Source organism: Mytilus edulis, chromosome 11 (assembly GCF_963676685.1).
Source record: "Mytilus edulis chromosome 11, xbMytEdul2.2, whole genome shotgun sequence".
Taxonomy (NCBI): Eukaryota; Metazoa; Mollusca; class Bivalvia; order Mytilida; family Mytilidae; genus Mytilus; species Mytilus edulis.
Genome location: NC_092354.1, coordinates 60,938,548 through 61,226,905, shown reverse-complemented (window position 1 = coordinate 61,226,905; position 288,358 = coordinate 60,938,548). Strand labels below are relative to the sequence as shown.

The window sequence follows — 288,358 nt, the reverse complement described above, 5'->3', positions numbered from 1 at the left end:
TTTTCGCATGTAATATTTGTCACTGTGCATTAAGCAAAATTATAATATTGTAAGTACTTCATGAATTATGTTATTATAATTATGAGGACTCTCAGGTGGATTAGTTTTAACTAATGATATTATTATCTTGAAATGAAGGTAATGTATTTCTTCGTTCATTTTTTCCTAATGTGCTTTGTCTATTATATGCCTTTTCATCTCATCTTGCCCAGCATTTGGCGTTTTTGACTGTCGTCGTCCGTTAACTTTAACAAAAACCTTCTCCTCTGAACCTACTGGGCCAAATTTCAAATTCAACCAAATTTGGCCACAATCATCATTTAGGTATCAGCTAGTTTAAAACATGTGTCCGATGAACCGGCCAAACAAAGCGGTGGCTGGCATGGTTATAAATAGAACATAGGGGTAAAATGTAGATTCTGGAATATATCTCTCTAAATCCAAAGTAATAAGAGCAAATCTGAAATGGGTATAAATTGTTTTCTAGATCAAGAGGCCACAATTAAAAATATTTTGGTTTGCCCAAACCCTACCCAAAGGTTGAGACAGTGGGTAGGTAGGTAGGCATTTTCTTTTTTTTTTTTGAAAAAGAGAAATTGAAGTATCGGGTGTCTATTAGTCTTAATGCCTATCTGATAAAAAAAAAAACTTCTTCAAATCAGAACAATAAAAGAATTTGAGTAGGCAGCTTTTTTCTGGGTAGGTAGCGTTTGGGCAAACATACCTATTCTTTTTTATGGCCAGATCTATTTGCCCTGAAATTTTCAGACAAGTACAACCTGTTGTTGGGTTGCTGTAACTGAAATTTGTAAATTTTCAGGAAATTTTGCAGTTTTAGGTTATGATCTTAAATGTTATGATAGATAGAGCTAAACTGTACGATCTACAAAGTCAAACATGACCAAAATGGTCAATTGACTCATTGATTTTTCTTCTCCTCTGAAGCTACTGAGAAAAATTTAACCAAACTTTGCCACAATCAGCATTATAGTATCTAGTTTTAGAAATGTGTTTGGTGACCATGCCATCCAACCAACATATAAATAGCAGACATGGCTAAAAATATAACAAAGGGGGGAAATGCAGTTTTTGACTTATATTTCTGAAATTAAAGCAAAAGAATAACGGTTGCATCAATTATAAATAAAAATATCAGTAAAGCGACACAGGTTCCTTGTTACATGCTTGTTGTTGTAGAGATTATAACACAATTTGACTATTGTACCCCTATTTTTGACATTTTTACCTATTATGTTTGTTTTAATTTGTTCAAATATTGTTGTCAATATAGTGGAATTTTACACGACTATCATGCAAGAGAGAGGTTCAGAGAATATGTCCATTATGTAATGAGGGAATAGGGATGAGTTTCATATATTGTTCATCTGTAAAAATGCTGATGCAACTGATCTTAAATCAATGTGTATACCATATTATTATGTTATGAATCCAAGCAAGAACAAAACTGGCTTGCTGCCTATATGTAACGTACAGGTTCAAAGGAAATTATAAATTTTTGTGAAAAAATTATGAAATACTTTAAATGATTATGTACCAATTATCCTTTATAATATAATATGTATTTATGTTTCGTCTGTTCTGTTTTGATATGTATTATATTGACCTCTTGTACACCTGTATGAGTCTGAGGTTATGAATAAAATCTTGAAAATATATCTATAAACCCAGATTTAAACTACTGTTTATAAGGAAATGCTTCTACCAAGTCAGGAATATGGCAGTTGTTATCCATTAATTTGATGAGTTTGGGCTTTTGATTTTTCCATTTGACTAAAGACTTTCCGTTTTCTTCAGAGTTTGGTATTTCCTAATTTTACTTTTTATTAAATGATATTGTTCAATTATACCCGTGTCAGACTAATGGGGTGTCGGACTATTGGGGTGTTTAGTTTATTTTGGCCCATAGTTTTAGAAAAGAAGATTTTTGTACAAGTTACAAAAATGATGAAAAGTTGTTCAAAATTGACTATAAAGGGCAATAACTCCTTAAGGGGTACTCTCACAATTTTTATCATGCTGACTTATTTGTAGATCCTACTTTGCTGAACAAAATTGCTGTTTATAGTTTATCTCTATCTATAATAGTATTCAAGATAATAACCAAAAACTGCAAAATTTCCTTAAAATTACCAATTTTAGGGCAGCAACCCAACAACGAGTTGTCAGATTCATCTGAAAATTTGCAAGGGGATATATCTTATTCTGATGGACATTTAAATCTTGAAAGGTTTGCCCTAAATGTCTTAGTTTTAAAGATATAAATCAAAAACTGCATTTTACCACTATGTTCTAATTTTAGCCATGTCAGCCATTTTGTTTGTTAGGCAGTGTCATCGGACACATTTTTTTAACTATATACGACAATGATAATTATGGCCAAGTTTGATTTAATTTGGCCATGTAGTTTCAGAGAAGAAGATTTTTGTACAAGTTACAAAAACGGACGAAAATTTGTTAAAAATTGACTATAAAGGGCAATAACTCCTTAAGGGGTTGACTGACAATTTCAGTCTTGTTGACTTATTTGTAGATTTTACTTTGCTGAACATTATTGCTGTTTACAATTTATCTCTATCTATAATAGTAATCAAGATAATAACCAAAAACTGCAAAATTTCCTTAAAATAACCAATTCAGGGGCAGCAACCTAACAACGGGTTGTCTGATTCATCTGAAAATTTCAGGGCAGATAGATCTTTACCTTATCAACAATTTTACCCCATGTCAGATTTGCTCTAAATGTTTTGGTTTCAAAGATATAAGCCAAAATATACATTTTACCCCTGTGTTCTATTATTAGCCATGGTGGCCATCTTGGTTGGATGGCCAGGTCACCGGACACATTTTTTGAACTAGATACCCCAAGGATGATTGTGGACAAGTTTGGTTAAATTTAGCCCAGTAGTTTCAGAGGAGAAGATTTTTGTAAAAGTTTACGGACAACGGACGACAAGTGATGAGAAAAGCTAAAAACCGTATATTGAAAGAATGCTCAAAACAACTAGCACCTGGACTTACAATGATATTCCAAAAATCCATCAACACTGGTACATTACCAAGAGACTGGCTAAATGCAAACATATCAAGTGTCTTCAAAAAGGGAGACAAACATGCACCAGAAAACTACAGACCAGTATCCTTAACATCTGTACCATGCAAGCTACTGGAACATATAATCTGTAGACATATACTTAAACATCTAGAGAAGCACAGAGTACTTACATCACTAAACCATGGCTTCAGGTCAGGCTATTCCTGTGAAACCCAACTGCTAGTCACACTACACGACTTCATGAAAGCCTTAGACGCAGGAAAACAAATTGATGTAGCTATACTGGACTTCTCCAAAGCGTTTGACACTGTGCCACACAACAAACTACTGCACAAAATGAACAAATACGGTATAAGAGGACCACTAAACAAATGGTTGGAGATGTTCCTAACCCAAAGGAAAATGAAAGCTGTCGTAGATGGGGAGGAATCAGAAGAAGCTTCAGTTGACTCCGGTGTACCACAAGGTACAGTTCTAGGACCCCTTCTCTTCCTCTGCCACATAAACGACCTTCCAGATTCAGTACAATCATCTGTCAGACTTTTCGCAGATGACTGCCTCCTGTACAGGAACATAAATAGTCAACATGACCACACACTCCTACAACGAGACCTCCAAAACCTAGAAGTATGGGCCACAAACTGGGGCATGCGCTTCAATGCAAAGAAGTGCTATATACTTAGCATTAAGAATAAAAGCCAGAAGATGTACAGCCTAGACGGACATGTACTACAACAAGTCCAACACAACCCATATCTAGGCTTACAAATATCAGAAGACCTAAAATGGACCACGCACATCTCAAATGTTGCCAAGAAAGCCAATTCGACACTCGGCTTTCTAAGAAGAAATCTACGCTTCTGCCCAAAAGATTGCAAAAAGACCGCATATATATCATTAGTACGATCAACTATGGAATATGGTGCCATAATATGGGACCCATATACACAACATGATATAAATCAATTGGAAAGAATACAACGCAGAGCAGCTAGATTCATCACAGGCGACTATAGGTCTAGAGAAGAGGGGTCGGTCACCAAAATGCTAGCTGAGTTAGAACTAGACAACCTACAAACAAGAAGAACAAGTCAACGGCTAGTATTTCTGTACAAAGTGGTTGAGGGGTTGGTCCCAGCTATTAATCCCGACGATTTTCTTGTAAAAAGTAAACCTAAGAGGAAAATCAAACCCAAAACATTTGACAATTTTGTATGTGCCAATATAGTGACAAATTCAGTGAAGAACAATTCTAAGGCACTAGATACTATTCCAAGCAACACCGATCCATATAAGAACTCTTTCTTCGTCAAGAGTGTACTACATTGGAACCAACTAGAGGATCGTATTGTATGCGCAGATACAGTTGAGAGCTTCAAGGCTGCTCTCCAACACCGCCAATAGGTGTCTCTCTCTCCCGTTGAGTAAAAGCCAGAATTGGTATCTTCAACGTATACATACAGATACAGATACAGACAGAAGCTTACTTGACCTTTCAGGTCAGGTGAGCTAAAAAGGCAGGACAGAGATTACAACTAAAAAAAAATGCAGGACAAAATTTTTCATCCTAGTCCCCCCATAAAAATCAAATGGTAGCTCCCTAATCCTGCTACTAGTCCTTAAATATTATCGGTCCAACCTTTCTATTCTTCTTCTTTCAACGTCTCGGATACGAATGACAATTTACACTGAAAGCTACCCACTATTTATACTTCTAACGCGGACCTCGAAGAAAGCACCCTAGCAACAACTGTACAGGTAAAGCGTCTGATAGCAACCAAGGACATGAAGGATAAAGGGATGATTTTAGATGTAGTTTTCAATGATAAAAAGATTAAATGGGAAACTCATATATATAGATTACGGAAAAAATATAACTGTAGAAATATTATAGAGGTTACCACTGGGAAAATATATCTGTGATATATATCAAATCAAATATATTTTATTGTCAATTAAAGACACCAATTACAGGCAGAATAATCACAAGTTAAATTTGGTACAATGATTACAAAATGATTACAATTATTTGAACATTTTGAATACATTTTTTACAATCAAATCAATGATTACAACGAAAAGACAAGAAACATGAGAAACACACAATGTGTATTTATAAACTGTATTGTGTTTCAACTTTGACAAATACGGTGATCCTAAAAAATATAGGAAACTGAATTTCAATATTCTGGGTTTTCCCCTGGTGCTTTCATGATAGGAATAGAAATCATTGTGTCTACTACTAATTTAACGTCCCCATTTGGAATGAAAATAAACTTTTTTAAGTCAGTGCTTCCATGATGAAACAGGTTTAAAATGTATTGAAATATCGTATGGCAATCTGTACATCTGTTAACATTTGTGTACTTTTACAAAAAAAAATCCTGAGATTTCAATTGTGGTGTGAGCCCTAAATAGATTATCCAGTTCTTTTAAATAAAGTGTGTATGGTGTATTGTGAATGAATATTAATATTTAACGTAATCAAGTGTAACAGTTACCTTTTTTATGATTATTTATCAGAGATAAGATTTTTGATTTATATGAGATATTCTGATTGATAGATGTACGAAAAAAACGTAAAACAAATTTCTCGAAAGAATGCCACATTTTACATGAAAATGACGAACTAGATAATTAGTAAACACGTTAAATAAGTTGGTTTTATAGTACTAACAAGCTTATGATCCTGTATCATTTTTTTACATCCGTTTTAAGTATACTTTTAAAGCATTTTATTCAGTTTGCTTCATTCCCGCCAAAATCGCCCTTTTGACGCCTCCTATTGACATTGTCAGTGCCCCCCCCCCCGAGTATTGTGACGTTACCATGGACCTTTGACGTTCTACACAAATCAACAAGATTTGTGTGTAGAAGCCATAAATGTCCCTTTGGCAGCCAGAGGGTTAAGTAATGGGGACATACAAGTATTAATTACAGTGTTCTCCCCAGGATTTTTGGATAGCACCAGGGTAACGCGTGACGAAATGAATTTTACAGTATTTTGTGTCGCTTTGCGTCGCTTATTTTTATTCTTGTTACTTTTTGTCATTACCTGTTTGCCTTTGTTTTGTTTACTGTGGAACTGTGTTGTAGGACTTTGGGTCAGAAAATTATTGGTAGAAAAAGTAAATTAATAAACAGTTTGTATACTTTAATATCTTTGAAGAATAAATAAAAGAAAGCACAATTAGTCTTTAAGCTAAAGTCACTTCTTATATTTTGATCAAGCCATTTTGTCCCGATACTTGTAGTTACACTACACATTCCCCATAACAATGAACTTTGAACAAGATTTTTGATACAGAACCTTCAGTAAATTAAAAGCTATTTTCCATAGTTTTAGATCTGATTCTTTTAGACAACAACAGATTTGTTTTTATGATTAATACTTTGTTACAGACATGGAGAGTACTTCAAAAGAGTTTTCTATTCACAAGGTTCATCCCTAGCTTTAGTCCTGCGTGGAAATGTATTAGAGTTGTGGCAGTAGGCTTTTTAGACCTGTTACAGTCAAACATTTTTAACATCGTATAAATTACCAATTTATAATAATATGTCTGTGCATCAATAATGGTATGATTCTCAAAAATAATTTGCAAAACATTTTTGTTGGTATGTTCTAAGAATGTTTTCATCCTTAATGTAACATTCTAATATAATTTTGCATTCAATTTGTACTTTATTTTTATTTGCAATGAGAAATTATATGTGAGGAGCATTTATTTGTAATTAGCAAAATCAGGGGAAGTAACTCCACAATTAATTCCTAAAAGGCAAATTATTTTGACTTGAGACTGGCGTAATAGGGTTCATTAATAAATGTCTGCTTGTCCCTCACAAGTCTGTTATTTAAATTATGATCTCTTAATTAATTAAAACACAAAAGAATCATGTACATCGATTAAATCCAATCATCAAGGTTAACCTCAACAGGTAAATCGATCACGTGGTGTAAACAATCATCTTGTCAATACTGGATTAAACTGGTTAGAACTGGTCAATTTTGATGTAAAGTTGAAGTCATCTGAAACTTTACCGATTTTAATACGATTTTTTTACCGAAAACTTTAGCACCACGGAAAAAAATTATACATCGCGGCAAGAACGATACCACCGCGGCAGAAAATTATACATCGCGGGCCCGTGGTCCTTTAAGGGCCTGGGGAGAACACTGAATTATAGTCAAGGTTTCCACAATAACCCATTATTGCATTGATGGTGTCATAAGAATTCTTTATAGCTTTGTGTCACAGTTACAGTATAGGGAAAACAGTAGTAATACATTTTCCCAGCATTAGGTTGGCCTTTTGTGTACCCAAGACAGGTAAAGGAAGTCAACTTAGGAGCGCTGTGATTGGATGTAAGGGTGCAATATATTTTTTTATTTATCTATGAATTACTGCAGTGTGTAAATTTACAATATAAATTTTAAAACCTATTGAAATATTTTCTAGAGAATTATTCGAAAAGGCTTCTAAAATTTCATAAATTTGGTGCAAAATGACGGTGGGCATGGATAACATAACCCTAAACAAGCTCTGTTGGAAATTGGCCGTTTCAGAATCTAAAGCATCATGGGTAATTTCATTGTTCGTACCCCAAAATGAAAATAACGTCACGTCATTGGTTAAATTTCCATTGTTTATGGCATTTTTAACCAATGAGGACGTTTTGGTGTACCTTACCTTACCTCTGTATCTTTACCCCCTTCAATGGAGAACCACACAGTTTCTATGTGTTGAACAGGTGTACACTTTTGAAATATTACACAGGATGCATTAGATTCTGAAACGGCGAATTGGTCATGATACTATTTGGCTTCAATTTTTAGAATACAGTACTAACAGCACACATAACTGTTTTATCCAGGTTTTTATTATAAAAACTGGTAAATTTTATAGAAAGTGTTTAAATAGTTAGAATTGTCGCCTATGGCATGTATGGCAGAATAAATAGTACCGTTTTCCCTGTAAGTATTGTGATGTACAGTCAAGCAAACTGTCTTATATATTGCTTTGCTAATTTTAAAGCTAAATTGCAGTACTTATTCATAAGTTTGTCGAATGCAAATACCCAATATTTACTTATGAGGTTTCAACTGCTTGCCTGTGTCGATGAACTTTCCTGCAGCCGATAATAATACAAGAACGACAACTCTATTGAGTAGGTATACACCGAAAACTAGTTCGGATTAACAATGGAAAATATCCGTATTGATAAGCTATTTGATCAGATGTCTGAACAATGGAAAATATCCGTATTAATAAGCTATTTGATCAGATGTATCAACAAATCGGCACTAAAGTACATCCACCGATTGAAGGTGTTCTTGAAGGCTATAATATCGATAGTCCCTCTAATAGAAGAATTGATGAGATATTGTATGAATCACAAAAAATGGCCAAACTATTAAGCTTACAATTAAGAAAAAATGGAAAAGAGAAATGGATCGGGTTTTCTTTCAGTAACATTATGTTTTACTTGAAAACTTGTGCGATTATGTTTTATTTTGTAAGAGTATCTTTAAATCATATTTGTTTTACTGTTAGTTCAAGCTATGTTGTATCCAGACCTTCGAATTCTTTCTTTAATGCAAAGACTTTTTCACAAATATTTTAGCATTCTTGTGTTTTGCATGCTACAACGTTAGTTTGCACCTGAGACAAAAATAGGGAAAATCAAATAATATTGGACAAAAGTTACAAGTAACTCTTTCAAGAAGGTCGTCAAAGTTGAACCCTATATATAGATCAACCATTGTTAACTATTAATTAAAGTGGCATGACATACATTGCCTCAATGTGTCTGTTTGAGGTTTCCCTATCCATCTTATCCAATTATTAATACTAATTAAGTACTATACTGTTTATCCGCAAATATAAATTTATCAACACTTGTAAAAACAGAGATTATGTGATCAATTTAAGCAGAATTGGTATACAACTATTTTTAACTCACCAAAATGTCTTAACTACAAAAATTTTAAATATAATCATGGTTTAGAATTTTTTTTACTTAATTTACCAGATGATTTGAAAAAAGCCTTATGCAATTTAAGATGTCTAAATCATCGACTCCTTATTGAAAGGGGTCGCTTTTGGGGTATAGAACGTGACGACAGAATTTCTGACATATGTAACAAAAACCAACTAGGTGATGAATATCATTATTTATTTAATTGTACTTTTTTCAATAATGAAAGGAAATCTTTATTACCTTGTAATCTTATTACCAACCATAATACTGACAAATTTTATGAATTATTTAATTCTGACTCTTACAATGTTGTTCTTAAAATTGCAAAATTTTGTAAAATTGTACTAGCTGTTATTAATTAAACTAATATTGTTTCAGCCATTAATATGTCCATTTGAAGTTTACTGTCTTCCTTTAAATGCATTACTTTTTCAAATGTATATATGTTAATGAATGTTTATAATGTTCACTGCATTACTTTGATACTTTGTTATTTTGTTATATTATGAATACTTATGTAGTATTTGTTATTGTTCACATACCCCTGTTGGGGTCTTTGAGAAATAAAAAACTTGAAACTTGAAACTTGCAAGCTCTCATTTTGGCAGGTCGTGATTGTATTACAATCACTAGAGTGGTATCGAGGTACCGTTCTGGCATTGCATATGTGTGTACAGCTGGTTGATTAGATCAAACATCATTGAGACGTCACATATTTGCTCTAATTTTGAACATTGCATTGGGTCAAGTGGTCAGTTAGCTTGTACGTATAACGTTATAAATCAGACTGAGCTTGTCGATTTATCCAAAGCATAGTATTCTTACATCATGTCAATACACCACTGAGTACTATAAGAATAAAAGAGAGTCCAAAGACACCAAAATGATAATCAAACTCATATGTCAAAAATAAATTGATATAGTCACAACAATAAAAAGAAAAAGGCAAACAACATAAATATGAAAAAAACTATAACTATGGATCACGAACCCCACCAAAACTTGGGGTATTTCAGGTGCTCCGGATTCCTGATTCACCGTTATTGGCACCCTCCGTATTAGTCACTTAATTACAAACCTGTTAACAATTTTAATATAGTAAGTCATATTTGAGGAAAGATGATGGGATTGTTTGTGGTTACGACATTTGTAACATATGTATAGTCATCTTTGAAAAACATATTCTATAGCGTCCAACTAGACCTTTGCCATAACGGTATACATTGTAAAGTATGAATTTTGAAGACTGTAACATGTGTAAGGATATCAATATATTTCATGTAAACTTGAAATTACATGGTTAATAAATTGTACATATGGAAAAGATGAGCCCTAACACAGGATAAAACTTTAACCTGCCAAGTATTTCTTTATTTATTTGAAACAAAGGCAAATTCTGCACAGTTTTTTTTAAAGAGACTATTAAATAGGGGAAACAACTGCGCAGTGTGGTATTACTCCTTTAAGTAAGTAATTATATTATAATGATATTATAATAGCAGCAATAACCTGTGTCTCTATGTATGTTTTTAATACAGAAATGTTTAATCTACCGGTTTTTTTTATATGTTGTTTTATTGAAAAATTAAAACTCAGACTTTCCAGTTTAAAAAAATAAGAACGAGTCAAGAAGTGATATGAAACCTGTCTTAAACATCTCGTGCATATTTTGACTTGACCTTTGCGCTAATCGAAAGTATGCATTTTTATAAATGTAAGATAATAATAGCTTTCAAAAAGTCGGCTAATGTCTCGTTAGTGATGCTGTGATGTTGTTGGGATGTACAAGAATCCGGCCACGTCCACTTGTTTGTGTAGTATTTGTAATTTTATCCATCTGATGAGTTAAGCCTTTTTCAACTGATTTTTATAGTTACGGTTCCTATGCCATACTGTTATACCACTGTCCCAGGTTAGGGGTAGGGTTGGGATCCCGCTAAGTTAAACATGTTTAACCCCGCCACATTCTCTATGTATGTGCCTGTCCCAATCAGGAGCCTGCAATTCAGTGGTTGTCGTTTGTTGTGTTACATATTTGTTTTTCGTTCATTTTTTATGCCCCACCTACGATAGTAGAGGGGCATTATGTTTTCTGGTCTGTGGCTCCGTTCGTTCGTCTGTGCGTCCGTTCGTCTGTGCGTCCGTTCGTTCAGGTTAAAGTTTTTGGTCAAGGTAGTTTTTGATGAAGCTGAAGTCCAATCAACTTGAAACTTAGTACACTTGTTGCTTTTGATATTATCTTTCTAATTTTAAAGCCAAATTAGACTTTTGACTTTAATTTCACGGTCAACTGAACATAGAAAATGAAAGTGGAAGTTTCAGGTTGAAGTTTTTGGTCAAGGTAGTTTTTGATGAAATTGAAGTCCAATCAACTTGAAACTTAGTACATATGTTCCCTATAGTATAATCTTTCTAATTTTAATGCCAAATTAGATTATTACCCGATTTCACAGTCCATGGAACATGCAAAAGGATAGTGCGAATGGGGCATCCGTGTACTTTGGACACATTCTTGTTTTTATATAAATTAGGCCGTTAGTTTTCTCGTTTGAATTGTTTTACATTGTCATTTCGGGGCCTTTTATAGCTGACTGTGCGGTATGGACTTTGCTCATTTTTGAAGGCCGTACGGTGACCTATAGTTGTTAATTTCTGTGTCATTTTGGTCTCTTATGGGGAGTTGTCTCATTGGCAATCATACCACATTTTCTTTTTTATAATTTATAAGAATATAGCCGAATCCGGTCAAGGATTCAGAGCTTTGTATGAAGGAGATATATTCCGTAATTCAAAATAATTTCCAAAATTTAATTACAGCAAATTTCACCCAGCGCTAGAATTAAATACAACAACACAAGGTGTCGAAATTTGGATCCAAATGTACAAGTGATTCAGATTTCAATGTTCGATATATACCGTAACGCGTTTAGAGAAAACCACAAATAACAGAAAACAAGTACGTTTTAATAAATCAAAAGAAGAATAATAATATCAATATGAACTGTCAACGAGGAAGTCATATTTTGGAGCAGAATTTACATGAAACATAAATGTTAACTACTATGATATTTTACGTAAATTAATTTAGATATAAGATATATACAAAATAAACATGATAAACTTTTTTATCCTGATTTAGAGTAATTTCTCGCAATTTGATTGCCTGATATTGTCCTAATAAATTTCAGTACAATTTTTTATTACGTCAATAGGAATTTTCTCCCTTATTTATTACGTCAATTGAGATTATCTCCCTTATACCATTGACCTAATAAAAAGTAATAAAAAATGAGTTGCTTCATAGTCCTAATATTTTAATTTTTCACAATTTTAGATTAAATATCTAAAATATATTTGGTTGATATTGTCCTTATATTGAATTTAAATATAATAATATGTAATATAACAAAATCAGGATAAATTCGTTACACAGTGTTCACTTGTCCTAACTGTTTGCCATAAACCGCTGTTAAAGTTATGATTGTCGTCGTAATTACACAAGTTGTGTTGTAGACTATTTTAAATCTAAGAAAATGGCTGATATAACGTTTATTAAACGTTATAATGTTGCTCACATAATAGGGAAAAAACAAGTTAACCTACCTTTCTCAAAACAATATTTCTTTTCTCAAAATCTGTATTTTGTTTGTCTGTTTTCTTTATAATAAATGATATCTGCTACAAAAATGACTTTCGGCAGTGTCGGCAGCCGCTGATACTGATAAAAATAGTTTGACAACTTAACTGTAAATAACTGCGTCACGGAGGTTATTTAAACGGAGGTTAGTTTTATTTACATTATACATGGAAATATGTAACAATATTGTTGAGTTGCTTTCTCAAAACTGATTATTGAGAAGCTTTATGGGTGCTTTCAATGAAATAATCATCATTTTGATTTGTTCTTGGTTAGTGCGTTCCAAAATACGCGTTACGTAGGTTGGATTCTTATATGCGACAATCGAAAAAAAGAGAAAGAGAATATTTTTTTTATTTTTCGTTTCATTGCAATAAAAGTTAAAGGCAGGATTTTAAAATTTGATGTATCAACTTTGCTTAAAGTCACTTTGGGCATGATTTCCAATCATATAAATATGTTTTGACTGTACCTAAAGATACGTTACGGTAGGTTATACGTTTATCGGCGACATTGGTTTAATGGGTAAATCAAAATGTATATTATAACTTTTGATTCTAAAATATTTTTGTGGATAAAAATCAATATAGTGTCAAATAAAAAAAGCAAATCTAATCATGATTTAGATGAAATAAAGTATTTTAATTCACACCGATATTTGGAGTTTTTCTTGGCGACATTCGGAATTCGTGTGATTTCCGTATATTGAAGAGAAAATCACACAAATATATTTACGATATACATTACAGAAGAATATAATTTTATTTTAGTATACATATTAATCACTTAGAACACGAAAAAGATTATCTGTGACATATGTTCAGCTTGCATTTTGTGGTTATTTGCCGGCGACACTGAAATTGTGTAATTGTACCCATTTTTTGGGAATGACTGTAATACGGAATTTATCGGGTCAATAAAATTCATATCGGGTTTGGCTTCGCCTCACCAGATATGAATTTTATTGACCCGATAAATTCTCGTATTAGGACAATTACACACTGTGTAACTGATAATATTGCATGTGTGCATTTTACCATTGCATAAAACACTGTAAAATTATCTACCTTTAATTTCACGTATCAATCTATTTGGGCGTTTTTCAATAAGAACGTGAATTCTTGTCTCAGTCACTTTTAAATTAATGTGTTTGGTCTTTACAAGTATTTTTTTGTGCAGACAGTACATTGACATAGATTCAACATTTTAAAGCAAAGAACCATACTATTTTTAGAGGAATTAATGAGATATTGATTCCTGAATGGTTCAAAATAAACAGAATTGCATGTCTCTAGACCTCCTGTTCAACATTCATACTCTAAAATATTTTAAAAAAAAGTAGAAATAAATGTTATTTTTACTTAACATAAGTTCTTTGATTATTCAAAATTATGTTAAGAGTCAACTAAAGGCAACAGTAGTATACCGCTGTTCAAAATTCATAAATCGATAGAGAAAAAAACAAATCCGGGTTATTAACTAAAACTGAGGGAAACATATGTTAATAAACAGTTTGGGACAAAGGATTTTTATTTTTAGAAGGTGTGTCCCTGACATTCCTGATAAAATATCCACAATTAAACGAAGCCATTAAATTTTGCTAATAAACAGTTTTATTAAATCAATGTTTGCAAGAGATTTAAACATTAGGGTCTTACAATAGAAGTGATGGTTTTATAACGACAGTTTAATTGTTGGCCCAAAAAAAATGGGCACATCAAATGGACCAGATTGATACCGTATTTTTTTATAATGTCCACTACAAACGGGTCAAATCACCTTCATTATCTGGTTTTAAAATTATGAAAAAAATATCAGTGTACAGCTTAGTATGTGCTTTGATGAATATAATCATTTTTGTTGCTAGTTCAATAAAGGGATTGTGGGGGAAAAACCATGTGAATCCATCCACTACGTAACGAACAACTACGAAATAAGTATGGGAGAAAAACGGTTCGTAGTGGACACTTTCACTACCATGCAGTCGTTTTTTACTCCTTTTTTAATTATATTTGTTCAAAACAAATAACAAGGGTTAGATTTATGTATTTTCGGTATGTTTTTATCAACATAGAATAGGGTTGATGTCAACTACGAAACTTTTTGTCCACTACGAAACTGTTTTGTCAACTACGAAACTTATCAAAATGTGCACTACGTAACATGAGTTGTACCTTCATATGTGAAGTACTGTCTAATATTTATCGATAAAAAAAAATGGTTCTCCAATTCAGGAAAAATAAGATCTTTCTAGTTTATAAAAGAAAACAAACTGGAATGTCAATAGGAGACATTAAAATGACATACGATGTGCGTTTAGAAGCAGTGTCGTAGTGGACAAATGTCTCCTACGAAACAGTACATAAATTATGAAAAAAATGTCATTTTAAAAAGTATTTGTGATTGCACTTTTAATCACAAACAGTTCTATAAAAGAGATATTCAAAATAACTCTTGAAATAAAATTTTCGACAAGTTGATTTTCTATCCTTTTTAGGTCTGAAATTTACTCATTTATTGAAAAACGCCCATTTATTGAAATTAAACACTTATAATTTCCAGTGTTTTTAAATGAAAAATAACCACGAAGTAGGAAGTGATATAAAATTTGTCTTAAACCACTTAATGTATATAACGACTGGCCCTTTGCCATACCGACGGAATGAATTTGACGACAGTTTGGATATAATTAGCTTTCATAAAGTAGGTTTAAGTAATTGCACGCGAATACTTATGAATATACTGTGTTTATTGCAATACTTTAATTGTGTGTATAATCTCAACAAGTTAAAAAGAGTAACGTTTTGTACTAAAAATGAATGATGTTAGTATTTTAATGTTAACTTTTTCATTATATATCGAACAAAGTAATGGTTTCTTTGCAAGAACAATTCGAGATGGAAATTGGAGGACAAGGACACACCTAGATATAACAGCTGCTGGAACATTTAGAGCAATTGAAAAGTATATCAAATTCAACAAACGACCTGGATCTGGATCTATTGAGGATTTCTTTAAAAATGGTAAGACACCTTGTAAGGCAATTAATTGTTAGTTTGCTTTTAATATTATTACCCAATCAATCAACCAATCAATCAATCAAGTTTATCCATTATTCAAGTATATGGTAATCAATTACATAGTTTAAAATATATAACAACGAGAACTTAGAACTGCGTAATATTCACTATGATTTGTATTGTGCACACATCTTTTTCTCTAATCTTCGTCTCATCAGATAGACAAAAGGATATGGATCTATTGAAGAGTCCTTTAGTGACAGTAAGATATTGTGTATGACAATTAATAATTAGCTTGTCGTCAATATCAATATCCAATCAACCAAGATATGTATTGTTAAAAAAATTGGTACTAAATAGTCTTAAAATGTCAACAATAATTACATACCATACATTTATCAACAATAAACTAAGAACTACGTGATATTTTCTTTGATTTCCATGGTGCACACATCTTTTTCTTAAATCTTCATCAAATACATATATTCTTATATAATATATATATATAGAGATATATAAGTATACCGGCTATTTTGTTTTTTTAGTGAATTTGGTGTTGATAGCAGATCTTGATTGTTTCCAATAATTTAATTCACTGTAAATAAACTCATCATAGATACCAGGACTAAATTTTGTGTATACGCCAGACGCGCGTTTTGTCTAGAAAAGACTCACCAGTGACGCTCGAATCCCAAAAAGTTATAAAGGCCAAATAAAGTACGAAGTTGAAGAGCATCGAGGACTAAAATTCCTAAAAGTTTTGTCGAATACAGCTAAGGTAATCTCTATGCCTGTATATACTGAGGTAGACTTCTTCTTCTTGTCTCCGTATAAGCATCCTTTATAAGGATCACCACCATAAGTTATGGCGTATAAAGGAAGCATTTGGAGCTTGTATCAGTACAGATTAATGTGAGCATTTGCCTACCCAATTCCCCAGCCAGGCCGTGACGGGTCTTATTACCAGAAAGTTAACCGTCCCTTAACATAATAAGATATAACAAAATAAAAAATACCAACTCACACCCCACTGATTCGCTCAGTCCTCAAAGTATAAAAAAGTGTATTTTTTTCTATGTATCAAATATCCTTTTTTTTTTTTTTTATATCTGTGTGTTCTAAATGGGAAAGGGTCACCCTGGATGCCCCACAAATGCCTTGGCAAAATACGTCTTAGGTAATAACGAGGAATCGGTTAGGACAAAATCTATCAAAACCGACACTACCAAATGCCCTGCTGTATCAAGGTAGAGGAAAACCGAAAATCCTACTGAAAAGGATCTCGGAAAGAAACTACCGATCCATTAGGAGAACAGCAAGAACTCTCAGACTTCAAATGGTAGGTCTGATAGTTTCCAATGGAAACTACTAATGGATCCCATATGGGCAGAGCACATGTCTCAAACATACCTGAAAATATCTGCAGAGGTTTTCCTCAACAAGAAAATAATGACCGAAATTGAAAGTATATAATCTATGGATGATAAAATGTATCCAAGAAAGCAATTTAGAAGACTAATTTGGATGATGTTGATGGATTCTCTCTGCAAAAATTTCACGTCCGTTCTCATCGACATCCACCAGCTCTCAAAGTCTTAGTATTGAAAAAAATTCCAAATTTTGTAAACAGTTAATTTATAAATATAACCATATCAATGATAATTCATGTCAGCACAAAAAGTGCTGACTACTGGGCTTGTGATACCCTCGGAAAAATAAATCTCCACCAGCAGTGGCATCGACCCAGTGATTGTAAATAAACTTATTATAGATACCAGGACTAAATTTGGTATATACGCCAGACGCGCGTTTCGTCTACAAAAGACTCACCAGTGACGCTCGAATCCAAAAAAGTTAAAAAGGCCAAATAAAGTACGAAGTTGAAGAGCATTGAGTACCAAAATTTCTAAAAGTTTTGTCGAATACAGCTAAGGGTATCTATGCCTGAGGTAGAAAAGCCTTGATATTTCAAAAAATTTAAAGCTTTGTAAACAGTTAATTTATAAATATAACCATATCATTCAATGATAGTTCATGTCAGCACAAAAAGTGCTGACTACTGGGGTTGTGATACCCTCTGGGAAATAAATCTCCACCAGCAGTGGCATCGACCCAGTGGTTGTAAATAAACTCATCATAAACTGTTGGGATGATTATACATTATATAGACACCTGTCTGATGTTAAAGAATATGTATTGTCCATGCAAATGTCTTTTGTTTTTTTCTGTCAATCTGTTTTGTCTTATTGACATACTACACACATCTCCTCTTATTCCACTCATAACGATGTGGACATTTTTAAATCGTAAGAAAAGTACCAGAATGATTGTCTGATCTGTAAATTTACTAATTTTATTCTATTTCTAATATTCTTTGTGAGTGGCAAAGTTTAACTTATATACAAGTATTTAACTCTATCTATCCCGAGTCCAAGAAATGTGTAATTTTTAACTACATGTTATGATACTCAATAATATATCATTTAAATTTAACAAATTCATCCTATATACAGAACCATAAAATGAAGAATAGAAATGGGGAATGTGTCAACGAGACAACAGTACGACCAAAGATTAAAACACAAGAACCAAGATCACCAATGAGTCTTCAATACACTTCTGCACCCGCAGGCGGGCTTCAGCAGGTCCTTAATAAAATGAAATCGAGTTCAGTAAAAATAACGTTATACTTAACATAAAAATTGACTAAAATAAAAATAAATTATCTAAAACTAACAAAGACCAGAGCTTCTTGACTTCTGACAAGCACAAAAATTTGGGTTAAACATGTGTTTTAAGATTCCAAGCATTCAAAGTCTACAAATATTGTTTTAGATCCCAATGGCAAGGATACCATGATGAAGAAAGTATTTGCTTTGAGAAAGGCAGTTGCTGATACACAGGAGAACAAAAAGGATACAGCTTATATACACTGTCACGCCGATCAAATCGATCTCGGTAAATTTTGTATAATAAAAAGTTTTTTTTATCGTAGAACTAAAATTCCTTTGTTCAATTCTCCGCAAAAAAATCTTTTATTTTACGGTCTTTTCCACAGATATCTAAAGCCTTTTAGAATTAAAATTCGTCAAAAAAAAAAAAAAAAAAATCCAACAAGCAAGCTTATTTCTGTTTTCTAGAAGAACATATACTAAACAGACTTTTAAAAAGATGTAAATATGAAAGTTATGATCTAAAACTTAACAACATACATTTGTACATTAGTCGAGCATGAAATATTATATCCATATTCATACGACTTAAAAGAAGGATATTCGAATTTGACAAGTGATAATTTGACAAGTGTTTATTTCCCCTTAATTGGACATTTAATTATTTAATGTTTTATTTCGTAATTTTAACATCCTTGTTACTTTACATTAAGTAGGTGCTATTTGGCATTCACAAACAATTTGTTTTTATTTCAGCACATAACTTCGTGAAATCTTGTAAACAGAAATTGATTGCCAGACAGAATGATCTGGACGAGTTCATAACACAGCTGGGAGAATGCCTGTATACTATACAATCATTCTATAGCAATACTAACTGGGTGGAAATGTATGGAGGTGTTGTGTATGAAGATTTTGGTAAATATGAATACAGGAAATATTTAGGAATAAAACGTTTATATGTAAAAAAAAAAAAAAATATGAGAACAGAATACATAAGATATAAGTAAAAAAAAGACAGGGACTCCCAAACCCAAAAGAAAAAAGAGAAAAGTTAACCCAAGTATCTGTTTCTTTCAGGAATTGTTTGGTCCTCAATGCTCTTCAACTTCGTACTTTATTTGGACTTTTAAACGTATTTAGATTCGAGCGTCACTGATGAGTCTTTTGTAGACGAAATGCGCGTCTGGCGGATATATAAAGTTTTAATCCTGGTATCTATGATGAGTTTATGTACAATCACTAAGTCGTTGCCACTGCTGGTGGAGATTTATTTCCCGAGGGTATCACTAGCCCAGTAGTCAGCACTTTTGTGTTGATATGAGTTATCATTGATATATTCATAATAATAAATTAACTGTTAACAAATTTGAAGTTTTTAAATACTAAGGTTTTCTACCTTAGGAATAGATAACTAGTATATATTTGTTGATGGGCCAGCTGACGGACGCCTCCGGGTGCGGGAATTTCTCGCTACATCGAAGACCTGTTGGTGACCTTCTTCTGTTGTCTTTTTTACGGTCGGGTTGTTGTCTCTTTGACATATTCCCCATTTCCATTCTCAATTTTACCTTAGCTGTATTTGGCAAAACTTTTAGGAATCTTTTGGTCCTCAATGCTCTTCAACTTCGTACTTTATTTGGCCTTTTAAACATATTAAGATTCGAGTGTCACTGATGAGTCTTTTGTAGACGACACGCGCGTCTGGCGTATATATAAATTTTTAATCCTGGTATCTATGATGAGTTATAATTTTGATGAATTCTTTGAATCCAATTAACTTAATGTAATAAGAGTAAACCGAACATCAATGAATCGACTTTAAACAAGTTAAAGTCGTTGATTGATCGATGTTCTTCAATAGATGTACAATAGGCAACACATACACTTTTTTTTTTTTTTTTTTTTTTTAATATTAAACATATTTTATTATACAATACATACACTTGATTAACATGAAGTACTTTTAATTGTTGAACAGACTCATTAAACGCTCATCTTACTAGTTGGCATGGTGGCTACTTACTATGTCAAGAGTGGTAGGTATATGCCAGTTGTATATGTTACTTTATCAAGACTCATGATACATGAAAATATGAAAATTGAGGTTAAATATATGATAATTTTGCGGTTATTTTGTATGAATAAATACTGTATTACCCCGACTTACAAGACACATGATCATTCATCATATTTTTTTTTATAACAGGCATAAATGATTTAATGGAAGTTGCGACCTCGGAGGAAGACACCTGTTTAGATAATGCTGAATACAAGTATGTAAAAAGTTTATCAGAATTTAATAAACAAGGAAGTACGGGATTTAAATGGTAAATTATAGTTGACAGATCTATACTATCGATAACTATTAACTTAAATAAATAAACGAATTTGTATATAACTGATTTGTTTTAAATTTATCTAAATTGAATGTGAAACTGACTTGCATGTACTTTTCCCTTTGATAAATACTTTGAATTTTATTTGAAAGAAAAGGTATTCATGATTATTTAAAGAAAATTAAAATCCTCGATAATCGGAAGAATATGAAACAAAGGGGGTTATTAACAGTATGTACACCTTTTGCACTTCTGTCTGTGGTTCATTAAAAGTATTATTTCCGCTTTTTAATGTGTTCACATTTTAGTGTTTTCTGTTTGTTTGTGTCTTAGATAGTTTGATAGTTCACATGTATAAACACGATTTTGCGTATACACGAAAAAGACATATATTTATTTTCTAAATCCACTGAGTTCAAACGAGCATAACATATTTATGTGCTAAATCTCTCTAGAATTTTGTATAGCATACATATCTGAGCACATTCAGATATGTACCTTTATGCGATAAAGGCATATAGACAACTAAATACATATTTAGGTACTGTTAGGCGCTATGACAATCTCAATTTTATTAACAAGATCCAGAGATCACAATATTTTATCAAACATGTTTAACAGTTAATGTTTTGAATACGGAAACCATGCATCTACGTAAATAATACCTTATAAACATCCCACAATCTCAATTTGATCAACAATACCGATTAAAGACAGCAATACAACATCTTCAAAATATATACAAAACACATTATATCTTTACATACAACTTCAATACATTATAAAAACAGATTTCCTAATGAAATTTTGACTTCAAAACGTACGACAATGGTCACTACCCAAACCTCGATAGTTAAATCTCGTGCAACTTTTCAGTATATACTGACCGCAAAAACCGGTTTACAACTATTGTGAAAACACAACAGAACAAATAACATACTTCAGAAGCTAAAAAAACCTTTAAATAGACTTATTAAGAAGTGATTTAGTTACGATACTGTTGTCAGTACATTAAAGATAGCATATTTTAGCTTTAATATTGATTCACTTATAGGGTCTTTGCATCGGAACTAAACACATTTATTTAAAAACCAGCTATTGTTGGCATGACACGGGTTATGTTCTTCTCATATATGTTCTGATGGTATGATACTAAACCCCTAACGGGAAGGATTGTGCCTGATATTCATATGATGAAGAGATAATCTTTCAATCAGTTTAATTGAAGTCTGGAGCTGGCATGTCAGTTAACTGCTAGTAGTCTCTTTTGTTACATCTTCTGATACCATACTCGGACTTCTCTTGAACTGAATTTTAATGTGCGTATTGTTATGCTTTTACTTTGCTATGCTTTTAATTTTCTACATTGGCTAGATGTATAGGGGGAGGGTTGAGATATCACAAATATGTTTAACCCCGCCACATTTTTGCGCCTGTCCCAAGTCAGGAGCCTCTGGCCTTTGTTAGTCTTACATTATTTTTAAATTAGTTTCCTGTGTATAATTTGGAGTTTAGTATGGCGTTCATTATCCCTGACCTAGTATATATGTTTGTTAAGGGGCCAGCTGAAGGACGCATCCGGGTGCGGGAATTTCTCGCTGCATCGAAGACCTATTGGTGACCTTCTGTCGTTTGTCTGTTCTATGGTCGGGTTGTTGTCTCTTTGACACATTCCCCATTTCCATTCTCAATTTTATTCAAATATCATACGCGAACCGCACATGCATATATATATATATTTAGGGGTAGTGGACACATAATTGAGGACCATGGATTAAACATAGGCAAGCAACAATACATAAGAAACATTCCGCCCCATAAAACAAAGTATACCATTAGAGATTTTAAAAAGCACGTGGCACTTACCGAGGTCTATGTTGATCTTCAACAATGCATGCTCTCAAATAGTTTGGACCAGAATAGAACTCTTGGCAAATCGCTGATCACTTTTTATGAGTACATATTTACTCTATTTATAGTATTGAAAAAAAGTGTTCAGTTGCTGCTCACAAGGAAGCTATTAAACAAAGAGTTCCAAATGGCGAAGTTAAAATCATTCCTTCGTAAATTTTACGGACTCCATCACGAGTTGCTTGACCGTTATGGAATAACTGTTTCACAGCAATCGTAACTACAACACACTTCCCTTTTCACAACGAATATGACCTACTCAATTAGACTATTAACCGGGTTTGTAATAACATGAGCAACACGACGGGTGCCACAGGCGGAGCATGATCTGTTAACCCTTCCAGAGCACCCGATATCACCCCCAATGTTTGGTTGGTCTCGTGTTGCTTAGTCTTTAATTGTCTATGTTGTGTCTTGTGTACTATTATTTGTCTATTGGTCTCTTTATTTGTTAGCCATGTCTTTGTCAGTTTATTTTCGATATATGAGTTTGACTGTGCCTATGATATCTTCCACCCCTCTTTTGTCCGTTTTCATCAAAACTGTCAGACGAAAAAACAGCTTACAATGTTTGAAAGAAATATTTGGCACAGTTGATTTCCGTCAAACTAAAACACTCCATTTCCAATTCCCACACTAGCAATTGGAAAATTAAAGATAAATGATTATCTAGTAAGGATCAAATGACTGTGTAAATATCACCTTCCGTCGATTATTTCCAGCCACCTGGAAATATATTCAGTGGAAATTGCATACACTGGTTGAGAAAGTAGATCCTATTTTTTGCCCTCTTTCCTTTTGTGAAACACTTTTAAATAAATTCCATATTTTGCCTTCTTTCATTGAATTATGTTTTTAGTTCTGGATGTAAGAACAACATTATAGTGAACGGAAAGCTGACCAGTGGATACCATCACGGAAGAGGCAATACCAAACCTGCAAGTAGGTAATCTTTTGATAACTTTTTTAAATATTCAGAGACAAGCACAAAACAAAGAAAGTAATATGAACTCATATTATTTTATTTTTGAGAATTCAGATTATAATTTAACTTTGGGGTGGAATTCTAATAGATGCTGATAAAATTACATATGTGAACTGTGAATAAATGGACACATATGAAGGTCTCGATGCGGTTTACAGAAAAGATCATAAAAATAGGAAAAAGAGAATAATGGGTTGTTGATTAATAAAGAATAGAGATATTGGGCCAAAAAATGAAAATAAAAAAACGGTATAAAGACTAAGGAATAAAGAAACGAAACCCCATACAGGCCATTATGCATTATATACATACTTCATTGTTTTTTGTTGAGTTAAGAAAGGAATTTTATAGTTTGTTCTTCTGTTACACCACAAGGTGTTGAGCGTGTTTGGCGCCAACAAACTAGTGAAACCCTGCCACATTATGTAAGTGAATGTCCCAAGACAGAAGCCTGTAATTCAGTAGTTATCGTTTGTTGCTGAAGATTTTTCGTTCATTGTTTTGTACACGAAATCAGCCCGTTAGTTTTCTCGTTTGAATTGTTTTACAGTTCTCATTTCAGAGCTTTTTAAATCTGACTATGTAGTACATGTTTTTCTCATTGCTGAGGGCCATACGATGACTATAGTTGTAAACGTCTATGTCATGTGGTATCTAGTGAAGAGCTGTCTCATTAGCCAACAAACCTCACATTCTTATTTTTATATGAAATAAAGTTGTTTTAATTTTTAAATTTTTAATAAAAAATATTAACTAATTGTACATTTGTAGTATGTAAAATGTTTTAAACAGATAATATCTCTTTAGAAGCAGTTGGTTCATTAAATGGTAAATGTAGTCATTATGTAAGTGAATGTCCCAAGACAGAAGCCTGTAATTCAGTAGTTATCGGTTGTTGCTGAAGATTTTTCGTTCATTGTTTTGTACACAAATCAACCCGTTAGTTTTCTCGTTTGATTTGTTTTACAGTTCTCATTTCAGAGCTTTTTAAATCTGACTATGTAGTACATGTTTTACTCATTGCTGAGGGCCATACGATGACCTATAGTTGTAAACTTCTATGTCATGTGGTATCTAGTGAAGAGCTGTCTCATTAGCCAACAAACCTCACATTCTTATTTTTATATGAAATAAAGTTGTTTTAATTTTTAAATTTTTACTAAAAAATATTAACTACTTGTACATTTGTAGTATGTAAAATGTTTTAAACAGATAATATCTCTTTAGAAGCAGTTGGTTCATTAACTGGTAAATGTAGTCACGGAGGTCCTGACGATGACAGCAGAAAACTTGTGGCCAGATGTGGCATCAATAAGGAGTCATTTACTCCTGAATGGTCACCACATTCTCATTTACACGAACAGGCATATACGGCCGCTATCCAGGCTACAGAGAACTTCCTTGTAGCGAATGGTAAGAGAGATTGCCTCATTTTAATCACTTTAGAAAGGATTTCAAAGGTTCATATAGAGTAGGTCAGCAATAGATATTTCCATAAATTTATTTGTTATAATTTGCCAAAATGTAGATTTTACCATGCTTGTTTCAAAAATATAATAAAAAAGGAAAAGCCACTTTGCTATATTTCAAGCTAGAAGTCCTCCAATTTTACATAGATCATTAATTAAAAATACCCACATTTGTTGTGGATGCTAGGCAAATTATGATAAAACATTTTGAAAAAGAATACGAGAAGATAGCATTTACAATATGCTTTAAGAAAAATACTGATAAAAAAGTGTTTTCAACCCAAACCTCATTTATTTTAAGTATGAATCAAAATTTAGTATACATTCCTATATACAAAATTACTAAAAGAACTATCTCATTTATTAATTTTAATCAAGTAATATACAAAATTTGGTCTTAGAAATGCAATAAATCACTTATGTACTGCTATATGCAAACAGTAAACTACCATCACTAGACAAACCACTTGATGGGGTTCGTGTTGCTTTGTTTTTAGTTTTCTTTTTTAGTCATGGCGTTGGCAGTTTATTTTCGATCTATGAGTTTGAATGTCCCTCTGATATCTTTCGCCCCTCCTGAGTGTTAGTGAATAGATTTTCTTTGAGGTGTTTTGGTAGCATTTAAAACTTCTGAGACGGTTATAGACATTTTATTATGTTTAAGATTTCATCGGATATGCACATATATACAAACGTTAATATGAAAGCTACCAATAATGCACACAAAAAACAAGAAAAGTCCGCATAGCAAGGTAAATGACGAGTATGCACATATAAACATTAACTAGACAGCACCCAATAGCACACACAAAATACTAGAAAACTATAAGTCCATATAGTTAGGTGTAGGATAACAGGTTTCTCAGCAACATTTTTAAATTCATATTTTACTCAGGACAGGTATTAAGTCTCGCGGTATTGTGATGGGACTGTCACTAGTAAGACAATTCCATCAAAAGTTGTCTATCGTTATAACTTCAAGGAAATTGTGTTGACAAGATATCATTGTAGATTTCACTAACATTATTGACAATTTTTTGTACCGTAGTGCTTAATCTATTTTATAACATTAATAAATTGTTTTGTTTATGCAGATTCGTTGAAGTCAAATCTCCTTTTATCACATTTTTCATTCGTTTAACACACACAATAACACAGCAAGGGAGCATTATTGTTTTGGATCACACACAGAATATGAATATATGTAGATGTAAATCTAAAATATCAATTCCTTATATGATAGTTCGTTTCTGTGTGTGTTGCATTTTAGTGTTGTGTTTCTGTTTTGTCGTTGTTCTCCTCTTATATTAGATGTGTAACCCGGATTTGATTTTCTTCATCGATTTATGAATTACGAACAGTGGTATACTACTGCCTATTCCTTATTTTATTTATGCTTACAATCAAATTTAGCAAGATAGTTGCAGATAATGGAAAGGGGTCAATAGGTTTTTGTTTACAAAATGTATTATCCCAGCTTACCTTTCATCGATAGGTACGCATATACTTCCTTTCCTATTAAAGAAGTCGTTCTGATCTCGAGTCATCTTTGGACATTCTAATGTTCACTATTATGTACTTATTATAACTTTTCTTTTCATAAAGGAACTGGAATGTTGAAGACAATTGGATCAAAATTGTTTGAAGATATATTTCATGTTAAAAGACGGAAGGACATGACTCTAGCTTTTGCAATAGACTATACTGCTTCTATGGCAGATGAAATTGATGCTGTAAAAACACAAGTGATAAGGCTGTTAAGAAACACTGTAGGGTCTGCCAATGAACCTGCTGATTATGTTTTATCTTTGTTTCATGATCCAGGTAGGATTTTTTTTTTAATTATATTTTTTACATTATCGGGGATAATAATTATTAAATTGCTCTAAAATAATAAAAAGCACTCGTTTGATTTCTAATTGTATGAAGATCGAAAATGTAATTATTACCACAAAGAAAACTTTACATAATGAAAAAATAATGAAAAACGGGAAAAAAAATCTGTTCGGCGATTTTCGCCTGAAATTTCTGGATTTCATATTTTTAATTTATTTTCCGTTCCTTTAGTTGTCCAAGTGTTTTGTTAGAATATCTTTTTCTCTGATAATTTAGACAAAATTTATCGTTATTTGAAAATCTATTTAACTAGTTTTGAATAAAATTTCTGGAATCACTATATTTCTTTTTATAGATATTTTTGTTTCTGTCCTGGTCAGTATCTTGTTGTAACTTTCACTTTGTATTATCGAATTTTACTTTTCAGTTAGCTTGAATTCTGCCCATAGATACGTTGATGGGTATGTCATGATTAATAAAGTTCAAGCAATTGAGGCGGGAAATGGAGATAATGGTGACTGTCCGGAATATGCAGTAGCGGGAATGTTAGCAGGTATCATATAACCATCAGATATAGAACTACGACCTTAATTGAGGTTTACGTAATCTGCATTAGAAATCTTTCTTGTTAACATTTTAGGCAGAATTTAGGCCATAATTTCAAACCGGAAATCAAACGTCATTATAAATCTTTTGGTATTCTCGTTTGAATTGTTTTGCATTAATTTTGTCATTTTCACCTATAATGTCTATTTTGTTTTATTCACACATCGTTGTCAATATACTGCAATTTTATGCGACTGTCATATAAGTGATCTTTTTAGGACGCTATAAAACCAGGTTTAATCCACCATTTTCTACATAAGAATATGCCTGTACCAAGTCAGGAATATGACAGTTGTTATCCATTCGTTTGATGTGTTTGAGTTTTTGATTGTGCCATTTGATTAGGGATTTTCCTTGTATTTCGGAATTTTAGTTATTTGGCTTTTTGTTCACTGTATGCAGTTCAATTTTTATCTCATTTGCAATTAATTTATATATTCTTTTTTATAACTAGACACAAAAATGAATATTTGGCCTTCATATCTTATGCAGGAATATGTTCTTGCTTTATCTTTTGAATTCAAGTTTTAAAGTTTTATTAGCATTGTGTCTAAGAGGCGGCGACGAGAGCTGAAACATGTATTTCATTGAAGACAACATGTATCATTCCAATTGGACTTAATTGTGGCTTTTTTTCTCTTTGAATCATAAACCTGTATCATTTTTATTTCCATAAGATTTGTTAAATGTGAAACAATGCAAATATCAACTATTATGGGCTAATAGTATGCATCCATATCCAGAAACTGAAATCATGTTAAATACCCAAATTATGGGGCAATACATACTCTTGTATATCACAGTATCTTATTTTGCAGTTGTCATTTATTTTGTCTGAAATGGTACCCGTATAACTCATAATATGCCTTAATAGATATAGGAAGATGTGGTATGAGTGTCAATGAGACAACTCTCCATCCAAATAGCAATTTAAAAAAGTAAACCATTATAGGTCAATGTACGGCCTTCAACACGGAGCCTTGGCTCACACCGAACAACAAGCTATAAAGGGCCCCAAAATTACTAGTGTAAAACCATTCAAACGGGAAAACCTTAATGTTTGAATGTTTAAATGTCTGATTATAAAAAGTATTAATATTTCAGCAACTAAATTTCGTATAAAGATAGGAAGATGTGGTATGATTGCCAATGAGACAACTCTCCACAAGAGACCAAAATGACATGGAAATTAACAACTATAGGTCACCGTACGGCCTTCAATTATGAGCAAAGTCCATACCGAATAGTCAGCTTTAAAAGGCCCCGAAATGACAATGTAAAACAATTCAAACAAGAAAACTAAGGGCCTAATTTATGTAGTACATAAAATGAACGAAAAAACATATGTAACACATAAACAAACGACAACCACTAAATTACAGGCTCCTGACTTGGGACAGGCCTATATAAGAAAATGTGGTGGGGTTAAACAGGTTAATGGGATCCCAACCCTTCCCCTTACCTGGGACAGTGGAGTAACATTACAACATAAAAACGAATTATAAAAATATGTTGAAAAAGGTTTAACTCATCAGATCATGAATAAAAATACAAATACAAGTGGATGTGGCCGCCTTCCTGTACATCCCAACAACAAAAAGACACTTAGTACAGATCTGAGAGTACTCGAAGTTACTGACAGCTAGTTTAAAGCCACTAATAACTAGAATTTGCATCTGAAGCTAAGTTATCAATCAGTACACATCCAACATCCAATGGATTTAGTGTAAAGACGTCATAAACAGTCAGAGAAAAACATAACCTTGTGCAATGCCAAGATACAGGTATCGACTGATTGTAGATCCATGAATGTGTATATGTATATAACAATAATAATTAGTTTGTTTTTAATTTACTGATAACAAAATCAATATCAATAACAATAAATCAATATTCTGTGATCTATATAATTACAGTGTTGAATTGGTAACCTTTTAGGATAAGTTTATTTAAAGGATCGATAAGTTTACCAGGATCGTTTCTAAATTTCCGGGTACGGTAAACAACATTTCCGTAAAAATTAGGATGTGCTATCCCGTTTGAAATAAGTTTTTTACAGGTACAAACAAACTTCAAAACCAAATCTTTATATCTATGGAAGAATTTAGTAAAGGTTTTAATTAAGCAATTTGTGATAACGATCTTTTCTAACCAAGTTTAAACAGGTTACCAATGCAAATGAACCACGTTACTCTTCTTCTTTTATTTGGTAAATCTAGTATACGGTTTTATTGTTCAGTACAGTTCTATTCATATTTTGTGTGCTCTGTGTATTGTAATCTGTGGTTACATGTTTCGGAACATGGATACAAAGATGATAAAAATCAAAACCAAGGAGTAAACAAAGACTCAAAAACCCAAATGACATTTACATTTACAGTTATAAATAATAATTCAGAAACAACACGAACTCCACTAAAACCGGGAGTGAAATCAGGTGCTCCGGAAGGGTAAGCATTTCCTGCACCGTATACGGCACCCCTCGTTATTTCTTTGTTCAGTTCGGTAATAATGGAAGGTTATTTTGACTGAGGAAGAATATCAGACATGATTTCTAACACACTTTTGTCATAATGCCCAATCAGCTCATGATGGCGACCGTAACATTTCTTGAGTGATGACCTTAATTTGATTGATTCATAGCCCTGTCTTCGCAATTTTCAAAATATCAACAGTTTGAACCTCGTCTTCGCTCTTCCAAGTGTAGGTTTTTATCTGAATATAAACTGCAAATGTTTTTTTCTGTCAATAATATGCCAAATGATTATTGGTAATTCTAAATTTGTAAAATGTGTTTTTGGAAGGTGATATCACAAGCGTGAAAAAAACAAGTATTTTCCCATTTGTACAGCAATAGCACTGATGAGAGATAACTCACTTCTGTATGTATTCACGGATGCATACGCAAAAGATGTTGAGCGTATTCAAGAAGTCATTGATGCAGCCAGCGCAAAGAATATAGCAGTGATGTCAGTTTTAACCAGTCAGTGTACTCGCAGAAAAAGATCAGCATTAGGTTGGTATGATCTTGGTATAGTTATGATACAAATAAAACTAAAAAAAGGGTATTCGTGTTTTTACGTTCGTCGCAAAACAATTGAAAGTATTTATTATTGTCTTGCGTAGCCTTTTCAATTAACATTATCAAATATATCAAACATTTCAGAGTCATAACATATAGTATAAAAATGTCCAGTTTATTTGTGCTCAAGTTTCCTGATTCGGCATAAAACAGAATACATGATATATCGATATCGTTCTGAATATTTAGGAAATGTTTGTCTCTGTACACACAACTCACCACACTCGGGTTTAATCTTCAAATGAGCAGTGGCGTTCAAATGAAAACAACTAGAAGGATAAAATCAACAAGGAACTTGCATGGCATTTAAAACAAGAAAAAATCAAAACATGTGGCCAAAACTTGCTAAAGTGTAGGCCATATATGCCCGAATGTTGAAAAAAAATAGTTTCTAAAGTGTTATGAACAGTAAATTTTCACAAAATGTCGTTCCATGATATTTCATGTCATTAAAGATTTTCATCAATAAATCTATACATTTCGACTTATTAATGATCTTTGACGTAATTGTAAATAATGTATTAAATCTGCATTTATGTTTGGTGAATTTGTTCTGATATTTTAGGTCGACCTGACAGGTATGCATCTGAATTGTCCTTTTTCCAACATATAGCTGCAGCAACAGGTGGAAATGTCCATGAAACAGACAAAGAAAACATTGGCAAAGTCCTAGAAACTATTATTGGGGTAAACTCTAATTCTGTTTAGTTATGTCGAACAAATATACAGCTTACACTATAAATTCAGTGTTAAGAACTCAATAGCAATGCGTAAAGAAAAATAATATCGATATCCATAATGTGTAGTGATTCTAATGGTAGGATTGGTTTATATAAGGAAAAAGAGCCCAGCCGTCTTATTTAGAATAAAAATGATGTTATCTTTAATTCTAGAAGCTGTTATTTTTGGGAAATAAAAACAACTTTTCTTTATATTGTAGGAAACATTCCCTTCTACTGAAATAATAATAGACTCGTTTGACTGGTCTGCCTCTGAAACTATTGACAAAAATATCACCATTGATAGTACGATCACAGTGCTCAAGATAAGTGTTACTGGGTCATCTGCAGAAACAGATGTAGATATATATCATGCTAATGGTATGTAATAGTTTGGTATGTTTTACAATATGTATGAACACTAGTTAGCTATAAAACAAGGTTCAATCCATAATTGTCCACAAAAGATAATGCCTGTACTAAGTCAGGAATATGACAGTTGTTATTCATTCGTTTGATATGTTAAAGCTTTGATCTTGCCTTTGATTAGGGACTTTCCGTTTTGAATTTTCCTTGGAGTTCAGTCGTTTGTTTTTCTTTTAATTATTTCTACTAGAATTCAAGATGCATGTCGAACTTCTGTTTTGAGTGGCTGAATTAAATTCAGTACCATACCAATTAGAAGAAGACATCTACTCTAGCTAAGGGCTACGATCTGACCTACTTCTCTTTACCCATGGCAGATTATTACAGTATATGTGTAAACAACGTAGAGCTATCTAGCTACAGACTGAAGTAACATCCACTACCACTACATCACAATTGACCAATGACAGTACTTGTACCCTTTAGTTCAAAGCTTCAAAGGTGTAAAAAATACTGTGTCCAATGTTTTATCGTGTTTATATATTTCGTAAAACAGAAATCACATTTATTTTCGTTTACATTCCAACCCTTGCACAGTTAAGAACTTCAATTAGTTGATTGAGAACTTCAACAAAATTGTCACTGAATATCGTACTATATTGAGGCGCCTTTTAATTTACATTTACACGGGACAAAAATATTGATTGGAAGCAGCTAGCCACAACCAAGTCCAATTAAAAGCATTTCCTCTCGATGGTTTAATTCTAACTTAATCTTAATCTTGACAAAGAAGAACAGGTTAAATCATAACCCTTAGGCTAGCGAAGATGTACAGAATTGACATATAAATAAATGAACAAGATTCAACATTTAAAATATACTCTACCCTTTCATGTAACGAAATAAAGGCAACAGTAGTATGTCGCTGTTTAAAAGTCATCAATCGATTGAGAGAACACAAATCCGGGTTACAAACTAAAATCGAGGAAAACAAATCAACAATAATAGGAAAACAACGAAACAAAAGAGTGTGTTCCGACTTGTCGAATCTCCATATCATTCAACATTTACGGTTTCCGAATAACAACTGATGTGACATTCATTCAAACTAAATTGAATATAAATTTGCTATCTTCAAAGTCAAATATATTTTGTTCTTCATACCTTTGATATTTGTATGCCTTGTGGTGTAACTTTAATTGAAAAAATATCTGCTGCACAATCTGAATAGTAAAACTGCACAGTGATCAAAGAAGCATAACTTTTAAGGCGTACAAATGCACAATATGTCAAACATAACTCCTCTTGGAAACAATAGTTAATCGTCGGTATTTGTTGAGGTGCGTATTGCTAAATCTATAGTTATTGCTCGTCTTTTAGTCGTTGTTTGTCGTTATGTGGTCTGTTTTGTTTTGACCATTACTTTTTCTCCTTCTGATAAATAAACGATTTTAGCTAAGGATTTTCTTATCCCAGGCATATATTACTTTAGCCGTATTTGGCACAACTTTTTGGAATTTTGGGTCCTCAATGCTCTTCAACTTTATAATTGTTTGGCTTTTTAGCGTCTGAGAGTAAAAAACTTAACAAAACAGTTATTTTTATGATTTATAGAAAGCCAAACCTGAACAAATAGTTGTTGAATTGGAAAGGACGCATGGTTGCACATTAAAGGAAACATTGATGAGATAATTAGCTACCCATATTTACATTTTGGTCACGTCATTCGTGTCTGTAATTTTAAGGAGTTTTTTTTATTTATTTTGTATATTATAATAGGTACAATGGAGACATATACATCTGGAAAATCAACAAAAATATATACCTCATCAGGCGAAACCATTATATCAATCCAGGTAAAATATCAAATATGTACCTCCTCAGGTGAAACAATTATATCAATCCAGGTATAATAAGATGTATGTACATATGCAGAACCCTGTAATTGTAATAAAGATGTAACTTCAGAAAAGATGTAAAATTTAAAAGACTGAATATTAAAAGTGTACATGGTACCGACACAAAACACATGGAGAGGTCTTGATAGTACTTATTTAGAGACAGGCGTATGCACTTCACGCCAAAAGCTGACTCGTCTATATCAATTCAGCTTGGTTATAAATTCTCCTCATTTGTATTGTCAATATTTAACAATGCCCGTTCTAAGTATTGCAAAAGTGGTACAAATAGTATTCATTGAGACTTGAAGTATAGAACAGAGCCTCCATGTGTTTTTTTTTTAACTCTGTGATTAATTGGCCGTTTTAATAGTAATTATTTAATGATTACCAGATCAACTATTTCAAAATTATTTGATTATTTATAAATCTAGGACTGTTTAATAAAACCTATCAATGATTATGTGATCATCTTGGGGGGGGGGGGGGGGGGGACTTGTGATTATTTGATTACTTGAACACACCAATAAGGGGCCTCAGAGTAAACTAAATACATTATATATGTGCCTGTCAAAATGCAGGACCCTTTGGTTCATGACTGCTGGTAATAAAATCCAATTCATTTGAACTTTGGTTGAGAGTTGTGTCATTCAACAATCAAACCACATCTACTTATTGTTATATTTGATCCCGAACAATAAAAAATGTCAATATCGATAAGATGATTCTGTTTTATTTTATCAAGCAACCTCCAGGTGGTATCATGAAACTTAGAAGGAATGTAATCAGCGATTGGAAGGTAAATATTACAGCACAGAGCTCTATCAAGGTGGACGGTGAACTGTTGGAAAAATCAGATACTAGTGAAATGATTTCACTGAAAGGCAGTCCAATTTCGGGTAACTATTCTTTTATAACAACAATATTAGTTATCATAATAACATATCTAGATTGAAAGCTTTCACCAATTTGTGTTGTTGGGTATTTTACAACTTATGCATACTTGTGGATTATGAATTGACATTAAATATTTGTATCCATTCACATACATCTTGCGTTCAAACATAATTTGTAAATAGAGTACAACATCAGCCAACATAAAAAACGTCTGTTGAATGGTCAAATTCTACTCCTCGTAGCGAAATCCAATGTGATGAAATATCAGCAATCAAAACATTGGTTACTAGTATGTAATCATTGAAATGAATTTGTTGTTTTATATATGTTCTGCCACTTATCTATTTATTTCTAATATTTCCAATCGTTTCACAGATAATAACTATACTGTTGAGTTGTTCGTGTACAGCTTGGGACTAAATGGTACATGTCACACCATTGCATTGACGGATAGAACCGGAAATGTTATATCGTCACACGAGGCTTCACAGTTGAAACGTGATCTCGATACTTTGTGTGCTGCAACTTTTAGAATGCCATATGTTGTAAGTTTATTTTGTAATAACGATTTTCTTTAAGTCTAAAATAACCATTTGTCTGTTGTCCTTTTCTTTATTTTATTGAATTGGATTTATAAAAAGATTTATTTAAAGAACGGACTGTGTATTGAATATAGTCATACATACTAAATGAAAAACTCAAACACCGACCCCTCATGCAAACTCCGAGTCCATGCTCAGGTTTGTTTCAGGTCTTTGATTATTCAGATTTTTGATATTGATCACTAAAGTGACATTATTTGTCGAAATGCGCACTGGTGTAGTTTACTAATATTATCAATGTAAATAACCGTAATTCTTGCAACGAATGAAGGGTATATTGCTCTACCTCTGTTCGTCATTCCTATGAAAAATGTATTGTTGATAGTTGAATGGTGTTTAGTGTATATAGAATACATCATATTCATTTCAGGAATTCCAAGTTAAACTATATGGGAATGATGATAGTGGGAGACCATTCACAAGGAAGCTCTCGGAAATTTACAAACCTTCTTGTGTTGAATTGAGTATTAAGGGATCAACAGGTAAGTTTGTTAAGCTAAACACAGAAGATTTTAATTTTAATTGTTTACTACCTGTTGGTATCTCTTTATGGTTTTCGTCCTTAATGATTTTCGTGGTTTGACTTCGGATAAAAATATATATAGTTAACGATTTCTACATATTCACAAGACTGCATAATGTTTCCTTACCTCCTAAATTTAAACTATTGTTTTTGCCCTTGTTTAGTCTACACTTTATTATTCATCCTTTCATTTGTTTCTGGCCCGACTTCATGTACTGTCCATTTATTATACACACTAGAAGCTTACTGCAAACATAAATATTTTTTTTATTCCAGCAAACAACACTACATAACAACTTTTTTTTCAGATGACGTTATACTTGGAAAGAAAAGGCTGATCGGTTTTGAAGTTATAAATCGCGGTACGACGACAGAGACGTACCAAGTGTCAATATCAGACGACCATTCATTTGCCTACGGAACCACATTTGAGGAGTATACCCTGTCTCCAGGGGATGGTGCTAATGGAACCTTTGCTGTTAAGCCTACCACACCCTCTGTTATATTGTATGTTTCATTGGTTGTTAGCCTGTTATTTCCCTTCTGTTATATTGTAATTCATCTTTTGTCTTTTAAAATGGTTCATTTGAAATTAAAAAAAAAAACAATTAATGATTATCACCGTATTTTTCAATCAAAAATCAGTAGTATCCCAATGTGCAATAGTCATATTGTATAATACAGACATGTTTTAAGTATCTCATGGCGATTTGATCTGATTTCATATTATCGACATGATACAACTCATAGCATGAATGATACGAATCTTTATGGTAGTTGATATACAATAACGGTCTCGAAAATTTATTTGTTAATTTAATATATATATATTCCTTATATGACATAATGAATTCTGCGCATTTTTATTTCAGAATAAGACATATATTTCCCTAAATTTCAACTTTTATTTCAGCTCATATACAATATCAGTTTCAATTGTGTCAACTGGAAAGATTCAACAAAGTATCACCAGGAAACTTGTGGTATGTTCAAATTTTAAAGATAATATTACTTAACTGTTTTGATAGCTTTCTGGAACGTAGACTTGCATATTATTTTATACTGGTGTTTACAATAATTTCATTAAGTTTGCTTTCAAATGCTTAAATTTCATAAAACGCATATAAAATGTGTACTATCAATACTGATATTTGTTTAAAGCAATAGCTCACGAGTATATTATGCATCAAATGAGTTATAGAAACTCATTATTCGTTGAACATTTCAGGACCCAGACATCGATAAAAGAAACAATTTAATTGGACCATGATAAGAACATTGCATCATATTGCATATTTCATCATAGGTTTGAGAACTTTTTCACACAATTCTTCTAACAAATTTTGTTATTATTACTTTCTATACATTTTTAAATATTCCTTTTTCTTAGGTAACAGATGTTGAGAGACCTGATTGCACCGTTGTACATACGGATGAATTATGTGGTATTTCATCCATTAATACAGCTAATTGTTCGTTGTATCCATGGACTGCTTTAGCTGAAGTGACATTTTCCGGGACACTGTTAGATAGTATATCTTCAACTGTTGGAATGTCAGTTAAATTGTCTCATGTTAATATAACAGGATTATCTAGTGGACCAATAACTGTTAACATCAGGTGAGTGCATGGCACGTATGATAAAAGGGTTTTATAAAGATGAGCAATAATCGTATGAGAACAGGGTTTTATAAAGAGGTGTGACGATCGTTTGAGGATGGGGTTGATTAAGATGTAAAGTATATGCAACCATCCTTTCAGATCCGGTTATGAACCGATTTAAACAAATCGATAACTTAACATTCAGCGTAAAGATTTTTGGTAATAATAAAACAAATATCTTAAGGGCAAGGCCAATTAGCACAGAAATTGTTTCCGATTGTCACAATATACTAGATTCGTCCGTTATGTTCTCCAACTTTATCAACATTCTTAACATAGTTATGTGACAACGATTTGTATTTGGAGCTTAACCCTTTCCCGTCAAAAATGCAAGGTGTGACTGAATTTTGACTGCATGCCACTAAAACTATGTCTGCTTATTATGAAGTATAGTTCACTCATCTTGTCGTCGATCCCCACCCCCAAATACAATTATTGCATATAAATGACGATATCATTTATTTTATAACATTTTCCACTATAACTATATAAGTAAAGCGACCACTAACCTGCCGACATGGAGGTTGTGAGTTAGGATTTCCAGTTGAACCACCGGTGGATCTTTCATATACTCCTCATTTTACCATCAATACACAATACAGCCAAAAGTTCTGAAAGTCACATTAAATACCAACAGTTAATCATTTTTTTTTATTATGGTTCAATTATTGGGATCTCTTCTTTTAATTAAAAAAAAAACAACTTTGAATGTTAAGTAAAAAAATGTATTATATTTATTTCTGACCTCTGTCTATGTTTCCTTGGTGAGCTTTCATCAGTTGTGCTGGAGTATAAAATTTGAAAGCCAATTAAATAATTTTTTTCAAAGCATTAAAACAATACGGACAATATCAATAATGCCTAACTACAGAACGTTTAAGCTCACACTCTTATTTGTTTTCAGTGGTGACTGTTGTACGCCATCGTTATACATATATGTGATAGATATTGATGGATTTATATCACAGTGTGATCTATCTTTTGGTGATGGACAGTCAGTTCAATCAGTAGAAGTTGTATCAGTAAGTTATTTATATAAAAACCTTTTACCTGATTCATAATGCCAAATACATTGTGTATTTTCTTTTATCTAATAAATATATATATATACTCTGTCTTGACTGTAAGATTGAAATGAGTTTTTGCAATCATTTGTCGTACTCAACTATTAACCGGTTTTGTTTGACAATTTTAATTGATAAACTATGTTGGTATACTTAAAAAAACAAACTGTTAATCTTACTTTGGAGTTTAATATCGCCTTACAGACATACATGTGTGTAAGTCACACCTCCAACTGACTCTCTTTTACTGTCAACCACAACAATAACCGACTATCGAAGACACAATCTCGTTTTTGCTTTTACCCATTTATGACATCACCAAGAACTATTGATTAATGCTTGCCAAACGTCAAGTAAAAACTATTGCATGCATACGCATACCTAGGATAACACATCCTCAACTGATACAATAGGTATGATCTGGTAAGACCGTTCCGAGGGGGTTGGATATTGGGACTGTTACAAGAAATATGAGGGATGTTTGAATAGTAGGGGCAGATAATTTTAAGACAAGAGAGCGTGATGCTATATCTGAGCAGGGATCAAGACGTGAATGCGTATATTGATACGTCTGTATATCCGTATAGCCCCAATTATTACAACTAATTTAACGGACTAATATTTGAACTCCCTACGTCAATTTATTCATAGTTGAGGGGGGGCAACGAAGAAGACTAGTTCTGCCTTTAAGTTACTATGGAAAAAACAGCCAAACTGTGATTTCGGATCATAATGTTGTCAGTGATCTCTTTATTATCTCGTTAGAACGTGTCTTTTAGTATCTGGACATGAAAAGTCTAAGCAAACATGTTTTCTACTTTATGTACGTTATGTACAGGCGTATTCCACCATTACTTAATTATGATTTACTTTCAGGGAACAGATATCTACACAATCATTATTGTAATGACCGCTTGCATAGCAGTTGTAGTAGTTGCAGTAATTATTGCATTTGTTTTGCGCATGGATCAGCTTAGGTCGAAAGGTGCACTGGTCAGATCTAAAGTCATCTTAGATACTTCAACGAATGAAAAATTCAACTCTGAAAGGATTTCTAAACAACAAGGATTAGCTATCATTGAACAATGATTGAATACAAAAATTGCTTGTATATATCAGCTGAGCAGACATAAACTTTAATAATAATAATTCAGATAATGTTTAATGCTAATTTTAATCTTACTTCTTCAAATTTAATTAATGCACAGCAATAGTTTTCATCTCTTGAAATTCAGAAATAATTGGACGTTTATTTATTAATGGAATAATGCGACGTGGTGGGTATCACAATAACATCAATAATAATTAAGAACTTGCATTTTGATATCTGATATATATGTATGCATATGTGACTTTTATCGCAATTATTATTTGAATTTTACTCTTTTCTTCAAAGAAATTTTGTCTATTCTTTTAAAATTGCAATTATTAATCTTGTATTTTGGTCTATTCTTCAAAAATCGCAATTATATATAAATGGACGCACCAATTTATATATGTACTGTATTCCCACATAAATGTATTCATCAAAGTTGTACAAAAATCGAACATATGTAAAAATGTTGTTTGTTTATAGTAAGGGTTCGATTGGGAAATGGAGTTCATGCACGAGTGAACTCGGTGGTTTAAAGTCATTCGAGCCATTGCAGTCAAAGTGTACAGTAGCATTTTGCCAAATAAATCAAATAAATAATAGTATTTATTATATTATTTATTTTCAGATTTATAAACTAGTATGGGTAAACCAGTACATGTACAAGCTGCTTAATACCTGTGTATTTATATGAACTTTCCACAATATCATACTCATATTTATAATAAAATGTGCGCTTGTCTCTGCAAGTGGCGTCTCCCATGTAACTTGTAAGAGTCTGTGGTTATTTGATAAATATTTTATGGTCGTTTGAGTTAACGAATTAGAATTTAACAGTCATTTGCCTAATATTTCAACTATGTTTAATTTTAATTGCATAGTAAGTGTTGATTGAAAGATATATGTTTTAATAAAGTTTGAATGTGTTATTGAACTGATTGGCGTATCATGTGTATCTAAAGACTGTGATAGTGTATTTTGCCAAAATTATTTACATATTTATTCAACAATGTTCCATGTATATTTTCTCTGCAATATAATTGAAAGCATAACTTAATCTTGTCGTATTGAATAGGGCTCTTCACGGTTAATTCGGCCATATTGGATTGGGGCAGATTTTATTGAAAAAGGTGGAAATAGTATGAAAGTGTGGGAAATCCTATGCATGTTTCTAAGAAACTGCTCTGTTTTAATGATGTGTTCCTGTATTTTTCACACCATTTTTACCTCCATTGTGAAAATCTGCCCCTTTCCAATATGGCCGAACTAACCGTGATGAGTCCTATATAATAGTGATAGTTGAAGCTTTGATGGTTCATTCATCTTGTCTTTCTTTGTTGATTCCTTGTTGTGTGTTGTTGAAAATGCAATGACAAATAGTTCATGTATAATTTGCACAAACGCAAAATGAATAGGTTTCAATCGAATTATGGTTGGCCAGGGCTACGGGCATGAAATTTGGGCAGAAATTGCATATCGAAAAGGGTTTAGTTTAGCCACGACACTGCAGGTTAACGAAGAATAACAACTTCTATTTGAGGGAATCTGCGTCCCAACAATTACTCCGAGTTTTTCGAGATTTATCATCTTCTTAAGTAAAAAACCGAGACTAGCGATATCGTTATAACGACTAAAAAATCATATCCACGAAAAATCGTGCAATGAAGTGTATGGTGGCGAAATACGTGTACACGTCATGTGACAAAATGCATGCGTGTAAACCGTTGAAAAAGCGTGTAACGCACGCAAATACACGTGACCTTGGCATCTATAACAGCTAGGCCGGGACCCATATGTGGTTTGTCGCAGGGCAGACTAGCTGTATATCTCTATCGAACATATCCTCACCTTCCAGTGACAGCCCATATTCATCGCTCTTTGCTCCTGTCATCAAACCTTTCAAACGCTATCAATTGTAGTAATTAATATTATCGTAAACATTTTGGGTTTTTTTTGTTGACATAGTAGATAGTGGGTTTTTATTAATCATTAAGACAATAGCAAAGTGTTGACTGCTGTATCCCAAATTTTGATATTTTTACCTATTATGTCTGTTTGTTTTGATCACGCTCAATAAGAACAAATAAGAACAAATAGAAATTGTAAGTTTGGTAGTCACATGTAACGTCGTACGTACCCATGATAAGATTCCTGCATTAATATTATATTAATATAATGGAATATAACAGTTTCTTTGTGAGCAGTCCTCTGTTAACGAAAGTTCCGAAAGGAAATGCAAACTCCGGAATACTAGTATCGTATCAGCCGAGAGATTGTAATGTGGCAACATAAAGATGGAAATTTCTCAGTTGATAAGCTGATCGAATATTCAAATCATCTCCTTTAACAGACCCTCGTCAATTTCCAGATACGGATCAAGTTATGAAGCAGACTTTAAACTGTATCTGCTGTATCCATTATTTCGAGTTCGATAGGATAGTAGCCTTCAATAAATTTTAAATTATTTTGTGAGAGGACATATGCATCTTTTACATGTACCGTTATGTGAAATATTTTTCCAAAGAGGCTCCTTTATTAAGTCAGCCTCGGCTGTATGAAAGAACAAGTCAGCAAGAAGAAGAGCACAGTTGCCTCACATGGGAATGTCGATTGTATGCTGAAAAGACTTTGTATCTCAACTATCATTGTTGATAAGATTGGTGTTATTAATTGGTAAATAGTGAAGGTTTCGTGAAGCACTGGGACCCCCCCCCCCCCCAAAAAAAAAAAAACAAAAACAAAAACATAAACTAACAAACAAACAAAAAATAAAACCAAAAAAAAACTATATCATAATATTATTTGTAAGCACAGTTATGTAATTTGGGGACGGAAGATTTGGTTCTTCATCTTTGGGTGAAATTCCAAAACAACAGACCTACGATTATCCTGCAGGTTATCTTTCTTGGTAAGTTTCGATGGGGAATTTTCATTGAAGTGAATTAAAACGAGTTTTTTGGGGAAATTACTGTACCAAGTCAATTATATAACAGTTGTTTTTCACTTATTCCACTGGTTGATAACGTTAGATTTTTCTTAGTTTTTATTAACTATCCGTTTTATCTTACCTGGTTCAAAAGAGGCAAGTGAGCTTTTTTCATCATGATGTGTGTCTTAAATGACCGACCCGCTCATCAAACATGATGGCCGTCATTGCTAAAATGCAGTGTTTATCTTGTTTCTCTGAAACTAAAGCATTTAGAGTAAATTTGACAAGGGGTAAATTATCATCAAGTCAAGATCTATCTACATGTATCTTTTTTTGGTTAGTATCTTATATATTACTAGAACACACCCGTGATATCGCGGGTCCGTGACTGAATTAAAGTATATAACTATGCCTTATATTAGTATTTGGTATTGTCATCTGATAAAGTCATGCCGATTATAAGATGCACAGTTTTCTCTGCTTTCAAAATCATTCTGTTTGAACCCGTCGACCTGGAACCTATCAATTATTGGTAATATTAATAATTTGGAAAAACAAAGGGCCTGGAATAGAGTATTTTTTACTCAATAGTAAATAGCAATATTCTAAATACACCGTTTGGTGGTGCGCCTGTCAGATGCGGAACGTACAGATAAGGTAATAGGTAACAGGTGAATATACAATTGGTATCGGTGTCGGACTCGATCCGGAACTTCTTAATTATTAGCAATATTAATTACGTGGAAAACAAAGGGGCCTTGATCATGTTGACTGGTGTAATTTTTAATCAACACTATTGTACTATTCTTTGATTCGTCGTTTTTACGTGATGACGGCTGGCAAATTTGACCTCGTTATTTTAGTATTATATATAATAGATAAAGACAAACTGCAAACTGAAAAATTGATCAGCAAAGTACGATCTTCAAATTAGACAACATGACCAAAAATGACCAATCACCCCTTACAGGCGGTATAGCCTTTCATAGTCAATTTTTCGCAATTTTTGTAAATGTTTGTAGTCTTTTACAAAAATCTTCTCCTCTGAAACTACCAATTTTACCAAACTTGACCACAATCATTATTAGGGTATATATAGTTAAAAAAAATTGTGTCAGATGACCCTGCCTACCAACCAAGATGGCTGACATTGCTATAATTGAACATAGAGGTAAAATGTAAGTTTTGTCTCTAATTTTTTGTATATACATGTCTCTCGGCTGCGTGTCATCTAACTCACCGACTGATTGAAACTTGATAAATGAGTGAAGCCTGGTAACCACCGACTCTCTTTCTAATTGTCAGCATATACTATTAAAAAAAATATTCATAAATTAGTGTACATATAAATAACTGGTACTTTCTATACTAGACATAATATATAAACACCTAGGATCCAGTACCTTTGTATATGTTCCAGACCATATGAGTATTTGGACCGTACGAGTGTACGGTTTGGACCGTATACGTATACTGGTACGGTCGAACCATACGCGTACGGTCGGACCGTATGGGTATACGAGTATGGTCCAGTACGAGCTGACCATACATGTTACTGGATCATATGTGAATCCAAGGACGTATAACTAACATAATATAATATACGTCCTTGGTGAATCTAAACAAACATTTATCACATTCTTTATTTTTAGTTTTACAAATTGTTATTATTGCAAATAGATGGATAAAATGTACAAACGAACAATTTAAATTAAACTTTTGTTAAATTGTATATCTGAATCCTATTTTGGTACTCTCGCCCAAGTAACGTAATATTTTTTTTGCATTTACATGTTTGCAGTTAATCACGGCATGCATGTTCCTTTGCATTTGCGTTTATTTTGTAAAAGTTGCTAAATATTCTAAAACAATTGTCCTCTCACATTATATGATTATGTTTACTTCCGATCTCTTCAATTTCAGTTATCATCATTCTATTAAATTGTAGTGCTGATCGACATGCTAAATACAAGAGATTAACAGATTCAATAAGCGTGATTTTTTTAAATAGTTAAAATATAAAGTTTTTATTTCATTAAAATTGAAGTTTTTTAATACTAATTTGACAGTTATGTTATGTTGATCTGGTATGTGCATTGTATCTAATAAACTTGTCCAACTTCTTAATATTAGTCAGACCTACCGTATGAGTATTTTGAAACAGTACGCATACGGTCCAGAGCGTACGTGTACGGTCCAAATACACATACGGTCTGGAACATATACATTTAATATAATTTATCTACTGGCATGTTAATAATCTCATTACGTACGTATACTGTAATTTACATGTTTTGATATATAATGATATTATTGATCCCTACGGAAGCGTATTAGCGCCACACATTTTTTTTAAATTTTTTTTTCTTCCTATGTAAACTTTGCGTTATAACGCAAACCTTTTATATCGCAAATAGTTATCAAAAGTACCAGGATTATAATTTTATACGCCAGACGCGCGTTTCGTCTACATAAGACTCATCAGTGACGCTCAGATCAAAATAGTTCAAAAAGCCAAATAAATACAAAGTTGAAGAGCATTGAGGACCCAAAATTCCAAAAAGTTGTGCCAAATACGGCTAAGGTAATCTACTCCTGGGGTAAGAAAATCCTTAGTTTTTCGAAAAATTCAAAGTTTTGTAAACAGAAAATTTATAAAAATGACCATACAATTGATATTCATGTCAACACCGAAGTGCTGACTACTGGGCTGGTGATACCGTCGGGGACGAAACGTCCACCAGCAGTGGCATCGACCCAGTGGTGTAAATAGTTATCAAAAGTACCAGGATTAAACCTTTGCGTTTAACGCAAACCTTTGCGATATAACGCAAACCTTTGGGTTATAACGCAAACATTTGCGTTACAACGCAAACCTTTGCGTTATATAACGCAAACCTTTGTGTTATAACGCAAATATCTGTATTTCAATTATTCATTAATTAAGTTTTGTATATATGTCCGTCTGTCATTCATTTCGGATGTGATTTACTAGAAAATAAAAAAAGAAACATACATACAAGGCCAAATCATTATAATAAATATGCATAGGAATAATGGAATAATTGAAGTGCAATTATACATAATTTAAGACTGATTTGTGCATCAGAAAAGTATATAATTGAACAAGAAAATAGATATAGTTTAGTATATAGTCATATTAAAATTGAAAGATAAAAAATAATGTCATACAATTGTGAAACCTCCAAGTCAAATAGACAAAATGATCTTTCTGCTTTAAAATGAATTATTAATAAGGAAACATTTTTTTTAAATCTCAGAATATGATCAAGATTCTTTGATAGAAAGTCATTGAATTTTCATTTCAATATAATGAAGTATTTTTAAGATGCTTGGGTAGCAATTTGAATAGAGAGAACATAATTTTATTAATAACACATCTTCATTCTATACATTTATTGCCAAAGGGTACATGTAACTTGTTTGAATGCAACCTACTTTACACAGTTCTCAAACGAGAGCTTACTTTGGAAGTATATTTATATTCGGTTATAGCTATATTAGCAGGGTTGATTTTTTTCTTAGGTATAACCTCAATTTACTCAATTTTCTTTGTAATATATATACTAGTAGTAACTTGGATATCGTTTTTGGGGACCTTTATAGTTTGTTGTTTAGTGTGAGCCAATGCTCCGTGTTGAAGACCGCAATTCGTCCTATGATATATGGTTTACTTTTACGAATAGTGACTTAGATGGAGAGTTTTCTTATTGGCACTCATACCACATCTTCTTATATTATTCTGCTCATTATTAGTTATTGAAACGATCTAATTATTCAAGCAGTTTACTTTGCAATTACTACAAAGGTGATAAATGTTATTACATACAGCCTCCTCCGTTAATAACTACTGTTTCCTTTGAATCTTTAATAAGAAATAAGATAAAACAAATGTTTGCGTTATAACACAAAGGTTTGTGTTATATCGCAAATGTTTGCGTTATAAGGTTTGCGTTACAACGCAAATTAAGGTTTGTGTTATATAACGCATAGGTTTGCGTTTTAACGCAAAGGTTTGCGTTGTAACGCAAAAGGTTTGCGTTATAACGCAAAGGTTTGCGTTACTTAAATAACGCAAAGGTTTGCGTTAAAACGCAAACATAGAAAGAAAAATAAAAAAAAATGTGTGGCGCTTATTGTTAAAAATTTTGAGGGAAATGATTCAAGTCCCCTTAAGCTTATAAATAGTAAGGTAGGATGCCTTCTTTTTGCGGATGATCTTTTAATCCTGTCAGAATCAAAAGAGGGTCTACAAAACAGTTTAAATAACGTTAAATTATATTGTAACAAATGGCAACTCTCTTTGAATACAAACAAAACTAAATCCATGATTTTTAGTCAGTCAAAACATAAAAGTGAAACATCACATATTTACTATGAGAATAAAGCCATAGAGAGTGTAACAGAATATTCATTTTTGGGAATGTTGATAAAATGTAATGGAAACTTATCACAAAGTACTTTAGAGCTGACAAAAAAAGCAAAAAAAGTATTTTTTGCAATAAAATCATATACTAAATCATTGAATAATCTACCTATAAAAGTAGCAAATAATCTTTTTGATTCTTTAGTAAAACCAATTATGACCTATAATTCAGAAGTAACATATTTGGATACATATATTTCTTTTCATCGAGCCAAAAGCAGAGCCTTAACTTCAGGAAAAGAAATTAATCAACTTGATTTTATAGACAAAACCCCCATAGAAAATATGCATCTTAAATTTTGTAAATCTACTCTAGGGATAAGAAAAAATGCATCCAATTTAGGAGCAAGAGTTGAATTAGGAAGATTGCCTATAGAATGTTTTATTAAAACACAAACCCTTTTATATTTAGCTAGACTATATAATAATAATATTAATCCATTGTTAAAGGAAGCTTTTTCTCTAGCACAGTCTCTAGATTTGACAGGAACTTACTCATGGTATACATATGCTAAAAATATTGTTAAAGAGACTAACGTTGACCTTAATATTCTTTCTACTTGTAAGGACATAAAAGATGTAAATAAAATAAAAAACGATATAAAGTTAAAAATGAAAAATAGATATGAAGATTTAATTCAAAATAAATTTCAAAACATCGATGATAAAAGTAAATTTTTTCTCTATAAAAAACTTAAAAAAGATTACAAACTAGAATATTATCTAAATACATCTAATTTTCAGATAAGGAGATTAATCACTAAATTTAGAATAAGTGATCACTCCCTCTTGATTGAAAAGGGGAGATATTTTAAAATCCCAAGAGAGGAACGTCTTTGCCATAAATGTAAAATACTAGAGGATGAGAAACATTTTTTACTATATTGTGAGTATAATAAAACTCTAAGAAATGACTTTTTTCATCACATATGTACAGAAAATAATAACTTTAATAATTTAAATGAAGAAGAAAAAATTCATTATTTACTAAATCCATCATCGCCTTTACAAACAAATAAGTTAGGATCCTTCTTGAAAAAGTCATTAGAACTGAGGGCAGGGGACTCTTAACAACTTGTTTGTTGTTATAAATTTTAATGCTGTTGATATTTTGTATGTTTAATATGTATGTATATATGTTTATTGTGTTTATTGTATTAATATATGTTGGTCACAAACTGTAAAGTTTATATGACAATAAAATATTTGATTTGATTTGATTTGATTAATACGCTTCCGTAGATCCCAGTAGAAAATCTAATATTTTAAATTTCTACCCAAAAAAGGGGGAAAACTGTGTCCATCAGTCTCAACAGAGACATTAATGTCTCTGGTCTCAATAAGCGACTATGAACCGACTATCATTATGATATATAATGGTTTTATCTTTTGAAAACACTATCTGCAGTCATAATGCTTTTTTTCTATAAGTATTTGTGTAAATGTTACAGATTTAAGCCTTTTCTGGTCAATTAATTTTAACACGTGCTTGGACTGTTCAATACTATACGACCAATCCTACGTACGTGATAATATGTGTAACACGTTTCCGTTATCGTTTTATTCAGCACGACATAATTTGAAGTTCGTTTTTTCCAAGATTTGTAAAAATATTACAGATGACGTAAAGATTTGATATAAATAGACGAGATCTTCCGACGTGGTTTAGTAAAAAATATTTCGTTGCTCGTAGGAAGCTGCGAGAATTATCAGAGTATGTTAAGGGCCGCTGAGGCAATCGTTATTGACGAAAACTTTGGCCCGAAAGCGAAAGAAGAAAGGGAGAAGATGCCTGCTTTACACAGTACTCAGATGTAAGATATTTGTCATAAGATCATACAGTCATTTCTTTCAAATAAAAACAAAAAGGGTGTCACTGTCATGGCGGATATTTGTTTACAATGGAAATTTTCTAAAATAAAATTAGACTTTCACTTTTTAATATTCATTGTCACACATGCTAACTTTTTTAAACTTCAAATCATTTTCTTTTAAGATGCATTCGTTGTGTTTAGCGTTGTCGTTAATCAATCAGATTTTGTGATCAAATGACTATCAGCTGATCATTATTGACTAATTTTCGAGGTCATTGACAGTACATGTGAGTGTATGTTACATATTTTATTACTCAAATTAAGGTTTCCTTTGATTAATTGGAATCATGCGTTATAAATTTATGGGAGATAGGTGAAGGAGGAGGAAGAATATTGATATCCATGATTTTGGGGTCAAGGTCATTACTTTAAATGTTTTAAAAAAGTAAATAAATATTATTGATTTTAATATGTTTTTATCATGCCTATCAAGGGGAGGTCATTTAGATAATTTAAGGTTTAAACAGGAATAATCTGATGCCTTGTCAAGTTGGACATTAAGATGATTATTAAAATAAATATTTTTAGAGAACATTAATATCTAGATATACATGATATATATATATATTTCCTAAAATTAAAACAATTAAAATCATTCTTCTTTTACAGTATTGATATCTATTTTTCATTTCAGCATGTCCAGTCAGCGGTACAGTATTGATTATAAACTTTTTTTCATTTCAGCATGTCCAGTCAGCGGTACAGTATATCACTGGGCCCAGGGCCTCTGTCGTGTTCCTGATGTTCCCCATGCCGCCAGTGTGTCATTCGTGACAGAGGGCAGCGGTGTGGGGGTTTCAACAGAGCCCCCTGTCAATGCTAAAAGTCAGTTCACTGATAATCAGATGTTCCAGAATGCTGATCGAAAGATCAGCATCAGTCTTTTGGTAGGAGCCCAGGTAGCCTCGAACTTGTGCTTCAAAATAGTTTTGGCCGATTCCATAAAAGTTTGTTGGGAGACCGTCTTGGTGGATAAGAGGTTGTACGTTGAAGTCCCAAATGGAATCTTGCCTGAAGGATCTAAAGAAAGGTATAAATTGTCAGATATATGTCCATATATTTTCTTTAAACAGAAACTTTTAAAAAACTTAAAATAAATAAATAAACTAGTTTTAGCTTATTTTCAAATTAAGTCACTCTTCATAAATGAATTCCATCTTCTGCTGCTAAAGAATGTACATTGTACATGTATGGACTGTTTACTTTATTTTTTATACATTCTTAAATCTGTGAATCCTGCTTTAGAGATTGATCATGAATACATTGTAGGAAATGTTCCCTTGAAAAAATGTCCATATTAACTATATGTTAGTTGTTATGATTTTAAAGGTTGTGAAAACATTAACATTGTAAATGCTTTATAAAACAGATTCAGTCAAGCAGTATAGCAATACATAAACTCAATATTTCCAATCAGATTATTTGTAAAAAATAGTTGTACATTTTCTATTGTAAAAAGTAGTTAATAGCACACCTTTATCATGTTCATGACCTTGAATTTTTTTATTATTAGTTTGGTTAGATTGTTAGAATATGCCGAAGAAGTCTTAGGATGTGATGATGTGGTCATCTGTTTTAAGAAGAATCGGTCTGACCAAGGTAAGTGAACTAAATGTACATTTTAATAAAATGAAACTACATACATCAGTGTGTACCAAACACTGTATTACTGACAAAATGTCAGACAAAAAATTATACAGATAGAAATTTTTAGGTTTTTTATTTGAAAATATAGTCAATTTCTTTCTGTTCAGGCAAGCCATAAAACCGTTTGGCACAGACTGCATACATGTACAGTGATATTATTGGTATACATATGTACATTTTGAGGATATTAGTGCTCAAGATTGTTTTCAACTTCAGAGGACAAATTGGTATATGAATACAGCATCAAACACTATAACTAAAAAAATAATACATAAAAACTTATGACTAAGACACATGACCCAAACTTAAAACCAATGATCTCAGGTGCTCTGAAAGAGTATATGTACATGTAAGCAGTGTGTTGCCCTACATCATGTACATGTCATGTGACAGTTTGATTAACACAAGGACAGATTGAGAGGGGGGACAGGCCCCTTTTGTCAGAAAAAAAGGTAAATGTTGATTACACACTGAAGCATAACTGGATAGGGTCCCCTCTTAGGCAGTCAGTGGACCCCCCAATTTGAAAATTTCTGCCACTGAAACATCCTACAGACTGACCTAAATTTTAAACAATTTAATGTAATTTTCAACTTTCTATTCCAGCTTCCTTGATAAGGACCTTCATGTTCATGGGATTCACATTAGCGCCACCAGGAGGAAATAATTCAATTGGTAGTGCCGATGTGATGTTCATGGTCTACAATATCGACCCCGGCGACTTTGATGATTAACAGCTTGGGGATTAACGTCTGATTTCATTGAATTAACTTTTAGCATATATTTAGCACCGCCTGTCAGATTCATTAATTGATGTTGTTTGTATATATTGAACAAAGCATTTTTTTCACATGTGAATATATAATCATGTCATTTGAATTTTTTGGGGGTAAATTTCGTTCTAACAAAAAGTAAATTTTTGTAAATTTCAAAATATTGCAGGAAAAAGTTTTGAATTTGGACAGAAAATACTTGTTACTTTTGACCCCAAAAGTAAAATAGCTAAATTTGATTATAAATTAAGATAGCTAAATAATACTTAAGCAGTCAACATTTTAATTCCAAAAAAGAATATTAAGAAAACACACAATTGTTTGATATTAAAAAAAAAACAAAATTTCACATTGTTAATGATTCCACGAACGACATGATTATTTATTTAAATCCCATTTATGTTCTCTGTCACTGATTAGACACACTATAATAAGTATAGAAAATCTTACGAGAAAAAAATATAAAAAAAATGTAAAAGTTAAAAAATACAAAAACATGGCAACATATGAAGACTACTTTGTAAAGCAGGCATGGATATTTTATTATTATTGTACTTTTTTGTTTTATTGTATTTTTTTTTCATTTCAGTTATAATTTTATAAAAGCCACGATCTGTCCTTGTTTTAAAGAAAATCATATGTGGAAACATTTTGTACTCAGAAAAGTTGTATCAAACGAGAACAAAGGCAGAGGTTTATGTGATTTGATAACAAACTTTTTACACTGTATGCTAACATTCTCTTGGTAAAAAATGACATTATGAAATGTCTTTATGATGGTTGAGATTAAGTTTTATTAAAATCCCTGAAGTTTGAGGAGGTGTAATACAAAGAATAGAAGAGAGAAGGAATCAAATTTACATTTTATACTCTTAAAAGATCTGAGACCCAATCTGCCATACGAACAAATCTGTGATAATATTGTATATAAACAAAACAAGGCCAGATTGTGAATTGTTATTTTGTTTTGCAGCAATAATATCAAAGAATTGTTGATAATCATATCGGATATAATCCATTCCATAACAATGGCTTTTAAACGACCAAATGCTTTTTCAAATCTAAATCTGAATTTCAGCAAAATGTGTATAAGAGAGGAACAGAGTTTTGCCGAAAAATTGCCATTTATTGTGAAAAGTGACATACTATGAACAAATAGTTAAAACTATAAGGTGACAGTTTGCTGTTATTAAATAATTGTTGCTTCAATAAGGAAATGCAATCTAGACCATGTAAACATTGATTATTAAATGTTCTATGTGAAACCTGTATGGCAAAAGTTAGAACTGAAAATCTTGATAACACATTTTGATGAAATACAGATATATAATCAATATTTTAATTATTTTCATTTGATTTGTATTATTACAGGTTAGTATATATAATGTGCCAAGCATTCTCAATAATTTTCACAGTTTGAATTTTTCCATTAGACTTTAGACAATTTTACATTTTTTAACTCCCTAACCTTACATTTATTGAATTTTTCTGGTAATAAATTTCATCTAAGAATTATTTGTAGTTTTAGTTATATTTACTGGCTATGGCAGCCAAGATTACAATATTCTCTGGTTTAAAGAAAGCCTAAATGACTATTTATGTTATCATTGACCATACCAAAGGATATACTTCAGACAAATTCGAATTTTGTACATTTGAATAGTATGGGGCATTTCGTTTCTCAGTCTGTCTTTCTTCAGGTTCCAAGTTTTTAGTCAAGGTAGTTTTTGATAGTTAAGTCCTATCAACTTGAAACTTAGTATATATGTTCCCTATGATATGATCTTTTTAATTCGAATGCCAAATTAGAGATTGACATGATTTGAAGGTCCACAGAATATACAAAATGATGGTAAAAGTGGGGAATCCATGTACTATGGACACATTCTTGTGAGACCACTTCATGATATTAGGCCAGCATTGATATAGTGATGAGTTGTATCATGCATCAGCATGAGCTTTTCAGTCTAGTAGATACATTGGATTTTTCAACATGTTGAATGAACCAAAAATTTGAATCACACACTTCTCCAATACAACCAAACAGAATAAAGGCATATTTGGTCAGCAGATCAGCTATGGAGATTGATTGGGATTGATGACTACTTTCTGTTGTCTGCTACTTTAAATTATGATGGGTGAACACTAAGCACAATAACATGAGCATTCCTGTTTGTTACATGATAAATTTTACATATCTGATTGGCATGGTCAGAGCTTTTGTTTGCATCTACTATGCCTTACAGGTGATGCTGCTGCTTCTGATGATAGTGTGATGCATATCTAAATAAAATAACAAATACAATCAAAATTATTGGGTTCAAACCTAGGACTGGAAAAATGTGTATTTGCTGTTTCTCTGTTAAGCACATGGCATTAACAAGCAATGTTGGTTGACTCCCAAGTTGCAATAATGTATCTGGCTAGTGTGATATATCTTCCTATGGACTGATGTCTGGCTAGTGTGATATATCTTCCTATGGACTGATAGTTTGTGAACTAGCAATTAAAAACTTGACTATGAGTGTCGGTCTAGTAAAAAGCAAGTTTTATATGTATGTGATGTCCTGAAAATGCATTTAATTTGGAGTTTCAGCAGCAATCCTTCTTCAGAATAAAGAAGGTCTGACAACACCATGGCTAAAAAAACCCTGACAGGATTCACTAAACACTTCACATCAATACAAACCACACAACACAAACCTCAACTAAAATGAGGTGAATTTAATGATAAGTTTTGGTCCTTGTTAACGCTACATGGGACTAGTAGTTGTTTCCATCCTTGTTACTTGGTTTATTCATTTCTGTCTCATTTGCAATCAAACCACATCGAAGTTTTGTATTGGTGCTGTGGTTATCAGTATAAAAAATTGGAAGAAACAAATTAGTATCTACTATCATGACATCTCATTTATTGTATGGCCTGTAACATATAATCAATGAAAGGTGCAGGATGATAAAAATTAGGCGGCCACTACAATGTTTCGTTCCCGTAAACCAGATGTTGGAGAGCTGGATAATATATAAATATTCTGTATCTTGTATTCAGATTGCTTATTGTTGGAAGATGATTGTCCATTTGACCTTCTTGATTAAGAATAAATCGGAATACTAACAGCAGAAAAGATGCACAAACTTGTGTGCTTGCACATCTAAAGTTAACAATTATGATCATCTTACCTTAGATCTAACAAAAGTAACTGATGAATTTAAGCATTTTACTAAGCAATAGAAAACATATTAACTAGGCTAGTGATGGTGAAGGAAGCAGGCAGAGACCATCACTGTTTAGTTCATGAGTTTTGGAAACAAAAGTCAGTGGCGTAGCCAGGGTTGAAATGATGTGGATGCCTTCGCCGAGCGGAGTGAGTCGAATTTTTTTAAGACTATTTTATGCAGAATTGTTTCTTTTTCAGACATTGTTCCTGTAAGCACATGTACTCCCCTAGAATCCGACACTGGTTAGATTTTTGTTTAATTTCAAAATACCTACCAATTCATATAATTATATTTCAAACAAAATTTTAATGTTTTCTCAAAATTATCGAAATTGAATGTAATTCATAATTTATTTATTTGATGTAAAAGTTTCCCCATCTCATAAACGGCCCCATCACATCGGCACTTCTGTATAAAGGAACTGAAGTATCCCCTTTCCTAGCATTTCTCAAAAAACGGCCCCATCACAGCAGCACTTCGGAATACAGGAACTGAAGTGATTCCATTAACGCGTCGCAGGGGACATCATTGAAATTCCTGGTGTCCGTTAATCCGGTCTTGTTTGCACTCTCATGTGTACAATTCTCGCCAGATTTTTATATCATCGGCAATGACAATTTCGAAAATAAGTCCTAAGCTTTGACCTTTTGAAATATAAATTATAACGGAAATCCCATTGCATTTTCTCTGAAGCTTTTATTTCTCAATTAACTAGAGGGTCCAAGGACCCTGTGTCGCTCACCTGATATTTTTATTTACAATTGTTGCATGATAAATGCAACTGTTGTACTGTCGTTTAGTTTCAGAGATATAATACTAAAAAGTGCATTTGAAACCTATGTTTTATTTCAGCCATGTGGGCAGGTAGGGTCATCATACACAGTGGTCCCTGGATATCCTAGTGGTGATTTAAACCAAGTTTGTTTAAATTCGACAGTTGTTTCAGGGGAGAATTTTTGTAAAATTTATCTAACAAGAAATGCAAAGTAATGAGAAAGTTGTGAAGTAGTTTTGTTGTTGCGTAACCCCCCCCCACTTTGCCACCAGTGCAAGGGTTGTATAGCCAGCTGAGGTCATGAAAAACTCTCTTTCTTTTGTTGTTGCAGATAGATCTTGACCTGATAAACAATTTTACCACATGTCAGATTTGCTCTAAATGCTTTGGTTTTTGAGTGATAAGCCAAAAACTGCATTTTACCCCTATCTTCTATTTTTAGCCATGGCGGGCATCTTGGTTGGTTGGCTGGATCACCGGACACAATTTTTAAACTAGATACCCCAATGATGATTGTGGCCAAGTTTGGTTTAATTTAATCCAGTAGTTTCAGAGAAGATTTTTGTAAAAGATAACTAAGATTTACGAAAAATGGTTAAAAATTGACTTTAAAGGGCAATAACTCCTAAAGGGGTCAACAGACCATTTTGGTCATGATGACTTATTTGTAGATCTTACTTAGCTGAACATTTTTGCTGTTTACAGTTTATCTCTATCTATAATAATATTCAAGATAATAACCAAAAACAGCAAAATTTCCTTAAAATTACCAATTCAGGGGCAGCAACCTATCAAAGAGTTGTCCCATTCATCTCAAAATTTCAGGGCAGATAGATCTTGACCTGATAAACAATTTTACTACAGTCAGATTTGCTCTAAATGCTTCGGTTTTTGAGTGATAAGCCAAAAACTGCATTTTACCCCTATGTTCTATTTTTAGCCATGGCGGCCATCTTGGTTGGTTGGCCGAATCACCGGACACAATTTTTAAACTAGATACCCCAATGATGATTGTGGCCAAGTTTGGTTTAATTTGGTCCAATAGTTTCAGAGGAGAAGATTTTTGTAAAAGATAATTAAGATTTACGAAAAATGGTTAAAAATTGACTATAAAGGGCAATAACTTCTAAAGGGGTCAACAGACCATTTTGGTCATGTTGACTTATTTGTAGATCTTACTTTGCTGAACATTTTTGCTGTTTACAGTTTATCTCTATCTATAATAATATTCAAGATAATAACCAAAAACATCAAAATTTTCTCAAAATTACCAATTCAGGGGCAGCAACCCAACAACGGGTTGTCCGATTCATCTGACAATTTCAGGGCAGATAGATCTTGACCTGATGAACAATTTTACCCCATGTCAGATTTGCTCTAAATGCTTTGGTTTTTGAGTTATAAGCCAAAAACTGCATTTTAACCCTATGTTCTATTTTTAGCCATGGTGGCCATCTTGGTTGGTTGGGCGGGTCACCGGACACAATTTTTAAACTAGATACCCTAATAATGATTTTGGCCATGTTTGGTTAAATTTGGCCCAGCAGTTTCAGAGGAGAAGATTTTTGTAAAAGTTAACGACGACGGACGCAGGACGACGACGGACGACGACGGACGACGCCGGACGCCGGACGCCAAGTGATGAGAAAAGCTCACTTGGCCCTTCGGGCCAGGTGAGCTAAAAATAAAAGGAAGAGAAAAAACATTATTTTTTATTAGTTATTGCCCTTGTTCCTTGGTTACATATAATATGTGCAATACAGGGGACATAGGAACTTTGTTCTTTTATTGAAAATAAAATTAATATGTGGACCTAGATAGAAACTGGTATTACTGATAAGCATAGGAATTATCACACTCTATTATAGATTAGTTTTTTTTCACGTCGTCTTTCATGTCACAGGAAACGATATCAGGATATGGTGGTTTAGTTGTCAGTTATGTTTTTAGTTTATTGTAGAAGCCATCGCTCCGCCGTAATCTTTTTACGAAAAAAAATCGAGAACAATTCTCTGCGATTTATCCATCTTGTTTTATTACATGAACTAAATTATCCTTAATAAAAGACCAAGCATACTTCATCGGAAATAATTAGATGTTATCCTCATATCCTAACCCTTGTTACATACGGATACCTCCGAGTTTAACTGCTGCGAACATATCTTTATTTATAATTTGTTCCTGTCAAAATGATGTGGATGCTTGAGCATCTGAGCATACATGCAAGCTACGCCACTGAAAGTCAAGACAACAGCAAGAATAAATTTGATATAAATTTTATTATAAATTATGACACAAATGAATTACAATATAAAATTTCTGATTGAATAACTCATTGTGAAGCTCAAGTCAATCTGACTATAATAAATCATTCACATTTTGTCAAGTCATTTATTAAATTAATGATTTTAACCTATTGACCTAATTACATGTACTATATATATATGGTGTTTGCTTACTTTTCATTCACATAAGACCAATCTGAATAATTGTAAAAATTTATTCACAATCCATGAATTTTTCTCAATATGAGAATGCCCAATTTACAACAACATAAAATTATCATTTCTTACCAATTTTTAACAATCACTTAAATGCACTATAACTGAAGAAATAAAAATGATTGCTAATGTTCTTTTTAATATCAAATAACTATTGAAACATGTATGTAAATATCATCCCGTCTCAGGACATCCATTATTATGCATCATCCTTCATACTTTTGTATTTTAAAATTAATGTAAATGGGGGAAATGTGGGTGGGGCCAACTAAATTATCACACATATACAAACACTGTAATTATACAACATGTATTGGATAAAAATTATATTTTCAATAATTTATATGTTTGGGACCATCAGCCTTAACAAAATTTGAATAGTATCAGGTCTTCAGAGAAAGTTGAACTGATTTAGATATAGGTTGTTGGGCATTGTGAACCAGGTTTTATGTTGCTTTAAACATGTTAAAGAAATCTGACAGGTCTTCTAGTGTTTATCTATCCCTAAACTTTAAAAAATAACGAAATAATGTAGAACAATCAATTATGTATTTTCAGAAGTTTTATCATGTGACTATTTCTAATTGGCCAATCAAGCCGAGCTTCTAACATACTTATAATTTCATCTAACATTCAACAGAAACATCCCTAACAGTCAACAATTATTATTCAAGTAACACATATTTGCTAAGGCAAAGTAAGCATCTTTTAATGTTTTTGATTTTAAGATCTGACTTGCCTTTTTTAACCATGGACTAGTTTAGGTAACCAAGGATTCGATATTATTCAAAACCTTAAACTAAATTATTGTTCTAATGAAATGGTTCAAAATCAGGTTAATAATCGCTTCTTTTTCATGGACAAATTACAATTTGCAAACCTCTGGGAAACCTCAAGCTCTGGTAAAATAATATGTTCAATAATTTAACATAACTGATTAAGTGACAAAAAAGTAGTTTCCTGATCCAACATATTTTAGCCTTAAATCCTTACACTAATAAGTATGTCAGTATAATCTGTGGATTATTTGATAGAGAAAACTATAATAGTGTAAATATTGCTAATATAGCAATGATTAGTGATTATACCTAAAAGGAAAAATTAAACTATTAGATCAATGAGGGCTACCAACACCTGTTATATTAAAAAAGGTTCTAATTGTCATGGATCTCAACAACAGAAACTACCTATTAACTGAAAAAGTATTTTCGTCTAGAATCTGACCAATGTTGTTGATGTTTATTACAGATATAAGTTCATTAAACAAATTAATTTTGTTATTTAGTAAGTTTTTCATCTTTAAACAATATAACTAATACATTTACGGTAATCAAAAAATAAAGGTAGCATCCACAAAAAAAAATCCTCTTCTATCAAAGAATCAGACATAAACATTTATTAATAAGTCAACAATAAATTTTCCCCAAGTTCTATTTTTGTAACAATGTTCTATTTTTAGTGGCTGTTATAACATTTGACGGACCATGTAGTTTAAGATTCCACCATTACGGAAATACACCAGTTCTACCTCCGTGTCAAAACGTACTTTAACTTGGAATGTTCTGCCATCACTTAGCTGAAAATAAAATAATTACATTTAATAATTAATATTAAAATATGCATGGATTTTAACTTTTGGTTCTATGGTTTTAATGGCTTGATGTCTATAGATTTATATATAATATATATCTATTTCCCAACTGGACCCCATTCAGTTTACATGAGTAATAAGATAACCATACTAACACCCTTCAGATGCATACAGTAAATATTTTGGTTTTTGGTGGTTTTTTTCATAACTCTTATCTATTTCTATCTTTATCAATTTTTTTTGTGATAATTTACCATCTAAAGCATAACTTGATATAAAATGTTTTTTTCAATCCTTGAAAATTCAAGTGGTTTTTTTTAAGCATAGGAAACTCTTTACAATAAGGAAGTTGATTTTGGGTATTGAAAAAACCCCAGAAAATGGGACTATTTACATAAAATTTTGTGATTGTAAAAGAATTATCTGTTGTAAAAAAGGCTACACACAAAATGGCCTTTTTTCTATGATTATGCCCTCTAAAATACTGGTCCTTGGCCTATAAGTACAAACCTTAACATTAGTAACTTGTCCAGGTTGTATATCTGATGGTATTTCTATTGTGTACGACTCTTTCCCTGTTAATCCTAGTGAAGTAGCATCCTGGCCCTCTAAATACTGACATGGTATGATACCCATTCCTACCAAGTTACTACGATGGATTCTCTCGTAACTCTCAGCAATCACAGCTCTTATACCCTGGAATTACAAATTTGCAATATTTCATTACCAAAAAGTGTGGGATTTTTATGATAGGGCCACACCAATTTAATTCCTTGTTCGACAAACCCGCCCGCACACCTAATTTTTTCAAAGCAGAATTTTTTTTATATTCCCGCTTCCCACATCCAGAAATGTTATTGTGTCAATTTCCCGCACCATTTTTTATACGACCGCAAATTTTGAAAAAATTTTCGTCGTATATTGCTATCACGTTGGCGTCGGCGTCCGGCGTCCGAATACTTTTAGTTTTCGCACTCTAACTTTAGTAAAAGTGAATGGAAATCTATGAAATTTTAACACAAGGTTTATGACCACAAAAGGAAGGTTGGTATTGATTTTGGGAGTTTTGGTCCCAACATTTTAGGAATTAGGGGCCAAAAAGGGCCCAAATAAGCATTTTCTTGGTTTTCGCACTATAACTTTAGTTTAAGTTAATAGAAATCTATGAAATTTTGACACAAGGTTTATGACCACAAAAGAACGGTTGGGATTGATTTTGGGAGTTTTGGTCTCAACAGTTTAGGAATTAGGGGCCAAAAAAGGGCCCAAATAAGCATTATTCTTGGTTTTCGCACAATAACATTAGTTTAAGTAAATAGAAATCAATGAAATTTAAACACAATGTTAATGACTACAAAAGGAAGGTTGGTATTGATTTTGGGAGTTTAGGTCCCAACAGTTTAGGAATTAGGGGCCAAAAAGGGACCCAAATAAGCATTTTTCTTGGTTTTCGCACCATAACGTTAGTATAAGTAAATAGAAATCTATGAAATTTAAACACAAGGTTTATGACCATAAAAGAAAGGTTGGGTTTGATTTTGGGAGTTTTGGTCCCAACATAATAAGGGGCCCAAAGGGTCCAAAATTAAACTTTTGTTTGATTTCATCAAAATTGAATAATTGGGGTTCTTTGATATGCTGAATCTAACTGTCATGACTGTGTATGTAGATTCTTGACTTTTGGTCCCGTTTTCAAATTGGTCTACATTAAGGTCCAAAGGGTCCAAAATTAAACTTAGTTTGATTTTGACAAAAAATGAATCAGTTAGGTTCTTTGATATGCTGAATCTAAAAATGTACTTAGATTCTTGATTATTGGCCCAGTTTTCAAGTTGGTCCAAATCGGGGTCCAAAATTAAACTTTGTTTGATTTCATCAAAAATTGAATAAATGGGGTTCTTTGATATACCAAATCTAACTGTGTATGTAGATTCTTCATTTTTGGTCCTGTTTTCAAATTGGTCTACACTAAAGTCCAAAGGGTCCAAAATTAAACTTAGTCTGATTTTAACAAAAATTGAAATCTTGAAGTTCTTTGATATGCTGAATTCAAAAATGTACTTAGATTTTTTATTATGGGCCCAGTTGGTCCAAATCAGGATCTAAAATTATTATATTAAGTATTGTGCAATAGCAAGTCTTTTCAATTGCACAGTATTGCGCAATGGCAAGAAATATCTAATTGCACAATATTGTGAAATATCAAAAAAAAAATTAATTAGAGTTATCTTTCTTTGTCCAGAATAGTAAGCAAGAAATATCTAATTGTAAATATTGTGCAATAGCAAGATTTTTTTTTAATTGGAGTTATCTTTCTTTGTCCAGAATCAACTTAAATCTTTGTTATATACAATATACAATGTATATTCACTTTTTACTACCAACTGATAAATTAAAATAATCTTTACCATTCAGTGATAACAAGCAGTTTTTTTACATCTTAATATTTTATGATGTATTTAAATGAGTAGTTATTGTTGCAAACTCCATTAGAAATTTTAATTATGGCACCCTAAACGGAGTTTGGGTGACATATTGTTATTCTACGTTTCTTTTTGTTTTTTTTATTATTTTTCTTCCACACATTTTTGTCCAGTCTGGAACTCTCATATGAATGGCCACAAGAAGATGGAACTATCCCATTTTGTTAACCACCAAATGAAGATTTGCTTTTTGGGGGTGGCACTTTCAAGATGGCTGCCGTTACCATGGAAACGGAACAAATGTGAAAAAATCCAGTTTTTTGTTTTGGTGAACTTTTTGGATACTATTTAACTCAGAATCATTATATTTTAATACAATGTAGGTGCCCACTATATACAGGTGTTGGATGATTTTGGCACTCATTGGAACTACTATGTTGCCATGGAAACTACTCCAAAAAATTCAAAAATCTCAAAATGTTCCAAACTTAATGAAACTTCACAGTAACGATGAGCAACATTGGAAGATGTGGAATTTGGCGTTGGAATTTCCAAAATCGCTGTTGTTACCATGGAAACAATGCAAAAAGGTCAAAACTTTGAATTTTCACAGAACATTCTAGAACATCAATGTTTAATTTATTCTAGAGACATTAAATGGTATATGATTGTGGAGGGAAAAAATTGCAGCGGGGGTTTGACTTTGGAATATTCAAAATGGCCGCCGTTACCATGGAAACAGCAAAAATACAAAAAACTTCAAAATGCTTCAAATTTATTGAAACTTATAACAAATGTTGCTCAGCTAATGTAGACTTGACTTTTGAGTTTGGAATTTCCGAAAGGGCCGCCGTTACCATGGCTACCGCTCACCTGGCAATAGGGGAAGGGTGCCATCCGCTATTGCTTGCAATCGCAAATCTAGTTGAGATTAGTTTTGGAATAAGGGAAAGGGGGATGTGATTAAAAAAATTGGGTTCAATTTTTCTCATTTGAAATTTCATAAATAAAAAAGAAAATTTCTTCAAACATTTTTTTGAGAGGATTAATATTCAACAGCATAGTGAATTGCTCTAAGAGAAACAAAAATTTTAAGTTCATTAGAACACATTCATTCTGTTTCAGAAACCTATGCTGTGTCAACTATTTAATCACAATCCAAATTTAGAGCTGAATCCAGCTTGAATGTTGTGTCCATACTTGCCCTAACCGTTCAGGGTTCAACCTCTGCGGTCGTATAAAGCTACGCCCTGCGGAGCATCTGGTTTTTTTTTTTTGTAAATATTATAAACAGATATTTGCACTTGTTTTTATAATCACAATCTAACATGTATTTATAAAGATTATAAACATATAAGCACCCAAGTACACTGCAGTGGCGGATCCAGTCATTTTAAAAAGGGGGGGTTCCCAACCCAGAGTAAAGGGGGGGTTTGTACTATATGCTCCCATTCAAATGCATTGATCGGCCAAAAAAAAGGGGGGGGGGGGGTTCCAACCCCCAGAACACCCCCCCCCCCCCCCCCCCCCTGGATCCGCCACTGCACTGTGTCAATGTCTGTGATAATATTTGATTCAGCATGAAACCCATTTATCCCAAATGGGAGTGTTCCGATGTAAATAGAAAACAGAAGAAAATACCTGTACAGAACAAAACATTGGTTTCCTTCCCCCTTACTTAGATACCCTATCAAATTATGTTCGTTGTTAGAAATAAACTTCAAAGAACTTCGGAAAGAAATGCCTTCAACTGCAATATGTTGGCGATACAAAACTATCCATACCCCCTGCATGTTTATGCACCTGTCCTGATTGATTCAGGGGCCTGTCGTTCAGCAGTTAGATATCGTTCGTTGATGTTCATAAATATTATTTGGTATTTTCCCGTTTGTATATATATAAATTAGATCGTTGGTTTTCCTGTTCGAATTGTGTACACTTATATTTTTGGGGTCCCTTATAGCTTGCTGTTTGGTCTGGGTCAAAGCTCTGCCGTACGTACTATGACCAGATGACCTGTATTTGCTATTATCCCTCAGAAGGGCACATATGGGGTCATTTTACTGTTGTAAAAAAGAAACTTGAAGAAATACCAAGGATTTGCATAGTGTTACTATACAAATCCTTTGAAGAACTTAAAAAAAATAGCTAAAAGAGAGGAGAAATACATCATATTTAAATAATTTTAAACAACATTACTATATTCTTAAAGAGAATTATTTATGATATTATTTATTTTGAATAATATTAAAGTAAATGTGTTAACATGGCCTAAGTCCAGGAATATTACAAAATTCTTGGGCATGTTTTGACCATTTAATACCAGATAGATATATCGTCTTTGGGAAAATATGAGCTCTTTTGTACTAAAAAGTTTTATTTACAAAAACATATATTGCAACTTATATTGGCCCCTCATAAAAAGGATATTTATAAAATTGAGGGGTTGTTCCCAACCTGATTATGACTTGGATGGAGAATTGTCTCATTAATTGGCACACATACATATACCAAATCTAATTATTCAATTATTTATTGGTGAACAGGGGAAAATACTTCATAAATTAAAGAAATGTCAAAGTACAAGTGATAAATCAAGTTTTAATATTGTCAAAACCTACTATTTTATGTTTACAAAAAAAAAATATAATCGCTCGCCTTTACTTTTCAAGCTTCGCCTCAAAAATTTGCAAAATAAATATTTTTTTATTAAAATTTTCAAATCGCTCGCTCACCCCAATTTTTGGAGTCCAAAAATCCGCAGAACAAGAAATTAAATTGGTGTGGCCTAGGTATAGTTTTGCTTTATATTTTGCCTTCAAATAAAATAACAATTACTGTGGATTTAATATATTCATGTTTTTTTTTGTTTTTAGTCGGTTTGATGCACTTATGTTGAAAAAATGGTTGATGTGTAGCAAGATACAAGTTCATGTATACATATTTGCAAAATTAATCAAATCCTTGAATCCATGCTTCAATATAAACAGACTTTTCCTAAATCAACGTTACTGTTACACTTACGAGAATCCATGGACCTTTGGCTGCCCAGTCTCTGGACGATCCTGAACCATATTCTTTTCCCGCCAAAATTATCACAGTTTTATTTTCAGTCTTGTATCTTTGAGCTGCATCAAAGATGTCCATCTGAAAATAGTATGTTGATACAAATCACTTTTTTTGAAAACATGTATCAAAACATTTCATTCATAATGAAAATAAAAGAGGAAAAAGATAAGAAAGGTACAAATAACAAGTTTAAAAAAGAAAAGACGTCATGGCAAAACTGAAGAAAAAAAACCCCATTTGGACGAATAATCTTATACAAAACTTAACTTAGAAAACTGGGCAACACAAACCCCAACAAAAAATGAGGTTCAGTACTTATATTAAGAAACAATATGAGTAGTCACTATCATAAGGAACAATAAATGGTCACCAAATTTTGTACAGAAAAAAAAACATCATAAAAAAAACATTTTGACTTATGTTTCTATACAAAGACATTTAGGTGTACTATCACCAAATCATGGTACGTCACATCCGGTTGTATACGAAAGTAGGTCTAAAAAAATATTCCCTTGAATTTGACAGTTGTAGAAAATTAACCCTGCATTTCAATGCACTTAAGTTTTTCTGAGTCATAAACATGTATGTTGGGTGTCTGAAAACATCATTCCTTCTTGATTTGATGGTCTTATAAAAATATTTTGGAAAGTTAAGGTTACATAGTTACCAAAGCAGGTAACCAGTAAATAACAGTGTAAAAATTGGGTTGTTTACTTCCGGTGATGGTTACTTTCTTATATGCAATGAAATGCAGTGTGAAATTTTCACTGTAGCACTGGAAAGAATTGAACTTTATACATGCAAAGTATTTCTTTGGTTGAAATAAAAGTAAATACTGTACATTTTTTTTAATTAAAAGTGCCAATTTAACAAAGACTAATAGGGGAAAATCAATGGTGGTATTACAACTTTACCTCAAGTTTTATTCTACAAGTCAAGTAAGAATGCATAAATAAAATTGTGCAACTTTTCTACACAATTTTCTAAGGCCAGAAAAAAAAATAAGAGCAAAGCTAAGATTTACATGTTCCTAACCATACTTTATTGCTAATCAGATGTTAAATAAATAGGGACGGTGTCCATGGGACCATATAACTTTATAAAGGGAAATAACTCAAGATAGTAAGAGTGATGCAATCCAAATTCATATTTGATGAGTTTTGTGAAAGTAAGCATATTTATCAACATTTGGTTGAGGCAAACTTAAATAAGAAAATGAAAACATAAAATGCAGCTATAATTTCCATATGTAAAGGTGCATAACTCCAGAACAATAAAAGTGATACCACCAAAAATAGAACTTGATTCGTGTTTTGTGGTAATCAGCATTGTGTATTCATAACAATTAGTTAAGGCAAAAATAAGTTGGAGAAAAGAACCCAGGACCTACTGATGGATGTACACACAGACAAGAGTAAAACTTAATGACCCTCTGCTATATATTGGGGGCATAAAACACATTATCATTTTATTTTAAAATTTTTACTGTTGACAAGGACTAACAGTGCCTCAAAGAATAATGTAACTTTTTTCTGGAACAGCTTAAACTTATTTATGTGTATGCTTTTATTATTTACCTCTTGTCCTGATGGTAAATGGACTGTCCTAGCTCCAGGTTTACCAACAAATTTATTAACTAATCTAATATTTGCAAATGTCCCTCTGGCCATAACATCATCATTACCACGCCTGGAACCGTAGGAATTGAATTCTCTAGCTGTTAATCTGAAGAAGAAAAGCAAACAATAATCAAATGATATACAAATATTTTTAACTTTCATAATTCTATGTTCAGATGATTGGAGATTGTACCCTACTATATAATCTTATAATTCAGTTTCAAGTTGTCTGGCATTCAATAATATTCCTTAGATAGACGATATGTATGAAAACATAAATTCCTCTGATATCCAAAGAACCCCTTGAGAGCACAGTGGAATCCAAGTACACTCCCTATGGATTAATGGAGATCAGGGGTGTGGAAATGCTATGCCCGACTCGCCCGACTCGCCCGACTCGTACATTTGAACAAACGGACAAGTAATTATTTTTGTCTTAGTTGCCCGTGGACAAGTAAAAAAATATACAAGACAAAGTTCAAATCCAACAAAAACATAAAATTAATTTCAAAACGTAGAAAGATGTTTAATTTATGTAAAAGAAACCAATGGTCAACAAGTAAAAACATAATGTTCATGATGATAAATATAACATAATACCGGAAATAGATCGATTATCAAAATAAATAAAAATAAGTATGCGAACCCGAGTCGCGTATTATTGCATTGGCTTTGTCTGTTGACCCGGGAGAGTCGATTAGGTTTTATCCATCATTTACCGGAAGTGCCATTTCTTTAATTTTTTTTAATCGAGATTCAGATTGATAAATACTTAATAAAAAGGTGGGCAAGCAAGACAAAAAGAGTCATAAGTCGAGTAGAAAACCTTAATTGCAAATGGAGGACACAGAGTATTTAAAAATAAAAACGGAAGCGAGAATTTCAGACATCATGGATATCAGATTGCCCTTGGCTATCTATGGAAATTCGGAAAATAAATTAAGTTTTTGTCTTATTTATAGATGAAAGGTCAACATTATGTGTTGTCAAAGTGGAAAATAGAGGGGAAGCTTTAATTGCCCATTAAGACAATAATAAATAATCAAGAAAAAAACAAGTGTGTCAGTTAAGAGAAACACCACAAAATCAGTAGTTTATCTATTATTTAGTTTACATTTCTTCAATCACTGTCCTCAAATTTAGTATATGTACCTACTGGCTACAATTTTTATTGCTGTAAAATTGTCCTTTACATGTCCTTTCATTGGTTGGTTTGCTGTTAGGTTTCTGTCCCATTGATGTTAACCCATTTCCTACTTTCCTAATTTTTTACACATATAAACAAATAGATTTCATTTGTTTGTGATGCACAACAGTGCTAAGTTAGAATCATATATTAGCTAACAAGAAATACTTCAATATTTATTGGGATCATCAGGGCAAGTAAATTTTTTTCCGGACAAGTAAAATTTTAGGTTTCACTTGCCCGGGGACAAGTGCTCACAACAAATATTTCCACACCCCTGGAGATGTATCACTAAAGCGTTTACAATGTTCAAGGACAATCCCCAACCCACAACAGGAATGTTTTGAAAACCGGGCAGTATCTGTTATTATGGCGGAAGAAGCCATAGTGCTTGGAGAGAATCACTGTGCCACTCGGCAGAAACAGACAAACCCGAGAGATATCAGGAGATTGATCTCCAGGTCAAAGTTGGGAGCAACTTTGACCAACCGAGGACCCCAAAGTACCATTCTTGTTTAAACTCTGGTCTGGGTACCAGCGATGTGTGTAAGAGAGTGAAAATTACCCTTCTGATGTACTGATATTTTTGCACCCCAAGTGAGAATCGAACTGGGACCTTCAGCAATGTAGCCAGCGGTCTTAACCACTCTACCACGAACTCACATCATTTCAGAATTACGTATTATTTATTTATTGTCTTATTTTTTGGTATAATGAGTCAACAGTCATTTTACAGCTACATTTACCTTCAGATCTGTAACATTACTCACCCTTTCGATCCTAGGTATCTGGCAGCTGGACTGTTCCTAGCTATACTACCAGCAGGCGAGATATGGTCTGTTGTGACAGAATCACCAAAATTTAATAGAACACAAGCATCCTTCACACCTTCAACTACAGGAAGATCTTTCCCCTGTAATTTAAAAGAAATATTTTCTTGCCAATCAGATAGAAATATATCATTGTGTACAAGTATTTTACCAATTAGGAAAAAAAATCAATTTTGGCTGAAAAAAGTATGATTTTTAAAACATGCCAATGAAATTGAAGTACAAAATGTATCTGTATTATATAAATAAATCATTCATCCAAGGAACCCATAGTCAATCATCAACATAATTGTTTACAACATCTTACAACAAAATAAACCATGCATAAAATATTGTCTCCTAAATGAAACAAGTGAAACTGTGAACTACTTCTCACTGATGATACCCTCCCTGCAAGTGGATAATATTAATATTGTAAAATTTGCAAGTGTTCGGTAAACCATTGTAAACAGGAAGTTGTCGAGTGATGACTCTGAAAACACATCACACAGTATAGCTGACTTATATAAACCCTGAAACCAAATTTCAGAAATCCTTGTATTGTAGTTCCTGAGAAAAATGTGATGAAAATTTTCAACTTGGCTATCATGTGTTAAATCATACAAGTGTTCGGTAAGCATGAAGATGTCAAGGGATGAATCTGAAAACGCATCACACAGTATAGCTGACTTATATAAACCCTGAAACCAAATTTCAGAAATCATTGTAATGTAAATCCAGAGAAAAATGCTACGTAAAATATTCATGGGACGGACAAACTGACGGAAGGATGGATGGACAGACAGAGGTAAAACAGTATACCCCCCTTTTTTAAAGCAGGGGTATAATTAAAAAAAAATCTAGTACATTGATGAAAATTGAGGTACTGTGAGTACAGGTCATAAATCGATCCACCAAGATTTACCCAGAATGCATTAGATTTAGAAATAGTTATTCAGTAACTGACTTACCATTGTTTCAAAGAACGGTGGTGATTTGATATAGGTAGATTTATCATCCCATGGATATATCATCCCCTCGGGAGCCTCTAGACTATTCCATCTGGTGTTCCCTTTCTGTAATAATAAAATGAATAAACTTACAACATATGTATAAGGTTCTTAATGGGTCAAGAGGTCAAATTTATATATAGCTCATATGTATAAAAGAGAGACGAAAGATACCAAACAGACATTCAAGCTTAAAATTCAAAATAAGTAAAAAATAAGCTAACAATTTGGTCTATTTGAGAATGAGTGACTTAAAGAAGAACAAATTCAAATGTCAGGGTGTTTTGACTTGTGTCTCAATTTTTAGGATGTTCACTGAAGGCATTTTACTACCAAAATTATCCCACATAAAATATCAATGCCAATTTAAATGCATTGCACACAGCCATGAGATTTTTCATTTATCGATCATTGTTGTCTTTTTAAATATTTTTTTTGGTAAGACAATGCTTCATTGGAAGGTATATATTCCTAGGTTTGAAGTTTTTGTTTTTGCAGTTTTTAATTACCTGTATTCTAGAATATACATCATTGAACATAGATGGCACCACTACTGCTTTTTCTACTTCCTGTATTTGACTCCTTGTTGGCCAGATGTCATGCAAAAATATTGGTTTACCTTCAGAATTTGTTCCTGCAATAAAATATATCAGATTCAAAAATATTTCGTAGTCTTAATTCTCACTAACATCTAAAATCCATAATGTCACCATGAAAGTGAGGCACCTTTTATGTTACCCTGCTGAAATATGTCTGCATAAACTTTTAATTGATTATAACTGTACATGTTATACCAGGCTATCTTTCTACAAAAGTACAACCCATTAATTTTTTTAAAGAACTCTTGACATCCGAATATTTGATTTTTTTTAGCTGGTACTATTCCCTGATTAGGGTGCACAAACATGTTAAAACCTGCCACATTCTTAAGTGTGAGTTTCTCAATTAAAAACATTCCCTGTTTATGACATTGACAAGCACCAAACTTGACCTACCTAGAGGTTCTGTTTCAAAGTCTATAAGAACAGTTCCAGCTAATGCGTATGCTATAACCAATGGAGGTGAGGCTAAATAATTAGCTCTTGTCAAAGGATGGATTCTCCCTTCAAAGTTCCTGTTACCTGAGAGTACACCACATGTCACCAAATCTCCCTGTAATTAAAAATGTCAAAATATTACTTCATTAAGAATTTATGGGATGCATTTTTTATTGCAGTTTTAGGACAAAATGCCAGTTTGATGGTTTATTTCAGAAAAATCTGCATACAGAAATATATGCATCAGAATCAGAATGTGAGTTCTTATTATTGCGATGCTCACCAGGTTGCATTTTTTGCATTAAAGAAAACTCACAATATTTTCTGAATTTACAGTAATTTGAACCAAAAAGCTACTTCACTTGCTTATGATTAAGTGGTCAACTGAAACTGAAAGCGTCCAGTACAGTCAAATATGTAGATAAAGGTTAGTCTCAGGACCAGAGAAAACTTACCAAATAGTATGATATTCTTAAAAATTATCAAGACACAACTGTTAAAATATTGCTATCACATAGGTTTTACCCTACTGTTTTCTACATCAAATTCAACTTGTATATATTATAATTCGCTTATGGAAGGCTGTAAAGAGATCCTGACAGCAAACAGTTAAATTTACCTTTTCTATGGCTTCCCCAACCTGTTCTGGTAATGGTCCACTGTTACCAATACAAGTCATACAACCATAACCTACCACTGAAAACCTAAAATACAAATATATAACTCATTGTGTCTTTAGTTTCTATTATACATTTACATATCGTGTTCGTAATAATAGTATTGGTATAAATATTGGTATACCGTGTATACCGTTAGACTCTTTTTGGTTAAATCCACATCATGCACAGTATCATTAAATACATGCAATCTGTAACTGTTTTATATCTTTTAATCATGGTACATGTACATTGAACTATTATGTCTATACAATTGTGTTTATATGTTGTATGTTTGCTTTTTTCTTTTATTATTATTATTCTTTTCTTTTCTTTTTTTTATACTTGTATTGTATACATGTATATGAGGGCCTCAGGGAAGATTAGTAATTGTAACTAACTGTGTTTACCCTCTTTAAATAAAGAATTTATTATTATTATTATTATTATTATTATTATTATTATATCAAAGTACCTCTATTGATGAAAACGCTACATATTCACATTCACTACTATCTCTGAGGTAAAAGATCACCAAACCACAACCAGGTGACATACTTGTTTTGATTTACTCACCCTAGTTTTTCCAGATATGTAGTTACACCACTATATCTGAGGTAAAAGGTCACAACTCCACTGCCAGGTGACAGACTTGTTTTGATTTACTCACCCTAGTTTTTCCAGATATGTAGTTACACCACTATATCTGAGGTAAAAGGTCACAACTCCACTGCCAGGTGACAGACTTGTTTTGATTTACTCACCCTAGTTTTTCCAGATATGGAGTTACACCACTATCTCTGAGGTAAAAGGTCACAACTCCACTGCCAGGTGACAGACTTGTTTTGATGTATGGTTTCACAGATAGTCCTGCTTCTATTGCATTCTTTGCTAGAAGTCCTAAAAATAAAACAAAACAAATATATATAGAACATGTATCTTTCTTCTTATGTTTAAGGTCACATAAATCTAAGACAGAAACAATACATTCTAGATTGATAGATGGTTGCTTAACGTCCAGTGTATACATTCTAGATATTGGTCATGTGTATTTGTATTTGATTTTACAGTATATTTATTTCTTCTTACGCAACTGATGACTAGATGACTACCTTGACAATAGAACCATGTGATGATGTGCGACCTTTAATGGCATGCATGCAAAGGAAGTTATCCACTATGCTAAAGGAGTAAGTTCGATAAGGGCCATATAAGTTCAATGTAACAAAATAAAAAATGTTTTAAGTTGACTTAAAGACATGTGAGAAAGATATATAGAACTATTTCTGTCAATTTGTTTTCTAAAGCGTTCATTCTTACATCCAAATTAGGTCAAAATAAGAGATTTTGTTGAAATTTGACAAAATCAGCCAGATTTCAGCCAAATTTAGGACCAGAAAACATAGAGCTCAGGTGTGGACAAACTAAATATTCAAGTTAGACATGTAAAATGTCATTACAAACAATATTTACAAAGATCTTATTTGTCGACATATGCGCTCTATGTTTCCTGTCCAATAATCAATAGAAATTTAGCCATTTTCATTAAATTTTTCGTGGAAAATCAAAATGAGTACTGTTTGTGACGTCATGAATATAACACAGGAATGTAAATTGTCAAAAAATAGACTTATTTTCTATCTAGTCACTGTATTAGCTATGATTCATTGTAATATTGGTCAATAAAATTTTAGGGCCTTATCGAACCTACTCCTTTATCCATAGTTTTGAGTAAACCAGTCCAGTAATTGTATGTTTATTAATGACTACCAGGACGACAGAATGTTTTCCCAATGTTGATCATATACTGTTAAAAGGGAGGTTATTCACCTGCTTTTAACATGACTGATTGATAGTTAGTATTTGTTCTAGAAATGGCTGTTATGACAATAGAACTTCCTGACAATATTTTTTTTTCTTAGATATGGTCATTGCTGGGTTTTTATAGATAACTATAAGGTAAACGGTTTGCTCATTATTGAAGGCTATGTCATGACCTATAGTTGCTTACATCTAAGTCATTAAGTATCAGGCGGATAGTTGTCTAATTGGCAGTCATACCACATCTTCTTATATTTATATATATTCTTTACAAAGGGAGGTTACTCACCTGCTCCTAACATGACTGATGGATTGCTGGTATTTGTACAACTAGTAATGGCTGCTATGACAACAGAACCATGTGACAATGTATACTCTTTGTTTTCATAGACAATTGGTACAGTAGTTGATTGTTTATCTGACGGTATTGCGAAGCCCTGAAAGAAAAAAATACTATAAATTTTTCTTTTAGGTTATTGTCTAATTGAAATAAATCCTTTCATTCTGACATACCAAAGTTTGATTTTTAAATACTTTAAAACCTGATACACATTAAATATATTTTCGTCCTGAATATGTAAATAATAGTTCCTACTGATCAATGATTATTATAGATATTTTTACCTATATTAAGGTAGGCATTTTACCCTGAAATTAACAAAAACATTTCACTGTCAATTTAAATGCATAACTCAAGGTAGTGTCACACGACCAAAGAAAACAGCATAGATTTAACTGCCTCTTCCAAAACACAACCAGGTGCTCCGCAGGGCGCAGCTTTATACGACCGCAGAGGTCGAACCCTGAACAGTTGGGGCAAGTATGGACAAAACATTCAAGGGTGATACAGCTCTGAATTTGGATTGTGATCAAATTTTTGACATTACATGGTTTTTTTTACACAAAACAAATGTCAAGATTTTACAAATCAATTAAAGATTTCTTCTTCAAACTTATTTAAATCTAAAATTAAATAGTTGACACAGCATAGGTTTCTGACACAGAATGAATGTGGTCTAATGAACTGGAAATTTTTTTTTTGCCTTTGAGCAATTCACTATGCTGTTGAATATTAATCCTCTCAAAAAAATGTTTGAAGAATTTTTCTTTTTATTTATGAAATCTGAAATGAGAAAAATTTAACCACCCCCTTTTTTTTCACATCCCCGTTTCCCTTTTTCCAAAACTGATATCAATTCAAATTTCTAATGGAGTTTGCAACAATAACTACTCTTTTAAATACATCATAAAATATTAAAATGTAAAATAAAGTGCTTGTTATCACTGAATGGTAAAGATTGGTTGGTAGTAAAAGTGAATATACATTGTTTATTGTATAAAACAATAAAAAAAACTTCATCAGCAACATTTTATATTGGCAAATTTCCAATGAAGTTATTTACATAAAGTTATTGGCAAATAAAAATAGAAAATGACATCATAGTCATGTCTGGCAAATGTCCAACATACATTATCTAAAAACATTTTAGATAAGATAAGGAAAAAAAGCTTCATCAGCAACATTTTATATTGGCAAATTTCCAATGAAAGTTATTTACATAAAGTTATTGGCAAATAAAAATAGAAAATGACATCATAGTCATGTCTGGCAAATTTCCAACATATATTATCAACTACTATTCTATACAAAGAAAGATAACTCCAATTGAAAATTAATTGCTATTGCACAATATTGTGCAATTAGATATTTCTTACTATTGTGCAATACTGTGCAATTGAAAATTTCTTGCTATTGCACAATACTTGATATGGAATCCTGATTTGGACCAACTTGAAAACTGAGCCCATAATCAAAAATCAAAGTACATGTTTAGATAAAGCATATCAAATAAGCCCAAGAATTTAATTTTTGTTAAAATCAAACTTAGTTTAATTTTGGACCCTTTGAACCTTAATGTAGACCAATTTGAAAACGGGAACAAAAATTAAGAATCTACATACATAGTTAGATTCGGCATATCAAAGAACCCCAATTATTCAATTTTTGATGAAATCACACAAAGTTCAATTTTGGACCCTTTGGGCCCCTTGTTCCTAAACTGTTGGGACCAAAACTCCCAAAATCAAACCCAACCTTCCTTTTTTGGTCATAAACCTTGTGTTTAAATTTCATAGATTTCTATTTACTTATACTAAAGTTATTGTGCGAAAACCAAGAATAATGCTTATTTGAGCCCTTTTTTGGCCCTTAATTCCTAAACTGTTGGAACCAAAACTCCAAAAATCAATCCAAACCGTCCTTTTGTGGTCATAAACCTTGTGTCAAAATTTCATAGATTTCTATACACCTAAACTAAAGTTATAGTGCGAAAACCAAGAAAATGCTTATTTGGGCCCTTTTTGGCCCCTAATTCCTAAAATGTTGGGACCAAAACTCCCAAAAATCAATCCAAACCTTCCTTTTGTGGTCATTAACCTTGTGTTAAAATTTCATTGATTTCTATTCACTTTTACTAAAGTTAGAGTGCGAAAACTAAAAGTATTCGGACGACGACGACGACGCCAACGTGATAGCAATATACGACCAAAAAATTAAAATTTTTGTGGTCGTATAAAAATAAAAACTGAACATGACGCATATTACATTATAATGCTCTATTGTTTTAAAATGGCTGGTAAATATTTCATCACACTAACTCTTGTTCTGTTCATTTTACCTTAAAGCTAACTTTATTGTTGAGACATTGTGTAAAATCAGACTTCATGTCTGTGACAGACACTTTATCCTGAGGTCTCTTTGGTCCAGAACAGCAGGCCCTCACTGTTGACAAGTCCAGCTCATATATCTGAAAAAAGAAAGATTATACATTTCATGATGCATTTTTTTTTTTGAATTTCAGCTATCTATTTTTTAAAGTTACAAATTGTAATAGTTAAAAAAAAAAATATTAAGATAGAATCAGGAGTTTTAAATCTGTTTACCTGTAAAAATAGTCACACATTCCATTTCCTTGTCTCATATCAAATAAAAATGTGTCCAAAATAAAGAACAGGTATATAATTATGGCAGTTGCCATTTAATATAAAAACATTTCAATGAATAAATTGCATAAATATTTATGAAATCGGTTAAAACATATTTTCAAGAAGATATGAATCGACTCCTTCCAGTTCTAACCAGGGGAGATTTGTGCTGGTGACTAAATTTGTTCCAAATACCATGTAAAACTAATTTGACTTGTTTGATTTTCATAAAATTATGACAAAATTTAAAATTTGAACCTTTGACGAAAATATAAAAAATTTCAAAAAACATAACCCACACACTCTATCGGCTAAAATTCATTGGATACATAGCAGTTTGATACACACTTATTTGATCATTGAGAAGCTTAATATTTCCTTTATAACAATAGAATGTAATTAAAACATTCAGCCGATTTTTATAGAGTTATCTCCCTGTAGTGTTATGTACCAACTTAATATAATGTTATACCTCTGAGAACACAGGATCTTCATTTTGATCTTTATAGTTTCTGAACATAGTAATAGATCGTAGATATTGCTCTATAAACTGGATCTGTTCATTGCTTCTCCCTGAAAGATAAAGTATGAGAAATTTATAAAGTAAATAGAGTACTCCAAATTCATAAATGTTTGCATTGTTTTTATTATAGTAAATATAAAGGTATCGTAAAATGAAAAACAAGCACTCAAAATAAAATTGTTTGTATGTAATATTTCCTGATATCACAATAATTAAACCTGCATTTTGATCAATTGTTCACAAAGCGCAATAATAAATGCATGCCTCCAATAGCCAACAATACAGTATAACTTTTTCTCATTGTTGAAGGGCATATGATTGCATGTAATTGCTTACATCCACTTCATTTGAACTTTGGTGGATAGTTGTCTCATTGGCAATTATACCACATTCATTTTTATATGCAAAATTTTCAGAATTGACAGTATCTAAAGTAATTGTGCTTTTTAAAACTATTGATGCACTGCAATAAGCATAAAGGAATAGATATAGGAAGAAGTGGTGTGAGTGCCAATGAGACAACTCTCCATCCAAATAACAATTTAAAAAAAGTAAACCATTATAGGTCAATGTACAGCCTTCAACACGGAGCCTTGGCTCACACCGAACAACAAGCTATAAAGGGCCCCAAAATTACTAGTGTAAAACCATTCAAACGGGAAAACCAACGGTCTAATCTATATAAAATTTAAAAAAACGAGAAACACGTATAAATTACATAAACAAAGGACAACTACTGTACATCAGATTCCTGACTTAGGACAGGTGCAAACATTTGCAGCAGGATTAAACGTTTATGAAGTTTGCTTTAGACAGTACTTATTATTCTTTTGGACGCCTTTTGGTTTCCATGCTCCCGTAGATTTATAATTTAAAACTTTGGGTGAATTTTAATTCAAGAAAATATAAAAGAATTACTCACCTGTTTGTAATAAATATTCCAGACTTTTATTATCAATAGGGAAGTATCCTACAGTAGCACCGTATTCAGGACACATGTTTGAGATCGTGGCTCTGTCAGCAATGGATAACTTAGAAACACCAGGTCCAAAGAATTCTACAAACTTTCCAACCACACCAATCTGCCTTAAGTGCTAAAAAAAGACAACATTCTTTTGATCAAATGTGGAAAGGGCATACATGTTTTTTGAGATCTCAACCATATGCATGTATCATTTAAACCTGGAAGTTTCAAAAATAATGGTATCAAAATACAAAATATTGAGAAGCAGACATTTGCTATAAATACTCTTATTAAAATAATATTATTATAAAAAGATTTTTTTTAAAGTTTTATTGCTCCTTATTTTACTGATGAATGGAATAAGTTTTCTAGCATTTAAAAATTCAGTTTTTGGAAAAATATTTTAAAGCATAAACATAAAAATGTTCTTTGCCTAGTGACAGCTAAGTGTTGATCATAAAACAGGGAGGCAGATGCACAACTTCTACAACACGAGTAGACATGTAATAAGACGATACACCATTTTGGCCCTTTTCTTTTCGTATAAAATGCATTTAATACTATAATGCGTTATATGAGACCCTCTTTTTCTGACATATTTTTGTTTCATGCAGGCATATTTATAAAGTGGTGTCGTCTGCCTTATGTTTTGGCTCAAACAATTTAATTGAAACTTTACCTTAGTTATTGTTAAGACAACATCTGTTGATGTGGTCATTTGGTCAACTTCTCCGGTCAATTTGTAACCAACAACTTGAGGAAGCACCATACTAATGGACTGGCCTAACATCACAGCTTCTGCTTCAATCCCTCCGACACCTACAAAATAACATGTGCAGTCAAAATTGTTCAACATGATGTCCATAAAAGTAAAGGATTTACAAGTACACATGGTACAGTTTGAATGCAAAAAAAAAACCGATATGAAAAAACAGTCAGAATGGAAAATTTCATAGTTGCATAAAAAAATGGAGTTGTCAATACTGTCGACTCTGGCCTGTTACATGACTGCCTAAATCCCTGCCATCTGGTGCACCGCAAACTTCATGTTCATTGTTAGAAAACAATATAGACAGTTGTCAGGCTTATGTCATTTGGTAGAGAGTTGTCTCATTGGCACTTGTACCATATCTTCTTATTCTAATAGTAAAATGGTGGCCTAAATCCAGTGTCATATCAAGAGGAATAACTTACCCCAGCCGACAACTCCTAAACCATTGATCATAGTTGTATGAGAATCTGTTCCCACTAAACTGTCTGGATACAATGTCCCATTATCATTAAAAACAACTCTGGCAAGGAACTCCAAGTTAACCTGATGAACTATCCCTGATCCTGGAGGTACTATCAACATATTCTTCAAAGCCCTTGCTCCCCACTGAAAAGAAAAACAAACTTTTACTTTTATGTAAGTAACAAACACACATTTGTCATGTCTATTATTATTCTGATCAATAAAACATTTGGATACTAACTACATTTTATAATGCAGTGTATAAGTTTTTTTCCATACCTTTATAAGGCATGAAAATAGGTACATTACAATAACAACACTTTTTTCTTTAAAAAGGCTTATAGCAAGGGTGGGGTAGTTTAATTAATAAATGTGAGTCATTGATCTTTACCAAAATGTAAATTATCTAAAAAATGGTTTTTGGCTGAAAGGATATTTTGAGTCCCTTCCTACCCTCTGACATACATTTTAATGGACTAGCCCTAATATAGAACCGATAAATTTCTACTCACCTTCAAAAATACAAATCTTTCTTTATTTCTTGTAAATTCTAATTCCTGATTCTGTTCTAAAGCGTCAGCACTGTAATAAAGCAAAACAATTTATAGTGTCAAAATAGACCATAATAGGACATCATTTCATACATAACCAACATTTTATTATTAACAATTAAGGGTGTGTTTATCAAATGAAACACAACTTTTAAAAAATATCATTTGAAAATTTTCAGTTTAAAAAGATTTCCATTGAGAATTTGTTAACAAGTTTATGTTCTTTAAAATAAAATTTCATCTTAAAAGTGAATGTTCTTAATTACAAGAAAAAAGTAATAATGAAAGAACAATAAATCTGAATAAAATGCACAATGAAAGAAGCAAAAGGAATAAATTAGCGAACAAACAGCAGATGAGTTCCCTTTAGCATGTTTAGACTTTATGACAAAGTACATTTGTAGTAGGGTTTTCTCATTATTACTGTAAATAATTTTACCTGACCAAGTCTATGTTCATATTACTGAATTAATTTTACCAGATCAAGCAGGACATAAACAAATATACATGTATATAAATGTCATTGTGTTTTAAAGACATTCTGATTATTATAAAATAGGCAGACAATTTCCATTTTCAAATATATTTGTACATGTATCATATGTTACTTGAGCATTGCAACCTACAACACTTAACCTATTAATTTCATTATATATAAGACACACTTAAATATCAGTATTATGAAGAATATTCTTATAAAGTCAGAATTAAAACCTGATTAGAATGTAAAAAGTAGGGAAGCATCTTCATTTAAGATAGAAAATCCAAGAATTCTGAGTACTAAATTTTGAAACAATTTGTTTTATGTTTTTGAAACAACTGACTGCCCTGTTCATATACTATTGAAAATTAACAAACAGTTCCTCTTTTATGAAGATATTTCCCCACGTTCTACCTTAATATTATGTAAACATATGACAAATTAACACAACAATCAAACATCTTGTAACTATGGCTACCAACCTAGATGTTTTGTGGCCATGAAATGGACAAATTTTATCAGAGCAAGGACCTTCACAGTTCAAACATTTGGGCTGACCTCCTCCAGGATTTGGGGAGAATCTCAAAGTACTGTAAGGAGAAAAAAAATCTTGAATTTTACAAAATTATTTTTTTTTCACTCACATCCGCACATAATAAGATCTTAAATATTTATTGATATTATCATGATTATTTTGCTCCTATAAAATCATTTAATACACAACATTTTTCCAATACTGCATATCAATATTCAATATTCATGATATTTATCATATTTTAAAAAAAGTTTCAGAAACTAAGCATCATAATTATACTAATTGTAATGTCTTGCTTTTTTTATTATTGTTTTTACAAAAAATCAGCATAAATATATTTAAAAAAGCTGTGTTAGATGATCATCATCAAATTTAAAAAAAAAAAGGCTTAATCACAGTTAGTAACGACACTAAGAGGGTCTACCTAAGGTGATGTTACTATTAGGGGCTCTACTAGGTTACTCCCCTTAGGTCACAAGGTCATGTTTAATAATTGCCTTAGATCACAAGGTCACTTTTAAGCAAATTGATTTTTTTTTTCAAATGAAGATGTTAGGTTGCAAAGTTGCTGAGAGCGAATTAAATGAGGAGATCATTTTTTTAAAAGTTATTATCAGCAGCTGACTATATACGAATATTTAAAAAAAAAAAGAGAAAAGGGGGGAATATATATTTGTCCATTTATGGACAAAACAATCTCACCTACCCAAGCACCTGATTTACATGAAATAATCATTATATAGGACAATTTATTAATAGATAAAACATGCAAGAACTGGTTAACTGTGCAGGTGGGAATTTAAATGAAAAAAATACAAAATTGGATTTACAAAAAAAAATTCATGTTTTGACCATTTTAATTCAGATAATGAATGATAATCAACATAAGTTTTTTTTTTTCAAAATGCAACCAAATCTTGTCAAAAATTAGAAGCAGAACCTCAATTAAAACTTATAATTTAATGTATTATAGTCTTTCAAATTGATTAATGAACTATATCACAAACTTAAGTTATTAGCATACTTGATCTGAACTACATGTTTGGATTTTCTTGCTTCCCTAAAGAATTTTATCATGTTGACAGATGTACTTTTCAGAACAACACCTTTTTTGATTGAGTCAGAAATTAAAATTTTACCAAGTAATAAACTTTTAAGGACATTCATTTTTTTCTTTTTAAAAAAAGTACCGGTACTGTAATCATGGTAATGGAAGACAAAGGTGCAATTCAATTGACTAAGTAAATTCAGAAATTATTGCAATGTTTTTATTATTGTGAAAAATGATTTTTCTCAATATAGCAAAAATTAAAACCACATTTTAGTTTAAAATGACAAAATTGTAATAATAAATGCACGCAATAATTGCTGAATTTAGAGTGATTTAGAATCTTATGCATTTTTGGTAATATTTTCAAATGTATTCACCTCCTAAGAAACCTCTTAAACAATGGAAATTCAAACAGATATTATTGGTTACGAACAATGAATTTACCCAAAAGACTTTGGATTCTGAAACGAATATTTTAACTATAGGTGATAAACTGGTTATATTTATAGAAAGGAATATTTGGGATGGGTAACTATGCATTATAAAATATTGATTGACTGTACTAGCCTAATTATAAAATGTATACCTCCTTGAGACATCCACCTGTATAGAGTGGTCAATAACTAGGTCAGCTGGACACACTGGGTTGATTTTCTGTGGATCACCTCCAAGCCTTTTCACAGCATCTCTCATAGCAGCAAAATCAACTACTGCTGGTACACCACTGTAAATATAATGAACAAATTTCACACTAAAAATATTGAATGGTTCCCACTCATCATTTTAAATAAATGTGCTGTGGAGTCATTAATTTTCAGTGGTTTTACATTTTAAAGTCTGTTTTAAGTTGTTTAAAGAATTAGTGGTAACATCTTTGAAATTTGAGGTTCATATCAGATATATAGATTTATTGTTAGTGGTTGACAATACTTTCAACACTCTAGGCCTATACCGTCTCAGTCAGTTTATATTGGTGGACGAAGCTGGATTGCCGTTCAGAAAACCCCCAATTTTTACCAAGAAAACTGACAATCCTAGTCAATTCTGATTGAAGTCAACCCCAACAAACTTCAAGGTGCAGGGTTACAACTCACAATCTCAGACTCAGGGTTGACTGGCTAGTGATAATGTAGCTGAGCTACTTAGACCACTAGAAACTGAAATTTTGTTTGTAGAACCATTGCATATTCTTCCTTTACTTACGTGAAATCCTGTAAGATGACCCTGGCTGGTTTAAAAGGAATTTCCACATTTTTGGTTTGATTTTTCTCCCAGTCCAGAATATGTTCCACATCTTTCTGTAGTACCTGGAAATCATCACAGTTCCTGATGGCTGACTCCAGTAGTACTCTGATGGAATAAGGAAGCTTTTCTAAAAAATACAAAAAACTTGAATCGTCATCAGATTCAGTGTTTCCTTTCACCCAGTAATTTATGTAAAGGATACCTTGAACAATTGAACAGAACTTTTGATGCAGTAAACTCTTCCCTCCCTTTAACATGTTTAATAATTTGATCTCACAGCAGAATACATTAATGAAGACCCATTGGTGGCCTTCGGCTGTTATCTGCTCTTTGGTTGTGTTGTTGTCTCTTTGATACATTAGGCATTTCGATTCTCAATTTTATGTACACACAATACATGCAATACATTTGTGTATTTCAAAAATGTCTTTGAGGTTTGTAATTCAAATTCAATGCATTTTAACTATCTTAAAAAATACACTCATTTTAGTCTAATAATATTGCAGATTCATAAATTATTAGGGGTAAACCAATTTTCATGATTATTGGTGAACTTAAAATTAAAATCTTCATGATGAATAATTTTGCTATAGGTTTGTATGCAGATTTTAGCAAAACCATGAGACCAAATATATACAGGAAAATACATTTTTTCTTTAGTCTTGAAAATACCTGTAAATGAATTCTCTGTACATAGCTTGTAGGACTTACATACAATAGACATCATGGAGGCTTTGGTGCAACACTAAACTCACCTACTACAAACTCTGTGCTGACAATGACAGAAATAAAATGTTCAAGGTTTTTCATGTAATATTGTTGCACCATTAAATTATACTCACGATATCTCGGATCATTTAATGCTGACAGATTGAAGAATTTGTAGTCTTTGCCTCCAATATTAGCTGTTTGCACCAAACGCTGGAAGGGGTTTTCTGAAGAAAAAATTAAAAGATATGGATATGTCATGTATGTATTTATTTGACAGGCTTGAAACCACTTTTGAGTTGGGATATTGTTCTGATCCATGAAGTCGCAAAATTAATCGCTGATAAACATGATAAACATTCGTTGGTTTACAGTTTATTTTGAACATAAACTTATCAAAGATATTAATTAGATTTTGCATACAACTGCAGTATGAACTATCACAAAATAATGCCTTTTCTTAGTCTTTTCATTTTTTCTTAAATTTGATTATATCACAATAGACAGAACATTTTTCATTTTGAATAGAAAGCAGACAAATTGAAAAACAGTCATAAAATGCTAAAACTGTCCTTAAACATTAAATCATCGATCATATACAGTCAGGGGACTTACTAAAATGAGTGATTTAGAAAATCACTCATTTAAGTAACAAGATTTCCACAAATGTTGGAAGTTAGAGTTATCTTTCTTTAATAATCACCTATTTAAGTAGTACAAATTAATCACTAGAAGAAGTGATTTAATTTTATTGTAGCTTTAAATATAGAATACTAATGATACAGGGACTAATTATGTTTCTAAAATTATCAGAACCAACATCTGTGTTGATAGGATGACCAGGTCATTTCAGGTGATGACCTTGTACTGAATCTAGGATAATGACATAAAAATCACTTGCTTAAGCAGGCCCGTAGCCAGGAATTTCCAAAGGGGGGTTCATTGGCCTCAAAAACTTGACTTTAACAGTCACAATTCGAACAGAACGTCATGAACGTTGACTTTAACAGTCATTATTTGTTTTCAAAGAGTGGTTCGTCCGAACCCCCCGAACGCCCCCTGGCTACGGGTATGTTAAGTATCATACCTCAATTTCCTTCCCAAAAATCACTTCTTTAAATATCATTATTTTAATAACCCCCACTAATTTCAACACCCCTGAACAGTGAAATTTTTATCGCAAACAGTAGAATTTTATTACATAATCTGAAAGATGAAACCTTGAACTTCACAGGAAAAATACTCCCACTGCTGGGAAAAATCTGCTAAAAAAGTATCAGTTCATTATGTAAAGCCATTATTATAGCATTTTTTCAACTAAAATAGAATTTGCAGCTAAATGATAGCATTAAAAGCATAAACCTTGCCACTTAAAAGAAGCAAAAAGGTCATTTTTTTCAATTTTACTAATGAAAAGACATTATTTAAACCTATGTGTTTAAAATTTTGGTAAAACTACAAAATCACAATTTGTGACAAAACTTTGAATTTGTACTTTAATAAGTGATTTAAAAATCACTTTTTTAAGTAAGTCCCCTGACTGATATACATAGATTTTTCCTAATACATGTAAAAATTGATATTTTGTTACATGTACCATGATAACATGTAAATATCTGTTTAATTTGTATTCAAATAAAATCAATGGGTCACCAATACATGTATAAACCAATCTGCTACTGTGTTTGTAATACACTACATGTAGTACTGTACTAAAACATTTTGTAAAATATTGAAAACAATCACAATGGCTTTATGCTTAAATTGACATTTTGTAATTTTGTTGTATTTATCATCAAGAACATCACAGGCTTGTACAGTTCATCTCTACAAGCCAACAGAATCCCACTAAAATTTTCATAAAATTGAGCTTCAGGCTAGCTTGTGGATTAATATTATTAAGTGTAAATTTATCTGGAATCATTGCATCCATTTTAAAAACAAATCTGTTGCTGTGTTACATATTTAGTTTTTCATGATTTTTGGGGTACATTAATTAGGCCATTAGTTTTCTCGTTTGCTTTACATTTGTTATTTCAGGTTTTTTTATAGCTTACTATACGGTATGGGATTTGCTCATTGTTGAAGGCTGTATGGTGACCTATAGTTGTAAATTTCTGTGTCATATGGTCTCCTGTGAAGAGTTGTATCATTGACAATCATACGGTCATACCACATCTTTTTAATACCTATGTTATAAGAACAAATTATGACCTTAAACATGCTAAAAGAGAATGTGTATTAACTAGAGCATGTGATTTCACTTCCAAAATTACAAATGCAATGACCAGGGCACAATTCTGTCCAGTATAGAACCACTCTTCAATCGGCAAAGGGAATTTATTTGTTTAAAATGTGTGTAATAACAGAATCGAATTGATAATTGGCAAATGGACTATTGGACCCAATCAATTTTGACTAGGGAGAACATGATTCAACTTCGAACATTACAAATCCACCAAACAGGATTCTTTCCGGAATTCCTTTGGAGAGTTAGCCAGTGTATACATTTATCCTAAATGGAGATTACTTATAATTATATAAGAAGCATCACCACAACTTTAATATGGGGACGAAGGCCCCTATTACAGTAGAAAAATCAATCCAAAAAAAATCCAAAAAAAATCGTGAAAATCCCAAATTTTCATTGTACTAATGAACTCAAAATCATTCAAATTTTATTTGACGCTTTTTTTAATTCCCGCATTTGCGCAGAACGCAGAAATCTACTTTCTCCTTCTGGTCTCGTTGTCGTGAGACTTTGAGTAGTCTAGTAAAATATAGGAACTCAAGGAACACAATACCAATATTTCATTTTATAAAATTCTTTGTCTATGATATGAATTAACGTTAGCTGATGCATTGCGTTACTTTGTTTACATTGAACATGACGTCATAACTTAAATGACTTCACATTTAAATCCCTAACAACAGAACCAAAATCGGAAACGTTATGGTATTTCCGTTTCTTTTTTTTTTTTAACAAATATGTAAGTTACAAAAAAAATAATTCATACAGACTTCGCTCCCATTCACAGGTAATGCCTGTCTCATATTAAATAGGAAAGCTGACACTATAGCAACATGTATTATTTCTACAGTTATGATGTAACATGTAGAGATGAGAGACTCACATCATGAAATATTAAAACAATTAACTGTGTATGATTTTATTCTTATTTAAGTCGATATGACGACCTATTTTATGACCTTGCGATTGTTATAACAGGATCTAAGGAAATATGGGTTGACAAGTGATATGAATATATACAAAAATACGTGGGAATCTAAATGTGGATAAGATGAACTACTGTGTCTACTAAAAAGGAATAGTCTAATGTTTTCTTTATAAAGAATGGCAGAAATATAGCAAATTTTAAAACCTGTTGTGGTCGCCATTTTCACTTTTGCTTCCGTCACGTGTGACAATGTCAAATGAATAAACGCTAGATTTCTTTTTATCAAATTCTATTTTGAGAATGGTAGGTACAAAAACCAAAAATAAAAAAAATGACGAATGTGTAAAAGGATCTAAAAGCCAATAAATTATGAAATAAATTTTACAGAATAAACGGGATGAAATTTAGATTTTCAATTCAACACTATATTTATTCTACTGAATGCGTTTTCCCAGTTCAAACTTTTACAACTTTATGATTGATTGGTTGATTGATTAACTGATTGATTGGTTGAGTAACTTGATGACTAATTGTGTTGATGACTGATTGATTGATTTCTTGGTTGGTTTGTTGATCAATCAATCAATCAATCAATCAATCAATCAATCAATCAATCAATCAATCAATCAATCAATCAATCAATCAATCAATCAATCAATCAATCAATCAATTACTTAGTCTTTTTTTATGTTGTGTTTTGTGTACTAGTGTTTGTGGGTTTGTCCCGGTTTTTTTTTTTAAACAATGCATTGTCAGTTTATTTTCTATTTATGAGTATATAAAAAAGAAGATGTGGTATGATTGCCAATGAGACAACTATCCACAAAAGACCAAAATGACACAGACATTAACAACTATAGGTCACCATACGGCCTTCAACAATGAGCAAAGCCCATACCGCATAGTCAGCTATAAAAGGCCCCGATAAGATGAATGTCGTTCTGGTATCTTTTGCCCCTCTTTTACTTAATCGATTGAGGAATTGTTTTAATGATTCATAGATTGATTTGAGTTTAGTGCTATATGTGTAACCGGAGAGCATGTATCCCCCTCCCCCCCCCCCCCCAGAAAATCAAATGGTTGCTGCCTTAGGTCGTTATTTTTTCTGTTTAACATTTTTCATTTCGGGGCCTTTTATAGTCGATTATGCGTTATGGGCTTTGCTCATTGTTGAAGGCCGTACGGTGACATATGGTTGTTAATTTCTGTGTCAATTTGGTTTCTTGTGAAGAGTTGTCTCATTGGCAACCATACCCGACATCTTCTTTTTTATATGTTCAATGACAAGACGAATGCAATGCAAACATATCTTAAATTGGAGGCAACATGAATGCGTTATTTCTATTCTATTCTCTGTAAATTCAATTCACAACTCTCCTAGAATAAGGACGATTTAGAGCTTCAAATGTTTTTTTGACGACAGCATGTTTCGGTACATATACCCGTATCTTTTTTTTTTTTTTTTTTTTTTTTTTTATTTCAAATAGATTTGAGAAACTTTAAACAATCCAAATATCAATCAAAAGCCTAAATAGTATGCAACCTGTGTTCTCTGGCAGGACTAGAGTATCTTTCAGTTTGAAATCGCCCACTTGAGAGACAATATTTACTCTAGTATACAACAGTACCTAATCCAGACGTTTTCATCATATTGTCTGAAATTGACATGGTATATATACCTTATAATGTCTTAATGTTTTGGTCAATTTTGAATCATTGTCTCTTTTAACATTTTTTTTAAATACACTTCGATTTTATGATTATCCCCTGTAAAGAACCCCTTTACCTTTAAAAGTAGTATACGATTGTCTATTTCTGATCTGTTCATATTTGATATGTTCTGCTAGACCAATGCTTGGTTAGATTTATTAAGCTCTTCACCGGTTGTTATTAATAAATACAATATTATTTGTCTAGTAATGCACTCTGTTTACTTTCTTCTGAAAATAAGTCGACGGTTTGAGTAAAGGTTGTATCCCCTGTCGCCTGCGTGACAGCAGAGACATATAGTATTTATAGAAAAATTTATAGATAATTTATTGGCATGAGACAACTTTGTTGCATTGAAATAACTATTGCATATTGATTTTTTACTCTAATTTTAGACAAGTCACTTGCAAATTTAGATATTATACATTTGTATTTAAGCACAAAAACAAGTATGAATGTTTCAATTTAAACAATAATATATGAATACTATTTCGAAAGACAGATAATAATGGATCACAGTTTATGCGGAAGATTTATTTTTAAATAACAAAATATACGTTTTAATCAAGGACAATATCGTTCATGATTGTCTATATATAATTTTATTTATATTTATTGACTTACTTATATACAATTTTGAAATCTCAGTAAAATGTAAAAATGCAATAACACTTTAGATGTAGCATCCTCGGTAGCATCGTGCATATCCCCATTTATATTAAGGACAAAACAATCAATGATTAATTTTTGTTAGGAAAAAAATTATTGTTATAAAATCTTATTATTGTATTCTCCCGGGCGCTAATTTTCCTTCCCCGGGCGCTTTTTCTTTTTCCCTGGCGCTAATTTTCCTTCCCCGGGCGCTTTTTCTTTTCCCGGGCGCTCTCGGGCGCTCCCGAGCGCTTTTTAGTAGGACCGAAGATCGATTTCAAATGATACCTTATCAGCAATCAAAATTCAATCAACAGTAATTAAAAGTAATTATAAAATAAAGTGTAACAACGAATGCAGCAAAGAATTTTATTTAATTAATATAAATTTGGTAAATATTCTGTATTTAACTTTTAATAGATATGTTAGACTCAGATCGACGTCCGGCCTCTAATCGACGTCCGTCCCTCAAATCAACGGCCGTTTCTCTAATTTTCGTCCAAATCTGACGTTACATTCTCAAATCCACGTCCAATATTTTGATACCCCAATCGACGTCCAATGTGACGGCATGTATTTACAAAACTACGCCCGATTGATTGTAGTCGTCTTTAATCGATGTCCAATATCAATAATTGATAAATTACTAGGCTTAATTGTTTACACTTATACATGTATATGTTTTGTAGGGTTTAAACATTTATACATACTTTCCATATAGATTTTTTCAACCCAAAATAGGTATCATGCATATTATTAAAGTTTATCTTGATAAAAAAAATAATCGAATCTATCTACATAGAAGCGTGTTATTCCTATTCATGTTAATAAATGACATGCATGTAAATAGATGTCAAGGAGAAAGCACCCTAACGACAAAAAAAACCCCAAAAAACCCCAACCAAACGACATCTAGAGGGCATTTTCAATCTTCAACAATAGACCAAAAAAGAAGTACAGCCAATCTTTTTGAGAGTATTATAATTTGGACTCTCTAAAATATTTTGCAACAAATTTCTGAGTTTTACACCTTGCGGGAAACATATACGCAAGACATTGGCATCATGTTTTATGTTGTGCTATTACACAACTGTTCTAGGTTGAGTGCTCAAACACATGTTTAACCCCGTCATATTCTTTATGTGCCTGTAGTCTAGTGGTTGTCGTTGGTGTATGTTTGTCATATGTGTTTTCAGATTTTTTTTATAAATAAGACTCTCTTTTTCGCGTGCTAGCTCCGAAATTTTCTAATTTGATTTGTTTACATTATTCACGTCATACCACATCTCCTTATTTTCATGTAATCTCTAAAATTAAAACAAAAGTGATATCACAACCTATTTACATATTTAGTCTAGTATGTTATAAATATATAAAAAAAAACATTTTTGTTTGAATAGATCCTATTTGTCACACATAATTTGTTTAAAGGTCTAAAAATTTCGGCTACTGTCAGTTCTGGTCAATTTTGTATTATGTGTCCAAAACGGACGTTGATTAGAAAGGCTAGAAATTGGACGTCGATTAGAGAACCCCACAAATAGACGTCGATCAGATAGGAATAAAATTGGACACCGATTTGGAAAGATATTTTATTGTGACGTCAGATTTGGACGTCGATTTGGAAGAACGGACGTCGATTAGAGACTGGACGTTGATCTGAGTCTTACAGATATACATAAATATCAATATATATATATACATGTATATATTTCGTTCATTAATGTAACATATACATACATGTATCATAAATGAATATAGGGCGAACGAACCCAGGGCGAACGAACTATCAGGGCGAACAAACTCAGTGCGAAAGAAACCTAGGGCGAACATGTAATCAGGGCGAACGATACCGATACCCATATAACCGCCTTACCGAGCGCTCAAATTATCGATATTGATAGAAGTCGTAAAACTGCATGGATATTGGAAAAATATGATTATATACAAAATATATGGCATTTGAAATCATACCAGATAAAATAATTGTAAATATATGAAGTAAAACAACGCAAGCTTAACATGCTTAATGAGATTATAAAATATGTACACATACTAAGATCCATTCACATTTTTCAAGAGTCACATAATTAAAAGCTATTTATAATTAAAAAATGAATAAAGAAAAAAATATGAATACTGAAAACTGCAATGAATTATTTTTTATAGCCTCAGTCAATCATACTTCGTATTTCCTAGGATTTGTATAGTAAACATTGATTACTATACAAATCCTTGGTATTTCGATTTATTCCGTTTCATTTTGTTCGTTAAGTTTCGTTTCGTTTATTGCGTTTCAATTTCGTTTCTCATTTTAGCACAATCCAGTTTACAGCTCCTAGATAAAATTTGTCCTTTATTCAGACTTAAACTTCCGTTGTGGAAAGTTGTCTGCTATCACAATCTCAGGGTCAGATTGCATAAATAGTATGCTATTACAGGCTACACGTTTGTTTTTAATGCACACAGAATATACCAAAAGAAAAGTAAACCTTGTTATATAGTAACACATATGATACTTCTGTTATAGTTTGTAAATCTAAGGCTGTCCACTGATATCAACAAAGGTGCTTGTACAAAACTGTCACAAAAACATGTCAAGTTACAGTCAGATACAGGATCATACAGGGAAGAGTTACATAAGAGACATATAAATCCCTTAGAGAGACATTGTTCAGAGCGATTTTGATGATTTGTTTGGTGACATCCCATAAGTCACACAACCATTATTCCGACAGCCCATTACCTGATTACTCCGACAGCCCACTATTCTGACAGCCCATTACTCCGACAGCCCATTATTCCGACAACCCATTACTCCGACAGCCCATTACTCCGACAGCCCATTATTTCGACAACCCATTACTCCGACAGCCCATTATTCGGACAATCCTTTTTTCTTACATGTATACAATGGTATAGGTAAATTTTCTCTAAAAAGACCAACTCCGTTCTCTATATGATATTTGTGGTTGTCCGTTTTGATTCCAATTATTCTTTCCATGCGGGAAATTTTTCTCAGTATATTGGAGTTGATACACATGCTTATAGCAACTGCTCAGTCCTTACCCTCGTCCCTATTTCGTTTTACATGTCTAGGTACTTCATTTATCTTTATATTTCATTGTGTGTGTGTCGACTATTAAGTCTGTGCTGTGTTATTAGTTTGCTATTTTTTGCATGTGTGTCTTGATTTACCTTCTTTTACTAGACCTTCGGTTCCCCTTTTCGCGTATCAGGGGAATGAGGTTTCCCCACTATTGACTACATAAATAAATATATCAGAGTTGGATAACACTACCCGTCCTCTTTGGTCGCAACACTTTGCCTCCTTGTATCACTCATCTGAGTTTTATTTAAATCAATTTAGTCGCAGAAATAATGGACTAATGTAGCGTCAGTCAAAATAAGAAAAACAAAGAGACAAATACATACCCAGATCCTTAAAAATAAATAAATATTGGCTCAGAAAAGATGCATGAGCAATTCCAATTATGAATATGGTATCATGTTCAGGAATGTGAATCCACGAAAATACGGAGACAGTACATAGCACTTCCAATAGCGATAGATCAGACATAGTCTGAGAGATGACCATGATGACACTCAATACATTTGTAGGGATACCAATTTTATATCCTGTGCTTATTTTAAAATCTAGAAAAATATGCCTCTTTTATAATGGTTGATGGAGATGCAGGACTGATGATTTACAACAAAACTTATTTTTACGAAAAACAAATATGACGGACATGAATATTTCAGCAACTTCTATCTAAATATTCATATCGGGTCAGTGACTGTATATATGTCATAGAAATATACAGTCAACGCATTTTGGCTGCTTAAATAAAACAAGTGCAATATAAAAGCCAATAACAAACCATTAAAAAATCTAAGACATTCTTGTCTCGTTTGTGTCTTTGTCAAATTGTAAAAACTTAGTACATTATATATATGTGTTTTGTGGGAAACTTGACACTTATTTTTCATTTAAAGATTGTTTTTAAGAAGAAAAATATTTAGATATCATTGATTTTAAGAAAGGTAGTTCAAATGTTAATTCAGAATCGGTGCCCTTCCATTACATTAAGAATTGAAAATGCTACATACATGTACTCAAAAAATTGCATTGTACAGCTGATAAAATTGAGGATGAGCGTCATTTTTCAATCGAATGCTCACTTCAAGATTTATATAAGTCAGTTATACTGTGTGATGCTTTTTCAGATTCACAACTCAAAATCTTCCTGTCTACCGAAATATTTTGGCGGGGGTATCATGAGTAGCTCGCATCATCAATGGTTGTTCTTGATTTATATGCTCTTTAAAGATCCTTTAATTTGGTAAATGAAATATTCTTTTCTGTTAATATATTCTATATACAGATTTCAAATTGAGTACATGTATATATAAAGTATTTGAACTACCTTAGCCTTATGTTATATATATGGAGTTATTTCTTAAAATATATGTTATTACATACATATCTAAATGTAATAATACAGACAGACAAATTTTATTTTACCCTGATACCCTGATACTTGATTTGATATGTGTCTGACTTATGGGTTGTCGGAGTATTGTACTGTCGGAGCAATGGGTTGTCGAACTATTGGGTTGTCGGACTAATGGGTTGTCGGACTAATGGGCTGTCCGACTAATGGGCTGTCCGACTAATGGGCTGTTGGAATAATGGGGTGCAACCATTGGTTCCCCAAGGTGTGCTCCAGTTCTTTTTGTAAATCTGAACCACTCATTTATATTAATTACCCAGTATTACCCAATAAAACTCGGTAAAACCCTGGTTTTCCCAATATTTCCCACCATGCCCACTGGGCTGCATAATACTCATAAAAACTGTGTTTTTGCCAACCCTAGTCTACCATGTCTACGCTAAAGGGCTATGGTATGTTACACTAAAGTGTGATGGTTTGTGCTATTCAATGGAACACGATAAAGCCTGATGTGCAGTTTTTGTGCTAAAGTCAAGATTAGTTTTTCCTCTCACATGTGATTGTTTAACAAATAAAAGAAGCTGAAGCTAGCAAAGTTGAACAACATTCTGACATTACAAATTTATACAAGTCGATTGCGAACTAAATCATTCACATGCCAGTCTGTAATATTTTTGATCGGTTAACTTGATTTGGTAAAAAAAATTATAGGGGCTTCAGAAACAACCATAAACAATTCAAAATCAAATAAGAAAAACAGCAACAACCAAACGACTACTACAGTACTAAATTACATCTAAATAGGTTCATGGCGTGAAACTATTTTATAAAGTTAATACCTAAGATACTGCAATGTAAATCATTTCACTTTTGAACAACTATCATACATTAAATAAAAATAAAAAAACGTGGTATAAATGTCAATGAGACAACTATTCACCAAACACCAACTGTACATTATTTGTAGTTAATGTTGCAACTGATAACCAAACAGCTTTTAACATGGAATCTTCATTTGTTTTGTTTTCTATGCATTTTATTTACATTGTCAAGGAAGCACAAGTAGTCATATTTGCTGTCTTTTATCATGTTTTTATATGTTATACAAAGTGTAAAATATATAATTGTTTGACATTGTCAACCAATAAGATAAGAATTACAGATTCTAGTAAAACATAACACATACATTTGTACATGTCTTGTTCAGACGTATAATGATTTTTTTACTATTTGCTGTTAAAAGATATGCAAGACTTTCAATTAAATTTCATCTTTTGTAGATATGATAACCTGTTTTAAAAAATGCTTAGCACATTTTTAAAGAATTATGCAGAAAGTGAAATCTATTCAACCCTGACATAGTATATTTAGTGAACCAATATGGAGAGGGCTCTAAGGATTATCAAAGCATAACAAAGTTATAAAAAAATATAAGCAGGAAAACAAATTGAAGCCTTTAAACCAAATCAAAAGAAAGAGTCAAAATATAAACAATAAGAAAATATGGAGTTGAGCAGAGATCTAGAGAATGAAATTCATGTGGTGGAATTCCATATGCTGGACAAAATTAAATTTTATCCATTAACTTTAATGACCAGTTTAAGTGTCCGTGGTTTACTTTATCCACTCACACTGGTAAGAACTCGTTTACAGACACAAACGGGTAAAACAGTGTACAAAGGAATGTTTGATGCCATTGTTAAAATCGGTAGACGTGAAGGATTCCGTGCATTCTATCAAGGATTTGGTGTTAGTTGTATACAGATCCCTTCTTCTGTGATTTATATCACTATTTATGAAAGTGTAAGACAATACTGGGCGGCAAGATTAAATAACGGCCACATTGCTTCAATGGTGGCAGGTTTCTCTGCGTCATGTGTAAATCAACTTTTTATAGTTCCATTAGACATTGTGTCCCAACATTTAATGTTGATGGAGGGAAAGAAATCTGCTTCAAATAAACGCATCGAGGAGAAACTACAGAAATTACAGAAAATACATATCAGTGATGAAATTAAAAACAGTAAGTTTGGTGCAGTGAGGGCAATATGTCGTGAGATAATGCAATCAGATGGTTTACGTGGCTTTTACAAAGGGTCTGGTGTGTCATTAGCTGTTTACTCCGCAGGAAGTGGATTTTGGTGGCTGTTCTATAATTTATATGGAAGTAAGTCAATGTCTACAGAGTTTTTGTTAGAACTACAATGTAGCTGTCTGTCAAATTGAAATTTTAACCCTTCATAAATTTTTAGGTCAGTTAACTTAAATGCTTAAATTAGAAAAAAAAAATTACTACTGTGTTTTAGTATACACATGAGTATAATGGTACACTTTCTTGATAGAAAAGTTATTGGAAAAATAGCATAATTAAATAATATTTTAAGTGAATGTCTATTTATAATCTTAGTTAAAACTTTCCCTTTATTATGTATAATTTCACACATGAATTTAATATATACTTTTGTTTTTGGAAAAAGCATTTGAAATTGACTGTTTATTAAAGTTCTACTTATGGTCCTTCTTGTTTGTCTAAAGAATAGCCTAACAATCAACAAAGAAAGGGCAACCATGCAGAGTTAAAATGATGATTGCCTAAATAATATTATACTATTTTGTAGGTTGGATGATTGAAATTTTCCCAGTATCTACATCAAGACTTGCACTTAAAATGGTTGCGGCTCCATTGGCTGGAATCAGTTCTGTTATATTGACCAATCCATTTGATGTGTTAAGAACCAGAGTTCAGGTATGGCTTAATTTGTGTTGACCAATCAATTAGATGTATTTAGAACAAGAGTTCAGGTATGTAAAATATCTGTCTGGCCTGTAAAATTCATAAACTTTTCTTAAAATTCAATTTCAGACCTTTTAGATTCAAATATATATTGTGAAGACTGCTGTCCTGTATTGACCAATGACATTTTGAGAATAAGAGTTAAGGTATGTCTTGTTTTCACCAATCCTTTTGACATGTAAAGAACAAGATTTCAAGAATGTTATGTATTGAACAATCCAAGGGCTCTTAACCTTGTCATTTCCATTGGTTTACATACATCAGTGAAATCAATGAATGTGTTTGTAGATATATGTTTTTGTGTTCTGTTAAATTGTTCCTTTTAAAATTGTTATACAATGATGACTGATGTACCAATATTCTGTCAGACTATTTTATTTATTGTGTCTGTTTAGTTTACGCATCAATGTAAATATAACAGAATTTGATGAGACTGTCATCAAAGTGAGAGGGTTAGCACTATAAAACCAGGTTTAATCCACCATTTTCTACATTTGAAAATGCCTGTACCAAGTCATGAATATGACAGTTCTTGTTCATTCGTTTTTGATGCGTTTTGTTATTTGATTTTGCCATGTGATTATGAACTTTCCGATTTGATTTTCCTCTAAGTTCAGTATTTTTGTGATTTTACTTTTTACATGGGAGATAATAACATAAATAGTTAATAAATCGAGAGGCTCAAACCATCTTTCATTTTTAAGTTGAAAATCTAGTATAAATTTAAAAGAAAGTTTGGAGAAATGTAAGTGGAGATAACTCTAACATTCTTGAAAAAGAAAATTCAAATTCGACAAATGTTTATTTATTGGGGAAAAAATAAAAGAAACTTTTTCATCATTTCATTCATTATGATGTTTCAATATGGGGATAAGATATGTTACAAGTGACAGGATATGACATACAAAATTTCATTTTCCAATGATTTTATTTTATTGAGTGAATATACATCATAACATGTACTTAGAGGAGACACTGTAAATTCAGAAATTATTGTGATGAACATTTTTATTATTACAAAAATGTGACAGCGTTAAAATCACAATAATTTTTAACTCCCATTTTCAAATTTTCTATATGAATTAAACAGGAATTTTCTCAATATCGCAAGTTTTAAAATGGCATTTTAGTCGTAAATGACAAAATTGCAATAATAAGTGCACGCATTCTGAATTTACAGTAGATTAGACTTGATATTTGGAACCCCTGCTTCAAATTTTTCTAAACAAAGTCCAATTTTGACTTAAAAGGTACCATATAAAATAAGGAGATGAGGTATGATTGTCAATAAGACAACTATCCTCAAGAGAATCCAAATTACCTAGATTTTAGCAATGATAGGTCACCATACAGCCTTCAACAATGACCAATACCCATACTGTATAGTCAGCTATAAAAAGCCTGACATGCCCAAATGTGAAACATTTCAAAGGAAAAAGCCTGATTTATTACAAAACAATAATGGAAAAAAATATAATGACAGCAACTAATGGCAACCATTGAATTACAGGGTCCTGATGTGGGACAGGTACATACTGAATGTGGAAATGAGAGGGGTTATCATGTTTTTGTTTGTACTCAATCCTCCACTAACCTTGGACTATAGTCATGCTGAACTCATTGTTTCTCTTTTGAAAAACCTTACCCATTAGAAGAATATTATATAAAAAAGAAGATGTGGTATGATTGCAAATGAGACAATGTCCACAAGAGACCAAAATGACACAGACATTAACAACTATAGGTCACTGTACGGCCTTCAACAATGTGCAAAGCCCATACCGCATAGTCAGCTATAAAAGGCCCCGATAAGACAATGTAAAACAATTCAAACGAGAAAACTAACGGCCTTATTTATATAAAAAAATGAAAGAAAAAAATATGTAACACATAATCAAACGACAATCACTGAATTACAGGCTCCTGACTTGGGACAGGCACATACATAAATAATGTGGCTGGGTTAAACATGTTAGTGGGATTCCAACCCTCCCCCTAACCTGGGACAGTGGTATAACAGTACAACATAAGAACATAGAAAACTAAAGATTAAGCACCCCACCAAAAACTGGAGTTATATCAGGTGCTCCGGAAGGGTAAGCATATTCTGTTTTTTACATATTGGTACAAAATGTATTTGTCAACACTATGTATGCTTCTAGAAAACAAGTGAACCATCAGACTAATTTAAACTGTATTTTCCAGGTACTTGGTGAGAGTTATAATGAAACATTAAAGATTTTATGGCGTGAAGAGAGATGGAATATACTGACCAAGGGAATCTCTGCAAGAATGACCACCAGCTGTTTATTCTCTTTGATGATTGCTTTTGGCTATGAATCAGTTAAACGTTTTAGTTTAAAGGAAGAGTTCAAGGCTGATGTAAGATGGTGATGAAAGAGATTTTTAGGTTATTTAGATGTTTATTCAGGGTGAATATATGATTGTTTGTAGAGGATGATGATGATAGTGATTTCAGAGTGGAAGATGTGAAAGATAGGATTAATTTTAGTTTTATGTCTGAAAGATTAATGATTTATTTAAGAATTTTGTTTGTTTATTTGAACATGTTGAAAGGATTGTAAGGTTTTTGTCATTATTATAGATTTGTTAATTATTATCATGATTATACTAAACCAATTTTTTACATGCAACTATACAACTAGCCCATATATCCTAACCAGTTAAGTTATGTATGCCCTTTCTGGAAAAAATCTAGCTAGGCTGTTGGTTAACAAGGTAAATGAAAAACAGCTAATATAGGCTTTCTAACCATATCAACAAAGAATTTTATTTAAGGATATTTCAAAAACAATTGGTACTCAGGGTGGGCAATTCAAAATTGCACAACTTTATATTTTATTCTAAAATATAAACTTAAATACTTTTCGATACAGTGTCAATACCAATATTGCCTCTTTATTTGTAAATAGGTCTATTGTTGCCTAAAAGAATAAAAAATTGTAAGATAAAAACAACACAAATATTACATATTGTCATGAGTTTCAATACAGTCCATGTTAAAGATTTCATTCAAAAAGTGTTTGTAGACTTATGCAATCAAAAGATATATAAGAAATTTTAAACTATTTATATTTTTAAGTTTGCACACTAAACATACAGGAAAGACATATTTGTATATACTAAGATATTTATTTTTGAATTTTGTGGTGTGAGCTTAATTACACATAGAAATAGTTATCTACATTTTTTTTTACATAAATGTAGATAGTAATGCTAAAATTGGAGTCAATACTTTTCATTGACTTTGTAATAAAATTGGTTGATTTAAAAATAAGAAAGAGAGAATCTAGTTAACTGTGGATTTCTTTTTATTGGATAGCAATTGTCATGTAAATTCTAAATTGTAGGAAGATATAGCAGTTCTTAGTTTGCTAATTATGAATAAATATGCGTGTAATAACTAAATGGTGTTATTACAGCTTCTTGACGTAACATGAATTCAGACATACGTCATGATTAATCACAATGTATTTTGATTAATTCTAAGAAATTATGATCAGAACATGTAATAAGGTTCTGCACAAGCTTCCCAGTAATTCCCAAGTGTGTCAAATAATAAGTTACATGCCTTTAATAACTAAGCCTAGTTATGACAGCTAGGTCATGTAGGTGTATCTTTTAAAAGCCTTGTCTCATTAATTTAATTTGTTAAAAATTATGTATTTAGTTTCTACACAAAGTTTCAAGATTTTCCAAATGCCCACTAAAAATTAGAAAATTTATCATTTATTTAACGAAGAACAAACATATGTTACTGTCGATTTAAAAAAATTAAGGAATAAAGAGTAGACAACTCATTAAAGTATCTGTAATAACATATGACAGATATTTTCTGTAATAGCCCTAAAGACTCGGCAGTGACTGTTAAAAAGATTTTTTTAACCACCTTGTGTGGATGGAAATGATTAAGTATTAACAGAATTTAGAGTGCTGACCACATTGGGTTGATTGAAATAAAAAAGAACAACACCTATATAATACAGTTACAAAATGATAGAAATTATTATTAATTAAGGAATGTATCTCCCTCATGCAAAGCTCTGATTCCTTTCACGGATTTGGCTATACTTTTTGGACGTTTTGGATTATAGCTCCTCATCTTTTATATAAGCTTTGGATTTCAAATATTTTGGCCACGAGCATCACTGAAGAGACATGTATTGTCGAAATGCGCATCTGGTGCAGGAAAATTGGTACCGTTAATTTTATTAATAAAGTGATTTCTTTTTCTATTCTCAGTTTTTTAATTGATAACAATTAATTATTAGTTATGATCTATGAAACCATATTGTTATTTAATCAGAGCTTTTCATAAAGTGTTTTATAATCAGGATTTACAGGAATGTCATGGGATAGGGGAGACAAATCTTGGTGTTTAGGTGTAATACCACCATTGATTTTCCCCTATTAGTCTTTGTTAAATTGGCACTTTTAAAAAAATTGTACAGTATGAACCTTTATTTCAACCAAAGAAATACTTTGCATGTATAAAGTTTAATCCTTTCCAGTGCTACAGTGAAAATTTCACACTACATTTCATTGCATATAAGAAAGTAACCATCACCGGAAGTAAACAACCCAATTTTTACACTGTTATTTACTGGTTACCTGCTTTGGTAACTATGTAACCTTAACTTTCCAAAATATTTTATAAGACCATCAAATCAAAAAGGAATGATGCTTTCAGACACCCAACATACATGTTTATGACTCAGAAAAACTTAAGTGCATTGAAATGCAGGGTTAATTTTCTACAACTGTCAAATTCAAGGGAATATTTTTTTAGATTTACTTTCGTATACAACCAGATGTGACGTACCATGATTTGGTGGTACTACACCTTAAGAAAATGAAAGCCAAAATTGTTCACTTTTCTTTAACAAAATGTAGACCTAAATAGTGCCTATATTTGATAAACAATCATTGAAAATTGATTAAAATTGAATTATCACCAGAATAAATGGTAAAGTATAAAAAAAAATTCTGTTTTAGATATTTTAAACTCCTTGCCTTGTCTAATTTGCTTATCCATTTATTAACTTATTGTATATCTATAGATTAATCAGTGTTATCCTCAAACTTGGTAACCAGGGAATTATGACATACCATCTTGTTTCTAGAAAATATAGTATCACATTCTATCAATATAGCATCACAAAATCAATGATGCTAAAAGGCTCTGGGGAGAACACTGCTTTACAGAACGGTGGGTTGTAATTTTGGAAACCTACATGTATAAAACATTTTGTCTCAAATTTGTAATTAAGGATGATGCCAATGAAGACTGAAAAATTTTTGCTGTATACATTAACCATGTGAATGAGATATTTCCAAGGATCTTACTGAGGAGAGTTTATGAGTTTGTGGATAATTAAAATCTGTCTGGACTCAATATATGCAAAACTAGTGAGTCAGAATATGCATCAAGATTGTAAAACATTGTATCAACTAAGCACATACATGTATGTTATCATTTTATAACATAACTTTAAAACAATCTAAATTTCCTCTCTCTATATTACAGGTAGAGTGAAATAATGAATTATATAGCATGGTTATTCCAGAAAAAAATGTAGGTGGGGGGGGGGGGGGTTGAAAGGCAGTTTTTATCAGCACCAGCCACCCAGACAATTGTAATTGAGTATTATAGTGCATTATAGTGTGAAAAGTTGCTCTGATACCCATCACCCATGTATTATTAATACGATGTGCCTTCCAACCCCCCCATACATTTTTTTCTGGAATAGCCCATACATTTTTTTCTGGAATAGCCCATACATTTTTGTGTGCATTTATTGTTTAGATTGTTGCACAATGCCCTGAATGGACAAAAATGGGAGATTCATTATTGCAATTTCAGGAAATGCTACATTCAAACAATGCTATCATAAATCAAAATGTATGTTGTTTTTTGTATGAACCTATCTGAAATTACACTACTGTATTTCTTGTTAGGATAGCTCATAACTGATTATCTGTATGAAGGTTTCCTTCCATTAAAATAAATCATGAGTTGGATATCAAGAAAAAGATGTGGTCTTGACTTGAAAAATATACCATATTATATGTGAACTTTCTAACTAAATGTTCTTTTATTGAAAATTTTATCAGTTATGATAGTGGTATAAAAAAAATTAATTTAAGAGATTATTAAATCATTTTATTTGATGAAAATACCCCGACTATCTTAGCTGCATTTGTCAAAACCTTTGTTCTTAATTCTTAATTTGGCCTATTTGATTCCAGTCTTTTGTAGATGAAACATGTTTTCTTGTGTAAAACATTTTAGGACTGGAATCATTCTTGAGAAAGTTACTAAATCTCCTTATAAAATGTTGCTTTTAACATAATACATGTAATCAGTCTTTTGAAAATGAAAATATATGAATTTTTATTGTATTTAGTAGTAACTCCAGAATGAAACTTAGAAATAATATTTATTATCTAGAATAACTTCTTTGGAAGTTGTCAGGCTTGTGTATTATATGTATCAGTTTAAATAACATATATTCATTTAATTTTCACTTAGTTTACCATTTAGGAAGATATTAAGTTAACCCTTTCATGCCGAATGTATCCTTTTGGCACACCCGCGCGCATGCCGAATGTATCCTTTTGGCACCCCCGTGTAGATGCCGAATGTATCCTTAAGGATACATAGATTTCTATTTTTAGACGGTCACAGTGCAAACAGTAAAAATAACGTTTAAACATGTTTCTTGGCCCCGTTGCTCCATGGATGTTATGATAAACACCATATGCATTCGATAGTTTAGTATCGGGCGTAAAAACACTGTTAAAATATGTTTTTTTCAAAGATTGTTGAGAAAAAAAAAACCTCGTGAAAAACAAAATGGCGGAATCATAAACAATCGTGGTCAGGAGTTTCATTTCGAGTTGAAACATTGAGAAAACTTAACCTGCGGTCATGAAAGTCGTTTAACTTGAACAAAAGTAGTGATTGTACGTATATTTTGGAGTTGTGAGAAGGATATTTGTAAAACAACCTGAAATCGAGACTTTGATTGTCGCCATCAGGTGCACGACTGTAAATAATTATTTTTCGTTGACGTTTGACAGTCAACCTTTCATTACCGATTGAGTCAGAGTCTTTTATCATCGTTTTAGACACTCTCAGGAGTCTGTAGTGCTACGTGTTTTATTTCTTTTCATTGAAAGGCTGCAGTATTGCAGTATGTAGGTCGACAAAACGAAAGTCCACTTTTATTTAAAATAGAACCGGATATTGACAAAATTGACAGCTGAGTCTATAAATAGTGCGGTTCATAAAAACACGTGTTGTTACATCTCATAGATTTATTATTTTACATAAAAGTGGTTTCGAAAGATTAGACAATATTCTGCAATCTTATTCGTATTTTAATCGAGTGTAAATTATTTTCCATGATGTATCTCGTCTTGTGACAGAGGTTTTTAAAAGTCTTGTTCAGCATACAAAAATTTTAAAAGTTGTTTTGAAAAAGAAATAATGTTGACAGAGAGTAAAAAAATCCTGAAAGATGCCAAGATGATTATTTTTATGTAACAAATTGTTTTCCTTCTCATTTAAAAAAAAAACATTGTCAAAGAAGGGAAGTGAAAAAAATTTATATTTGTTTTAGAAGGGAAGGGAAAATTATTTTTTTCAGAATTGGAAAGGGGGGGGAAAAAAATTTTTTTGCTGAAGGGAAGTGATTTTTTTCTTTTTTCCCCAAAGTGAAATAACATAAGGTGTTGTCTGTTGCTTCTGATTAAACTTGGGATGGCATCATTTATTATTGTAAAATAATACTGTTCCTGTATGTTTCTGAAAACAATATAGGGGTTGATTTTTTGTTTTGGAAATTATGAGGAAGAACTCCCCCCTCATGTTGCACACTAACACAAAAGATGAATGACCAGTGCGGCAGTGCCTAAAGTTTATTACAATTTGTAATGCCAATATAAGCAACCATTTTTAACACTAGGAAACATCTTTTTTGTGTTCAAAAAGGGACTTCAAATGGTATATAAATTGCTTCTTCTCTCAGATGCCAAGTCATATACATGTAGTAGTAAGGAGTAAAAAAAAACCTGATCAAATTGGAAATGGGATAATGGGACCACATTAGGGTCTTGTAGCTGTCACCTTGTAAGTCAGCTTCTTAAATTAACACTGTTTATGGGACTGTACACATAAGCAGGTATCTTCATACCACATTAATATATAGGCTTATATGTAAGTAACACTTGCTGCTGGATGTAAATGATTAATTAATAGACTGGTAACAATGGTTATAGTATAAAAACCTCACTCAAGTAATTTTTATTCACTTTTTGACAAACCATTCCATTAAATAACCCAACAATATAAACAGAAAATAAAAAAAAAATAGTTTCCATTGTCCTCACTCAATTTTAAAATCAAAATTTATGATATGAATCCTCCTATTCAATGAGTATGCAGCATTATAAACTAAAACAAATTTCATAGCTTCCAAATGTTATTACAAACTATATCATGCAGCTCCCTGGTGTAGCTTTCCATCAATGAATTTTAAAACTGCATTTTGCAGTAAAACATGTACATGATGTATTTTAATCCCTTTTTGGCAATAGTTTTCAACAACTTGCATCTGTGTGTACATATCATGAGTTAAATAAAACAGTACCCAGTAGTTGTCTGCATATATTATCTTCTTTACCTCTACTGCATGTGGTTAATAAATTTAACTATGATGAAAACAAATTTATAAAATATTAATTGCCAGCTTTTGGTATTTATTTGTGCTGCTTTAACAAACATCAGTTGATGTATTTGTCAATTTTATGTTATCTTATACATCCTAAATTTTGACTACATAGTTCAAATTTAATTTCAACAATTTAAAAAAAAAAAAAAAATTCACTAGGCTCTTTATCTTGAGATACAGCTGAATATTTGCTTATTTGTAGTACATTTATTAATGCTTAAATATTTTTTTATATTATACAACCCCCATGACCAAAATCAAATTTATTGGAAATTTCATGGATTTAGAACTTTAAAAAAAATCACATGTTTTGGGTTCATTTACTTTTATTTATTGGAAAGCTTTATCTCATTCACATGTGGAAGAATTAAGGCATTACTGGGGTTAAGTCATAAAGTAATGAAGTCCCATCGATTATTAATGCAGTTAACAATTATTTTTAATTAGTTCAGAAATCGCACATCAACGCTGGGGGTATTATACAACTCGTCTCGAAGAGTTATTGTCCGTTATCGAGCCCGAGTTATCTTTCTTCTTTCGAAACCGTAAACAAATGGCGGCCAAAATCTACGTGAACGACAATCTCGATTTACAAGTATTATTGCCAAGAAAACGAAAACGGAAACGGGTTTTGAAAGAAAATAATTCAGTAGCTCATTGAAATAGAATTTTGAAACACACGTGTGCTTAAGAAATGTTGCCGAATGGAAGTGAAAGTGATATACGATAGGCAATGACAAAAATTATCTTCCGACTCAATCAATCTACGTTTTCGACACGCGTTTTTAAGGTAAACTGCTTCTCACTCTATGAAAAGGTTACGGACGCTCAACCTATAATATTTATCTACATTTTATCAAAATTTGACCGCACAACTCGCTACGGTTCCCGAGTTTTCAATGACCAAAACTACGAGGTCGTTTTTGCTGAAGCACATGTGAAATTAATCCCGGTCAGGCAAACGGCTCGTGCAAATAAATTTCGGCCAGGGAATCCCGCGAAAAAAATTAATTCAGTAGTGAAAGTGTTAATATATTTATACATTTGTACAATTTATTATGTTTCATAATTGTTGAAATAATGTATTGTTATATGTAAATTAAAATCAGATTTTGTTTTGTATTTCTTTGATTTTTAAACGCTTTGAGCAGGTTTTTTTTGTATTTTGACCAATGTTTAGAAAGGCAAATATCATTGAAACTGGTTTGACCCCACAACATTTTTGTTCCAATACAATGTGTTTATCGTTTTTTGTATGTCTTCTTTTTGGAGGAGTCATTTGTTCAGGGTGTATATGTTCTGTTGAACTGTGCTGGTTTTTTTTTGTCATTCCTATTTATGAATTTACCAGCACACAATTATCAATTTGAATGCTGAAAGAATTTCTATCTAAAATAGAAGATGTGGTACTATGATTGCCAATGACACAACTCCAACAGAGACCAAATGATGTAGAAGATAAAAACAATAGGTCAATGCATAGCCTCAACAAAGAGCAAAAACCATATAGCATTACAAGCTTTACAAGGTCTTCATTTACCTATAACGTTTTATAATGCTCCTGTCTTAAAAGAGGGGGCCTTAAGATTTACCTTTGTCCATCTGTACAAATCCCTAAATTGTTTTTGATGATGTTTCTGTGAAATTGATAATGTCGCTGGGCTTCTAAAATGTTGTAAATTACAAATTTTTCAAGAAAAACATTTCTCACAAACAGGCTTTGAAATTTTGGCAAAATGGATGCTTCCAAAATGTCGTATGTGAACTTGAACATTTTTGTAAATAGCAGTGAAATAAAAACGTTGAGATTTCTGGATTATACAAGAACTTAGATTATTTTCACAGAAATAAAGAAATGTACAATTATTTTTTGCCCAAAGCCATTCTCCAACGATTTTCAAGTTTTCATACAACATTTTGGAAGCAAACTTTACAAACAACTGACATTGGCAATTTTGTAATATGTCTTATTTCACACATTTTGATTGGTCTAACTGTATGCTATTTTGTAATACCAAAGATGTCCTCCCGCCCAGACCATTGGTGTCTAAAAGTATTTTTAGCCAAAAAAGTCATATACGACATTTTAGAAGCCCAGCGATATATTTTATTGCATTCTTGACAGTCGTTTCAGATGCTGGAAACACCACAGGGAACATTGCTGTAAATCTATCATCAACTTAAAATTCAATTCCTTTGAGGGAATGATTGTTCCCCTTACAACATTCTGGGGTTTAAAGGAATCAGCCTGTCTGTCTGTCCAGATATTTTTTATCTTTTATTGAATCACTTCAAATTTAGTAGAATTAAAGATCAAGCTATGCAAACATTAACGCATGCAGGAATTTTTATTTTCAATAGTTTATTGGAGTAATGTCCCTTTCACCTTAGAAACTTTAAAACTGTGTCATTGCAACTCCTATACGGTTTATCACAACTATATGAAACTTTGTACATTTTTAGACCCTAATATGTAGATATGCGTGATGGAACGACTTTCTTAGTTATGCCCTTGCAACCTGTTCATTTTGGCAGAACTGACATTGTCGAACATGTCTTGATCACATTTAATAATTGGCCAGTACTCCAGTAGTCTGTTTATGTGAGTCCAGTAAATTCCAAATAGGGTTTGAGCTTCATTTTCACCAGATATGAAATATACTGCCCCTGCCCCATACATATCGTTTGAAGTCACTAGCACGTGCACACCATGCCGCCTTACTATGTAGTTGAGTGAAAATCAAATCTTGAAACGGAAAGTTCGTCTTCACTTCTATTTTTTCCAAAGGTCAAAACATAGTGTTGTATAGCATATTTTCTAAATTGATATGCCTTTACATTCTTATACATGTTATAGGTTAAACTAAAACTAAAATTCTGGACTTCCCATCCCTTTACTTTGAGTCTCCCTGGGCATTCAATTTGTCTGATATTCAACAATATTTTTACTCTTGTAAAATCCCAATATGTGTCTCTCTCAGATGAACAATGGAGATCATATCTAGGAAGCAGTAGGTTAACAATTTTTTTATACGACCACAAAAATTGAAAATTTTTTGGTTGTATATTGGTATCACGTTGGCGTCGTTTTCTGCGTCGTCGTCGTCGTCCGAATACTTTTAGTTTTCGCACATTAACTTTAGTAAAAGTGAATAGAAATCTATGAAATTTTAACACAAGATTTATGACCACAAAAGGAAGGTTGGGATTGATTTTGGGAGTTTTGGTCCCAACATTTTAGAAATTAAGGGCCAGAAAGGGCCCAAATAAGCATTTTCTTGGTTTTCGCACTATAACTTTAGTTTAAGTAAATAGAAATCAATGAAATTTTGACACAAGGTTTATGACCACAAAAGGAAGGTTGGGATTGATTTTGAGAGTTTTGGTTCCAACAGTTTAGGAATTAGGGGCCAAAAAGGGGCCCAAATAAGCATTATTCTTGGTTTTCGCACCATAACTTTAGTATTAGTAAATAGAAATCTATGAAATTTAAACACAAGGTTTATGACCATAAAAGGAAGGTTGGGTTTGATTTTGGGAGTTTTGGTCCCAACAGTTTAGCAATAAGGGGCCCAAAGGGTCCAAAATTATACTTTGTTTGATTTCATCAAAAATTTAATAATTGGGGTTCTTTGATATGCCGAATCTTACTGTGTATGTAGATTTTTAATTTTTGGTCCCGTTCAAATTGGTCTCCATTAAAGTCCAAAGGGTCCAAAATTAAACTAAGTTTGATTTTAACATAAAATGGATTCTTGGGCTTCTTTGATATGCTGAATCTAAACATATACCATTTTTGATTATGGGCCCAGTTTTCAAGTTGGTTCAAATCAGGATCCAAAATTATTATATTAAGTATTGTGCAATAGCAAAAAATTTTCAATTGCACAGTATTCAACAATAGCAAGAAATCTTCAATTGCACAGTATTGTGCAATAGCAAGAAATTTTCAATTGCACAGTATTGCGCAATAGCAAGAAATCTTCAATTGCACAGTATTGTGCAATAGCAAATATTTTCAATTGCACAGTATTGCGCAATAGCAAGAAATCTTCAATTGCACAGTATTGTGCAATAGCAAATATTTTCAATTGCACAGTATTGTGCAATAACAAGAAATATCTTATTGCACAAAATTGTGCAATAGCAAGAAATTTTCAATTAGAGTTATCTTTCTTTGTCCAGAATAGTATTTGAATCAACTTAAATCATTGTTTTATACAATATACAATGTATATTCACTTTTACTACCAACTGATAAATTAAAACAATCTTTACCATTCAGTGATAACAAGCACTTTATTTTACATTTTAATATTTTATGATGTATTTAAATGAGTAGTTATTGTTGCAAACTCCATTAGAAATTTGAATTGAGATCAGTTTTGGGAAAAGGGAAAGGGGGAAGTGAAATAAAAAGGGGGGAGAGTGTTAAATTTTTCTCATTTCAGATTTCATAAATAAAAAGAAAATTTCTTCAAACATTTTTTTGAGAGGATTAATATTCAACAGCATAGTAATTGGTCAAAGGCAAAAAAAATATTTTAAGTTCATTAGACCACGTTCATTCTGTGTCAGAAACCTATGCAGTGTCAATTGTTTAATCACAATCCAAATTTAGAACTGAATCCAGCTTGAATGTTGTGTCCATACTTGCCCCAACCGTTCAGGGTTCAACCTCTGCGGTCGTATAAAGCTGCGCCCTGCGGAGCATCTGGTTTTATCTAAATCTTAAAATCCCCAAAAGAGGCATGGTTTGTGAATCAGCTGTATTTACAAAGTGCAACCTATATGGATTTTTTTTAATTAATATAAACCTGTTTTAGCTACCTTTTATTTTATATATCTATTGAATATTGAGACTTTCCAGTGGTTAAAAAATAAACATAAGTAAGGAAGTGATATAAAATATTGCTAATACATCCTTAATGTATATAATGACTGGACAGTTGCCAAGACTAATAAATACATTTGGTGACTGTTATATTATTAACTTTCATAAAATACTTGTAATTACACAATGCATATCGGAATATTATGTGTGTATAATCTCAAGAAGTTATATAGAGATACGATTTCTACTTAAAAATGATGTATGCTAGTATTATAATTATAACTCTTTCGTTATGTATCGAACTAAGCAATGGTTTCTTTGCAAGAACAATTCGAGATGGAAACTGGAGGACGAAGACACACATAGATATAACAGTAATGGGAACATTAAGAGCAATTGAGAAGTATATCAAATTAAACAAAGGATTTGGATCTATTGACGATTTCTTTAGTGATGGTAAGATACTCTGTATGGCAAAATTAATGATTGGCTTGTCGTAAATATCAATACCCAATCAATCAAGTTCATCTAATGCTGATGCATTTAGTAATCAATGACACAGTTTTAATATATAAATAAGAACAAAAAACAAATATACACCACATATTTTGGTCCAGGATTTTGAAAGGGGGCAGGGCAAACTATGCAATGTTAGGAGTGCATTAACAATATATGTGACTCAATTAGGGGGCTGGACCCCTGTCCCCTTAATCCGCATCTTTACATTATGATTTCCATAGTACAAAAATCAGTTTCTGTCATCTTCATCAGGTAAGCTCAAGAGAAAAGGTTTGAAAGCAATCAACAAATAGATAATTATGATGCCCAATGACCGATAAACACACGAATAAAAGTCCGCCGACGATTAACAGTGATCATATATGTTCAAAGATTACTTTTTCAACTCAACTCGTCCGTTGTTATCGTATGTCGTATCTCATTATTATTTGTTAATTAAAGATTTTGGTGTTGGTTGCAGAGCTTGATTGTTTCTGATAAATGTATTCACTTTCACTTTTTAAAGCCCCAAACAAAATCGTTTTTGTATGCAAATCACATTACGTCCACTGCTTGATAAATAGATTAGGTATTGACAATTCACTTGAAAACTCAACATTTACCCCACGACACTTACCAAGGAGGAAATCCTGAATAATCATGGGTCTGTTCTGTGTTACTATGGATTTTCAACCAAAGAAAATTAAAGAACTGGATCTTCCGTCACTGTATTGGATACCTAAACTTCGAAAGTGTCCTTACAAGCAACGTTATATTGCTGGGTCTTCCAAATGCTCCACGAATCGTTTTTCTGAATTATTAACATCAATGGTATCAGCAATCAAAGATGGGCTTCAAATATATTGTAAAACTAACTATTCTAGAGGGGCGTGAATCAGATGTGGATACAAATATATTCCAAAGATCTTTTAGAGTACATACAATCTCAGACTCTTTCATTTTGCAATAGTGTTACAAACATTTGACTTTTCTACACTTTACACAAGTATTCCCCATTCGACACTAAAAGACAATTTGAAAGAGTTGGTCCTGCTTTGTTTCATAAAAAGAATGTCAAACGTCGAAAAACGTATCTTGTCTTCAAACAAAAACTTCCGTGAAACTGACATTATCGAGATGCTTGATTTCTTGATTGACAACATATTTGTTACGTTTGGAGGACGTGTTTTTCAACAAACTATCGGCATTCCCATGGGAACCAACTATGCCTCTCTTCTTGCCGAGTAGTCCTCTTATTCATATGAAACTGACTTTTTACAGGAACTTCTTAGGAAGAAAGAAAAGAAGTAAGCAATATTTTCTTACTTCAATTTCCGCTATATAGATAATGTTTCTCACTAAATAAATCAAAATTTGGTGACTATGTTGAACGCATCTATCCAATCGAAGGATACAGCAGATACAGTTAAGTCTGCCTTATATCTTGACTCGTATCTAGAAATTGACAAAGAGGGTCGGTTGAAAGCAAGACTTTACGACAAAAGAGATGATTTCAGCTTCCCAATTGTAAACTTTGCATTTCTATGTAGCAACATTACAGCAGCGCCTGCATACGAAGTATATATCTCCCAGTTTATGTTTGTGTTTCCTATCACGATTTCCTTGATAGAGGGTTGCTTTTCACAAGGAGGCTATTAAACCAAGATTTCCAAGTGGTGAAGCTGAAATAGTCTCTTCGTAAAGTTTACGGACGCCATCACGAGTTGGTTGACTGGAATACTTATTCTCGCGGATACTTTATTTCGCTTTTAGCCCTTTCTAGCCCACTTTGTGGCGATTTAATTTCGCGGTTTTCAAATTCACCTGATGTAGTTAGATAAGGAAAGATCCAAGTTTTAAATTTTCGCGAAGATTTATTTCCGCGTTATTTTTCTACTCGCGAAAGTGGCGAAAATAAATCGCTGGCGACGATTCAAGTTGGTTTGCAGTATCTGTTTCCCAGATGACAACGGATATGTTCAAATTATCGTTACTACAATCCTGTCCCCGTATTTCCGAATGTGACCTACCGAATAAGACTGTTGTTTGTCTATTAGTCTTTTTTGTTTTTAAAAATGACTTTTTCAGTTTATTTTCGATTTATGAGTTTGAATATTAGAGTGTTGGGACGAATAAGTGCTTAATATATTATATAGACACCTGTCTATTGTTAACGATTGTATGTTTCCCCTTAGATATATTTTGGTTAATTCCTTCGCTGAGTTGCTGTCTTCTTGACGTTCACCCACATCTCAATTAAATCATGTCACGACTCTTATACATGTTGAGAATCAGAGACTTTAAGACACCAGAATGGTTGTCTGATCTGTAAATTACCGATTTTGTTCTATTTCTAATCTCAAGTGATATTTATACATAGTCTTATTTTGCAAAGTGGGTATTTGTGTATCACATATATAGAAGGAACGCTTATCCTTCTTGATACATTCGTTGTTGCTCTGTATATAGTTCATTAGATTCCGTTGGTGTTGTGTGTCTATACTATATATCAAAATTTATATCGCCCAAAGTTCATAAGACTGATGACTACTAGTATATTAAACAAATACAGTTTTTTCTGTCGCCTATTTTTTTCGCGAGTGATGCAGATTACCACTGATAATTAAAACTATGTGTACTACTTAATGATGCTGAATAAGTGGTTGTTCTCGTAATAATTCAATCTACTAAATATGAGGTAAATTCACAAAAAAAACTAAACTCCGAGGAAAATTCAAAACTGAAAGTTTCTAATCAAATGGCAAGCTCAAATGATAAAACACATTTTATCAAACGAATGAATAACAACTGTCATATTCCTGTCTTAGTACAGGTATTTTCAAATGTGAACAAAAAGTGGATCATATGACCGTCGCATCAAATTCCATTATATTTACAACGATGCGTGAACAATAAAAACATAATAGGTAACATTGATAAAATACGTGTAGTTTGTTTTACAGCTGTAATTCTATAATGGTTTTGTTATTTAAAGGATTGATATAGTCAACTTATGTACTCTTTTCATTTAAGATATTTACACAACAATGAAATATCTACAATAGAACAGTTCAGTTTTACAAATCTCCCTAGTCTTCGATATGTGTGAGTATCAGTGCATTATCTATTCAGATATCAATCAACGCTCTATCTATATATCTAACGATAAAACATTATACATCTGAAGAACAGCGCTTAAATATAATAATACATTGGTGTAATTAAATATAAGTCATTACAATGCCGTTTTAACATTACTCAAATGTATACCGTAAAGAAACGCATTAAATGCCTTAGCTTGAAAAAAAACGAGAGTAACAATTGCAATATTAATACCTCACCACTTAAAAATGATAAAAAAGAAAAGTAATTCATTGCGCTATTGTAATCAAATTAATCCACTTTAAGTACTCGGTAAATACAGCATCCATGATTATTGAAACTTTTACAAAATGCAGCACATACATAAATATAGCATGATTCACAATCCTAAATAGCTGTAAAGTTTAGTTCCTGAAAAAAAGAAAACGGAATGTTCAAAACTGCATAACGTGTAAGAATTTTTAAATAAACAAGGAGTTTATGTACGATGCATCATCAATTAGTAATTTAAACAGAGCAAACATGCGTATTAATGTACTGTAATACTTATACAAAACGAATTCAGATTCTGTACATGCAAATTGTATACGAAAGTTGCGCAAGATAATGTCCAATATAGTAAAACCTCTCTTTTTGAATTTTGAAAGCAATATTCATATGCTGCACTTTCTGAAATCGAAATAAGTAATTCCCAATGTTATCAACAGACGCACTTATCAGAGAACGCACTAATGTGTGAGTTCACAGTATCAATATTGCAAGTAATGAATCTCTTTTATCAACATAACATACTATACTTATAATGAAAACTGACTCAATTAATCATAGGAGCTGTAAAAGTGTTTGCTCATAATCAAAATAAAGAAAACAACATGATAACAATACCGTTTAGAACTTTCCACAGTTTATTTTGTTATGTTTCAATTATCAACATTTGTTGTATTTGTATAATAACATGAATAACAGTTGCGGCTAAATATGATAATTATTGAATTTTAATTTTCCACTTTTGATAGGGTAACTGTCTTGATTTTCGTATAAGAGCAATGTTCTCTATTAAAAAAATACGTACACTTGATTGTAGATTAATAGGTAATTTTTGGGTCATATTTTTAAATGTATCACTGTGTGTGTATTTTGCTGTCCTGTAACATAGATGTCCAATGTAACGGGGAAGCCCACTAACATGTTTCACTCCGTCACATTCTGTTTGTGCGTGTACCAAGTCAGGAGCCGGAAATTCCATGGCTGGTGTTGGTTATGCTGTCTAATATGGTTTTCATAAATTAATTTGTATAAATTAAGCTGTTAGTTTTCCGTTTACATTGTTTCACATATTTATATCGGGGCCTTTTATAATGGACTACTGTATTTCTCATTGTTAAAGGTCGTGCAGTGACATATGATTATATGTATCGTTTGGACTCTGGTTGATAGTTATCGTATTGACTATTACATTACACTGGGTGGTAGAATTATTTTAAATTAACTAACACTCTGGTTTTTGATCAGTTATCCAAATGCCAGCATTTTGTCAAAGTGAAGTATAATTATTGTATGTGTTGTAGATACATTTATTACAACAAGATAATATCACTAAAGAGTAAGACGTTCACCAACATGACAAACTTGTATGAACTGTGAGTAATGGTATAAATTGTTAATGATTTAGTTGTGTTTTTCTTAAACTTTTGTTTCCTTTGTAAGTTACTTTTATATCAAAAATAAAATATAAAGGTCGAAGTATATTAAAAAAGCTCCAAACGATTTTTAATATCTTAAGAATCAACACATCATAGATACAAGAGTCACAGTTTGTCTGTCAGACGCGCTGTTTGTCTACAAAAGACTCATTAGTCACGCTCGAATCAAATATAGTTTTAAAAAAGCCACCCTACGTACGAAATTAAAGAGCATTGGGGTTCCACAATTCCGAAAGGTTTTGCCAGATACATGGTTTTAACTTTTAATTCCTGCTCGTTGCTGATTTAAATAAATTCATGAACGCGATACGAACGAACGGACTCATCAAAAAGTATTTAATATTTAAAATCTTCCAAAAGTCACCGTGCATCATCAACTTTGCATACCACAAACAACAACTTATGGAGTACCGACATAACATTATCTGAACTTTCATAATGATTTTAGGACAGTTGATAAACCTTAACACACTCAACGGACATCTGAATTAGCAACCACATTCGCACTATCACAAAAGGTTGTCTGTCAGTAAGCAACATTATTGTATCTGTATAATATCTGCTTAAAATAATGATATTTCATTCAAGAGAAGATTTGTCAATTTTGAAACGATTATTTTCCATACTGACTTATAGTTACATATATATCATTATTTGCCATCTATATTTTCGTCTTTAGTCGCAAATTAGTAAGGATGCGTCAAAACGAATATTGTTTTATTTGGCTCAGTAATCGGTGATTTGACACTAGTACAAATTCAATACTTATATTGGTGTACTGTTAGTCCCGAGGTTACTATTGTACTGGCTAGATAATATGTGCTTCTGTACAAGAACTTCGTAAACCAATATTGGTGTAATTTTACCATTCATGGATATGCTTGGTCATTCATTGGTTCTTCTAGCACTTGAGCGATACAAGTACTGGTCCACTGTAAGTCATCGAAAGTATCTATTGCTCTAAAATAGGTGTTTGTACCTGCATGGGCTCAATGTTAGTACTTGTGTACTGATAGTTCCCAAAAATATCTCTACATCAGTGTATGAAGTCTTGGTACTATTACTTTGCCAATACAAATACTGTCGCAGCTCAGTAGTCAATACTGGTAAATCGTTAGTATCCAAAGGGTATTATATGTTCAGTATTTGATGCGTCTGTACTAGTATGAATTAATAAATGACTTTCTCCTGAGGTAAATGAATATGGCAAAGTTGTAGATTCATGACATTTTAGAGCTTGATACATTTAATGGACATCTATCTTTCGTTGAACACTGTGTGCTGCCCTCTGTATTACTTTTTGTGATTGAGACATACAAATACACCTACCGTTATTAATATTGAAAGAATTACTATAATATTTTGTGTCTGTCTACATGAAAAAATGTGGTGCACACTGAATAACGCGCGTAGCGGGTTATTTAACAGTGTGCACCACATTTTTTTATTACTTATATTTTATTCTAATTTCCATTTTTTACCGGAGTAAACCATGAAAAATGATTGATGACGTCAAGGCCGCATGACTAAATTATGTATACGGGCTGATAAACAAAACAACGTCAGCCAATCAGAATACGTGTTACATCCAAAAATAAATTATTATTATTTAACTTTGTTTTATAATATTCTATAGTCACATTATATTCATCAAGGCCTACACTTTGAGTTATTTAAAATGATGTCATATTCTGCATATGTTGTTTTTTTTGCTCTTTTTAGATATATGCATAACAATGAAATATCTGCTATAGAACCGTTCCCTCTTGTGAATCTTCCAAGTCTTTACTACTTGTAAGTACCTGTATATTATTTATTCAAGTTTCAATCAGTGTATTATTTAAAGCTAATACATCGGAAATATCCAAAAAAAAACTACGTACATTCTGACAACGAATGCCTGTTTTTTAATATTATTTGATCTTGAACAATGAGCAAAACATATACCACAAAGAAAGCGATGAGTGAACCAAAAGCCCTTATATTACTGCACAAAATCTGACATTAAACAAAAAATAAAACGTTGACACAAGTTGCTAATTTTCGGGGGGAAAACAGTGATATCTTTATACATAACCGTTACGCTTAAAAGTATTCAACTAGCAAGAATTTGATGAACGAAACATCGAAATACACCTACTAAAGTGGTCACTACAACAGATAAAACAGTGTAGACATAATAATTTCTGCACACTTACTATTATAAAAAGAATTTAAATATGGCAAAGAATGATCAAGCTAAAGTCCACTCTGAGACATCGTTGAAAGAGACTTATTGTACGGAAACATCTGGTAAATTGTATGTTGTTTTGTTATTTATGATTGAACACTTATCAAATCATGTATTATATAAAATACGAAACGAACACTTCTTGTGTTTAGCTGTGACAATATCTAAATACTTTTTCCAATGGAAATTCATTCAAAAGTCGAAATAGACTATGACTACATTTTAATAGTGTAAAACATTGCATTCAATATCAGTGATTTTCAGTATTTTCAATAAATAAAGGCAACAGTAGTATACCACTGTTCGAATTTAATAAATCGTTTGAGAAAAAAAGAAATCCGACTTACCAACTCAAACTGAGATAACATCTCAATTACAAGATAAGCACCACGACACAACATAAACACAGCACTAATATGTAACACATACATAAACGAACTTTAACATAACGATGGCCATTTTCCTGACTTTGTACAGGACATTTTAATAAAAAAAAGGGTGGGTTGAACCTGGTTTTGTGATGTGTGCATGCCGATTAAAACTTAATGTCTAGGATAACATCGTGTACACATTCTTTACGCAAACAATATCTTCTAGGTGTTGAAGGTACAGCAGGAGATTACCCAGTATTCCTCCTATTGTAAATCAAGCAATTGTATAAGTCTGTTTAACTTTCAAATTGTCTTTTTTCTTGATAGGAAAGATTTGAATATCGGTAAGATTGTTGTGTAGGCGGCGATAAGTATCTGGTGTTTCTAACTGCCTGCATTACACTATATTTCAATGCACGTTTGCTTTCTGTTTTTTTTTTAGATATCTTCAAAACAACTTTATACAGTCTTTAGAAAGTAATACGTTTATCAACATGACGAACTTGAATGAACTGTAAGTTGTGATATAAGTATGGTGTTTTGCTTATGAAAACCGAATTTTTCAAATTAAACATAAAGAATATTAAGAATTAAGTGTATGTTAATTTTAGATATTGGATGAAATAAATGCAGTTCAATTTAGTATAAACTAGCATGAATTTAAACTACACAGAGCTTGACATGCATGTTCTAAAAAGATACATGTCTGTTGCGAAAGTTTTGCCTTTTTATGTATCCATTCTGATTTATTTTTGTAAGATGCTAATTGAAGTTGATTCCTCTTTACTTTTCTGTTATAGTTGTAAAATTATGACACTAATATGAATCAAACAAAAATCGAAATTTACGATTTGTAAATTTCACAATAACCGTAAAAACACAATATTCAAGAATGTGATCTTTCTTTGTTTGAGTCAACACTTGGCTGTAAAAACTTACCTTTCTGTTTAATTTGTTTTCATATATTATTTTGTCATAGATGTAGTACGTTGCAGGGGCGATTTTAATTTATACCTTATATAAACACATATAATATTCATCTTACAGAGACTTAAGTGGGAACAATATCAGCCATTTTGAAGAACATGCTTTTGGGAACTTAACATCTTTGTCTGCCTTGTAAGTTTATAATTAGTATTGACGTAACACATATACATGATATATGCATTACAACTATAAATACACGAAGCTAGAAGACAACCGTTGTTGTGTGTACTAGATATGTATATTATGTTTGACATTAGAATTGTTAGTTGACAGAGAACGTGCAATTAAATATGTCATCGTTTTATTTGTTTTATTCTGTCATTGTTTTTTTTTCTAAGGCAAAGAACATTTTCCTTCATAGATGTTAGATTGTTATATTTTACAGTATTTTTTGCATGAATTCGTTACCATTTTGCTCAGTTATAAATTTTATTTAAGGGAGTCAGTATACTTTTATTTCGTTATATTCCTAACAGTTCTAGCTAGAACAGTTTTAAAGTTCTAGAACAGTTCTAACCTCTATTTGTTATACGTTCTACGACGGAACTATCAAAACACTTTTAGAAGTAGTACATTTTTAAATGACAGGTGTGAGATAAACCGTATGCATTAATGTAACATGGACATTAAGCTCGAATTTGCCATGTGAGTTATAATTAAGGGCATACGATACAGATACAGGAGGGGTAATGACGTTGCTAACGTAAATTGTTATTTTCGCGACGTCAATTTATGACGTATCGGCAAAAGACACAGTTTTCGGCTGATTTTTATCATTCAAACATATTTAACTTGAAAACGAGTTCATGGACCCCTCTTTTTCTTTTTAAAATAACATTTGGTTTGATTACACGAGAAGATTGTGTGTGCCAATTTTTATTTGATGGCAACGTATATAGTGCATTTTTTTTTAAAATTTGATAAATATACAGATAAAGAACTATTTTTTTCTACATTCATGAACTTTTGAAAATATGAGTTATTTCGGAATAAAAATGTATGAATTTTTAGGATACTTACATAGTAAAGAAATTACAAATTATTTAACAAAAAACAATTTGGGTTTATCTTTTAAAAATGTTAAGTCTTTCTTTCAAGAGGGAAAATACGGCCACAAATACGAGTTTTGAGCAAATAAGCAAAATGTCGACATCATTTAACTCAAAGAGTAGCACATGAAGGGATATTTTTTATTACATATTTGATTTAATTAGGTAAAAACTAGTCTATATGGAAATGTTTATCAAAATGTAAATACGGGATCAAAACTGTATCATATGCCCTTAAGATACAAATGATAAAAGAGTAAAATTAGCAAAGAATTCAATGTTAAATTTTAGTTATTTTTCGATGCATATCAATTGAAAGTAACATGTTCAAGAATATTATGTTTGAAATAAGGTAGATGAAATTAAATGTAAGATAGATAAGCATAAAAAGAAAGATCAACGATTACTTAAAAAATGACAACGCCATAATGAAGCCTATAAGCGATTACAAACAAACAACATATTACACAACATACCATACAATGTCGTAGTTTTCCATCATGTTTTATCAAAATATAAATCCATTCCTTTGATAACTGTCATTGGTAGGTGTTATTATCGTGTTCAGACATTAACAATTTAGTAGATATATCACTTTTATGGAGTTTGATCAACATATGAACATTGTTTTACTGTAGAAAATAACCCTAAAATATCAATTTTACAATCCTTTTGTGCTGATATATTATAATATTGTACATACAGGCATGTCAATTGGAAATAATACGTGAACATGCATATATGTTTTCCATAGTTGAATAAAGACATGCATATTTTTCGAGTGTTAGCAATTGCAAACTATTATAAAAATTTTAAAGAATACGTTTATCTTTTTTCAGTGGAGTAATGAAATATTTCCTGTTCTAGTAATTTTAATAACAAAGTCAAGATTTAACCGAAATCTGTTTTTGCAATGATTAAGTTATGTCGAGTTGCTCTTTTGATGCGTAAGGGAAAATAGCATTCATTATTTTGTAAAATATCATATGGTTGAATTAGGCATTTTTTTATTTTAGACACCTCACATCGAATCCAATCAACTGTGACTGTAGCATTTATCCATTTTGGTCATGGTTAGTTGAAAGAGCATCAATTGGAACAAGTTTTAAATGCAACGACGGAAGATTTGTGATATCATTGCGATCCTCTGCGCTTGAAAAATGTAATCGTAAGTTCTACCAATAGATAGTATCCTTTTAAAATATTACGATACGTTCGTTATTTCTAGTATAAATGTGAGTCATTTTTTTGTTAAACGGCAAAATCAACTGAACTTTTAAACAATAACCGCTGTGAATAAATAAGGAAACAATTACTTCTATTAAATGATGTTTCGTTGTCTTCTAAAAACATTCCAAAATATAATTAAAAAGGAAAATTACTCTTAATCAGTACAGTACATTTCGACAAACTCCTTGGTTAGGTTTTACTTTTTATAATTAGGTCTAAGACAATAACAATCAAAACCAAGGAGTAAACAAAGACTCATAAAACCAAAGGACATTTACATTAACAGCTATAAATAATAATTAAGAAACAACACGAACTCCACTAAAAACCGGGAGTGAAATCAGGTGCTCCGGAAGTGTAAGCATTTCCTGCACCGTAAACGGCACGTGTCGTGTTATTTCTTTGTTCAGTTCGGTAATGACGGAAGGATATAGACTGTGGAAAAATATCAGATGATATTTCTGACACACTTTTATCATAATGGCCAATCGGCTTATGATGGCGGCAGTAATATTTCTTGAGTGATGACCTTAATTTGATTGATTCAAAGCCCTGTCTTAGCAAATTTTGAGAAAGTAGTATTATTCGTTCAACAAAGTCAACGTACTTTGAGCTAGCTCTAGAGTAACGTATCAATTGAGACACATATATCCCATATGATGGTGCCGCTGGGATTTTGCTACATAGAAATGGAAATCTACTATAGGAAAAATAAAATCATCGCTTTTGTTTCAAATTTTGGTTTTCAATCTACCATCAGTAGTCATTTCGAAAAAAAGTCTAAATATGAAGAAGATGTATCTGTGTCGGTAGTATCTTTAATTTGAAGTTCACTTGGATATATAACATGTAAGGGATCACTGAATTTATAATTATTAAGAGGCAGTATATCATCATTATACCGAAAGGTGAAATTAAAAGACTTGGCTAATTTCTTTGCCCCTTTCTGTACGAGCCCTTGGACAAATTCTGCTTCATAGGAATATAAAAACAAAACTGCAAGTAGAGGAGCGCAATTAGTACATTTGTACCCATTGGGATTCCAATAGTCTGTTGGAGGATCAAACCTCTAAATTCAACAAATATGTCAATTAAAAAGTCCAGCATGGTAGTGATATCCTCGTCGCTATATTTGTTCCTTGATTCTGTATGATTTTTCTAAAAGTAAGTTGAATCCCACCCCAAAACTAGATATTTAAAAAGCATTTTGCTGCTTAAAACGTTTGAATGATAATTGATAAATATGTAAACATTTTTGTACCTATCTAATATAAGTTTTCTGTTAAACAACTTAATTTGGTCTTCAGAGTGGTTCATGACACATCTTTTCATACTAACACAAGCATTTTATCAGTTATCAAAGCCGAGCCTCAGAGTTAATGTGAAAATACCTACTATAGGGATGTGTGAATGAGATTGTAATACTATAGGAAACATATATCGTTAAGTGTACATACTATAAAAGTATGTTTTCTATTGAAATTGTACCGGAAAAAAGAATGATTCAAGTAAAAAACTATTTTGTATTATTGTTATGCCCCGCCTACGGCAGTAGAGAGGCATTATGTTTTCTGGTCTGTGCGTCCGTCCGTCTGTCTGTCCGTCTGTCCGTCCGACTGTGCGTCCGTTCGCCAGGATTCAAATTAAAGTTTTTGATCTTACTGCACATGTTCCCCATGATATGATCTTTTAAATTTAAATCCCAAAGTTTGGACCCCAATTTCATGGTCCATTGAACATAGAAAGTGAGAGTGCGAAGTTCAGATTAAAGTTTTTGGTCAAGGTAGTTTTTGATGAAGTTAAAGTCCAATCAACTGGAAACTATATACACATGTTGCCCATGATATGATCTTTCTAATTTAAATGCCAAACTTGTAGGTCCAGTAAGGGCCGATTTTGGCCTCAAATTTCAGGTTCATCTAACAAACGATTTTGGACACTTTTTAAACACTAAAGTGTTTATTTCAATTGATTCAATTAGATTAGGTGAAATATTTTAACTGATTTAGTCATTACAAACGCTCCGATTCAAGCTTAAATATGACAAATCTATCAAATATGCAAAAAAAACGTTACTTTTCAGATGGTTTTTGTCAAAAATGAAAGTGGCTGCATCGTGTTTATCCTGAACCTGTATATATGTTATGTATAATCATCAAATGCAATTTACATTTCCATATTATGAACGAACACTTTCATTTAAGACGATATATGGGCATTGTATTGTCAAAAACAGCCCAAAGTTTATGTAGCAGAAGCATTCTACTTTCCAGTAAATAACTAAAAGAATTCATTTTCACAATTTTGTAAAACTGCTATATTTTGGGGCCAAAAAGGGGTCTTACTGAACCTAGTCCTTAGAATTTTGATCCCCATTTCACGGTCCACTGAATATGGAAAACGATAGTGCGAGTGGGGCATCCGTGTACTATGGACACATTCTTGTTTTTATCTGGGACACATTCTTTAGATCATTGATTTCATGATTTAAATCATATTGGTTGTATTTAGAGAACGCATTTTTCAACACACAATCGTAATGTACTGTACTTACTTAATTAACACGTGTGCCACATGTGGTGTAGGATCTGCTACTCCTCCAAACACATAACTTAATATTTTGAGTTGAATAGCTCATCATTTAATGTTATATGCTCTATTGCATACATTATATAAACTGTTCTGTTCGAAGTCATTTATTTTTAATTTTCTTGACATGACGCTCTAAGCTTTGTTTTGGATTGATAAGAATGATTTTTTCTTCAAATTTTGTATCCGATCTCACATGTTATATAACTGACGCCAGTAAATGTTCATGACACAACTATAAGCATACTAATATGATACTGATTTGAAAAAGAATGGCTTCTGCAATTGTTAAATCATTATGTATACTGTTTCCTTTTAGCTGATAATTGCAAATGTTTCAATGGTGGAACATGTGTGACAAAGGAAACTGGACTAGTAATTTGTGACTGCATTGGACAATGTACCGGCGAGTTTTGTTAGGGTGCATATTATATTATGTTAATGGCAACAAAATTAAACATACAAATGTATTGATAATAGTTTAAATGTTATCATGGAAATTAACAATATAGTTAACTGATATAAGAGGTCTGTGGTTCATTTGACGATAAGTGCATATTCAAAATTTAATAGTCCATTCCGTAATAAAGAAATTGGCTACGTAATGCCAGCGTCACACATTGGCGTATACTCCGGCGTGCATTAAACGTACATAGAAGATTGACAAAGTCGATATATGTTAATTGCACGCAAGAGGAACGTTAAGCAACCGTTCAACGCACGTTCATAAGTTTGAAGTACGTCGAAATAAAAAGGTATACGCTTGCTGAACACTATAATTAGATAAAATTTGTATGCAGCATAAACATGTTCATCCAGTTCAAGCCTGTGTTTAGTGATACCTGTACGCTACGCGCACGTAATAAATTAAATACGCTACAAGCGCGTTGAAAACGCTACAGATAAGTTTGAGACACGTACAGGAGACGTTGTATACGCTTCAAAATCGTTCAACTTTAACTTAAACTATGCTGGTGTGTTTGTAACAAACGCCCCATTAATAGATACATAAGTGCAGACAGAAGTGCAGACCATGTTAATCAAAATGGACATACAAAGAATCGCACACGTTGACGTAAGGTTATACGTCTTTTATTGAAACCGTAGCGTCTTACTCATTTATAAATCTATGCGTCCTTTTTTGTCAGTATACTGAATATATATGCATATATCCGCATTTTGAAAATTATTTAAAGCATTTGTCATGTGAACACACATTATTTCTTTATCTGTATTGTTTCTTGTTATGTCGTTTGTACCAAAACCAAAGATGACCTTCGACAAATAATTTTTATCAACACTTTTGTCCAGTGTGACTAAAAGTTTGTCATTGTCTCCTGCTGTACTACCAGAAACAGATGCATTATGTATTATGTTGTCATATGTCTTGAGACGGCAACAGTTTGATGCAAAGTTTAATAATGTTGTGTAAATGAAATAATACAATTATCTTTGTACAATTTGTTAAAATACGTTTATGTAAAACCGTGTGTGAATTGTTTCAAAAAACGTTTGCGGTTTGAAAAAACAATACTTGGACTTTTAGATGTAATTGTTTATATCCTTCGTTTACCTTTTTTTATATTGAAACATTTTAATTGGGATAACCGAATATAACGCTTTAAATTATATTTATCACCTGATGCATTAGGTTGTAAAAGGTAAAAATTGAAAGTTTGCTAAAATCAGTTAAATATCTTGAATCGATAACAAAACAAAAGCTTAGCTACAGCAACGCATTATTTTGTTTTTCATTATTAAGATTGATAAAAAACGTACGCCCGTCTAAACTTAACCATATCGTAAATTATAAGAGTAACACAAATCTAACAAGGAACTTTCTTTATCTACACGTGTGTGTGATACTGAACCGACAATCAGATGAAGTTGAATGACTAATAAACATTTGTTTTTGTCTTACAAAAATCAGGTATATATACTTTGCCGTATGAACATGATGAAGTAATCGGCATTTAATCCAAATATTTTAAAAGTTCATTAAATCTCTACGATTTTTATCAAATGGTCATCCAATAAAAAAGCTTGAATACGAAAATCATAAAATGTAGCGGAGATTGCCTTATTTTTTCAATTTATGTTTATTTTGTTACATTTATGTATAATACCTAGATAAATAATCAACAGAGTAGGTTCAGTAAGACCCATGTTTGGCCTCAACATATATTATTTTTACAAAATTGTTATAAAGTAAAATGTAAGCTATTTATGTGAAAGTAGAATACTTCAGCGATATAAATATGGGCTGTTTTTTGACAATATATAATGCACATATATCGGGTATTACATATACCATGATTAAATGCTAAATTACTGAAATCTTCACGGTTTTCATCTCCAATGGAAGTAGCCGCATTGTGTTCATTCTTAATATTTAAATGTAAGTTGTATTTGAGGCCAAAATGGGCCTTTACCGGACCTAATCCTAAACAAAGGAAAAACGATATCGAAAAATCATAACTACCTATATCGATGTAAAATAGATTAATAGCTTGTTAACAATCGTAAGATGAATCCACTTACCGATGCAGCAACCACATATACATTGAAAACATAGAAAAAACATGCATGTATCAATCAAGAAGTGAAATGAAGGTTGTGAAATGTGTATATAGGTTAAAATGAAGTAAAAAAAGATGACTGGCGCCACCAAGATTATAGGTAGAAGTAAATTTGATTTCTCCTGCCTTGGTAATTAGAAATTAAAATTGAAATAGTGAGAAATTGGTTTTGACCATTGGTGTAGGAATAGCGAGAAATTTAGAGAAAACTCTCTAAGACACGCGGGTAGGTTAATGCTGTATTTTCAAAAAAATGAAAAAATGATACTTTAATTTCAACTTTTAATAACAAGACTTTTTGACTTATTGATAGTGTAATTTGTTATATTTTTTAATTTTGCTAGTATGTTGACAATATGAATTTTCGTTTTAAAAAAAAAACATTCTTAAATTATCGCATGGTTTTCACGTGACATTATTTATAAACGTGAAAACAGTAAACTCAAAAGTGCTAGCGTGAAGACAGTCTTGTTTTTCTAAGCATTATTTGTCGAAATGCGCATCTGGTGCAGAAAAATTGGTACCGTTAATGTTATTATTATCTGTGGATAGCTTATGTACCAAAGCAATATAAAAGTGCTACTCGCCTTTTTGAATAAAAAGATTTACTAAATAAACTGAGATTTTCGACTGAATTTCGCCGAAAATACTATGACTTTCAGATATTACAACGTCTGATACTTAAACAGTATAAAAAAACATGTACCGAGTAGCAGTTTTCTAAAAATATCAATATTCAGCTTTCTGTACGTTAACTTGACTCGAAAATTCATCATTTCTACACGCTAGCACTTTTGAGTCAAAGTTAATGTGTTTCACATGTTTTCGGGTCCGACATTGTCTTCAAATGCACAAGTGACTTTCAAAGGGAAGTAATTTTAGAAATAAAAGTTTCAGTCATCGGGAATTTGTTCATATTTTTGTTGATCTCTATTTTTTAAGGTGTACTTTTTGTTGCATCGTCTCCATAATCAAATGATTTAATAAAAGAATAACTATTTAAATATATATTTTACTCGGAGAACAGATCAGACTGAATATAATTACACATCGGTTTGCGGGTATGAAGCTCCTTTTCTTTCTGTTTGGTATTTGTTTTGCCAACATATTATGTATTGAAGTTTGCTCCGGACACAGTAGCTTTATCTACCAATAAAACATGAACTACGTGTATTCGCACAACAGTGCGGAAAGTGTTGTTAAACACCATTCAATCAATCAGATAATTCTTTGAATAGTGTTTTCTGTTTTGTCAGATGAGGTGCATCTCATGTTTAGGTTTTGCCTCTTGTAACAGTGTAAACTGTCAGAGTGTACAATTCATTCTTGAATCTTGATCATTCTTTATAAATCATACAGAGCCATACAGTGTATACAGTGATATGCAGTGAAGTTTAGCGTTTGATAGTTCATTGATAACGTTCTGGCGTATCATAAACAAACAACTTGTAACGTCTCATTTTATTGGCCGAAATATTCAAATACAACAGCAATGTAGTCAGTGTGCACGTCAATTGACACAGGTGACCGACAATGCAATTCACTATGTTACTACGAACGTAAAATGAATGATTTGTATAATTTATAAACCTTTGGTCAAAAAAATTTAATAAATGATTTGTTAACTTCAAATAGTGGAATCGAAATATTATACTGATATTTTGTATTAAGTAATATTCTAACTTTTTCTTTATGCATGCAGCAACTCAATTATCTTGTACCCGGCATGATGAGAAATACAAGGATACAATTAAATGCATGTGCCTCTTTTATAGCACGGATGGATATAATATATACGGAAACAAAATAACTTTAATCGTATCATTTGTGCACCTGAATGAATTCAGTGATGAAGGCATGTTGTTGTAATAAATTGAAATGTAAAATCGGTGAAGATTATTTCTTTTGCATGTGTGGAACTAAATTATAAATTAATACTTGTGAGAAATGTCGTAGTTTATAAGGAACAATTCTCGTTTGAATTGTTTTACATTGTCATTTCGGGGCCTTTTATAGCTGACTATGCGATATGGGCTTTGCTCATTATTGAAAGCCGTACGGTGACCTATAGTTGTTAATTTCTATGTCATTTTGGTCTCTTGTAGAGAGTTGTCTCATTGGCAATCATACCACATCTTCTTTTTTAAATATAAATGTACTGTTTTCGATTTTAAATGGATGAACATTTATCTTTAAATTTAATTTTATACTGTAAGAATAGAGCTTAATAACATTGTTGAACTATCCGCTAAAGTATATGTATTAGTTTTCGTATCTAAATCAAATACAAAACGAAAAGTGTATGCTAAACTGATAAACAAAATTTAAAGGACGACTAAATGCATGTACAAGAAGAAACTCACCTTTTATCAATACATTTAAATGATTTAATGAATAAACACTTTTTTTTAAAACTGTTTGTTCCTATTTACATAGATATAGGAAAATGTGGTGTGAGTGCCAAAAAACTATTTATAAAAGTAAACCATTAAAGGTCAATGTACGGCCTTCAACACGGTGCCTTGGCTCACAATAAACAACAAGCTATAAGGGGCCCCACAATTACTTGTGTAAAACCATTCAAACGGGAAAACCAACGGTCTGATATTTACAAAATATAATTTACGTTCGTTTTTCAACCGAGAATAGCAAAACCTCATTAGGTATATCGTTGGAGTTAATAAACTACATTTAATCATCCCCTGTGCCATGAATGGCCATTTCCGTTTCTTCTTAACAAAGCATGGTTGTTTACTTGTTATGAATTGACTTACAATTTCGGGATTTTTTTTTCTTCAAGTAAACGGAATCAGAAAAAAAAATTACTATCCTATGTCGAATACCTAAAACTTGGCAAAGAATATGAAAAGTGTTTGTAGTAAAGTACGGCTTCATTTTCAAAGTACAACGTTAATTCATCGAGTCCATTTTGATTAAAAGAAAAGGCAGGTTAAGCAGCTTGGGGGGGGGGGGGGTCAATGAAAAAAATATGTGAATTGAGTTTTTTTTTTATCCTACATTGAACTGTTGATGTCGTCCCGTGATCTAGAGGAGACATTTAAATTGAATATTTAGATATGCAAACTGTTAAAATTTTAAAGTGTAAACTTTACTACAAATTGCAGAAAATTATAAAACCAATGAATTTCACATGCACATTTATAAAAGCTAGAATTGCTATTGGAATCATGTATGAGAATACGACGACGGAAGCTTTAAACGACCTTGACCAGATATGTAAATATTAATCAGTCCATTCGACGTTATAGTACGTGTGTTCTATTTTCGAAGGTGTGAGGTCTAAGGTTTGAATTGACCAATGAAAACGATCGTTCCTTAGAGAGTTAATCTAATAAAGTGTGTTTGACTGATTACGTCGCACTACCTTTCGCTAGCTTTGCCGCATATGAGTGTATCATTCGGTCGGTGGTCACAGTATCAATCACACCATATATAATGACAGCTTGGAATATTTATTCAATTTCCTGCTTATTTTTGTCTCAATGAATTTAATTTCCACATACTGATAGGATACATATTATAAGAAAAATAGATGCTGATTCCATAAAAAAAACTTATGATGGTTAGTAAGTATAGGACTATTAAATCAATTTATACCAAACATGATAGTCAAAGAGCAATTGAAAATTTAATTATATTTCAAATCCTGCAACATTTTTTTCACACAGACCCTTACACCATGCACACATTCATTGAACATGCTGTGTCACATTCAAGCACACTTAAAACTCAAGAATATGCATGTATTTATTTTATTTATGTATAAATGTACAATTCTCTGTTACTGTTTATGTTAATAACAAATTCTAAAACTGCAGAATATTTTCTTTTACAGCTAATTTCCTAGAGCTTGTAGAGTAAAACTTTCATATAAAGACTTCTCAACAGCTGATGATAATGAGTGTGATGTGACAAGCTAAACATTGACGTTGATGAATCTTAGTTGTTGAATATTTTCTTACTTAAAACTGCAAGTGTTCAAGGGAACAATGGTCATGGATAAAGATATTGTTAACGTTGCAATTCTATTGTCGAAAAACAACAAGTTGATAAATTTTTGACCTCGGTGTAGCCAAAAAACTACCACTACATAGCAAATTCTCCAAACGTCCGATTTAGCCAATCAAAATTCGTATAGGTTTGAAAATATCGTAATAGATGAGATTCCGATGCAATCACCAACAATCGATTTGAAACCGCATTAACTTACTTAATATATAATAATAATGTTGCAGGGTAAAGAAAAGATGTTATTTCAATAAAAAATAGAAAAAAAAAATCTAAACAACTAATTGACCCCCCCCCCCCCAAGTTCAGACCCCCCCCATGTATGTGTACTACTTGTTACTTTTCAAAAAGCGAGAGTGAATGTTTTTGTAATGGAATATATGATCAGTGTCTGACAGAAAACACTACTGGGCAATCTCAAAGTTGTTTCATTTAACCCAAGTAATTTAAAATACACATTCACTGATTGGTTGATTTAAAATTATGTATTAAATGCAGCAAAACTGACTTATTTTACTTCATCTGGTATGATTTTCAATGTGTCACATCTGACCACCATAACTAAATTAAATAGAAATTTTTGTTTTTGTTATCAAACATGTATCCCAATCATTGAAATTAGGGAATGGGTGATCCTATTGATGAATCTATTTGCTAATTTGTATGTCAAAACATTACACCATTCCTGACACATTTGCTTTTGTTTCACATTTATATTAATTAACACTATTAATAATTTTGATTTGATATTCCATGGAGCACAGCTAAATATACTTATCCTGGTACCTTTGATAACTATTATCAGACGGATAAAATCACAATGTTTACACAGTGACACATTTATGAAGTAAAAGTTCTGTGACACATCCTTTTTTCAGTGTTCACAATTAGGACACAATATCACATATCATATGTATTCCACTTTCTTATAAATTTTGCCTTTGTTTGATTATGAACTAACACATGTTCCAGAAACATTGCAGTTAGTTATTCATTCATTTCAACATATTTCCTTTTGTTAAACTTGCTTTTTCGTACAGTAAATTTGTTTCTATTTTTTTTAATACAATTAGCTTCTAAATTGTATTCCTTTTAGCACAGATATAACAGTCTTGATTCCATTCCTTTTGTCACACATATGTATAAGTAAAGAGTTGTCCTTTCAGGAAAAAATAACTTTCTCTTTATATCTCATGTACAGGAATCTGATATGAAAATAATATCCTTGTTTGGGTTTCATTTGTTGATCTTCCTTCGAATGAAAAGTGCAGCCCTTGTGTCATATGCATTTTATCAAATGTGCTATTGTATTTGAAGTAGCCATTGTTTCTCATTCATCTTAAAATCCGGCAGAAAAAATAATATTATTATATACACTATAATTAATGTATAAGCCCCATTGCTATATATATATGCATAATACCTATTACTTCAATCATTGTACTTGATTTATATGCTCTTAATGTGCCCTGTTATTAAAATTTTGAACATAAAAATTATCTTATTCTTATTCTGATTCAAAAAGAGAACTTCAATGTAATCAAATTTAAGTAAGCTAAATAGCCTATAAGCAGTGGTTGGTAAAATCAATAGTAAAATTACATGATTGTGAGACTTTAATAAAATATTGAATCTTTGTTTGTAATAACATAATTGCCATGTTTTTTTTTACTTTATTAATCGTTAAATAGCTGTCATATCACCACATGTGACTATAAACTATGTGTCAGTAACAATAATATAATATTTGAATGCTTACATGATAATGCAGACTTCCAACATGTCAAGTCACTTGGAATCAGTAGAAAACCCCAGTGAATAAAAATTCTGCAAAAGACAAATATAAAATTGCATAATCAAAACTTTAAAACCAATAAACACGCCAAAATGTAATTCTCTGTTTAACATGTAAAAAAAAACCACCAACATTGTTCATTTGTGTGGGTGGTGAATAACAGCATAATAAATGACTAAGCCCAAGGAGAGGTTAACTGGATATATATAATAATATAGGAGATGCACCCCTTACTACCCAAGTTATGGAGCTATATATACATAAATGAATAGTTTTTATTAATTGCATACACTAAACCAAGGGGTAATTAAGGGGGGGGGCGTATTATTATATAACACTTAGCTTGGAAAAATCAAGTCTAATATAACTTATATTATAACAATCTTTCTCAGAGCATTGTTTCCATTTAGCTTACTTTATTGATTCATTACTTGATTCATATAAGATCAACGGTTTTCGTCGTCGTGTATCGAAATAAATGACGAATTAATAATGTTTTGTTTCACTTCAACATATTCAATAAGAAGAAATGGGTGCCGGTGATAAAGAAACACAATTTACAACGTATTTACCTCAAAATGTATGCAAAATCCACCTTTCCATTGTGATTTCGATTTGCCGACTTCTCAACAGCTGATGATAATGAGTGTGATGTGACAAGCTAAACATTGACGTTGATGAATCTTAGTTGTTGAATATTTTCTTACTTAAAACTGCAAGTGTTCAAGGGAACAATGGTCATGGATAAAGATATTGTTAACGTTGCAATTCTATTGTCGAAAAACAACAAGTTGATAAATTTTTGACCTCGGTGTAGCCAAAAAACTACCACTACATAGCAAATTCTCCAAACGTCCGATTTAGCCAATCAAAATTCGTATAGGTTTGAAAATATCGTAATAGATGAGATTCCGATGCAATCACCAACAATCGATTTGAAACCGCATTAACTTACCCGCGCAAGCAGCATTGTCTGTGCCAAATTAAGCAAGGGATGTTCTTCATTCATACTATTTCGAAAATTCCAGAACCGTTGAGTACCCTTAAAAGATGCCATTTTTCTATCAAAAAAGCTGCAGCACCATATGTGTTTGACGATTGAAATTACACCCAAAGGTTTTGATATTTCAGAATTGGAATTTTTTTCAATGGATCTTTGATAGTGGAAAGTCCGAACAAAATAAGGCTACCATTGTCGCCTATGTATATAATTACTTCCTTGTAACCTATAATTTTAAATGTGATCAACGATTCTAAAACTGTTTTTTTCATTGTAAAGCCTATGTAAATAATTACTTCCTTGTGACCTAAAACTTAAAATGTGATCAACGATTTTAAAACTGTCATTTCATTGTAAAGACTTGTAATTATATACCTTAAATAGAATTGTTGTTCGTCATTGTTATATGACGCCTCAACGATGAAAGGATAGTTTAAAAATTCATATGAGGTCGTGTGCATGATGTGTGACACAATTCACCAAGCTATTCAATTATTTCTTTTGAAATACAAATCGTATCACCTCTAGATTTTTCATACTGCGAACGTATTGATAAGAAAAAAAGAACTTTAAGTAAAAGAATATAAATTTTAATCAACGACACTACCCACAATAACATGAAAAAGGTAAGAATCTCCATCGATGTTCTGTTTTGTGAGAATTAATGAAAATACTTTTTTTTTTAAATATTTAACAAGAATCTTTGAGAGATGAATGACAGTTAAAACTCGTATCATTAGCTGTGAGAAATAAAAAAAATATTTCTAAAAATGCATATACCATGATAACAAAGCAAGGCGCGATAGCAATGGTCTTAAAAGACAGAACAACAACAAAAATATTTAGCAATTAAAACAAGTGTATTTAGCATTATCTACCATGGGCATATCATTACGGAAAATGCAATGATTTAATTTCATTACAATTTGCAATATAACTTTGTTTTCAGACCATTTAAACACTTCATTCTTGATTTAGAATATTCTCAAGATGTGATTAATAGTAAACACATAAATTTATCCTCTTAACTATGAGTCAATGTTTTGTATGTACGTCGTCGTAGACAGGCATGTGCCGAAAAAATCCATGCACTGCCGCTGATTCACTCAATGTCTATGTATACTCACAGAATGAATGATAATGTTTGTATCGCGCAGATAAATTGGCACCTTTCTACATGTTCAAATCTCCTGTATAATACAACTTATATTAATCATGTTAATGAATCATTTCTTAATTTGTCTAATGACGTCTAACAATCGAAGGCCATTTTCGTTAAATGGCATCAAAAAGCCATTTGTTAAATTTGATAAATATCTACATAATATTGACGTCAATACAAACAACTGCACTGTCTGTTTATTTGTGGTTTCAGACATGTTGAAATGATGAACTTAAATTCATATGAAACTCTAAGAACTGACGATTTTGTTGAAATTAAAATGTATCAGACCATTTCACTTGACATATCTTCTAACAAACAACGTTTCTTGAAAATAAACTTCACCACTGTGTCTAAACCACACCGGCAAAATTTGTTCGGACTCGATGGTATCTAACATCCGGCACAATGACGGAACATTAATAGACAGAAGAAAGCTAGTTTTCTCCTTATTTTCTTATTTTTTTTATGATATCGAAATATATATATACTTATACAACTATTTTCTATTGTGATATGCAATATTTTCTACAACCGTTCTATATTAACGAAGAAATAAGTCAAAATGAGTAGTGTAGTAATAGGGATAAGCGCAGGTGGTTAGAGTGGTTAAGAGTGGTTTTATTTGTTTAAGGGTGGTTATATATACCAGCGCTTGAGATGAGCGCATCTTTCAGAGTGGTTAATAGTGGTAGCTGTTTTAGGATGGTTATTCATATCACTTCTTAGGATAAGCAAATCTGTCAAAGTGGTTAAGAGTGTATGTTTTTTTTTTTTTTTTTTTTTTTTTTTTTTTTGTTGTTTTTTTTTTTTTTAGGTTTTTTTTTTTAGTTTTTTTTTTTTTTTAAGGTGTTCATTTATACCTTTGCATGAGATAAGCAATCTTTTTAAAGAGGTTACGAGTGGGGTTTATTTATTCTAGGGTAGTTATTTAATTCTTTCCTTGGGTTGAGCAAACATTTTAAAGAGGTTAAGGAGTGAATAAATATATAAAGTTTAATAAATTGTTTTATACATAAAACTAATTCAATCATGAGTAGACATATTATCGAGAATTTCGCTTTCTTAAAAGCCTTATATTATGCCGAACCCTTACAGAGAAAGTTAATGATCGATTTGATTACCATCAAAAAAGTTCAAGCCTTTTCAGAAATTGCTTCTTTTCTTCTGCAGGGGAGAATAAGTCTTCCAAATATACACAAACATAAATTAAAAGACTATTGGCTTACAGTCAGATCTTTAGCAAAAGCTCGCATTAGTGTAGGAAGAAAAAAACGAACATTACATACATTTCATTATTTGTTACCTCTACTGATAAAACCAGTTTTATCCATATTAGACGAACAAATGGAGGCCCTTCATAATGAGTTTGCATTCTTGCAGAGATCAAGCGAAGTATACCTTTTCATATTGAAAACTAAAACCATTATTTTAAAAGAATTGAAAGTTTTATATGAAAATAGTCCTCACATCCTAGAAAATTGGAAGTTCAGCATTTTACAAGACCACCTTAAACCTCTATTTTATTAGTATGAATAGTGTGTAGTTGCTCTTATTAAATGTAGTGTCGTTTTACTTTGAGTGATGCTTTACAATACAAAAGGAAGTCCGCGAAACATCAATTCAGAGGTAATTAATCTCGCTATAAAAAGTGTCTCTTTTCTAGCCTATATCATTATGAGATAAGAATATCCTTTCATATCTACCACGATGGATTTGGATTCACATTTATTAGATTTGTTTTGTTTCAATCCTCTCCACCCGCATATGCTTTATTACATTACCAGAGAACAAACTTATAAAGATTGGCCAACTCAACTTGCTCAGAAACCTGCAGATCTAATTCGAAATGGTTTTTATTATACCAACGTAGGAGATCGTGTGACATGCTTCTGCTGTGGTGTGACATTAAAACAGTGGAAAAGTTCTGACCACATCGAAACTGAACATTTGAAATATGAACCAAACTGTTTGTTTGCAAAAATGGTGTCAACCAAAGTTCCGAATTTCAATGCTTAACTTTTCTACCACCTTATTATACAAGATCGATTTAGTGTGCGGTTATCTGTTCTTTTCGAACCACCCTAAGATGACTCATCTATTTGCATTCCGAAACACTATATAAAGAGGTTCTTTTATCATCAGAAAAGACACTCCATCACGACAAGCATTGCTAACAGCATGGAATATTCAAGACATGAAAAATGTTTTTTGAACACTTATGATTTCTGCTTTGCGAAGAAAATTCAGGAGTTGATACCCACTTTAACTAGAGAACATTGTTATGGCTGTATGGTAGACCATCCGTCTCAAAGAGAGCATTCATGTTTATTATTTACGGAACTGGAATGTTTGGAACAATTTTTTGTTGAAGCCTATGATAAAATTTCCTTAAAGGATGTTATCAGTACAGTGAAACCATGTTCTATATGGGAATGCATAGACGATTGCGAAATGAAATTGAAAAAAGAAGTGTATGACAAACTTAGTCAGGATAGAAGTTATTGTGAGAAAAATAAACCAAAGCCAAGTAAGGTGTATCAGCTTGTGGAAGCTTTAATAAAAACTGAAGATAGATTTTCATAGTCCAGGACATTTCTATTCAGTAACACTTGACTACCATATGATTCATAGATAATCTTGCATTGTTCGTAACTGTATATTTGATTGGAAAAGGTACAAAATAAAATATGTTTACATTCGTCTTTTTTTTTTTTTTTTTTTTTTTTTTTTTTTTTTTTTTTTTTTTTTTTTTTATTTTGTTTGGTTTTTTTTTCTCTTGTGAACTCATCAGTGAAACATTGCTGTGTTATATGTTTCTAGTATAAAAGATCAGGTTTTAAAATTTACAATCATTTGCTGTCTTGTATTGAAAATGTACAAAACAAAAAAAGTTCATGATTTATTAGAGAAGACATATTACAATTTATCAAAGTCTGGTGCATATTCAGGTCCAGATAAACTTTATAAAGTTTTAAAATCCAGAGGCAAACCCAACATCGGGAAACAAACAATTCGGAAATGGCTCCACAATCAAGATAGTTATAGTCTGAGAAAGGAACTAAAGCGACGCTTCACTAGAACTCGAGTCGTTGTATCAGGAATCCATGATCAGTTTGATATGGACTTGATTGATATATCCAATATAAAAAGTGAAAATTCAGGTGTGTCTTTCTTGCTTGTGGTTATTGACATCTTCTCCAAGTATCTGTGGATTGAGACTCTGAAAAATAAAACAGCGAAAGAAGTTGTAACTGCATTAAAAAAAATACTTAATCATAAAGTATTTAACAAGGGTCGCAGTGATAAGGGTACTGAGTTCAATAACAAAGTTATGAAGGCCTACTTGAAAAGTAAAAACATTTACTACTTCACCACAGAAAATTCAGAAACAAAAGCTAATTTTGCTGAAAGAGTAATTAAAACCATAAAAAACATGATGTATCGTTATTTTACTAATCACAGATCACATCAATATATTGATGTGCTACAAGATATTGTCAAGACCTATAATTCAACTCCTCATAGAAGTCTTAATAATATTGCCCCTAAGGATGTGAATAAAGACAATGAGGCAGACATTTGGGCTTTCATGTATTTAAAACCTAAAAAACCTAAAATACCTAAAAAATTTCATTTTAGATTGAATGATACAATCAGACTCTCTAAAATTCATATGGTTTTTAATCGATCTTACGATGAACATTTCACCAGAGAAATTTTTAGAATAAAAAAACGATTTAGAATGCAAGCTATACCTGTTTATAAAATTTCAGAATTTGATAATTCCCCAGTCCAAGGATTATTTTATGAACAAGAAATGATAAAAGTAGACAAAGATGAAAATTCTATATGGTATATAGAAAAGAAAGTTAAAAAGCGTAAACGAAATGGACATATTCAGTGGTTAGTGAAATTTGAAGGATGGCCATACAAATATAATCAATGGATTGAAGAGGGAGATATCACTGAGCCACAAGACTCTTAACCTATCACAATGAGTATTTACGTAACCATGAGCAGTGACAAGGCATTGGAATATTTTCCTAACAATAAAGCATACAAATTTACTTCTCATCTGAATTCACCCTTATTTTTAGATGGTTTATGGAAGGTAGCTTTAGTCGAAGCAGATATATCCTGTTCTTTATCTAAAGAGGAATCTATTTACCTGTATTCAAATCTATGTGGAGAATCCATCATTGATGGAGAACAGAAACCACTACTCCGAAGGCTTACTGCTATCAACCATGGTAATTGGTCGTCAATTTTCGAAGCACCTTATTATGTTCCTGTAAGAATTCATGAAATTTATGATATGGATGTGTATATTACTACAAGTCAAGATGAACTAGCTTCATTTTTAAATAATACTTCAACGGTGACACTTCATTTTAAATCATTTCCATTCTTTTAAAATGAATAAAATGTATATTCCAAATACCAGTCATTGGATGGATTACTATGAAAATTTAGGAAACAATGGTAGTAATCCTTACATAAATCAATTGAATAAAAGCGGAAAGCAAATAGGAGGCGGATCTCTAGTAGGTACACCTAAATCCTTTATTACGCCAATCGGACCATCGAAGAAAGATTCAACCAATGAAAAAATAAAAGTTCAACTTGTTTCACCAGTTCAACAAACAGAGGACATGGCCCAAGATATGGTGAAAAGAGAAAAAGTAAAGATGGGTATAAAAAGAAAGTCGCAAACATCTGGTAACAGTTCTACAAAACGAGCTCTAAAGAGTAAGTCGCAAAAAAAGTCAAGAAAGTCAAAGATTAGGAATTCAAAAAAAGGAAAAGGAAAAGGAAAAGGAAAAAAAAATATAAAGAAGAAAAAATCTAAAACACCTCTAAAGACAGGAAAGAAAAGCAAAATCCTAAAATCTGTAAAAAGATTTAAAGATATTTTCGATTAAAGATGGCTGCATTGACTATGGATGGATTTCAAGAAAGTCAACCTTCTGGTCTAAACTTGTTCACTTTACCTCCTACACAAACAGCAGTAGAAAATGTATATTTTGATGAAATAAGATCAACTTCACAATTAGGTGGTACAGCTCCAATCGAATTCACTATTGCAGCACAGAATTCCCTAGAATATATAGATCTCAGAAAAACTCAACTCTTTGTGCGTGCTAGAATTAGACATTCCGATGGCTCAGATTTAAAACCATCTGAATATGTTGGACCTGTAAATAATTTTTTACATTCTATGTTTTCTCAAGTGGATATTACTTTGCAAAATAAACTGGTTACTTCATCAACTGCACATTACCCATATAAAGCCATGATTCAAACAATGCTATCTTTCGGCTCTGAAGCTAAGGAATCCCAGCTAACCAGTCAACTTTGGAAAAAAGACAAAACAGGTCATTTTGATGATAATGATGTGAAGAATGGTGGCAATACTGCCCTTTTTGCCCGTTCTCAATATTTTTCTCAGAGTCAAACCTGTGACTTAGTTGGGAATCTTTTTCATGATTTGACTAGCTTAGACAGATACTTATTGAACCAAATAACAGTCAATGTGAAATTATGGCGCTCAAAGCCAGAGTTTTGTTTAATGACAAATGAAGCCAATCCAAACTTTCAAATATATATCGAAGACATTTGTTTAAGAGTCTTCAAGTTAAAACTAAATCCTAGTGTCATAACAGCACATAGTCATAAATTGCTCACAACTAATGCAAAATATCCTTACACTAGAACAGAGGTTCGTCTCATATCTATACCTGCTGGAAGTCTAAGTTTCAACTATAACAACTTGTTTAATGGTTTGAGAGCTACACGTTGTGTTATTGGATTTACAGACTCTAGCAGTTCCAGTGGGTCATATGCTTTGAACCCATTCAACTTTCAACATTTTAACTTAAGTCAGATAGCATTAAAGGTGAACCAGGTTCCTGTTGGTGGAAACGTTATGCAGTTAAATTTTGCTCCTACCAGTCGCACCATATTACCTTCTTTTACTAGTATGTTTGAAGTTACAAATAAATGGATGCGTGATAGTGGCATTGATATCTCCAGAAATGATGTTTCAGGAGGAACTGCTTTATACTGTTGGGATATTGAAGCAAACTTTAGTGATGAAGGACAGTATTTAAACTTAGTGAAGCAGGGGACTTGCTCATTAGAAGTAATGTTCAGCAAACCACTACCAAAGGTAACAACTTGTGTTGTATATGCTGAATTTCCAGCTTACTTTGAAGTAAATTTAGAGCGAAATATAATTTTACAATGAATACAGATCAACTAGAGTGTGCGATAAAGTGTGATAATGAGATGAGAAAGAAGATATGTGGGGTTTTCGCTTCTAATGAAATCAGCTACATTCAACTTCAACCATCAACTGGATTTATTGCAAATACAGATGTCAAGCAGCTACCAGGAAAACATTGGGTAGCATTTTACTATAATGAAAATAAAGTGTTAGAAATATTCGATTCTTTCGGATATACCCTTAGTCAACTTTCAGTTTACTTTAATGAATTTATGAGTAGATATACATTTACTTCAGCAAACAAAATGCAATTGCAAAGTGAAAAAACACTTGTATGTGGACAATATTGTCTGTTTTACCTCATGTCTCGTTCTAGAGGAATTTCCATGGAACAAATAAAAGATGTATTCAGTGATAGATATTATTTAAATGATCAATTTGTTTATGATTTCATTAATGAAAGATTTAACTGCTGTATGACTTCTGTAAATGTTACTTGTCAATCATGTATTTGTCAAAAAAATTAAAATAAAAATACTTACTTACACTTATTTCATCATTTCTTTTCATCAGACTGAAAAAAAAATATATATATATAAGAATTCAAGGTTTATTAACATTATCAGTTCATGACAAATATTCAAAGAGAATGGTTGACTGGTGGAATAAAGAAAGCTTACTTAAGTTTCAAAGTCCAACATCCATTTTCATTGTTGGACCTTCCAATTCTGGAAAAACAGTCTACACTAAAAATCTTCTTCAAAATGCTGAGGGCATGTTTCAAATACCCCCCTCAAGAATATTTTACTGTTATGGTGTATGGCAACCCATTAATGACGACATGAAGAAATCCATTAAAAATATAGAATTCTATAAAGGTTTACCAAACATGGAGGCTATTAATGAATGGGGTGCCTTAGGAGGTCATAAGATTTTAATCTTCGATGACTTGATGATGGCTGCTGAAAATTCAACAGAACTACTTCATTTAATGACAATTGGTTGCCATCATTTCTCAATTAGTGTCATTCATATACTTCACAACTGTTTTAATAAAGGAAAAGTTATGAGAAGTGCTTCCTTAAACTGTCATTACTTCATTTTATTTCGAAATTATAGAGATCAACTACAGGTTCAAGCTTTAGGAAAACAAATTTTTCCTGGAAAATTGAAATATTTCATGGATGCTTACAACAGGGCAACATTAGTCAAGTTTCGTCCGTTAATTATTGACTTAAACCCTCACACAGACAAAACATATCAGTTGACTACTAACCGAGGAGTTGGACAGACACCCATTGTTTATAAACCTTTAGAATGAGCAATAAAACAAATTTAGTGCAGTTTTTGATAGATATTTCGAATAACCAAATGATTCAGGTTATCAAAATACTAACTAAAGTACAGCTGCAAGAGATAATTGAAATAATTTATAATGTTGTTCAAGGGGTGTGCTCAGTTTCAGATTCAGATAAAATCCTACTAAACAAGCATAAACAGTTCATACGTAAAATTCTGTTGAAACAGACAACACTTCAACATAAAAAACAATTGCTGCTAAAAATTAGAAAAATATTACCCATTTTCTTGAAAGCTTATTTACAATATGTCTCGTGAACTTATACTCATTCCAAAGCTAAGATATGAACAACTGATTAAACATGAAAAAGATGAAACAAGTGAAGAATTAGGAAAATCTATAATTCCTTTGGATAAAAACAGTGAAGAAGTGCAATCAACTGATCAAAGTGAGAAATCTAAGGCATCACCAATCAAACTCAACAGAAGTAGCTTAAATCTATCACCAACAAAACATAAACGAAAAAATCAGAATGGTGGAGGGAAGTCATATTTGATCATGCCACCAGAAAAAATGTTAAAATTATACAAGAAGAAAGGGAGACTTACCAAAAAGAGAAAGTGGTTATCCTTTCACATATAATTCCTTGAGTATCCTTCCACATTTGTCTACTTGAATGATATCCTTCACTGATCTTACAAAGCACTCTGAAAAGAAGATTATGATGTCATTTTTTTTTTCAGCAGATATTAATATCACTTTTTCTAATAACAATAGAATCTTTAAATCAGGGTAAATTAGGGGTGGATGGGATTGGTGTCAAGGTTAGAGAATAAAGTTAATGATAATAAAAGTAAAAGCCGGATGTATTTAAACAAAAACTAAATTGTATAGAGATTTATGCTTAACGGAGTGTTTCTCTAAAATAGTCGGATGTAATTAAAAATTGTTTTTAGAAAAAGAATTAAAACTTAGTCTTGTTTTATAAGGAGGAGGCGGAAGTGTAACAAAAATTGAGATTTCAATATGTTTCAAGATAAATAGATGCTAAGCTATTTATCTTCTCCCCTTCAGATTTCTTATTTTAAGGTGTAGCATAAAAGAAAGTGTTTATAAGGGATAATCCAACCCGAGGTAAAGATTAGTGCTGACAAAACAACTTTTATATTATGACTCATCACTTTACTATTTTAAAACATTATCTTAGATGGTTTAATTTTATTAAAGTACACATTCATACTAAAATATTTTGATAGGTCTTTAAATTTGGAGAAAAGTTAATATTTCCATTTCTTTAAATCAAATCCTAGTGTTATTTTATTAAAATGGTGAACTAATTGTGTTGTATATAGTGCTATATGTATTTATTTTTATTTTTTACATAGTTTAGAGATGAAGATACTTTTTTGATGCGTTTCAATAAAAAGTTGATTGAAATCCAATATACATGTTTATTAAATTATTTTTTGCTTCTATGATGAAAGTATTTTATTCATGTGGATGAGAAATGAAGGTTTATATATTGTCTCAATGCTTTTATTAAAAAGGAGATGTAAAATATATATTGAAATCTACTATGCAATGTATGTTACCCTTTCTTTTCTTCTTTTTTTTTTTGTGATTGTTTTGTGATACGAATATTTAAAATATTCATTTGATTGTGATATTTTTACACATGCTACCTGATTATTTTACTGGCTCAAGGTGATATTTGATTAAAACATTCCTATTATCAATTATCTTACTTAAACTTTGATATTTTTATAACAACGATAAATGTAATGTTTACCCTTCTAATGTTTTATTTTCAAATTTAATTCTAATCATGTCAACCTCATTTTCACTATGTATAACTGTTTCATAAAAATGTTAAAAACTCAGGGATTTAAAATTAGAGTTATTTATTTTTAAAGTGCAATATATATTTTATTTAAAAACCAAAACAAAACTGGTGCTTGTTTTATATATATGTATGATACCTCAGTAGTTCATAATGTTAATAATGGTTTAAAATATTCATTTGATTGTGATATTTTTACACATGCTACCTGATTATTTTACTAGCTCAAGGTGATATTTGATTAAAACATTCCTATTATCATTTATCTTACTTAAACTTTGATATTTTTATAACAACGATATTTGTAATGTTTACCCTTCTAATGTTTTATTTTCAAATTTAATTCTAATCATGTCAACCTCATTTTCACTATGTATAACTGTTTCATAAAAATGTTGAAAACTCAGGGATTTAAAATTAGAGTTATTTATTTTTAAAGTGCAATATATATTTTATTTAAAAACCAAAACAAAACTGGTGCTTGTTTTATATATATGTATGATACCTCAGTAGTTCATAATGTTAATAATGGTTTAAAATATTCATTTGATTGTGATATTTTTACACATGCTACCTGATTATTTTACTAGCTCAAGGTGATATTTGATTAAAACATTCCTATTATCATTTATCTTACTTAAACTTTGATATTTTTATAACAACGATATTTGTAATGTTTACCCTTCTAATGTTTTATTTTCAAATTTAATTCTAATCATGTCAACCTCATTTTCAGGGATTTAAAATTAGAACTATTTATTATTGAAGTGCAAAATATATATTTTATTTAAAATCTGAAACAAAACTGGTGCTTGTTTTATATATATGTAGATCATAATGTTTCATACCTTTTATTTTTCATTTACAAATTTACTTCAAATCATGCCAACCTCATTTTTTTTCTCTTAATATCATTTCATAATGTTGAAAACTCAGGAATTTAAAATTAAAACTATTTATTTTTAAAGTGCAATATATATTTTATTTAAAAACCGAAACAAATCTGATGCTTGTTTTATATATAATGTATGATATGTTAATAAAATTTATTGAACAGTTTAATAATTGTCATCATTTATGTTACTAGTAGAATCAAGGTAATTCAGTTGGAAGCTAAAGTTATCTTTCTTGTCATATGAAAATAGCTAGCTACTAGAATACACTAATATCCTGGAATTACTTGTTCATGTCTGCAGTGATATTGCAATGAACATACTGTTTATGTTTGAAATAACCACCCTAGAACAAATAAATGCCACTCATAGCCTCTTTAAGAAAATTGCTTATATCATGCATAGGTATAAATGAGCACCTTAAAAAAAAAAAAAAAACATACACTCTTAACCACTTTGACAGATTTGCTTATCCTAAGAAGTGATATGAATAACCATCCTAAAACAGCTACCACTATTAACCACTCTGAAAGATGCGCTCATCTCAAGCGCTGGTATATATAACCACCCTTATACAAATAAAACCACTCTTAACCACTCTAACCACCTGCGCTTATCCCTATTACTACACTACTAAAATGCATGTCAAAATGACGAATTGAGTGAACCTTACCTCGAAATTGTTTAATTTCTCGTTAAATTGTTCACATTGTACGGAAAGAAAGGTACGGGAAGATAGATATTGACACGGAGATTGCAAATTGAGTTATTATGAGCATCTCAATAATTGTATTTCTGTGTATGGAACGAAAGAAAAGGGTCATGTCAAATTAAAATAAACCGGTTTCGTCAATGTTGTTCCTACACAATCACCCGGTTTCGTCTATATATATCACCCGGTTTTTTGTTTTTTTTTTTTAACAAACAATTTATGAAAAGAAACTTTGGCACGGATCTGAACATTGTCTTTCGAGAATTTAAATATATACTTATTGTAAAGTAAACTTGGCGTGTTAAAATCTATTTTAAACGGGCACTTTTGGACATAGTTAATTATGATAATACACATTTTCCTAATGAAAGGCGTATCCCTTATTTCACTTAACTTCAAACTAATTTTAAATGGAATATAAATACTGAATAGCAAACACTGGTATCTAATTATTTTGTAACATTATTATATTTTCTTTGTTTATAATATTAGTATGTAAAGATGAAAAATAAAAGGATGTGTTTTGATTGTGCCATAATTTTAATTTACTATACTAATATATACACTTAGTTTACAATATTTACTATCAATTATTAATACATTTATGCATTCAATCATTGACGAACAGTCCCAAACCGACTATAGTCTATACTGTTCTGCACAAATTAATCATGCATGCAGTCCTGCAAGATTTTCTGGTACTATATATACTGTGTTACTTGCGCACAAAAGAAAGTTTTCACACTTAAGCATCCATAACATAGCAGTGAAATTTGTAACTTTCTCCCCGTTTCTGGTAGGCACATTTATTTTCATAGGCATGATTTTCACATTATTTTTACAGTTCAAATTCATTTTTTGTACAGTTCAAATTCAATTGAAACTTCAAGATAACTTTCGAAAACAATATCTGACAGTTTTGTTTTTTCAATGTGAATAAAAGTTGGTTTGCAAAACATGCCCGTCATTTATATCTAGGTCTTATTAAGAAGAAGTGACGGTAACCACTTATCCCATAAACATTGACAATGAGAAAACTTTCTTTTAGACACAAAAATTATGTTGAATTAATCAAGTTTAGGTCAGCGTATGCCTTAAACAATGAGAAAAACACACAAACTGCATGAAAGCAAGCTATAACAGGGCCCTAAATTATAAATGTAAAACAATTCAAACAAGAAAACTACCTGCCTATTTTATGTTCAAAACGCATATGGTATAAAGCAACCAAAGACAACCATAGAATAACAAGCGTGTGATTCGGGAATGGACTGAGTCAAAGTGTTGTTGTCTCTGACAACAAATAGTACAACAAAAGTACAAATAATAAAAAAAATGACGAAAAAACTCGTCCGATGACAGAGCCTGTATAGTAAATGCGCGATGTGTGCCAAAACTTGTATCATAGTTAAAATTATCCCTTAAATATAATAAATATACATGTATTCGCAGTTTACTATGAAGTCCACTATCACTGAACTAGTATAAATATTTATTAAGGGGCCAGCTAAAGGACGCCACGGGATGCGGGAGTTTCTCGCTTCATTGAAGACCCATTGTGGCCTTCGGCTGTTTTCTGCTCTATGGTCGGGTTGTTGTCGCTTGGAATTTGTATGAACTTTTCATGTTGATAGACATTTTTAAATAATCTGTTGTTTTTTTATTAAGATAAGCTGTCCTGAAGTTACGGTGCGACATGTTTATGCTGGACCGACGAATAGATTGACGGACAGACGGACGGACCGAATGACTGATAGATGGAGGAACGGACGGATGGAAGGACGGACGGACGGACAGATGGGTGTATACAATAATATGTCCTGTCAAAATTGGGACGGGCGTGTAAAAACTCAAAGAAATGAAAAAAAAACTCGTAATTAAAAGTCAATAAGTTTTATTAGGATATCGGCCAAGTCAATTTTTTGTATATTTGTCTGCCTTATAATATTTGCTGTATAACTTTTATATATATTTGAAAAAAATGTATAGAAATCGATAAAAAGAACTTGATATTCGGCATTTATTATAATAAACATAATCTCACTCACATAATCCGATTTCCCGGGTGTCCCTGTTTTCTCATTTCTTACAATATTTTAATTCGGTATACACTTTATACATGTTATAAGATAAGTGGCGAATCTAGATGACGTATAGGTTGCACGCCCCGACCCCACCTTTGGTTGCTAAAACTATATTGATTCCTGTATTTAACGATTTTGTAAATCAAAAAATAATCAAAATATTGTTCGACTCGCTACGCTCGGCGGTATGTAAAAGTTGTTCGAATTACGTCCACTTTGAAATAAACTGAATCCGTCTGTCCGTATATATTGTCAAAATATATTGACCAACGTCAGTGTACGATCATCATAACACAACGGCGACAGTACAGACTCGTTTTTTTTTAGTAATGTTAACAAAATAATTATTATTGAATTTTGTCGATGATCTGAGACTATTATACTAATATGGACATAGCAGTATAGTTACAATAAGGGATAAAAAAAAAATATTTTAATGCATGGTAGTTGTAATCCTACATTCATTTTCTATGTCGATTATGCATGCATATACAGTTGTTTTATTATCAACGTTTATCCTTAAGAAGATTTATTTTTAACGATTGTAGAAAAGATTACATACATAGAATGATTAGATTACTTATAAAGGTGTCCATCCTTTTGTGTGAGAAAATCACATATCCATTGTGTGTTTCGATTTTTAAGACCGTAAACTTTAATTTCAAGTTTGAACATGTTCAACATATTTTCCCATAACTCATATAGAAAACGCATATTTAGAGAGCTTTAATCTCAATATGCTGTTAAAAAATTTCGGAATGCAGAGTAAATTAAAATATTTGTGTTCTATAAGAGTAGAAATTCAAGGTTTTGCTTATTATTTATTTGAATCTGAGACTCATATAAATAATAAGCCGTTGTCCGGTGAACGAACTTGTTTTCCAACGACCCACAAAACTCCTTTTGAACGCTGAAGTTAAATAATCAATTATAATGTAATGCGATTATATTTTGTTTTATTTGACCAAACCGGGTTATGCATTTTGAAATCTTTGACGAAATAGGGTTGTATACATTGACGAAACCGGCCAGTTCCATTTTGACATGACCCATTTCTTTCGTTCCATACACAGAGATACAATTATGGAGATGCTCGTAATAACTAAATTTGCAATCTCCGTGTCAATATCTATCTTCCCGTACCTTTCTTTCCGTACAATGTGAACAATTTAACGAGAAATTAAACAATTTCGAGGCAAGGTTCACTCAATTCGTCATTTTGACATGCATTTTGACTTATTTCTCCGTTAATATAGAACGGCTGTAGAAAATATTGCATATCACAATAGAAAATAGTTGTATATTATGTATATATATTCTTCGATATCATAAAAATTTTTAAAAAATAAGGAGAAACCTAGCTTTCTTCTGTCTATTAATGTTCCGTCATTGTGCCGGATGTTAGATACCATCGAGTCCGAACAAATTTTGCCGGTGTGGTTTAGACACAGTGTTCACGATCAGATAAACTTTGTTTTAAAAGGTTTGACGTTTTTAGGAATGCATACAGTGATAGTAGGGATTACATATATTAATGCAATTTGGCATTTCTTAAGATATTGTATGTACCTATGACACGAATTTTTTACATTTGTTTTTAATGTAAATATCAATTTGTATTGGATAACCTTTACATATAAATTTTGTTCAGTTGTTGATTCCGATTTGTCTTTTTATTTTACATTAGATTTAAATTTTCTATATGCTTCCTATCAAGGAATTTCTCGTACTGAAAACGTAGATATGGTATGATTGCCAAGAAATAACTCTCCACAAGAGACAAGAATGTCACAGAAATAAACAGTTATAGGTCACCACCGTACGATCTTCAATAATGAACAAAGCCAATACTGCATAGTCATCTATGATAGGCCACAAAAGGACAATGTAAAACAATTCAAACAAAAAAAACCTAACTGCCTTATTTATGTACAAAAAATGAACGAAAAACAAATATGTAACACATAAACAAACCACAACTACTGAATTACAGGCTCCTGGCTTGTGACAGGCACATACATAGTTTGGCCGGATCAAACGTACTGGCGGGATTCAATCCAATCCCCTAACGTGGAACAGTGGCAAATAAGTACAACATAAAACGAATTAATTTTCTTAACTCATCAGATGGACAGGAATACAATTGGACGTGGGAGGGTAAGTTATGTTTTTCGATGAGAGTTTGTAATTTCCCTTCACTTGTTAAAAAAACATGTGTGTATACCCAAATTTGAGTGACATAACTGATTAATCATATATACACTTTTTTTCAAACAAAATTATTTACTATAAGTCCTGACACAGTCTGATTGTATTCTGATTTACTCCTCTTAACCGGAATTTAAAATTATAATCAAATTATAAGAATAGACTAAAAAATTTATAACAATTGTCTGTCTGAACAAAATAACAAAATAAGCACACCTGTTTCAATAAACTGCTTCGCGGGTTCTTCGGTGTGCAAAACAAAACAACTATAGTAAGGTAGTTCCTTTAATGGATGTAAACATCAATATCTATAAAATGGAGAAAAAAAAACGTGTGTCATTCTGACAAAACAAATGTGTCTCGTTTGTAGTTATATATTTTTTAAGTTGTATTAGTTCAATGATCAACACTTTAATGTCATACCTGTATAATATCGCTCACCAAAATGATTACTGGATTTCGGTTTTCTCAGACGATACTATATCATTTATTCTAAAACTACATTATCCATAATTCAAATGTTAAACATAGTGTCATATCAAACCATTGTTCTTCGTATGATCAAGATGAAATTACAATAAAAACAACACGAATCGGACAATTTATAGAGAAAAATGATATCTTTGAATGATTCGAAGTAATATAATCTTTAACGATTATATAGTTTGATCACAACAGTACTATAATTTTACTAATAATTTTATAATAGCAAAGACTATTATTTCATATATTATACATTTCAAGAGTAATACATAAAAAACAGGTGTTTTAGTATAAAAACACATTTACTTTTGTTTTAAATAATAATCAATATCAGATTGCTTTCCAATGTTAAAGAGTTTGCTTACGTACATGCTGTTAAAAGTTTTATGTTTTTAGAGCTAGCACAATGTCGGATAATGAAATACAAATATAGCTACGGACGCTCCAAACTTATATATATTTGGTACTGTATTTCATAAATTTTGATTTCAAAACAGTTGGTTCAACTACAATAACATGAACACACAATTACAGAAATGAAATTAAAACAAACGAAAGTGGTTTATAAAATGTCTGTACTATTTAATTGTTTCTATATGGTTTTTTTTATAATGTGTCTATCATCGTTCAGAAAATAAGCTGTACCAATATACATTATAAAAAGAATAGCTAACACAGCCAACAAATGCTACCAGAATACCAGAGTGTATGAGACAAAAACAATAGTTTACTACGAGTGTTGAACATATTGGTATGATTGAAAAGATACAACAAAGTAATAGGTTGATAATGTGTTCCTTCACTTGATAAAATGATAAACATTTGGTATCGTAAAGTGATAAATGTATAAGATGGGGTATTATTTTAAATTGTAAAGCATTGTAGATTATTTCAATTGCTCATGGGGAAGGGTGGTATACTTTAATGTTTTATCAACTAATTTTTAGAGTAAGATCGAGATATTTTATCAAGGTGTTTTTTATAATCAGTATAATCATGGTCAATACCAGTGAATGAACAGTAGTGGATATGTCCATGAAATCTATAAACAAAAGCTAAAGCTTAACATTAAATCATATGCATTCTGTATTGGGGTCTCTTTAGAACATCTATTTGTAAGTTCGTTACTACTACCTATGTGGTATGATTGTCAATGAGAAACCTATCAACTTAATTTTAAATGAAGTGGATGTACGCCATTACAGACTTTCAGTCCTGGTCACTTCAAAATGATTCTTAGATGTTTGATCAAATAATTATTTTGAGTTTGAAGTTATAGTTTAAAATGCCATTATCAATGTCAAATGAAAGCTCATTTTGTGTTGAAAAAGGATTAATCATAACTAAAGCAAAATGTCTTTCCACAGAAAAGACTTAATAATCAGAACAAATACAATAGACTAAAGACCTATACGCTAACAATTACCATTTGTCTTCTTTTACACTAACTTGATGTATCAACTTAACAGTTATAGTCTATATTTATATAAAAGAGAGACGATATACATGATAGTTGCCAGACGGACATTTCAACTTTATAAGAACTGAAACCTATACAATAATATGTTTAGAACCTGGTCTACGTTTGCGAAAAAATGTGTTTTTGAATAAATGTGAAACATGCATAATATTATGTAAATGTGTTCATGTTGCGGATTTTCTAGTTTCAGCGCTGTAAAATGGATATAATGAGCACAGACATTTGTGTTCTCTTCCTTTTTGCTGTGGTCAGTATTGGAGTAGTAAAAGGAATATGTCCGTCGACTTGCTCTTGTGTTGATGATTCATCAGGCTCTAAAATTAACTGTAGCTCTAAATATTTGGAACGCATTCCCCCACTTACTAACAATACGTATTTTCTGTAAGTATATATATATATATATATTGTTTGAATTATGTAAATATGTACTTAAGATTTGTTGCTCATATATCTTGCACAATAATAATAAAATATTTGGTAACTTTTGTTCTAACATTGACTCTCAAGATTTTTGAACGCATCGACGGCGTAAACCAAATAACAAAAACAAAGTCAAAGTCAAAGATAGAAAAAATGTTGTTACCATAAACATAAAATTGCGAATGGAAAGGGTGAATAAGTCAAAGAGACAACAACCCGCCAGAAGATAAAAAAAATCAGCCGACGGTCAAACATGGGTCTTTAATGCAGCGAGTAAATACTATACCCGGAAGTGGTCTTCATCTGGTGCATAACTAAAAATGTGTACTATTTCAGTGAAATAGACGTCACATTTAACTCTAAAATATATCAATAAACTAAAATTATAAGACATTAAATACTAAAAAACGCCAGAGGCCACAAGCGCAAAAATGAAGTGGCTTCAACACGTTTTGTTAGATCTCAACCGCCCCCTATACCTCTGACCAATGAATAATTGAGACACAAACTGTATTATTCATCAAGATACTAATTTAAAAAAAAGTTCGAGTCCGATGTTAGAAAAGATAACAAAAGAAACTAAGGAAACTGACTATGATACATACATAATTAAAGACTGCTAACAGTTACTAGAATGACAGCTCCAACAGAAATATGCTTGAATAATATTGCAACTTGATGATTTTTTTTCTAGAGAACTCGGGTTTAACAACATAACAGAAATTGATATTCAGTTTTGTAAAGAGATGCCACAGTTACACACTATGTATGTACATACAATTAGTTTGGTACCACATGTATTAAGTACGTGTGTAATGTATATTACTTGTATGATATTTAGTTATTCAGTTTTCAAATCTGTTCATGTAAACAACAACACACATATTCATTAAAAACTTTTAAATTACAGTTTGAACACATCTATAAATCGATGTATCTATTAATGTTAATACCTGTATCATTGAGTTATTTTTTTTAATTCTGAGTTAGATTCAAATTTTGACACATCTGTTTAAAGCTCTATTTCATGAAATGAACTATTTACATTACTTATTGTTTGATCTATGTTCTGTTGATATTACATTTACATATCGTTTACTGATAACTTGTCTTTTATAAGAAACTTTATTCAAAATAATCAAGAAACATTGTGTTTGGGCTGTATATTTAAGATTACCAGATTTTATATTTTCAAATGTTTTATATATTTTCGAATCAAAAGTTCCCCACAAAATAGGCAATGAATGTCAGAAGAAAAAAATATGCCCATATTTTGACTATTTTATTTATTGTGTCTGTTTATTTAACCTATCAATGTAAAAATATCGGAAATTGATGAGACTGTCATTAAAGTGAGAGGGTTAGCGCTATAGAACCAGGTTTAATCCACCATTTTCTACATTTGAAAATGCCTGTACCAAGTCAGGAATATGACAGTTCTTGTCCATTCGTTTTTGATGCGTTTTGTTATTTGATTTTGCCATGTGATTATGGACTTTCCCAATTGATCTTCCTCTAAGTTCAGTTTTTTTGTGATTTTACTTTTTTCTAGTATATAAGTGTTTCATCATCGATGGAGGGTATAATGATTACATCAAATTGACAAAGCGTATACCTACGTTCCAAAACATAACATTACGGTTGTATTACTTTGTGGTCATGCTGTTTAACGTATACATATACTAGTAGCTTTGCTCATTGTTGAAGGCCGTACCTATAGTTGATAACGTATGTGTCATTTTGGTCTCTTGTGGACAGTTGTCTCATTGGCAATCCTACCATATCTTCTTTTTTATATCCAGTACTGACATGCCCATCTTTAAAATAAAGGTTCTTCACATTTGAATAACTTATGTTTTAATAAATATGATAATATGAAATCTGTTATAATGACTCTGTTACTTCTGGAAAGAATATTTTGGAATGTCTTAAATCCTAAGTATTATTTTATTGAACAAATTTTATAAATAGACATATGAATCATCAATTACTTTCTTGTCTACAAAATTGTTCGATTGTCGATTTTTTAAAATGAATTATTTTCCATTTATATAAGCTACATCAACAACAATTTGATTACTAAAGTTCCTGTGAACACATTTGTAGACTGCGAACAGCTATATAGAATGTAAGTAAACATGTTAAATAATCAGTTTGAAATCGCATTTGAAATATTCGAAGGAGTATAGTGAAACAATACAAGTATGGAACAATTTTGAACGACACAATGCAATTTCTCCCATAACATTACGATCATATAAAACCTTCTGAATAGGAGATATGGCATTATTGTTAAAGGAGACAATTATCAATCAAAGCTCAACTGAAATATATTTAGGCAACTCATGATGCTTGGTTTTAATTTCATATATAACACATCTACACTAATCGATTGGCTAAAACGACTTCAAACTGGAAACACTGAAAACGTTTCATTAATAACCAATAATCGACATGATAAGTACTTATCGAATGACTGAATAATATATTCATTCAATCATCAGACAAGTTTAGTGAGGTATCGATAGTCACAGTTTATCATCAAGCGGACTACAAGAACATAAGAAACTGAAAGACCGTATATTTTTTCTAACACAATTTAATTCAAATTGTTGAACAACATTTTGAAAAACATATATTGCTGTAAAGCGTCAGATGTTAACGAATGTTAATTTAGTGCAATTAATCGTTTTTATTTGATGACGATACTTTTCTTTTAATGTTTATGTGAATCATTACGCTCAGAGTATGATACACTGTTTTACCTGATTGTTATATAGTAGTTATTACTTGAAACAGATACGACAAAAAACAGATAAATGTTAGTGTCTTAATGGAATCAAAGAACTAAGCTGTTATAGTAATCAAACGCATATCTACTTATAACATGGTATATTTCAGCAAATTTAATTCCATTTACTGTACATAACTCCGTTATAGTATTTCAAAGGAATAAAACAATATTTCATTTTACAAATTTTTAAATCAAATAATTGAAATTTCATCGAAAATATCTTAGAAAATCTATGATATTGTTAAAAAAATGTCAAAACAATCTGTTCAGATCTTGCATACTAATATATTTAAGTAAGCAACATTATGTTTGTACATATGATATCAATGAACAACACATTATGTTTAATTGTCATGTTATCCTTAAAAAACGGTTTATTCCGTTGAAATTGATAGTCATTATCTACTAAACATCTTGTAATATCGGTTTTGAAGTTAAGTCAAGGTCATTCATGTTTTGCAGACGCAAAGCAAATATCAACTGTAAGTGAAACTATTGTATGTCAAACAAATATTTTGACCTGTGACCCTGCCATGTACTATACAGACATTTTTATATTGCAGAGATCTACAATACAACAAGATAAGGTCCATAGAAAGCAATACGTTTGCTAATATGACAAACTTGTTTTATCTGTGAGTCACGACGTTTATTTGTATGTTTCGCTTTGTTTAACTTATTTTATTACTCTACAATTAACTCATATATCTATTTTAATTACGATTTTAGCATTATTCGATAATCACATAAGCAATACGACGGGTGCCACATGAAGAGCAGAATCTGCTTACCCTTCCGGAGAACCTGAGATCATCCCTAGTTTTTGGTGGGGTTTGTGTTCTCTATTCTTTAGTGTTCTATGTTGTGGCATGTGTACTAGTGTTTGTCTGTTTGTCTTTTTCATTTTTAGCCATGGCGATGTCAGTTTATTTTCGATTCTTGAGTTTGACTGTCCCTCTGGTATCTTTTGTTGCTCTCTTGAGAGCATTTTTGAGAACTATCTCCTATTGTTTCTTTAAGTTTATAAATAAATTAAAAAAAAATAAGGTTTGAGCTTTCTTAATAAAGGTTAATTCATAAAAGAGCTTTGGACGAACACATGTCAGTAAATATATTTCTTTTCGGTAACGCTAATTAAACACCATGACTTGTGCACTGTTAAAGTCCGATGGTTTTATTATGACAGTATACGTGCTCTTGTAATAGAACTAGGTCAATACAAGTAATGGTTATTAGTAATCCCTGAGAGTACCATTTGATCTCGTATACATCTTAGTAAAGGAATTTAATGCACCACACGGCTGTTTAATGTGTTATTCAAAAGTGTCTGTATTTTCTGGTTTGCCCGGTCGTATACAAATCGTGCTGCACAATTACATCACATTAAGATAAATCATTAAGCACAACTAAGTAGCATATTTCCATAAAAAAACAATTTTAATGTATATACCGGCGTCTATGTGATATGTACAGTCACATAGTGAAGTCAAATTTAAAATATTTAAAATGTGTTTTTGATAGACGGCACATGTTTCCGGAATTTTTGGTAAAAGTTAGGAAAAAATAAAACGATTGACCTTAAAAAGCACTCGCAATCTATGGAAACCAAGCTTTTGGGCATTTTTAGTAAAATGTCAGCATACATAACAATACATTAGTTGATAACAACTGATATCTTCCTGATTTGACACAGGACATTTTAAGAAAAGCGAGTGGTGAATCATGCTGTATTGCTAGCCAGACCTCCCACTTATACGACAATGTTAAACAATTATCATAAGGAAAAGAAAAAGTGACAGGAATACAGAACAAATACACTCATAAACACTATCAGCACAGAGAAACGTTCAACAAATATTATAAAAGTACATTTTAACGTGTAAAGCGTAGAACAACTTTAGACATTTTCCATAAAACAATAGTACAGCACATCAAAAACTTACTTTATCCAAGTAAAAATGACAAAAAAACATACGTGCAATGTGGAAACAATAGAGAATTCAAGCAACAAACAATCAGACATAAGACCATGTTTAATTGGACATACTTAACATGTTAAGTAACATCCCTAACTAAACGAATGTTGGATGTATACATACTGAGACAAGTCGGATGGCAATACAATCTCACACTCGACAAAACGGTTATACTACGGAATATTTCACGCTCGGTAATTAACAGACCGACGACAAACATGTAGATGTTAATACACCATCCAATACGTGGTAAATATGTCGTTGGTCAATTTATACACAGACACATCGTATAGATCAACCAACTCGTGATATTGTTCATAATATTGACGGAGTCGTTTTAGTGAAAACATACACGAACATAATGTATCGAATGAGATATGTAAACACTTTACGGAGCAGAGATATGTTGTCTTAAAAATACATAAAGAGATATGTAATTGCTTAGAAATAGAACGTTGATTTTGAGGAATTTGAAATCATCCCGTTTGTCAGAGATTTTTTCTTCCCTCTGTGTCAATATTGAGAAAAAGGTCAAGGCATGAAGTTTTCTTTCTGATATTCGTAGTATCCTTAATTACAATTTCACTTGGATGAATGAAATACAAGAACAATTAAAGAATTTTGCAAGGTGCTTTTTCTGTGCGTCTTTTAAAAGAGGGACGAAAGATACCAAAGGGACAGTCAAACTCATCAATCTAAAACAAACTGACAACGCCATGGCTAACTATGAAAAAGACAAAAAGACAAACAATAGTACACATGACACAACATAGAAAACTAAAGAATACAAACCCCACCAAAAACTAAGGGTGATCTCAGGTGCTCCGGAAGGGTAAGCAAATCCTGCTCCACATGTGGCACCCGTTGTGTTGCTTATGTGATAACATATCCGGTAAACAGTCTTATTCGGTAGGTCACATTCATGAAAGGAAAGAGGATTGTAGTTACGACGTAAGGAACATATCCGATATCATTTGTGAAACGGTTATTCCATAACGGTCAACCAACTCGTGATGGCGTCCGTAAAATTTACGAAGGGATGATTTCAACTTCAATATTTTGGAACTCTTCCTTGTGAGCAGCAACCCTCTATAAAAAAAATCATGATAGGAAATGCAAGCACGGGAATATCGTATCAATTGTGAGATATATACCCCGTATGTAGGTGCTGCTGGAATGTTGCTACTTAGAAATGGAAAGTTCACAATTGGAAAACTGAAATCATCTCTTTTGTCGTAAAGTTTTGTTTTCAATCGACTCTCATTGTCAATTTCTAGATGTAAGTCAAGATATGAAGCCGACTTAACTGTATCTGTAGTATCCTTTATCTCTAGTTCAAAGGGATAGATGCGTTCCACATAGTCACCAAATTTTGAATTATTTAGTGAAAGAACATCATCTATATAGCGGAAAGTAGAGTTAAAGGATAGTGCTAACTTCTTATCTTTCTTCCTAAGAAGTTCCTGCATGATGTCAGCCTCATAATAATAAAGAAATAAGTCGGCAAGTAGAGGGGCACAGTTTGTTCCCATTGGAATGCAGACAGTCTGTTGAAAAACACGTCCTCCGAACGTAATAAATATGTTATCAATCAAGAAATCAAGCATCTTGATTATATCAGTTTCAAAGAATTTTTTATTAGAATCAGAGAGGTCCTTTACAGAGTAGGATTTATTCCTCCCTAAGACAAGATACTTGTATCTACGTTGGCCATTCTTTTTTATGAAGCAAAGCAATACCAACTCTTTTAATTTGTCTTTTAGTTTGGAATGTGGAATACTTGTGTAAAGAGTAGAAAAGTCAAATGTTTTAATACTGTTACATGATGAAAGAGAGTTAGATTGTATATACTCTAAAAGATCTTTGGAATTTTTAAGTATCCACATCTGATTCACGCCACCTCTAGAATAGGCAGTTTCACAATAACTTTGAAGCCCGTCTTTTGTTGCTGATAAAATAGATGTTAATAATTTAGAAAGAGGTTTCGTGGAGCACTTGGAAGACCTAGCAATATATACCGTTGTTTGTAAGGACATTTATGTAGTTTAGGTATCCAATACAGTGACGGAAGATCCAGTTCTTCATCTTTGGTTGAAATTCCAAATATAAATTTAAAATGTTCTGAATCATTTCTACTTCGGACGAGTATACAACCAAGTCGAACAGAATAGTTGCATAATTTACAATACCGACTGTCTGTATAAATATCAATACTTACATTCAACACATACATTGTCGATTAAAAAGTCAAGCATTTTGATTATATCATTTTCAGTGCATTTTCTAATAGAATCATGATGGCTCTGCATAACAAATAATCATCGTTTCTCAAAACAAGAAACTCATACATGCATGTTATGTGTACGATTCAATTTCTAATATACAAGCTTTGTTTAATGAGAAAAAGCAGTTGATCTGTCAATTGAACTGTGCACAGAGTAGAATAATCAAAGGTCGTGTTGTTGCTTGGAAATTGCAGAAATTGTGATCTAGTAGATATTTAGAATTTTTAAGAGTCCAAATCTAATTAACTGGTCGAATAAATCTCACAACGATTTTTTTGGAAGCCCTCTTTTACTAACCAGTGTATGTAGTCAATTTAAGATCTAAATCTAAAAAAATCATTGAAAGTGACAAAAAATACACGCGAGCACTACGCTATTGCATGCAATTAAGGGCTCGAATATTCGATGTGACCTATTGAATAAGATTTATTATCGGGTGTGTACTATCATATAGAGCAGAAACTCTGGGCAGCTGAGATAACCCCCAGTTTTACCGTGTTACTTAGTCATTATTGTTCTATGTTTTGTTGTGTGTACTCTCATTTGTCTGTTTGTCTTTTACTTTTATTGACATGGTGTTATCAGTTATTTTCGATCTATGAGTTTGAATGTCCCTCTTCTATCTTTCGTCCCGCTTTTATGTTTATTGAATTGTGTGGTGAACTGTTTCTATCCCCGGAAATATCTCTTATTCAGTAGGTCACATAGGTGAGATGTATGTATTCAATATAATAACAAAAAAGTGCTATATTTAATTTCCATTTGTTTACTTTTTTTATCTCGATTCCTAATTATTGACATCACTAAAATTAAACATTTTTCTAATGTATCAATGTTTATAAACTACAAATCAAACAATACGAAAAGTTCAAAAATGTTCATTTCAGTCTGACTGATTCAATGCTTATTGAAAAATCAAGTATTTGCGTCCTTTATTGTACACAATAGCATGATGCTCACGTATTTTGTTTGCATATGATGTGCTGTCGTCTAGACTGTGTAGATAGTTATCAAAGATACCAGGATTATAATTTAGTACGCCAGACGCGCGTTCGTCTACATAAGACTCATCAGTGACGCTCATATCAAAATATTTATAAAGCCAAACAAGTAAAAAGTTGAAGAGCATTGAGGAATCAAAGTTCCAAAAAGTTGTGCCAAATACGGCGAAGGTAATCTATGCCTGGGATCAGAAAATCCTTAGTTTTTCGAAAAATTCAAAGTTTAGTAACAGGAAATTGATTAAAATGACCACATTATTGATATTCATGTCAACACCGAAGTGTTGACTACTGGGCTGGTGATGACATGATCATAGGTTAGATGCATGGTGCCATTTACGTCAACTTGATATTTATGTTATTCAAGTTACTTTGTATCTTTTTATCTTTAGAAAATGCTTAGATTATTTATAAATATATTATTGCAACAGTTTATAGTGTTATATTGTTATTTCATATTTCACATATTTAATATGCAATCTTCTATTTTCAGACATCTAGAATACAATGAAATATCTGTAATAGAACCGTTTACTTTTATGGATCTTCCTAATCTGCGTATTTTGTGAGTACTTGATATATTAATTTTTTTTAATCTCAATCAACAGACTGATTAAAAAAGCAAACACTGCATGCATACGTTGGTTATTTTGAATCTGTTCAAAGTTTTGATTTGTCTACCCTATATACCACTTTGACTCGTCTTCTTATCAAGAAAAATATCACATCCCTAGTTAACTGGCCTTTTAAAAAGTCAGAATGAGAGTACATATGTTCGAACTCTTTTAGGTATTTTTTTGGTAGCAATAAGCAAAAGACCTATGTCAATTGGACATGCTTTGATACTATATATGCGCTTAAATTTTTACTTGATAACATTTGTGTTCGCTTTTAAGATTCCGTATATCATCAAGTTATTGGAATTCCAATGTGGACTAACTGCGCACCACTTATTACGGACCTGTTGTTGTATTGTTTTGCGATACAATGTATGACTAAAATTAGCGAAGACCCATCGAAACTACATTTGATATAAAAATTTGATAATACTTTTAGATATTTGGATGATATATTGGCTCTCAATAATGACAATTTCAGTATGTATACTAAAGAAATTTGTCCTGTTGAATATACTTTAAATAAAACTTATACTAACAATGACCACTGCCCTTTCCTCGATCTTGATATCTAATTTCTAAATTATGTCTCCTAGATTTCTTTTTATCGACAAACAAAAAAGTATTTTTTCTTGAACAATATAGGCAGATTTTGGCAAATTTAAATGACCTTGACAAAAAGCGCAGTACCCATACTTTTTTTTAAAGAGTATAGTAAAATCGTCATTTTGGCAAAGCATAAGATAATTCTGATATGTTTTTGTATACCTCGTAACTACCTTTATCATTTTAATAGTTGACATACATTATACATTGATTTGTACCAGAGTAGTATCTTGTGAGTGATTTAATATGGTAGGAGACGCGTATCCTTTTCTCTGTCCTCTTTCCTTGTTGTATTTCAAGAACTTTCATTAATCTGTGTCCGTGTATATGTATGTGTAAGTTTGGTTTTTATTAAAAAAAAACAATTTGAAAGTACCTTAACTTTTGTATATAAGTATTAGTTTTCAACAATATGAAGATTGATCTGTTAGTACCATACTATGCATAAAAATACGTTATTGCAATGTATTATTCTTTTTGTTCCAATGACTGATAAAATTGACTTATTTATTTTTCGCTTTACAGATATCTTCATGACAATAATATATCTACGATCAAAGCATCCACTTTTATGAATTTTCCAAGTCTTGGATATTTGTGAGTTATGTTTTATTTATTCCAATGTAAATTGACGCAAGATTTCATCACAAGAAATCCATATAAATTTCAAATGTGACAATATAGATCATGGCTCGACAAAATCTCAAGCAGTTATATCATGGACGCCAACAATCTGCATATCGTACAAAAACAATAACCGAAATCAACGAGTAAAGCTATGAGTTAAAACTCTAAAAACATAACAATACTAAAAGTATTCGTTGATATAACGTTGATTTCATGTCACACATTTCAGCTTATTTTAATAATGAACATGTATTCTACGTATGAAACCATCTCTTTTAAGATATATGTACAGCAACAAAATATCAACACAGAACCATTCGTTTTTGTAAATTTTCAAAACCTTCGATACTTGTCAGAACCTGTTTATTATCTTTTTCGATTTATACCAACGAACTATTTGAAGAATAATACATTTGAAAATCATTCCCTTTCCATTCTCAATATTATGATGGCCACTTTTTATTTGTTCCTGAAGAAACAACAACGCAATGTTGATATACGATATTCCTTAGAATATATCAAAATTCAGTTAGCAATGTGTTGATGCATGATGAATCATGATAAATCTTGTAAATACAAAATTTAACTCGTTGTTATAGGCCATCAATTTACTTTAATTATTCTTTTGATATTTCGTAATGTTAACAACCTTTTATTTACGATGCCTGTAATTCAGTGGTTGTCGTTTGTTTATGTGTTACATATTTGATTGTCGTCAATTCTTTTATACAAATAAGGCCGTTGGTTTTCTCGTTTAAATTGCTTTACATTGTCATATCGACCTTTTATAGCTGACTAAGCGGTATGGGCTATTCTCGTTGTCGAAGGCCGTACGGTGACCTATATTTGTCAAGGTCTGTGTCATTTTGGTCTCTTGTGGATAGTTGTCTCATAGACAGTCATTAAACATATATAAAGAAAATATTATCTGTACTTTTGTGTATATTACTTTTTACTTGTCTTTTGACTAGAAGATTCCAACATCTGTTGCTTTTGGTTATCATAATGTTTATAGCATGCATCTTGTTACAGGTATGCCTGTTTGTTTTATCTTTTTAGGTATTTGTATCACAACAAGATACGGTCATTAGTGAGTTACACTTTTATCAACACGACAAACTTGCGTCTTCTGTAAGTTAGGTTATATTTATTATGTTATTACTTTTTAAAATTGATTACGCATATATAAGTGGTTTTTTTTTCTTTCAATACTGGTTTTATTAACTCTTCTTTTTTTCAAACACTGGTTTTATTAATCCTTATTTTCCAATTTGTGATTTCAAAGAGACAAATATTAACAGATTGACATTTTACAAACATACATAATGCGTAATGGTTGTTTGCTTATATTTGATGGTAAAAAAATGTAAAACCGACTTTTAATAGTCATATTATCTATACATCCGTCTATAATATAAGACTGAATGTTGCATTTACATGAATTTGTTGTTTTGTGTCGTTTGCTTGATGTCTCATTGAAAGTATAACTTATATCACATGTTACTTGTCATATACGAAATTTCTGGAACACCAGTAAATCATTGCTTAAGTTGTGAAATAGTCTGCCTGTCTGAGCTCGTTCAAAATGAGGTCGTTAAATCGGATGCCTCGTCTACGGAGAATTTAAAAGCACAGATAAAAACGATTTAACCAACATATTATGTTTGTGAAAAAAAAAGTGAGAATCTTTGAACGATAAGACAAGATCTACAAATATAAAAAAATGAACGAAATCGTAAATTGATTCTTTATAGAAATGATTGCCATTAGAGGAAAAGTGTGCCTATATAATTATATGATAGGTAGTGATAATCTCGAATTAGCTGAAACAGACGTGCATTTACTATTCAGAGATCTCTACTTTGTATAGTTTTTTTTAATGTTCTAGATAAGATCTGCATATGATTGTAAATACAATTGTGTATTTAGTTTACAAATTGACAAATCTAAACAATAACATGGATCTTGTCAAATCAGCGAAAAAGTAATATCAACAATAAAAGTCTGTTGTTATGTGTTTTAGTGTTTTAGCGATACATTTATTTGATCTATTTATCATATTGTTTTTAAATTTCCAGGAACGGACGTGCCATAAAAAATTTAGAATTTATACATGTTTTACATATAATTTGAATATATATGTACATATTAAGTCATTCCTACCAAATTGTATAGTTCGCTTGTCGTATAAGTGTTATTATCGTCAAACACAAACTGAAAAAACAGAGGTGAATACAAAATATGTTACGAATATACAATATGTTAAATTGTCAACAACAACATGAACACAATAACTTTATAATAATTTTCTGCAGTATATTAGAATACCTCCAGAAGTAAATTTAACATATATATTGACTTGGATTGGTTGTACAGAACACGAAACATACATATTTTTTATACTGCTTTACGGAACTTGTTTATTTATTTTTTTAAAGACACCTCGCTTACAACCACATACAAGACATTGCTGTTCAGATTTGTAAGGCAGTCCCGTTGTTGGAAGGACTGTAAGTTATTCATTGTATTTTGCTTTTCATTTAATATAATAGTAAACTTTGGGTACACAAGTTCTACATATATGAACGTCAAATTAACCTTTACATGAGGGCACACTTTCAGTAACTCTTAATATTAGAATTTGAGTTCATAGTAGGAATGAGAGTCAACTTTGTCATTTGGCCTTTTTAACTTGTTTTGGAATCGAGCATCACTGATCAGTCTGTTGTATACGCAACGCGCGTCTGGCGTAAATACAAAATCTAATTCTGGTATCTATGATAAGTTTATTTACTTTACATACATAAATTTGGAAAATCTTCATCAGTTTGTTACCAATAGAATGCTCAAACTTTAATAGGCATTTAATATCTTTAAATATTGGCACATATGCCACTTCAGAACAAACACATGTGTACAACTTACTTTATTTGGTCTTAATGTTAACAACTGTCCGTTTATTATTCCTTAACTAATACCAGTTCCCATTATTGCGAGTCCTAAATGATCTAACCATCTGTAAATACAAATACTCACAGTTTAAAATGTATAGCTCTGTGGACAATTGCGGTAAATCGTATAATGCCTGACGTTACATAGATAACGAATGCAGCATATCGTATAATGCCTTACTTTTTATAAAACTAATCATGACTAGGTGCACATAGGACTGGCACATCGATAGAATATCGGAATGGTATACTTATATTACTAATTTTGAGCAAGTTTTTAAAATTGTAGACTCTGAATTTTTGTTTTGTAGCATTTTACATTGTAATTGAACATATCCGTTGTCATCTGTGAAACCAATATTCCAGAACTTTTGATTGAGTAGGGGCAATACGGCCCTCATTTGGTCCAACAAATTAAAAGCTATCATATATGCACATATTCTCAAATTACTGAAAACTTGACTAGGGTACAAGGTGTTAAAAAAAAAAATTGTCATTAAACAAGTTACCATGGCAACAAATCATGACTTTATTTGAAGATGTTCTTAAATTTTGTGATTTTCTTCGTTTTTCATCAGATTTTAAGTATATGTTAAATTGAAAACATGTGCCCACCCAAGAAACAATTTTATATTTGGTGTGAGTATGTCAATAGTTATAACAAAGCTTCTATTACATTATTTTGATGTTTTCACGATGGAAATAGAAATAGAAAACTGCATACATGCTGTATTTTTCATCGTTTTTGTGAAAACAGTGCATGACATGACGTGATTGTGACGTCATCAGATAAACATCTTGCTGTTTTTCAATTATATCTATGTCTTGACCCTATTCATTTCTAAACATTGTATGCCAATTTGAAATAGTTATCAAACACTTTATTTTTTGGGTCAAAACCAGGCCTTAATGCCCCTATTCCATCACATTTTTAAATGTATAGTGAAATGTGTAATTTATCGGCGTTATCATTGAACATTTTCTTTTAATGTAAGCCACCTCCACGTCAATCAGATAACGGAAATCGAGGAAAAAACATTTGAAGATTGTAAAAAGCTGAAAACCCTGTAAGTACATTTGTTTTTATGTACATTTATATTGACCTTATCCAAACAAAGTTTCAAGGATATTAAATTCATCATACGTTATCTAATGTCATGCAGCTTTTATCGGTCACATTAACAGTCGATAACGTATTTGCTACCGTTCGTCTTGTTATGGGTGAACTAGTTCTAACCTTTGAATATTTGTAATATCCCTTTAAATTACACTTTTGTAGGGAAATTAAAAAAAGTCGATACATTCATTATTTAATGTTTAGTAAAAATTGTTTTATTGAAATATCTAAAGCGTCGGTCACACCTTACCGGAGAGCACGAACGGACGCCTAACGGATGAAAATAAAAGATGTCCGTTGACAAAATTGTTATCCGTTGGGAGTCCGTTGATGTACTGACCGAATAAAACGGACGTGTAACAAATACATAACGAACACACACCGTATATGCAACGTACGAGCAACGGAAACGTATCGGACAGAACGGATGTCGAACGTACATCCAACGAACGAGTACTGCATAAAACTTACACCTAACGGAAGCGTACCGGATAAAACGGATGAACAAGATATACGGAAAAATTAAAGGCGACAATAATAATACATGTAAATCGCATAACTATTCAAAATGTTTCTACGTCACAGGTTTTGGTTTAATTTGTTCTTCATAATGCCGCAAAATGGCAGTGTATGGTCTGAATTAGAGCTGCTTGATTGTGACGACGTGCCCTTACTCTAAGATCGATTATGAATAATAAGAATTCATGAACCTTAAGAAATCTGACAAACCAATGATTGGCATTTCTGACGCAAAATGTTCAATTGGCATTTATCCGTTTCAGATCCGTTAATCATCCGTTAAACGTCCGGTAGAAGTCCGTTGGGAAATTTATATGTCAGACCTCCAACGGATGTATAACGGATACGTAACAGAAACAAAACGGAAACGAAACGGGCGAGTACCGTACAAAACGGACGCCTAACGGACGTACAACGGACATTTTATCCGTTGGACGTTCGTTCAAAGTTTTGAACATGCTCAAAATTTTCCACCGGACAGAACGGACGTCGACAGATTAAACGTACGCTTAACGGACATGTAACGGATATGGACGGACGACTAACGGATAAGAACAGACGTCTGACGGACATTATCGAACTATCCGGTAAGGTGTGACCGAGGCTTTAAGAAACTTGAATTGTCAATTTATAATTATTTGTTTTCATTATTAAGGTTATGATATTGTATTCACTGTTGTTTAATATACCGGGGGATGGGGTATGTCGTGAGTAACTTTTCAAAGCTGGACATGACTTTGTGCCTGAATGATTATTAAAAAAAATGTGATAATTTGGGTTGGCAATCAAAATAATTGCGTAATACATTATTGATATAAGGTTTATGTGGTGTCATTTCTCGTGTCAGATGCGATTTAATAAATACACAGTGAACAATTTATAGTTTGTCGTCAACAATAAAAATCGATTTTAGGATTTACACATATCCTCAGTGATTGATATTATCCTGCTCATGTTAAGTTATGGAGATAGACAACTCTAGAGGAAAGAACCGAATAGAAGATAATACCTATACGTTTCAGAAACCAAAATGTGGACTACTTTGCACCATGCAATGCACGAGAGCTCACTGGATAAAGTGCGCAGTGAGATTGGCATCAAAGTGAGAGGTTTAGCGCTTTAAAACCCGGTTTAATCAACCATTTTCTACATTTGAAAATGCCTGTACCAAGTCAGGAATATGACAGTTCTTGTGAATTCGTTTTTGATGCGTTTTGTCATTTGATTTGGCATGTTATTATGGACTTTCCGATTGGGTTCTACTCTGAGTTCAGTATTTTTGTGATTTTACTTTTTGTTTCTTATATAACTACTCTGGATCTCATAAAATGAAGCATTATAATCGACATTATTGTCTTCTGAGATATATAATCTTATTTTTATCATTGTAATGAAATAGCAAGCACAAACATACGAATACACTTGCCCTAATAGACTTTTCTCTTGAAAATCGATAAAGCGAAAGTTTGTTTAGTCAACATGATCCCATGGTAATCCTTATGTTTTTGTAATGTTGTCTCGTGCTCATCAATCAAAAATGCATATATGTAATACCAATATTAAAATATTAATATAAAACATATCCACATTTTGGTACTTATGGGTGGTAGTGGGTAGGAACCTCATCAACCCAAACAGACAATATGTATTGTCCGACCAAACATAGCCCTGAAACCAACTACCACTTGGATATTGAAAAAATGAGGATCTATATCACATGTACTTCCGCCAAAGATATCAACCAATGAGCTAATACACATATCCTCAGTGATTGGTATTATCTTTATATCCAGTTCATCTTTAGTTATGGGCATAGAACTTTACAGTCCATAAAGCATATTTGCAATCTCAAAGTACACCACTAGCAAGGTTTTCCCTTAAGGAATAGTATTCCCAATACTCAAAGCAAAAAATATCTTCTACAATTTAATTAAATATTATTACTTTATTACTTTACAACACTACTAAACATTTCAAGATACATGTACACAGTTCTGTATACATAGTTTAATAATTCAATAACTTTTCATGAACTTGACCACATAAGACTTTTAAAAGAGGTGTTAAGGCAATGAACTCATATCAAAATAAACATTGTCATTATTTTAATAACATCTTCAGCATGTTGAAAGCTTGTAAGCAAAGGGACTTCACCTCCAAGTGTAAACTATGCTGGCTTGTCTCTTTCTTCTCTGTTGTTAAATTAAACACACTTTTTACTTCCTAATCAGGAGCATTGACAATTGTATTTCCACTTGATTCTTCACATGTCTGCTGACAATATATTAGCCAATAACAACTTGTTTATTTGTACTTAAGACAGCATTAGTCACACATTGAATAGGAAAAATCCCTTTGCCTACAATCCAAATGGAAAACCACTAGGGAATCAGTGTCCCTCGAACTGTAAACAAAGAAATTTCAATTAAAACATTTAACCTTACATTAAATGTTATACATTTGTACTAGTATACAAAATCATTCAACATATTTATGAAATAAAACAAAACAAAAATATTGCATACATTTTTAATCTCCCAAGACAAAAATATTTTTGTGACATATCTCAACATATCAGTGAAATTATATACACAAGTCAGGAGCCTCTAACCTTTGTTAGTCTTGTATTATTTTAATGTTAGTTTCTTGTGTACAATTTGGAAATTAGTATGGCGTTCATTATCACTGAACTAGTATATATTTGTTTAGGGGCCAGTTGAAGGACGCCTCCGGGTGCGATAATTTCTCGCTACATTGAAGAACCGTTGGTGACCTTCTGCTGTTGTTTTTTTTTCTATGGTCGGGTTGTTGTCTCTTTGGCACATTCCCCATTTCCATTCTCAATTTTAAATCCAATATTAAACATCATGAGATAACGGACACATTACTATAATTACTTTTTACTTTTAAATAGATTCATTTGAACATAAAGCTGCTTCAATCTCAGATTTTTTATTTTTTTTTAGTACCGGCCATATTTGCATATTCTCCCTTTCTCAACACAGACATACATAATTTAGTTTTATATCCATATTTCTCCACTTCATTTTTTTTCTTCTTTTTTTATAACTATTTTCCTATTTTCAGAATCAAAACATTACTTACATTGCAATTTGTTCTCACCATATTCTGATCTGAAAAATTTACTTTCCTTTTAGCTTGTTGGAACTCATTGACATGCATTATCGTGCAATGCCATATTACTTATCTTTCATTCATCAGCCTGTCAAAGCTGTAGGTAACACCATCTGAAAACAAAAACATTCTTTGCAATGTTATGTACAATCAAACAGACCACTGAACGCTGACCTCGACGAAGACACCTTATAATTAAATACATATCACTCCGGTAAACAACATTAATATCTAGTGACATATCACAGTAAGTTATTCCACTTGCTCAATATTTCTTTTCTGTTCTAACAAAGTCTTTAAAGAACAGTTTCTATCAGTATGTACGACGTAATAAACAATGAAAAGTCCACAACACTCAAAAGTAACAAGAGAAATTATTTACCCTATAAACAATTTATTATTCTCCTTTCAACTACAGGTCTCAAAAATGGCCAGAGCCCCAACTTTCATATTGATTTTATATAGCGATAACACTTTGCCCTGCGTTTAACTTGAGCACAGCATAACAAATATCCGACCACCTGGGTTGATAATAACTAACCATGGTCTAAATCCCAAAACATTTTGCCACCAAGGTCAAACATTACCATCTTGTTCTATCAAGATGCCGTCAAGGCGAATATAAATTACTTCCAAGGTTTTAAAGCTCCCAAATATAGTATTTTTAATTTAATGTTGCCACCAAGGCAAGTGTAAAAAATCATAAAAATGACCACCTAGGTCTATTGCCACCAAGGCATATATAAACAAACACCTAGGTCTATTGCCACCAAGGCATATATAAATGACCACCTAGGTCAATTGCCACCAAGGTATATAAAAATGACCACCAAGGTCTGAAAGCCACCAGGACAAATGTAAGTAAAAGTTAAAGAATATAGTTACTTTGCCGACAACACGTAGAGCACGACCTTCCTACAGCTTGAATATTGAAAGAATGAGGATGTATCACATGTACTTCTGCCAAAGATATCAAACAATGAGGTTATATGTAATTTCTAAGGGACATCTTGAGTCATGTGATGTATCACTGTGTTTGATATGTAGTATAATAAAGATAAATCAATTCAAATCTACAAACATAAAACTAATACTGCTTATCCAACTCTGATACATATCAACAAATACTTTACTTTCTCGACGTTTACTATGGTCTAATATGTTTCGAAGTAAACGTGTGACCTACTTAAAGTACTTGAAACCTTTCGCATAACTGTTGTACAGATATGTCAGCAGTTATCGATCAGTCACCGATCATTCAAATCCGTGTCAAACTCACACATATATCATAATTACACTGATAATCTTTGACTGTTGAAACCTTTCGGAAGAATTGATCTTTCAAATGGTTTGAACTCTACTGGGTAACTTGTTGAACTATAGCAAATAAAGTCATCTAATTTCGTTGCCTATTTCACTGAACTTGTATAAATTATTGATTAAGCACCAGATGAAGCTCATCGCCTGGTGAGGGATTATCTAGCCCATTGGTGGTGTAATGCTGTTTTCTGCTCTGAATTCGGGTTTGTGTCATATTAAGGTATTCCTCGATTTTCAATATCACTCAAAAGGTTTTATGTCTTTATATATATGCAGTACGATATATTTGTATGATCGATTGAAAAGAAAAAAAAAAGACTGTACATCATTTATTTCAGAGATCTTAGCGCTAACCTTATTGAATATATACAACCGACAACATTTAAGAATTTGACATCCCTACAAGTATTGTGAGTTGTTTGATATCATATTTTGTATCAGTAAAACTAACATTTAATACCGTTAACAGTACCAATTGTACATCACCAAATATGCATTATATTTTTAATGACCCTTTCGTGATGCGAGAGGACAAAACCTGTAAACGTCGAAGACATAAAAGCATATTTGAGGAGCGAGTACAGCAAAACGTTAAAGCACAACAAGTAAAATAAAAGGTGCCAATGTTAAATATATGACAAGTCAAGAAAGTATCACTTCCCCCCAAATTTCAATTGATCATATCTAAAAAAAGAAGTACACGGACCTTTCATTTTGCTATGTTTATAAATTCAGTCATCTGAATACTATCAATTTTTATCAAAACTTTACAAGTCCTTATAAATTTGAATGATAGAGGCAAGCGTCCTTTTTAAGTATGCACATTTTTAAGCGTTTTAACAACATATATTCGCCAGCATTTTAAATCCATTGAATCTATTGTTTTGCCTTAATGAACACTGTTATGGATAAAGATTATCCCAAAATAGATAATACATGTGTAAATACCTCGGAAAAATATACAAATGAGTCGAAATGATTACAATGGTAATCCTCTATTTCGTTTTCACTCACTCACCCTTGTTTGATGGATAGGATACAATGTATTCATTTTTCTTTCATTAAAAGTATAGCTAGGTTACTGTCATAGATAGTGCTGCAATAATTCAACAGTAATATTAACAGACCTTGAGGTCAATAAACAAGCTTTGACGATAGTAAACAGTCAACACGTACATGTATATTACAAAACAGAACGTAGACCACTTGCAATTACATTTTACCAGGAACAATGTTAAGACAACTTTCTAGATAATTAGTTCGTATATCTAGCGGGATTAATCATATATGCAAATGTAGATTACGTTTTTTTAAACATTACAAATGAGTCAAGAAAACATTAAGTTTACGTACGCCTAGCAGGAAAACAATCAAAGAGCTGTATATCTTCTTGGGAAACGATTTGTCACATGAGTATGATCACATGTCTGGGCTTTACCAGCCCAGTAGTCAGCACTCCGGTGTTGACATGAATATCAATTATATGGTCATTTTAAGAACTATCCTGTAACAAAACTTTGCTTTTTTCGAAAAACTAAGGATTTTCTTATATCAAAATCAAAATCGATCGTCTAGATTTGTATTATTTTATAACTCTTCAGATGTATATATATGTAAACGCAAATTAAAACTTTTTTTTAAATCATCCCCTTACATACATCACTATTATTAAAAAAAGAGGAAATAGTGTTGAGTCAGTTAGGCATATACTTTAAACTGTGTATATCACCAAATAACGCTGAAAGAATGGTTGTACTCTAAATATGTCAAGATCGATTAACATTTTTACAAATAAAACCTCAAAAAAATTAACTACGTTGTGATAAGTTCGGAACTTAGTTTTATGGTGAAATATTTGATCGTCTCAGGCATCTTCGATAAATATTTTGCAGTGAATGGCAACGACAGTAAGTTTGGTATGTACTATCAATATGTGGTGTGTCGTTTAGAGAAAACTTTTCTCGTTTCTGTACAATTTATTTGCCACGGTTGTAGACTGTAGAGTCTAACATAATATAAGGAAAACTTTGTGCTATATTACTTTGGTTGTGTTAAGAGTAGTTATCAAAAGTACCAGGATTATTACGCTAGATTACATTTGATTAACATCTACGTCAAATATCATTTTATTGATCTTTTAAATCTATTAGTTTATTTGCCGGTTAACAAATGTGTGCAGTTATAAAGAGGATGAACACATTCCAATTGTATAATCTTTTCTTTTAGACATTTGTATGACAATGAACTATCTACAATAGAACCGTTCACTTTTATAAATCTGCCAAGTCTTCGAGATTTGTGAGTATATGTTTAGTATTTATTTAAATTGCAATCGACGAAAAACCTGACAGCGTATGGATGTTATCAAATATAAGTTAACGTAAGGCCTTCACCATTGAGTGAAACATGTACAACAAAGACAGCTATAAATGCTACTGACGTAATCTGTAAAAAATAAAGCAAGAACTCAAGCAGCCTAATTTAAGATAAAACAGCAAACGAAACACAAAACGTTTAACTACGCCCTTACGCCAACTACCCATATCCTGGATACAATATGATTATCATTTTCGTTAAGCTGCTATCTATTTATAAATTCATTCAAATTGACAATAATCTTTTACATAAAGTTATTGACCTTAAATGAATCAAAGTAATAAAAAAGGATCCCTTAACAATTACATATCTGTATTAAGAACAACTCTACGTTAATAATAACGGTTTATGCACACGTATAAAAAAATGATTTGTTACCTTTTTCTGCATAATCCTGATTACTGTCCAAGTATGTTGATCTGTTCACGTTTATGTTTAAATACAATAACAAATACTAGGTATTTATCAACACCCAACATATTTTGCATCCTTAATGTGGTCGTGTTGAAATTGTATTCGTGCATATAATTTAACTTTCAAAAATGATATATGCATGTATACGCTAAGTTAAGTATACACTTTTTACATTACAGACATTTAACTCGGAATAATATTCGTCATATCAGGGAGCAGGCATTTGGGTACTTACCTTCACTGTCTCAACTGTAAGTTTATATTTTGTATTCACGAATGTAAACAAAATGTATACTTTGTAACTGTATTTTTAAATTGAGGATGTAGTGATTTTAGTTTGAATAAATTGTGACACATGTTCGGAGTCCTTGTTATTTACAAAAGGAACAGGATAAGCTATATGTATGCGCATATTTTTGGTTCATAGAAGACTTCAATAGCTTAAAAAAGGTCATTACGAAATTTGAAGCAGATTTAGATATTTTGTTATTCGATTTCAGACCCACATAGTTTGATTATTATTTTTTTTCTTGACGTAAGATATTATAGAATTAAACACATTTTTATAGAGGTTATTGATATGTAAACCGGGGCGATTAATTCGCAAATTTAAAAAAAGTCCGAAAATCCTTACAGTTTGCGTAGTTTAAGAAACATATTTGTTTGTTGGCTTCGAATCATGTATTATCAAAAGCACAATCTCATGTCGTAACTAAGGAGTACGCCGCCATCTGGACTTTTTAAAAACCATAAATGTCTGAAAAATGCAACAGAATCTAAAATGATGTACCACCTACCTCAAAAACTTCATTTTAATTAGATATTATCCAAATTTGAAGGATACAAGTAACGAAATAATCTTTCGTTTGAAAATTTTTATTCGTATGACGTCGTGTTTTGCAATGACGTAAATTCTCCAAATCATTCGTGAAATGTCAAGGAATGTTATGCCCATTTTCAAAGCTTTTTAAAAATGCATTATTTCTTTTATGTTTTATATGCATTAAAATAAAAAAAAAATCTTTAATCTCAATTTGCTTTAAATCCCGGGAACCCTGCATGTACGTATATATATCATTGATATCATTAAATATATTAAGATTATTAATTGCATTAAGCTGCAATCTATTGATAAATACAGTTCTCTAATTTTAACCTTTAACATGTAAAATTATTGACCTTATATCAGTCACAAAATTAAGAAAACTCGAATATTACAATAACGGCTATGACAAACCTATCAAAGGTGGCATGTTTCCTTGGTTGTATGTTTATATTCCTGATTATTCGTGTCAATTTTCAACTAAAAGAAAAGAAAAATACTAGGTATCGTCCAGTACACAACAGTTTTTATCGGTAATTTGTTCGTGTTTAAACTAAATTCGAACATATGACGTATGCATATTCATGATATTGGAGATGTTTTGTCTTACGATGTAAGAAACACATAGTTCAGTTGCTGTTTTCTGGTCACTATTGTCTTGTAAATCTTGTAAATCCTAATAAAGTCTTATTCAGAATCCCAATAGCACAAATGTGAATTTAAATATACACATACTAAAAGTCATAGGTATCTACTAGTTGAAAATTGTGTTTTTGAAAAAAAAATCCAGAAATAACACGGAACGAATTAAAATATCAAGGCCGATAAACTGATAAAACATCAAATTGATTAAACGTCTATAAAACGATTAAGAATTGACTGCAGCAGGTATTGAATACAAAAAAGGTAAAATCAAATATACTCTAACAATTTGTTTTGTATCGCGTAGACTTTAATATTTCGGTATTATTACATGTAGTCATCAGATCTGAATTGTTTATTCTGTCATGTTTTTTTTATGTTCTTAATTGATTCGAGTATTTAATAAACGGGCTCCTGGCGCTAAAAAAACCGACAATATAAATTGTAGAAAGAATATAGAATATGTTTTACTAATAATACAACAAGTATATGTACAAAATATGCATGTGTTAATATTTGATAGGCCGCAGATAAAATGTTCAACCAGTCCCACGGAGACAAACAACCCGATAGCCAAAGGATTGAAAAGAGGATATCGGTGACCCTATCATAACATAAGGGTCAACACATTCCTCATATGTGCAAGAGCGGACCTGACGGAAAACCTCCCTCTGTTTACACAGACCTCTGAAAACAACGATCTCTCCGATTTTTTAAATGAAAACAACCTGAATTACGTGTAATGCGGAGATGACACCTCCCTTCTGATACCAGAAGTGGAGGGGATTCCTCTTGATGACAAGAGTGAACCCTAGGAAATATTTAATACCCTACAGTAACGAGCCGGTAGGGTAGATATATGTGCCAGAGGGGAACATTTCCAAGTCTGTTTATAAGGGAGAGATTGTTTTCTCATACGCTAAAGGAATTCCCAGATCATTGCAAATAGCCTTGAAAGCACATTGACTGGTTCCGCCCCGTCCAAAGGTAATGAACATCGGCGCCCTCAAATTTTCTTACAGAAACAACCCAGTGTAGAAATGACGCAAACTTGTCAAATAAAACACAGCTCATTGGGGCTTCAAAAGTTTTTTTTTATCAAAATAAAATTCTTAGTTAATTAAGAATACTGAACATTTTTTTGGATCAATAGAATCATTGACGGATGAATTTTCGGGATAAGATAAGTGGTGAATAACTCGAAACTGGTCATCCTTTCCCTTTTGAACTAAACCCAATGGCGAGATTCGTAAAGGAGGAATATGCCTAAACTTAAATGGACCAGCAACACGCCCTGCATTTTTTTTGTTCTTGATTTTTTTAAAAAGTATATCTGATCTATCAATAACAATTTTTAAGTTTCAGGAATCTGTAGATAAACGAGGGTCTTAGTAATGTAAAGAAAACTTTGATCTCTCAAAGCTGTTGTTATATAAAATGACCATAAATCTTGGTTTATGACAGCCCAAGATGACTGATGTCTTTTGTGTTTTTCTTAGTCTGAATTGCTCATCGTATGTTCCCCAACCGTGTGATTTATTTGTTGCAAAACAAAAATCTCTCATTTACCTTGGCAGTTCGTGAGCCCAAGAACTTTGTTTCTCTAGCAAAATACTCATATGAATCTTGAAAGCGCTGGTCCGTGTGTGTATATTTGGTATAGCGCGATATGGTAAAGACTGAATCCGTATGTGACCCCCTTTTACAACTAAATCTCCTTCATGTTCAGGAAAATCTGTCAAGTCTCTAGGAGATTTAATCAACAAACTAAGGTCGATAAGGTTATGTTTCCAAATCTTATATTTTAGTTCCATGGGTATGTAACACCCGATATGGTCAAACAAACTTTCCTCGTAACGGGGATGGCTTTGTGATAACTGGATATTTTCGTTAAATATGTTAGATTCTGTCACGGTTGACGTGTAGGATGGTCCTTGATCACTTATAAAATCAATAACTGACTCACCAGATGATCTGGGATTGACTACACTAGCTGGTTCTTTCTCCTTAGGTTCGGCCATTCTTATTCGTTTAACCCCCTGTCCTCTAGCTGGATTTCTTTCTTAAAATTCCCTCTTGGCATGGTAGTTTTGAAAATTGGTCAGCAAATAAAAAAACTAGGATGGCACTAAATTTATAAACTGGACAGCAGACAAACAGCTGTCATGGTTCGTAATTTAGACAATGAACGTCATACTTTGTATACGGCTAATGTTTCTTCGGTATAAACAACTCTAAATGTCAACAAAATGTTTGTCTGCGGTGCTACTCGGGCAATAATTACTAGAAAGGTGAAAATTGCAAAAAAAAACAAGACTATAGACTATGTCGGAAATATTTTTTTGTATAATTTTATATATAACAACATGTTCGTATGAAGCTAAACAGATGATGTGTGATAAAGTTATGAACTACTTTACACTCTTGAGAACAAAATGCACTTGCTAGTAATCACTCTTAACAAAAAGAGGCGTTCCTTAAAGGAAGCCAGTGTAGCAGACACTTTTGATTTCTAATACAAACACATTATACATGTTATAATCCAAACAAAAACAAAAGAGTGACGAAGGATACCAGAGGGACAGTTAAACTCATCAATTGAAAATATACTGACAACGCCTGCCTAAAGATGATAAACAGACAAACAATAAAACACATGACACAACATAGTAAACTAAAGAATAAGAAACACCAACCCAACCGAAAACTAGGGGTGATCCCAGGTGCTCCGGAAGGGTAAACAGATCATGCTCTCCATGTTGCATCCGTCGTGTTGCTCATGTTATAACTAATCCGGTAAAAAGTTTCATTCGGTAGGACACATTCATGAAAGGGAAGGGGATTTCAGTTACGACGTAAGGAACATATCCGATATTATTTGTGAAACGGTAATTCCATAACGGCCGACCAACTCGTGATGGCGTCCGTAAAATTTACGAAGGCCCGATGTAAACTTCACCATTTAAACTCTTGGTTTGATACCTTCCTTATGAGCAGCAACCCTCTATCAAGAAAATCTTGATAGGAAATGCAAGCACATGAATATCGTATCAATTGGGAGATATATACCCCGTATGCAAGTGATGATGAAATGTGGCTACTTAGAAATGGAAAGTTCACAATTGGAAAGCTGCTATTAAACGCCAGTAGCCGCATTCAACTCAATTATCTGATAAACAATAATTGCTATTATGTCAGGTCCTTCAGATTTTGGCTACGCGCACTTCCAAAGTACTTATATTTTGCAAAATGAATATTATATGCACAAGTATACAGTTTAAGCTTGTGTTTATTTCAACTATATTTAAAAGTACCTTATTCTAATTATATGACAAGTTTATACTTTTTTAATTACTCCGTAGTTCTGTGATAGTTCTATCAGCTGTTTTATGAATATGAAGATTTAACTCTTGTTGGCAGATATTACTTCCGAATTTGCAATTGGTCCAAAATAAATATAAAGGCTATATGGCTTTGACACAATTCTAAATGGTTGCTAGTTAATTAATTATCAATTTTTATTTCACTTGGAAATCAATGTAATTACTTTCAACCGATTTAATGAAATAATTAAACACATACCATAAATTTTCAAATGTTTTCAGGTGTGACGAGTAGTTCTTTTGTATGTCGATTGCGTTACAGAAATTAACAATATTTGATTTATGTTGGAGTTGATATGCAGTTTGATGATATGTTAAATATATATTTCGATCAATAATAATGAATAATTTGTATTCTTAGGGTGCTCGCAGGAAATCCGCTTAATTGTGACTGCAGTATTTTCCCATTCTGGTCATGGTTAATTGAACGATCATCCATAGCAACTAATGCTAAATGTAGCAACGGAACATTAATTACATCACTTCAATCACCTGCACTTGACATATGTAATCGTAAGTAGAACTAATTTATATCGAATGATTCTCAAATAGTGATACTTCTCTTCTTTTAAAGTAAGTTGAGCTATTTTCTGCAAGCGACACACATATATACATATGAAAAGCTAAATATGTAAAATTCATATATTAAGTTGTGATTGTTTATTGGTAATTATCGTTGCATATTGTTTAATATCTTATCATTTGTGGTTTAATTCTGTAATATTTTTCATCATGTATGTAACAGTAAAAATAAATAATCACCTATTTGATTTATGTGATTCTTTTTAGTTAAAAGCAACTATATAGACACAATTTATTTGTTTTTAGTTTGAAGTGGAAAAAACACTGAACTTGTTAACAAATACAAAGTATTACACTATAACTAAGACAATTCTATATTAAAATTCGTGTAATGTACATGTGACGTCATGTTTAGCGGCGTTGATACATTCTTGTAACGGACAGTTTAGAATGTTATTGTGCTGTATTTGTGTTCAGCCGTATAATGGTTTGAAATTTTCGTTGTTATTCTATGGCTTACATGCTGAAACGTACTTTTAAATGTATGTACTTCTCTGTCCTGGGTGTTCTTGCATTTATTTGTATTGTATTCCTGTCACTTAATGCTGTCATTTTAGCGTTGTTTCTAACATTGCCATATACACAGGAAGCTTGGCTAGAAATAAAACCAGGTTTAACCCACCATTATCTTCAAATGTCCTTTACCAAGTCAGGAATATGGCAGTTGTTATCTCATAGTCCGTGTGTATATAATATGGTGTTTGTAGCAGTTCGATGTATCTCTTCTTTTATTTATTTTTTATTGTCGATGTGTGACCCGCTGTTTTCGTTTATGACCCGGACTTGCTTCAGATAAATTGGTTTATGACTATTAAAATGCGGTATACTGCTATCGCCTTTAACTATAAAACTTCATGGTTATACTTTTGTTTTATTGTAGCTGATAACTGCCACTGCTTCAATGGTGGGAAATGTGTGGCAAACGGCAATGAACTTGCATGTGACTGCATTGGACAGTGGACCGGTGAAAATTGTCAAGGTGTATATACATTTCAAAACAAAACATTGCTATTGAAACAAATACATGTATGCTAGTAAGACTGTCATTTTTAATAACGTATTTCTAATGTATAACGTTTTGTAATCATACTATTTTATGGGGACATCTAACTTCCTATCATGACCAGTCCGCTAGAATTACAGATCTAGCATTATACTTTTTTTTATTGCATCTATAGAATCTATAGATGGTCATTGACTTGTACGGAATATATTTTATTGTATGAAGATCTTATTTTTTACTCATTTTATTTCAATAGAAAGTCAGTGTATCTCACATGAGTGTGGATCTGGTGACTGTTATATAGAGCCAATCAATGGTACAGCTCAGTGTTTGTGTGATGACAGATATGTTAATTTTTGTCCAGGTATGTTGTGTAATTGTTATTACAGAGTAATATATACAATGTTTTAAAATCGTATTGTTATTTCAATGTATTATAAAGAGTGATTTAAAATCAAAACTAAGTCTTTTAAAATTTATCAGTGTTTATGAACTTTTTATATCTGAAATTAATTTAAAAGACAATGAATGTAACATTGAAATAAAACCTTTGTTTAAATTTGATATAATACATCAATCATATTTATGTTATAAATTAGTATGATTAAAAAAATATAATGTCATATCCCATCAATATCATCAAAAAAATATTCATTTCCAAAGTTATGAAGATACACAATATTTGTTAATAGTCATACTTGTACTGTTTCATGGGTTAATTATGCATGTTGTCAGTAACAGATATGTTCTTGGTCGATTGTTTTCGTATTGTATATACGTTAATGTCATTTAACACATTCTCTGAAGTCTATATTATATTTTCAGTCTAATCATCAATCAATAATCTTTACATCTATATGCATACTAACGTACCTCCTTATTGTGCTTTAATAACAGCTTTCGTGTTTGTATAATTAAAAATGTGATCGAAATAAAGAAATAATGTATGTATTGTCACATGAAAATTTTTTGTTAAATTTTAAATCAAAACTTTCATTTTTATCAAACAACGATTTGATGATTAAGAAATACTTTTATTTTATTTTTTCAAGGCAGTACATCAAACAGATCATTATCTTAAATAAACAATAGTAATTTTTCAATTCATAACATATTTAACATATTTTTGTTTTTCACCTCTTTTGATGAATTGTTTTATTACAGAATTTTTATCTCAGTATGAAAATGATTTCCGAAAAAAACTTACACATATTATTTTTCAGAGATTGCTCATAGTATGCCTTGTAAGCACTTTTGTATACATGTAGTATGTATATTCTTTCTTCCTTAAAATATTGTTTTCATTTATTATATTGAAGCAACATACAAACATTTTAAACCTTATTTATTTACTTTTTGTTTGCATAATATATACAAGTAGATGAATACTTGTTAACATTAATCTATGAATCTCTGATATTTCAAATTTATTGAAGTAAAGTGTTATTCTGATGCTAATAAGGTATCATTTTATAATTGTATGTACGTATGACCAGAGCATATAAACTAAATACCACATAAACATGACGCTGAGTGTACTGCTAAAATTAAGAACAAGAAAAGGTAATAGTTTTGAGTTTAGTTATAGCATACGATTTATGGAAACACGCTTTTGCTGCCTATTTTCGAAAATGGTCGTTGAGTCCCTTTAAAAGTTTTATTTGTACCTTTCCCACTAGATGTATCCACTATATACTTTTTAGGGGATACTGTTTATTTCTCTACCATGAAATTACTGCATGAATCGATTGTCTTTTCTTCGACCCTATATAATGTATATACATTTTTTTCCCAAACAACTTAACGAGTGGAAGTTCAAATTACACTGAAACATTAAATCATTACCGAAGTACTAACAATTGAGCCGATAATAAATGTTGTAAAAAGGAAGAAAAAAAAACGCGTTTCATGCGCCTGAAGTATTTTTCTCACAAAATCTTATTTAGGAACGCTTAAAGTCGAAAATTTGAAATTGTCGATGCCGTAAAAACAACTAAAGAACTGTATGACCAAACGTTACCTTGCTCGTTACTAGTATGTGCTTACAATAACTCATAAACACATCAACAACTTTGTAAACAAGCCAACAGAGCAACCATTTTGTGATGTTACTCTGTATACACATGTTTTGCTATACCGCCGTACCTACTGAAATATAATTCGACATTACATTTTGGAATATAGTGCACTGTTTGGCAGCAAACGGTTCTATTACATCAAAAAGCACTTTCAAAGGCTTTATTGGCATCGACGTCAAGAGGAAAATATAAATAGTTGCCATTTTTTAGTTTGTTTAGAACTATTCGGGTGGAAGGTGTGATTGAACAAAGCATCTGAAATGTCACACATTAACATCAAGTCTTTTCAGATAGCTTGATGATCATTAAATAGCATACCGTTTAAAGCAGTGCTTTCATAACTTTGACCTAAAAGAATTCGAAACAACAGCATAAGACATATTGCAATATAAAGTATACCTATATTCGCCATTTTTTTCCCCATGATTTTGGAATGGTAAATTAATTTGCTATAACGTATCTTTATCTTTTTCTATGATTTTCTTTTGTTGGTATGCATCCTCACGAAAGATTCAAGGACAGAATGCAGGCATGTTTGGATGGTTGAGGAACATACTATAGTAGCGTTGTATGAAGTACAAGAACAAACGAACAAATAAACATATGGAAATCGTTTTTAAATATTTGACCGGTGACTATAATTGTATGTTTCTTGAACATGTAGAGATGTGAGTAATTGATACTTCAATGTTTTGACAAAAGTTGAGATGGATTTTGTATTTCTATTTTTGTGTTTTGTATAAGCATCATGGAATGCAATATTGTTTATATTTTTGCTAACAGCTGTGGGTTCATTTATTTTCGTGGTATCTATCTTTGTGGATTGGGGAAACTTTTGGGTTTTGTGGATATTTGATTTCGTGGTGAGGACAATCTCTGTATGCAACATGTGCAAAGTCTTTGGAAAATTTGTTATTCCTTAAACATGTGCATGTATGATTCACCTATACCCAAGAAAATTACGACACTTGGTATCCAACGAGTAACCATGAATCCACAATGTTGAGTTAAATACAAACATGGGTTTAGTCCCTTGTAAAAAGAGAGATCATTTGATTCCTCCATTATAACTTTTCTTTAAGATCGGTATTTCTGTAAATTTTTTGGAAGTAAATAATTTAGCCAAGATTTTAGTACATAGAGAACATCATTAATATTTTCGTTTGTCTTTATCAGTAGAATTTTCTGTACACTACGGCATTGTATTTCTTGTTCCTTGTCATGTCCCGTTTTGTTGTTTTGATTGTCAGACATTAAGAAGCCAAAAATGCACTTGCTTCCAACGTCTTATATTTGGGCGTTGCCGGTAAAGGTTTATAAAGAGAAGTGCTTATTTGTTGTCTCTATCTAATAAGAAGTTGTGTGAGGATTTGGTCCCATTACTTAACATCTTTCAATTATTTATGGGTGGATTAGGCATATATAAATCGTATAATAAAAAAGCAATGACTGAGATTGTTAAATTTGATATATTCCTTTTTGTGCTTTATTGATACATATTTGTTTGTTTTTATAGTGATTAAGATTATAACAAAATGTTGACTGCTGTATCCCATTTTTTTTTTACTTTTTTACCTACTACTAGCATGTTTGTTTGTTTTTTGTTTTTTGTTTTTTTGTTTTTTTTGTTCAAGCATCGTTGTCGGTATAATAGATTTTTGATGCGACTGTCATACAAGTGAGGGTTGTAGCTAACCATAAAAACAGGTTAAATCAACTATGATCTACACAGAAAAATGCCTGTACCAAGTCAGGAATATGACATTTGTTATCCTTTCGTTTGATGGGTTTGAGGTTTTGATTTTGCCATTTGATTAGGGAATTTACGTTTGGAATATTCCTCGGAGTTATTTTGTAATTTTACTTTTTGAAAATATCAGATAAAATCAGCTTTAGTAAAACTTGTTTAAAACTTTGAAGTAAATGCTGATTGTTTAATTATCAACACTGAACACTGTTTTATTTTAAAAAAATGCAGCTTGGTACCTAATATAAAAAAGAAGATGTTGTATAATTGCCAATGAGACAACTCTCCACAAGTTACCATAATATACACAGAAATAAATATATTTAATAAAAACATAGAGTGGACGTGGCCGTGTACTTGTATATCCCAACAACAAAAAGACATTAAGTTCTGATCTGGAAGTACTCGCAGCTACTGACAGCTAGAACAACATAAAAGTGTATTTAAGAGACTTCCACGCAATATGTTAAGTGCACTAGATAGAATACAGACGACATATATAACAGAAGTGCTTATGTTTCAACTGTTTAAATGCGTCAATGATTCAATTGTTTAACCTTCGGCCATTTTTATAAGTATTATTGAATATGGAGGTCTTTGTAGCTACATCGTTCATTTACTTTATCGACCGTGATTACTATTTTATCAACATTGAGGTTGTACATTTCGATCCCCTTCCTTTGTGTTAGTGCATTTGACTCATATCTAAATTGACTAAAATTTTCAGTATTCCTGTCGCTGGTTGATGGTTTTCTCTGGCTTTCTCCAACAAATATCACCAAGTTTGTTTAAAATGATGTTGATCACCATCAAATAATCAACTGTTAATCAATTGGTTCCAAAGTGTAAATGATTATTTCCCCTCCTCGTGTCTTTCATCGTTGTGTACAAGTATCATTGTGATCAAATAAGGGTAAATAAACTCGAAATTTAAAATCTGTTTGCTTCGGATAAAAAAAGGATTCAAAGAAGAGTATTATATTCTCCCTGATTCTTATCAGATTATCAATATTCATGTTCGTCACAATAGTAAATAAAGCAAGGCATAGCATTTACGACAAAAAGCCATATCAGACTTATAAAATAATTTTATTAGAAATATAGTTCTGACTTAAATATATTTTATTCTTTGCAATAACAACTATATGAATCAAATATATTTTTATAAACTGTCAATACAATAAACATTTAATCAGTAACAGCACCTGGTGATAGATGTTTTAATTATAGGCAATTTTAAATGAAGACGTAATGGACTCCTCGGTGATATAGAATTAACACAGAGGCGAGGTCACATGTATTATCCAAATATTAGACTACAACTCCATCTAAAATAAAAAAAAACAAGTTTGGAATAATTACCACTCTTTGATTTTTCATTGTTGTCGATATAAATGTACCATATGCAATACAAAAATGACGCTACAATACCAACATTACACCATATTAGCACATATAAAGTAAGAAAGAAGATATTTTCCTTGTAACTCGGAAGATTCCAAGTAAGAATTACACGACGAAGTTGCAAGATATTTTTCTGCAATATTCTGTTCTTTGTTCGTTCAAATTGAACAAAAATGCTCAAAACAGAATACAAAATTGTCTTTTTATTCTTGTACAACACGGACTTTTCTAATATAAGATTTGTATCTTCATTATAATTGTTAATGATTAGTCTGCTAAACCTATTCACGAAAATAAAGACTGAGATCTAGAATGATGCTCCAGAAGGGTCAGCAAGTTCTACTCCGCTAAAGTTTGCTGATGAATTTCATGTGGTGTGGTCAAAACCGTGAAAAGTAAAATAATAAAAATACCGAACTCCAAGGAAAATTAAAGAAGGAAAAATCAAAAGCTCAAACCCATCAAGAGAATTGAAACTATTATATCCTTAACTTGGTAAAGTCAATTCTGTAGAAAATGGTGGATTTAAGCTGGATTTTAACTAGCTAAACTTCGTAATTGTATGACAGTTGCATATAATTCAATTATGTTAACAACAATATATGAGCAAAATGTACAGATATAAGGTTAAAATGTCAAAATGTAGGATATCGCAGTCCACATTGTGGTATTATCTTAATCATTATAAAACCAACTGGCTTGCATACTGTAAATTCATTTATTATTGCGATTTTGACATTTTAAACTAAACGCGATTTTTAATTTTTGCGATTTAAACATTTTAAACATTTGAAACATTTTAGACTAAACTCATTTTTATTTTTTGCGATATTGAGAAAAATCCTGGTATATTCATATTAAAAATTCTAAAATGCGAGTTTAAATTATTGCGATTATAACCCTGTCGCATTTCCGCAATAATGAAAACATCGCAATAATTTCTGAATTTACGGAACACCCTATCAGACCCAAAATGAAAGACAAAAATTAAAAAAAAAAAGCATGGCACAATAACACAACAGAGAATACTATAATGGCGTTGACAGTAACTGTTGTAAGATATATGTTGACATAGATATTCCAACGAAATCATTGTCAAAAATTTATTATTTAAATTGCATATTTGCAAGCAAACTGTTGCATATTATGTTTGTCCAATGATGATTATTGATATGAAAACATCGCAATATTTCTGAATTTACGGAACACCCTATCAGAGCCAAAATGAAAGACAAAAATTAAAAAAAAAGCATGGCACAATAACACAACAGAGAACACTATTATGGCGTTGACAGTAACTGTTGTAAGATATATCTTGACATAGATATTCCAACGAAATCATTGTCAACAATTTATTATTTAAATTGCACATTTGAAAGCAAACTATTGCATAGTATATTGCTTATTATGTGGTATTATGTTTGTCCAATGATGAAGGCCATACTGTTGCCTTTAGTTGATTACAACCACATCTCATTATATGAGCACTGGTGAATAGTTATTTCATTGGCAATCATAGTACATGTTCTTAGGTTATTTTTAACATCAAATCTAGAATAAGAACAATTGATAATGAAAATAGGTAATATGTCAAAAAGACAACAACTCGATCAAAGAGCAGATAACAGCCGAAAACCACTAATAGGTCTTCAACGCAGCGAGAAAATATCGATCCTTGAGTTCGGCCTCAGCTGGCCCCTTAATAAAAATATGTACTATTTATACAAATATATTATGTGTATAAAGTAGGAATGTCAGCGAGTACTCGACAACTCGCTCGGAAGGTCGAGTACTGAAGTACAATTTTAGTACTCGGATACTCGTTTGTCGTTTTGTAAATCTTCAATATCCTTCATACATTTCCCCTCACTTGAGTTCCCTTTGAATTATCCTTCGTATTACTAATTAAAATAACATATAATAACAACGTTCATCCGGAGACTGCAATGTATGTCTCATAACGTAGTCTCAGGTTTATCTATAATCGCCAGCATCATAGTCAGTTCATACCGATAAGTTTTTCATTAGCAGGACTTGTTGTAACAAAACTTCGAAATATTCTTTCATCTGAAGTTGTGGGTCAGATGTAATATGATCATATTTCAGAACAAGTTTCAGATCTAGTTCATGAACACACAAACGTATTTTGTAGTCATACAGTGTGAGTTCTGCCACAATACGTCCTAATTTTTCACAACCCAATTGACGAAAACTATATATGACAGACATGAACCAACGACAACCAGTTAATTACAGACATCTTACATGAGACAGGTACATAAACAAAGTGGCGGGGTAAACATGTTTTGACTTTGCTCACTTCTTGAGAGGTTTTATATTGATCAACTTGATAAAGTTGCACACATTCAGTGCATATAAAGGAAGATCAAGGAATATTCAAATATATATGTACCTGATACACATTTCTTTCAGCAGAATAAAAATGAAAATAAGTTTTTGGATTATTTTCATTGTAATCAAAACTGGACTAGTAAATGCATCATGCTCAATTTGTTACTGTACAACATCGTCATCGGGAACTAACGTAAACTGTAACTTACTAACTAAGGGATATATTCCAAACCTGCCTCGTGATACGTACAGCCTGTAAGTACGATTTTCTTTTTAATCATGTATAATGAGATATAAGACTACTTCTATACATAAACGTTATAAAACAGCATCATTAAGTACAAACAAAAATCGCTAAGTACTTAGCTTACATCAGTGTCTTGTTTTAAAACTTTGTTTATCTCAAACAACACAATGAAACGAGCTGGGTTGTATTTATTTTCGTTTTTAAGTTGTAGCTTTGTTTCAATTAGTTATGGTATTTGTTAAGAGAACAATTGTTCCCAATAATTCCCGTAGTCATTACTTGAATTTTCAAACTTTACTAACAAGTTTAGCCTAAAAACGATTTCATAATAGCAGACGTTAATGGAAACTTATACAGTATTGCTCATTCAGAATCAGATAATTCTTTCATTTGCTTGTAGTACGGTGACCAAGTAAGGAAAAGTCGCTTATTTAAGGAGTTTAATTGTCATTCGTACTATACGGCTATAAATCACAGTATTAGTAGTTCAAATGTTAAACTTTACATTTTGACTTGTCGTCAAAAAATCGTACGGTGCAGTTTTTGTAAAATGGACTTTGAAGTATGTAGGTTGACTTCAAAGAAAAATCGACTTTGAAAAGTTTTTAGGTCCTCATTCTAAAAGAACATTCGTGATAAGCTTTCTGTGATTATATACATTGTTGTTACACATTTATTTAACGATTTCAAAAAAAGTTTAGCAAAATTATTCCGTTATTTAAGAGTTTTTGTAAGAGTTTAACACTACGAATATTTTGTATTTAATAGAGTACGTTTCAATTCCATTTTATAATTTGTTTTCACGCAAAATACAAAATAATCAGAATTTATATGATATTTCATACCCTTATTTAACAACAATATCAAATTCATTTATCTCAGAAGCATTATTTTGAGTTGTGCATTGAAACAAAATATACACTGAAAATTCGAAGATACAGGTTTTCCTCCGGAAATTCAACTTGTACCGGACCGATACTTTTATTTTAATCTATAATGATATTTCATATCAAGTGCATCGCACACAACGATGTTTCATTGCTAAAATTTGTTCAATTCGATCTATTTTGTTTGTTCATCTTCCCATTTCGTGTTGGTTATTGTCACTAGTAACCCGAATTTAACTTGATCGGACAAAAACGCATTAACGCTGTTTAAATGAGATTAATCGTCATTTGATAAAGATTGACAAAAAATAAAAATCATTTTTAATTTATTTCAATGCATATCAAATCATTTTAATGCCAGTCAAATAGATTCGCTTGCAGTCGTTCAATTTAATTCAAGTTGGCGGTAAGTTACGTCAAACAAATAGGCCACGCCCCCGTTAAACTATTTCAAACTGGTATTAATTCGTTTTAAACCGTGTTGAGACCCGAGCTTTTAACAGGTAAATCACTCAAGCAAAACAACATCGATGTATCTTTCGTTTATTTGTTTCAAACTTTATCGACTTATATATAAAAATGCGTGTATTCTTATTAAAGTCATATACTTCACAATTTAAACAAATAAATGATCAATACACGTAACATATAAATAAAAACAATAAAATATTGATGCACGGTTTAAAAAATTCAAAACTTGTGAATCTGTTAAAAATAAAATAATTAGATGTTTAACATATTTTTAATTTGCCCAAATGCAGTAGATCTTTATCTCACATATTCGTTTCAAAACTTGCTGAGTGCTATGAAAACTTGTGAAATTAAGTAATGTATGGTCCATTGCAATGACTTACGAAACTTTAGGTATTCCTGTATATTTCCGTTTCTCTTTTTCTGTCTTACTATAGTGTACTTGTAAATTAAATATAGACACGGAAATTAAAGTAACTTACAAAAAATATTTAGTTTTCGCATAGTTTAAATCGATGTATCTTATATTTTCGGTCAACAACAAATATTCCCTAGCTGTATATTGATATATGAAATAGCTTGTAATAAAAACAATGTTGTGTTAAATAATAAAATTAATGAAGATACTGCTGACATTTGTTGAATTTAATAAACAGTTAAGTCTTGCACAACATTGTAAATGAAGGAACAGCTCAATAAACTTTTAAAACTGTGTCAAATTGTAATATCGGTCACTGACGCGAAACGGGCGTAAATTGTGGAAAAGCAGCACAATACGAAATTGTGAATTGTGGTTCCGATTTTGTACAGGGATTAGTGTGCTGTCATGCACCGTGACGTACACAAAGTCTTGTTATGAACATATATTCTGTTTATATGAGATACATTTTAGTCTTCGATAACGATGGGTTGGTTGATTTAAGTTTTACAACCTTGACTTGCTCTAAGTCGACATTATCTTACGTCTAATGCATTTAAAAAAAAAACGTATATTTACGTTTAGGGCATTTAATATAAGTCTACCTACAAAATTAAAATCAACATAAATATTATTAAAATAAACAAGAATGGAAAAGAAACAACTATGCTTTTTTTTTCTCAACACTCAGATTAGTTGTGAACTGGCCTATACCTTATTTATATGAAAAAAATCTAATTCAACTTAATATAATTTACAACCATAGTGGTTGAGAATGTTAGTAACATTTTGTGTTTAATAGTGTGCTTACAATCTGCTTAGAAATTTATAATAAACCTAATTTTATCTGTATAAAAAATTAAAAATTTCAATATAGAGAGAATGAAAAATAAAAAGTTTTCTCAACTATCATCTAGCCTAAAGTTGTTATGGCCGATTGATAGTTGGCTTTTGTTCACATTATCATCATTGTGTTATCGTGAGAAAGTTTTTTCGATATTTATTACTGAAATGAAAATGCATATAATTTTCATCATAACAATAACATAACAATATATTTAACAAATAAATTTTAAATTAAATATTGTTCATTTTATAGTTTGTAATATTCTTCACTCTGTTGGTTGTTTTTCTGTTTTCTCGCACATTTCGAAGTGATATCATCTCTAGCTGTTTGTTTGGTTTTTGTTTAAGCTAAGTCTCGTTTCTTTTTGCTGGTTCCTTGTTTGTTTCATATATTGGACTCTGGGCATTGTGGAGACTAAACGGGTATGCACCCTGTTAGAGTTTAGCTCTAATAAAGTAGTCTCCCGATCCCATTGTCCAATGTTATTGCGGTATTTTGATCTTGCTTCTTTTTGTTTATTCCTTTTTTATTTCAATATATTTGACTCTGGGCATTGTGGAGACTAAACGGGTATGCACCCTGTTAGAGTTAAGCTCTAATAAAGTAGTCTCCCAATCCCATTATCCAGTTCTATTGCTATATTTTTATCTTTATGTTGTTTTTGTCTTCTTTCCTTGCTATCTTGTATCCTTTGAGATTAGTTGTGCTTTTTATATATTTCTTTATCCTTATGAAATTTCCTCTGTAATTTATACAAATTTAGAATACCTTCGTAATGTCTACAGATCCATATTGTGTGTGTATATCCATATAGGATCGGCATTAGTTCTATTTTTATGCCTACTAGTAATAGAGATTTTGCACTTATTTCAAATTTTGGATCTTCTGACTGGCCGTTTTGTGTCACATAGGTTCTAAAAGTTTGTAATTCTTTACAATCTATAAATAGATGTTCAAATGTTTCAAAATGTCTATTGCAGTACTTGCATTGTGTATCTGTACCTCTTATTCCTCTCTCTATTTGTTTTTCTCCTGTTAAAACGGCTCTGTGAATTATTTTATAGATAAATTCCCTGTGTGTGTTATTTTCAATATTATCTATAAGTGACCAACTGTTTGTGAATTCTATTCCTTTGTTTTGTTCTTCTATTGTTATTCGATTTTTCTTTTATTCTATAATTTCATAATAAATTTCTTTGAGTGTAATGTTTTATGTCAGATTGATTTTACTTCTGTATTTGATATATAGTTCTCTAATTTTGTTTGCATTTTCACCTAAATGTTCTGCGTGGCTATATTTATTTTCTGCTAATTCCGGCATCAGTTCTCTTGTTGTTATCCCCAAAAAATAAGTGAAAAGGGTTTTCCAGATTGTTGATTTTCCATTAATCATATCACTTATTTTTTGCAGCCACATAGCATTGATTTTTTCTTCAAAATCTGGCATTTGAATTCCCCCCCTTTTTTTCTTTTTATTCAAAGTTGTTCTTTTTATTAACTCTGGGCCATTCCATATAAATTTATATATTGCTTTATTTATTCTTTTAATTATTTCTTGAGTTGGTAGAATTACTCGTGCCACAAACCATGCTTTGCTTAGCATGTATGTATTTATTATCTGTACTTTTGAGTATATGTCTATATTTCTATTTTCCCATTCCTTACATGTTTTTGTTATAGTTTCCACTATTGGATTCCAGTTTTTATCTATTTTATTTTCACCAAACTTTATTCCCAGTACTTTAACGTTTTCCTTCATTAAGGTGGTATGGGTGTCTTCCTCCATCTTGGATTGTAAAAAACAGAGAATCAAAGGTCCAGATTTTCCATCAAGTTAGCAAGATTTGATGTAGGAATGCAGATGTTTAATGTACATTTTCATTTAAAAGTACCAATTTATAAGAATATAGCTTCTAAATATTGATATTTTTGCAAATGTTAATTATTTTTGGTTGTTTTTATTATTTTTCAAATTGGCATTTTAAGGGGAGGTAACTCTAAAAAAGGGCATTTTCTGAAGGATTCTGTATGGAATTTTCCTATTTTGTATTTTAGCCGGAAAAAACGTACGGTGACCCTATCTTTTCTTTTGATATTCTCAAAGCAGTGTCTGAAAGCTATCTTTTCCTGAAGTATTTAACAATTCTATCATTTTGTTTAGTTTCTAATCACAAAATGGTGTTTTTTCCTGTATAATCCATACAAAATGTGTCATTTTGTCCCGTCCTGTAGCTTGAGAAAATGCGCGGTGACCTATCATTTTTATTATATTTTTCAACATGTATCAATAGATACAACGTTTTGGCAAAGTATGAACAAATTCTATCATTTTTATTTTAGACTCCCATACCACCTTAAGTCCTTTATCTGTTGATTTTCAACTGCTTTTTTCCTTCCTATTTTTAATATTTCTGTTTTAGATTCATTTATTTTTGACCCCGATACTTCACCAAATCTTTTAAATTCTTTTACAAGATGGTTATAATCTGTTATTTCTGTTGTTATAGTAGAGCAGTCATCTGCGTGTTGAAATAATGTGCAGTTTTCTTGTCTGTTTGGTAGGTTTATTCCTTTTATATCTTTCGAATTTCTGATGTTTGATGCCAGGGGTTCTATGATTAATGCGTAAATTGTCATAGATAAGGAGCACCCTTGTCTTATTGAACGTTCTATTCTTATTTCTTTTGTGAGGTGCCCATTTATCTGTATTTTACTCTTTATATCTTTATAAATAATCTCTATCCATCTAATTATGCCCGGGGGAAATTCATTTTTTTCATAACTTGAATAGTGTAGTTGTGTTCCACTCTATCAAATGCTTTTTCTTGATCAAAGGATACAAGATAGCCATTCCAATCATTCATTTCCATGAGTTCTATGATTGAGTCTATCCCATATATGTTTTCGGTGATCTTTTTATTAGGCCCTGCCCCTGTCTGATTTACATCTATTAGTTTGTTTATCACTTTTGCCATTTTCTTTGTTAGGGACTTTGTTATAATTTTATAGTCAAAACACAATAAACTTATGGGTCTCCATTGCTTCAAATCTTTAGGATCTCCTTTATTTTTATAACTCAGAGTAATTATGCCGGTTTTCATAGATTCCGTCATTTCCCCTGTTAAGTAAATATTATTTATTACTTCTGTCAAATCCTCGCCTATAATATCCCAAAATTCGACATAGAATGATTTCCCTAGACCATCTATTCCTGGTGTTTTATTATTTTGGAAGTCTTTTGTATTTTTAAAACATTCTTCGTTTGTCATGATTGGGTTCAAATGTATCCAATCTGCTTCCTCTAATTTATTAATTTTGACCCCTTCCAAATAGTCTTTAATTTTTCCGTTTTCTATGTTTTGGCTACTATATAGTCCTTCATAAAAGTCTCTAACCACTTTTATTATTTCTTCTTTGTTTTCCCTTAATATCCCATTTTTGTCATAAAGTTCTCTTATTTCTTTTTTTATGCCCCTTTTTTCTTCAGCTAATTCAAAAATTTCTATATTTTCTAGATCTCCATTATAATATTCCTCCCTTGATCTTATTATAACTCCTTTTTTCCTATTTTCGTCTAATGTTTCTATTTCTTTTTTTATTTTATTTATTCTTTCATTAGATATATCATTTGTATCCTTATTTTCCTCTTCTTCTAGCTCTTGTATCAAGCCCTTATATTTGTATTTTTCTTTGGTTGCCATTACCTTGCTATAGTTTATGGTTATATCCTTTATTGATTTTTTTCCCTTTTTCCCACCAATCTAAGATATTCATTTTATATTTCTCCTTTCCCCATGAATTCCAAAAATTTCTTACCAGTTCTGTATATAAAAAAAAAAACGTATATTTACGTTTAGGGCATTTAATATAAGTCTACCTACAAAATTAAAATCAACATAAATATTATTAAAATAAACAAGAATGGAAAAGAAACAATTATGCATTGTTGCTCTTATATAATTTTTATTAACTATATTTGAGCGGTAATGTCTTAATAAAAACTAATTGTCGTATACATAAAATATTTCATCTAGATGCTTTCGTTGAAGTTTGCGTTACATATCAAAATGAATTTCATTGGTTGGAACGTTTGCAAACTTTCAATCCAGGTGTTCTCATCGAGGTCCGCGTTCATGTTTCAATTCAATACACAATATTTCATCTAGGTGCTTTCGTTGAAGTTCGCGTTACATAGTAAAATGAATTTCATTGGTCGGAATATTTGCAAACTTTCAATCCAGGTGTTCTCATCGAGGTCCGCGTTCGTGTTTCAATTCAATACACAATATGAAGTCCAATATGGTAAAAAAAAAGAAAGAATTTTAAACTCTACGATGTCCGAGTAAATAAATAGAATTTAGAAAATAAAACACTTTTACGATTCTTCCAACACAATAAAGATACTATCCTTTTCGCCGATGAATAGTTATTACTATAATATAAGAACTAGGATTTGTATACTATTCAATTTGGGAACAGTATACCTAACAATATATATGTTCCTGATTTGATTTATTCCTCGAGAAAATAAATTTGATTTATTCGCTTAAATCAATAATTGATCAACTTGAACTTTGAAAAAGTTACATTAATATATCTTTTCGCATCCTTCAATTTAAGGACTAGTCCGCATATTTCGTCTGTTCTCGCTTCAAACCAAGCCATCATAAATACATCAGAGAGTACTAAAATTAAAGCATTTATTTAAAAAACAATCCCCATCTAACTTCAAAGTATGAGGTAAATCGATTAGTTTACGCTAGCCAAGCAACCAACAGACATAATAAATCTTGTCTCCCCGATCGAGACTATCTATAGACACGGAATAAAAAATATGGAAATAATAACATGTTAGCTATAGATTGGTTACACACACATTTATGCAAACATGAAGCAGCTGTTTCTTTACTGAACTGGTCAGTGGTAATACAAAACCAGGGTTTCAAAAAGATGAAGAAAAAGAAAAAGACATTTAAAATTGATAAAAAAGAAATCAGAAATAGTGTTTAACTGAAATTGAACAAAAAAGAAATTATAAAAAATATAGTCTATAATATGTGAATATTTATTTAAGAAAGCTAACAATAAAATGACAGAAAAATATGTGATGCTTCAGAACATTGACCTGGGCCGTAACAGCCTTATGTTGGAAATTTTAAAACAAAGTTGAAACAAAGGCTTGTCTTCATATCAAATTGTTTTCACGGCGAATGTCTTGCAAGAAGCAAACTCCCATTACTCCGGTGTCGCCCCTGCATGTTTTTGCGTGATCCATGCATGTTTCTGATTTACTTGTCTTTTGTTCATTTACTGTCCTACTGTGTGGCTATAGTCTAAGTGTAAATTGTCATTTGAAATACTTGAAACTTGCTTATACTGGTTGGTTACACGTGAAACTTATGATAATGGTGCATGCATAAATCACCGGAATTTGGTACACGTTAAATGCACGTTATTTTTAAAAGGAACATTATTAAAATAATATCTTTTTTCTAAAATTTAATTAAAATCATGAAAAATACCTTCATATTTTTGCAAAGTTCACGTAAAAATAACATGAAAAATTTCACGTGTGATTCATTTGAATTACTGAGTTTTTTACTCCATCATTTAAGGCAATGGTGGTGTCGTTGCTTCATCCATGCAGAAATATAGTACTTTAAAAATATGATTCAGTAAACAGTTTTATCGCTCGGTTTTTGATGGTTGTTTTACGTTCAGTGGCAAATAGTTCATGCATGTTCGGGACAATACAATACAAGCTCAGTAAGTCGGACAAACAGTGCAAATTGTATGCAAAATTTCACAAAGTTCAACAGTGTCATTTGTGGAAAATTATTTACGAAACAAATCTTGAGATCATACATGCATTCTTTAAGTAAAACAAACTGCAAATGCGAAATATAAAAGGTTCAGCTTGAAAGTCCACATGTAGGAGATGTAAGCCGGAGTCTGCGTGCCTTTTATATTTTATCAAAACGTCTAATCCAGCAACCTGTCATGAACAAAAAATAAAGGAAACCAAGACGAAATGCGCACCTTTAATATGAGTACATTTTCGGTAATTGATTGATTGTTGGTTGCTTTACGCCGCATTAGCACAAAAAGGCTATATCGCGGCGAGAGCTAATTCGAATATTTTTACAATTTAAAGCATATTTTTAAAATAAGACAAAAGGTCCTTCAATACACTAAAATTCTTGACTAAAGCAAATTGATTATATACAAATAAAAATCAACAGTAAAATAACGTGATAAAAATTAAAATCGATTTAAATATAATAACATTTTTATATTTTATAATAAATTCCAATTTCTTTTAAAAAAGCAACAATATTTGTAAATGGAACATTATTAAATAAATCATACATATTATTGACATTGAAATGCTTCTTACGAATATCAGCAAAGTCAATACAATTAATTAAAACATGTTTAATAGTATACTTGCAGTTGCAAGGAACACATTGTGGTTCATCTTCATTTTTTAAAAGATACTCGTGTGTTATTCTAGTATGACCAATACGACATCTAGTAATAACACACTGATCTTTTCTGCACATAATATTATCAAAAGGTTTGCCTAAATTAGGTTTAATTTCATGCAATTTATTATCGTCTTTTTTACTCCATTTATTTTTCAATATATTAAAAACATATTCTCTAATATTAGATTTAAAATCAGTATATGGTATATCACAGTTAGATAGAGGGTCACCCAGGGCATTCTTTGCCTCAAGGTCTACAGCTGTGTTTCCAAGGATTCCAACATGACTCGGAACCCACAGAAATATTATTTCTTTCAGAAGAATTTTTAAATTCCTCATTACATATAAAATTTTCAGGATTGTTGGGTTTTTAATTTTAGTATTTCGTATAGCTTGTAAGCATGAAAGTGAATCCGAACATATAATAAATTTGGATTTATCTGAAGAAGCAATAAATTTCAAAGCCAAAATTATTGCTTCTGCTTCAGCAGTAAAGATGGATGCATCAGATGGCAAACGGAGGGTTGCAGCTCTGTCCCTGAAGACAGCAGCAGATGCAACTCTATCACCATCTTTTGATCCATCAGTATAGACAGTTGAAAAATCGAGATAATCGGCTTTAATTTCAGCATAGTGTTGCTGAATTAAAAGAGGATTTGTTTTATTTTTATTGTGTTCACGGAGATCAAATATCATTTTTGGTTTGGGAAGTTCCCATGGAGGACATTTGCAAGTTTGAACTTGAGCAACAGATTTTAAATCAAAAGAAGCTAAATGTGGTTTTAAACGTAAACCTAACGGAGGAATTTTATTTTCATGTTTTGCAAAAATATCTTCATAAATCGGATTAAAAACACAGCTGTAGGCAGGATTATCTGAATGGGCTTTTAGTTTGACAGCATATTGAAGTCCAAGCTTCAAACGTCTGTCAGTGAGTGAGTGCTCATCAGCCTCTACATACAGACTCTCAACTGGTGAGGTTTTAAAAGCGCCAAGACAGAGACGCAAACCTTGGTGATGCACAGCATCGAGAATCTGTATGTAGGACTTCCTTGCAGAGCCATACACTATAGAGCCATAATCTAGTTTAGATCTAACAAGAGATCTATATAAATTGAGTAAAATGTTGCGATCAGCACCCCAGTCAGTGCTGCCGACAACTTTTAAAATATCTAAAGCTTTTAAACATCTCGCTTTTAACATTTTGATATGAGGTAGAAAGGTTAACTTTTTATCGAAAAGTAAACCAAGAAATTTGGTTTCATCAACCATTTTAATTGGGTTGCCGTACAAAGTTAGTTCTGGATCAAGATGCAATTTTCTTTTGTTACAAAAATGCATCCCGACCGTTTTTGAAGTGGAAAATTTAAAACCATTTTCCGAGGCCCATTTTTCAATTCTTCCAAGACATAATTGTAATTGTCTTTCAATGTTATTCATATTTTTGCCTCTGTAACATATTAAAAAATCATCAACGTACAATGAACCTTCAATATTACTTTTTAAAACTTCAACAAGGCTGTTGATTTTAAGACTAAATAATGTAACAGATAAAATACTGCCCTGAGGGACACCCATCTCTTGATTATAAAGATCAGACATGGTCGAATTAACTCTAACATTAAATTGTCTGTTAGAGAGAAAATTAGAAATAAAATTAGGCATATTGCCTTTCAACCCCATATCAAATAGATCTTTTAAAATACCATATTTCCATGCAGTATCATAGGCCTTCTCAAGGTCGAAAAAGACCGACACCACATGCTCATTTTTCGCAAAACCATTACGGACAAATGATTCGAATCGAACAAGATGATCAAGAGTACTGCGACCCTGTCGGAATCCACACTGGATATTGGCTAATAGCCCATTGGATTCCAGGAACCAAACAAGGCGATCATTGACCATCCGTTCGAGTGTTTTACAGACACAACTGGTAAGAGCAATTGGTCGATAATTAATAGGATCCGTATGATCTTTACTTGGTTTTGGAATAGGCACGACGGTTGCAAGCTTCCAGATTGATGGTAAATCACCAGATTCCCAGATGTTATTCATGAGCTGCAAGAGAGCTTCTAGCGAGGAATCTGGCAAGTGTTTTAAGAGTTGGTAGTGAATATTATCAGGCCCACAAGCTGTATCATGGGCTTTTGACAGAGATGTTTTAAGTTCTTCAAGAGAAAATAGTTTATTATAATTTTCACCATTTTTTGATTTAAAGTTTAATTTAATTTTTTCTTTTTGTTTTTTAACTTTTTTAAAGTCTTCCCTGTAGTTGTTACAAGAAGAAGACTTTGCAAAAGTTTCACCAAGTTTGTTGGCAATATCCTTTTCAGATGTTAATAAATTATTGCCGTCTTTCAAATGTTTTACAGTGGCTTTAGAATTTTTACCTTTTATTTTATTTACCATATTCCAAACTTTTGTCATCGGAGTGCGAGATGTAATCCCCGAGACAAATTTTTTCCAGGATGTTCGTCGGGCTTGCCTACAAGTCCGCCGTGCCTTAGCGCGAAAAATACGGAAATTACTCAAGTTTTCCGTCGTTGGTTGTTGATTGAACCGTCTTTCAGTTTTTTTACGGTCATCTATGGCTTGATCACATGCGTCATCAAACCATGGTTTACTGGGATGTTTTGGATTTGCCGAGGTCTTAGGAATAGTTCTGTCAGCAATTGACGTTAGAACTGTATTAAAAGTTAAAATTGGATCTTGCACAGTCTCAAACATCTTTGACTGAAGTTCCGTTCGACAGAGATTCTCAAACAAGGACCAGTCCGCCTTGTCAAGTTTCCAACGTGGTACTCTCTGTTGGGCAGAATTAAAAAAATGTTCAAGTACTATTGGAAAGTGATCACTTCCACATAGATCATCATGAACACGCCATGAATAATCCAGGAGCAGAGAGGGATCGCATGTAGTGATATCAATAGAAGAATAAGACCCGTTTCCAGGATGAAGATACGTATTAGATCCATCATTAAAAATGCATAATCCTTCTTGAGAGACAAAGTCCTCAATGATCTTACCTTTGGCATTATGAGTCTTGCTACCCCATAATGGATTGTGGGAATTGAAGTCGCCCATAAGTATAAATGGTGAGGGTAATTGATCAGTGAGGTTTTTGAGTTTTGCTTTATCGATAATTGAATTAGGTGGAATATATATCGAACATAATGTAATTGTTTTGTCTAATGATAAACGAATTGCAACTGCTTGCAGATCCGTTGTGAGTTGGACTGTGCTATGAATGACGTTGTCCTTCACAAAAATGGATGATCCGCCTGCAGCACGTTCATCCACCTTAGAAAATGTGCTATACATGTTGTATCCTTTTAAAGATACGTTGTCACTTTCTTTTAGATGAGTTTCTTGAAGACAAAATGCAATAGGTAAAAAAGACTGAACTAGAAGTGTTAACTCGAGAAGATTTATTTTAAGACCTCGGCAATTCCATTGGATTATATTTGTCATTATTTAATAAAAGAAGGGCGAATGCTGTCGAGTTTGCCAGCATTCTTATTTCGCTCACCCTGAGATTGTGATCTTTCGGGTGGCGGAACACTTTCGGTTTCCATTTCAGTTTCATCGACAAGTGTTGAAAATCTGTTGTGCGAGGAGAGTCGTCGATCTCCGAGACCACATGCAGCTGGTTTTACTCCGCCTCGACCCCTACCCCGCGATCTCGAATCAGAAGACTTCTGAGAGGATGTATTTACTGGCTTCTTTTGGACATCCTTCTTTTCTGGAGAACGAAGAGGAGATGGGGCTTTAGTAGACTTTGTACTGGACGAAGAAGTTAACTTCTTAGATGAAGATGAAGGAAGACTTTTTGAGGTGGAAGAATCATCTATGTCACTGGGAAGATCCCAGACAGATTCACCGACCCAATTGTGTATTTCTACTGTTTCTTTTTTATTTGATTTCTTTTTCTCATTTTTTGTTGTTGATGATATTGAGCTCTGTAGGGAAGATTGAGTTGACTGAGTACTGGTTTTGGAAGATGTTGGTTTTCTTGGAATTAATATTTTATCGGTAGGTTCTGTTTCAACAGGCAGCATTGTAAAATTGTCCGCATCAATTGGCCAAGTCATGCGAGTTTGTGTATTCTCGTGACTGAATGAACGGACAACTTTGCTGGCGTACGATGGTCTGTTTGAAACAAGGAGATCATTCGAAACAGAAGCTATCTGTTTAGCTTCTGGGTAACTGATGTTTCTTTCTGTTTTAATTTTAATAATATTTTTTTCTTTAAGGTAAACAGGGCAGTCCCTAGACGATGAAAAATGGGATTCACCACAGTTTACGCATTTAGAAGATTCAGAGTTACAGTTTGTTCCCTCGTGTCCTTCGTCAGAACACTTGAAGCATCTCTGCTTACCACGACATTGTTTGCTTCCATGACCAAACTTTTGACAAGTAAAGCATCGAATTGGGTTAGGGATAAACATGTCAACTCTGATTCCGAAGCAACCTAAAGTAATAGATGGAGGAGGAGTTGGAGTTCTAAAGGTCAAAAGATATGTATTTAATTTGATTATATTGCCATTCTTTTTAATTTGAAATCTAATAACATCAGTTACACCTTGGCTTGAAAGTTCCTCACCGATTTCTTCCACGGTAAGGTCACCAAGGTATTGACTTCTGTCTCGAATGATCCCCTTACAGCTGTTCAAACTGTTATGAGGAGAGGCAGAAACAGGAAAGTTTGTTATTGTAGTCATTGTAAGTAAATTTGTTGATTGACTTTTGTTGGAACATTCAACCAACAAATTGCCAGATCTCATTTTTGAAACTTTTTTTACAGTACCAGCAACGCTTTGAATTTGTTTGTGAATTACAAAGGGCGATATTTTTGAAATTGGTTTTTCATCTGTTCCTTTTATTACAATAAATCTGGGCCAACTGTCATCTTCCCGACAGGGCTCTGAATCATCACATTTTCTTTTCTTATGTATTAAAGCTGATTTAGAGGGTTTGTTTTGTTGTGCCATATGAAAGAAAAAAGATTCACCATTCTTGTCATCAACCCACCTCGGAGTGCCTACAAGGGCGATGCTGTGTTTCCGTGGCGAACCGGGATCAAGTGCTAATGCTGAAAACGAGCTCCAAATATAATGTAGCTGGTCCTCAAAATCAGCACCTAAGATCCACTGCGGAAAGCACCAGATGTTCCAAGAATAGTATACTCAAGCAGAGCGTATCCATCAAGCGAAAAAGAAAGCGTACCACTTGATTGACCCATGAGCCATCGCCTTCTTCAGTTATCCGAAATATAAATAGCTTAATTTAAAACACATGTGTATATTATGAAAATTGTTACAAGAAAGCTTATTGTTGAGGATTAACTGAAGGGCTCGACATGACCAGCCGATTGATCGAACCGGGTCCATCCGACCTCCCGTTTAGATGATATCGAAGCCAAAGCAGCTTATTGAACTATAGTCTCGTCCGTCCGGGTATTTTCTGACCGTAAGGAGTCTGGCTATAGCCCTCATCCACAAGGATCTCGTCAACCACCGACACGGGTAGCAACCCACGGCAAACGGGTTGGAGGGCCTATTTTATTTAAAACATCGGGCATCTCACGATGTTCGGATCACTTTAGTCTGGTCTCTACCCTTCGACCTGTCCAGCATGGGTAACCCTACCAGGAGACGAAGCTCCAGCTGGCATAGCTCTTGGGGTCACAGAGACACGCAAGCCCCCCGACCACGGCAAGGATAGCGATCCACCGGAGGGCATTTTCGGTAACACCAGGTACATAATTTAAACCTGAAGCAAAAAGACAGCACTCAGTCCTTAATAATAAGCCGTATAAACCCTATATGTATACACCAAGTGCGCGATTGACGGTAGAACGGATACGGGTGAAACAGTATGATGATATGTGCTCTATTAGGATATTGGTGACAAAACATATTTTTGAATATGCAGTTCATACAATGGAATGGTAATTTTGAGATATAAAATGAAGTAGAATGTAAGCAAGCTAACATTTCCGTCATTTTGTATTTGGTAGAAAGTTGATTAATTGGCAATTTTACCGCACCTCCTTATTTCGTTATGGTTGGAATTTTCTCCAGAAGAACAAAAGTTTTAGGACTTAAACAAATATGTACTAGGAGACTGAAATGTTACTGTGATAATTATACTTATCAAAACTTTCCTATTTAGGGAACCGTCGTTTAGTAAACTGACTACAAATTAGAAATAAAAAGATACTCGTCCAATTAGCATTAGTCACAATTAATTTGCTTGGTGTATTTGGTTTTGATGTAGTTAATGTCCAACTGTAGCTATCTGATAAATTGCATATCCCATATCTCTATTAATCGTTCTAACAGCAAACTGGTGTACAAATAATATGTTACATATATATTTTTTTATTTTATTTGCACTTGTACTTTTTATAAATAAAGTCTCATGTTACCCCACTTCCATAATTATCAAGCGGTAACGTATATATTTCTTTTTGCCTAAATGTTCGTAAATTTTTTCGATTTATTTGAAAAAATTATAGGCAATGATTTAAATTTTAACAACTAAAGTTTCAAGTAACGGATGTAAATTGTAGGATTGATTGTTTGTTGCTTAACGTCCAGTGGCAAATATTTCATGTATGTTCAGGACGAGAACAAGTTAACACTAACTTGAATACAATACTAAGTAGGTCTTGTAATAGAGCCGATCCGGGAAAATGTTTGAGAAAAATTTGGACCGGCACTGGACAATGAGGGTATAGTATGAGCAATTTGCCCCCAATGGCCTAACAAGGCAACTATGTTAATTCTCTTTTAGTCGTTTTGTCTCCGAACTTATACATGTACATCTCTTCCAACTCAAATCACACACAAAAAACTACACTACCAGCGAGTACCCATGCAAGCGGAAATTAACACGAATAGAAAATCTAAATGATTTCAAGATCTAGCTATTTCAGTCTCTTTCTGCTATTTGAATACTAATAAGTCAGTCGTTTGCTTGTAAATTTCGAGATTTTTTTTTATAACGAAACCAGTCTTACTTAGTGACTAAAGCCAGTCCCAACTATTAGCTTGCGTTTATAGACGCAAGTGGATACTTGGGACTGGCTTTAATCAGACTCTAACGGGACCTGATTTTTTATTTTGTTTTTTCCGAATCAGGTTTCTATGTATTTCTCAGCCTACGGTAACCTTCTCAGGCCTGATTCCGATGTTACTGTATGTAACTTGGTCTAGCTAGCACTTTATTTTTAACATGTTTCCGAAACTATAACGGTTTTATGAGACTGTTTACATTTGGAACACATAGAATGTTATTCGGCAAAATAACCAAGTTAAACCACTTTTTTTTAAATTGAATTTCCATACTAACAAACTATTTTCTGTTCGAGTTTCAAAGTCTGCTTCTATTGTACTTTTTCGACTTATTCTATCCGTATTCTCATCCAAATCAATTTCCTTTTTCCATTTTGTCCGAGCGGTGATTTTGACGACCATTTTAACACGAATTAATAGTTGTACGAATTCCCGTTTTTTTACACATCATCCTAAGTTTCTAAAGATACATGTAAGATTTTTATTTTCAAAACAAAATTTCATGAGGATACAGCGTGCATCATGAAAAGTATTTATTGCAAAATAAACTAAGAATGAAATAAAGTGATAAAACTCAGTCTATTTTTCATAAGAACATATAGATTAATCGTGCAGATGCTTAAATATTAAAAAAAGGAGAATATAAATTAAAAGTATATAGTTATTCATTTTTAAAGGTTAAAAATGAGCAGAAGAATTGCTGGAACACGATAAAGCAACCTATGTCAAAACGTTTACCGTTACGTATTGCATACACACTTTCGACACTCTGCATCTAGAAAAAGTTACCATAAAAATGTCAAATAGTTTCCAAAAATATTTTTTTTTTATTATTTAATCACTTTGTGATTGCAGAACCGGCTGCATTGACTTGTTTGTGTGAACTTTATTCGATAACGTCAGGAACGATAACTCGTGGCGTAACGTCATAAGTCGTGTCAACTTACTGTCAAGACAAACGCTTTTATAGAAAATAAAGGAATATGGAGTAAACATACACGGGACAGTAATCGCACACAAAGTCAATGCCTAACAAAAATACAAATTATCAATGGTCAGCGTTTTTATTCCTGTTCATCTTTTGTAGTCGCTAAAGGGTCTTCAACAATGAAAGATTCACTTGTGTACCAGAACAACAAAAAGACACTAGCAAGAAAGGATCTGAGAGTACTTAAGTTACTGACAGCTAGTTCACACTCTTACGCTTGAAGTCTTCCTGTCCATCATCCCGCAATCGTTATTTTTGAAGACCATAAGTGAATGAATAATTCGATTTTCTGTCTCAGGACCTGCGCATATATGAAATACTTACCACTGAAATTGAACCAAGTAAAATCCAGAGTTTTGCATTTACAAGGACGCGTACGGATGAGGATTAAATATAGTCTTTATGATATATTCACTTGTACTTTACCCTTAGGCTGTCTTCGTGTACTGTAATTTATGGTTTAAAGGAATACGAATACTTTATTTCTCATAAAACTTCAATTACTAGTTATCAAGAACATACATAAACATAACTATAAGGTAAAATTATTACATGCATGTGTAAACGATACAATTAAATTAACACGGAGAGCTGACTTTCACATTTATATTTTTACATAGTTTTTCTTATATTACAATATTTGAAGAGTTAAAATGTTGATCAACTTTAAAGATATATTAGGGTTTGACTAACAGTAGTTCCGTAAACATTTCCTTCTTTCTATAGTTTAAATGTTCTACAATTCATAATGAAATGGAACTCGTCATCAATGTTGTTTGTGTCACAGAGACGACATATTCTGTCTTCTCTGTAAATCCTACCACCTTCTAGACTCACTGAGCGGCAAGTGGCGACTACCACATATGCGTATTTGCGTAATATATGAATTTAGTAATGTAAAAATGAAAAGCAGTTTTCAAATTGTTTTAATTGTTTTTGAAAATACGATAACATGAATTTTTTATGTGATTCTGCAATAAAAACAAAGCATTCTTGTTGAAACTGGTCTTTGTTTTTTTTGTTTAAAATATTTTGATACCCATTTATCACAACCATTTAATTCGAAATAGTTGTAATTTGCAATTTTTTTATTCTCACCAGGAAGGTGAAATTATGCATAAAATTAAATTTAACGAAATTGCGAAAATGCATTACGAGCATATTCTATAATTTTAAGTTTGAATCAAGAGTCTTAAACTTTTTCAAATATTGAATACGCAACAAAATCTCTGTAATCTCTTACCCATGTATTATTTATGTTTATGTCAAAGGCGTTTGATTGGGTATTAGTTAAAGGTAGGCGTGGTTTTCGGTAACTTTCGTCCAATCAACTGGCCTATTCAACAAACATGTGTGCGCTGATGCGTGTAAACTGGCTATTGTAACGGCACGTGTCATACATCAGAATCTATCGTGCGTGACCAATGTTTATTGTAAAATTTCTTGTCATGTGAGCAAATTATCAGACATACAAGTTCTAAAGGTTACAACTTAGATTTGCTTTTTGAAAGATTATTTTCGGCAGTGCCCCTGATATACGATGTAAAGTGTTACAAGAAAAACAAGACTTTAAATGAAGGATGCATATTAACAAAGAATATAATCTGGGACTATGCCAGATATAATACATGTATTTTATGGCTCGGATATTAACTATTATAACATGTTCTGGAAAAAATCAAGTGTCCGTTAACTTGAATTACCTGATAAGGTTATTTCGATCACTTTCGACAAAATATTATTGCATGAATGGTAAATCGCTGATTTTTATTTCTAGAAATGATTTGTGACTGTTATAAGTAGAGACAACTTTATGCATTCTGGTTTACGCTTCAATGAACACACTATACAATTTTCTGAAATATCAATCATTTTTGGACAGACTTGCTTGTTCCTTGTATTTGTAAAAAATATAAGACGTTTCATAATATTTGAATACTTCAAAAATGCTTCAAAATACTATAGGCCTGTATTGTTTTTTTTGTTTTTTTTTAGGGTAAATGACTCCCCCCCCCCCCCTCCCCATAAAAAAACCAGTAAAATAATTGTATATTTAATTTGAATAATTGTTTTAAAACTTAATAGAAATTCAGCAATAAGGAGTGGCATTCACCGGGTTTAACTTCTTTTAGCGGTTTTGAACTCGATCAGTCTTGTTTTGTTCAATAAATAATAGTGACTGATCCTCTTATCTTGTTCAATAAATAATAGTAAAATTTACTTTCCATATACATGTTTGACTTTCTAAATAACACTAGAAAATAAGATTTGTCACAATTTCGCTTTTGTCGTCTGCTCAAAGTTAGTTTAATTTGGTATTGCAATATGCACCTGAGATACTTGTCACTGAACGTTGAACAAACAGTAACTATCCACCAATCCATCAGTGATTGCGATACCTCTGTTACATACCCGTCTTTTTGTCACATGTTTGATACTATTCTTTGAACAAAGTTCGTGTTGTAAGCCGAATTTGTCCTACATTTTAATTGTTCTTGTCAAGTAATACATTCCTTGAACTGGTTTAAATGTTAAACTAAATCCTATGAAATCAATTTGGTGCATTGGTTCTTTGAAACACAATTTTGTTAATTTGAGCGTATCAACACCTAGTCTAGTAGTGATTTCGGTTTGTATAATCATACAACAAAAGTTTATATTGGTATTATAGTAAGTTATTGTTTCATTTTACATGTTTACCATTGGTGACATCAAATAAAATGTGTTGCAGGTTGAACTAAGCAATACGAAATTTAAATGTCATATCCATATATATGCAAACTAAAGGATCTAAACTTTAATTATGTATGTTTAAACTATAATGAATGCGGAGCGGGGGTATTGTACGAAGTCATCCAGACAAGTCGAATTATAAATCCTAGCCTCCGTATGATACTTTGATGTCAAATGGACTACAGTTAAAAAGTTACATTTACTACCAATCCATGCAAAATAGTAAGATGTATGTTCCTGAGCGTATTATGCACAAAGAAAAGGGTTGTGGTGTACTTTTGAACTAAGTATGGTAGTATGGTTGCCATACGCCTTCGTGTTACAGAAACGACCAATATACACTACAACAGAATTACGATTTCAGTTGTTATAGTTCACACACAAATTAATTGGGCTAGTTTGCATGCATTTGCTATCTCCTGCATGGTTTATTCCATTGGCAATCATATTCAAGAAAAGTTGTAAATCTTGAATATTCTGTAACATCTGTATGAAGCTTGATTGAGACGTAGATTCACACAGATACCGATCATTGTTATCTTTTCTTCATTTACACAAATGAATGTCGGGGATTCGGAATATGGCAGTTATACATGTATTCTCAGTTTATATTTAGTTTGAAGCATTATCGAACTAAAACGACTTTCATCTTTAAAATTTACTTTGCCTTAAATATTTAGTAAATGACAGTACATAGGAATAACTTGTGGTGTATTCATGTATACTAGTATGTAATAATAATAAAAAGAAACCAACAGCACTATTTGACGAAGACGAAATTAAGGATTGAGTTTTAACGTCCAGTGACATATATTACAATGATGTCGAAACAGAACTTGAAATTGACAATAGATATTCATAGAACCGTCGCTTTTCCAAAGAATTCACGCTCAGTTGCGATTTCACGTGCTATTTCACAACCTCGGGTTCGCATTATAGTTATATTTGTACAAAATAACTAACAATAAAAAAATTGTGATGATTTCTTTAACTGTTCTTGAACGTTCTAGTTTTAATATACATCTGTGATTTTTCTATATTCGTACTTTCGTCGAAGCAAAGCAAGTTCGATCTAGACCTGGACATTTATGCATTAAACAATATTCAATCGTTGTACAAATTTATTGTAGAACATGTAGAAAAATCCGTCTTTTCGGATAAAAAAAAATCTACTTTGTTTACTTAGAAAACTAACAATATAGTTTATCCTATTGAAACATGAACGCGGAATCCATTGAGAACACCTTGGATTGAAAGATTGCAAATCTACTGACCAATGAAATGCTTAAGATTTAGAACGCGGACCTCAGCGAGAACACCTAGATCGATAACACACTGTAATCTTTAGACCGTCGAACAGATAGCGATAATTCCAGACTTCTTTTTCTTTTAGTTCAAATAAGGTCACAATATAGAAGAATACATGCTGCCAAGGAATTGTAAATAAGGAATTGTATATTTACAATCCCTTGATGCTGCTGTACATGCCTGATTGACAAAGATTTAATAAAATTGAATTATTCATAAAAATATGTATTACAATTTAAGTGTTTCTATATTGTGATTAAAAATATGCATTTTATGTACTTGTTTTGGTTTGGATTTGTTTATTCAAAGCTCGCGAGAAACGATGATCTCTTAAGCCGGTAACAATAGTGGTAGATATTCACAGATTTTTTTTTACATAAAAACACACTATTACATTTACATGTGACAATAATTTTTTAAACCAGTTTAGACTTAGTGTGTATATGATTCTATGTTAGATAAACATAATCATTTGGAATTAAAAGTTGTATAGTTATCAATAAGTACATTTTCAAAATCATTTATTTATTTAGACTTGATGAAGATCTACATTATTTAACGAATAAATGTAAGAAGATGTGGTGTACTTGCCAATGAATTAGATCACCGTACATCCTTCAACAACGAGCGAAAACCTAACCGCTTAAACTTTTATAAAATTTCCCAAAATTACAAATATGAATTAAAACAATTCAAACAAGAAAACTATCGGCCTGATTGATGTACAACACTTATAGAAAAATATAAACAACAACGACAACCACTGGTCACAGAAAAGAGTGGTTTCAAACCATATGTCCCAATTGAAAAATAATTTCGTCAAACAAACGGGAGGTCTTATCTACGGAACAAAACCCGCATCCGCCACTGTACAGTCTCCTGGCTAGTATACCTGTAGGATAGTCAAATTCAAATTATGGCACTACAGTCTAACAATGATTTTTTGGAGATATTTTTTTTATCACATAATTTTGAAGTAAGTATTATTCTGCACAGTTTGTAAAAATCCCAAAGTCATTATCTTATCACAACAGGGACTAAAACGATAATAAACCTATGTAAATAAAAGCACATTGTAACTAATCTAAATATATAGGTATTTGGGAGGGGCTAATATGTCAATCATCTGTTGATACCAGTGTCCAGCTGTTAATCCATGACCACAAGATAAATATTGTAGTCTTATCTCATTGTTTTGCAACACAAATTATTTATATAACACGAACATGGAAGTGAACAAAGAAAACAAAAAAAAATACTATGGAAAAGAGTGGGAAAGTATTTTTGAAAGCTTCTGCCTGTATAAATTTCCTCTCGTTGGTATTCTTCATTTAAATACAGTTTTATGCATTTTACCTAACTTTCAGTTTATGTGTAATTTTTCAGTTTCATAAATTTAAAAATCATGTGGGATAGTGTATTTTCAAGAAAAGGGTAGTCTTGATCTTTTTATGAACTTGGTTTTTGATGCACATTTTTAATGTTCTAGCTAATTTCAGACATAGTTTATTTCTTTTTTAAAATTAAAATTCAAGTTATTCTTTATGTATAGAGAATAATGATGTTAAACATTGATTAAATGCAGCTGGCCAATCATGTTATTCTCTTATCTTAGACTGTCTGGAAAGAGGCGGAGCTTTGTCTATATTTAATCTCTTGTTGGTCAAATCTGTGACATCATACTCCCGCCAAATGGCAAGTAAGTGTTGGACAGTTCACATTTAATGCAAAATTTACAGCATTAGAGTATCAAAGACACAAAGTGTGTGGTTCTATTGATATAGTAATGGTATCAAAACACTCCTGGGGTGTTCCCAGTGGAATTTTTGTATTTATATTGACTTAATAGGGGTTCTAAGCGGGAAATACAGTTTTTAGGTCATTTCTGAGAACAATTTTTCATGAGAATTGTGAGGAAAAATTGAAAATAGGAACTTCATGGGTCCCCCTTTTGGCTTGACCTTGATATATATGATTAAAGGGTGTATTTTCTACAATACCGTGTCCCAGTTTTTGGATAAATTGTTTCTAAATGAATTTATAGGTCCCCAAAGATGAAAGGTGAAATGAGGTTTGGCACCCAGCAGTTAAATAAATATATCTTCTTATTGGAGGCTTATATCAAAAATATAAGACACGGTTTTGGAGATTGTTTATGGTTGATTAAAGGGATGAAAACAAATTTTTACTACCATTTGACATGAATGTGCTATTTTCATCCAAGTTGAAAGACCACTTTTTTGGCAATTAATGAGCTATATTTTGAGATTAATCAAACCAAAAATAAATTTATATATAGATTAAGAGAAAGTTATATTTCTGCTTTAAAATGAGTTAAAGATTTAAAAAATCCATTGAGTAGTTTTGGAGAAATTAATCTTTAAAGACTGTTGATTTGAGTCAGAAAATTCTGACTGTAGTGCTACCTTAAACAAATATTTTCTTTATTTATGTTTTTATTCCATTCAGTTCTTCAATTTATCGATTGATTAATAAAAATATCGAATCAATTATTTTAGTTAATCTACTAGTAATTAAATGTCAGTACGATCTTTTTGATAAGATTGTAAGGCCTATATTGCTATATGGCTGTGAAATTTGGAGATTTAGTTTTATTGATGCAATAGAAAGTGCATTTCAAGTTTTGTAAACTTTTCTTAAACTTAAAAAAATCAACCTTAAGCTTTATGGTTTATGGAGAGCTAGGCGCTTATCCTATGTCAGTATATGTGGAACACCGTATGGTATCTTTTTGGTCTAACATTGAAAACAGTTCCGATAGTAAATTATATAGATATATTTATAAACTCAACGGAGATGGTGGATTTACTTTCGATTGGTTGATTTGTATAAAAAATATGTTGAATAAATATGTATTTTAAAATATTTGGTTAAATCAGAGTAACTATAGTTTTAATCCAAAAGGGTTAAAGTTGAGCATTAAACAGAGATTTTGTTACCAATTTCAGCAGACTTGGAAATCAAAAATGGAATATTCTCCGAAAGTATTATGTTAAAAACTGTTTAAAGAAATCTTTGAATTTGCAGAATATTTAGACTTAGTACGTTATAAAGATAAGATAACGTTGTATATGTTTAGAACTGGAAATCATCAGTTACCTATAGCAACCGGTAGATGGCGTAGAATTATGAGACAGGAAAGGTACTGTGTACTTTGTAACTCTCAAGAGATAGGTTGATGTATTTCCCTATATTCTAAACTGCACAACTCTAACAGAAAGTAGAAGACCTTTTCTTAAACCTAACTATGTAAGCCGAGTAAATGTTTCGAAATTGGGCACTTTATTTATTTCAAAAAATATTGTGTTTTGAAAAATTTGTGTAAATTAATTTGCATTATATATACATAAAAGTATGTTCTCCAGGCTGATTACCAATCTCTCATTCTTCTTGCTCGCTTTGTGCAAACTGGTCATACGCAAAATCTGTATGTTAATATTATATGTAAAAAATATCTTTATTTTTACCGTTCACTTGGTTTCATAAGAAATAAAGAATCTAAATTAAATGATACAATTAATTTAATTTAGTTTTTCGGAATTAATTACCTGAAATTAAAGGATGCGAAAAGATATATTAATGTAACTTTTTCAAAGTTCAAGTTGATCAATTATTGATTTAATTTATTTTCTCGAGGAATAAATCAAATCAGGAACATATATATTGTTAGGTATACTGTTCCCAGATTGAATAGTTCTTATAATATTATAGTAATAATTATTCATCGGCGAAAAGGATAGTATATTTGTTGTGTTGGAGGTTTATTGTGATGGAAGAATCGTAAAAGTGTTTTATTTTCTAAATTCTATTTATTTACTCGGACATCGTAGAGTTTAAAATTCTTTTTTTTTACCATATTGGACTTCATATTGTGTATCGAATTGAAACACGAACGCGGACCTCGATGAGAACACCTGGATTGAAAGTTTGCAAATATTCCGACCAATGAAATTCATTTTACTATGTAACGCGAACTTCAACGAAAGCACCTAGATGAAATATTGTGTATTGAATTGAAACATGAACGCGGACCTCGATGAGAACACCTGGATTGAAAGTTTGCAAACGTTTTAACCAATGAAATTCATTTTGATATGTATACGACAATCAGTTTTTATAAAGACATTACCGCTTAAATATAGTTAATAAAAATTATATCAGAACTTCTACGACTGACGAGATGAGTTATCTTAATGTGGGATATTTTTCTTTAAGGGCACTGGCTTGCCAGAACCCCGGTCATTGTGATATGATGATTTTAAGAACCAACCAGCACATTTTACAACGACCAAAAACAATGCACCGTGTAAATACTAACCTTGTATTAGTATTATTGTCTATCATTTTTAGTCACGGCTGCTAAATCATCCGTTTAGACTGGAAAATGTTTGTTTACAGCCTCCTCGCCGGGTATGCTTGCAGCACATGGTTACCACGTGGTACGGCTGCAAGTATTTACCAACAATTTATTTCTTTACAGTGCAAGGGAAACAACTCCAGTCTAAACGGGCGACACCAAAAACAAATAATTCGGTAGATATATATTATCTACCTTTTTTTTCTTAGTTTTTTTTCATTTCTAAATATTGGCTTTTTAATAGTTGTAACAGAGCTGGAGGGTATCATTTATCAGTTTATGATTTCTAAATATAAGAAACATAACCCCGTTGAATTTGACAATATACGGCACTAAAACTTCTACGAAAGTTTTTATTTTTAAAGTAGTACGTACACTAAATCAAGTACTACCAAGATAGCACTCTCTAGTACACATCTATACTGTACATAACTGCAAACATGAACACTTACAATTTATTACACACAAATATGTTACAACAATACATTATAGATTCTAATTATACATACACAGTAATTTATATATATTTTTTCTTCTCAGATAACGTAAGTTTAAGAAACTTTTATAAGTGAGGGTGCTATCTTTAAGTCAAATTCAATATACAGAGAATCACAATTTACCAAGGACGTACGAGCCGCGGTATAATTGTATTAATGTGTATACCATGTACGGGAATATGTCAGACCCCTTCTACGATTTGCATATTTGTAAAAGTCAGATATGTCTATCCAAAAGTATATGATACTTACTATTTTCATGTTTAAAAAACAAACACACCTATACCTACCAAATCATTCAATACTTATAAACACAGAAAGTTAAGTTACAAATAACGGAATAATAAGCACACATATATTTTTCTTCGTAATAAAAAATTAACCAATAGATAATCAAGATAATTAAAATACACACTATAGCTCAGATTTAAATAACAAGATTAATTAAATTTAAGGGAAAAAAAAAAACTCACAAAATTTTTATAATAGAATACATGATATAGGCTAACACCTAAATAATGAAAAATTTAAAACATTTACTTGAAATGTTTTTATATAAGGTAATCTGGCGCAATACCCGCAAGGGTAGTCGCCATTAAATTCTATTTAGTAGTAGTACTTCTACGAAAGTTTTTATTTTTAAAGTAGTACGTACACTAAATCAAGTACTACCAAGATAGCACTCTCTGGTATACATCTATACTGTACATAACTGCAAACATGAACACTTACAATTTATTACACACAAATATGTTACAACAATACATTATAGATTCTACACAGTAATTTATATATATTTTTTCTTCTCAGATAACGTAAGTTTAAGAAACTTTTATAAGTGAGGGTGCTATCTTTAAGTCAAATTCAATATACAGAGAATCACAATTTACCAAGGACGTACGAGCCGCGGTATAATTGTATTAATGTGTATACCATGTACGGGAATATGTCAGACCCCTTCTACGATTTGCATATTTGTAAAAGTCAGATATGTCTATCCAAAAGTATATGATACTCACTGTTTTCATGTTTAAAAACCAAACACACCTACCTACCAAATCATTCAATACTTATAAACACAGAAGGTTAAGTTACAAATAACGGAATAATAAGCTCACATATATTTTTCTTCGTAATAAAAAATTAACCAATAGATAATCAAGATAATTAAAATACACACCTATAGCTCAGATTTAAATAACAAGATTAATTAAATTTAAGGGGAAAAAAAAACTCACCAAATTTTTATAATAGAATACATGATATAGGCTAACACCTAAATAATGAAAAATTTAAAACATTTACTTGAAATGTTTTTATATAAGGTAATCTGGCGCAATACCCGCAAGGGTAGTCGCCATTAAATTCTATTTAGTAGTAGTAATATCAGAGCAACAATGCATAATTGTTTCTTTTCCATTCTTGTTTATTTAAATAATGTTTATGTTGATTTTAATTTGGTAGGTAGACTTATATTAAATGCCCTAAACGTAAATATACGGGTTTTTTAAAAATGCATTAGACGTAAGATAATGTCGACTTAGAGCAAGTCAAGGTCGTAAAACTTAAATCAACCAACCCACCGTTATCGCAGACTAAAATTTATCTCATATAAACAGAATATATGTTCATTTACATAGCAAGACTTTTTGTACGTCACGGTGCATGACAGCACAATAATCCCTTTACAAAATCGGAACCACAATTCACAATTTTCGTATTGTGCTGCTTTTCCACAATGAACGCCTGTTTCGCGTCAGTGACCGATATTACAATTTGAAACACAGTTTTAAAAGTTTATTGAGCTGTTCCTTCATTTACAAAGTTGTACAAGACTTAACTGTTTATTAAATTCAACAAATGTCAACATTATCTTCATTAATTTTATTATTTAACACACCATTGCTTTTATTACAAGCTATTTCATATATCAATATACAGCTAGGGAATATTTGTTGTTGACCGAAAATAGAAGATACATCGATTTAAACTATGTGAAAAATAAATAATTTTTGTAAGTTACTTTAATTTCCGTGTCTATATTTAATTTACGAGTACACTATAGTAAGACAGAAAAAGAGGAACGTAAATATACAGGAATACCTAAAGTTTCGTAAGTCATTGCAATGGACCATACATTACTGACATGTCACAAGTTTTCATAGCACTCAGCAAGTTTTGAAACGAATATGTGAGATAAAAATCTACTGCATTTGGGCAAATTAAAAATATGTTAAACATCTAACTATTTTATTTTTAAATTTTTTAAACCGTGCATCAATATTTTATTTTTTATTTAAATTCCTTATATGTTACGTGTATTGATCATTCATTTGTTTAAATTGTGATAAGTATATGACTTTAATAAGAATACACGCATTTATATATATAAGTCGATAAAGTTTGAAACAAATAAACGAAAGATACATCGATGTTGTTTTGCTTGAGTGATTTACCTGTTAAAAGCTCGGGTCTCAACACGGTTTAAAACGAATTAATACCAGTTTGAAATAGTTTAACGGGGGCGTGGCCTATTTGTTTGACGTAACTTACCGCCAACTTGAATTAAATTGAACGACTGCAAGCGAATCTATTTGACTGGCATTAAAATGATTTGATATGCATTGAAATAAATTAAAAATGATTTTTATTTTTTGTCAATCTTTATCAAATGACGATTAATCTCATTTAAACAGCGTTAATGCGTTTTTGTCCGATCAAGTTAAATTTGGGTTACTAGTGTGTGTTTGTTAGAGGTTTTTTGAAAAGATTACTTATTTTCGTTGCTCTCATAAACGAAAGTTAAGGTTTTTGATCTGATTTCTTTCTTTTTATATATTTCGAAAATTAAGAACCAAATCTGGATTTGGATCTGCAATTATCCGGAAAATGTCAGAATTAGGAAGTCCTTTACGACTAGTTCCTAGTCGTTCAAAAAGGTCACGAGTGTGTTTTAATTTTGAAAAGTGTATCGTTTGCCAGAGAAGCAGCAATGAATCAGTCACTTCATTTACTGTTAAGAGTAAATGTAGCTTCTTTAGTTCACTTGAAAGACGTAATGATGAAATCTGCCAGCTATTTGTTGAAGAGTATGGGTCATTTGCTGAAATCCCTATGGACTCTTTGAATATGGTGTACCACAGAAGTTGCTATAAATCATATACAAGTAAACACAACGTTTCTGTATCTGTTGGAAATAAGTCTAACGAGGCGTTAGACGAGGAAACAAAGAATAGAGTCTCTAGTGCACGTACTCGTTCACAATCAATTCTAATCGATTGGAACGCATGCATTATTTGTAACAACAAAAGTTACAAAAAAGATAAGAAACTCATCAAAATCGAGTCAGATGACAGAGTAGGTCGTATACTGAGTGCTGCCCACCACTACTCTGATTTTCATTTGATTAGTAAAATCAGTCAGGTAGACTTTAAAGAAAAGGCGTTTTACCACAACCAGTGTATTACTAAATATCTAGTAGGGTTAAAAGAGGTTGATGAGGAACCGTGTGCAGAAAACATTTCTGACTACCAAACTGCCTTTTCAAACCTCATTTCACAAATTAGGAAAGATTTAATGGAGAACAAGAAAGCTTTTCTGTTATCATCATTATTGGAAATGTTCTTCTCTTATTTTCCGGAAAATGTTGCAAAAATTTTTACAACTCGCAGACTTCAACGCTGGTTGGAAAATCATAATGGTAGTTCTGTCGTCATTCAAACACAACAAGGTCAGGGCATGTCAAACATTATGTTTAGCAGCTCGATCACAATTGGAGACGCTGTTAAAGCAGCTGCTAATCTTAAAGTGGAATTAAAATGGTCCCAAGAACAAAATTTTGTGAGTGAACAAAAAGAGACAACAGAAGAGCAACTTATTCATTCCGTTGCCAAAATAATTCGTAGTGAAATTGAAAATATTGAACTTCCAATTGAGCAGTATCCTACTTCAATTGAGGCCTCTCTTGCTCATTCATACGTGTCAATGCCTCATTCTTTAGTGAAGCTTCTCTACTGGCTTGTTGAGGAAAAGGGTTTTAAAAATGGGGTTAATCCGTCTGATATACAAACTGACCGCTTGAAAAAATGTTTGGCATTAATAGAATGCATTGTTGCTATTAATAGGAATGCGTTTACACCTTTTCATCTTGGATTAGCTGTACAAGTATATTACGAGTTTGGCTCAAAGCGTCTTGTTGAAATTCTTAACGCTCATGGATTTTGTGCCACTTACACTGAACTGCGCAGATATCTTACAAGTGTGGCAAACCAAGAGATTAGTCAAATCAATGGTGACCGCTACATTCCTGGAGGCATTCGTTCTATTTTGCAGGGAGGTGGTCTGATTCAGGAGGGCTCAGATAACATCGACATAAACACAGAAACTATAGATGGTAACAACACTTTCCACTCTTTAGCTAGAGCCGTGTTTCAAACAAAGTCCTTTAATGATCCTCTTGAAAATTTGACTCCCATCAAACGCGGTCAAGACAGATCTCTTTCTATGGATGACACTACAGCCTCTCTGACAAACACTTTACCCTTCTATAAACCAAAGGTAAGAGCAGAACCGCCTCGTCGTATAACCCCATTGGACCAACTTCAGACGTGTGTAAATGGCAAAGTCAATACTGTCGATGATATTTGGGTGTTTTTAAGACTTCTGTCGAGAGATATTATAGACTTTCCAGTCCATAACCAAGCAACAGGACAAACAGTTCCTTTCTGGACAGGTTTTAATTGTTTGTTGTTTGAAAAAAGTACAGACATTGCAGTTGTAACATATCCCCCAATAATAGATGCTAAACCCACTGCTATGTCTACAGTATTTACTGCTATGAAGAAGTGTCTTGATATGTCGAATGAAGCAGGCCAGGCACATGCCATTCAAACATTTGATCAGCAGCTCTATGCGATTGCACAGCAGGTAAAATGGTCAAGACCGGATATTTTTGAATCTCATATTCTAAGACTAGGTGGTTTTCATACACTATCGTGTTTCATAACATCATTAGGGAAGTTATGGGCAGATGGAGGTCTTCGAGATTTGTTGGTTGATTCGGGTGTTTATGCTGGTAGTACAGCTGAACAAATGTTGACTGGGAAGCAATTTAACAGGGCTGTCAGGGGTTTCACAATAGTATTTGAAGCTTTAAAAATATTGTTTGTTACTTCATTTATACACTGGTGTAGAACCGCTGATCACTTTGATAAAATTCCAGATGTTTTTTGGGATGCTTTGTTGGAGTTTCACAGGGGTATTTCCAAAAATTCAAGCCAGACACAAGACCTAACGCATAATATGACAGAGCTATTCGAAGCTCATATACAGCCACTTATAGATATTTATAAGCAATGAGGTTGTGCTGCATCACCAACATTTAAGTACTGGTATATGTTTCTGGAAGCTATTTATAAGCAATGAGGTTGTGCTGCATCACCAACATTTAAGTACTGGTATATGTTTCTGGAAGCTGTAGAAATTATGGTGTCAAATGTAAGGGCAGAACGAGAGGATAATTGGTCACTTCATTTGAGATAATCATCTCAAATGTTACCTTATTTCTTTGTAACCAACCGTACCAATTACTCAAGGTGGATGCCAGTTTACATTCTCGATATGCTTCAGCTTCCGGAGAATATTCGATCAGCTTTTATAGATGGTGACTTTGCTATTAGACAGACTCCTGGTCATTTTAACGGTATATGGACCGACATGGCAACAGAAAAGACCGTTATAAAAGACTCAAAGGGATCAGGTGGCATTGTAAGCATAACAAATCAAAAGTCTGCTCTTGTTAGATGGACACTTACCAGGCATTTTCTAGCATCCTTTAGTCGTGTAATGCTGGAAAGGGCTGGAATTGCTACAAATAATGCAAATTCACACGAGGAAACAAGACCAACAGCAATGAAGAGAGACGAAGAACATGTTATTGCCGTTGTGAACCATCTAAATGAAACCATGACTGATCCCTTTGATGTTGAATCCCATCCTCCATGTCTAATAAATATATCTTCTGGCATGCATGCTACAAGAGATATTCAAGATTCTTTGCTCACAGCTGTTGAGGAAGGCTTGAATATGTCTAGACATTTCATAACCAGTGCTCTTTCTGTAGGTCAGTCGAGGAGTTTTTATAGTCCAATAGCAAAGTCAAAACTAAAAACGTTTGAAAACATGACCTCAAAAACAAACCTTAAATGTAAATCGGGAGAAGTAATTTCAGGTCACATAAATCCCGAACTTGTATTTAGACGGGCACTGATTTTGGCAAACTGTAGGGATGATGTTACAATAGAAAATGTGTTGTCGCACCCTGTAGGTCCCATTCCAGTTTCCCTTTTTCACGATGAAGGTACCATGAGAAAGTCATGTAAGTCTGATTTGGTGAAGCAATTCGAATCTGAAGTCGCTTGTGCACTTTCCCTACCTTCCTTTGATCCATCACTTACAACTTATATCAGAGATGGCATGGCATTGATTCAATGTTTTGATGTAAAGAAAAGTAAAACATTCGGTGACCTTGCAGCTGACTATTATAAACTAATGTCCCAATGCTTTTCTCTAGCACACACAGTTGCTGATGTTTTTGACCGATACGACATAAACAAATCTATAAAGTCTGCTGAAAGGGAACGCCGCACAAAGACTACAGCTTCCACCAAAGTGTATCAGATCATTGAAGGGAGAAGTATTCCTGACTGGAAGAAGTTTCTTTCAGTAAAAGAAAACAAACAGGCTCTCCTTAATTTCTTTGGCACTTTTATTCTTCAAAACTTTAACAAATCCCCTTTAATTCCATCTGATTGTGAACTTTACTTAGCCGGAACGTTTTTAAATCCCGAAATTGTCAAAGTTATTACAACCAACACTGTTAATGACTGCGGTAAGTTGTTTAGCACTCAAGAGGAGGCCGATACTCGCATGATCCTCCATGCCTTATACTTTGACACGAAGTTTAGAGACAAAGGAAAAAGTGGCAGAACAATCATACGGACCTCTGATACGGATGTGATTGTTCTGTGTGCTCACTACTACCCACAGATGACACATACAAGCGAGTTGTGGGTGCAAATGGGGAACATTAGCAGTGTGAAGGATGGGCGAAGATTTTTACCCATACACCAACTGTGTGCCTGCCTTTCCCCAACAATTTGTAGACTGCTGCCTGCTGTGCATGCTCTTATCGGATGCGACACAACTTCGTCTTTGTTTGGAGTAGGTAAGAAAACTGTGTACAAGACTTTGAAGGACAAGCACGACTGTTTCAGTGGTTTGCAGAGCTTTGGCAGTACTGATAAAGACGAAGCCCTCGTTTGGGCAAGAACGTTAGTGTCAAAGCTTTATGATCAGAAAAACATCTTTAAATCATTCCATCATGATATGAATAAAATGCGCGTCAAGCTTGTCACCAGTAAAGATGTAAGTTTAGTGAGGTTACCTCCTTGTGAAGCAGCACTGAAACAGCATGTTTTACGTGCTTCGTTTCAAACTAAAATTTGGACATCATCACATATTGCTAAACCCCCTATTCCGTCACCTTTGGAATACGGCTGGCGAGAGTCAAATAATTCATTACACCCCGTGTATTTTGAAGGGCATATGTCAGCAGAATTCTTGCAGGATCTTGTGTGTTCATGTAAGGGGAAATCTCCATGTAAAAAGTCATGTGTTTGTTTACAACAAAACCTTACCTGTACGGAGCTTTGCTCCTGTCAAGGGTCAGAATTGTGTAGAAATTCCCAATCATGTTCCTTGACAGATGAACCAGAAGATACTCCTGACTAAAATTCTGTTGTGTAGATCTTTTTGATTAGATTTTTTTAATTGTAATTGTTTCGAGGTATTACGTGTTTTTTTGTTTATTTTACCGAATTACATGTATGAGCTTTTGCGTTCAGGATAGTAGGCTTGAAGTAAAAACAATGTTTATCATTTATTGCTGAGGTGGAATATCACCCGGCAAGGTAAATACTGTAATTTTGACGGAATATGTGTTGAAATTGTATAATAGAAAAGTGTTTGAAAAACGCCAATTTTCAGAATAAATCGACTAACAAATTTTTTATATGTATATATATTTTCGAGATAATGGGTTGTTAATTGATTAAGAAAACATGTCTGTTTATAAAATTTTACATAAATTGCTGCATATATCTTATATTTTGAAAATTAAGAAGAAGAAAAAATAAAACAGAATTTGATCTTTGACCTCATTTTGTGCAAAACTGTTACCACAATTCTTTTTGACGACATCGATATTTCAAAAGTACACATTTTTCCGAATCCAATGATATATAATATGGCCATATAGTATGTTTGACGATTAAATCTAAAAAATATTGTGTAGTACGGTGACCAAGTAAGGACAAGTCGCTTATTTAAGGAGTTTAATTGTCATTCGTACTATACGGCTATAAATCACAGTATTAGTAGTTCAAATGTTAAACTTTACATTTTGACTTGTCGTCAAAAAATCGTACGGTGCAGATTTTGTAAAATGGACTTTGAAGTATGTAGGTTGACTTCAAAGAAAAATCGACTTTGAAAAGTTTTTAGGTCCTCATTCTAAAAGAACATTCGTGATAAGCTTTCTGTGATTATATACATTGTTGTTACACATTTATTTAACGATTTCAAAAAAAGTTTAGCAAAATTATTCCGTTATTTAAGAGTTTTTGTAAGAGTTTAACACTACGAATATTTTGTATTTAATAGAGTACGTTTCAATTCCATTTTATAATTTGTTTTCACGCAAAATACAAAATAATCAGAATTTATATGATATTTCATACCCTTATTTAACAACAATATCAAATTCATTTATCTCAGAAGCATTATTTTGAGTTGTGCATTGAAACAAAATATACACTGAAAATTCGAAGATACAGGTTTTCCTCCGGAAATTCAACTTGTACCGGACCGATACTTTTATTTTAATCTATAATGATATTTCATATCAAGTGCATCGCACACAACGATGTTTCATTGCTAAAATTTGTTCAATTCGATCTATTTTGTTTGTTCATATTCCCATTTCGTGTTGGTTATTGTGTTTGTTAGAGGTTTTTTGAAAAGATTACTTATTTTCGTTGCTCTCATAAACGAAAGTTAAGGTTTTTGATCTGATTTCTTTCTTTTTATATATTTCGAAAATTAAGAACCAAATCTGGATTTGGATCTGCAATTATCCGGAAAATGTCAGAATTAGGAAGTCCTTTACGACTAGTTCCTAGTAGTTCAAAAAGGTCACGAGTGTGTTTTATTTTTGAAAAGTGTATCGTTTGCCAGAGAAGCAGCAATGAATCAGTCACTTCATTTACTGTTCAGAGTAAATGTAGCTTCTTTAGTTCACTTGAAAGACGTAATGATGAAATCTGCCAGCTATTTGTTGAAGAGTATGGGTCATTTGCTGAAATCCCTATGGACTCTTTGAATATGGTGTACCACAGAAGTTGCTATAAATCATATACAAGTAAACACAACGTTTCTGTATCTGTTGGAAATAAGTCTAACGAGGCGTTAGACGAGGAAACAAAGAATAGAGTCTCTAGTGCACGTACTCGTTCACAATCAATTCTAATCGATTGGAACGCATGCATTATTTGTAACAACAAAATTTACAAAAAAGAAAAGAAACTCATCAAAATCGAGTCAGATGACAGAGTAGGTCGTATACTGAGTGCTGCCCACCACTACTCTGATTTTCATTTGATTAGTAAAATCAGTCAGGTAGACCTTAAAGAAAAGGCGTTTTACCACAACCAGTGTATTACTAAATATCTAGTAGGGTTAAAAGAGGTTGATGAGGAACCATGTGCAGAAAACAATTCTGACTACCAAACTGCCTTTTCAAACCTCATTTCACAAATTAGGAAAGATTTAAGGTAGCACAATACAAAGATTTGTTTACTTCCAATCACTAACCTTTATAATGCTGTAACTTTCTTATGAATGCATAGAAAATAATAAAAGAGGTATACATAGATAGATAAAAGATTAATCTTTTAAATGAATGCAATATTTTTATTATGCAATCATTATGTAATCAATTATTATGTAATTAGTGGCAAAATCTGGGTAAGTTCACTTGAATGAATTTAACTCTATCATCTCTTTAACTATACAGAAAATTTTAACGAAATCTTAATCAACACATCATGGGCTTCAAAAGGGTGTCTCAGATTGTCTCTATGGTATTCCATTCTCTCATCAATCTCTAATTAGTGTAAACATCCTAACCACATAAAAGAAGATAATGTTTAATTAGGTGTAAAATTTGTTCCATACATTCTATCTGAAATCTGAGACACCCTTTTGTAGATAATGGCCATAGGAACAACATATAATAAAATCAACCCTCTAGGGATACCTATGTAGAAGCTAATTTCATTCGAAAGTGGAAATTTGGTGAAAAATATTTTAGACACAGTTAACATTATAATTGGTTACATGATTGTTGCATGATACTAACATTGCATTAATTTGAAAGATTAATCTGTTAGCTATTAAAAACTACCACTTTTATAAATTTTCAAGCATTATTAAGAAAGTTACAGCATTTTAAAACTTGGGAGTTGCAGTTATAAAATCTTTGTACTGTGCTACCTTAATGGAGAACAAGAAAGCTTTTCTGTTATCATCATTATTGGAAATGTTCTCTTATTTTCCGGAAAATGTGGCAAAAAAATTTACAACTCGCAGACTTCAACGCTGGTTGGAAAATCATTATGGTAGTTCTGTCGTCATTCAAACACAACAAGGTCAGGGCATGTCAAACATTATGTTTAGCAGCTCGATCACAATTGGAGACGCTGTTAAAGCAGCTGCTAATCTTAAAGTGGAATTAAAATGGTCCCAAGAACAAAATTTTGTGAGTGAACAAAAAGAGCCAACAGAAGAGCAACTTATTCATTCCGTTGCCAAAATAATTCGTAGTGAAATTGAAAATATTGAACTTCCAATTGAGCAGTATCCTACTTCAATTGAGGCCTCTCTTGCTCATTCATACGTGTCAATGCCTCATTCTTTAGTGAAGCTTCTCTACTGGCTTGTTGATGAAAAGGGTTTTAAAAATGGGGTTAATCCGTCTGATATACAAACTGACCGCTTGAAAAAATGTTTGGCATTAATAGAATGCATTGTTGCTATTAATAGGAATGCATTTACACCTTTTCATCTTGGATTAGCTGTACAAGTATATCACGAGTTTGGCTCAAAGCGTCTTGTTGAAATTCTTAACGCTCATGGATTTTGTGCCACTTACACTGAACTGCGCAGATATCTTACAAGTGTGGCAAACCACGAGATTAGTCAAATCAATGGTGACTGCTACATTCCTGGAGGCATTCGTTCTATTTTGCAGGGAGGTGGTCTGATTCAGGAGGGCTCAGATAACATCGACATAAACACAGAAACTATAGATGGTAACAACGAAATAATTAAATTTACAGTCTAGTGTTTATATTATTATATTCAGGATTTTGGATTAAAATCAATCGACCAAAACTTACCTGTATTATTAGTGATCTATGTTTACACCTTATACATTATATCTCATAATTGTTAAAATTTTTGTCACCGAAGAAGGCCATTTGTTGAGCCGAAATATTTGCAATTATTGTATAATTTATATCATCTGTTCAGTTTTTCCATCTTTGTGCAATGATATTACTTTTTAGTGTTTTGTTTTCCATCTATTTATCGGTATTGTTACACAATCTTTCAGACTCATATATATATATATATATATATATATATATAGACGAGTTGTATTATACAAATATAGCCTTTGTATGAGGTCGATACAAGGATATATTGACCTGAAAGAAGTATATTGACTGAGGACGAAGTCCGAGGTCGATATACTTCTTTGGGTCGATATATCCTGTATTGACCTCATACAAAGGCTATATTTGTTATATTATTAATTTCCGACCATATTTGTATCAAATCTTCATTTAGGTTTGTTGGAATTTTATAGATATTACATTGTCTCCTTGACAATAACAACATATTAGTTGTTATTTCATTTACTTTTTTTTGGACATCTTATGATCTCTTATGTAAAATGTATTTGAGGATTTTTTTCGTCAAATAATCGATCACACATAACATTTGTTTCAAAACGCTTAACAATATCCTGAAATTCATTACATGACGTCACAAAGTATATCGGTTTTTAGATATTCTAAAAATAACCGTGCAATATGCTTTTTGCCGGTCAATATGCATTTTGCTATCCGCCGTTTTCACTCTACCTTAGAAAATATAGTTTAACATGTGACTATCCCTAAACGAATCAAATTTGTTAAAATATACGAATTAATAATATATATATATATATATATATATATATATATATATATATATATATATATATATAGGTAAATAACAAAGTCTTATGTTATTGCTGTATGCCATTGATTCCAGCAGCACCTGCCTAAGGAGTACATATATCTCAATGCATACGATATTCCCATGCTTGTATTTCCTTGATAAAGGGTTGCTGTTCGCAAGGAAGCAATTAAACCAAGAGTTCCAAATGGTGAAGTTGAAACCAACCCTTAGAAAATTTTACGGACGCCTTCACGCGTTGGTGTACCGCTACGTTACATCCATTTCACAGATAATATCCGATATCTCATAACTACAATCCCGTTCTCTTTTCACGAATATGACCTACCGAATTAGACTATTTAAAGGGTTTGTAAAAATTTGAGCATTACGACGGGTGCCACATGTGGAGCAGGATCTGCTTACCCTTCCGGAGCATCTAACTGAAATCACCCCAAGTTTTTAGTAGAGTTCGTGCTGATAAGTATTTGGTGTTCTATGTTGTGTCTTACCTGTGTACTATAATTAATCTGTTTGTCTTTTCTTTTTTGAATCGATTGAAGATTAAAACCAGATGCTCCGCAGGGCGCAGCTTTATACGACCGCAGAGGTCGAACCCTGAACAGATTAAGTACATACATAACAAAATTAAAAGCATTGGAGTACGCATGCGAATCTATTGCGCCATAATCAGTTATGTATTTAGTCTCCTGTGAAAAAGACATATTAAGAGTGTAGAGAAGTGCCATGGAAATTTACATAGGAAGTCATTTTCTGATTGAGGTAAGACATCACTGCAGAGAAATTATTTTGACTATGTGGCATATTTTTGTTCATTTCCAAGCTGAGAGAGTTTCTCAACATGAAAAAAAACTCACAAATCAACGGGGAGGATGGGAGAATAGTGAAAGGATATTTTTTCTGGTAAGAACTGAAAATTATTAAATAAAAAAAAGCAAAAAAAAAAAAAAAAAGACTACTACATTTGTACCACCTTCACAAAGAAAAAAACAAGTGGACATCTTCTGATAATAAATTGTCATAATTGAAGTGAAGATAACATTTGGATTGTATGAGTAAAAAGATGTTGAAGTTATATATGTTATAACAACATTTTACTGTGAATTCATTCATTTTCTTGTCTGTATCAATTTTCATGCATACTTGATTTGTCTGAAAACAAATTCTGCATACATGGCATACAATCCTATTTTGGATTTATAAATTATAAAAATGAAATATTGTTTAATTGGTTGTTAACCCTTAATCCACAAATATTAGTACCCAATAAACATGATAAATATTTATAAATCTACAGTATGTATTTAAAGACAACCAGTATGTAGGATTAATGAAAATCTTTTAAATACAGATTGTTTCTTTTAACATGTTTTTAAGTCAAAGTCATTTAAGTGTTCAAACTAACTAAAAATATTGTGTGATGCAGAAGCCTAAAGGATGAAGATTTGATAGGACCGGCACATTATTTTTTCACATTTTAATACAACTTGAATTAAAGTGACATGACAAAAACCTGTAATATATTATCTGTGCAACAGGAAATGAATTGTAGAATTATTGGGTAAATTCGCTTTTACGGAGATCGAGTCGGGTCCATTCCACCTTTGGGTTGTTGTTTGGTTGTTAAATGTAGCATCATGGCCGTCGATGATAGTTCAGATCAGGCAAGAGGGGGTCTGTATTCGAAACTCTTCGAATTTTCAACAGCGGATTGAACACGGATCATTCACATAGAAATGGCGGGAGATCCAGCATGACTGACGAATCATACAAAGTCGTTTCAACTGCAGACGAAGCGGAGCATGGTATATACGCTCATGAAGTTAGAACAAACACAAACTTCACAATTTACCGAAGAAATAAGGAGTTGTCTTCGACTGACACAATTGGTTGGTACAATGTTTCGTCGCAGATAAAAGGGGGAGGTTTACATTATCATTTAATTGTCTGGAAATATTGAAAAAATGTGTACATGCAAGAACGGATCCAACCACTTGTTAAAAAGGGGGGGGGGTGTCCAACCATTCAAATGCATTGTAAATTAAATTAGGGGGGGGGGAGCGAACTCTTCTTGTACCACGATTTCCCGAGGATTACAGGAACAAATTAATATCCAAAAGACTAATAGACATCTTTCGAGTTCGATGCATTTCCGTCAAAAACTCTGGTATTAGTGAACGTCATTTGTGCGTTTAGGGGCGTCGTCACATCCATTCCAATGTTGAGCGAGTGGTTGGAAAACTATAATTCTATATTGTTCAAATTACTCGGCAAATTGAATTCTCAAAATTGAAAATCAGCTCTCTTGTCATTAGGAATTGTCATTAAGTACCTATAGAACAACCCTTATTTCTAGTTTATCCTACACAATGACGATCACTAAGACGCTTGATGAACGTAAATAGTGCAGGGATACAGGCGACCCCCTCTATCTGGTAAATGACGTCATAAAGGCGCGTATAATTGACGAGTTTTTTTCCGGTGACGGATGAACTCAAAAGTGGTCTATTGATTTGTCCCTAAAACATGATATCACATGGTGTTATACTGCTTAAACCTTAAAAATTTAAAACAAAATCGTACGAGATTAAACGAGAGTGACGAAACTATTCAGATGGGGCGTGTAGAGAGACTTATCGTTCTTTGTCCCAAAAGGATGTCTCTATCATAAGTGCCATTTAAAGCTGTCATATAAGGTCTGCGAAGTTTTATTCGTTAAAACTCAATATGAATAAAAGTTATCTTTAAGAAATCAATTGGTATACATATTTTTTAAGCTGTATACCTTTTCAGGGGCTAATCCAGCCATTTTAAAAAGGGGGATTCCCAACCCAGAAAGGGGGTTTCCAACTATATGCTCCCATTCAAATGCATTGATCGTCCAAAAAAAGGGGGGTTCCAACCCCCGGACCCCCCCCCCCTTTCCCTGGATCCACCAATGCTTTTGAATAATTATGTTTGCTATATTGTTTCCAACAAGTAATTTGCATAAATATGACATGCTTATCTATTTCCTGAAGTTAATTTGTACTTTTATTGAGTAAACTCGACTAATATCTTTAAATTATATACTTTGATATTATTTTAAGTAGTATAACACAATGTGTTCAGGACAAATCAATTTGTCCTTTGGATATTAAAAATTAGTTCTGGTAATCATGAGGAAATCGTAGTACCGCCAATAGATTGCCACTGGAATAGCATGTCCTTCTACAATATCTTCAACCAGCACTTAAAGAAAGTTTCTCCTGGTTTTGTTGGTTCTGTCTGGGGCAATTTTCTTATTTGCCTATGAAATCTTCTAGACAGTCAGAGATGGAGAGTGGCATATTTTTCCAGTTATTTGTTTGTACTTTAAAGATAAATATTGTATGTTATTCATTTCAGTATTTTGTCTTCAAGCGCTGAATCTCTCTGGTTACTACTTATGTGTTGCATTTAATATCATTTGAAACACTTCTTAGTAACTGGACAGGTGAAAAATAGTCATCACCAGTAGAGTGGGGGAAGTCTTAAAACAAGATGACATTCCAGGACTAAGACAGGTAACATTGAAAAATTGCTAAGGACAATTCATGTACAGGATTTATTTTTTTTATGGCAGAAGTCAAATTGCCATGAATTCTCCAAAAAATGCAGATTGTTTAATGTTTATTTTTCAGATATTTTCAGGTTTGCCCCATACATGTACATGGAATCTTGATAGAACTAATGATAGAATAAGGGATTTTAACATTTAAAATTGAGAATGGAAATGGGGAATGTGCCAAAGAGACAACAACCCGACCAAATAAAAAACAACAGCAGAGGGTCACCAACAGGTCTTCAATGTAGCGAGAAATTCCCGCACCCGGAGGCGTCCTTCAGCTGGCCCCTAAACAAATATATACTAGTCCAGTGATAATGAACGCCATACTAATTTCCAAATTGTACACAAGAAACTAAAATTAAAATAATACAAGACTAACAAAGGCCAGAGGCTCCTGACTTGGGACAGGCGCAAAAATGCGGCGGGGTTAAACATGTTTGTGAGATCTCAACCCTCCCCCTATACCTCTAACCAATGTAGTAAAGTAAACGCATAACAATACGCACATTAAAATTCAGTTCAAGAGAAATCCGAGTCTGATGTCAGAAGATGTAACCAAAGAAAATAAACAAAATGACAATAATACATAAATAACAACAGACTACTAGCAGTTAACTGACATGCCAGCTCCAGACTTCAATTAAACTGACTGAAAGATTATGATTTCATCATATGAACATCAGGCACAATCCTTCCCGTTAGGGGTTTAGTATCATACCATCATAACATATATGAGAAGAACATAACCCGTGTCATGCCAACAACTGTTTTTAGAATAAATGTGTTTAGTTCCGATGCAAAGACCTTATCAGTGATTCAATATTAACGCCAAAATATGCAATCTTTAATGACTTGACAACCGTATCGTAATTATATCCCTTCTTAATAAGTCTATTCAAAGGTTTTGTAAGTTTCTGAGGTGAATACTGACACCTTTGTGCTTTATAAAGAATATTACCATAAAAAATTGGATGTGAAATACCTGAACGTATTAGAAGTCTGCATGTTGAGCTATATTTACGAATGATGTCTTTATACCGATGATAAAATTTAGTAAATGTTTTGACTAGTTTGTGATATCGAAAACCTTGGTGTAATAATTTTTCAGTAATACATAAATTTCTCTCGTTAAAATCGAAAACATTGTTACATACACGAGCGAATCGTACAAGTTGAGATATATAAACACCGTAAGATTTACATGTATGACCCCAAAAAATATACGTCTGTTAAAAAAGATAGCAAAGTGTTTATTTCACCGCATAAATCACAAGTTTCCTTAAAACAGCTGCCATATTCACTATGAACATTTGGATGTATCTGTTGAAAAAAAAAATCAAAGTGCTGGATAGCACCTCTGGAAAGTTTGCAACTGTAGCTGTGTATTATTCCAAAAAGGTTATAGACGTGTATTATTTCAAAAATGTATTTCATCACAGCTTGGATGTTTTAAACTAAACCATTGTCTTGTCAGTAATGATCAAAAATCACTTTTTTCATGTTTGTCATAAAAAGTTTTGATATTTTCTATTGCAACCTAAAACTGTAGATCTAAAATATTGAAATATACAGAAAGCTCTGATAATTTCTTTTTAAGTACCCATGCCATGTCAACATCAAGGGCCTGTGAATTAGTATTTTTCTATTGGTTTAGATCCTTCATATTTGTTTTTAGTAAATTAACACGTAAGTTTTTTTGTTTGAATTGCTCCACATGTTTCCTATCGGGGCCTTTTATAGCTTTCTGCATGTATATGGTACAGATATTTCTCATTATTGACGACCATATGGTGGCCTATAGTTATTAATACATTTTCCTCCTTTGAACTCTTTTGGATAGCATTGGTTCTTTAATAGTTATCCCACGAGGACGCGGTGTGTCAGTGTTAGATCATCACCCCGATGGCCGGAGGCCAGAGGGTGATCTAACACTGACACACCAAGTCCGACTGGGATAACTATTTTACATCCCAGCTGTTTAAGATTAGACGAAAAACCATTTACAATTCATAAAATCTGGTTTAGAACGCCACAAAACCATAACAATATACTTTATATACTACTATATGATGTATACCCTTTTTTACCCTTAAACACGATGAGCAGATATCAAACTATGTCAACTCGCTCTACTTGCCAATCGGCCCACACTATATCGCCACTTTATACAAATATCGTCCCACTCTTGTTTACCGACTTGCCCCACTTTGAAAAAGTGTAAAATCAAATTGAACAATCAGTCTGAAAACTCACTAATTAACGAAAAAGGTTAAAACCCCACTGAATAAAGGTCTGACAGCTCGCACCCGAGCTCGCACCACTTATAAAAAGATCTTGCTTCCTTTAAGTATGTCAAATTAATATTGTTTCTTCTCGAGTCGTCCTGGTGTACTGGTATGTGTCGTGGCTTGATATGCTAAAGGTCTTGAGTTCGAATCCCAGCATATACACTGGATTTTTTTCTACGTGAATTTTGATAGATAGTCTTTTCCGTATAATCAAGGATTTGTATACTATACAAATCCTTGGTATAATAATTATAAGTTTTATAGGGGATTTGACATTCCCGCCAAACTGTTACAGAACAAAGGAAAGCATGCATAACAAAGAAACTCAAACTGGGGTGATCTGGTAGGGATGATCCGGCTCAGATCACCCCTGTTAGAACAAAGGAGCTGGGATGTAATTGCAAAAAATACCACATCCGTTTTTATAAATAAAACAGTTACAGTAACTTAAATCAATACAAATGTAATGAAAGTGAATTTATATTAAAGGCTTTTATCTAAAATAGGGAACGTGTCCATGGGACACAAATGATGCCCCCGCTAGCATTAATGTTATAAAGGGTCACAACTCAGGAACTGTAAATGTGCATGACGCTACCAAAATGTGTACTTGATCTGAGTTATGGGGTAATAAGCATTGTGTATACATTCTAATTACACAGTATTGCGCAATAGATTTGTTAGATCTTGACATTTGTTTTGTGTCAGAAACCTATATATTATGTCAAAAATTTGATCGCAATCCAAATTCAGAGCTATATCAAGCTTGAATGTTGTGTCCATACTTGCCCTAACTGTTCAGCGTTTCGACCTCTGTGGTCGTATAAAGATGTGCCCAGCGGAGCATCTGGTTCCATTTGTAACGAGGCACAACCCTAGAGCAGTAAAAATTACTCCACCAAAATTCAAGATTGATCTTTGTTTTATTGTTAAAAGTATTAACACTGTATAAATTTCATAACATTTGGTTGAGCGAACTGAAGTTAGATAACTGAAACGAAAATAGTCAGCAATTTTTTACATATGTAAAGGGGCATAACTCTAAAATGGTATAACTATCGCCACCAAAATTCAAACTTGATCAGTGTTTGTGGTAATGAGCATTGTGTATAAGATTCATAGCATTTGGTTAAGACAAACTAAAGTTAGAGAACAGAAACTAAAATTTCAAGCAACTTTCCTTTTTGTAAAGTAGCATAAAATGCTAGAATGGTAAAATTGACGCAACTAAAATTCAAACTTGACTTGTGAATTGTGGTTATAAGCATTGCGTATAAGTTTCATACAATTTGGTTCAAGCAAACTAAAGTAAGAGAACAGAAACGAATTTTGGGATGTACGGAGGTACATGTACGTACAAGTAAGGGAAGGACATACATACTTACAGCAGAACAAGGATAAAACTCAATACGGTTGGAGCATAACAACAGCAGTATGACCACAGGAATAAAAAGTTTATATTCACTAGATTCATAGAGGTGCTTATAACCTGTAACACATTTAGTTGCTGTTGTGAAATTAAGCATTGTCTTATGAGTTAAGAACATTTGAGAATTTTTGTTTTAAGCCATTCATTTGATATATTACGGTAATCATTGCCTCTGTGTTTGGGTGACAAAGCAATTGAAATCTATTAATATAGGGCATGGAATGCCTTAAAACTTTTCCAGATGCACAGGCCGCTGTTTGTCTGTAATCTATCTAAATTTTGAGGTAAAAATGCAGCCATTTTAGCCAAAGGGTACACATCATGAACCTTATAATCATTTCTATAGAACTTGTCTTGATACCCTAAGCTATGAAGTGGATGCTGAAGAAGTGGATGCTGACTCGGTTGCTTTTAATACGGATGCTATATGATACGAATTTACAATAACACACCAGAAATGGTATGATGTAAATTATTGGAAGAAGACTGAAGAAGAACTGACGTTGGGTCAATGTTTTTCTGCTGTCAGTTTGATCCACTTGAGCATGCTGAACGAGTAAAGTTCCTTATATCCACATTGGAATGTGAAACAATTAGTATTTATATAACGGAATTAAGTTTTCAAATGATTTTTGGCATCAAAATCTTCCGATCGATGTTTAGACAAAAACAATGCATTTTTTTTAAATTTTTTTTTTATTAAATCCGGTCATTTTTACCTTTACTCGTCCTTGGCGTGAGACGTTAGACATATAATATAATTATCGAGTATTTTATATTCTTTCACCTGTGTTTTGTTTAAACAAACCATTATCACTTTTCAATTATCCAACGGCTTGGTCAAAATGTCTCGCATTTTAATCAGTCATTCCCGATTCTTTCGATACACTCGGGATTTTACCACGTTTACGTACGTACATATAGTAAACAGGTAAAAGTAGAGCGGGGAAATGTTCATTCATGAAATATTCATGAATGAATGAAAACGCAATCTCGCGTAGATTTCTTGTGATTTTCTCTACAGCGCATGGCAGATCCGCGAAGTAGTGTTTGTAATACTCATTTTTAAAATGAAGTTAAATTCATCTGAATCGTCGGTGAATATTCATTTCTTTTTATTCAAGCCGTAATCTTTTAAGTCAAAACAGTAGTTACTCAAAATTTTAAAAGAATCTTCCAAGAATCAGAACTCAAACACTAGTACTACACTATCTCGGAGCAGAATATATTGCGATAATCTGTCAACCGGAAGTTTGAGGCCGACGCCTAAGGAAAGTAGCAATAGCAAGCTATAGCAAACTTTCCAAAAAATATTTATACTCGCAACAATGCAACTTATCATTTATAAGCAAACAACCAGGTTTCGGCAATGTTACACCACTCACATACATGTATGAGAATACTTTATATCTAATGCATGTACATTGTATTAAGTAATTGTTTACTATAGATGTTATACAAAGTGATGAAACTTCTAATTTCAGTTTATTAACTTGCTTTATTTATTAGTTTATTTGCATTTAATATTTTATCACTTACTCTATTGTTATTTTTTTACTGTTTTGTTTATGTGATAACTCAGTTTGAAAATCTTATGACCAGCAAGACAAAATAGTCTTACATAGAGAGAATTAATAGTTAAAAATTTATGAGAATGTATTATGTCAACACTGAAACCATTGATCTTGTTTCAACAGACTACAAAGCACATCAGATTTGGTGGGAAGATGGAAAAGCTGATGACAGATGTAAAATAGATACTAATGGCTGTCCTTACATTATTCTGGGATATGATGTTAGAGAATGTCAGCATGGTCCTGACCGAAACATCAAAAAGAAGATCCAATATAAAGCAGAAAAAGTATTTAACGTAAACAAGGATTTGTATTGCAATCTTACTATATAAATCCTTGACAATATTGCATGTGTATTTGCGATTTCCACATACAAATGACATATGTTGCCATTAGATATATGTATTTTCAATTAATAAGCATAGTAGGTTGCAATTTCAAAATTATAAGAGAGTTTTTTGCCATTACTAACAATTCCTATCTGGTACCCGAAACTAGTTAAAGTCATTTTAAATAAAGAGACCACAAGCTTGATCTTTTTAAACCAGTCTTTACGAACTTGTTTGATAAATCACTATTGCCCCAGTTACTTCAGAAAGTGTTGATTATGTTTTTGGGTGAAGATTGCATGAAATGGTTGTGGTGGTCTTACATTTGGTCAAAGTTGCTTTGACCAGATTTGTGTTTGGTCTAAGCTCTCATGTATTCACCTTTAATATGCATATTACAATAAGTATTGTGTATCAACTCAAAGTGAAATATCACAGTTCATATAGTTTTTCAAAATTCCCTTTATTAAACCAATAGTACTTGCTAAAATATTTATATTGTATTGTATGGGAACATCAATACATGCAATAGTGGTATGTTAATGTCATTTTGTTTTAGGAAGAAAAGTCGAAAACTGACCATAGCTATGTTATGAAAGGCAGGACTCTGATTCAAAACACTAAAAAGATGATATGTCCTGCTAGGATAACCCAGAGACGCATTATTAAATTTCCAGGATACAGGGTTTGGTTTTTTTTTATTTACATTTTTATACTGGGATACAGTGACTTTCTATTCTTTATACAGGACTCGTCTCTATTGATTTTAACTGATTACTAAGCTGCCTGTTTAAGCTACCACCCAACAATAAACTTAGTTTCTTATATCTGATATACGATGCTGAGTAGTTATTTGCGTATTTCACAGTTCATTGTAATTATATAATTATAATAAGTTGTTAATATAAAATATGATTAATAGCCATTTACGATGACAAAAAATATAAGATTTTGAAAGAATGATGAATAATTAAACTTAGGCGTATCATTTTAAAGAACATCCCAATTGTGTAAAATGGTTTCCATGTCAATCAAGATGGAGGCTACTTAAAATTCAAAGAACAAATACCTACCTCAAAGTTCAAAGATCAATATTTAAAAAACAACCAGAGAAATCTTTTAAAAAACAAAATTTTGCAATGACAAAATGTATAAAACCTGAATATATAGTTGTGAAGAACACTTGATAAATGTGAAATGATTTGCTATAAAGTCATGTGACACGACCAGCTACGGCTGAGTTCAGTTTGATAACTTGTATAGACATCGTTATAAGTGACCAGTCCTGTTAGTATAGAAAGTCCCTGAGGGATACTATTTAAGGGGACAACCGTTTGACTATCAAATAACATAGAAGGCAAATTAAAAAAAAGTGCACTTTAAACCTGCAATTCCTTTAAAGCTGTTCGTGCTATTGTTCAAACAAAATATGGAATAATTTCAGTTGTTGAACTAGTTTTGAAAATTTGACTGAACTTTTTCTTATTAAATATGGTTCATGTGTGTTGTTTGTGTTTCTTATAGAAAGAGAACCCCAAGGGTGACTGGGGTATAGAAATATGGTCACTTGGTCTTCTCCCGACCGGCAGTAAAACGCTTGCCGAAGTGGGGCGTCCGCTTGGCTATGCGGGATGTATCAAGTTTGCAGTCACGTCCGGTCAGAAGGGGGACGTTAAATCCGATGCCTCGTGTAAAGAGAGTGCCACGCTCTTTGCACGTTAAGAACCCTTGCAACAACTCTTTGAGGGGTCCGTAGGGGGCCTGTTGCAAGGCAAAATTTCTGTCCCTATCCAACATACCCTCATGTTTCAGTGGCAGTCCAAATTGCCCCGACAATCATCCCAGATGGCCTCTATTGTATCAACCTACCTATTGTATTTATTGTGAACTTGTTCTCGTCCTGAATATGCATGAAATATTTGCCACTGGACGTTAAGCAACCAACAATCAATCAATATAGAAAGAGATCAGGTACTCTTGTTCATTCGTAAATTTTTCATAAAATACAAATCACTACACAGGTTATACATGTTATAGTAAGGTTATCTTATCTCGCATTTCTGATTTAATTAAAAGTAGCACAGTTTACACGTTCTAATGTCTCTTGGCTTATTTTGATACTTCCAAGATGTGTCAGGCCCTGCTATTGTAATAGCTGTTGATACTGACAGACCCCACACTGTAATAAATCAATTATAATGACAGTGTAAAAAAATGATTACCTGTAATCTTAAGAGACAAACTAAAATGACATATTTTGTTAATTTGTTTGCACAAATAATTTAGCCGAACGAAACCTTTGTCAAAAACACATTACAATAAGTAAGTTTTCCTTTTTAACCGTATTTTTGTGACAAAAATGTCGGATATTGATTTGGGGATGTTTGGCGGAGGTAACCAAATGTTGTACGTACATTTTCTCATGAACCGTTCAACCAAAGTTTTTAAAATTTTAATATGTAGTTACTGGCAACAAAATAAAGGTCAAGTTCAAAAAAGACGATTTGACTTTTACCGTTCAGTTCTTGAAAGATTGAAAAATGGCGTTTCCAGTCGTGTCCGTGCATTTACTCATGAACTGTTCAACCAAAGCTTTTCAAATTTTAATATGTTGTTACTTATGACAAAATGCAGGTCAAGTTCAATAATGTCGATTTTGACTTTTACCGTTCAGGAGTTATGGTTCTTGAAAGATAAAAAAATGGCGTTTCCATTTATGTTGTTGCATTTACTCATAAACCATTCAACCTAAGCTTTTCAAATTTTAATATGTTGATACTGATGACAAAATGGAAGTTAAATTTGATATTGACGATTTTCACTTTCACCGTTCATCAGATATGGTTCTTGTGATATTGCCAGGACACAAATAAATGTTAATAAATCCGGTTTGCTGTCGTTGTGACAGCCTCTTGTTTGTCATTACTCTGTAAGATTTATGAATTACCTTATTAATGAAATGGACCAGTCCAAATGTGAAAGACGCCATGTCAAGATGAAGAGATATTCATAATTTGGATTTTTCTTGTTTTATAGATTGAAAAAAGTATGTCTTATTGGATTGACGGTCCACATGGTCCCATTCATCAATTGTAATCGTTTGTAGGATACTGCTAATTAAAGATGTTTGCTACTCTTGTTTCAAAATAACAAGGTTTTTACTAGACTGTTATAAATTGATAGTAGATAAATAAAGGAATAAGAGGAGCAACCATCCTCAATTATTTATAGAAAACTGAATGGTTTTAAAGTTAATTTGGAAATTGGTAAAAGTAAAAGGTTTTATTCTATTTTTTTCAATCAAAGGGGAAATGCTCAATTGCTGTCTTTATTTATCAGTTAGAAAATAGTTCAAGTAAATGGAGAAGGAAGCAGACTGCAAAAACTCTTCGCAAAGCTTTGGAAGAGTCATCTGCAGATGTTGTGAAAGAAGAAGAAATCCACATGTATTATTCAACTGCAGATGACCATAAAAACCATATAATAGGAGAGGTATCAAAGTTGAACAGTTTAAAAGTTTTATATTTTATTAGCTCTACTAGACATTATAATTCCTATAGGTACTTATTTTCTACTTTTATTTCTTGGTTAAACTTGTATATGTTGAAACTTTTAAGTTCACACTATATCAACATGATACTAAGTACATATTTACTTTATTAAGGGAACCTTTCAATAAATTTCATGGTTCAGTGAAAAGGATGGTGCAAGCATGTTTTTTTATATCATAATTCTTTTTTAATATTTAGTGGTGATTATTCTGAATTCAAAAACATTTATACTTTTTACAGTTTGCTGGACTTTGTCAACCAGTTGGACCAGAAGTTAAGGCAAAAATTAGACAACTGGTTGGAGATGGGGTGACAAAAGTGTCAGAGATGAAGAGACATTTAAAAGTATTTGTTAAAAAAGAACTAGAAATTGAGGACCAGACCATACCTAGCCGTCGGTTTTATCCAACGGACAAAGACATCAGGAACCATGTGGATACAACGAAAAACAAATTCAGGTACATTTTTCTTTTAGGTTGATCAAGATTTTGAATCGAGCATAAAATTAATTATTAATGTTAAACTTAGCAAATCATTCTAAATTTCTGCAAAATGTTGTAAGGTCCAAAAAAATATATGTCTGTTTACAGTTACATGACCAACCCTCCTTTTGAGCGCTGACCCTAAGTCATTTTATTTGCAACGTAAAGTGAAAAATGAACTGAACTCGTGTCAAAAGTGAAGCTAAAGGTGCCAATAATATAAATCAATTGCCTAATACATCCAAATGTTCACAATCGTTAATATGATACAATGTAGCTGTTTTAGGAAATTCGTGACTCGTGTGATGAAATAAACACTTTGCCGCCATTATTTCTGACCAATAACAAAGATAAATAATCCAATCATTAAAAATAAGGGAAAACTACGCCCATGATGCATAAAAAATAAAATGAAAAATAAAACAAAATGGAAATACCGACTTACCTACCCTATTTTTTTTAAAAGTATGTAACCTTAAACAGACATAAATATTTTTTTGCCTATACATATTTAATTAAAGAAATCGTTAATTATTTAGCTACAAGGATAAAGACATAAATATGAAATATACAAAAAATTCAATAATTGGGATTAGAAACAAGAGCAGTGCTCTTATCGGGGACTAAACCTAACGGTCGCCCAATGCAACCAGGTTTTTCGGCTGGGCAAATATATTTATCATCGTCATTGCCCAGCTGGCGACAAATAGTATTTTGCAATGAATTCCATGTCTATCCTTTCCCCCATGATATAAACAAAAAAATGGGCGTATAAAAACTGTTCCAAAACAGAAAACCTGATTGTCTTATTAAAACGGTAAAATAGAACGGCAGATTTTTCATAAACCAGTACCAGGTCATTTTTTAAACAAAACCCAGTCGGACATCTATGCTTTTGATGATAAGTTATGATTTGACACATGTATATACGCCTTCACTAAACACTCTTTTTGAAAGCTTCTACAATTAGTTCATTATTTCATTACAAAAACTTGTAAACACATGTTGTTCTTCAAAGAAAAAACGAAATGCAAAATCCCTTAAATAAATACCATAATAGTATGATAACCAATCTTCGATGAACTAATTGAATATTATTTTTTAATAAACACTTATTCGAGGATGGCTTTTAGATTTGAAATTATATTTAATAATTTAAGGAAACAGTCCTATTGTCAACAGAAAGTTCTAATTGAAGGAAGACAATTTTTGGCGGGAAATCTTCAATTATCAGTACTATCAAATCTTATGATAAATTTCTGATGGCAGTAATTCAAATATTATAAAGTTATAATAATATCTTTTCTGTTTAAATAAGTTTGTTACCTCAAAAGAAGGTGATGAAATTTGTTTAATCCATTTATTGCATTAAAATGTCATATTCCTATGATTCTAAAGTAGTGTGTGCCCTGAAGGATACATCTATTTATTTGTATATGTTTTAATTACTTGCAGATTTTCCAAAGATGATCAGACTAATCTTGAACATTTAGTTCAAGGATGGACAAAGACATTTCCAGATGATAATTTTTATTTAAGAACATGCGTACAGTGAGTACTTAGAAATACAACATAAAAGTAAAGATTTGATTTTAGATAAATTTTATGATGTCTGAGCAATAAGTTCATTATGTTTGTTTATTTTGCTCACATGTTGTTGTCAACATAATGGAATTTAATGTGACTGCCATACAATTGATTGGTTTAGCTAGCTATAAAACCAGATTTAATCAACCATTTTTCTACATGAGGAAGTGCATGTACAAATTCAGGAATATGACTACCAGAGTTGCTTTCATTCATTTGGTGTTATTAAGAATTTGATTTTGCAATTGTTTAAAGGACTTTCTGTTTGGAATTTCCCTTGGAGTTCAGTATATTTGTTAATTAACTTTGTTCATTTTAAGCTATTTCTAGTTCCATTTCTTAACTTGGTCTTTGTTTGCTTGTAATCAGGGGTCAAATTTCACCTTCAGACTAGTGGACTGAAAAATTTACTGGTCTGGCTCCAACTCTACTTGTCCTGCATAAATGACATTCATTTGACTACCACTAAATTATATAAATGAAAGATGTTTACTTTTGTTTTCGTGATTTCTTTTACATATGTTAGACAACAAGTGCTCTCCTCTCCTTTATTCCCATATATTTTTTTGGGCCGTTCTGGTTGTTCATGAGCAAGTACAGATTTTGTTGTTTCTTTTTGTTTTGTTTTGAGTACTATTGTTTGTTTGTTTGTCTGTCTTTTTTTTAAGCAATGACATTGTCCTTTAATTTTTGACTTATTTGTTTGAGTGTTACTTTGCTATCCTTTGCCTCTCTTTCAGCACTTAACGAAGGTGTTTATTTTTTTTGGGGGGGGAGGGCCAACATCTCAATACATCTGATACTATGGTCTAGGACAGGCTGTGTGACTTAAGGATTTGTGTACAGACTAATGCAATTTTTATTTACTATTAGAGTGGACCAGAGGATAAAATTGATTGATTGATTGTTGGTTGCTTAACGTCGAGTGGCAAATATTTCATGCATATTCAGGACGAGAACAAGTTCACAATAAATACTATAGGTAGGTCTTGAAATATTAGAGGCCATCTGGGATGATGCTGGGGGAAATTTGGACTGCCACTGGAAAATGAGGGTATATTGGATAGGGACAGAAATTTTGCCTTGCAACAGGCCACCTACGGACCCCTCAAAGAGTTGTTGCAAGGGTTCTTAACGTACAAAGAGCGTGGCACTCTCTTTACACGAGGCATCGGATTTAACGTCCCCAATCTGACCGGACGTGACTGCGAACTTAATACATCCCGCACAGCCAAACGGACGCCCCACTTCAGCAAGCGTTTTACTCCCGGTCGGGAGAAGACCAAGTGACCATATTTCTATACCCCAGTCACCCTTGGAGTGCCAGAGGATAAAACATCTGATGAAAAGTTTGTATTTGTTCACCAGAGCAGATGGACGCAGCTTTATACGACCGCAGAGGTTGAACCCTGAACGGTTGGGGCAAGTATGGACACAACATTCAAGTTGGATTTTATGAAATGAGAAAAATTTAACCCCCCTCCCCAATTTTTTTTTCACATCCCCCTTTCTCTTATTCCAAAACTGATCTCAATTCACATTTCTGATGGAGTTTGCAACAGTAACTATTCATTTAAATATATCATAAAATATTAAAATGTAAAAAAGGTGTTTGTTATCACTGAATGGTAAAGATTGTTTTAATTTATCAGTTGGTAGTAAAAGTGAATATACATTGTATATTGTATAAAACAATGATTTAAGTTGATTCAACTACTATTCTGGACAAAGAAAGATAACTCCAATTTTCAAAAAATTCTTGCTATTGCGCAATACTGTGCAATTGAAAATATTTGCTAATTAAAGATTTCTTGCTATTGCGCAATACTGTGCAATTGAAAATTTCTTGCTATTGCACAATACTGTGCAATTGAAGATTTCTTGCTATTGCTGAATACTGTGCAATTGAAAATTTCTTGCTATTGCACAATACTTAATATAATAATTTTGGATCAACTTTAAAACTGGGCTCATAATCAAAAATCTAAGTACATGTTTAGATTCAGCATATCAAAGAACCCCAAGAATTCAATTTTTGTTCAAATCAAACTTAGTTTAATTTTGGACCCTTTGGACTTTAATGCAGACCAATTTGAAAACAGGAAAAATTAAGAATCTAAATACACAGTTAGATTTGGCATATCAAAGAACCCCAGTTATTCAATTTTTGATGAAATCAAACAAAAATTGATTTGGACCCACTTGAAAACTGGGCCAATAATCAAAAATCTAAGTACATTTTTAGATTCGGCATATCAAAGAACCCCAATTATTCAATTTTTGATGAAATCAAACAAAGTTTGATTTGAACCCCGATTTGGACCAACTTGAAAACTGGGCGAATAATCAAAAATCTAAGTACATTTTTAGATTCGGCATATCAAAGAACCCCAATTATTCATTTTTTTGATGAAATCAAACAAAGTTTAATTTTGGACCCTTTGGGCCCCTTATTCCTAAACTGTTGGGACCTAAACTCCCAAAATCAATCCCAACCTTCCTTTTATGGTCATAACCCTTGTGTTTAAATTTCATAGATTTCTATTTACTTATTCTTAAGTTATGGTGCAAAAACCAAGAAAAATGCTTATTTGGGCCCCTTTTTGGCCCCCTAATTCCTAAACTGTTGGGACCTCAACTCCCAAAATCAATCCCAACCCTCCTTTTGAGATCATAAACCTTGTGTTTAAATTTCATTGATTTCTTTTAACTTATACTAAAGTTATGGTGCGAAAACCAAGAATAATGCTTATTTGGGCCCTTTTTTGGCCCCTAATTCCAAAACTCCCACAATCAATCCCAACCTTCCTTTTGTGGTCATAAACCTTTTTGTAAAATTTTAGAGATTTCTATTTACTTAAACTAAATTTATAGTGCGAAAACCAAGAAAATGCTTATTTGGGCCCTTTTTGGTCCCTAATTCCTAAAATGTTTGGACCAAAACTCCCAAAAATCAATCCCAACCTTCCTTTTGTGGTCATAAACCTTGTGTTAAAATTTCATAGATTTCTATTCACTTTTACTCCCTCAGGCTAAGTTGGCTTTAGATGAATTTGGCTATTTATTTTAGGTATTTTTAACATATAGCTCTTCAAAGATTTTCGGTACTTATACATCTTCGGATTTCAAATGTTTGGCTTTGAGCGTTCCTGATGAAGGTATATCCAGAAAAGCGCTTCGGACGCTATAAATTAATAAACGTGTTGTTTTATATTTTTACATCACTGGGACGATACCTCTGCTGGTGGACTATCAGTCCCCGAGTGTATCATCAGCTCAGTAGTCAGTGCTTCGGTACTGACATGATTAAAGAAACTTTATTAAAATTGTCCGTTTATAAATTTTGAAATTATTATGAAACTAAGGTTTCAACTCCCTCAGGCAAAGTTGGCTTTAGATGAATTTTGGCTATTTATTTTAGGTATTTTTAACATATAGCTCTTCAAAGATTTTCGGTACTTATACATCTTCGGATTTCAAATGTTTGGCTTTGAGCGTTCCTGATGAAGGTATATCCAGAAAAGCGCTTCGGACGCAATAAATTATTAAACGTGTTGTTTTATATTTTTACTAAAGTTAGAGTGCGAAAACTTAAAGTATTCGGACGACGACGCCGACGCCGCCAACGTCATACCAATATACGACCAAAAAATTTTCAATTTTTGCGGTCGTATAATAAAAACCGACAATTTCGATCTAGGAGTTTGAGCTTTTAACTTGTTAACTTTAAATAGGATAACTGCGTGTTTTAGTTTATATGTTAACTATAAATTGCTTATGTTATAATATAGAATTCGGAAAGACAATAATGCACGTAATAATTTCTGAATTTACAGTTCATAGAAATAATATTAAAATGAAAGCTTGTCAAAGAGAGGGACGAAAGATACTATAGGGACAGTCAAACACATAAATCAAAAATAAACTGACAACGCCTGGCTAAAAATGAAAGAAGACAAACAGACAAACAATAGAACACATGACACAACATAGAAAACTAGACACAACATAGAAAACTAAAGAATAAGCAACACGAACCTCAAAGTGTTTGTACACATGATAAAATAACCTTTTTTACTGTTGTATTTCTCTCCATTTCGTATTTACTAGTTATGAGTATTTGTAGGTCAGACATCTTGGTTTTCGTGATCATCAACAGGTTAATACTGAGGAGAAAACTCATAGTTGATATTTTTCTACATTATGAGCTTTTTTTTATCAATGTGAAATGGAATGTGATTTTTCCTACAATAGAAATAGGAAATTTCAAAATAATGACTAGAAAAAAGAGTCCTATCTTAGATGCACAAGAACGTTATCGTGTAAATGCAACAACATAAATATCAATTGAAAGAAGGGACAAATGAAGAAAAAAAAATGTATTATGTTGTTGAAATGAACTTGCTTTGCCTACTCATTTACATCTCTCCATCCAATAAAGATGTAGAGGAAGATCTTTGAAGAAAAATCTTTTCTCTAAGAATTGTAGGAATAATTAAATAATTCCATCCAAAAGAATAGTTCTAGTGATGGAATTAATTATTTACTCGACTTGATCTTATGTAGTGGACTAAATAATTGTAAACAACAAGCTGAAACTAGATAAAAACAACCTTAAAAAGGGTTTATTTGATTAAATTTGCAAATATGAACATAATATTGTGAACACCACAAATGGTATAAAAATCAAATAGTTTGCATATTCGTGTATTACAATGAAACTAGAACAAAGGAAATTATGCATCATGAAAGAGTAAACTATAAACTGTGCTTATACAGTTTATTCAGTCAGAATATAAAATATGTTTTTCAATTATATTTTGTTTATAATAAAATAAACAAGACAAAGATTTCAAAACAATATTTTTTTTCAAATTATTTCCAAACCTGTGCTCATTTTATTTCAGTTAACATGGTTCAAGGATTATATTTGATTGACTTCCCACTATTATATATAAAACAGTGTTAATACTACCATACGAAATTCATTGTAAGATACACATTATGTATATTTATAATTTGAAACCCATGGAAATTTAATTTGTCCCGTAGGATTTCAATTCCACAATTGGATTTTATTTGTCCCATTGGACTCAAAAATATCCTTTGGGATAATGGTCATTCCCATTGGATTGTGCCCTGGTCCATGGGATATTGAAAAGCCCATGTTTATTTCTAAATCAAATAGCAAAGTCTATTTTATAATAACGGCAGCAAAGTAAGGAATGTATTGAATCCAATGTTATTCTGCACATTTTTGTTATAAACACGACACAGTAGCTTTAAGGAGAGGCGGCTGCGGATTTGCAAATTAAAAGTGTCCAGTTCTTGTTCATAAAAGGGATATAATTGTAGAGAAAAATATGTTTTGCTGGTGGTTCTGTGCATTGAAATTATAAATGTAATGAATATTATAGCTGATGATATCGAGTTCCATGCACATTTGAAATGATCATATAGAACATGAACCAATTACCATTTTGGTATCAATGTGTATTAAGACAAATGAACAGATGAGTGGTGGCATAATGTAGGTCACTTCCTTGTCCATCGTACAAACAAGATTATCCACTTACACGTGTACTTTGTTAAAAATAAGTTTAAAACAAATACGCAATTAAAATGCTAATATACAGACGATTCTTGTAATACATGCCACAGAAATATATTTTATTTGAAGTGTCAAATGCCTCGATTAACACGAATCTCGTCGTTTTTGGTCCCCTTTCATATGGGTTTCGAAAAATATAATTTTCTTGTCGGTTTAAATGCCACTAGTTTTGAATGGATACCAATTATCAAAAGTTTTCCTGGATATTTATTTACTTTGCTCATGCGGCACTCTCTGAGTTGAGGGTTGTTTGTAATGTCCAAATTCTGACCGAACGAAAATGCGTACTTTAACATCCCGCAAGGCCGCATGGATACCTCTCTCGGCATGGAGTTGGAGAAAATGTAGAACAGAAAGTCTCAGGACAAAAGAGTCACAATTCAGTTTTGAGAACAAGAAAACCAAATTTAAAAATATTTATTTTCGTTTTTTCCTTATATTATATTTGAAGCAACTTTGTAATTGTAATTTATTAAATAAATATCAATATTGATCAAATAATTGTTGACAACAAAATGTCAAAGTGGCGTGGTACTTATATATATGGCTTCATTGTCTAAAAAAAAAAACACCTTTGAAAATTAAATTAAATTTAACTTTTCATTTTCAAGGCTTTTGCACAATTTACCTTAAATTAATATATGTCATAAAAAGAGAATACTTTAAATTCTTTTTCTTATGTATTCAAATAATTGTCAACAAATTATTTGTGACTTTTTGTCCTATCTCGGTCCGTTTACCGTTGGAGACTGACGGTAGACTGTAAATCAAAATGTGTATGGTTAATGACCACCGCAGATAAACAAATTCTTAAAAAGTGAAGTATTTTTCTTATCCAGAGTTTTGAATGGAGATCCACAAATTCTGTAAATGGCTAAATCTCTTTTAGTTTATCCATATATATATATTGAATTCAAAAAATTTAAATTAAATACACAATTCTCTATCTATGTGTATGCATATTTCATCTATTAATATGTAAATGCTGATCATTCCGTCTCTTTACATGTTGTCTGTTCAACGTCCCCACCTAAAAAGAAATGTTCCATGCACATTTGAAATGATCATATAGAACATGAACCACTTACCATTTTGGTATCAATGTGTATTAAGACAAATGAACAGATGAGTGGTGGCATAATGTAGGTCACTTCCTTGTCCATCGTACAAACAAGATTATCCACTTACACGTGTACTTTGTTAAAAATAAGTTAAAAACAAATACGCAATTAAAATGCTAATATACAGACGATTCTTGTAATACATGCCACAGAAATATATTTTATTTGAAGTGTCAAATGCCTCGATTAACACGAATCTCGTCGCTTTTGGTCCCCTTTCATATGGGTTTCGAAAAATATAATTTTCTTGTCGGTTTAAATGCCACTAGTTTTGAATGGATACCAATTATCAAAAGTTTTCCTGGATATTTATTTACTTTGCTCATGCGGCACTCTCTGAGTTGAGGGTAGTTTGTAATGTCCAAATTCTGACCGAACGAAAATGCGTACTTTAACATCCCGCAAGGCCGCATGGATACCTCTCTCGGCATGGAGTTGGAGAAAATGTAGAACAGAAAGTCTCAGGACAAAGAGTCACAATTCAGTTTTGAGAACAAGAAAACCAAATTTAAAAATATTTATTTTCGTTTTTTCCTTATATTATATTTGAAGCAACTTTGTAATTGTAATTTATTAAATAAATATCAATAATGATCAAATAATTGTTGACAACAAAATGTCAAAGTGGCGTGGTACTTATATATATGGCTTCATTGTCTAAAAAAAAACCACCTTTGAAAATTAAATTTAATTTAACTTTTCATTTTCAAGGCTTTTGCACAATTTACCTTAAATTAATATATGTCATAAAAAGAGAATACTTTAAATTCTTTCTCTTATGTATTCAAATAATTGTCAACAAATTATTTGTGACTTTTTGTCCTATCTCGGTCCGTTTGTCGTTGGAGACTGACGGTAGACTGTAAATCAAAATGTGTATGGTTAATGACCACCGCAGATAAACAAATTCTTAAAAAGTGAAGTATTTTTCTTATCCAGAGTTTTGAATGGAGATCCACAAATTCTGTAAATGGCTAAATCTCTTTTAGTTTATCCATATATATATATATTGAATTCAAAAAATTTAAATTAAATACACAATTCTCTATCTATGTGTATGCATATTTCATCTATTAATATGTAAATGCTGATATATGCATTGATAAACTGTAGTCCAATCTCTAAGGTGCTTTATTCTTGCAATTGTAAAACAAAATTAATTATATACATATTTATCTAGTAATTGGTTGCTGTGTGTACATGGGAGAAAAATATCCTTTAAATATCTAATCAGTTGGGGCTGCATTTCATTTTTATGCAGCTCAAAACACCATATCTGTTTAAAAAGTAAAATCACAAAAATACTGAACTCCTAGGAAAATTCAAAAAGGAAAGTCCCCAATCATATGGCAAAACCAAAAGTTCAAACACATCAAACGAATGGATAACAACTGTCATATTCCTGACTTGGTACAGGCATTTTCTTATGTAGAAAATGGTGGATTGAACCTGGTTTTATAGCTAGCTAAACCTCTCACTTGTATGAGTGAATAAAGGGGAATAATCCTTACAGAAATTGATTGTCTCCCATATTACTTTCTCTTCCATGTGCATGCAATAACTGTTCAGTGTTCTACCTTTCATTCTACCATGTCAATTATTATAGTGTAATGCCATAGGTCTTAACCGTTTACTGTTTAATGAGTATGTACCAATAAAATATTTGTATTTTTTTTTATGCATTTGTGATGTATTTCATTTCATTATTTCATTGTTTTAACACAAATCATTGTAATCATTGTATGAATTTTAAAACCAGCAAGGGTCCATAATTGGATTAATAAAGTATTCTTAATCTTATGAAGAAGACAACGAATGACAAAAATATTTTGAACCATTCACCTGGATGGCACAATTTAAGAACGCATGTCAATAAATACATCAGTTTCTGACCAACCTAATTCTTACAACGAACATTTTCTATACTTGCTAGACCTTAACATCTAACTCATTGAATAATTATATCTTGTTATAATCATCATGGTGCAAACATATTATATTCACCTCAGACATTGGTTGACAAAAATATTTGGACTGACAATTGCATTGGGTAATATCTATGGTCAGGAAATGTAATAATAATTGTGAACTGTATTTACTGTTACACATGTGTGCGCTCACTTATTTCTTTTTTGAAAATTAAGATGATTGTACGTCTGCGTCACAAGGAAACTTTCATGAATGAAATGAGGTAAGGAATCCTACACGTGATCAGTATCAAATCCGTGTCGTCATTAAAAATATCTTTGACATATTATGTACAGAGAGAACAGTGGGATTTATTTATAAATAATCCGTATGAATTGTGAAGGTGTCAGCCGACCGTGCAAGGGCTGTATAGCCAGTCAAGGTCGTTAAAAACTTCCATTTGTTGTGAAGGTGTCATACCACCAATTAAAAGTCCCTATCTGTTCAACCAAATTTTGCAATTTTCACAGCTTTCTAAATATTTTACCTTAAGTTTAACTTCATAGAAACTAGTTATATCCTGAATTGTACAGGTGTCACCTTTCTGCATGCCAATTTTCAACATACATTCAAAATCATATAAGAAAGAAGAGAGCTCTCGAAAGGAGGTACCACTAAAAATAACCCCTGGTTTTCTGGAAATCTTAAATTAGTATACCTTGGAGCACATTAATCCTCAATTTTAAATGCAAACTCCTAGACAGGTAAAATTTGGCTCAAAATGGTCTTAATATATTTCTCTTTCAACAAAAGTTTCATTTCTGCAAATTTGTTGGTTAGTTTAGGTGAACAATGACATCAAATACACTATTTTTTGTCCGAGTAGGCCTACTTTCACATACGTATTTAACATTAAGTAAGAGTAACGTTAACAACTCGATGCTAGAAAAGCCCCGAATAAAAAAACAAACTGTCCCAGGTTTTATGTGCAGAATATATATTTGAAGGTTACTTCTGTCCTTGTCATTTTGTCACACTTAGGGACAAGTGTTTACATCGACCGACATAACAGACAATTCCGGTTTCTGGGAAGACACAGGTTTTACTGGACTGGATTTTTTTGGACAAGTAATAGTCAGCATTTTGGGAAGGGAAGTCTTAAGGTGGCTCGTACCTTTATTTTTTCATTACAAATTTTATTTATTACACTATTAGTAATTACTTTATGATATGGTAAATAAAACAACCCAATAAATCGATTCGGTTTGGCCCCAGATGACTTTTAAAATGTTTATATCATTGAAAAAGCCATTTTTTGGCATTAAATTTGAAATATCTTTTTTAACTCATCGGTGACCTATATGTTTTATTATTGTTTTCATATAAGCTGTACATAAACTAAATAATTGTAAAATTTAAGCGATTTCTGTAATTAGGTTATTTTTTTATTTCGATATTGCCTTTATTTCTCCTATTAGCTCAACAGAAAAAAAGGACATTAACAAAAATGTATGCTTCTTCGAGGCAGATTGTGAGCTTAAATGATATATAGCGAAATCCTATATTAGAAAAAAAAAGATTTATACCCAGGAGCCCCCTTAAAGTGAATGTTCTCACATTTATTAGTACTGTAGTCCTGTCATGTAAAGTTTTCATTTTAGTGTTTTATTAAACGGTAAATAAAATGCAATTAAAGCGCATGGGTTGGCTAGCAACAAAACCAGGCTCAACTCACCACTTTTTCTTAAAATGTCCTATACAATGTTTGGAAACTGGCAGTTGTTATCTTATAGTTCGTTTCTGTGTGTGTTGCATTGTCTTTTGTCTTTTGTTGCACTGCAGAGTTTCTGTTTTCCTCTTATAATTGATGTGTGTTTTTGTTTGTAACCCGGATTTGTTTTCTCTCAATCGATTAATGACTTTCGAACAGCCCTATACTACTGTAGTCTTTATTTAAAGGAACAATGAAATGGTCATATTAATTTGGTACCAGAATAAACGATAAATATTCTAAAATAGAATTACGTTTAACAACAATTCACAAGTTAAATTAAGTAGGGAAATGTCTTGCTGTGAGAAGCGATTTTAAGTATAGAAAATGGTTCAGAACAGCATATAAGATATTGACTTCTGATAATTTACATGTACCCAACTTTTCCATTACTACAATATTGATTCTGTATTTTGAACCCCCAAGGGTGACTGGGTAATATGAATATGGTTATTTGGTCTCCTTCCGACCGGCAATACAACGCTTGCTTAAGTGGGGCTTCCGTTTGGTTGTGCGGAATGTATCATGGTTGCAGCCACGTCCGTCAGAATGGGGACGGTAAATCCAATACCTCGTGTAAAGAGTGAGCCAAGCTTATTGCATGTTAAGAACCCTTGCAACAAATGGTTGAGGGGTCCGTAGGTGGCCTGTTGCAAGACGAAATTTCTGTTCCTATCTGATATACCCTCATTTTGCCAGTGGGAGTCCAAATTTCCCGCATGTTGTTTATTATTACAAACCTACCTAATGTATTTATTGTTAACTTGTTCTCGTCCTGAACATGCATGACATATTTGCCACTGGACGTTAAGCCACCAACAATCAATCTTTGCACGACTAAAACCCTGGCAACTACTCTTTGAGAGGTCTGTAGGTGACCTGTTTCAAGGCAAAATTTCTATCCCTATCCAATATACCCTCCTTTTCCAGTGGCAGTTCAAGTTTACCTAACCCTCATCCCGGATGGCCTTAATTACAAGACCTACCTATTATATTAATTCTTAACTTGTATTGCGTTAATTCCGTTGCATCGTGAATAGAGAGTTACTCACTCGCTGCACGTTAACCTTGCAACAATTCTTTGATTAGTCCGTACTTGGCCGTTTAGAAGGTTAAATTTCTGACCTTATTAAATGTACTCTCAATAACCAATTGCAGACCAAATTTTCTTGTCTATCTCGGGCGGCCTCTTATTATAGTACCTACCTTTAGTATGTATGGTTAAAGGGTACTCAGCCAATATATACATGCTTGAAGTATGTGCCACTGGACGCAACCATCCGTAGGAAATATACCGTAAATGCTTAGGAACAACCCTAATTATCCCGGACGGCTTCTTATTTTAGGACCTACCTTTAATGTGTTGTTAATTTGTTCTTGTCCTGTACAACATATAATAAATAGGTGTCACTGGACGTGAAGCAATTAACTGTATATTTGCACTCAATAAATTATATTGACGAGATATTTAAAACCCTGTCGTAGTTGTGCATATTTATGTTCATCATTGTCTTCGATTTACTTTCTTATTCCTAAGTTGCTGTACTTTTAAACTGAACGAAATTTCTACCTATAGTAAGAAACTTGAATTAGAAACGTGATAAATTTGACATTGAAATTCTTATTAATAAAATTAATTATTTGACCAAAAAAAAAAGACAAAAAAAAAATCACCTCAGAGAGTGCCAGTACCATGTCGGGGGAAAATTTTTTTTTCATTTGAGCCTAATCATCAATCAAGCTAAAATTGTTATACAATTTAGATCTTTTAAATGGCAAATTTATGTTCTGATATTCCACGTCATTGCATTTCGAATACATTTGATTTACTCTATATTCCGGTTCAATGGTTTCAACAGATCTGCCATTTGTATATGAGAAAGAGGTAAAGGGTTCTTGAGGATAATTCTAACTCACAAGTCGAAAATAACCTGACAACTGTAATGGCTTAAAAGGAATTAGGACAAACAACAGCACACAAAGTAACTTACAAAACTAAAATCTGAGCAACACTCACAACCTAAAGTTATATTACGCTTAAAAGGCCTTAAGCAATATCACAATAGAAAGAAAAATCTGAAATACCAAAAGCTTGGTTGGATGCCTGGTAATTCTGCATTAAAAAAATCATTATCAACAAACATATCTTTGTGTTTATCAGATTTGCTTTAACATGTTGAAGGTATATCAATAATTTCAATTACTAGTACTTCAAATATTTCAACCTGAGCAGATATAGTTGCATTGGACTGCAGATCTATATTTTGAAAATATGTCTCTGTTAGTTTAATTTTACCTCTAATTGTGTGATTTCCTTTTGGGAAATACAACTGTTTTGTCATTTCTAAAACTTGCCCCATCATATCAGAGATTTCCATTTCAAAGGATATAGGTCCACCACCCTCGTTTCCACGTATTTGGTGTTGGGTTTCACCTTCATGATGGAACGTCTGTTTTTCCCTGCGTATTTAATTCCGTTCAGTTTCTTACTCAGGGATGAACTACATCCCTCGTTTTCATCATCATTCTCATCTCCACTATTGCTTTGCGAAAATATATCTTACCTATCCCGGCTAATAGTTATCAAAGGTACCAGGATTGTAATTTAGTACGCCAGACGCGCGTTTCGTCTACAGAAGACTCATCAGTGACGCTCATAATTGATATTCATGTCAAAACCGAAGTGCTGACTACTGGGCTGGTGATACCCTCGGGGACGAAACATCCCTCAGCAGTGGCATCGACCCAGTGGTGTAAATAGTTATCAAAGGTACCAGGATTATAATTTAGTACGCCAGACGCGCGTTTCGTCTACATAAGACTCATCAGTGACGCTCATATCAAAATATTTGTAAAGCCAAACAAGTACGAAGTTGAAGAGCATTGAGGATCCAAAATTCCAAAAAGTTGTGCCAAATACGGCTAAGGTAATCTATTCCTGGGATAAGAAGATGCTTAGGTTTTACAAATATGTAAAAGCTATCATTGTCTTACAATCCCATTACAGTGGAACAAAACTTTCACCATTCAAACTCACTGTTACGAAAACAATATGCAGTCAGAGAATCTCAAAGTAAAAAAGTTTTGATATCCCATTTGTTCGGCAAGTCTTTTAAGTATAGTTTGATGCCTAATCTTCCTTTAAAAGGAACGATACTCATCAATAGATACATTTTGAGCAGGATAATATTCCCCTTCGAACTTTTCTTGTAAATAATCAAGATGAGGTATATTTTTATATAACCGGTCTGATTTATCGGCCAAGTCATCATCATAAAAATGTAAATATCTACTTATTTGAACAAATCGACGATATTAAAATCTTTTAGAAAATCCACGCAGTAACACGCTTGGAAATGGCTGTGCGGGATTTACAAGTTTGCAGCCACACACGTCCAGTCAGAATGAGGATGTTAAATCCAATGCATCGAGAGTTCAACGCTCTCGCATGTAAAGAACCCTTGCCAAAACTCTTTGAGGGTCCGTAGGTGGCGTGTTGCAAGACAAAATGTCTGTTCTATACATTATACCCTCATTGTCCAGTGGCTGTCCATCTCCACTATTGCTTTGCGAAAATATATCTTACCTATCCCGGCTAAAAGCTATCGTTGTCTTACAATCCCATTACAGTGGAACAAAACTTTCACCAATCAAACTCACTGTGACGAAAACAATATGCAGTCAGAGAATCTCAAAGTAAAAAAGCTTCGATACCCCATTTGTTCGGCAAGTCTTTTAAGTATAGTTTGATGCCTAATCTTCTTTATTAAGGAACGATACTCATCAATAGATACATTTTGAGCAGGATAATATTCCCCTTCAAACTTTTCTCATAAATAATCAAGATGAGGTATATTTTTATATAACCGGTCTGATTTATTGGCCAAGTCATCATCATAAAAATGTAAATATCTACTTATTTGAACAAATCGACGATACTAAAATGTTTTAGAAAATCCACGCAGTAAAACGCTTGGAAATGGGTGTGCGGGATTTACAAGTTTGCAGCCACGTCCGGTCAAAATGAGGATGTTGAATCCAATGTATCGAGAGTGTAACGCCACTACGTTAAGCAACCAACAATCAATCAATATTGTGTACCTTGTTTCGTCTTTAATTTGCATGAAATATTTGCAAATGGACGTTAAGCAAACAACAATTAATCCGGCAAAATATCCTTCCACTAATTGGAAAAGCGTAATCCGTTTTCAGTATTCGCAAAGCTCATAAATCAGTTCAACAGCACAATAAAAACGTTAGTCGTAGCCATTTGACAGCAAGTTTGTGCCCATATACTAGTACTTCTTATACCAAGCTTGTTACACAATTTATTTCAACAAGTTCATGTTTTCCTCATAATGACCTGGTCGAGGATTAACAATAGTTTACCATATTGTTCTACATTTGTTTACCTCATACTCAATGTCAATTATTGTTTTGATCAGCATGTCAAAGGAGTCTAGAAGAGGACGAGAAGACATCCAATGAGTTGGACCCAACAGGGCAGCTGCAGCTACCCTCGAGGAGAGGAATGACCAGTTGCAGATATTAAAAAATTCTTTCTATGATACGTTTACCTAAGAAATATAAATCAAGCATTGTTGTTAAATAGTAGTTCAGCTTTAGTTAGATATTTAAAAAAAAATCTTTCTTTTTCACAGCTATCAAAGTATCTTAACAAAAAATGATAAAAACAGTCATTGCAGGTAGAAAATATAATGACGAACTTGAGACTAATAATTTGTTTAACAAAGACTTATAGCTGACATACATGCTTTGTTCCGCTGCTGGATATAACTCGGACTAAAACAAAATCGGCCTATAACAAAATCGGACTATAACAAACTCGGCCTACCATTATTTATATGCAGAAATATATTGAACAAACTCGGACTACGATTAGTAGATTGTTATTTTTTTTACTATAATAAAAAAAAAGAAAAAAACTTTATACAATGTATATTAAAATTATATACGAATTTATGAGATTATAATGAATATTTTTGAAAAAAAAGACCATATATAAAAATGTATTAAATATTTGATATATGAGTTCAATTGATATGTTTAAACAAGGAATTGTATATTTAAATATACAATTCCTTGATTTAAATGAGGATAATTAACTTCTATTTGAAATATTATTGTGATTTATTATGTTTATTGACAAAAGATATTTTAATGATTGACGTGTGTTCGTGTTTTTATTGTGTTTAATCCTTGGTGTTTATGATTAGTATATAAACAAAGAGAAATTTGATTGACAGTGAATGGCTTCTTAACAATTTCACTAATCTGTAGTTCTTTATTAATGGATTCAGCAATTAAAAGGTAATTATATTCAAACGGTCACATCAAACAGATACAATGTTTTAGAAAGGCAAGCCGAGGCAAACATTTATTATACATAAATATAAAATAACATGAAAAAGAAAATCCAAATTACTAGCTGTTTATTACTACTGCCTATGTTTATACTCGTGCTTTTGCCTTTACAACAACATTCATTTTTGCATGTTATCTCAGATATGACCCCAAGGGTGACTGGGGAAAAGAAATATGGTCACTTGGTCTTCTCCCGACCGGCAGTAAAACGCTTGCTAAAGTGGGGCGTCCGTTTGGCTGTGCGGGATGTATCAAGTTCGCAGTCACGTCCGGTCAGATTGGGGACGTTAAATCCGATGCCTCGTGTAAGGAAAGTGCCACGCTCTTTGCACGTTAAGAACCCTTGCAACAACTCATTGAGGGGTCCGTAGGTGGCCTGTTGCAAGGCAAAATTTCTGTCCCTATCCAAAATACCCTCATTTTCCAGTGGCAGTCCAAATTTCCCCAACCATCATCCCATATGGCCTCTAGTATGACAAGACCTACCTATTGTATTTACTGTGAACTTGTTCTCGTCCTGAATATGCATGAAATATTTGCCACTGGACGTTAAGCAATCAATCAATCAATCTCAGATATGACTCAGAAGTCTGTATGTACTATGTATGTTTTGTATGTGCTATGTATGCTTTAATAAGTGTGCTTTGAAAATGACCATTTATATCTGCATGCTTTCAGTCTTAGATGATGACAAAATGCCTTCGAGTTTAGAATGTGCTTTATTAAATAGTATTACATTGTACAAATAAATAACGCCAAGAGTCCACCATACAAAGTATGATCAGAAACCAGAATCAAAGCGCGAAAGCGCTGTAAAGGCAGTTAATTACAGGTTGTGTGTATTTCTAGTCCAGTTATATCATTATCTTCCATAGAACAGAGGTGGTTTGTAGTATTTAAGATTTAGAGTTCTCTTGTACCTAGTTCACCTATATCTATAGTCTACTGTTTACAGTATATTTTCTGTACCTCGCCATGAAATGCATTTTTAAGACATAAGAACTTTTCCTTTTTAATGTAAATAAAACTATTTTTAATTATTGATTATATACACATATTCAATTACTCCTATCCTATGAAAAATAATTCACAAAGATTAACTAGTCTCCGTTCTGTGTGTATTGCTAGAACATCAAGTAACATAATGGTTAATGTACATAGTAACATGTCAACTCTTTTGAAGACAGAACTTTTTTAAAATTATCCCTCCAAGCAAAATAATTTTCAGTATAAACATGATAAAGTTATCTACCTGTATTAATGACCTAGAGACTCCCAAGAGCCTGTGTCGCTCACCTTGGATGGTTTATGTGCATATTAAACAACAAACACATATAAAATGACAAAATTGTGTTTTTGATGATGGGGATGTGTTTGTAGATCTTTCTTTACTGAACATTCTTGGTGCTACAATTATCTCTATCTATAATAAACATGGCCCAGTATTTACAGTTGAAAATATTTTTTAAAAATTAACAAAAAATACAAAAATTTATGAAAATTGTTAAAAATTTACTATAAAGGGCAATAACTCTTTAAGGGGTCAACTTAAAATTTTGGTCATATTGACTTATTTGTAGATCTTACTTTGCAGAATATTATTGCTGTTTACAGTTTATCTCTATCTATAATAATATTTAAGATAATAACCAAACTCTGCAAAATTTCCTTCAAATTACTAATTTGGGGGCAGCAATCCATCAACGGGTTGTCAGATTTGTCTGAAAATTCCTGGGCAGATAGATCTTCACTGAAGAGACAATTTCACCCTATGTCAGATTTGCTCTAAATGCTTTGGTTTCAGAGTTATAAGCCAAAATCTACATTTTACCTGTATGTTCTATTTTTGGCCATAGTGGCCATCTCGGTTGGTTGACCAGGTCTAACCACACATTTTTTAAATTAGATACCGCAATGATGATTTTGGCTAAGTTTGGTTAAATTTGGCACAGTAGTTTCAGAGAAGATTTTTTGTAAAAGTTTATGGACGACGAAACCAAGTGATGAGTCAGGTCAGGTGAGCTAAAAAGGAGTTTTTAATCAAGGTAACAATGACATCTGGTGGCCATAAAAGCTGTCTCTTTAGCATTTTAACCACTTCCCATATTTGCTTTTAAGACAATAGAAGATAATTATTCAATGCAAAAACAAAACTTACTTGTAAATATGAAATTCTCTTTACAGTATGAGTTTTTCTCATTGTTGGAGATTGTACAGTAGTACAGTCCTGTAACTGCTTATACCCATTTCTTATCCCCTTTAGTTTGATAAACTCCCAGAATATCATATATTTACATTGTGCCACATCTCCTTATTTTTATATGCATTACAAAAACATGAACAATTGTAATTCAAATCTATATATCAAAGCAAAATGAATTTCACTACTTTCATTCATGCATCCTTTGGAAAAATATAAGTTCTAAAATGACACAACCTATGTTTATTTATATAAAAATAATATTTAGTTTTCGACTCTTAACAGGTATAAACAAGAATGTGTCCCCAGTACACGAATGCCCCACTCGCACTATCATTTTCCATGTTCAGTGGACCGTGACATTGGGGTAAAAACTCTAATTTGGCATTAAAATTAAAAAGATCATATCATAGGAAACATGTGTACCAAGTTTGAAGTCGATTGGACTTCAACTTCATCAAAAACTACCTTGACCAAAAACTTGAACCTGAAGAAGGACAGACGGACGGACGAACAGACGGACGGACGAACAGACGAACGGACGCACAGACCAGAAAACACAATACCCCCTACTATAGTAGGTGGGGCATAAAAATGCACAGCTGTGTCATGATTTGTGAAATCTGTGCTGAAAACATAGGCATTTATGGTGTTTGAGTAATTCCATCTGTGAAGCTCAACATTAGCTCGTCAGTTGGTGGTGGACAGTTATAAATCTTTCCTGCAGGATGAATGTACATCTGTTCAGGAAAACCAATTTCACAAATCAAAACTTTCCTCTAGATTTCTCCTACAATATTCATCCAGTTTAGTTCTTTTGGTTTAACGGGACACCGTCCTGATTTTTAATTTTGAAAACCATTCAGTCTCTTGCTTACAAATGGTGCATGAAAATGGGATGGGAATGCATGGCAGTAGACAAGTCTCTATAAAGTGGGTATGTGCCCTGATAAAAATTGTATAACATTAGCTTTTTTGAAACTTGTGAAAGACTGGTGCAACACACATACCTAAATAACTAAAACATAGGTGGAGAGCATCATTCATGTCAATGTTTTGTTCCTGTTTACATTGTCATTGATATTTTTCAAGAAAGCCCGAGGCATGATAGCTCATGAATTCTTGTCATTACAACCGAAATTTACATAATTACTGCTAAAATAATTATCAGTATAATATATCTCTTGTAGAAAAACCATACAATTGTAGTATTAACCAAAAAATGTCAAACAGATGATATTGAATCGTAATCCCAAAAGTTATGACGTCTTGAATTCACCCCCCTTTTTATTCTAAAACGATAATTGCGGTTGCAAACAGACTTTGGTTTACTTGCATGGCGATTATATAAATAACAGTATATATTTCTTAAAGAAAATAAAGTTTTACCATGAATAGTTTCCTGAACGTAGTCGTTTTCAGTAGAATGTGCCTTGCAAACAACAGCTGATTGATATGGGTTCTACGATTGCATCGCACATGACAATCTACGTTTGAGCCATGGCGTTGATCCAACTTTTCCTTCTTATTAAGTCATTTAGAAATGCAAGTCCTCCTCTTAAATGACACTCAGGTACACACCAACAAGGACTAGGCATCGTTAATTGTGTGATTGTTTTGCAGTGCAAAAAACGGAAGTTAAGGACGGAACTGACTGGTCTCACTAATAAGAGACAAGAAGAATTTTAGAGACAAACAGCGACAAGAAGTTTAATTTAGTGACGAAGCGACAATAACTAACAAGGGACAAGCGAATCGTAATTCTCTCACGAGGCTATTCTCATTTGATGTGATAGGGTGAAGCTACACCTATCAAATATGTCCCTATGAAAAAGAAGAATTTCACTGTTAGAAAGGAAATGATATTGCATGGTTTTGATTCAATAAATTCTTTAAAAGGAAATTGAAATTTTTTTGTTTTGATGGCCAATTTTTAGCGTGTGCATAAAATATATTTTTTTTTTATATCTAATAAAAACTAATCCCTTTCTTCTTAATAAAAAACATATTTTTATCTATCAATGTACAGTAATATAAAAAATGTTTTATAACCGCCCCTATAATAAAAAATAATGCATGTTTTTTTTAATATCTATGGGGAATAAGTTGTTGCAATGACCTTTTTTTTTTATTTATGTATAGTCGCTATATAGTCTTCTTGACGCTTCTTCTCGCTAAATTAATTATATTGTCCCTTCTTATCGCTATTTTAATTTTATTGTCGCTTCTTATCACTTTTTGACGCTTCTTGTCTTTAATTAGTGGAACCCTATTCAGGAACGATAATTTCATATTTTACATAACTGAGACCGAAATAACTATAACGTCATACGGCTTCACGTACAGAAATACTTTAAATTGTATATTATGCAATATAATTCACGGTCAGTCGACTTTTAATTATAATATCATGTTATATCAACGAGTGAAATGATTTTAAAATATCTTTAGATCGCAAATAGTACTCGAAATTGAACGGACCTCTTTCCACACGGAATTCGAATAATGATAGTTTGTAATCAGATTGACTGCTTATAATGCAAAAGACACATTAATAAACAGATTTTTAAAACGAACAATACACACTGATCGTTTCTTTATTTCCCAATGTAAATGAAAGGAACAAAAACCAATACATACCACAAAAAGTAGAGGAGATATTTAAACATTTCCGGATCTATTTCTTGCAAAATGACCCCCAGCAAAGATTTGCGTAAGGAAAGATGAACCTCATGACTTGAAAGTCAGGCCTTAAAGGACTGCCTTTAAAAACTACAATTCACTAAATTGTCTTATAATAACACAAGATTTGTAATACAAAAAAAACAACAACAAAAAACTGAAGTTCAGTTATAGACAATACAAGAGAAGACATATTTAGTTGGATATTTAGTTCCCAATTTCGTGTAATAACCGGTAGTTTTGTTCTGACTTGGGTGATTAGATAGGTGTCAACAGTACATGTGCCAGTGGTTTGTTTAACTTATGGTGATTAAAAAGGTGTCAACGATACACGTGGCATGCTGTCATAATCAATTACGGTATGCATATAATAAAAAATTATTCTGAGAGGGACATTATAACAAATAATAATACTTAAAAGACAAATCAGTGGTGAATTGTCAATATATCAATATTAAATATTAGTTTTTTTGTACTTTTATTTTTAAATATATCTTGTTAACGTATATTTTCAATATTAGATAGAAGTTTTTTTGTACTTTTATTTTTAAATATATCTTGTTAACGTATATTTTTTTTAATTAAATGTTCAAAAATAAAATATTTAATTAATTTTAGATAACAATTCATTTTAAATTAAGAATTGAAAATTAATTTCAAATAACAACAACAGCCAACATTATACTTATATTCTTCTAGTAGTACGAGTTTGGTAGAGTCCGAGTTTGTTAAAGTCCGATTTTGTGAGGCCGATTATGTTATAGGCCGAGTTTGTTATAGTCCGATTTTGTTATAGGCCGAGATATCATGGATTCCTTTGTTCTATCAAAATATCAAATTGTTAGACCACTTGTAAATACAGTCTTTATGAATTGTTTACACTTTTTCAGGAAGGAATTTCTCGTTTAACGGAGGAAGATCTGAGGAGACTTGTGAGTACCATAGCTCACCTATTCTTCGTTAAAGTGTACATGTCAAAAAATAAAGCTGTGAAAGTTAAAACCTTTTAATTGATTTATCTGTTTCGTTTTCGGAAAGAACAACTATTAAACTAACAATGTGCAAAATTTAGCGACTCAGGCTCAAATGATAAATATTTTACACAATTTTACATCAATGCAACAAAACAGTAATTGTAATCTACGTTTCAACAATATATCCAATCTAAAAAACCTTTATCTTGAAAATGTATAATACTTATAAATTTTGGCAAAAAAAAAAAAGATTCTTTGATAATAAATACTGGGGCATCGAAAAGGGTTATACGAAAGGAGGTTAATAATAAAAAAAAATAACATCAAATGCTTATCGTATTTTTGGGTTTGCAATGTAGTTTTACAAAGGCTTATCTTCCAGCTACTCTACAAACGTTACCGTCAGAAAGTTAAGTAGCCTATTTTTGTTACAGTAAAACATTGGGTTAGTGCTTCGACTTATTTCAGACCTGAAATGATTATGTTTACTCCTACCAATTTTATTTCAGATTGACTTCGGTAACGTAAATTACAATTGATGTGTCACGTAGATTACAATTTCACAATATCCAAACAATGACCGACACACAAGTAAAAAAATCAAATCTAAGTGATACTCTGTGAAAACAAGAAGACAAATATTTAAAAAAATGATGATAGACAAAATCCAAGTGGTGTTGGTTATCTTTGGACTAAAATGTAACCATAAATTGACTAACTCTTTTTGAAAAGATGTTTTTAGGCTTAAAGAAAACATTAAGCTTTATTTTGACAATATAATTTGATGGTGTTTAGTATATGTAGAAAGTTGTAACATAAAATTTGAAAAGGCATTGACGTTTTACTAATAGTTTTAAGAAAAACACCGGTAACGTAGATTACCATATTTCCATCAAAGTTGTTATAAAAATCAAAAGTTCATATAAACGGTATCAATGAAGCCCTTTGGTTAATGTACAATCTTTTTTTACAAAATACAATGAAAAATTCAATAGACTAACAAAAACACAGTCCTTGTACAATTTGCTTGTATTTATTAAAGTTATTTCATTTTTTTCAGTATTTTCTCCTTGTCACCAACGTCGATTTGGAAACTTCGCCCACTTCTTCCCACAGCACTGGGTTCTATGATTTGGCAAAGTATATCCGTTCTTTTCATGTTTAGAATATCCGGCGGTAATGGCCATTTGAACAAAGATTTCGAATCATTAATTGTTCTTGTAGGTCGTAGAAATTTTATTTCAAGTTCGTCATCTGAATCAATTGTTATTACTTTACCAATGTGCCATTCGTCGTCATATATTACTGCAACCCAATCTCCTTCAACAATGTCCTTACTCGCATCTTCGGAGGTCACGGCATCATCTTGTTTATACCGATTATCACCCGGTGTCGTTGTTTCAGGTTCATCGTGCTCGTCCCCCTGTGTAACTGTCAGATTGGTTTCTACGTTTTGCTCAACATTTCGCCTTGATTTTACTATTACTCCTTCGCTGTAATCATGTAAAGTTCCAACAATACAGTATTCACAATAGCATGATGTTGTGCATGTTTTGACTCTTCCTTTAGAAACTGATGCAACTTGATGGACCTGCATTGTTCCCTTCAAAGCGATGAGTGACTTGTTGATTTCTTCGACTTCCTTTCTACATATATCAATGTCCTTTGAAGACACGAAGCGATAAGATGCACTTTTATGCAATGGTCCAACTTTTTCAAAGTAATCTGAAGCATTTTGAACTACGATCTTTCCCTGTCTGATGGCTAAGTCGGCTGTCCTCTTTGACGTACCCCCTATGCCATCACATGGGCCTTTCCCATGTCCTGTCTCAAAGTAGTTCCAGATTGCCTGAATTCCTAACAGATTTTTATGATCAGACACGACATAAAATGCTGACTTATTTCGGTATTGTGAACTAGGAGAATCCGTCCAATAATGTACCATTTTAATATCGTTAACCGCTGCTTTCATTTCATTCACAATGTCTTTGATGAAAGCATAAACTGCCCCAAAATTGTGTCCTAGATCATCAGAAACATATACAAAGTTTTTGTGTTTCAAAGTGTCTGAGTTTTCTTTAAAATAAACTACAACAGGATGCAGTGTAACAGCAGTACCATTCCAGTATGCACTTTGCACCTCGTCTGCTGAACTACACGCAAAATTTTCTGCAAAGTCCATCTGGACAAGAATATGACCTGGAGGTAAGTTTTCCTTAAGGGTACTGATTGCGGCATACTGAGCTTTGACTCTTTGTACATGTTGGGAAAATTCGCAAATCTGTTTATTCATTATTGAATTAAAGTCTTCTTTCTTTAAAGTTTGGTCAACGATGAGTGTTTTCTTCCTTCCGTCTGGCATGTCTACCTTTTTCCACTGACTGAAGACGACTTCGTCATCTAATAAGGAGCTAAGAAAAGTGTTGGCAGGAGTAGTTCTTAGTTTTCGTATGAATTCATCAGGGTTCAATGGCACCGATGCGCCTGCTTTTTTCATCGATTTTAACGCAAGAGCCATATTTTGATGTTTCTGACAAAGGCATTTATTTCTACTGAGATACCTAGTCAGTCCTATGTTCTTTGGTCTCTGTGCAAAAGCGAGAAAAAGAAACATTACTTGATGTTTCTGTTTTATATTTAAGATGCAGAAACGCCATGTTATCATTTAGGATTCTTTTCTGAACATGTCCATCTTCCGTTTTTGTTTTGTCATTTTTACCAGGCATCTCCCTGCTGTTGTCATCTCTTTCTAGGAATGTTAATATATCTTTGCGAAGGCTCTCACGCTTAATGCGGTTCCTTATTCTTTTCCGTACTTTTGCCCAATCTTTTTTTCGTTTTTTTACAAGACGACTTCTTCTAATGCCTGTACTTTGACTAAGCGTCTTTGTGAGCTTGTATTCTTTCAGTTTGCTGCTTGATACAATACTCGTTACAATAGCTTTTGATTGCTGGTCACTTTTGTTATGACATCCTCGATTTCATCTGTCAATAGATTTGCTAAGACAAGTTTGTTCTTCACAATTTTGGGAATTTTGCTCGGTGACAAGCCTTCATCTCTTAATTCTTTATATGTCCTTTTCCTAGGAGTAAGTTTTTCTATTCCACTTTTTGATGAACTCGGGCCATCATTTCCATGTGTGTCATTTCCTGTTTCTTTATCTTGTCCAACATTTTCGGATGGTTTGTTTTGTGTAGTTCTCTTTACAAGTCTTTCGTACCTTTTAGAGACGGTTTTGTATTTTCTTTGTGTATTAATATTTTCACCTTTCAAGCGTTCGATTTCCCGATTGCATTTGGCGACTTGTCTGCTAATTCTTTTTCTAGTACGATTTTTCGGATTTTGACATGGTAGTCTGACTACAAGTGGAGTTGAAATGGGATTATCTGTGCTTGAGCTAACGACTTGTTCTTGTTCTTGTGATGTAGATTCAACTTGCTGAGATGGCTGGCTTGTACTTGGTTCAATAGTGGATTGTCTGTTGCGTTCTCTATGTTTTTGAACAAGCTTCCGAACTTTTTTCCTTCTCTTCTCCTGGTCAGTTTTTGACCGATCAGCTATGGGTACATAGTATGCCTTGGTCCTCTGTCTTTCCTTTTCTAGGTAGGATTCCCCTTCTTGTTGTTTCTTACGGTCCCTATATGCTTTCTGCTTCTCTGCCTTGGTCATAGGCATCCTACAATACAAAGAAGTAAAAATGTAATCTACGTTACCTTACATAGTAATCTACGTTACCATACATTATAAGGTTTTATTCGATATAATTTTAAAGTTACGAGTGTGTTATTTGTAATCAAACATACAGTGAATGTCTCCCAAGAAGGACGAAGTAGACAGGCAATTAATAATAAGCAAATAATAAGTATAATCCATGGTTTTATTGCTTTGGTCTTGTACAAAATGTAATATACGTTACCTTTACAAAATCACTATCTATTGTATACTTGTATGAACACAATTTTAATTTATGATGAACTTGAGTCTTACAATATTGTTTTCTATGTTTCATGTAAGTTTCTGTTATGTAGTGTGTAAATATATAAAGTAACACGCACATGAACTAAGGGTAAACAGAGAAAAACAATGCAAAATTCTAACATGACCTCTAGAGATTTAGTCTGTTTCCAAGGTGTCTATCTTTTAATAATTAAGTAGCCAGGTAAATAGTTATACAAATATATGTTTTCTTTTATAAAATCAAATAGTCTTACCTTCCTTGGTTCAACAGCGGCAATAACTGTAGGTATATTAATGCAGTATATATATTTGAATTTTGCTGCCCTTGAAACTTTTCAAAACATCGAAAATGACGTAAACAACGTAAAATCCACAACATTGACGGTGCGATAATGTCCCAATTACGTGTCTCCAACAAAAAAGACTATCGCTGTTCATTCCTATTTAACTGTTAGTATAAAACCGGAACGTAAATTACACAATTCATTCCATGACGGTTTTTCTCAAGAAAAAATGTTACGAAGCAATGATTTTAGGGGGGATTCATTTAAGCTTGATAATGGTTGAGTTATAATTAATCGCATTATAGGCAATTGGATAAAGTTCTGCGAGATTAAACAGAACGTAGATTACTTTCTTAAAAAAACTCTTGTATCTACCTTTGAATGACGTGTTGTACTTATGATAACATAGAAACTGAATTAAAGTTTTTAAATATATGATTGTTTGCAATATTGTTTTTAAGTATTTTATTATTTTATGATCATATCTTCTCATAAAAATTACGAGCGAGGTGTTCGAGTAACGTAGATTACCAAAATCAGGCGACAAGCTTTAAAGTTCAATTACGCTTATCATGATACTTAATTAAAACTTTTTGGAAACTCTTATTTTTGGTATAATTACATATTTTAATATGATAAAGCTGATACTGTTCCATTATTGTGACAATATCGCGGAGTATAAAAGTCTTACCTTTAAGGGCGACATGGAGATTTTCATTAAGTATAGCATATTCATCAATATATTTTTTTTAATTTACAGATGTTTGACTTAATCATCTCGCCTAAATGTTAGATATTGTGATTGATTGATTGATTGATTGTTGGTTGCTTAACGTCCAGTGGCAAATATTTCATGCATATTCAGGACGAGAACACGTTCACAATAAATACAATACGTAGGTTGATACAATAGAGGCCATCTGGGATGATGGTCGGAGAAATTTGGATTGCCACTGGAAAATGAGGGTATATTGGATAGGGACAGAAATTTAGCCTTGCAACAGGCCACCTACGGACCCCTCAAAGAGTTGTTGCAAGGGTTCTTAACGTGCAAAGAGCGTGGCACTCTCTTTACACGAGGCATCGGATTTAACGTCCCCTTCTGACCGGACGCGACTGCGAACTTGATACATCCCGCACAATCAAACGGACGCCCCACTTCAGCAAGCGTTTTACTGCCGGTCGGGAGAAGACCAAGTGACCATATTTCTATACCCCAGTCACCCTTGGGGTTTTAGATATTGTGTACTTATACATTGTTGTACTAAAAAACAATGATGTTTTATCAACTATTTCCATATTTTTACTGACAACTGTCGGCGACCATTAAAAATGCAAATGTGCTCTTTAACGAAGAATAGGTGAGCTACACAACCCTCCTGGATTTTTCTTTAATGTCCTGGACAACGAGAAGGTGCAGACCAAGTCTGAACTGCTACTCCCGCATTCCAGTACGTACCTAATTTTAATTGAGCTTCATTTTTTTTAAATTAAAAAACAGACAAAAGGCCTTAAAAGAAATATCCAGTATGCTAAAGGAACAAAAGGAAACAGTTATGCAAAGCATGTTGTTGCAGTACATGTCTTCTGAACATGCAGAATCATAAGACAAAGGATCATTTATCGTCAGACTTCTGCCTTGGAGGTCTGACGATTTTGAGAAATTAGTAAAAAAAAAAATAGACCAATAAGGACCGTTTATCGTTAAACTTCTGCCTTGGAGGTCTGACGATTTTGAGAAATTGGTAAAAAAAACCTAGACCCATAACATGATAATAAACTAACAAAGAGAAGCAGACGACAGCATAATAGTTGAAAGGTTGGGGCAGTTTCTACAAGGAAAAACAAGATGTCGTGCCAGGACATGACTAGGAGTTTAAATAGTGTAAGAAATAATGTCAATGATTATACTTTATTTGATTTAAGTAAAGAGTAAATGTAACATGTAATTGTAAACAATTTTACACAATTAAATGTCCAAAGGTACAACAATAAAAGCGGCTGACATTTTCCAATTTTTATACTAACATATGTCATCACGAAATCAAATAGATGAGAACCGAAACAACAAAAAATACCCCTTCATGTCAGAATTAGCATACCGTCTTCAACAAAAACAAACAGTTCGTTTAGTGAACGCATCAATGTAAATATAACGGAATTTGATAAGACTGTCATCAAAGTGAGAGGGTTAGCGCTATAAAACCAGGTTTAATCCACCATTTTCTACATTTGAAAATGCCTGTACCATGTCAGGAATATGACAGTTCTTGTCCATTCGTTTTTTATGCGTATTGTTATATGATTTTGCTATGTAATGATGGACTTTCCGAATTGATTTTCCTCTAGAAAAAAAAAGTTCAGTATTTTTGTGATTTTACTTTTTTCGTAGCAAATAGTAATGTATAGTTAGTGCTTCTTGAAACAACAGTAGTGTCGTAATAGGCATTACTATCTACAAAAAACACGAACAACGAACCTAGCATAACGGAAATTAAATGTAAACACTTCGGCAACATACCATGGATGCAGATGTTTTCATTGCACGCCTTTTTCCTCTGCTATTGTGTTTCATGTCTGTCTAGAGTCAAGAATATTACTACTATTATGTCAAATAATAGAACTTTAACACTACGAAAGTAGACAAATCATGTACAAATTTATATATACATTAAGTTAAACATATTCTTAAAACATGTTCAGTCCACCAAAATGGACACAGTCTATGCGTACATAAAGACAGGTAATGGCTCTATCGTTCCTTCCACCAGAACACATCCCATATACCTTCCGTCAATTAGATGAGAACGAGGACCATCCAACAGTACAGAAAGTAATGAACTATCTCTACAAAAACCTGGATACGGAACACTGTATTCGACATTGACTAATGGTGCGTGTGTATGTCCTCAATCCGTACCAACAACGACGTGGAGGGGTGGCATAACAGTGTCAACACTAGTGTTTGCACCAGCGGCCAGTACATTTCGTTCCTTTGTAACCGAAGGAAGCCTCCGAAATTCCGTTACAACTAACTAAAGATGGTTTCAGACACCTAAAGACCCCCAGAATAGTTATTGCAAGTGTTCTGAACGTGCAGGTATCGAGTGTTAAGCCCCCTTTTGACAAGACGTGGCTGCGTACTTGTCCATCACCAATGTCTAACCCAGCTTATGCACAGTATGGCGTACCAACAAAAATAATTGACTTCATTCGCTTAATCAGCCTTGCAACGGTATGCTTATTTACATGGAATTACAGTAAAAGAAGTGCTAGTGGGTCTCGGTATCTCCGTTCTAGAGGCGTGTGTTATTTTGTGGCAGATCTGGGCATCATATAAATATCTTAACAAATGAAAACGGCAAAAGGAAACTAATTCTAGATCACTTCATGATTATGTTTAATTCGAAATAAAATATAAATCTGCTGGAGAAATATTTTTATTGATATAGTTATTCTATATTTAGTGGTAATTGCTGTAGGTAGTTTAAGAATTGTCTTCAGTCCAGATGTCAAAATCATCATTTATAAAAAAAATGTGATTAGCATTAGTTTAAGTGTTATAAGTGGAAAATTTGGTAAAAATGATAATCAATAATTAAAATCTCTAAAAGTGGTTGCTTCTTAAAGACAACGGAAAAGTTGACAATCTTATTCAATCAATAAATAACGTTGTTCAATTTTATTTTATAGACATTCGTACATAGAATTATGACTGATTGGTTGTTTGTTGCTTCATGTTAAAGCAGCAACCATTTGATTTTCTGGGGGGGGGGACAAATTCTTTTCGTGACAAGTCGAAAACAATTTTTTTCTTTCAATTCTAGCATTACATATAGCATGAATTGTTCTATATAATAAGAATGTTCTTATCCCGGGCATAAAAACAATGCCGTATTTGGCGAAACCTTTTCAACTTTTGATCTTCAGTGTTGTACAACTTTGTACTTTTTTCACTTTCGATCTTTTACATCTGGGCGTCACTTGTAAGTCTTGTGTGGACAAGGCGCGTTTTTGGCGTATTGAATTTTAAACCTGATGCTTTTTGTTATCTATTAATCATGTTTTTCTTTGTCTAATATGTTCTATTAATTTGTATTGTAGTCCTGTAATATTATGTTGTCATTTCAATGTTATATTTAACTTTGCCATTTAAGTGCGAGGTTTGGCATGCCACAAAACCAGGTTCAACCCACCACTTTTATTCCCCTTTAAAAGTATCCTGTACCAAGTCAGGAAGATGGCCATTGTTATATTATTTTTCGTTTCTGTGTGTGTTGCATTTTAACGTTGAGTCGTTTGTGTTTTCTCTTATTTTTGAGAAATTGAGATAAGACGTGGCACGGTGCTTGTCTGTCCCAGATTCATGTATTTGGTTTTCATGTTATATTTGTTGTTCTCGTGGTGTTTTGTCTGATGCTTGGTCCGTTTCTGTGTGTGTTGCGTTTCGGTGTTATGTCGTTGTTCTCCTCTTGTATTTGATGCGTTTCCCTCGGTTTTAGTTTGTTGCCCCGATTTTGTTTTTTGTCCATGGATTTATGAGTTTTGAACAGCGGTATACTACTGTTGCCTTTGTTTATATAGTGGCAGCTGAGGATGAAACAACCATAGCCCCCCCCCCCCCCCCCCCCCCCCCCCCCAGAAAATCAAATGGTTGCTGCCTAAGTGGCAACTATCCAGTCACCCTTCGAATAAGAACTAAGAAAAATATATTAAAATCTTAAATCAAACTTTTTTTCATTTCTAAAGCATAGTCAATAGAGACTAAACAATATCAGACAGAAACACTTGCTTATGTTTGACAAATGCAAAGATATATTCCATTTAAGGAACTCTAAGGATCATAGAATATTCAACAGGAAAAAACTCTAGCCGTAAATGTGCCAAGATTATTCATAATCAAATTCAATCGTGGGAAGGAAGAAGTATATTCTATCATTTGATCCGATTATGTTCTCCCGTTATTCTGGTTGTTGCAGTAACAACAATGCTTATATTAACATGCGATATCATATATATACTATGCCGACAGAAACATGTACGTGGCCATGCCACGGCTTCCAGAGCTGAAAACAATCTTGCATATAAATTGTGTGCGTCATGATAGTATTTTGTCTCGCAGAAGTACCAAGACATTTATTTTAACTTAACTCTTTTCAGTACATATGAATTTAATTTGGACACGCTGAATAAATTCAATTTTGAAATGCAAGTGTAAAGACAGAATGCATGTAGGATTACTAAGGATCATAGATTACTCAACATCATAAATACATAAAACCTGTTTATGTGTGACAAGTGTAAAGACAGAGTCCGTGTAGGATTGCTACGGATCATAGAATACTCCACATCAGACATTCACAAAACTTGCTTCGTGTCACAAATGTAAAGACAGATTCCTTTTAAGGATTGCTTAGGATAACAGAATACTCAACCATCATACAGACACAAAACTTGCTTACGGTTGACAAATGCAGGGACAAATTATATATAAGGATGGCTAAGGATCATAGAATATTCAACATAATAAAAAGAAACTTACTTGTGTGCAACGAGTGTAAAGACAGAGTCCATTAAAGGCTTGCTAAGGATCATAGAATACTTAACATAAGTGACATTGGAAAACCTGAGAGATTAGAAGAAACAATCACATTCAGTGATGTCAAGTGTGAAGAACAGTCTGGTCAGGCTTGTTGTCCTTACTGTAATATTTGCAGTTAATTGTATAGATAAAATTGCCTGTTAAAATAGCTTCTGCCGGTTTTTCGTATATAATATAAATTTTAAAGTTCGTGTTCACATAAGAGGGAAAGACGTTGTCTCTTACCATCTAGTTTATCTTTGTCTGTCATATTTAATTGTGATTTTAAGTAGATAGTGCCGATTAAGCATTTTGGATATCTTCAAATGTTTTTATGTCATCCATATTGGCACAGATTCCAAATGATGTCTGATACAGGGGTTTCCATTGGCTAATTTCGAGTAAAGAGAACAAATTTAAATAATTAATTTCATTGGTCATTATGGTATAAAAGCGGCCGATTCGAAGTTTAGTTTGTCTCTTGATTAGTGACTTAAGTAAAGTCTTCTTCTCTCTCTTCTCTCAATATTTAGCCAAGATTTTGTCAGTGATTAGAAGTTTGATAAAACATTGTCCCCCATTTAAGTAGACTGGTTAAGATTAAAATTACATGTAGAATTTTATTTTGGAAAATTTTTAATCGTTCACCGCATAGTGTTCTTCTTATTCTAGATTTTATAAGAACATTGCGATGTTAATTAATAAAATTAATAAAAAAAATTACCCATATTCGTCCACGTGTGGCGGTGCACTCGACTTTCCGTAAAAAGGGTGTTCCGATATTTCAACACTTATATTACGTTAGCTACACTTCTTATTATATAAATTCAATTTAAAGAAATAATAAGTTTATTTTTGCATATTTTGTTCTTTGGTGCTCTATTTTTGTTGTTAAGAAAGTACCGATGTATTGAAGTCAAAATTGAAGACAACTTGTTATAGTTTTCTTTTGCCTTTTTGATATAATACTATTGATTTTGGATCTCGTTTACACTTGTTACTTGTTATATGTTAATTCATGTTATTTCTATATAAAGTATCTGAACTTAATAAATCTCGAGTCTTCTCTGCCATAACACGATCTCCAAGAGGAACGAACGAAAAACCTGAATTGCTTACACAGATGTTGTTAATATACATTTGCAATTTGCCACTATTAAAGGCATCCATCTTTTACCGCATTTTGGTGTAGAGAATTCAATAAAAGTACATTTACACTGGTTTAATTCAAAGGTTGTTGGTGTTGGATTTTGTTGGCGATTCTAGGTTCACATAATTACCCACGAGGGAACGGTGACTCTTGGACAACTGACCCTACTGTAAAATATTTATAAAGTGATACAGAGGATAAATGTATACGCATATATATTATTCGTACGTTAGCAATGGTTAGTACATTAGCTAAAACTATACGGGTGGTATAAAAAGGCCACGTCGCCAAAACAGTGAAAAAAATTGAAATTGGCCAAAAGAAACTTATCTAGAAAAACTAAAATGGATGGATATCGGGATCAAGTCAACGTGGAAGGTAGATATGATTCGTCGAAAATGCTTAGGTTATAAGCCAACAACTACGTCTATTAAAAGTCCTGAAACATCCCGTTAGGCCCCATACCCCCACCTGTTAATGAGTCGCAAAACCTTGCAAATCTGGCTGAAACAGAAGGATTATATCACTAGTCAACTGTTGATTTGATTTTTGGAGTTTAACGCCACTTTTAAGCACCATATTAAGGCTATTTCATGGCGACTAGTTTTACATTGGTAGAGTATGGCGGAATGCCCGGAGAAAACCACCGACCTTCGATAGCAAAACTGACAATCCTAGTCAATTAAGAATAGAGTCGAGTGCACCAGCACGAGTGGGGTTCAAAACTTGCAATCTCAGTGTTGACTGTCTAGTGATAACAGTAGTAACTACTTACATCACTCGACCACTGTTGTAACTAATACGCGTATTCATACGCCTGATAATGCACCTAATCTAAACAGTGAGGTACTCTTTAGGGAATCTGCGGAAGCTTCTACATCAGCTACAGAAACGATATCAAATATTACTAAACTGATGTTAAAACAATCAAACACAGAACATGAAACTGAAAAGGAATCAATCACACCTACAATAGACTCTGTCATTGATGTTCCAACAGACTCAGCTGCCGCTGATAAATCGACAAGAAAAGTCTACTATGCGGAGATCTACCAAACTTTGACTTTTTCGCACCCTCCATTAAAAAAAGCAGATAATTGATTGTTGCAATTGGTAGCTTATCGTCCGGGAGGTAAAGCATTCAAATCATTAAAATTATAGATGCGTTGCAATCTTACAATTACGTGTAGACCAACACATTATGGATAGATTAACAACCATTTGCAATTATGTATTCTGATACTGAACTGTCTGTTACCAACCTGATGTAAACAGTGAGGTACTACTTAGGGAATCTGACGCAGCTTTTGTATAATATTACTCAACTGATGTTAAAACAATCAAACACATGGAATGTAACTGAAAAGGAATAAATCACACCTACAATAGAATCGGTCATTAGATATTCTAATAGTCGGCAAACAGACTCAGTTGCCGCTGATACATCGACAGAGTCTACTGTGCGAAAGACCTACCAAAGATGGATTATGTCGCATTCTCCTTTGTAAAGCAGGTAATCGATAGATTGATTTTAGGTTGCTTAACCTCCAGTTGCATATATTTCGCACATGTTGAAGGCTTCTGTTGCTCATTAGGAAATTAAGTCTTTTGGAATCAGTATGCCATATCTTGAATGACTGCAAGAGAAACTATTGTAAAGTTGTATCATTGGCAATCTCATCATATCTTCTTTTTTTTAATAAAACAAATTATAGGATTAGGCATGTTTATTATATAGATATTTGTAAATATTGAATATTTTTTTAAGTTGATACCAGCAGAGATACCATCACGACAAGATCAAAAACAAAAGCACAAACAGAAACGAACTACAAAATATTACAACGGCCATTTTTATTGCTAAATTTAGAGACCAAATTATATCAGACAGGAACACTTGCTTATGTTACGACAAATGTAAGGATATATTACATTTTATGATCGCTAAGGATTATAGAATATTCAACATCACAAAAACAACCCTGCTTATATGTGACAAATGTAAGGACAGAGTCCATGTAGGATTGCTGCGGATCATAGCATACTCAACATCATACATACACAAGACCTGCTGATGTGTGACAAGTGTAAAGACAGAGTCCATGTAAGGATTGCTAAGGATCATAGATTACTCAACATCACAAGAGAAACTTGCTTATGAGTGACAAATGTAAGGATATATACCATTTTAGAATCGCTAAGGATCATAGATTACTCAACATCACAAGAAAAACTTGCTTATGAGTGACAAATGTAAGGATATATATCATTTTAGAATCGCTAAGGATCATAGATTACTCAACACCACAAGAAAAACTTGCTTATGAGTGACAAATGTAAGGATATATACCATTTTAGAATCGCTAAGGATCATAGATTACTCAACATCACAAGAGAAACTTGCTTATGAGTGACAAATGTAAGGATATATACCATTTTAGAATCGCTAAGGATCATAGATTACTCAACACCACAAGAAAAACTTGCTTATGAGTGACAAATGTAAGGATATATATCATTTTAGTATCGCTAAGGATAATAGATTACTCAACATCACAAGAAAAACTTGCTTATGTGTGACAAGTGTAAAGACAGAGTCCATGTAGGATTGCTACGGATCATAAAATACTCAACATCATACATACACAAAACTTGCCTCCGTGTGACAAATGTAACGACAGATTCCTTTTACGGATTGCTTAGGATAACAGAATGCTCAACCACCATACAGACACAAAACTTGCTTATGTGTGACAATTGCAAAGACAGAGTCCGTTTAAGGATTGCTACGGATCATAGCATACTCAACATAATAAAATGAAACTTCTTTATGTGCGACAAGTGTAAAGACAGTATATTAAAGGCTTGCTAAGGATCATAGAATACTTAACATTAATGACATTGGAAAACCTGAGAGATTAGAAGAAACAATCACATTCAGTGATGTCAAGTGTGAAGAACAGTCTGAACAAGATTGTTGTCCTTATTGCAATACTTCCAATAATCTTATCAGTTTCAAATGGGGGCAGTTTGTTAAATAAAATATTTGCATTGATTGTAGTTTTAGATGTTTACGTTCATATTATATTGATATAATACCTTTTTCAATACGAACTACGCCGCAAAAAAAAGATAAGAATATGTTGCACGATTCTAAATAAAACAACTTCGCCAGAATCTAACTGTGGTAGAAACGCTGTGTGGGGTAAGTATATATGCCATTCAACAATTTGCAATTTTGACGTTTTACAAAAAATAAAAAAAATGTATACTGTTTTCTTATTATAGCAACTGTATTCAAAATGAGAAGACATTGATCGCCTTGAGTAATTCATAATCATTGTTTATAATATTACACATTAATATAGTCATTATTTGCAATACATGTGTTTGACCAACTATGTAATTGATATACCATGAGCCTTAACCATTTATTGTTGATGAATTTGAATTTGTGAATGAACAGAAGAGTGGTGCCTCAATATGGGTCACTTCGTTGTCCACCATACAGACAGGAGTATCCACTTACAAATGTACTTTGTTTAATATGAAATAAACACAAATACACGATTAAAATGCTGATAGTCAGACGATGCCTTTGTGTCGCAGAACTGGCCGGAAAACGTGTTAGGATATACAAGCCGGGTAGATCGCATCACGTAGGGTTTACAAATTTCATATCAAGCAAGGAGTGTTGCCCCTTTAATGACGATATCAGAAGTATAAATAAGACAATAACCGCACGGGAATATATACTTCTACATCACGTGTAGTCATGTAATGTCCTACTTTGGTCCGTTTATTTAAGACTGCAGGGCTAATGTTGACAACGAATGACAAAAATATTTTTTGATGAACAGTGGCTCTGAAATACATATTTTCACGACAGGATGTAATCGACCTTTTACTTCCTACAAATTTGAAAGTTATGTAATAAGTAATAATATTGATATATATGTTTAGATGAGTTGTATATATATACGTATATATTTAACGAACAAGATTTGAGGTATTTCATAATCAAAAAAAATAAATTAAGACAAGCACTGGTTGACAAAAATATTTTAATCAACATTAGTTGTATGAAATATCCCTGCCCAATAAATTTAAGAACACGTGTGACATGGGTAACATCAAATAATTATGACCATACATCATTTTGCGTTGAGAACTGACTCAATTCCTATTATGAGTGAGCTATAACAGAGAATATGACACTGGCTCTAACAAATCCGTTTCGTCATATAAATATTCTTGTCATATTGTGTATATAGAGAACAATGATGTGTTTTAAATAATCTATTAAAACAACAGCTCTAAGCGACTACGAAGTGATTGATCTACAAAATGAGATTAGCAGTTTACGTGATCTCATGCGAACATTTGGTACAAATGTCTATCATTAATATAATAAAAAGCGAACATATCTCGTAAACAGCTGTAACCGGAGGCAATCATGTTTGTTGGTTTCAATCTGTGTTTAGATATATGAACTAGGTTTTTATGTTAGATACGCAAATGTCGACTGATTCCTTGAACGACGATGCCTAAGTAATGCCCATATATTTGAAATAAATTCAATATACCAATATAGTAGTACAGATTCGAAATCAAACCAAGAGATACCAAGATGCCTCACATAACAACAACTACTTCCGGGTTCTAGGACACGAGTCTCTGTTTCTTAAATCAGTGAGACGATAAAGTTTTCATATTTTAATGTACACTAAAACATATATATTTGCGCAAGTATATCTACACCACACAACATACAATATTCACAACAAATTATTCCCTTAACTAAATTCCCCTAAGTTGTATTTGCAAAATTATAATCTTAACCCTTATTTAAATGTAAAGTAAAATCCTATTCCTATCTTTATATTAAGTCCTACATATTAAATTAACAGGTTTTATTTCCGAGGTGTGGCGAAGCCAAAAAGGTAAAAATTAAGTCAAATGGGACAAATTATCTCCCTTACATTTAAATGCACCTACCTTGTTAGTCTCTTTAACAGACTGTGGCTCTCTAAATGATTAAGCAATTTGAATGGGTAAAACGTTTGTATATATAGTGCCAGAGCACCTAAATTTAGTAACAGAATAATATCCAATAGGATTTAAGTTTAGAAATCAAACCAATTAAATTTACCTTTACTAAGTTGTTATTAAAATGTAAAATGGCGTACTCCTAAAAGTCGAATCAAGCTTAGCCTATGTAAAATTCCGAGATACGACATTCGGAACCTCTTTAAATAGCAGCCATTTACAAACGAGAAGAATTTCTAAATAACATCATGAAAATACAGTAAATTATGGCGAATAAGTTAATTAAAAAGTATTACAAAGGGACAAGCAATGTCCGGGTAAATTAATTTTCATAAAAGTGAAACGGGAAATTGACAGGACACAGAGTAAGTAACCTCGGGTCTATTTGAAAAATATGTTTTGAAATTCCCGGCAAATACGTCGAGATAATTATAAAAAAATATGTGTCTCCGCTACATTCCCCCCACCTAAACCAATATATATATATATTGGTTTATACCAAACACATATATAAAATAATCAAGAAATTAATTAATCAGATCAATAATATTAAACTGTATACAACTAAAATATATATATAAATTTAAACAAATGTCACAATCAAATGTCAACTAACTGTTCATTTAGTTTTGATTCTTTACAACTAACACCAGTTTCCCCATCCTGTTCTACCATGTCCGTGTCCATATCTCTGGGTATGTTGTCACCTACTTCTACAACAACTGCTTCCTCTGTTGTAAATACTTCTTCCTTAATGGGTGGAATGTGGAGTCCTGGCGACATGTATCTAGGGTTAATGAGGGTCCTTCTGGTGGTACCATCAGCAGTTGTTTTTTGCTGCATACACGTTGAAATGGTGGTGATGGCACAAATGTTCGCTCAGTTCCATCCTGGTTTTGCTGGAATAATCCACACAAGCTGTGCATGGTAAAACGGACAATATTTTGGTGTGGAACTCGCGCCAATGCCTCATATATTGATGAAATTTTACAAATTTCCTACCATCGCAGCTGATGACAGGGCAACAGTAGTCCTTATGGAAGATTGGACGGATCTTTCCAGTAATAGGCACCTGCTGAGATTCCATTTCTGTAAAATAACAGCAACTTAAGTCACCAAGTTACAATACAGTAATGACAGTACTGTAGGTATATATCTAAAGTACATAAATAAAAATTATAATTGTGTTTTCTATTTGAACAATTCGCATATGTAAAGAAATAACTGTTTAAACAGTTTAAAGACTTGTCTCGACTTTTATTTTGAGTTCTGTTAAAAATGTATAACAGCCCTTTTATATGGGTCAAATGAACATCAAATTCATATATTCCTCAATCAATATTTTAAAATAATGATAGTCTTTTTCCTAGACTAAAGAAGTGTATATGTAGAGATTTTTTAAAGTCTAAATTCTTACAATGCAAATAATGCTGCTGACGAATATTAATTCACGACACATACATGTATAATTGTAACCTATATATATATATATTGTAAACATAGTGACTCAGTAGGTGCATTAAATCAAAATATTTGTTCTCTTCCCTTGATAAATTATAATTCAGATAAGCATAATAAAAATTAATGAAATACATACCAGAAACATGGACAAGAACTTACATTCTTATTAACTCCACTCAATTGTAAAGAAACCAATTTCATCATAATAAAATACACTGTCTATTATGATTAACACATTAAACTATTTACACTATATTACATCTGGAGAGTATCTTAATGGCTTCTTAGTGGCTCGACCACACCTGGATTGTCTAGGGGGTACTGGGGTTGTAAAATAGTATTATCTACAGGGTTATCTATGGGACCTTCCTCTTGATCTGAGTCATCAAAGCTAGGTTCTGGGGTAATATAATTTTCTTCCCCGTCAGATTCAGATTCTGATTCCCTTATTAATGACCAAGCTAAAGGAACTGTCCCTAGATAAGGTTTTAGGTGATCCACATGGACTATTATTTCCCTACTGTTTGGGTTCTCTTTAATTTTATAAGTAACTCCAGAAAATTTATGAAGGACTTTATAAGGCCCAATCCATCCTAAACCCACACAAAATCTCCTATTTCATAGTTTCTAGGTTTAATGCCCCTATCATAAGTATTTTTCTGTCTAGTGGCAGCTTTTGACAAATTATCTTTTGCAAAATTAAAAGTTATATCAAAACTATGTTTTAGCCAACTAACGTACTCAATAGGACGTAATTTTTCTTGAGACTTTGGATTTCCTGCCAAGATATCTAAAGGGTAGGCCATTTCCCGTCCAAACATCATTTTATAAGGGATAACCCCTGTGCTATCATGCTCACTTGCTCTATACGCCATGAGAAGATAGGGTAAATGGTCATCCCAATCATTCCTGTTTTTATTAACAAAGGAGGATAACATGATTTGTAGAGTTTTATTAAATCTCTCAACTAAACCATCACTTTGGGGTCTATAGGGGGTTGTTCTGGTTTTCTCAATACCTAAAAGTTGACAAACAGCTTGAAATAATAGAGATTCAAATTCTCTCCCCTAATCAGAATGTATTTGTTTTGGCATCCCAAACCTAGTGAAAAATTCAGGGACTAGTTTATCTGCAACTGTAAGTGCGTGATGATTAGGTACGGCATATGCTTCACACCATTTAGTAAAATAATCAGAAACAACTATTATATATTTATTTCCATTTTCTGTTATAGGACAAGGACCAACAATATCAATGCCTATTCTATCAAGAGGAAATCCAACTTGAGATTGCTGAAGCGGATAACGACCTAACCCAGGACCTCGCTTTGCTCGTGCACAAATAGAACACTCCTTAACCCATGAGCCTACATCTGAAGACATACCAGGCCAATAGAACCTTCGCCTAATGGACTCTAACGTTCTGTCTCTACCTAAATGACCAGCTTTTCTATTGTTATGAAGTTCCCTCATGATTTTAACTCTTTAATTCTTTGGGGACTACTAAAACCAGACTATTTATACTAGATTTTTCATATTGTTTATACAAAATTCCATTTACTATTTCTAGCAATTCCCAGCCACTCCATAGTTTCCTAACTTCATATGAAGAACCAGACACTTGTTCAAGACTAGGTTTTTCATCAGACTGAGTTTTTAATTGAATTATTTTAATTAAATCTGAATCATTTTCTTGCCATGATTTAATTTCTTCATTAGACCATATTCTTAACCAATTTGAAAAATCTAGACTTTCATTTATATCATCAGAGTCCTCAGTATGGGGTATTGTTTCATTTTGTTCTAGAATGTCCTCGTAAGGAATTGTATTGTCTAAATCCTGATCATTTTCAGCCATTAAAGGGTTAACTTTTACACCTTTATCTTTATCACACCCGGGACAATCATCCCTTTTACAAAGTCGATACGGTTTCCTAGATAAGGCATCAGCATTTGTGTGTTGACTGCCTTTTCTGTGTTCTATAATAAAATTATAGGATTCTAAAACAGATATCCAACGGGCCACCATCCCCTCTGGATTTTTAAAATTCTTAAGCCATCTTAAGGAAACATGATCACTCCTTATTTTAAAATTTTGACCTATCAGATTGTGTCTAAAATGTTTCATAAAGGTTAATACTGCCAAAAGTTCCCTGTAAGTAGTACAATAGTTTTTCTGGGTGTCACTTAACATTTTACTGGCATAGGCAAGAACTTTTTCTTCGCCATTTTGGATTTGTGAAAGAACTGCACCAATGGCATGTCCACTGGCGTCAGTATCTAAAATAAACTGACCAGTTTCTGAGGGATAATTTAAAATAGGAGCAGATATTAATTTGCCTTTTAGACATTCAAAAGACTCTTGACACTGTGTGGTCCATTCAAACCGTATCCCCTTTTTAGTTGAATGAGTGAGAGTAGAGGCAATTTCCGAAAATTCAGGAATAAAACGTCTGTAATATCCTGCTAGTCCTAAGAAGCTACGAACCTCATTGATATTTTTAGGGGTAGGCCAATCACGTACAGCTTCAATTTTTGAGGGATCACAAGCAATGCCTTCGTCCGTAATTAAATGTCCCAAAAATAAAACTTGATGTTGAAATAAAGAACACTTTTTGGGGTTTTAATTTTAAATTTGCTTGCCTAAATCTTTCAAAAACAAATTCCACATTTTCAAGTGCTTTTTCAAAAGTAGGTCCAAAAATGATAACATCGTCTAAATAACATAAACACCTTTCCCACTGATAACCTTGTAATACAATTTCCATAAGTCTCTCAAAACAGCTAGGTGCATTGCACAGGCCAAAAGGCATTACTTTAAATTGAAATAATCCAATATAGTAGTACAGATTCGAAATCAAACCAAGAGATACCAAAATGCCTCACATAACAACAACTACTTCCGGGTTCTAGGACCCGAGTCTCTGTTTCTTAAATCAGTGAGACGATAAAGTTTTCATATTTTAATGTACACTAAAACATATATATTTGCGCAAGTATATCTACACCACACAACATACAATATTCACAACAAATAATTCCCTTAACTAAATTCCCCCAAGTTGTATTTGCAAAATTATAATCTTAACCCTTATTTAAATGTAAAGTAAAATCCTATTCCTATCTTTATATTAAGTCCTACATATTAAATTAACAGGTTTTATTTCCGAGGTGTGGCGAAGCCAAAAAGGTAAAAATTAAGTCAAATGGGACAAATTATCTCCCTTACATTTAAATGCACCTACCTTGTTAGTCTCTTTAACAGACTGTGGCTCTCTAAATGATTAAGCAATTTGAATGGGTAAAACGTTTGTATATATAGTGCCAGAGCACCTAAATTTAGTAACAGAATAATATCCAATAGGATTTAAGTTTAGAAATCAAACCAATTAAATTTACCTTTACTAAGTTGTTATTAAAATGTAAAATGGCGTACTCCTAAAAGTCGAATCAAGCTTAGCCTATGTAAAATTCCGAGATACGACATTCGGAACCTCTTTAAATAGCAGCCATTTACAAACGAGAAGAATTTCTAAATAACATCATGAAAATACAGTAAATTATGGCGAATAAGTTAATTAAAAAGTATTACAAAGGGACAAGCAATGTCCGGGTAAATTAATTTTCATAAAAGTGAAACGGGAAATTGACAGGACACAGAGTAAGTAACCTCGGGTCTATTTGAAAAATATATGTTTTGAAATTCCCGGCAAATACGTCGAGATAATTATAAAAAATATGTGTCTCCGCTACACAGCAAAGCCCTCCTTGTCTAAAGTTTCTGCTGGTAAAAACTCCTTTTCCTATGTCTGGAGCAATTTCTTTAACAGCAAAGCTCTCCTTGTCTAAAATTTCTGTTGGTAAACACTCCTTTTCCTATGTCTGGAGTAATTTCTTACAGGGAATTGCTATTATGCAGGTTGCGGGTTGCAGGTGGCATATGAATAAATATTATGGCTTAGTTCGAACATTAACCGTAGTTACAGTGGGTCGATTCGTTTCTGACTAATTCGGTATACACCGACCACGTGGTCGATCTACACCGGACCAACCGTAGAAACGAACGAACCGACTATATACAATATGGCCGATTGCAGTGCTATTTGTGTGGCAACTTGTGTTGCCATGGAATTGATGGAATCTTCAGATGATGAGTCAAATTTCCTTTTGGAAAGGTATTTTATTTTTAAGAAATATACTACCTTGAGCTAATTTGTTGATTTTTCCTACTATTTGTTTGTATGTGTAAGCATGTGTGTAAAGGGGCGTGACCGGCATGTATACCATCCCCCTTCATTTTTATTGCTATAAAAATAACATCATTCGGGAATTCGGGATTTGGCCGATTTCTTTTCCTTACTTTTTTCGTGAATTCGAGATTCGGCATTTTTATTTTTTTATGAATTCGCTCCTGGACAAGTTTACCAGATTACCCTTCATAAAAAAGTGTGGCAGTTTATAAAGCCAGCATTCTCAGAATAAACAATTGTACTAAAAATAATATCAAATACATTTATCAAGCATATCAATTCTTCACTGTTCAACTTAATCGTTTTCCTATTGGATATTTTGAATATTAAATTGTATGTATCAGAAAATATACATCTTTATTTTCTTAATTTCAGTGATCGAAAGGATCGTCATAAAACACAGGACTTTTTCGAGTGGACAGTTCCAAGATATTTCCCAGATATGTTCAAGAAATTTTTTAGGATTTCACCTCAGTCTTTTGAACTTGTATGTCAACTGTTAGGAGCTAATGAACAATTGGCAAAAAGAACATATCGAGGGGGACGACAAGAAATACCATTGGAGAAAAAAGTAATGATCGTTTTGCGATATTTAGCATCACAAGAAACTATTTTAGGAATAAGCGATCGGTTTAATATAACTGTTTCAACATTTACCAAGTACAGAGAAAAGGTTGTTAACGCAATAAATGATCTTCTCCCCAGATTTGTTCAGTGGCCTGAAGAATTGGATTCTGTCGCAATAAAGTTTAATGAAATGGGGACATACGAATTTCAAAACATTATAGGGGCAATCGATGGAAGCCACATTCCGATTGAGCAGCCATTGGAATGTCCCAATTCATACTATAATAGAAAAAAATTTCACTCTGTAATTTTACAGGCCGTATGCAAAGACGATCTTAGTTTCGTTAACATTTGTGTAGGTATGCCAGGAAGATGCCATGACGCTAAGGCGTTTAAGCATTCTCATTTATCTGAAATTGGAGATGAACTCTGCAGGCAAGGACAATATCACATTCTAGGCGATGCGGCTTACGCACTAATGAGGTGGCTTATAACACCATTTCGCGACAATGGAAATTTAACAAGAGAGCAATATAATTTCAACAAATTTCTGTCATCCAAAAGACAGGTAATTGAAAGAGCCTTTGCTTTGTTAAAAGGACGTTTTCGTCGTTTGAAATACGTTAGCATTAGAGATATCAAGTGTATTTGAAAAATAATTTCAGCCTGCTGTGTTCTCCATAATATCTGCCTACAAAGTGATGAAGACATTGCTGAATTTATTGATGCAGAAATTGACGAATTGGACGCAAATTTAGGGGAGAACTTTCCAGTGAATGCAGACAATGGAGAAGGTATCTTGAAGAGAAACAATCTAACTATCGAATTAAACAGAGTCAACAGCTAATAAATGACAATAAACATTATTTCAACTTTGAAATGTTATTCAAACAAATACACCCATGATTAAAGTACATTATGTAGATTTTATTGGTTTTAGTGGCCTTGAGTTGTTTTGTATGTTTTAGCCGGGATGTTGTCTCTTTGACATATTCCCCGTTTCCATTCTTATTCAATAAAAATACTGAAGAAGATATGGTATGAGTTCGGATGAATAAGCAAATTTAGGTTACAGTAGGGTCTTAAGCACAAAGCTTTCAAGTTTGCTCACACTAAACAGCAAGCTATAAAGGCCCAAAATTACCAGTGTTCAAAAATTCAAATAGGAAACCAAAAAAAAAAAAGATGCAACATATGTTTGTCTTGATGCTGAAATGCTGGATTCAAGAATTTCATAAAAATCAAATAAAATCATCAGTTTGTGTATATTTAATAATAAGTATATTCTTCAGGTATACTCTGTAACAATAAAACAAATAAAACACATATCTGTGTGGAAACAATTAAACATAAAAAAAGTGTCAACAAGAAATGAGATCTGATACAGAGTTACATCTGGATCTACTTTTTTGCAATGTCTTTTATGACATCTATAAGACTTTTGAAGCATTCCATTTTTTCCGTGTGTCGCCTTTCTGATGCCTCAGCCAATAACTCGAAACGATCAGTTGTCTTCTTTTTCTTCTTTTCTTTAGCTATTAAGAATAAAATAATCATAGATTTTATAAATATATTTTCAAAATTACATCGATTCCAATCATATGGTAATGTACTTATTTCAGTCGTGTAAATTGACTAGTCACAAAAGTGGTTGTTATCATAGAAAGTAAGGATGCTGTTAATATATTTATCATAATTTTCATAATTTCATATTTTTCTGGTATTATTATTTTTGTTGTTTGAATCAAAACGTCTAAATTTGTGTTGTATAATACATGTAATTCTGATTTTTTTTTTGCTGTATATAATTTAATGTACATGCATGTAGTCCCTACCCTTTAGCATCCATTTTGACATCCTGAATGAAATTTAAACTCGATTTGTTTCGTCATCTTGTCACATGTTTGGTATCTTGGCGTAGTGGTTGGAAACCTAGTCAGGTAAGCAACTCTAATAAATCCAAAAGGATTTCATAAAAAAACCTCCCATCTCCCTTTGGTTTATGCTTTTTACAATGCTATTTCGGCATGAATGACCAGCAATGTTACACGACTGATGTAAAAGATACCCCCTCCAGGAATTCTTAGTGAAAGGCGTCATGAGGTCAACTGAAATATAAACAAATTTCTATATTTTTTTTTTAATTTTTAATCCAATTACAGATGTTTGCCTACATAAAACCTTATTCTAAGTTGTAGCCAGACATTTTGAAAGAAGGTGTGTATAATAATTTCATTTCTACAGCATTTTCACATAGGAATTTGACATCTATTCTGTAAGAAGTGTTGTGTGTTATGCCACTAATATTGGATTACAATTTTGCAAATATAATTTTTAGCTAGCACGTTTTAGTCCAACGTTTGGAAGTCATTGCATGTGTTTAAATGTACCCATAATAGTTTAGTTTATTTGTTGTAAAGTAAACTGGTAAAAAATAAATATTTTTCAAGAATTCATGTTCTAATTCAAAATACTAAATACATTTTCAAAAGTCATTACATGACGTGTTTTAATGTAACCATAATAGTAGGTTTTTTGTTGTAAGGTAAAATGGTAAAAAGTCATTTGTTTTACAGTTTTATTACCTTGAGGTTCAGGACATGAAGTAGACACTTTCATTTTTCTCTTGGAAGGCGTTGGGTTACTAGTTTCTTCCTCTTCACTGGAACTTTCAGCTGCAAAACAAGAATAAGATACTTATTTCCAAGCAATAAGCAGTTCAACGTTTTGAATCATTTTTCAAGAATTCTATTTCGATTTAATTGCTGCATCTTTTTTTAAAAAGTCATAATACCTATGTTGGTGCAATTCTAAATATCAATACATATACAAATTAATTTACGACAAAAGATTATAAAATGAATATATTATATTAATTTACCTCTAAATAATCAATACATGTATATATGAAATACAACCCAACTCTGTGTGAAACTCAGGTTGATTCTGTATATAAATGATATCATAATAAAAAAAAGTACCTTTTTTAGGCTTACTGGAATCCAACAGATATTTTGGTGGTACATCATGTTGGCTTTCAAACACTGTAAATTCTGTTGGGATTTCAATGTTACTCTCGCCACTTGTTTTTAGTTTCTTTTTCATTCTTTCAAATCTATCCTTCATACTTCTTATTTTGATCCTACACTGCTCTGGAGTAACTTGTATTGAGAGTTTTTCCGCAATCTCTTGGGATATTCTCACCCATTTATTTTTTATGAAGGATTTACTCTTCTCGTATTTATCATACAAATCAAGCAAAAATTTTTCAGAATCTTTAGACCATGTTGAGCTTGTCGATGGTATCTGTTTGGCACTTGTGCTGGCTAGGCTAGTGGCACTTGTGCTGGCTTGGCTAGTGGCACTTGTGCTGGCTTGGCTAGTGGCACTTGTGCTGGCTTGAGTGCTCATACTAGGCATATCCGTAGCTTGGCTAGATTCCACTCTCAGGATACTAACAGTTACCTGACCATCGACATAATCCCTTTCTTCCAAAAATCGGGACATAGCCTCTTCATCTGCAAAGTTCAAACACATTTTAAATCATTGAAGTTAATGACGCTAAATATTTTGATGACAACGCTGACCATCTAAAAGTACAAAAACCGATAAACAAATAAAATGCAAGCACACTGCAGTCGTATTTCGGACATGTATGTAAGCAAGTGGTAT

The 288,358-nt window shown here is 32.4% G+C and overlaps 9 protein-coding genes and 2 long non-coding RNA genes across 16 annotated transcripts in view; 6 read left to right on the top strand and 5 right to left on the bottom strand.

Annotated features, from left to right (window-relative positions):
- LOC139495962 (uncharacterized) overlaps nucleotides 1-8,238 on the bottom strand; it is a 43,893-nt gene extending 35,655 nt beyond the window's left edge. The window contains exon 1 of the mRNA XM_071284390.1: nucleotides 8,161-8,238. The gene's annotated coding sequence lies outside the window, so the exon portion shown is untranslated. The remainder of the gene's footprint in view (nucleotides 1-8,160) is intronic.
- Nucleotides 8,239-15,304: 7,066 nt separating this feature from the next.
- LOC139495961 (uncharacterized) lies at nucleotides 15,305-40,490 on the top strand. Of its 2 annotated transcripts, none has more exons than XM_071284389.1 (20): nucleotides 15,305-15,712; nucleotides 18,545-18,667; nucleotides 19,138-19,299; nucleotides 20,591-20,657; nucleotides 23,491-23,573; nucleotides 24,844-25,029; nucleotides 26,691-26,909; nucleotides 27,349-27,474; nucleotides 30,379-30,547; nucleotides 31,188-31,296; nucleotides 31,550-31,709; nucleotides 33,474-33,550; nucleotides 34,338-34,491; nucleotides 34,865-35,034; nucleotides 35,462-35,573; nucleotides 35,923-36,121; nucleotides 36,528-36,597; nucleotides 37,005-37,234; nucleotides 38,181-38,298; nucleotides 39,217-40,490. In XM_071284389.1, the coding sequence occupies exons 1-20, from the start codon at nucleotides 15,505-15,507 to the stop codon at nucleotides 39,427-39,429; spliced, it is 2,955 nt and encodes a 984-aa protein (XP_071140490.1). In that variant the 5' UTR covers nucleotides 15,305-15,504; the 3' UTR covers nucleotides 39,430-40,490. The 2 variants fall into 2 exon arrangements, with proteins under 2 accessions (XP_071140490.1, XP_071140489.1); XM_071284388.1 differs by having other exon boundaries at nucleotides 15,330-15,712; nucleotides 30,379-30,543; nucleotides 31,175-31,296.
- Nucleotides 40,491-48,436: 7,946 nt separating this feature from the next.
- On the top strand, nucleotides 48,437-52,618 carry LOC139495960 (ornithine decarboxylase antizyme 2-like). Its single transcript, XM_071284387.1, is given in 5 exon segments — nucleotides 48,437-48,623; nucleotides 49,368-49,422; nucleotides 49,424-49,713; nucleotides 50,197-50,282; nucleotides 50,937-52,618. Coding segments are annotated over 5 exon segments (657 nt in total). The 5' UTR covers nucleotides 48,437-48,525; the 3' UTR covers nucleotides 51,065-52,618.
- Nucleotides 52,619-57,357: 4,739 nt separating this feature from the next.
- On the bottom strand, nucleotides 57,358-86,537 carry LOC139495959 (cytoplasmic aconitate hydratase-like). 2 transcript variants are annotated; one of them, XM_071284384.1, is made up of 22 exons: nucleotides 86,480-86,537; nucleotides 83,231-83,323; nucleotides 82,347-82,515; nucleotides 81,730-81,867; nucleotides 80,040-80,147; nucleotides 79,038-79,107; nucleotides 78,486-78,669; nucleotides 77,971-78,110; nucleotides 77,250-77,421; nucleotides 76,277-76,377; nucleotides 75,498-75,626; nucleotides 73,109-73,256; nucleotides 71,763-71,898; nucleotides 70,962-71,046; nucleotides 70,301-70,457; nucleotides 69,815-69,939; nucleotides 69,267-69,371; nucleotides 68,257-68,399; nucleotides 66,259-66,406; nucleotides 64,637-64,759; nucleotides 59,700-59,885; nucleotides 57,358-59,174 (listed from the first exon to the last, which is right to left on the bottom strand). In XM_071284384.1, the coding sequence occupies exons 1-22, from the start codon at nucleotides 86,493-86,495 to the stop codon at nucleotides 59,064-59,066; spliced, it is 2,787 nt and encodes a 928-aa protein (XP_071140485.1). In that variant the 5' UTR covers nucleotides 86,496-86,537; the 3' UTR covers nucleotides 57,358-59,063. The 2 variants fall into 2 exon arrangements, with proteins under 2 accessions (XP_071140485.1, XP_071140486.1); XM_071284385.1 differs by lacking the exon at nucleotides 80,040-80,147.
- Nucleotides 86,538-90,994: 4,457 nt separating this feature from the next.
- On the top strand, nucleotides 90,995-98,927 carry LOC139495956 (solute carrier family 25 member 44-like). Of its 2 annotated transcripts, none has more exons than XM_071284380.1 (4): nucleotides 90,995-91,063; nucleotides 94,374-95,260; nucleotides 95,712-95,839; nucleotides 98,093-98,927. In XM_071284380.1, the coding sequence occupies exons 2-4, from the start codon at nucleotides 94,597-94,599 to the stop codon at nucleotides 98,279-98,281; spliced, it is 981 nt and encodes a 326-aa protein (XP_071140481.1). In that variant the 5' UTR covers nucleotides 90,995-91,063; nucleotides 94,374-94,596; the 3' UTR covers nucleotides 98,282-98,927. The 2 variants fall into 2 exon arrangements, with proteins under 2 accessions (XP_071140481.1, XP_071140480.1); XM_071284379.1 differs by having other exon boundaries at nucleotides 90,999-91,122.
- Nucleotides 98,928-109,640: 10,713 nt separating this feature from the next.
- LOC139495958 (leucine-rich repeat-containing protein 70-like) lies at nucleotides 109,641-183,154 on the top strand. 3 transcript variants are annotated; one of them, XM_071284382.1, is made up of 20 exons: nucleotides 109,641-109,933; nucleotides 113,009-113,080; nucleotides 114,646-114,717; nucleotides 116,503-116,574; nucleotides 118,429-118,500; nucleotides 151,215-151,411; nucleotides 152,145-152,216; nucleotides 153,507-153,578; nucleotides 154,808-154,879; nucleotides 160,000-160,071; nucleotides 161,255-161,326; nucleotides 162,416-162,487; nucleotides 163,795-163,866; nucleotides 165,303-165,374; nucleotides 170,737-170,808; nucleotides 172,625-172,696; nucleotides 173,368-173,439; nucleotides 178,398-178,549; nucleotides 179,499-179,597; nucleotides 179,878-183,154. In XM_071284382.1, exons 6-20 carry the CDS (start codon nucleotides 151,230-151,232, stop codon nucleotides 180,030-180,032), a joined length of 1,380 nt encoding a protein of 459 aa, XP_071140483.1. In that variant the 5' UTR covers nucleotides 109,641-109,933; nucleotides 113,009-113,080; nucleotides 114,646-114,717; nucleotides 116,503-116,574; nucleotides 118,429-118,500; nucleotides 151,215-151,229; the 3' UTR covers nucleotides 180,033-183,154. The 3 variants fall into 3 exon arrangements, with proteins under 3 accessions (XP_071140483.1, XP_071140484.1, XP_071140482.1); XM_071284383.1 differs by lacking the exons at nucleotides 109,641-109,933; nucleotides 113,009-113,080; nucleotides 114,646-114,717; nucleotides 116,503-116,574; nucleotides 118,429-118,500 and adding an exon at nucleotides 123,556-123,657; XM_071284381.1 differs by lacking the exons at nucleotides 109,641-109,933; nucleotides 113,009-113,080; nucleotides 114,646-114,717; nucleotides 116,503-116,574; nucleotides 118,429-118,500 and adding an exon at nucleotides 132,979-133,265.
- Nucleotides 136,712-142,484, bottom strand: LOC139495955 (uncharacterized). Its single transcript, XR_011657512.1, has 4 exons — nucleotides 141,939-142,484; nucleotides 140,573-140,604; nucleotides 137,973-138,093; nucleotides 136,712-137,024 (listed from the first exon to the last, which is right to left on the bottom strand). It is a non-coding gene; the product is annotated as an uncharacterized lncRNA (long non-coding RNA).
- A 51,712-nt stretch (nucleotides 183,155-234,866) lies between the features above and the next one.
- On the top strand, nucleotides 234,867-240,703 carry LOC139494460 (calcium-responsive transcription factor-like). Its single transcript, XM_071282620.1, has 5 exons — nucleotides 234,867-235,073; nucleotides 235,675-235,800; nucleotides 238,455-238,607; nucleotides 238,907-239,124; nucleotides 240,604-240,703. The coding sequence occupies exons 1-5, from the start codon at nucleotides 234,867-234,869 to the stop codon at nucleotides 240,701-240,703; spliced, it is 804 nt and encodes a 267-aa protein (XP_071138721.1).
- A 24,616-nt stretch (nucleotides 240,704-265,319) lies between these two features.
- On the bottom strand, nucleotides 265,320-279,192 carry LOC139494459 (splicing regulatory glutamine/lysine-rich protein 1-like). The gene is made up of 2 exons (XM_071282619.1): nucleotides 279,026-279,192; nucleotides 265,320-266,064 (listed from the first exon to the last, which is right to left on the bottom strand). The coding sequence occupies exons 1-2, from the start codon at nucleotides 279,190-279,192 to the stop codon at nucleotides 265,320-265,322; spliced, it is 912 nt and encodes a 303-aa protein (XP_071138720.1).
- A 4,663-nt stretch (nucleotides 279,193-283,855) lies between these two features.
- On the top strand, nucleotides 283,856-285,338 carry LOC139494457 (uncharacterized). The gene is made up of 2 exons (XM_071282618.1): nucleotides 283,856-284,044; nucleotides 284,495-285,338. Exons 1-2 carry the CDS (start codon nucleotides 283,953-283,955, stop codon nucleotides 285,336-285,338), a joined length of 936 nt encoding a protein of 311 aa, XP_071138719.1. The 5' UTR covers nucleotides 283,856-283,952.
- Nucleotides 285,339-286,119: 781 nt separating this feature from the next.
- On the bottom strand, nucleotides 286,120-287,704 carry LOC139495954 (uncharacterized). The gene is made up of 4 exons (XR_011657511.1): nucleotides 287,668-287,704; nucleotides 287,272-287,361; nucleotides 286,522-286,794; nucleotides 286,120-286,221 (listed from the first exon to the last, which is right to left on the bottom strand). It is a non-coding gene; the product is annotated as an uncharacterized lncRNA (long non-coding RNA).
- Between the last annotated feature and the right edge of the window lie 654 nt (nucleotides 287,705-288,358).

Bases quoted from the DNA above. Each gene is read 5' to 3' on its own strand.
- LOC139495961 (XM_071284388.1), top strand. From the start codon at position 15,505: ATGAATGATGTTAGTATTTTAATGTTAACTTTTTCATTATATATCGAA. The intron at 25,030-26,690 runs GTAAGAGAGATT...CTTTTCATAAAG, and splicing joins GAACTTCCTTGTAGCGAATG to GAACTGGAATGTTGAAGACA. The intron at 34,492-34,864 runs GTAACTATTCTT...ATCGTTTCACAG, and splicing joins GAAAGGCAGTCCAATTTCGG to ATAATAACTATACTGTTGAG.
- LOC139494457 (XM_071282618.1), top strand. From the start codon at position 283,953: ATGGCCGATTGCAGTGCTATTTGTGTGGCAACTTGTGTTGCCATGGAA. The intron at 284,045-284,494 runs GTATTTTATTTT...TCTTAATTTCAG, and splicing joins TCAAATTTCCTTTTGGAAAG to TGATCGAAAGGATCGTCATA.
- LOC139495958 (XM_071284381.1), top strand. The intron at 165,375-170,736 runs GTAAGTACATTT...CATTTATTTCAG, and splicing joins TGTAAAAAGCTGAAAACCCT to AGATCTTAGCGCTAACCTTA. The intron at 170,809-172,624 runs GTGAGTTGTTTG...CTTTTCTTTTAG, and splicing joins TTGACATCCCTACAAGTATT to ACATTTGTATGACAATGAAC.
- LOC139495956 (XM_071284380.1), top strand. From the start codon at position 94,597: ATGGAGTTGAGCAGAGATCTAGAGAATGAAATTCATGTGGTGGAATTC. The intron at 95,261-95,711 runs GTAAGTCAATGT...ACTATTTTGTAG, and splicing joins GTTCTATAATTTATATGGAA to GTTGGATGATTGAAATTTTC. The intron at 95,840-98,092 runs GTATGGCTTAAT...TGTATTTTCCAG, and splicing joins TGTTAAGAACCAGAGTTCAG to GTACTTGGTGAGAGTTATAA.
- LOC139494460 (XM_071282620.1), top strand. From the start codon at position 234,867: ATGTATTATGTCAACACTGAAACCATTGATCTTGTTTCAACAGACTAC. The intron at 235,074-235,674 runs GTATTTAACGTA...ATTTTGTTTTAG, and splicing joins TCCAATATAAAGCAGAAAAA to GAAGAAAAGTCGAAAACTGA. The intron at 239,125-240,603 runs GTACATTTTTCT...AATTACTTGCAG, and splicing joins ACAACGAAAAACAAATTCAG to ATTTTCCAAAGATGATCAGA.
- LOC139495959 (XM_071284384.1), bottom strand. The intron at 68,400-69,266 runs GTAAGTCAGTTA...TTTAAATTACAG, and splicing joins CACCGTTCTTTGAAACAATG to GGGAAAGATCTTCCTGTAGT. The intron at 64,760-66,258 runs GTAAATAATAAA...TACTATTTTCAG, and splicing joins ATTTACCATCAGGACAAGAG to ATGGACATCTTTGATGCAGC.
- LOC139494459 (XM_071282619.1), bottom strand. From the start codon at position 279,192: ATGTCGCCAGGACTCCACATTCCACCCATTAAGGAAGAAGTATTTACA. The intron at 266,065-279,025 runs GTTAGTTGACAT...TTTGTATTGTAG, and splicing joins GAATCAAAACTAAATGAACA to GATGCCTATGACCAAGGCAG.